The sequence below is a fragment of the Ambystoma mexicanum genome, chromosome 11 (assembly GCF_040938575.1).
Source record: "Ambystoma mexicanum isolate Mex_15411 chromosome 11, UKY_AmexF1_1, whole genome shotgun sequence".
Classification (NCBI taxonomy): Eukaryota; Metazoa; Chordata; class Amphibia; order Caudata; family Ambystomatidae; genus Ambystoma; species Ambystoma mexicanum.
The window spans coordinates 1,046,828,657-1,047,117,014 of NC_090934.1; the positions used below are offsets into that span (position 1 = coordinate 1,046,828,657).

The 288,358-nt window shown below is 44.3% G+C and overlaps 1 long non-coding RNA gene across 1 annotated transcript; it reads right to left on the reverse strand.

The window, feature by feature from the left end:
* Window positions 1-50,158: 50,158 nt before the first annotated feature.
* On the reverse strand, window positions 50,159-160,852 carry LOC138504076 (uncharacterized). The gene is made up of 2 exons (XR_011279765.1): window positions 160,297-160,852; window positions 50,159-53,511 (listed from the first exon to the last, which is right to left on the reverse strand). It is a non-coding gene; the product is annotated as an uncharacterized lncRNA (long non-coding RNA).
* Between the last annotated feature and the right edge of the window lie 127,506 nt (window positions 160,853-288,358).

Genomic DNA, 288,358 nt, shown 5'->3' on the forward strand with positions numbered 1-288,358 from the left:
CTATTTGCTTGTCCTGTCCACTGTTACTGCTGCTCTCCTAAACAACACAATGTGCCTTGGGCTCTGGAAGACAGTTACTTCCCGAGTCTCATGAAAGGTGTTGTTTTTACTCCAGGCTAGCACTAGGAACATCAGTTCAGAAGTCACAGTTCTGCTGTTGTTGTCTGAAAGTATGTTAGGTTATATGACAATTCATATAATTTTAGAAACATTACTTGTCATACGCTACTGTCTTTCGCCCGGTTTTTATCCCCATTCCTCACTCATTTACACTGCTTTGTTAATGAACATATCCATTAGAATTAGTGGTGGTGCTCATTGTCTGATGCGCTATACTTGCACAACAAAACTTAACTTGAAAACTTTCTTTTCCTTGGTGACTTGACTAATTGCCCACTGGCCCAGCAATTATAACCATTATACGATATCATATCACCTTCCATTTACTAACAACGTGTGCTTATTCAATAATGTCTGTCCCTGTCAGGCTTCCTGCAGATCTAATTAAGACATTTTTTTCTACATTGAGAGATGAATAAGTTAATTTAATGCTGACACAATATGTCACCACTCAAAAACAAATTGTAAACGTGAGCTATCAAGAGTGTACTTAGCGATAGCCCATGTTCAGCTTCATGTTCAATTTGCCAGTCAGTCTACTTGCAAAGAATTAGGCATTACACCTCATGGGAGGAATGTGTTAACGTCCTACCAGAATAACTGTCAATAACACCTGTTACAGCTTTCCTCCCCGGGCTGTAAAGATATGGCAAACATTACAAATAGAGTTTAAAAATAGCTTACAAACAAAAGAAAAAAGTTGGAGAAGGTGCTTAGAACCTTGCAATGAGCACTGTCCTGGTAGAAGGCTGGCTTAGGGATAAACTAAACAATGAGACAGAATGTTGGGGGATAAACATTGAGCTTTGTAACAGCGGTCATGGCCTTTTGCTGAGCCACTGTTTACAATGGCCTACCAACATTCTAGTGTTAGAATTAAGCAATATGCCCAGAGCGGCGGGGCATTACCGATTCAGGTAATGCCCTGGGCCCATAGTTATAGGCCCTGAGCGAAGCGAGGGCCTTAACGAAGGCCCCAGGGCATTACCAGAGTCAGTAATGCCCCCGCAGCGAGGGGCATATAGCTATTAGTACCCCGCCCGCAAAAACTGCGTGACCGGGGCACTAAAAGCTTTATTTTTTTCCCGAAACGCTGCAGTGTTTCGGAAAAAAAAAGACGTCAAAGAAAATGGCCGCCATGGAAAGGGAAAACAGAGTCCCTTTTCCCTTTCCATGGCGGTCATCGGGAGTGGACGTGCTGGAAACAGAAGTCTTTCCAGTGCGCCCACTCCCGAAAAAAAGAAGGTAAGTCTGGGTTGGGAGGCGGAAGGGATGGGAAAGAAAAAAAAAAAAACGTACCTGGGTCCCCGGCAGGGGACGATGGAAGTCTCCAGCCGTATGGAGGCTCGAAGCGTAGATGGCCCCGCTCCGAGTCTTCACACGGCTGGAGGCTTTCATCGTCCCCCACCACAAGGCATAGAAGGTAAGTGGGGTGGGGAGGGCAGGTAGGTGGGAGGAGGGAGAGAAGGAAAAAAAAAACCTTACCTCTGTCCCTGGCAGGGGGCGAAGGTAGCCTCTCAGCCTTGGGGAGGCTCGGAGCGGGGATGGCCCTGCTTTGAGCCTCCTCATTGGCTGAGGGGCTGCCACGCCCCCCGCCGGGGACAAAGGCCGTGGAATCCCGACAGAGGGATTCCCAGCCTGGTAACGAGTCGGCGAGGGCCAATCAGAATGGCTCTTTCATTCTGATTGCGTCCTCGCCGGGTAGTAATTAAGCAATACCACCAGAACTGTGGAATGTCTTGGCCAGTCACTTCGTAGGGTCCAACAAATAAGCCCTATTAGTGCCAATCTAGCCTGCAGGGCGGGTGTTATTGCTATTAGCATCTTGGAGTTAAGACCCAAGATGCTAATAATGTGTTTTAAAATTATCTCAGTACAGCCTTTCATAGAAAATAAATACAGACTCAACACAGTGACCTTCCTCCATCTGTATGGTGTGGTAGGAAGCAGTACCTAGGGAAGGAGTTGAGGCCAGCAGAGAAGGTAAGTGAGGGTGTGAGGATTGGCTTTAATATATAGTCAGACATTTCTGATTAGAATTGACATTGAAAAGTCAATCGTGAAATTGGTGGACTTTTCCATATATCCATGTGTCTCTTCTTCTTTAATGTTTCTTGTATACCAGTTTAAGAGGTGACCCATTCAAAAACTTCACACTGCCATCTTAGGTGTTAATTGCAAATATTTTGTTGCTGTTGATTGGAAAATCCTGTAGATTGCTTTACTCACTAAATTCTTTTTCAGGCAGACAGAGACTGGGGATGCTAGTGAAAACTAGAGTTCTTAGTGCCATCACCCTTCCTATAGGAATACAGGGTTTCAATATGTTTCTACATAATGCACTAGCGTTGCCCATTTCCTGATCGAGTGGTGTCTTGTGTGCCCTGGAGGATGTTGCTCTTGTCCTCATGTCAGCAAGTCTTGCTTCAGTTTGCTCTGGCATCTCATTTGCCCTGGAGAAAGTTGCTCTTGTCCTCTGGTTGGCAAGTCGTGTTGCTGTTTGTTGTATTTCAGAAGCTCTTGATATTGATTTTCGCTTTGAATCAGATGGAGCTTTTTCAAGTGATGTTCATTTTTTGTGCGGCATGTTTTAGTCACTCAGTGGCTTCAGCACATTTGAGAAAGTGTCCAGCACTGTGAACGAACAGTTTGGAAAACACATTTTGAGTTATTTGATGACTGAAAGAGGGCATGCAAAGTGTAGGGGAGTGGAAGAAAGATGATATGGAATTGTTTTTATAGGTGAAAAGGGTTTGCAGATGCTGCTGAGTCTGCAGTCAATTATAATGTCTGCTGACATAATTTCAATTGCAGGGGGTTCAGTGTGAGTTTTGTTATTTGAAGGTGTTCTGTAGGTACTTGTTATATGGTTTAATTATATGCTGGTAGTTGTTGCCAGTGGCTAGATTCTTGGGGCCACAGGCAAAAAATAGTATAGTAATATGTGTATAGTAATTATAGGTACTTTAGGGGGAGGATACAGTATGTGTAAAATTGTGGAATGATGTAAAGTGTATATGGTATTCAGGATAGTGCTCCTTGATTTCGCCTCCGCCTTTCACACGGTCAACCATTGCATTCTCATTAAACGGTTACATGATAACTTTAGCATCATTGACTGGACTGTCTGATCTGTTTTCTTCCTCAACCCCCTTCCCAGCTGCAAATGGGCTGTTTGTACTCCACCACCTCACTGTGTGCCTGAAGAGTACCCCAGGGAGTTATCCTATCATTGTGGCTATTACATATCTATTTCGTACCTCTGGCTCACCTGATGTCTTTTTTTGTTTTCTTATTCCCAGTGTTATGTTAATGACACACAGCTTTGTTTAAACTTCCCTGAACTAATTTGTTCTCCTCATTTTGTATCCCTAATTGTCTCACCACCATCAAGGCATTGTGTGCAGCTAACAATCTCTGTCTCAATTCTAGTAAGATGGAGATCTTTCTTATTATGACACCTGTTCCCTGTTTTTGTCCTATCCTATAGCCGCTGTCTTTGGGCCCTTTACTCTCACCATTCTGTGAGGCCAAAAACCTTGGGGCTATCGTTAAGTTCTCTCTCTCCTTTACTTCTTACATTTTGTAGCTTGTAAAAAAAGCCCATTGTTTGAGCTTGACCTAGTTATAGGAAGTGTACCGTTCCATACCTTCCCCCAGAAGCTGAACGTCTGTAAAGATCCTGGTCTTGTGTAGGCTTGACTAATGCAACAGCCTCTAACTTAACCCCCCCTTTGTTGTCTATACTCTTTGGCTAATCTTGAATAGGGCTGCAAGACTTATCCTTGGCCTCTACTTCAGGGATGGTATCGCTGTAGCCCTAAAATGTCTGTTTCCTTAAACACTACCCTGCTACAGCCCTCCACTGCTGTAACTCCAATACGTTCCTTCTTATATGCTTTTTGAAACAGAGAGCAGGAGACATGTCTCTGTCTTCGGCCGGTGCCTCTCTTTGGAACAGCCTTTCTGCTCCTTTTTTGCTTGAGCTAGACTTGTTTAAGTTCTGAACACTTCTGAAAGCTCTGCTTTTGTGCTCCTGTTTTACTTAATCACTTCCCTGCTAACCAATACCACTGGCACTGAGATGGTGGCCTAGTCTCTCATAAACCTCACAGGTTCCAGGCCCTATATCTAGTCGAGGCCAGTTCACCCCTCCCCCTTCAGCACTTCCCTTCCGGGTGTACTCCGAGGCGGCTGTGAAACACAACCTTGGGACTCCTTTGCCCCATCAGGTAGTTTATGACCTCCCACTTAGGCATGTCTTGTCACTTTTCTTCTGGGCTTCAATGAGCACTTGGTAATCCCTACTCCTCTTTCCATTCATGCACTTCTTTTACTGCACAATGTATATGTTAATTTATAGCAGCAGTGTGTACAATTATTTGCGATAAGCAAGGGAAATGCATATGGAAAATATTTTACAACATTTTTAGGTGGCAGCTGGTGTGCGGAAGTTTAATTTGTTAATAGCATTATCTGTAGAGTTATTGCATCTGATTGGTGGATATATGTGTAACTGTTTAAAAGTAGACAATGAGGAAGTTCTACAAACATAGCAGTATAAAGGGTAGAAGGGCTGTCTTCTGCGATCTTGTGCACGTGCAATCTGTGTGTTTTAATTAAGCATGGCCTAGAGAGGGGACTGTGGGGCCACAAAAAGTCATGAAGGGCAATGGATTATGGTCCTTATTGTTTCCGTACTTTTTTTCTTTATCTCTGGTATACCATTGTCCATTATTTCCATTAGCATAGTAGAACATGCTAATGGGAATGTTGGGGAGTCTAACTACTTAACAGAAAAATGTAAAGTAGCTGGAGTAGATGGAGTTTATAAGATTATTTTGTGTTACTTCTATTTTTTAACTGTTAAAGGTGGTTCTAAAAGAACCTTTTTTTGGTGTTTTTTTATTTTAAATGTGTTCTTTTTTTGCAGGAGAGGCCAGGAACTAAGGTGGGGAGGGAAATAGGGCAAGGGGCAAGCACAGAGGAGCAGGTGCACAGGGGAAGAAACTGCTCCCCCCTGCAGAGTGGTGTGTTGCATTATATACAGAGTACAGTTGTCATCAAAAGATATGGATCAACATCTCTTTTATGGCTTGCATGGTAGCTGGTGGGATCTTGTGCCCCAGAGGAGTAACCTGTGTAACCTTTCTGAAATATTGCACTTGTTCCGCTGTCTATCCCCTCCAGCTGGTGGTGGTATCTACTGGGGAGGAGGGATAGCATTAGCTGATACCATTTTTGAGGATAAAAAGCAGTTCTGCTAATAGTCTTCCAAGCATGTGCTGTGTCCTAGATTGCAAATGGATAATCAGTAAGAATAGTTGTAGGAACTGTGCAAGGGTAAATTGTCAGCTTAAAACTTACTAGATCAGCTGAAAATGCAGTTTTGAAACATTCAAAAAGCACAGACCCATTTGCAAAGTGTGAACATGTTCGCAAACAAGTCATCCTTATGTTGCACTTGCAACATCATGTGACACTGTCCGAAATGTTTGCGGTGATGTCATATGTTGGGGCCATCAGCGAACACAAAAACAGCGGAAAACGTTGCAAAAAGGTTTATAGAAATGTTAGAAATGTTGCTACATCAGCTGAAAATGCAGCTATATTGGGGGTAAGTATAATATTAGGAAGTTGTAGCAAATTAGGGTGCACTATAAATACCCATGAAATTCTGTGAAAAATCTTTGTTAAAGGGATGTTATGGTTAAGTTGCACCCATAAAAACCTATAAAATTCAGTGGAAAAACTGTGTTAAAGGGACGTTATGGTTGCAAGTAAAACCAAAAAACTGCAGAAATTCACAAGTTATGCTAAGCTAAGCAACCAAACCTTGTCCCACTACTGTGCACTGCTAACGCTAACATTCAGGACATTAAAGATGGCATCATAAATGGATCTACACATCAATTGTATCCAAACATACTTTGATACTCAATTTCATTGGCCCTCTTACAGCACCGTGCTTGGTTTCTTCAAACCGACTTGACCGCACCAATACTGACTCAAACCCATGGAATTTTCCAGAAGCCCAGCTGGATGCTCTTGAGCTCCAAGAAAAAGAAAACGGCGATGTGCAGTTGTCCGCACCCAGCCTCAGGGTGTCAAGGTTTCCTGAGGCAAGGCAAAGGAAGTTTGTGTATCAAACGTATGGAGTAACAAAGGAGATGAGATACATTTTCTAAAGGTAGTAAAGGAAGGCATATGCAGGAAACATTTATTAAAGTGTAAATGTCCATTGGGTTATACTATGTCAGTAGAAAATGTTTGTTCTGTTTAGATTAATCAATATTAAATGATAGTAAACAAATAAAGTGATTATTCAATCAAAAGATTTAATGTCAATTAGAAAGATCAAAATCAAAGGAAACTAATAAATGAATGAAGAAGAGATTCTTAAAATATCAATGATAGAACAGTAAAAACTAAGCATTGCTAGAAAGCATAAACAAAGGAACAAAAGAACATTGTTGCATAGATTTTAAAACTGATCAAAAATGTTTTTGGATAATGAGCGGTGATTGAAGTTGCCTCCTCAAATTGATCAGTGTGGTATATTTGATAAAATAAGAAGAAGAATTAAAGGTCGGGTAATTATAGACAGTCAAGATCAACATATCATTATGGGGGACAATCCTCTTCTACACTTATGCAGAACATTGCCAAAATATGCAGCCAAAATAAGTATCATCAAGGTGGGATCAAGGCACGACCAATAAGACACTTATGCAGTAGACTCAAGAGGGTTTGTTGTCAAAAACAGTATTGTGACATATGATGACATATTTGCATGATACATATAAGGAAAATAAGTTGCAGAAAAGGTTGGCTGTTTTAGAGTTATGGAAGATATACCAGAGTGAGAAAGAATATCCAGCCGAGAAGGAGTGGATGCTTAATAAGCATAAAGGGGAGGATGCAACACCTTTGACTCCCCTTTCCCCTCCTGGAAATAAGAGTGTAGATACAGAAGAGAAGGGATTGTATCCCTTAAAGGAATTGGAAGCAGTGACAAGGTTTGTTAAACTGACATATGAGCACCCCGCTTATTACAGTGAGGACAATGCAGAAAAGAGGAAAAGCAGAGAACGTACATTTATTTTGATATGCAAGGGAAATATACAGTGTGATGGGAGGAAGGATAGGCAATAAAGACAGATTGAGTTAGAGAAAGAAGCAAGGACACAAAATAAATAAAGAGTACAGCTTAGGAAGTAGCAATAGTAGAGAATGAATGATTGGGAGGGCACATATGACTTTACCGGGACTATAAGGGCATTGATGGGGTTCAAGAAAGGGAAGAGCAGGAAAGGAAAGAAAAGGAAGAAGAGAGCATACAAAGAAGAGAAGGAAAGAGAAAGCAAGTGCAGGGAAGAACAAAGAAGGTACACGTTTCAGAAAGAAAAGGAGTGATTACAAGAGAAGAAACAAGAGGAGGTAGAAACACAAAGAATTAAAGTACATAGGTTGCAAAGAAGGTGAGAGGAAGATGAATTAAGGAGATGAGGAGAAGGGAAGAATAAATTGACAGAAGTAGGGGATTAAAAGATGATGAGATAGAGTATAGTCATAGAAGCATAGTGCCGATCAAAGCACAACAAAAACTTGAGGAAGAGAGAGGGTCACAACAGCCCTGCAGGGAGCTGCAAGGGATACCAAGAATACACACATGGGCTGACAAGAGATGGTAGGTCAGATGACATCAAAACAGACGAGCACAGAACGCTGTCTTTAAGCCGATTAGATGTTAATGATGTGGAGAAAGATAATAGTCATACAAGCTGGGGCACGATGATGTCAGACAAAGAAAGGGAAGAAAACAAAAGGACTTGAAGGGATATCACATGCAGATTTTCAAGAGAATCATGTGAAGAGAACGGGCTGAATTGGTCAGAGCAAGCTAACCCCAAGGCAATAACACCAGAATGGACACTGTAAACTAAGCGACCACAAACATGATTGTGCTGTGCAGGGGATGTATCCCCACCTTATGTAAGCAGGTTAAGGGCCCTACCAGGGTGAAGACAAATGAGCGAGACTAGCCATGTCTGGAAATCAAGATGTGTAGGCAGGTGTGATTATGGACCAGGATCTTCACAAGTCCCATTATTAGAGAAAGGGGAAGGACGACCACGATGTATCCACGGCCACAAATGGATAAAGACAATTTAAAATTTAACTTACTGAGTTTAACTTCCGGTGCAGGAAAATTGATTTATGAGTTAGAAAGGATGACATCAGGAGTTACGTTAGCCATAGGTGACATAAAAGGCCTGTTAGCAGCCATTCTAGGGGAGAGGGCTGTCAACATTTGGAAGGGAGCAGGATACACAGGTGTGACTGCACAAAACACAACACATGATGAAGTGCCATTTAATAATTGCAGAGCAGATATATGACGGGCTATCAGAGTACAATATCCTGATACATCAGATATGGGTTTGATTATGACTAGGAAAATGGGAGAGGATGAAGTCCCTGTTGCCTTTATTCAAGACATTCAAGAGGGACGGTTCCTTGAGACAAAATAACTGTGAGATAAAACAGTGGCATTATTTTACCACATTTTGTGTCAGGGATTGCACGATCCAGTGCAATGGCAGATGAAGAATCAGGTGGGAATGGAATGCCATAAATACAGTTGACGATTGTGCATCACTGCCGATTGTTACAGGAGAAGAATAAGAAGAAAGCTGAGAGCAGAAAGCAGGAAGAGGCAAAGTTAGTTCAGAAGAAGTCATCAAAATTAGCCATAGAGAAAGCGGTACTGTTGAGAAATGATGGTGTGGTGACACATGAGATGCGACCAGCTCAGCAAAACAATATAGTGTACCCCACGGATCAGGGTGGGTACAATTCATGGCCACCGGGAAGAGGGAATGGACCCAGGGGAGGAGGACGAGGTGGATTTCAAAACCCTCAGAGAGGAGGAGGCTTTTATAGCGGACAACCACAACAATGCTGCAATTGCGGGAAAATAGAACACATAGCCAGAATATGTAGAGTTAGAGGAGGACTGCAGCAACATTGGCAAACTCCAACAGGGGGGATGGGCTATGTTCCGCAATATAATACAGAACCACAGGACTATTATACCAAGATCACACGCAGATTCACACACATGCCCCGCAATTACAGCAGACACAGCAAGCGCCATTGCAAATGCAATTGCCACCAGGGCAACCTCAGCAAGTACCCATGCAAACACAATAGGTACAAACTCAGAATGCACAGACACAATAGGTCATGATACCACAATGGAATATGAATACAGGTTTCCAGCAATCATCCACACACATATTAGGGACTGTGACTGTGGTAGGAGGAAACTCATTTACAGGTACATGGAGTAATTTAAATCCACAATAGGATAGCACACAGAGCAACCTGATGTTTTCAGTACTGTCTGTGGCACCAGACCCCCCAAGAGGAAAAAAGGGTCAAGGTGATGATAGGAGGTAAGGCATTTTAATTTCTTGTAGACACTGGGGCAACTTGTTCCTGTGTCCGGCATTGACATGAATGTGCAGGGATTCTCTGGGTCGATTAGCTTAGTTCATTTGACAGACAAATTACCAATCTCTCTAGGGGAAGATGATATGTTAATGCCAATACTGTATTCTTGGCAGATGCCAGTTAACATATTAGGGCGTGACTTAATGACGAAGCGTAACATGACAGTATCTTTTACTGATGAAGGAATAGTGTGTCCTACCCCAGCAATTCATTATATGAACGTGAGAGAGCGCATATTAGTCTTCACAGGCCAGAAGGCATTATGAGGAGTTCCCTTAGATTAAGAAGTATTTTTGTATGGGGTGACTGTTTTATCATGATGGTTACCTAGGTTGATAGGTAAACTATTAAGAATACCTGATCAGTGTTTGTTTAGAGCAGAAATCCCATGTATGATGAAAAAAGGAAGATTATCCCTTTGGAGTTAGAAGCTGCAGAGGTCAGAGAGGAAAGGGTGGTTCTTCATGGGACAGATGATGAGGGAAGAGGATGGAGAAAAGTGATACCCCTCAGTGAAGGATACAGGTTGACAGATTTGACAGATGAGGAGCTGTGTAGGGATGAGTACTCAGACGATGAATTATTATTTTTCATAAGTCTCACTTATTGGATTAAAGTGGAGAATACAGAAATATTGCAGAGAATGGCGCTGGTAAAAAAAGAAACCTTTTTTCCAGGAACATTTAGAGAAAGTGTCAAATATTTTATGGACCACAAGTCCATGTGATGTAGGTCTACTAAAAGGAGTAGGAGCAGTTCAAATAAAGTTTATGTCAGGAGCTCTTTTGCCTTGACTAAAGCAATACCACATGTCTAGAGAAGCAGATGAAGGTATATTTGAAACCACTTACGCTTTAATGAAGCGAGGAATAATGGTGCCATCCAATTCTCCATTTTACACGGCTGTGTATCCGGGAAATAAATCAATGTGGGGTCATGGAGATTCATACAGGATCTTCACCCCTTAAACAATATAGTCGAAGCCAAGTTTCCTTTAGTTCCAAATTTCTCAAAGAAAATGGTGCAATATCCCATCTAAAGGCAGATACTTTAAAGTTATACATTTAAAGAATGCATTCATGTCAGTTACCCTCCGGGAAGACTCAATAGATTTGACTTGCTTTTCATCTAGAAAGTTTCCTCTAAAACATACTTGTTTGCCCTGCTTTATTGAATTGAGAATAAAGTAGTATTTTGCCATATTTTCTGTGTCTGTCCGGTTATTTGTTGTGAGATCTTTTTGGTAATTCCATCTAGCATGAGAGACACGTCAAGGTGCTAAAGCACACAATCTTTCAGTGTGTTAGGGATATTTTGGTGGTATTTCTGATTGGTGCTATATTTGGTTGGTGGTATTTTTGGTTGGTGGTATTTTTGTTATCTCATGGTATGGTGATGAGCCTAACTTTAGAGTACCACCTGATAATTGTTCTTATACCGGGATCACTAACAATAAGCAAATACTAGGCTTAGTACACTCTAAGCAATGAACGCATCCCCTTTGCTGTATTTCATTTACAATACCACATAATGCCAGGCTTGCAGCTCAGAATACATTTACCATGTAAATGAAACATGAACATTTTTCAGAAGAACACAATTTACAGTAACTAACGACAGGTCTGGCTACGTGGACAGCTGTTGGTATATTTCCCTGGCTAGCACTGTGATTAAGTTCAGGTCCAGGGAATGTGGTACACTGTTGATTTTCCTGAGACTTGAAATTAAATATTTGCTGTTCCAGGTGTTTGCACTGTCCACAAAGCTGCTCTGATTCATGACAGAGTGCAGAATTTCCATACCTCACCTTATTAATTATTGCCTGCAATTTTCTGATCTGTGTCGGACAATAATCAATTACTTTAGCTTTTCCTTCATTTTCATCCAATAATTAAAATATCTCTTGTTCCATGACACCAAATTCCTTATCTTTATCACTATTATCTTTTATAAGGGTTTAAATCATGGACACTGCAACATCTTTATCTTGCCTTACATCATCTAACACTGTTTTTAAATTAATTAACTCCGACTCACTCTCATCAAATTGTTTCTTTCTCTGCCCCAATTGAGCAGCAAGGTCGCTAAATTTGGCTTGCAGTTCCGTGTCTGGCTCTCTGTGTTTTAATTATGCTTTCAATTGTTCCACCTGATCACATTCATTGGCCAAACTGCAATGTAATTTGCTAATGACCTCAGCATATTTTTCTCACACTTCTACAAACTCATGTAGCAAAAAACATTATTTTGCGGATAATCAAATAATGCAATCCCTCTCTTCTTTATATTCTGATTCCCAAGAAGACATGTTTGGATAATACTCCCTTTACCAAAGATATCTTACAGGCTCACTCTTTACACTTCAATATCAATCCTGTCTTTCCATGTTATCAGATTTTCAGATGAGCAGTTTGCAGAGGCTAATATCAGAGTTATCGAATCATACAATCCGAATCCATTTATTCAAATCACAATATTGAAGCCTAAAGTGAAAGATCACATACCAAAAACGAATTCTAACAAACCAATAAATGATGGACGAATAGCTCTAATAAACCTATATTGGAGCTCAAATGGAATACAAGAAATGTCCTTCATTGACACAGTCTTAACACAGATTGATGAACTTCGATGACACCTAACCATTTTGAAATCATAATATGTGGGGACTTGAATATCCATCTATTCGACAAAGATGGACAAGAAATCCCAGAAGGTAACTTAACACCAAAAGCAAGAATATGGAAAACAGAAATTGAAAAGCGAAATATGATACTTGCTAATAGTTGTGGCATACATGAAACTAAAATCAAACCAACATGGAATGGTAACGGATCAGCAGCATTACTTGATTAAATCTACATAACAGAGATATTAACTCTCAAGATTGAGAAGATAGAAGTGATACCAACAGAACAAAGTGATCATCACAAAGTGTCAATGTATTGGAAGCTAATGCATGAGAAAACCCAAACGATTCAAATACCAAAGTTGGAACCTATTAACGGTTCCTATAGACTGAAAATCTCTGACACACAGTTAACAACACTGAAGGGCTCATTTGACGATACAGATATTATGGACAGAATAAAACTAGATTATCTGTTGTTACTTATTCCATTCAGGTGCAAAAAAGGTCCAACAATTAAGGAAAAACATTCCCATGCTTACAATACACAGATTGTAAAAAAAAAGAAAAGAGAGCTGAGAAAGAAACTCAAAGCAGTGAAAACCACGAAAGTAGAACTTCGGACGAATGCCATACAACAAATGAAGCAACAATACAGGAACTGGGTTAAAACTAACCAAGCACAAATAATTCAAAATGATGCTGAGATCTTTGGAAATGAATTAATGACAATGAAGATTTCACCGCTAAAGTGATCTCTGGCATAGCGGAACAAGAGTGGATAGAACACTTCTCAAACCTGTACTGTAATGGAAACAATACTAAGAAAAAAGAAGAGCAACCCCTACACTCGTCATGGGAGATAAGATGGGACAGACTTGACATTCTAAACCTAATTCTACATCTAAATAACTCAAGAGCCCCAGGGCCTGATGGCCTAAGTAATTGAACAATGAAGAAGAACCCGGAACAGTGGGCAGAGATCTGCTATCACCTATTCAAATCGGCAAGTAGTCATGCGGAAATACCTAAGACATGGAAAACCGAAATCTTAATCCCTATTCACAAGCACGGCAATAGAAATCTTCCTATAAATTATAGACCTATTGCCCTGCTTCATTCACTGGGCAAAATATTTGCGAGAGTCATTAAAAAAATCCAATTTCCTGTGTTGCTCAGAACAATCTATTTGACATGTGACAAACTGGATTCCCTTAGAATGTTTGTACAACTGTAAACTTGATGCTCCTAAATATGCAAAAACATGAAGCATTTAGACTGAAGGCTCGCTCATACGTGATATTTGTGGACTTACAGGAAGCGTTAGATTCTGTGAATTGACAAAAACTATGGGAAAAATTGAGATCATGGAATTGCCCAAAAGATATATCAGAGTCCATAATTGCAACAATAAAGGATAGCTTATCAAAACAAGGAGCAGTTGCAAAAGAAATTTCAACGATGAATGGCTTAAAACAAGGGTGCCGCCCCTTGCTGCAACCTTATTTATCCTTTATATATCAGATCTATGAACAACTGATGTGGCCACATTGGAGATCTACCAAAATTGAACAACGTCAAAATCCCTTACATGCTGTTTGCGGATTATAGTGTCCTTTTAGACAAGACGGAAAGTGGTCTTCAGAAAAGAGCAACAGCGCTGATCCACTATACAGAAAGAAACAACTTAAAAATCAATAATAAAAAAACGGAAGTTAACACATCTACCGAACACAGGAAAAAATCATTAACTATATTCATAAACGGAGAAAAATCCAGCTAGTCAACACAGTAACATACTTAGGTGTATGGATAAATCAATCAGAAATAGACACGAAATGCGCCGAACACTTGAAAACAAAAGCACCATCCCTAGCATGCCAAGGACTAGGAATTCATAGAAACTATGGGAAATTCTCATTGAAGCCAGCTATGATCTTATACTGGCAAAAAGTAGTAGCCATATTAACATATGGAAGTGAAACTGTACTGAACATTCCTTCACAAACTTGGACAAAACTAGAAGCTATTTTCTGGAGGAAAATTCTATCATTACCGGCGGCATACCTAATCGTAAGGATAAGATTCAAAATAGCACTACAATCACTGGTAACAATAGCCATTTGCAAGAATCTAAATCTATACCGAAAGATACTCACTACAGACAAGATTCCATCAATTGATATATTACCGGAAAAACCCCACATAACAAATGAGGCTATGACAACTAGATGTGGGGATACTTGCAGACAATTAATAAGGAATGCAGAGATTACACCTGAACTACAAATCAACCGCCCAGGCCAAGCGAAGCTGAAAATCCAACTGAACGACTGGATACAAACATCGGCAGAAAAATCTAAATATCAAATGAACATACTCCCTGATTTAAAAACAAGAAAATTAAATGAGCTTCCTTCGCATCTACTCCTCTTCCCAGATTGCCACATTAGAGACACCTTTCTAAGACTGCGACTAAATATTCTTCCAACTCGAGAATACTTGAAGAGCACCAAACAAATAAATATAGAACAAGCATTCTATACATTCTGCAAGCAACAAGATCAGAAAGAATCCCTCATCCATATATTCATGGAATGCCAGGTAGTAAAAGAAAAATGGGAAAAATGTGCAACTATGCTTCCACAATATGCAATACCACTAGATTTACATGAACAATGGACACAGATAATTTTAGGAAATTACAAGATAATGATCTGCAGAATAATCCAATTTTGGGAAGCAATCATGAAATGAGATAATAATGCAGAATAATACAAGATTCCTAATAAATCTACAGTGAACCCTGAATGCCCCATCCATACAGAGAAGGAAAAATAAATCATGAACTGACAATTAAATCCATTTTAATTTGTATGGAAAATGTGACATGTCAACTCTTTAGTTTTAATTGTTTGTAACTTATAATGTAACGTTTGTGAGCAAACTAAATCATTTAATTAAAAAAGCATACAATTTTGCCTCAACATAGTCAGAAAATTCAGCCTGAATTTGAGACATGGTGGTACTATTGCCAATAATGCTATAACAAAAGTGAAATGTGCACACAGTACTGCACTATATCACAGCTATAACTCAGAGAATGAGTGCACAATATTGTTATGCTCTATGATGCAAGGCCACACCCAGTGATTACTCTAGGAGTTCCCGGCCATTGCACCAAGATGTTAGAGGTATTTTTGGCAGTATTTTTGGTTGTTGTTATTTTTTGTTGGTGGTATTTTTGGTTGATGGTATTTTTGGTATTTCATGCTATAGTGGTGAGCCAAACTTTAGAGTATCGCCTGGTAATTGTTCTTATACTGGGATCACTAATGATAAGCAAATACTGGACTTAGTACACTCTAAACAAAGAACCTATCCCTTTGCTGTATTTTATTTACAAGTGCACATTATACCCTTTTGGCTTGCATCTCAAAATACAATGTAAATGAAACATGAACATTCATTCACAGCCTCCCAGAGGAACACAATTTATAGTGACTAACTTTGCTTAGCATTTTACCACACATTCTGCATCTATCTGTATTCCAACTGAAGAAAACTGAGCACAGAATAAGTGCACTGAGGCTAATTTATCTGTTTCTTTGGATTCTTTATCAAAAGTTAATAAATATGCATAATACAGAGGGACATTGGCAAAACCTGATATCTACTTTACATTTCAAACTGCAACACAACTTATTTGCAGATATTTTCCCTGTGATGAATGATAGGCTTCAAAACTCTCTGCTGCATAAAACCAAGCTTTTCCTGCAATGGTTTTCAAAACATTCTATTTGCAATAAAGTGGCAGAGTTCAGCCAACATTGGCCTTGAACTTTGCAACAAAACCTGGCAGAGCACGGGCTTCTGTCACATCTGAGTTTTATCGTATTAATGGAGAAACATGAACACAGTTATGCATGTTTACAATGTCACTGTGCAGCATCTAAAAATTAACCATCCACATTTGACAAGTGTATAATGATATTCGCCACTCTACACTTTCTAATATTAAGAATTCACTCATTAGCATACCCAATTTTGGCATCTACTAGATTCAGCCTGAGTCTTAGACATGAGTCTCACACCCTTGCTCACCCGAACTGGGACCAATAATTTACCCTTGTTGAAATGCAGAGTCCTAGTTGGAATTCAGACTACATTTCCCTACTAGTGACAAGCAGTCCTGTGGAGTTGTCTGTTAGTGGCTGGGGCATGTTCTCCTGTGCAGCCATCTGCACAGAATAAAGCAAAATCTACTCTGGGATATGCAGTCCAAGGTCTTCTTAACTAAGTGTGACTTTGCATGCTTAGACATTTAGTTTTGTGTGGGTGTTTGTATCTAAAAAGTCAGACAACATGATTATGTGACTTGCAGTCCTATATGGATATCTCTCGAGGTAGTAGCCACGATTCAATAAGCAAAGTTGACTTCTATGACTACTCTTACATGTGCATTATACCTCAATGTGTAATAGGAACACCAGATGAAACTGGTATCATGACAATATCAAAAAGGCAAACAAAACATGGGCAAGAAAACATTCCAGAGGATCTAAAATCACATAGATGGCTTAACACAGGAATTTCTTTTGTAAGAATACAAAATAATATATTGCATTCATTTTCAGTAGCAATTTTCTTTGAACAAGGTGAATACAGGAATAATACCCCTAAAGCAACAATTCCCATGAAGCACTGCTAAACATTGAGTGGTATATTAGAAATGTAGTAGGTTAGAACCTGCCTGATTGTGTCTCTGCTTCGCAGTGGTGGACTTGGGTGGTGCACTTTGCCTATTGTCAGAGCCAGCATGGACATGACTTCTTAAATAGCATTATTGGCATAACTAAAAATAGCGTGTTCTTAAATGGCAATACTTTGATCAATTGACATAGACAGCATGGGCCTGTATTCATAGGCATTTAGGGCAAAGCCAACAAGAGTGTTTTCCTATGTGGCAATATTAGCATATGTTGGTGAAGCCAACCTTGACCTTTTTATTCTGGCATATATTGTGGGCATAACCAGCATGAACATGTCTTCCTAATGGAGGCACAGTCATCATAAAAATGTATTGGAAAAAGCTCTTGTGTATTGTTGGTGACTTGGCATCTATTGGATTTTCTTTGTCATGTTTTACCCTCCAAAATACATTGTAAATTGTATTTATGTATTTATTTTACTTATTTATTATAAAGCACGCAAAACCCAGAGGTATCTAGGTGCTTAAGCTGAAGAGATTGGTTACAGTGCTTTTGGTTACAGAAAGGAAGCACATGATGTGATTACAACATAGAGAAACATACAGAGGTAATTACATCACAAGCAAAGTGCAAAAAGAGATCAAGGTGAGCACATTGATATTATATGATATGATAATGCATTTATAACATGCCTATACACAAGTGTTTCAAGGTGCGAGGAGCCTACTCCTATGTTGCATTCATGGAGCCTAACACCATGTTGCAGGGTGGCTGTGACACAGAGATGCAAAAGTCAGTCAAGTGGGCACATACATGGAGCCTAACCCCATGTTTCAGGTTGGCTGTGACAGAGAGATGAAAAAGTCAATCAAGTGGGCACATACATGGAGCCTGACCCCATGTTGCAGGGCGGCTGCGACACAGAGATGCAAAAGTCAATCAAGTCGGCACATACATGGAGCCTTACCCCATGCTGCAGGGCGGCTGAGACAGAGAGATGCAAAAGTCAATCAAGTGGGCACATTCAGGGAGCCTAACCCCATGTTGCAGGATAGCTGCGACACAGAGATGCAAAAGTCAATCAAGTGGGCACATACATGGAGCCTAACCTCATGTTGTTGCAAGGCGGCTGCGACACAAGTCAATTTGGAGTGGCACAATCAGGTATGCAGCGACTCACCTTGGAGCGTCCAAGTAGCGGACAGGGAGCAGACAGGGACCAAGCCCGCCGGCTCTCCCACAGGCCAATATCATCGTAGCCCCAGCCAGTCATGGACTATGACTAGAAACAGGGGCCCAAGCAGTCTGGTGCATGCGGACGGCCATCACGGAATGGCCAGGAAACACCAAAGCGCTGATGTAGCAGAAATAAGCCCAGCATGTGACAAGGCAAAGGCTTTCTTTCCAAAGGGCAGCGAAGATCTGCTGCTCGAGCACAATATTAAAAGACAATTTAGGTAACATTTCAGAAAATCGTGCTCGAATGCAAAATTGCGTTAATGTACCCCCCAGTGCTTACCTTCCTTCCAGGTGGTTAGCGGATGGGCGTCCTGTCTCCCAATGGATGGGGGAGTGAGGCAGGGGCACTACCACCCAGCAGCTTCAAGCAATGGACACAGTGGATGCTTTTCACCACATTTTGTACTAAAAGTGACCTGTAAAATGTACTATTTTAACCCACCATTTCCCCCAAAAATCTTGGGGAAAAACCTGTGAGCTCTCCTCAGGTGATTGATGTCCTCTTGACCTGCTCACTCGCATGTGCCCTTTCTCAAGAAGTATTTACGCCCCTCCAATTAAAACATTCACCATCCGTCAGTCCAACTAGGCTCACTTGGGCCATGTTAATCAATAACGAAAATGATCAGCAAAAACTCCTTAAGGCAATTGTTTTGTCTTTCTTTAGGTCATCTCTTTAACTTTTTAGCGGTCAGTGATTTCATCACATTGGTAAACAGCCCGCTAAACTCTTCTTTCAACCATTTCAGCACAGCGCTACAAGCCGTTCCTCAAGAAAGCGGGGGCAGTGTAGCCTCTTCATCAAGTAGTGAACTAGCATTACCCACATCTGCTCCACACTACAAAAAAATGCTTGAGGCATTTCCAGCTCTGTAGATTCCAATGTATTCAACGTTTGCGTTTAATCAACTATCAGCAATTGATCATAATTCTTTACCATTACTAAGTGATAACACTGAGTGTTATCATAATATGTTCAGTCTGTGTTGATTTCAACTTACGCAACGGTACATTCCTATGTCAAACCATCATCAGAGAATGCACAATAAAACCACCTCAACTGCAAATATTTAATAAGCAACACAACCTACCCAACTATACAGTAAAACAGTGCACTTATTGACCTGCATGAAAGCTACCCTGATATAGCTTCATACCCAGCCTCGCCCATGCACTTACCGTATCGTCTCACAATCCAGCTGAATCAGGGCCATCCATTTGTACAACTCAATGATCATCTGCGTTAGAATTAAGGGGCACTTGCCTTCCAAATATATACTGCCGTCCTGAGCAGAAATAGGAGTGGAGTGTTGTGCATATTCAATCCAGGATTGTGTGGGAGTAATACTGGATGAGTGCCAGCAAGTTCATTATTTGTGGTGTGAAATGGCCTAGGGCTTTTCCGTAGTCCTCCTTGGTGGCGGTGGTGGTTTTTGTGATGGATCTGTCCTCAGGTTTGTAGACCATATATACCCTTGGGCCTATTATTTCGAGCACTTGCGAGGGATATTTAAAGAGTAAATAGATGGCTTGACTGCCGCCTTACACAAGGATGTTTCTGGTGGATTTCATGGCATCACTCCACTCTTTCCACATTTAAGTGGTCTTATACTGAGAAGATGGGGAAGGAAAAATCACCATCCCTGGCACACACTTGTCACTTCATGGAGCAGACCAACGCTGCCTTCATTTTATTCTTCTGACTGTGCCCATCTGTGCTTGTCCTGTGCTCTTTGAGTTCTTCTTTGACCTTGGACCTTTAACACTTTCTCTACTCCTGATCTTGTGCATGGTTATGATTCCGATTCCTTTGAGTCATATGTCTCAACTCCATCTGGCCCTTTTTATTTGCCTCCTGCTGTAAACCAAAGACAGCAACTGTTTTCCTATGCATTTCAACGTACAGCATCCAGTGACTCCTTGGGGTAGGGGTATTGGTGACTTTGGTCTATTCAATCACTTCAAAGATAATGCATTCCCTGCTTTTGCCCCCTACCACCGTTTGCCAGAGTATTAGCATAAACATTCTTAACCCATCATTTGTAGCATTACATATCCTGTCCTTAGGCATCACCCCAAATTCCACCATTGACTTGAGCAACTGGCACTTCCACTGTTAATGGTGGTAAGAGAGCAGTCCATTCTTATCCTAATAATAATGATGATGTTGCAGTGGTTAATCTGTTGGGGTTTTTGCCAGGGCCCATCCCTGGCAACTTATTTTTCTTTCAACTCCAGCACTTATTGTCTGAGACTCAATTTAATTATGAAGTGGTGATAGTCAGTGCATCCATCATGCACAATGAGCAGGTGTGAGCGGTAGTGTTGGGGAGAAGCTGGACCCCCACCAGGGCAGTGGGGGGCCAGCAGCCATACCCTCACCATCTATGGGAGACCCCAACACCTCCCATATGGCCCCCAGAAATGCAACAGAGACCCCAGCAGGCAGCCACATGTTCCAAACTGCGTTTATTCCTGGGCAGCAAAAAAGAAAAAAAAAACACGCAGAGCATCGTGCACATCGAGAGTTCTGGCGCCGTCTCCCCCGGGGCTGGCTTGCAAGCCAGCTTTGTAATCACACTGCAGGCTGACCTCACAGAATTGGATAGCTCCCAGAAACCTATCTCCTCCTGCTATTGGCTGCTAAGTGATAGGTTACCTATGTAGCCCTTATAGAGAGCCTGACAATTGGATGTTAGCCTTTTGCGTCAGTGGGTTGGTTTAGCTGTGCCAGCCCCCCATTACCTAATTCTAACTTGTTGCATTATGACTTTGTTCCCATAACTTTTTAGCTGAAGCAAGCAGTTTGCACCTGAGCTCTGAGCGCTCATTGGCTGGGCTGAGCCATTCTTGTTACAATTATGTTTCAAATGTTGTGCGAGTGTTTGCGAAAATGTCTTTCTTTCCCAGAAAGAAAAGAAAAAAACACACTGGGTTGCTGTGGCTTACTCGCATTTGTGGAGAATTAAAAATGTTTGTCTGCAGAAAGCAATCTTATCTTGAATGCGCGACCTTGGCTGCTCGTGGGTTTTGCGAGGAGGATTGCTGGAGGCTTCTGCAGCCAGTGTTCAGTGAGAGAAATGAACTTGGCTGTAATTTTCCTGAAACATGGCTTTACACTGTGCAATTAGACCATGTTAATTCATATAGGCATTTGCAAGCCTTTAAACAGGGATTTTTGTGTTTGTAGATTCTGATATTGCAGCATTGATTCTAATGTAGCATGGAAGTTGCACTGTTGGTGAAGTGGGTGTGTTTCAGCATATTTGTCACCCATGGGTGCGCTGGGGCCTGGGTCAAATGATAAGTGCGCTCCTTGTTCTTCCTGCTGTTCTTCTGTATATGCGCCTGGGGTGAGGGGGCATGGGCTTGATCTCGATTTTCCCTCTTCAGTCCCCCCTCTGGTCGACTTTGTCAACCACACCACCAAGCAACATTCACCTCCTTCCGGTCTGCATATCTTTGTCAATTCCTTGAAGTGTCCATAATTTTTTGCATTGTTGTTGATGAACAGTACATATAGGAGTGTTCTCCTTCTTTGTTCCACCACACTCACTTCCCTTCGTACTTCCTCTGATCACAGGGAGTGGCCACCTTTATTACTGCTGGAACCATGTCGCACACCGCTATCTTCTCCCTTAGTCCGGCTCTTCCTTTCACCATGTCTCTTATTTGCATTCCGATGTCTTCTTCTGTTGTTCTCTTACATCTTGCAATGTATCTCTATCTTGCACAATGATGCTGTGCTCGGTACTAGTCTTTCCATTATCACCTTCAATCAACCAGGCAGTCATGATGTCATCCATTACCATGCAAGCACTAGCTAGTTCTTTGCTTTCTCTTTTCAGATGCATTTTTTGCTGATCATTCTTTAGTAAACTGGTACTTCACCCAATCATTCTTCTGTCTCGCTCGAGAAGTAATTCCCCCCTCTTTTTACTCCTCTGTCTGTTTCTCTTCTTCCGTTGTTTTCCATCTTGGTGAATGTGTCATTCTTCACATCTTCCTTGGTCATCACCAACAAGGGCATTCTGATGTGCACCAATGAACAGTCTCCTCCCCAATTCAGTGGTAGTTTCTCTTGATCTTTAGATGCATGTGCTCAATAGTAGTCCATAAGCAGTGATGTTCCTGCTCTCATCTCGCAACTTCTCTCAACCTTCTTGCATCCAGCATGATTTTCCACTTCTTGTCACTGTTGTGCTGGTAACATAAGGCTGGTACCTTAACAGTATATGTCCTTCTTCATTCTCCACCCAAGTGACTATCTTCGCTCTTTTGTCTCACTCCGTTAGGCACTCATCATATTTTTGTCTCTTATTTTATTTTTTCTTCTCTTTTTGTTTTACTTTCTTCTTTTATTATTTATTAATTTATTTTTTCTTTTGTTTTTTTTTTCTCTTGCAGCTTGCTCACTTGTGCATTTGCTCGTTGTTTCTTCTCTCTCTGGTCACTTTCCACATACAGTTGTTCTCCAATTAGCTGCTTTATGTAATCATCTTCCATAGGGGATTACCCCCTTTTTTTTATCAATCTCAATGTTGCTGTCTTCCCTTGCAATCTCCTTCACACCTTGGGATACACGGGCGTCGTGCTCTGCTGTAGTAATTTCTGTTGTAATCAATTCTCTCACGGCATATGTTAAAGAACAGTCAGGACAGCTCTCTCCAGTGGTGTCCCTACCAATTTTGTACATGTGTGCATGTTGTTGGTCACTTCTGCTATGTGTGTTATGTGTATGTTTTACTCCCTTTGTGTCTGCCCTTACCTCTCCTTACTTTAGCAGCAGCTTTTCCTCACCCACTGACGCCGTAACTCTTCCTGCTTAGGTTAGGGAATGTTAGCAGGGGATACAGCGGTAATGCTCACTATTACATATAATTTTCAAATTACCACCCCCATTATTTCGTTCATCATTAATAGTCCCATCGTGAAGGTAAAAGTCCTTATTTGCGTGCCCATAACCACTTACGCTGCTGGGTCCTTGCAGCTGATGAGATGATAAAGTTGCCCGCCTGAAAATCGCAAAAAAGGCGTTAATACGTTAGTACTTGTTAGTAACCTCAAGCTCCGCGAACTAAACAATCACTTAGGGCAAAAATCAAACCTCCCCCTGGACATTTCGTGTTTTCAAAATTTCTCAATATGGGTAGGGAAAATCTTGGGCTGTTTATTCAATGGAAGCAAGGAAATATACTTCAGGGAAACATGCTCTAAGGGGTCTGAGGTTCTTGATAGGGTGGGCAATTGAGTGGGGAATGGTTCACAATGTTTTAATCAGTAGGCCTCACAGTTTCTAATGGAAGATAATATTAAGGAAATTTCCTACACATTTCTAACAGCATACATACGCAACAACCTGCATGTGCGGGGAAAAGAGAAGGAACAAAACAGTGTTACAGCTGTAGGTGCACAAAATGTAATATGAAACTCAATTAAACTTTGGACATACGTGTGTCAGTCCCTATTCTAGTTGCTAGTGTGCGTTGAACCATAGGATGGCCATGTTTCCCTAACTCGGGAGTGTTCGTGCTATTTTGCAGTTCATGAAAATCTCTTCCGTTGGCCCTGTTGATCGTTGCTCCCTCGTTGCCAGGGTGGCCACCGCTTTGTAGGGCTTGACTCCTCACACATCTAACAAAGTCTGTCAGGAGGGGAAAATGTCCCACTGTAGTCCGTAGCCATTGGGTGTTAGTTGTCCGTTGACTTCAGGCCTGCCCTGGGTCCTTTATGTCTGGCGAGAAATGAAATGGAAGCGCTTGAGACCTGAGAATTTACATATTCTTCAATTTCTTGACCTAACCTCTCTGCACTACTCTCACACTATTCAGTTTCCTAGTGGGAGGAGCCAATGGTACACCTATGCACCATCCTGTCACCACCTGGTGGCGTTCAATGGAGGTCTGACTGTAAATTGTTACACAATTCGAAATGTACCCGGAAAATGGGTAGGCACTTAATTTATGTGAAGATACTCATTACACACTTGGATCATATATACGCAATTTAGGTGCTAGTGTACAAATGGGCCTTTGGATCTTTATATTTACTGTGCTTTTGTTGTAAGCTATTTATAGTGCGTGCCTTTGTCCCGTGGTGCATCAGGCACTGACAAGCTAAATAGGGAAACATCAGGGTGGTAAATTTGTCATATAGGGTGGCTGTGTTTCTAAATTAAGTGGACCATGTTACTTAGTTAAGATAATCGCAGGGTTTTTAAATCTTTTTTTCTATGGCTCCTCTCTCAACTTCTCAGGGCGTGTCTCACAGTGAACTGCAAGCACTTTCAGCTGGTGCTAATGAAATTCACTACCAATTATTCGCTACCTGTCCCTCCCCCCTCTTTGTATTTTATTTATTTATTTATTTATTTACTTCCTCTTTTCTTTCAAACCCAACCATCACAATTTACTCCCATTCTCTCTATCCCACCCCATGTCCACTTTTTAAACCCTACCTGTTAATTACTCATTTAGTCTAGTATTTTATTACTCCACTACTGTAATTACTGTTACATTTAAACAATATATTTATCCCCCCATTATCTGCTCTCAAATTTTAATACAACCATCATTCTCCAGTTCGTGCAGCAATGACCTCTTTCCCTATGTGTGTTGGCTAATGCATTTGTGCCAGTGCTGTTTTCAAAAGCGCTAGTGGCATTACCACTTGCAATGTTATTTTGTCGCCAAATTCATTCTGTTGGGAACATGGATCATCCACCCTTTACCCCTATTTCTCTCCTCCCGTGGTGAACCGTCAATGAAATGTAGGCCCCCCCCTCAAGTGCACCTTCTTCCACCTTGTGTGTCTCATTTAATTGTTCTGTGTTATTCATGTATTCATGAGCCCAGTCTCCTCGCTGAAAGATGTGTGCTCAAAATGTAGCTAAATGTACTCTCTTGTGATGCGCTATCATTAAGCAACCCCCTCTGTACCGTGCACCCCCATTATGCTTAAACAATCTTCCTTACTTTCAACATGTGTATGCCTGGTGTTTAACAAGTTATTGATTTCTCTGTTAATAAGGTGGTCATATCCACATCGCTCATGATGTCACAAATGTCTCTTCCCTAATGCATGGCCTGGTCGCCCCACTGTCACCCAGAAAAGAAAATGTTTTGATACCTATCACCACCCCTATGCAATTGTCCTCTGCATTATTGAGTGTGCGTGAGTGTGTGTGTCGGCGTGCGTCTCGCACGCTCTGTCGGGGAGGTGGAGCATGAGTGTGTGTGGCAGAGTGAGTCAAATCAAGTTTGTCTTGGGCTGTCCTATTAGCGGTATAATGTCAATCTATGTCCTTTGAAAGGTTTGTTCCCCATCAGGAAGACCCCTCCCAGTCATGTAACCGGTACCATTGCTATTGTGTCAGTGTTCTGTATGGGTGCTGGCTGCTGTGCAGTGCCCCGGTGTTGTAATTCTTGTCAGCCTGGGGTAGTGGTGCTGTCATTTGTTGTGTCTGTACATGTAGTGGTTACAGTGCCTGCGTTGGTGCTTGTGGTGTCTGCTGAAATGATCCCGTCCTGCCCCATGTATCCTCCCCACATGGGCGGTGCATATTGTGGTGGTTGTTGACACTGCTATTGTGATGCTTGTGCGTGTGTGTTGAGGCTGTTTTTAACTGCCCCTCCCATTTCATACTTTAACAATTTATTTTGTGCCTGCTTGTCCTCATCTGCCTTTCTCTGCCTCCGCTGTTCTCTTGCCACAATCTACAATGCACACAGTCAATGTCTAGAGCGCTATCCTTCCTTCATCACTTCCATAACCCCATGCATGCTGCACCACCCCTTACTGATCCTCTATCATGTTTGGCTGTGCTGTCTCGTTCAGTCCTTCTCTCCTCCTCCAATCCCTTTCTTCCCTTTCCAGTTCCCCCTTTCTGTTGCTATTGTTACTCCTTGCACCTCCCCCATTATCTTCCCTTTAAATTTAATTCCTCTGTACCTGTGCCTTCAAATCTGCTTCCATGCACTGCAGCCCTCCCTTGCTCGCTCCTGTGCTGCTAGTGGGTTGTTCTGCACCTTCCTGTTTGTTCTCTTTAGTGTATTGTGATTGTGTGTGTGTGTGTGGTGTTTAAATGTCCTTCTGCTGTTTTCAGTTCTCTCATGCAATGCATTCCTTGCTTACCATCTGTGTCATCAAATATTACACTCCCGGAGGTTCAGAAGGGTGAGTCCCCTCTTCCCTCTGCTCGTGCTGGTTCAGCGTCTGCTGACGCCTTGCCACTTCCCTTCCCTTCGTGCACACCGTTCAGCTGTAGCCAGGTGATTTTTCCCCAACTTCTTTCCTGTGTAAGTGCTATGCATATGTGTCATTAGCGATTGATGCACGCTTCTGGAGAAGCTGCCTATGGGCAGCCATAGTCTCATTTATTTACCTTCAGTACTTTTGAATCTTTGCACACTATGTTGTACTGACTTATTTCGGCATGGAAGCTGTGTGCTACACAACAGGTGAAGGGGAGTCATTTCTGTATTGTGTGATACATTTTACCTCTATTCAATTTGAAAATTTCAATAGTCCGCTGTTCAGGGAGCAAAAGTTATAAGATAATTGAACATTTTTCAACTTCTGTGAGCCTTCTTGGCTCCGCACCTAAGCCAGTGCACTCCACGTGCAGCCCATCTTCACCAAACCATTGCCTTCTCCGGCACACCCCCACAATCTTGCGCATGTGTCTTCCACACACCGCCTCTGGGTCACCTATTCTCCAAATCCAAAACCACACCACTATCTTCTCACCATCAAAACTCTGTGTCCTATGCATCAATCTGAAGGTGACGTCACCAAACTAAAAACACGGTGCAAATGAACAGACAAATGTGCATACACAGAACAATAACACATTTCTCCCAACCCCACAAAAATCCCAAATTAAAACCCCACAATCCCCACAGTTGTCTTCCTGTCTCAACTGGAACAAGGTGAACCGCAATAAAAACTCTTATAATTGGACTGCACATGCTGCGTCGCCTCACGTGTGATACGCTCCTCACCAGGGGACCTTAACCAGCGAACTATCTTCTGCACTCGGGAACAATCTAGCTACCTCCTGCGGGGAAACATCATCCACTCACTGAACTAAAATGCTCAATTAGCAGGGAACCTCATCTACTCATTGATCTATAACGTCAATTCATAGGAAATCCAGACCCCCGTACATGAATTCGCCATCCAGACCAACCAGCGCGACACTCCTGTCCTATATGTGGGGAGTCACTACCCCACCCAATAGGCTCAAAAACACAAGAAGGGACCACTGCCACCCCCTCAGTCCCAACTACAATTCACATGCCGATCACCACCAATTCGCTGAATTTTGCGACAATGTACAATCTCCCACCACCCAATTTACAGTGCCTCCCCCCAGTTTCTACCCAAACAAAAGAACTTAAAATATCTGCAACATACTGATCAATAATACATCATGATACTTGAAACATTTGCCACAATCACACCCTCCCCTCAAAGCCCATGTTGCTGGTTAACTTACATTTCCTATGCTGCACTGGCACTTGCTCTGCTGCTGGACACCCCCCCAAGGCGCTTCACCGGACCCCTTCTCCTGCAGGGCTCTCACCTGCCCTCAAGCGGGGTATTTACAAGTGGCCCCCGATGCCTTTAGCCGGTTACGCGTTTTCCGGTGGTCTTCAGGTGCAGGCGAGGGTCCCACAGCTTCCTTGAGTCGGCGGCAGGGAGTGCAGTTCAACGCAGGGCTTGCGGAGGCAGTGCTCATTCACCCATGTTACAATGAGCAATGAGCCTCACAGAGGGCACCAACTTGTTGGGGAGAAGCTGGACCCCCACCAGGGCAGTGGGGGGCCAGCAGCCATACCCTCACCATCTATGGGAGACCCCAACACCTCCCATATGGCCTCCAGAAATGCAACAGAGACCCCAGCAGGCAGTCACATGTTCCAAACTGCGTTTATGCCTGGGCAGCAAAAAAGAAAAAAACACGCAGAGCATCGTGCACATCGAGAGTTCTGGCGCCGTCTCCCCCGGGGCTGGCTTGCAAGCCAGCTTTGTAATCACACTGCAGGCTGACCTCACAGAATTGGATAGCTCCCAGAAACCTATCTCCTCCTGCTATTGGCTGCTAAGTGATAGGTTACCTATGTAGCGCTTATAGAGAGCCTGACAATTGGATGTTAGCCTTTTGCGTCAGTGGGTTGGTTTAGCTGTGCCAGCCCCCCATTACCTAATTCTAACTTGTTGCATTATGACTTTGTTCCCATAACTTTTTAGCTGAAGCAAGCAGTTTGCACCTGAGCTCTGAGCGCTCATTGGCTGGGCTGAGCCATTCTTGTTACAATTATGTTTCAAATGTTGTGCGAGTGTTTGCGAAAATGTCTTTCTTTCCCAGAAAGAAAAGAAAAAAACACACTGGGTTGCTGTGGCTTACTCGCATTTGTGGAGAATTAAAAATGTTTGTCTGCAGAAAGCAATCTTATCTTGAATGCTCGTGGGTTTTGCGAGGAGCATTGCTGAAGGCTTCTGCAGCCAGTGTTCAGTGAGAGAAATGAACTTGGCTGTAATTTTCCTGAAACATGGCTTTACACTGTGCAATTAGACCATGTTAATTCATATAGGCATTTGCAAGCCTTTAAACAGGGATTTTTGTGTTTGTAGATTCTGATATTGCAGCATTGATTCTAATGTAGCATGGAAGTTGCACTGTTGGTGAAGTGGGTGTGTTTCAGCATATTTGTCACCCATGGGTGCGCTGGGGCCTGGTTCAAATGATAAGCGCGCTCCTTGTTCTTCCTGCTGTTCTTCTGTATATGCGCCTGGGGTGGGGGGGCATGGGTTTGATCTCGATTTTCCCTCTTCAGTAGTCTAACCCCAACTATGTCAACTCTGTGGGTAGCTGCTATGGGTGGTGGCACCAGTGGTGGGGAACTGCCACCCGCAGCGTCACAGCAGTGCTATAAAATATTTGGGCCCTGGCACATATTTTCATACAAAGTAAGCACTGCGATGTTGACTACGAAGATGGTGCAAGTGATGCTGGTTTTATTGGCTTTGAGGCTGGTCCTGGGGTTGAGATAAGCATTGGTGGAGCTGCCATATGTAGCGTTGGTCCTGAAGCTGTCTATGAGTGTTCCTCTTGAACAGATGTTGCACATAGTGCAATCCTTGCTGCTGCTTAATGTTTACGTCAATGGGTCTTGTACCACACACTGTTGCCACTTCCGTGGTCTTCTATGATCTTCTGCTTCACTCTCATATGTGGCTAACTCCTCTTACTGGTCCTCTTTTGAATTCTCAATAAGGTCCTTTTACTTCCCCCTATCCCTGAGGACATACAATACACTCTACATTAGGGACACCGTTTGTGCTACTACCCAGCTCTGGCACCCCTTCATACCAGAACCTGTAAGCATGGGCATAGGACATGGGGGGCACAGGGGGGACAAATTACCTCCACAATTTTAAGTGGGGGGGATATAATGGCATTGATCCCCCCCAGAATATGTCTGTGTTGTGCACAGTGCACTGTGTCTCTGCCACTGTCTGCAGTTGCATGCAGCATGTAAATATACAATATAACACAAACCCTGATTCATGGAACTGTGTTAAGTGCAGTTTTGGCAGTGCAAAGTCAGTGTAAAGTCATTTTTGCTGTACAAGATGACTTTGCACTGCAAAAATACACTTTTCATAGTTCTATGAATCAGGCTTTGGGTCGGCAGTGCCAGTGCAAAGTCACTTTTCAGCAGTGCAAACTTGCAAAGTCACTTTTGACCGTGCAAAAAATTCCATGAATCAGCCCAAAAATGTATCTTTAAATGACATTGGCGATGACCCCTGAGGTCTCCCTTGCTACCCCTGTGGCCTCCCTTGCTACCCCTAAGAAAATCTCCCAAAAAAGTGTTTAAACATTTTTTTTTATTTCTTTTAAATTGATGCTCATGGGCTGTGGCCAGGAGCATGTGGCTCTTTGTTTCTGGAGTGGCTGGTTTTCTGATAGCTATAGACAGTAAGATAGCTCAGTGGGTTGCGCGCTTGCTGCTGGAATATGTGTGTGACCTGCAGGTTGCAGGTTCGACTCCTAGCAAGGTCAACTCAGCCTTTCAGCCTGCTAAGGTTGAAAATTGAGTACCAGCACAGGTTGGGTAATACTGTATGTGTACTTGTTCCATATGAAGCGCTTAAACACAAGTGCTATATAATAACGCATCATTATTGTTTGGCCTTGCATTCCCAGTTATTTAGTACTATGGGCCTATACGCACCAATATTAATGATACGTATGGTGATCCATTCTTCTATGAAATGTATATCACTTTACAGTGATATCGTAACCATATTTTTCATAGTGTTCTTAGAAACAATGCTACATGATGCCACTTCCTGTTTTGTCGAGGGGTGAAAGGTCGTGTTCCAGCACTTCCTGTGATGTCACTTCTGGGTGGGGTCAAATTGCATCACATCCAGTGATATTATCAGAGGTCAAGTGTCGTTTGATGTCACTAGGCTACCCCCTGGCATTTTGGTGAAATTACTTCCATGAAGTAATCAGAGGACACCTTTGCCGCAACATTTCAACTTTGTATTTATTGAAAGCTCCTTCGCAACACAACACTTGCATTGGTCTGTTTTCAACAACAGGGCATTTTCAGCTCCTGCATTTGTGCATCACTAATCCAATGCTTTGCTGGGTGCATGGTGTCATGGGAACATAGCTATTTATTTATGTATTGGGTATTTAAAAAACGCCTAGACAGAAAATGGTGTTTCCAGGTGCCACAAGACAAAAAAGGGGGCAGAGGGCTGGAAGCTGCTGTCTGTCAGACATCATTGAGATAATAAGTCAGTAGCGCCTGACCCTTATTCACATATCCTGATTCCGTCTTTTAAAATATCTCGGTGAAGCTACTGCACATGCACATGTTTGGGCAACCAGTAAGGCTCGAAATAGAGAAATATCCAAAGCGACCTTCATTATAAATTCCACTCAGCCTCATGGAACCTCACCAATCCGGAACCCAGGGCCTTAGGTTAGTTAATCACTGCATACTCAGTTGAGGTTCTGTCCTATTCAGCTGCAGTACGGCCCAGAATGCTGCAAAACATGCTCGCCTACACCAGCCTACACCAGCTCCCACAGATTGTAGGCACATAGCTGAGAAATAGATGTCACGGATGCCAATGCTCTATTGGTGTAATCAAAATGTTGCAACCAGGTTCATGCTCAGCCACTCGATGTATAAGCACTATGTGTGTCCTTCACTGAAGTCCTGGTCAAAACAAACAGTGGGAAAGCCAGCAGTTTTGGCTTGTGTATTAGTATTAGACATTTGCCAAGCACTGCTGTTAGATGCCCAGGTACTCACACCACAAGTGACTTTGCTGACACAAAAGCCCAAACTGTTGGCATTGCTAATGCTTTTTTCTTTTTCAAATCAATTAGGATAACATCAATAGAAGAAGATATTGTGTGAGTACATGTAGTCTATTGGTGAAAGTAAGATGCAAGCACTTAGATGTGGGACTTCAAAAATAAGTTCTTGACGGTAGCATAAACATCTGCAAAAAAAATTAGAAGAAAAGAAGCTTTATATATTGTGGGATAGGGGATGCAGGTATAGGGAAACCTGAGGCTGAACAGGGCAGTTCCTGTTTATAGTTGGTCACCCTAAGTTACCTGGGGGCAACCAGACGTGGACTCCCTGCTCACTGTGCTCAGAGAGGCACAGCTTCACCTCACTGATGAGGCCCAACATGGCTGAAACATGTATATGGGGTTGCTGTTGGTACTCTTGTTCAGAGAGGAATTGCCATAGCATTTTGGTGCTGGACTGCCCATGTGGGCGGGGCAAAGACTGAGATATGCAAATGGATATTTCCCATCTGTGAAAGGTACAGTGAGCAAAAAGCGTGTGCTGCAAACTCTCATCTCAGAACAGGTTATCATGCAATGTTCTTTCTGGAGAGGAGCGCCTGCTACCTTTTATTGAAATATTTCAAGGAACTTGGGGTTGGTCATCCTAAGTTACCTGGGGGCAACCAGACGTGGACTCCCTGCTCACTGTGCTCAGCTTCACCTCACTGATGAGGCCCAACAAGGCTGAAACACATGTATGGGGTTCCTGTTTGTACTCTTGTTCAGAGAGGAATTGCCATAGCATTTCGGTGCTGGACTGCCCATGTGGGCGGGACAAAGACTGATATGCAAATGGCATTTTCCCATTTGTGAAAGGTACAGAGAGCAAAAACCGTGTGCTGCAAACTCTCATCTCAGAACAGGTTATCATGCCATGTTCTTTCTGGAGAGGAGCGTCTGCTACCTTTTATTGAAACAGTTCCTGTATATGGGGAACCCTCGCAGCCCTAATTTACGTGACGCTAATGCAGGTTTTGGCTAATGGGTGGGCCGATGTATTCTACTCACAGGTGAGGGCAACAAGAGGCCTGCAGTGTAGGAAATTGCATTATCCTGGACCATGTGTTTTGGTTGGATTGAGCCCGCTAGCAGAGGAGCCGAGATTGAAACCAGCTGCAGTAGTTCAACCAGAGCGGTTTGGTGGTGCTCAGGCACCTCAAAGAGGAAGGTAACTTTTATTTCTATATGGGAGCACAGCTTTTTGTTATTTTGTGGACATAGAATACCCTATAGGGTCGGGCCTCTGTATGTGACGCCCTTCTGGGAAGGACTTGGAATGAGGGAGCCATATGATCTCAAGCAATGACAAAAACACACACCTCCTCTTCATACACATATTTGAACAATGTCTCACATGCACTTTGACCATCATTGAAGGTTCCACACTGTATACATCAAAAAAGCCCCTGCATGGCAAGCCTCAGCCTCTTCTCCCAGCAACCATCAATCCCAGTCTGCCATGACCTTGTGTGGAGATTGGTGAATCAACTCACTCTTTCATGGATCACCTCCTTCTTGTCCACATCACTTGGACTCGCCATTTGCACCACATCCATCAGGCAGCGATTAACACTTTCCACCACCCCATTACTTTGGGGAGGTACAGCTCTGTCCTCCTGTGTTTTATACAACATTAGTACCCGGTGAGGGACAATCAGAATGAAAGGACCATTCTGATTGGCCCTCACCGGGGCATTACCTGACCGGGAATCCCTGGATTCAGGCCTTTGTCCCCAGCGGGGGGTCTGGCAGCCCCTCAGGCAATGAGGAGGTCTGAAGCGGGGCCATCCCCGCTCCGAGCCTCCACACGGCTGGAGGCCGTCTTCGTATCCTGCAGGGGATTCAGGTATGTTTCTTTTGTCCTCCCATCCCCCCGCCCTCCCACTTACCTTCAGCCTGCTTTGTCCCCAGTGGGGTACGATGGCAGCCTCCAGCCATGCGGAGACTGGAAGCATGGACACTTCTGTTCCCAGCGCGTCTGATCCCGATGGCCGCCATGGAAAGGGAAAATGGACTCCATTTTCCCTTTCCCAGCAACCAGTTTGTTTTTTATTTTATTTTCTGTCCCGAAACGCAGCAGTGTTTTGGAACCAGAAAAATGCTTTTAGTGCCCCGGTCATGCAGATCTTGCGGGCCGGGGTAGTAATAGCTATATGCCCCTCGCAGCGGGGGCATTACCGACTCTGGTTATCCTTAACGAAGGCCCCAGGGCATTACCTGAGTCGGTAATGCCCCCGCCATTCGGGGTATATTGCTTAATTGTACAAGATACATTTCTACCTCGTTAGTCACAAACTGTGGACCGTTGTCACACAGTGCACTGGTTGGCTGGGTTGGGCTGTCACCGAAAAACACACAGAGCTCTCACTCCAACAGCCTGCTGCACGCACTGTTCCGCTATACAGGAAAGAGGGCTTTTTAATGCCTCTGCATGGCCTGGTGCCATACCCAATAGACACTGTGCCAGGTGAGGGGATGGCTTCAGTTCAATCCCAATAGTTGGATTCTAATTGCAGTACATGCTGTTAATGGTCTCTGGTTTTCACTAAGTCATGCTTAGAGCACAGAGGGCCTGATTTTAAAACATGTTGTAACATTGGGTGTCTGTCTTAAACTACCTCTCCAATATTCACATCACACATTAGATTAAAGTGCTCCTTTAGGGCATATGGATTTGTAAACAAATGCTCATGATCATCCCTCACTACAAAATCATTGGCAGATCATTTTACTCTGTGATTTGTGTCTGCAGCAAAGTCCCCGTTAAGAGGGTTGTAAAGCTTGTGAGATTTGTGGACAAGGAATAGCGGGTGGACAGGACACACAATCTTTTTGGGACCAGCTATGCTCAGGCCATGAAGCCTTTTGACCTGGGAAGTGGTAACATTTTTACGTAAACTGCGCCTTCTGAAGTGAGATGATAAATTGAAGGATTTTATACTCTGAGCTGCATTTCTTTTTCTTAATTATCTTTTCTTCTTTACTCTTGTTTTATACAGTGATGATATGTGTAATTTAATAGGTACTGCTATTTTAATTTTAATTGTGTGAAAAGTCGAGTTCTTTGACTAAACCACAATAAAAACAAAAAAAGTAAAGTCCCCAAGGTGTCCCTGTCCCCCGCAGATTTGATGTGTGTCCTACGCCCCTGCCTGTAAGTATACAAAAAGTATTGAAGAATACTTACAGGCAGGGGTGATGCCCAACAAAAAAATAAATGTTCACAAACAGTGAAAGCCAGAAACCATGCAGTCATTTGTGGAATGCTAAGATTCAGGGTATTCATGGCGTGAGGCAGAACTCTGGATGTGGATGTTGGTATCTATTGTTTTATGATTAGCAATATCTTCTCCCAACCTTTTTTTTTTCTTTATCTCATTCTTTCTTTAGCTTCCACTAACTGTATTCTTCTCCGCTAGCATCTCCAACGTTCTCTTCCTTTCTTTTTGCCACATACCCTCCTCGGCAGGTCCACTGCTTCTCCCCTCCTCTTTCCCGTTGCCGATGTCTCTCTCCCTCTGACCCCAACCCCTTCCACTCGTTCTTTCTCCAAAGAAATGTAGGGCCCAGAAAGCAGAACCACGAAGACAAATGCTGCCTCACTCTCCCATAACAGGCCGACGGCAGTGGAATTTCGTCTGGAAAAAAAAAACACGTATTCGCGTTATTTGAGTACTTCCCTGCAAGATTTCTCCGCAGAATGGAGTGTAATAATACAGCTGCCAATGACAGCTCTCATACAGACAGGGTTATCGTAACCCTGGCATCACGAGTGGCATTACGCCTTAGGAACAAAGCGAAGGCCCTCAGAATGCCCAAGCACCACTGTGGTGACATACGCATGCGCATTGCAGCACCAGCAGCTAGATTTGATACGCATGACGTTTTACGCCCGAGATCTGCAGCCTATCTATTATTGCTACGTGCAGTCTTATGCTGAGCAACCGGCCCCACTCTCCGCTAATTGCAAACATCTATTTTCAGTGCGAATGGCGCAGGAATTACCTGACCCATCAGACCAAATAGCAGCTGGGCTACGTTTTCGTCGAAATGGATTGTTTTAATAATTTCAAGGCAGAAATGAAACTGCGAGTGAAGCATAGCCCTGGGACGCCAAACTGAAAACGAGGCCTACGTAGTAATTTATGGCTGGAAGTTCTCGGCCAACCCACGGCAGGTCGTGACTGCAGTCAAATCCCCACTCTCTCTTTGCAGCAGCCCTGCTAATGTTTCTTGTCTGCCCATCCACAGAACCTTTAGGATTATCAACTGAAAAGCTATATGCTCTTCCCCGGGAGGGGGAGGAGGAAGGGCGAAAATTGATCATGAACATTTGAGAGCTTGAAAGAGGAGAGGGGAAATAATGAAAAGTGGATAACAAATGCATACCAGTCGATTAGAGGCAGTTGTCTGTAGGAGAAAGGGTGCGGAGGTAGAGCGGGCGACTGTGAAACGTATAAAGGCTGTCATCCTCAAAGACTCCCCTGACGTTTTTCCCTTCCAAGTAATATATCAAGAGAGATGCATTGCCAACATCCCTTTCAAACCCTCTCAGGGGCCCTCTGCCTTGAGCTGTAAACATTATGGTGTACATTTTTTCTCTTCTAACCGTTACTTTAACTGCTTCCTTAACAATGCCTTTACAATTAGGCTTTTCACTTCGATTTCTACTGGGCTGTCAACGCCTGCGTACACTTATTTACTTGTAGTTAATGAAGAAATGTGGGTATGCTATACACAGTGACAGACCAAGGACCAACACTGAGACCAATGTGTGTGCTCCGAAAAAGCACAATTAGTTTTACCGCCCATCACTTCACCATCTCCTCCTTCATCTCACTTAATACATACTTGAGGTATTAGCTTCCCGCATGGACCTCATTTTTAAACACAAAGAACCAATCCTAATTCAAAAAGGCGCAACAAGACCCCACTGTCCAACACCAGCCCGGAGCGTCCTGTACATACCCCAACAATGCATTCACATTTTTTTGTCTGACCCTACAATATTTGCAGAAGAACCTGTCTGGGCTAGGTGTTCTTCAATTGTTAGTCATTGTTTTTTTGTTTTTCAATTTTTAGTCACGTTCCCAAGAGCTCAACAACATGGGAGCGATTTTCGTCAGCAATCTGCAACCTCAGCAAGCCAATGAGGCTGGCAGGTTTCAGTGCCCCAACATCTGAGGAATCTGCCCCTTTTTCACCTTTAACTCTGCTGAAACTCCCAATTCCACAGTTGTCCTCTGCAAGCTTAACTACTGCTCCAGTGTCGGTATGGGACTCACTCTATACTCTTTTACCCCATGGGGCAAGGGATTTTCTTTTGCTCCCATTCCCTCTGCAACCTTCCTTCCTCCTCATATATCTCGGAATACTGCCTCAAGGTGATTTGGCAACACTTGTGCAATTTCCTCCACCTAATATTCCTTTGTCTTTCATTCTATTCGATCCGTGGGCTAGATTCTATTCCTGGCTCAAACCATCTCCCCTGACCTCTGCTATCTTAAACCATCTTCTACCTGTCTGCCCTCTGACTCCCTTTGCCATCTCTCTTTCCTTCCCCTTGTGTGCTTTGGACCACTGGAATTCCCTGCCTCCTGACATCAGGACCATCCCGCTCTATCTGACTCCAAGATGGCCCAGAAGGGGCACCTTCTTTCCCAGAATCGCCTCCTGGTGCCCACCCCCACGCTCCACTTCAATTCTTTCACCGATACATAACCCGGAGTACTGCAAATTATGATATTGGAACATATGTATGCATATGTCTGTTGGTGTGTGTCAGTGCTGTTTGCTACTGTATGTGAATGCTGTGTCCTCTCACTGTCCGAATGGCTTCCCACTACACCTGTTTATTGACTCTTGTCCTACATCACATCAACCAGTGTAAGGTACCCAACCATGGGATGGATTGGCCAGTCAGCTGGACATGCTTGCATAAGCTCTCCTTGCTTTAAAAATAAATGAACTTCCGAACATGTATGTTGACCTCTTAAGAAAACCTTGCTATCATTTTGAGTACTAGGCTCTGTAGATCTCTAAATAGATTGTATTAACTGTTATATCCTCAAATATGAAAGGACTGGGAGAAGGAAAGAGATGAAGATTACTTATTGAGTATTCTTCATTACTCCAATTTATCTTTTCATCACATCCCATTCCTTACTACACCATCTTTAGGGATTGAAGTATGGTAATGCTGCTTGATCATTTCCTCAGTAATATAAGGATTAGGACAAGGAATTAGATGAGGAAGTAATGACCTGAGTACTTTATAATTACTCAGATTTTTCCTTCACCTTAATAGACTTTCAATACTGACAATTAACTATTGTCTGCATTCCTTATTTTTATCTGAACTATTGTTTGCATTTCTTAGATGTCACAATGTAATCACCTGCTGCACTGGGCTACAAGCAACAGTCCTAATATGTGAAATGGACTAATGCTTCAGTAGATATGTATGCCTCTGGGCTGCAAGTGCGCTATACAAATGAAAATAAATAAAATCAAATAAATAAGCAATGCAAAATTGCACAAGGCTGTATCCTGTATTCTGCCACCTTTTGTGCTGTACATGTCTATGTCTGACTGTAACTGCCAGCCACCTGGTCACCCTGTATCCAATCTCCAAGTTTAAGTGCCTAGATGCCTGTGGGCTTTGTGCGCTATATAAATGACTAAATAAATAAATAAATAAATAAATAAATAAATAAAGTACCGGACACATTCTGCATTACCTGTACTGCTGCATCCCTAGGATAGAATCAATCCCTTTGTCTATTAGCAAACTGTCCTGCGATCTAAAGCTGAACTAGAGCTACCAACAAAAGGCAGAAAGGAAAAGCCAAGATTTAAGTTTGAGGAAAACGATAGACAGGGTGGGAATTGTGCAGATACATTAAGAAGGTTCCAAAACAGAAAAGGCTAGACACACTCGCTCCTTGAAACACTTGTGTGTAGGCGTGTTATAAATGCCATATTATATAATGAAATCTAGACTCAGATAAGAATTCATGATCAGGGAGGTCCCTTAGGAAAGTGGTGGCTAGGCTTACAAGAAAAAACGCTAACACCACTAATAAAAAGGCAGCAAAAAACGATGCAGATACTTGAATTGATTGGTGATAGGAAGGTGGTCAAGTTTGGCCAGAGTGGGTGTCCCATTAGCTGACCTTCGCAGAGCAAAGTTCAAAATGAGATGCCCAGTTTTGGAGAGTTTTGAGATGCTACAATATAGAAGGCAAGACACCGGAATACTGAGCTAGAGCAACTGTGACACAATTACATTATGCTGCGACAGCAGACATACAAACAGGAAGGATGGGGAAGGAGAATTTCTGCAGTAAAAAAACCCAGATAAACATAATTAGGAAGAGGCCGTCTTTATCTGATGGATCAGGGGAACTGTGACCACCAGACTTGAATGAAGGCTAGGTGTCATCAGTATAAGCATCGAAAACAAAATCAAAAGAGGGAATTCAAAATAGTTACAAGGTTAGACATGAACATTGAAATATTTAACATAATAGGGGAAAGAGTTGACCACTGTTGGATACCACCCACAGATGAGCGAGAAGGGAGAAGTAGTAAAAGGGGAAATGCAGGCAGTTTGAAAATGGCCAATAAGCAACGAAGATATTATGGCCCTTAGTCACAGAGGGTTTTTCAATGGGGTTTTACCATTATTGAACACTTCTGTGAATTAGGCCCTATGTTGGGACAGAGCCTTTATGCCAGAGCAGAAGAGGTGATTGAGGAGAGTGGTATGGTCCATAAATTTAAATGTTCTGGATGGATTAAGCATACATGCAGCGTCATTGGCCATATTAATTTAATTCATGAATGTCAGCAGGACAGATTCCATTGCATGGTCCAGTCGAAAGTCATCTTGAAATGGTTAAAATATGTCAGAATGCTGCATAAAGTCTGTAGGTTGCAAATAACAACAGACTCGAGGATCTTAGGAAGCAGGAAGAAGAGTGATAGGACAGAAATTACAATAAATCATATAATCCAAAACTTCCTTTTAGAAGAAATGTCACTAAAGCTGATTTCGGAAAACAAGGTGAAATGGCTCATACGAGGGAAGCATTCCCAACCAGCGAAGAGTCTCACAGATCAGAGCCGAGCAGAATGTCAGAATCTAGTCCAAGCAAAGATGAAAGGGAGAACCGGAACTGAGAAAAGCGAGAAGATTTATGGCGTTTTAATGGGAGACAGAGAAGAAACAGATTGGCAATAGAGGAAGAAGAAACCTTAATAGGAGAGGGCAGATCTAAGAAATAACTTAAAGTTATGTGGGGTGTATGCAGGGCACTATGAGCTGGGTGGGTTTAGTCTTCAGGGAACATTTATTTTTGGGTGTTTTTTTGGCATTCACAATGGGTGTCTGTGGGGAGGCCAGCAGGGTCGGACTGGGCCATACAATTGTCTCGGGCACCAATGAAAAAGTGGTCCACAGTTGCAAATGGTTATTCGTTCCTTTTGTGGCACTATTTGAACGGTAACCAAGGGGGAGTTTTTGATGATGCAAATTGTGCATTTTAAAGAATATTAATTCAGCAACACTGTCCAAAACGAATTACATTTGCCCAAATTGTCCAAAAAAGTAGCTCTACTTTGATCAGAAAAAGTGGCCCACACTAGCATTTTATGTTTTTGGTTCGGCTATGGGCCTATTGCGCTATAGGACAGTCCAAGCCTGGAGACCAGTGCTTCAATTATTTAAGGACTGGGATAAAGAAGGGTAAACCAGTGTATTGGAAAATACTGGAAAGCAATCAGGCCAATGGTTTGTCTATGTATAATGGTTGTAAGACATGTTTTCAAATCGGTGTCTATAATATACCCACTCGCCTAAAACCAACGTTAATATACCCCCATCTTTTTTTAACATAATCTGTTCTGTTTTATTGTGAGAGACTGGCTGAACCCCTAACTCTGACACCCCTCGGCTGGCTTTACTTTTATACATTTTCTTTCCATGATTGTGGGGCTAAACATTCACAATGGCAACACTGCTCATGCCAGAGCAGAGAGGATGAACATGTTATCCCATGAGTCTGGTTTGTAAAATTGTTATTTGAATTTACTCGCAAGGTATGAGGTACACAGAACTCCACGAACAGTGGTTCACAAGCCAGTGTCCCCATGTAATGCATTTGGTATGGCATTTCTATGCCATCTATGTGCACATTATAGTTTATAATTTGATCCACTATACATGGTATGAGGTGCAAAAGGCTACAGATGTGTTGCAGTCCCAAGAGATCTCCTGTATATTGACACTGCTTCTACTATTGTGGTATCAGAGGCAGCTCCAGCCTCCAGGGTCTGTAGTAGTCCATTGTCTAGCGCAGAGGTCTGCAACCTCTATCATTCCAGTTTTTGCACTATACTAGAACTCCTATTATTTGATCATAGTCAATGGTCATGGGGATTGTAGTAAAATATCTGGAGAGCCTAAGGTTGCAGACCCCTCTCTATTAGGCATTGTGCCCTTGCTGAAATGTTACGGTGTGAAGCCTTAATTTTTGCACAAACAGGTGTATTTCATCCTGTCCCACCCTCAAAGAGTGGGCCACACCCAGGTATCCAGCCATGACATTATAGGTGTTGCTTCTTTGCACAAACTTGTTTGGGTTAATGTGAGTTGCTGTCTTCTCTGAGCTTTGTTCATCTATACAAATATCACTCTCTCTGGGACTTCCATCCTTACTACTGCCTCCCTTTGGATGGCCTACCCTTTGGGTGTTGACAGTTTTCTCATCAAAGCCAAACAGGATATAATTGCCTTCCACACTATTGCCTGCGCCAACATTTCTAGGTGTTCTGTCAGACTGTCCCTGGTCCTGTCCATCAGTACCTTGTGTAGAAGTGCTCCTTTTTTGGGGGGTGGGGCGGCGTGGGGGGAAGGTGGCTAGCTCTGGCAATGTGCCCCACCGTCCTACATACAAAACAATGCGAGGTACACTTTTGCATCCCTTCAATTGGAAGTCAGTGGATTTTATTGTCAGCATTACCTCAAGGTCTGAAGTAAGGGTGACATTCCTTTTCTATAGTGGCCTCATTGGAACTTGAGCTTATCAGTAAACAGGAAGGTGACTATCTCACCAGGGAAACAGCGAGAGTTCCAATATTTTACATTTTGCCTAAACTCCACAAAAATAAGGAAAAACCCCCGGGCAGGCCCATAGTTTCGGGCGTCAACTCCATTCTAGAACCTTTGTCCAAATACATAGATTTTTATCTACGTCCTTTTGTAACCAAAATGCAAAGTTATGTGCAAGATACTAGGGATGCCATTGTCAAAATTGAAGGGTTGATGTTTGATCCTATTACAGATATTTTGATCTGTTTGGACATACAATCACTATATACTAACATCCCTCAAAGAGCCACCCTTGAAGTGGTTGAAGAAACCCTGCTAAAACGAGAAGACAATCATCCAGTCAGTAATGCCTTTATTGTATGGTGTGCCGAAATGGCCCTTACCAATAATTTTTTTCAATTCTTGGGACAGTTTTACATTCAGGTAGAAGGGACTGCTATGGGTGCAGCAATGGCCCCTAATCTATCCAATTTATATGTAGACATGGTGGAACAAACTGTTATTTATTCTGAAGTCAATCCCTTTAGACATCAGATATCACAATGGCTGAGATATATTGATGATGTTTTTATGGTATGGCATGGAACCACAGAGGAAGCCAATAATTTTTTTGTATGGTTAAATAATCAGAACAGATATTTAAAATTTACAGCATCTATGAGTTCTAAAGAGGTCAATTATTTAGATCTAACTATCTATCATAGAGACAATCAACTGTGGGTCAAACCATTTGTAAAAAATACTGATAAGAACGCACTATTACACTACGGTAGTCACCATGCAAAACATGTGCGGGATAATTTACCCTTTGGACAATTTTTGCGCCTTAAACGCAATAGCAGCACTAGGTCGGATTATGAAGAAGGTGCTAACACACTGATTAATAAACTCACGGAGAGAGGGTATCCAGCTAAGATTGTTAAACAATCAGCCAAGAGAGCTTTTAATAACCATCGAGAAGCCCTTTTCGAAAAGAAAAGAAGAGACACTTCAGAGAGCCCATTGGTATTTGTCAACACCTACAGCAATATATCCTATAAAGTCAAAAACATCATTTATAGGAATTGGAAAAAGATCATGAATATTCCGCCTCCGGTAGTGGCATTTAAGAAAAGTACCAACATCCATAACTTCGTGATGAGGAATGACATACAGAAAGTACACAACACAGATGTCAGACAGAGTACTTTGTGGGGAGCACCAAGGGTTGTAGGACACCATCCTTGTGGTAATTGCGTTATGTGCCCTCTAACACGAAAAATAATTTCAGTAGATTTGGGCTTGAAAACAGATTGGCTAATGAAAGAACATACTAATTGCCAAACAAATAATGTAATTTACATGATTAGATGTCCATGTGACCTATTGTACATAGGGAAGACCAACAGAAAATGCAAGACTCGCATGATAGAACATAGGAGTTGCCTAAAAAATCATATTGAGAAAGCCCCACTGGTCAAACATTTTGAGGAAAAAGGCCATTCATTTATGGATTTTGAATGGTGTATCCTGAAGAAAGTAAAGGGGACAACTCAGGAAGATATCAATAGAAAATTGATTAACTTGGAACAAAAATTAATTTTCCTAACTAACAGCCATTTAACAGGGCTAAAGGAAAACATTGAATGGCACAATATTAAATGAAATGTCATCGTATATTCGATGGTTTGGTTTTGTGAGCCTTGCATCCTCTGTTGACAGTCCCTAAGGATGGGGATTGAATACTAAAAATGTGTATATCTGCCAAACCTATGTAATATGCAATGATGTAATGGAATCTTGACACTTCATATTGATGTAGGGTAATCACTTAAATGAATTTACACCGATGATCGGTGGTGATACATTATGTTCTAGTCCTCTGAGTTATATATAGATCTATCAATGTAGGGTGGTCCTATGGAGTAGTTACATTTTTGTTATAGGTCCTAAATATAGGCTTTTACAATCTGCCTTAGTACGATGTTTAAGAGAACTGGGTGGCCGTGCAAGTAATCCTCTTACCTTATGCCCTACTTAGAACTAGAACTAAGGTTAGTAAATACACAGCGGATCACCTAGGAAATGGCGTGATTTCCCTGTGACGTCATCGCGTTACGTTGTACAAAGGTTAGTAAATACTTGGAACTAGAACAGGGGTTAGTAAATGCACAGCGGATCACCTAGGAAATGGCGCGATTTCCCCGTGACGTCATCGCGTTACGTTGTACGTGATGACGTCATCGGCCTGCGCATGATTGCAACGCACAACGGGCTTGATAAGGACCGCATTACAGGCGAGTCAGTAATACAGAACAACAGACTGCAGATTTGCTAGAGAAAGCTCTTGTTTAGAGGTAAGCCAGGGATTTTGAAAGGGCAGATAAGTTCAGCCTCCATAGACAATCCATTATTGTAAATATTGAGGGGTATTTTTTGTGTTTATCGTTTTAGGTGACACGCCATCCCTCCCATTAAGTGATCAACAAACCAGGGATTGGAAGCGTATTTTAAATACCATAAGATCCTAGATAATAATATCTTAAAAACCAATGATACGAAGGTAAATAGTTTTGACTTTTGTTATGGTTGTGGATCTACCCGCTTTCCATTTCTTTGAAAGTCTTTTATGTAAGTCTTTTTTCGTCTCATCACTTTACAAACTTATAGAGTTTTTTTTCCGCTCTTACTAGATCTTATGCTTAACCCACATGGTAAATGCATTGTCCTGTGACGGGCCTAAAAGAATTTACAAAACCTTTGCCAAGAGAGATAAAAACTTGTACTGGGACAGAGGTGAGATCTTACTCTGGATGATTTTTTCACCCCCGGTTTTTTCATATATTACGAGTGAGATTGATGATTATACTATGTTTGAGAAGGTATGAATTAGTCTATAATGATATCAGAGAATCTGGTGAGCAATTTGGCTGTTCCTCGAAAACCATTGTGAAAGTGAAGGACAAATGTATAATTGTCATATAAACTTGAACAACATTTACTGTTACAAGTAAGAAGCATTAGTATATGATATATTGTATTCTTGATGCATCCTAATGGTGATTAGGTTGGCTAGGTTTAATGAATTAACCAATTATGCCCATGTAGTAATATGTTTTATGTTTGTATGTATCTTCAGCTATAGGAACCAGGAACATAGAGAATAAGTCTACAGGAAGCACAAAACAAAAATTCTTCTGCCCCTGAAGAATGTCCAGTTAATAGCAACATCAAGGACAGAAACTTATATAAGTTGGGCTAATTGTTTATATACAGTAGAAAGCAAGAGGAATTAAGTTGCTACTGCATATGTTTATGAGTGTTTGTTCAACTTGACTTTATATGGTGGAATGACTACTTTTAAATATGTGTATATTTTTTATATGGTATAAATGTACTAATGTTTTTGATATTTGTGCTTTTTTATAAATGAATTAAAAGATGAAATTTTAAGGATACATTTCCTTGTTTTTTGATATATGCCATTGTTTAGGTTTCATACAGCCCACATTTGTTGAGTGGTTGTATGTGTTAGTGTTTCCAGAGTTTTGAAGATAACAGTCCATGTCTATAAGTATGTATACGTCCCTTCTTTTGATGAAATAGATATTATATTCCCACTTGGTAGGAGGGATTATCACCTTAGTGTGGGGCAACCCGCGAATGAAATAATGTCTCATTGGAACTTGTTCAAGAAAAGATCGTGCTCTAGTGAAGGTGTCTTTTTTCACTCTTAATTTCTGTGGGCAGCCCCTTTTAAATTGGAGGTTTCAGATGGGTGTGGCATGGTTGATAGGCCCTCTGGAATTCCATTGGCCTCTGAATGGATTGGTCTAAGGTTGTCTGGTTCTGCAAACTCTCTGGAGCAATAGAGGCGAGTTCCAAAACTGCTGCAGTAACAGAGACTCTTTCAATTGATATAATTTAATTCCTTCTATTTACTTTCCAAGAAAACCTGGTATCCTGTAAGAGGGATGATATTGCATCTCCAAGGGTTTGTAGCTAAAGATATTGAAGCTTCTGGTGGCATTCAGGATCATGGACAACCCTTTCCATAGGTAATATGCCCAATAGGTTGAGGATTTGTTATTTATTTATTTATTGTGTGTTGTAAGGCATGTATACATCAAGTAAATTGGGTTTCAAATTCTGTAATTCACCTTACGAAAGAGAGGCAATGAATCTTCTTCATTGGTCCTTCTCTCATTTCACAGTTGCCACCACTTGCCCTCTACTGTGAGGAAACACAATATGTGTGCATGTAGGCTGGGGGAGGGTGAGGCCCTCCAGCGATCTAGATCATCTTCAGTTACCAATTACGTTCAGTTGTCCCAGAACTGCCATATCGGGGTTTGTGCAGGTCCGGCTGCTGTATCATTCTTCTGTGATTGCCTTAGCTGGGTTTGTGTGAACAGATGCATGAGGCCTTCCAAATGGCTTCTGTGTGCTAGGTTCTCATATTTCTTTGGAATTTTCTTAGCGGTATAGGGAGTTAGTTGATTCCACAGCTCGTGAGAAGGCATGGTTACACTGCCCATCTGTGCCAGTCTTCCATCCAGGTTTATACCTCCAGGGTTACAGGGCCTGCAGGTTACTACGTTTTCTTGAGGTTGGTCTTTCTGACCTTACGTTTTTGGTCATTAGACAAAGTGAACATGTCTACATCACAGTCAAAGTAACGGGTCAGGTTGATGGTAGTCTGATGGCAAAACAGGGACATTCAGTTGTGCCTAAAGTGCCCTAATCTGTGAGCTCTTAAATTCTTGAAAGATTATTTCTTCTCTCCATAAATTAGATATACAAAGGAGTCAAAATCAATTTGCAAGTTAACTCTATTGGCATTTTGGGTGCTGGTTTAGGTTCTACTTTCTCAATGTGTGTGTTCGCACTCTTGACACCACATATGAGGGCCAATGGATCAGAAGATGTCTCAAAACAAAAGTTATCCTATCGTCTGTATATTATTACAATGAGGCTTAATATCAAATGGGGATTTTCTGGTGGAAGAATCAAATGAAGCATTGTTATCACAAACAGTAATAAGGTTCCATGAACAAAGAGTGATGCGCTTTCTCCTGAGCTTTTACACTACTTTAGGACAATTCTGTGTGTTTGTTCCCATCTTTCTGATCTTTGCATCTTTACCCTGCATTAAGAAAACTGCCTCTGCCATTTTATGGTGTTCCTGAGCATGCTTATCTTTAGCAAAGGTTGAACCCAAAGGTACTACTCCATTCCACTACAGGCAAGGACTTAGTTGACTGCTGTAATATTTTTGTTAAATATAATTGTTTTTTTATAACGTGCCTAATACCATACCTGAGTTTGGTTTGTAAGCGCAGATCCGGGATACAAACCTTTGTTGCTCTGCCTGACCAGCGGATTGCCTCTGTGCTATCCTCCGTTCACCATGGCCTTCTCTTCTCCTATTTGTCACACATCTCTGGCCCTTTAGATGACGTTTGCTCAGCCAGCTCCCAGCCTAGCTCAGCAGCTTGCCACCTACTTTCTTTCTGGTGGTGGCTTCTCTCCTTCTTGCATTCTCATTCCTCCCTCTGTTGTACACTTGCCTCCTTTCTGCCCCCCCTTCTCTCCTGTCCTCTGCAACCTTCTTTCAATATCCAGGTGTCCCACCTTCCACTCCACTGTCTACTGTCTCTCCATAGATATTCCTCCAACTCCATAGATGCCCTGTCTGTCACAAGATCCTCTTTCTCCTCCTTTTTGCGCTCTCTCACTTAACATTCCTCCTCGTTGCTCCATCCCAGTGTTTTTTTCCTCCCTCTTATTTCTCTCTCACTCTGTGACCCCCTCACCACTCTCTATAAATTGATGTTTCTTCTCCTTCTCCTCCTCTCTCTTATCCTGAGGTTTCTACTCGTGCTCTATTCCTCTCTTTCACTCTCTTTCTCTCTGTCACAGAGTTTAAGCCTCTCTCTCTCTCTCTCTCTCTCTCGCTGTCTCTCTCTCTCTCTCTCACTCTCTCTCTCTCTCTCTCTCTCTCTCTTTCTCTCTCTCTCTCTCTCTCTCTCTCTCTCTCTCTCTCTCCCTCCCTCTCCTTGTCCATCTCCCTTCAAATATGACATCGAATTATTTACTTCTATGTTCCCTCAGTTACCTTTTATTCACTTCTCCTTTTGAAGTATGTTGGTTTAAGGGGTTGAGAGATGGCAAATGGGCTTGAAAATTGCCTAGGGCATGTGATTGGTCTCGAGTTATTGGCAGGAAAGTCATTTCACCAAAATGTCAGGGATAGCGAAAGTGACATCACACAACCCTTGACCTCTGATGACATCACAGGAAGTGATGTCATGTGACCCCACCCCAAAGTGTCATCACAGGAAGTGATGGAACGCGACCTTTGACCCCTTGATAAAACAGCAAGTGGCATCACATAGCATTGTTTCTAAGTACACTACAAAAAACATGGTTACGATATAACTGTAAAGTGATATACATTGTGTACAAGAATGGATCACCATATGTATCATTAATATCAGTGCTTATAGGCCCATTTACCAAATTACTGTGAATGCAAGCAGACATCCACGGCCAACCGATAATGATGTGTTGTTATACAGCACTTACGATAAGCATTTTATATAGAACAAATATGCATACAATATCTCCCAACCCGTATTGGTGTTCATTTAGCAACCTCAGCAGGATGAAAGGCTGAGTTGACCTTGCCAGGAGCTGAATCTGCAACCTGCAGATCACACGCACATTGCAGCAGCGAGTGTTCAACCCTCTGAGCTATCTTGACGGCTATAGCTATCACAAAACCAGCCACTCCAGAAACAAAGGGCCACATGCTGCTGGCCCAAAGAGCCACATACTGCTGGCCACAGCCCAGGACCCTCAAGTTAAAAAAAAAGTTTATTTTTTAGGGGTAGCAAGGGAGACATCGGTTGCGACCCCTGGCAACCCCTGAATAAAGTCCCTTGTTATTGGCCCTGTTTCCTCCCCTTGTGTGCTGAAAGAAATGCCATTTCCTTCTGCATTTGCCAATAGAGCTACATGCCGAGGGCTCAAAGGGCTGGGTGCCCATCTTGTAAATAGGAGGCCCATGATGACAGCACCAGTCAGCCTCTCCATGCTGCTCATACATAGGTGGATACCACTCGTCTTTTGGTACGTACCACAAGCCGCTACCTGCTATCACAGATGAACTGTCAGTCAATCTGTCTTATGGATTGGCTTGCAAAGTATGGGGTGCATATAGTACCATTAACAAGGTCTTGCAACAGAATTCTCTTGTCAGAGATTTCTCCGTCATTTTAATGCATACTACAGTTTTTGGTTATGAACTGTGGGGCAGGTTCTGAATTACAACGTGGGCGAAAGCACACTAGACACAGTATTGTGTGGGAGCCCTGAGAGTTCACTATCATATATGAAAGCATCATTCCCTGGCTCTCAGACCCCCAGGAACTCATTGTCTGGCTTATTTAAAGGACATACAATAGTCAGGATTTGAATTTTCATGTAGTAATAGATGATAGACAAGGGATCTCCATTTCAAAATGCTGTCATGCAGGGTCGAACAGGGGCATTAAATTGTCTCAGGCTCCAATGAAAAAGTGGCCCACCATTGCAAATGGAAATTCATTCCCTTTGTGATAGACTGTTTGAGCAGTACTCAAGGGAGAGTTGTATTTATCAAATGTGATGCTAATTGTGTAACTTGAAGAATATTTATTCAGCAGAAATGAGCATATTGAAGTACCTCATCCAACTGACACACATGGGCCAAACAAGTGGCTCATATTGACCTAAAGAATTGGCCCATACTAGCATTTTGTGTTTTTGGTTCGGGCATTGCCCTATTACCCTATAAACCAATCCGAGCCTGCCATAAGGCCCCAAGCAGAAAGGCGTCAAACCGACTCTAAGTGAATATTCACATGTTATGGACTAGGTGATGTCATCCAGCTTTATTTTGTAACATCTTTTTGCTGTGAGACCATAACCAGTTTTGAATTCCTCAGTCCTCTACCCTGAGTGCTGTTATGTTAAGATGATTTGTACCATGCACTGCTGCCATTTCTATGGTCTTAGATGCTCAGTGTAAATTAATATTTGTGGGAGACCCCGTAGAAAATTCAGTGACTCAAAATAGTTTCTGTTGCTCACAGACCCATCCACTCTGTTATGGAAAACAACATATTTTGGTGGCTGGGCACCCAAGTTATTAAACTTTCCAGTTTAATAATATACAAGTCCCTCTGCCCTACCGGGCCTGCCAGCCCGTGTAACATAAAGGGACATTTTATAGGCACACTGTCGTGGTCACACTCAACTCAGGGAGTTTCTTTGCCCCCCAAGCAAGGTGGCGCTCAATAAAGCACTTTTTATTTCAAGCTCAATTTGGTGAGATCTCCAACGAGTCTCGCATCCAACCCCAAAAAATACCCTTTGTCACCAATGGACTAGGAACTAGGCCGGTGCGTAGTAAGAATATATATTTATTTATGTATTTATTTAATATTTTATACAATGCTAACATCAGCAACCATGCTGTGGCAACACCCAAAATCAGAACAATAACTCTATTCAAACAACACAGATGACATTTTGAAACATGCAATAAGAACTTATAACAGATTTAATTTTGATTTAACCAATGGAAAACATTCACAATACAGGATCCACATGAATGACTTAATTTGAAACAACGTTTTTCTCGCAGCAACCCCCACCCTCCAGGTCTCAATTAAATATGACTGCTTTGATTGAAAGGCAAGGTGCAGGGAGTGAGAGCACAATGGAAAATATGTTATGGCTGCTGATTTCAAAAGGTTTGGGAATGGAATTCACTGGGAAAAATCGTTGTTCCGCTTTTATCTAAAAGGCAAAGTTGGGAAAAAGGAACTCAAATGAAAATTGTTTTTCACCACACATGAAAATAAAAGGCAGGACTTGATAACTTGGGATCATAGAAAAATTGGAACCACAGGGAACATCTCGTTTTGTACACACATACAGATGAGATGCAATAATTTGTAATTCTGATTTAAAATGAATGGGAAATTTAGTTTTGCAACGCACATATAGATGAGGTGCAATACCTGGTCATTCTGATTTAAAATGGATGGGGATGAATGGGAAATTTTGTTTTTGCACCCTCCACACTGACCTGAATGGTGGTGTTTTTTGGTTTACTTCTTGTTTGGGATTGCGGCATCCCCCCATTTCTATGTGGAAGTGAAGGATTTCAGAAACCATCAACCAAGTCTTTATGGTCTATACCAGCTACAACACACTAGGCATGAATTTTGTTAGTTTTGAATTCTAACAACACTCAACTGGTAATTTTCTATATGGGCATTAATTGATTTACTTTAATCCAATGTGCTAAGAATCTACACAGCTTCCCCCCTGCCCACACTTCAATGGAAAGGATTATGGCAGGCAGTTCCCAACACAGTACAATTTTAACAGAGGGGTGGTTGTCTATGGGGAAAAGGTTTAATTGAGATTTAATACATTGTGCAAAGGGCCTATCCAGTTTCTCCACCTCCTTGATCCACCAATGGAAAGGGATAAATGCAGGTGACCGCTCACACAATTAATGGCTTTGGGATACCTACTTACATGGGATGCTCTATAGGACACACACTGCTCATTTTATGAAGGAAAACCTGTATTCAGTGTTTAATCAATGGCAGGGCATAACCTGTCTTAGTAAGTTTAATTTCTTCTTAAGACGTTTGACCAGCCATCTGGTTTATCCGTGTTTATCATAATATTTCTTCTGCTTGGCTTCAAGGCCTTTCTCTGTGCTTAATGTACAGTTTATGTGAAGCTTGATCTCAGGGTCACTTCTGCAGGACATGTTATCAGCAACTAATTGACAATTCTTCTTGGTGGGCCCGGCCCCAAAAGGTCTGGAGTTCAGGTTTCAAATGGTCTTTGTTCAGAACTAAATGTACTTTTTATGGGGAACCTGACCTTAAAGGTCGTGTCTGTTGGTTGTGTAATCAGCAATTCACCACAAATCGTTCTCTAGCTTTATATTTCTTTATATTTTTACTGAATTTAAAGGCTGGTTGCCTTGGCGAACCCAGCCCCAAAGGTGGGGGTCACAATTCCAGATACCCAGCAGCTCAGTGGAGAAAAACATCATCAGCCAGTTACCGGCATGGTCCTAAAGGTATAACATTTCCCATTGGCACTGTATGTTTAACATGTTGCATTTCAGATTACATTTAGGTCTGCTATTTCTAAATACCATTTTTCTTCGCATACTGTATTAAAAGAAATACATTCACTCTCTCAACATAGATAGTCCGTAGTTACATAAGGAAGCAGTATTCAAATCTACACCAAATGAAATAGGGCCTTCTTTGGTAATGCTGTAATTTTATATGATGGGTTTAATGTCTTTCTTCCTGATGAATGTGCTCTGTCCTTCATTTTGTTTCTTAAATATCAGGGTTCATTCCTCCTTTTTAGCTTTCAAATGTACAACTATTTATTTTCATCCCACATGTTCTGCCACAGTTTTTAATCTATCCATGTGTAATGTCTTTCTTTATTATAAGAGTTGAAATAACATGAGAATCCCAATGTTCCAACTAGGCCTTTTGAAAGTGTCAGTTCATTTGTGAAAAGTAAGTGTCTTTCTCCATTTACGCACTTGTCAATTTGATTAGATTGTAACTAGGCCCATTTCTTTCCATGTCACTTGGCCTTAAGTTTGAAAAATATGTGTTTTGGACTGGCCTACATTTTCCAATGGATGGCACCAGCCAGCATCACTCTTACATATTGGCCTGGCCTGGCCTCTTTGTTTCTGACATTCACTGGCTATATTTACCCCACAACACATGGGTTGTTATCATGAGTGAAGCACTATGTTTGTGTGGTAGATTCTCAAAAGCTGTTTAAACTGTGTGGAACCCTTGAGTCACCCATAATTTGGATGCTTCCAGTTTCCCTGTGTAGAGAGCTCTGCATTAAGTAAGGTATCATGTGAATGCATGGTAGAGGAAGGAGAACGGACACCAGTGATCTGATCCAAACATTGGCAGAGACCAGAAACCAGCCACATGTTGTTTCCAGCATGAACTGGATCACAGAATAAGATGGACGGCACAATGTTTAGGGATAGAAATAGCTCCTGTGGAGATATGATATGTCTATTCATATAGCGCCTATACACAATGTGTTTCAAAGCACTTCAGGGCAAGGGAGGGAACATGGGAAAATACAATGACATTCTTACAGGCCATGAACAGCAATGATGTGAAATTAACTATCATACTCGGGCTGACGGCATTTCAGATAGTGCTGGAGAGGGAAGGGCAGGGGGCAGGTAAGGGGTGGGGGAGGAGACAGACGATGTTGCTATCATACTAGATACAGGGACAATTCTGACAGAGTAAGTGCATAGAAGAAAGTAAGGGGAGTAGATTGGAAAAGAGAGAAAGGGGAGGAGGAGAGAACAGAGAGAAAGCAGTCAAAATAATTGGAGAAGCAAGAGGGGAAAGCGAATACAATTGCAGAAGTCAGTAGTAACACATAATGTTGCAAGCCAGGATACAAGCTGAAGATGGGAACAGCATGATTCAGGGCCACCATGAGAACAAGATGCAAAGGAAGTCCATCATGAGAGTTGAGAAAGGGTGACGCACCGTGAATCAATGAAGTCCATAAAAGTCCAATCCAGCATACGCCACAAGACGGTGATGGTGAAACCAGAATGTATCAGGACAGACTCCTGCAGAAGTAGGCTGAAGGGGGGGAGGGGCGAGCATTTCTAGAAGAATCTGAGTCCACACATCTGACATTTTTGAGTCTAGTAGAAGAGAGAAAAAAATAGTTATTGCAAAGGAGCAGAGCTGACTGAGTGATTGGTTAGTTGCATTCAGCAATAGCAATAAGCTTGCGGTCGAGCCTAAAAATTATCAGAGCGAAGCGATAATGAATAATATTTTCCCTCTTGCCCTTGATAAAGGCAACATTTCTTACTGCGGCTCTCCTCTTAGAGGTAGGCCTGACATAGGCAGGGCCACCGATCTTAATATAGAAAAAGCCAGCAAACAGCGGCCCTGCATTAAAGTGCTTATTAAAATTTGATGCGTCAGTTTAACACCTCTTAGCTGGTGAGCCGTCTTTCATCCACAGAGAGGGCTTTGTAAGCCCACAGCTCCTCTCAATATGGCCCTAAGTGGTTGTGTTTTATTTTATGGCACCAATTAGAAGCATGTTAAAACATTGCAGTATCAGCTTGCAGCGATTTCAGCCTCCATTCCTTCTGACCACTTGATAAAACAGTAAACAGCAGCAGGGTAATGGCTTTGCAGCGTGGGAGGGAAAGCACGAGGCTCCCCCAGGGGTTATCCGGAAGGAGGCCAGCTAGACACCAGCAAGGCGGGCCGTGGTTAGGTGAGCCCTTCTGTACTACAACGTGTTTATTGATCGTGCACAAGAGTGCTGCTAAATGTAGTGTGATGTGAGGTGCGCTCGAAAGTTGGAAGCATCGGATAATGGCTATGCACAATATGCTTTCTCCTAACCATCGAATGTTGGGCCTTTCGGTAAGGAATCTGGAAAAACACGTTTGCCAAAACATTCGGTTATTCGGGCGCCATTTTCCCTCAACGTCTTTGAAACATTGTAATGGAAGATGTCGTTCTACATGTGGATACATGTTTAGGCACAGCATAGTTTCCTGCGTTCAGACGTCGCATGCAGCAAGGGCAGGCAATATTTTGTGGCATTGGTCTTATTTTAATGGCCGTGCTCCCGCAATCACTTGCATTTGGTCCGGGCACTTAGAATCCCCTTTGCCCTATCTGGAATGCCTTTAGGTCCGGGATCAGGGGGGCATGCAGATGCGACCACGCTGCAGATTGTGGTCATGTAAGCTAAGGTCTTTGTGCCTTTCCAGCACAGCACAGACTTGCCATTGTATCATGTGCCATTGAACAGATCGCTACATCCAACAATAAATGCATGTCTTGCGTTTGCACAACTGTGGCGTGGGGCGCCTCGATTAGTGTCTGGCTGACAATGAAAGATACCAGCTGTTGCAAGCTGCCTATTCGAGGCGCTGGCCTGATGTGTGACTTGTCTACTATGCACCCTAAATTCGGCAGCACATGAGCTGCTGCCAGAGGAGACATCTCCCCTGTGTGTTGCTGCTGCCTATGGTTTCCCAAAAGAGTGTCATGTGATATCCAGTTGTGCAATCCTCTTGGATGTATGTTGCCTTTATGCCTGACAGGTGAATCACCCCATGTGCCAATCATTTCGTCTGTGGCCTGCGACGGACCAGGGGAGTTGCTAGGTCTGGAAAAGACCCGGGGCTAAACTGATGTCAGAACTGTTGGGACTGGGGGCTAGCTAGTCTTTTGGCTGTAGCTCCTGAGATTCTATCCGGGGCTACAACCAAAAGATCAGGGGCTATAGCCCCCTGAGCCCCCCCCTAGCAACGCCCCTGCGACGGACGATGATGATCACTGTGCACTTTGGGGAGAAATAGGCCTGGTGAGATGTGTATTGTAACATGCGTGATGGCTGGAGGAATGCCTTATTTCAGACATGCACAATGGCTGCATTCCTCCACATGTTTCCAGTCAACCTCCAAGTGTCAGAGTGACACCCTTCTCCCACGCAGGCTGCAGCAAATAGCATTGCTGTCTATGGCTCACACTTGAAATGTCATACCTATCACTTTCATGACTCTAATTTGCACAAGTGAGGAAGGACTAAAACACGTGTCTTCTGTGACAGTGATTTATTTGGTTTAAGTGCATTACAATGTGGAGAGGATGGTGGGTGGGAAATGCGCAGGGGCGTGATGAGTGTGCATGTTTACAGGTGGGGATGCATGTTGCAGTGTCCAGTGCGCGTTGGCAGGAGTTGGGGCAGAAGGTGGAAGGGGCGGAGGAGATAAAAGATGATGAGAAGAAAGAGATTTGTACTACGTCATTGTTGGCTGTTTCCTGGGACAGCTATGTCGATCCTGGGTGCAAGCTAACCCTGGAATTTGGGTTTCTTCCTCTCTTGAGGCTGCTGGCCCTTGGGACCGAGCAGCACTATGTGACCAGTTAGACTAAAGGGAGGCTGTGGCACAAGGTGGCATGCCAATGCCATCACAGACATTCCAAATGCCATCCTGTCCATTTGCCTGTTCTGTTGCGTCACCTGCTCCTCAAATGTATTCCCCACTCTCAGGAGTGTCTTGTCAAGTTGCCCCCACTCAGAGATGTTTTTATGGGAGGGCAAAAGGGACACTTGCCCAGGGCCCCCACCCTGGAGGGGGCCCCAGAGGGCTGCCGGATCTGAGGAAGTAAGATTCCATTGTTCACCAGTCTTAAATAGCACACGTCAGGCTATTTTATGGGGTGCTGCTGAGGCTCTAAACCCATTGCCTTTCTGTTTTGGCAAGTGCATACTGTCTTGATCAATTCATCATGTATTGCTTTCTCTGTTCACTGTGCTATACTAATGTGTTTGTTCCTTACTGCACACCTCTGTAGCATGCTTTCCTTCCTGTGGGAATTATGTTGATCATGTGCAATAGGCAACAGTGAAATGCATATTGATAAACTGAATGCCACAATAGTTCAGAAGTTAGCTCAGTGTGTGAAGCGCCCAATGCAGAGATATGTGTTCAAATGCAAAATTAGAATATCACTTTCCAGCAAGGCTGGCTGAGCCTTTCCTATGTCTGAAGTTTATAAACCTGCCTGCATATGTACTTGGTTTTGCAGAACAACATCTGCTATTGTCAGCAATGTACCTGCTCCAGATAGGTATTGCTATAAAATCTAACATATCCATATGGTGAAGGTCTAGAAATTGTTTTGTTCACATGAGGTGTTGTAAAACTCAGGCAATCGCCTCCAACAATGGCATAAACTGTTTGTTCAAGAGGTGAAAACGAACCCAAATTCAAGACTATGGAACAAAAGCGTTCATGCTGTATCCAGGATTTGCCAGCAGATGATACAGTGATCCTGGTCAAACCATCTAATATATCTTATATTACTGTGCTGTCTTCTGTGAGGTTTCCTTCTTGCATGCTGCTGGTATCGTTTAGCCCATTATTTGATCTTTCTTCTTTTGTCGGCCATTTGAGTGCAAGGGTTGGTGGACAGAAGAGAGCGGACCAGATGTTGCAGGCTTCAGGCAAGCATATATTAAGGTCTGCTTGTTTGACACAAAACACGGTTTGCTTTTTTGGTAAAAAACCAAAGGTTTTTATGCACGTTTATAAATGAAAATTTCACAAGCCATTGTTTTGGAAGTATTTCAAGCTTTAAAATACAAAAGACAAACTCAGATTAAATGTGTTAAATCACAACTATTGGTATGCTGGTACTTATATATTTCCCTTGATGATGGAGAGAATGAAGCTAGAATCATTCCCCTTTTGCATAACCCCCTTCTATAAAATTTTGTTTGAAAATGGTCATGTTTGGTAATGTGATTTGTGTACTTTCCAAGTCTGTTTTTATAAAATGAGATTGTTTTAGTTCATGTTAAGAACTGGAAGAAAAGTGTTCAAATGCAGAAATTTCAGAGTTGGCACAAATGCCAGCTTCAGCCCTTCACCCCTTAACCAATGTGTCTCCTGGGCATCTCATTTAATCATCTATTGCCTACCCTCTCAATATTGCCAGTCCCTAAACCTTTCAAAATTGCCAGCCCTTCAGAGTGATTTCCTCTTTCTCATGTTATGATCTTCTTAAAAGCCGTGAGCATATTTATATAGCGCACACCACAGGCATGTGTTCCTTTGATATATAATGGTAACACTATTTGAAAACCATATCCCACTTCTAATCTCAGTATGTCTGGATAACTAAACCTTCCTGATAGCTTCCAATCTGCATCCACTATCTATGCTACAGTATGTGTTGCATTCTCCTTCCTTCCAATTGGTGGTCTCTATCCATGCATGAACACTTTTGCATTCTGTTAGGCAGCTAATGTGAGTTCTCTGTCTATTATGGGTTACATGTACCTTTAACATACGTTCCTGCATTAATACTACAGGCTGCATACCTTCCTGGATGCTAATGATAAAAAGTATCCTGTATGTACGAGAACAGTAACCTCTTCAGTACTGCTAATGTTGGTCTTCAAATGCTACTTGTTTATAATTCTGATTAGAGCAAGAATGAAGAGGGTAAGGGGACTTAAAGGGAGTAAACTTTCTTATTATGCTGCAAGACAGCATATGAAGCTATAGGTTGTGAGCGCAACACGTGGGGTGTGGGGAGCACAACCAGTATTCTTGATCCCTTCCTTCCTTTGGTTTGGTGGAGGGGGGCCCAAAGATGTCCATGGCTAGGGCCCCAAAAGTGCTTAAGATGGCCCTGCCCCCATTGGTGACCAGGCCAGCTAACTCACGCTAGATAGACTCCCCGACATTGACTTTGGATTCTGCATTGCTCCCCTGATCCTTTAGTGATGGAGTAACCTATTGTTGCTGCTGTTGCAGGAAGAAGTTCAACAAGTCTGGTGAAGCCCTCCTGAATGGTCCTGTCGACTGGGTGGTAGTTGGCTTGCTTGGGGTGGTGTGGTTGCAGCAGCAGACATCCGTTGGCCTGGGTGGTGTCTGTGGAGAAGCATAGTGTGGAGCGTGGAGACTGCAGACGTGATGTGTGTTTGGCCTCTTCACTAGATGACACCTAAACTGCCAATAGTTGGGTAAGGGGGAAACAGATCTCAACAAGTACCTCTCGAGTCTCCTTCACTCCTGGAGGAACAAGTTGGATACCCTCACACCTCAAAGCTAAGGATACTACAGCAAAGATCATCAGTTGTTGAAGGGATGACATCCTCCTCCTCCTTCTCGTAAACCTTTCCAAAAGGCATTTGTCCCTGGATAGAGTGATGCTGTTGGCTCTCAACCCCAGACTCATCTGTGATGTCATCTGGGTCTCCATAATTTTCCATGACGTGCTTCTTCAGTTGACACAAATGAAAAACTGAGGCAATGAACGTTGTGTCAGTCCCTCACATAGTGCCTGATTCTGAGCTTGTGATAAAAGAAGCGACATTCTCCAATCCAGTTTCCAGCAACACCATTCTGAAGTGAGTGGAAGAAATGGAGGGGAGATGTTGTGCTTTCCAGCAGCAAAAGTTGCTTTAATCTTGAAAGAAACATGTGCTACAGTGGTACTGCAAGCATTGCTTAAAAGACTGCAATTTTTACAATTGAAGAACGTTTTCTTAACCTTTCATTAACTTAGAAATGTGGTGCTGCAGTATAACAAATGCAATTTTTGTAAAGGGAAAAAGTGTGCAGTAGAGTTTAACGGCAGCGCACAGGTGCCATATTTTAATTCTGTTTTGTGACATGCGATACGAGGGCTATTGGAAGGAGAATCCGCTCCCAGTGCCTGCCCTGCATTCCTGATGGTTACCAGGGCTGTTGTCAAGTCATAAATCAAGCACATGTAAAAGTCAAGGCTTTCATGCCAGGCCACCACATTTTCACTTTGACAGAATATGGTGCTTTTAAGGAAAGTGTTCTTTCTTCATGGGAGGACACTTTCCTACTTTTGCATGTACCTTAGAATCGGGCCCCTAGTGTGCTAGAAGTGACATGGTGTAGATACATGTTGGTACTGTGCCAGTGAGTGTGTTACAAGCTGTATGCAAAACCACTGACTAAACTGTTTCTCCAATAGTCGATACACATTAGTGGGCCCAATACATGCTTCTGTTGGTCCACAAGAACTGGGAACTGTGTTCTCCTTGCTTGTCATGAACCGTAGCAGAGCACCAGGAATTCACTCATAAAGCCTTCAAGTATATTCAGCCAGCACTAGTAGGAAATGGACAGCGAGAGTTGTTGGTTGGTGTGAGCTCCTGTATACTGAATGCAATTGCCCCTGCCAACATGGCCGCCAAGTTAGGACTTGGCTTGATATCTAAGATGGCCCCCAAGTTGCCCATATTTTAAGTATTCCTGGTGGTCTAGTGGAAAGATGCAGCCCAGCGCCATTATAAACTCACCCTTGGCCACACCCAATGCTTAGTGTTTTTTCTTCCCTTAGCAGTAGCAAGTGGTGTAATGCTTGCTGTCATTCCTGCTTCACGTGCCTTGTGCATTTTCCCTGCAGCCGGTTACAACTCACCTGTTCCTGGCCTCCGGTACGTCACTTGTTCTCCGGAGCTGCTTGCAGGCTTAATACTTACCTGGAATGAGCTCTGACAGCAACTTCAGCTTCTGCTTCTTCTCACATGTACCGATCTTGAACGCTATTCAGTCCATCGCAGCGTTTCGTCTGCACCAGGAAGCAAGGACAAAACAAAGCAGTAAGCTTGGATCTTATAACATTAACGCTACATAGAATATTGCATACCGGATAGTACGCTTCAACGTTTGCGCACAGCTGACGATCCGTTCCTACTCCGGAGTCTCCAAAAACTCAATTTGCTCTGCACTGTGGCAAGCGCTCATCTGCATTCGCCGTAGCTGCAAGATATATCACAAAAGGGGCATCAGTTAAAAGCAGAAAACAACATGCGCTCTGCACAACTCAAGAAGTAAAGCCTGAAAACTATACAATGATAAAGACATAACAAACTCTTAAGAACGTTAACAGACATTGAGGAAGCTCTGCATTATCACACAACAACGCAAAGACTTACCGTTACGAATACTTACCTTGCCTTGAGGAGCATCTTGTGCTCTGCAGCCGGACTGTGCCACTGCCATCCAGCGAAGCAACTGGACCAGATGTTACCTTTTAAAGACAATCATCAGCAATAGTAAATGTGAGCCCAGGTCCCACAGTCACATAAATCCAAGGAGCAGTGAAGGGAGGTGGGGGGAAAGGTGAGGCAACAGGAACTAACGTATTGCTCTTGCTCAGGGAACACAGACCAAATAAACAGTTTCAACCTCATGTCCTACAAATGCCTTTACGTTAAAATTAACCAATACCTTGGAACATTGCCAGATTATAAGCATTAGCATTCATTGGTAAGTTTTAGATTTTATACAACTGAAGCATTTTTGGTGTTCAAACGCAAATCACACACACAGCGCTTTGTATATTTAGTTTCCCTGTACAGTGGACATTTCTGGCAGTTTTGAAATCACAGCAGACTTTTGATACTACTTTGGATTGATAAAACCATTGTTTCTTCTTCTCCCAAAGCACTACAAAATTGTTCTTTTCTCAGAGTCACGTCCTCACTCTCAGGAGAAAGTGTGCATTTTTCAATTAGAAATACAATTGGTTTAATTTAACCCAGCACTTCTCTACTTGGCACCAAAAAACCCAACTTCAGTTACATTCAGCACCCTTCTGCTGAAAGACCAGATCTTTGGAGTGGTGACTGTTAGGTATTTCATTTTTAGGCAAGGACTGAGGCTGACAAGAAAACTAGGTGTACCCAATTACTTTAATGACTATGGGCCTAATCACGAGTTGGGCAGTATCCTGGCTCGGATACTGCCCAACTTCATTTATGTTAGCACCCACCCATCCAACGGTATTACAGCAGGATCATGGGTTGAGTTCTAAAAGTTATTCGCCATTCCCCATAGGATCCACTATACCTGATGGGGAATTTTTGAAGCGCATTACTGAGCTGGGGCTAAACAGGCCACACTCATGATTGGGCAGACTCTTAAATGCAGTGCTAATGCCAATACAGGTGCATTTATGGGCTAACACCCAGCTTCTGATGAGGCCCTAAAACTTGAATTTGCACTAGGGAAGAGGGCAGATGTTTAAAACTCCTCCAAGCTCCCCCTGCATCAATCGGTATGGGAGCTCATAACATTATTATTCATTAAAATATGCTAGGAGTCTACTCATTTGCCCCCCACCCACTATTAAGGGAAAGATATTAGGTCGAGCAGATCCCCCACACACTTGCTTCGGAAATCTCTGATTTTGGTGCTCAGGAAAGTCAGCAGGGCTCCAAATAGAGAGACAGGACAGGGACTTCATAATCCACAATGAGTCAGGGATATTCTCCAGACTAATTTGCTTTATTCAGCCTCTGTCCCCTTTCCTGGTGTGGGTCGCAGCCAGCTTCAGTATTTCCCATTTGCTCTCTTCCCAGGCAAAGTTAATCCTGCAGCAATTGTTAGTCCTTCCACACAGATAATATTCAGGCAGTTATCTCAGGATCACCAAGATGGTTTTTCTCCTTGAAGACTTTTAGGCAGTCCTCACCTTCCCCATGGTTTGAGGCCTTTTTACCCTCTAAGCTACACCTCCAAAATATAAAAAAATAGAAGGTGCCAGTTTTTTGGGTCTGACATTTAATGGAGATGTATCCCCTTCACCTCCCCAAGTGCCAACCCATCTCTGCTGATAGGGTCTTGTAGTTCTGAAGTTAAATTGATAGGACAGATCTTCACACCTACTAGCATTTTCAATTCAACAATTTTTTTACACATGTAGTTTCACACTGAAAAAGCTTTACATGATAAAACATGTTTGCTTTACAAATAAACATCTCAACATATATATTTCTGCGTTCCTCTACTCATCATTGTCTCATTAAATGTATACCCATGTCAGCAGGATGTTGAATGTGTGAACTGTGTTATTCTGCCATTTACAGAGAATTAATAAAGGTTAGTGTTACCAAACTTTACAGACATTTACATGACTCCCAAATCTACAACCCCCTTGCCCCAATGTTGGTCTTGCAACATTTCCTGAGAAGCTACCATCACATTTTGGTTTATAACAGGTTTTGATGAATGTTGCGACAACACAACCCTCTTGTAATAAGCTTTACAATGACACCTGAATAGCCTCTGTGAGACTTATCGTTGCTGAGAAAACCCCCAAAGTATGATTCTATGTACACTCATATTGGCCTGGCTTAATTATATGCATATGTTTCAGTTTCTTTGTCCTCTTGTTTTCATTTCTCTTAGAACATGTATTCCAGGCCTCTCTGCTCTCTGTTGACAAAATATTGGTATATAAAAAAAATCATTCTTCTGAAGTCAAATGCCAGGCAAAGGGATACTGAAGATATTTTATCTCCCTGGCCAAATGGGTCTCCGGTCTCATGTGACAATCTTGATTGCAGGCCACCCCCATGTCAGTCCAGGGATGGTCCACACAATGTTTTGAATTTTGTGGATTTTACAAAGTTAAACCCACTTAACAGCAATCTCTCTGTTTATCCAGCACACCAATAAATGTCTCTGTCATGCATGAACACAGCTTCTCTCTGGCCCTGAAACTTCAAATCAATTGTCTTTCAGGTGGAGAGGCTGAACAGATCTGATAGGGGAAGGTGAAAACATCCCAGGGCTGACCATTCCTTTTCCAAGCGGAAGAAACTTGCACTTTGACTGTTACATTTATTTTTACAAATATGGCCTTCTATTTATTTTTAATTCATTGTATCACGACATCACTGTTCAAGGCTCTTTTCATTATATATTAATTTTGCGAAGGGAACATTTTTCTCCATATATTTATTTCTAGCTGCAAAATGCACTCACCTTTTGACATCACAGTTTCTATTTTGGCAAATACCAATTTCCAGGTACAATAATCCTTTAATTTTTCTTGGCCTTGAATTTCGCATGCAAGGCCAATTTTGTAAGTGCATTTTTTAGTCCACTAGGCACCTTAACAGTGTTGAAGTTTTGAGGCTGGCTTTTTCATCTCCCAGTGTGCCTTTCCATGAGAAGAATGTATTTCAGCACATTAGGGCCTCTACAGTACACATAATGGTCCATGGCCACAAGCCCATGCTGACTATTACTTTTTGAGATTTGTTACATGTCAATGCAATGTTCATCGGATCAGGGCTTGTCTTCAAGGATGGCCGTACTTTCAGCAGGTGAAAATGTCGAATTTTAGGACACATTTTACAGCAGGAATTCAATAGAATTAAAGGATTTATAGGTTGATCGCAACATATAATATCTCAGAAACAGTCAACTAATCTGCTGTGCTACCTTGCAGCACTGCTTTGGGAACTGGTACTCAATTTAAAAAAAAATAAGCATTGCACGTGGATCCCTGATAATGCTCAAAGTCACTGCACTACCAACAGCACAGTTTATGTACCTGGCTTAAAGGCCTTCTCCCATGTTTTATGTCGAGCAATATTGATACTGCCTGTGGGCTCATTTGGGAAGTGAACAATGTATAGTCTATGCTTTTTACATTTTCTACACCATGGAACATACCAATATGCAAAATATCTGGTTTGTAGCATGCTGGTAAGCATGCTTAACATTTTGAATAGACACACACACACATTTCAACACATTGCCCTTTCTTTATAGAGAGATTCATTGTGGTCTTCCCTCTTTGTATTACAACACCTCTCATGAGAAAATCTTATGTGGTGAAAACTGAACTGATATTGAAATTCTGCAAATTACATGGCCACGGTAGTGGCCATGTAGTTATGGTTAAGTTGCTGTTTCCATAGGAAGAGCACTTTTTGGGCAGCTTATAACTTCGCTCCCCCTGGACGAATCCTCACCAAACTTTGCAAAAAAAAGTATATGGCCCACTCTGAATTCTTTTGCAAAGCTTGGTGAGGATACGTCCATGGGGGGCAAAGTTATAAGGGGGGACCCAAAACTTTTTTTCCCCCATAGACTGAATGGGGAAAAAACTTTGCTCGCGCCTACAGCCCAAACCGCTGGATGGATTTTCACCAAATGAAGCAGCAGCTCGGTCGCAAAAGCGTGCTTTTGCAAATTTGGTGAAAATCCATCGAGTAGTTTTTTTTAAAATGACCAAAAAGTAGGTACAAAAAAAAATAGTGATATCTGTGTTCGGTCCGCGGACACATTTCCCTGTTCGCTCAGCGGACAGTGTCCTGATTGGCCGAGTGGCTTACATCATGTCTGCGGACCTACGGCATGTTCACTGATTGGACGGTGTTAAGCGTGAAGCGCGTCAGATTTTCGGTAGCGCCCGCCATCTTGGATTCACTGACGTCCGCGGACAGCGCGGTGAAAGTTTGTTCAAAATGTGTATTTAGTAGAGTGTGTTGTTGTGTAGGAGTGTTTGGGGAGGATGGGAGGGTTTGAGGTTAAATGTTGTGCTTTTTTATGTGGTAGACGTTATTTTTGTGTTCGATTTGTCTGCAGACATCAATGGTGTTCTGAAATGTTCTAAATAAACTGAATGGGTGGTGTTCTGAGGACTCAATATGTGTCAGTTTTGTTCGCAAGTAAGCTGAAACTGTTCCAAGAACACACGCGGTGTCCTGAAATGTCCGGAAAAAAAAATAAAATGTTCTGAGGACGCTGTTCGTTCGTTGTCAATCGCGGTGTCCTGAAATGTTCGTAGGGGGTTTCCTGAAGACGCTGTCTGTATTGTTCTCTGGCAAGTTGATTGTGTTCTAAGAACACTTGTGGTGTCCTGAAATGTTCGCAAATTAACAAAATGGGGGTGTTATGAGGACGCTGTCCGTATTGTTTGTTGTCAAGTTGAAAGTGTTTTAAGAACTCTTGCGTGTCCTGAATTGTTGGTAGGGGGTGTCCTGAAGACCCTGTCCATATTGTTCTCTGGCAAGTTGAAAGTGTTCTAAGAACTCTTGCGGTGTCCTGAAATGTTTGCAAATAAACAAAATGGGGGTGTGTTCTAAGAACTCACGCGGTGTCCTGAATTGTTGGTAGGGGGTGTCCTGAAGACCCTGTCCGTATTGTTCTCTGGCAAGTTGAAAGTGTTCTAAGAACACTGGCGGTGTCCTGAAATGTTCGCAAAACCAAAAATGGGGGTGTTCTGAGGATGCTGTCCATATTGTTCGTTGTCAAGTTAAAAGTGTTCTAAGAACTCTCGCAGTGTTCTGATAAGTTAGTAGGGGGTGTTCTGAAGACGCTGTCCGTATTGTTCAATGGCAAGTTGAATGTGTTCTAAGAACTCTCGTGGTGTCCTGAAATGTTCGTAAATAAACAAAATGGGGGTGTGCTGAGGACGCTGTCCGTATTGTTCGTTGTCAAGTTGAAAGTGTTCTAAGAACTCTGGTGGTGTCCTGAAATGTTCGCAAATAAAGAAAATGGGGGTGTTCTGAGAACGCTGTCCGTATTGTTCGTTGTCAAGTTGTAAGTGTTCTAAGAACTCTCGCGGTGTCCTGAAATGTTCATAGGGGGTGTCCTGAAGACGCTGTCCGTATTGTTCTCGCCCAAGTTGAAAGTGTTCTAAGAACTCTCGCGTTGTCCTGAAATTTTCGCAAATAAACAAAATGGGGGTGTGTTCTAAGAACTCACCCGGTGTCCTGAAATGTTCGTAGGGGGTGTCCTGAAGACGCTGTCCGTATTGTTCTGTGGCAAGCTGAATGTGTTCTAAGAACACTCGCAGTGTCCTGAAATGTTCGCAAAAACAAAATGGGGGTGTTCTGAGGACGCTGTCCATATTGTTCATTGTAAAGTTGAAAGTGTTCTAAGAACTCTCGTGGTGTCCTGAACTGTTCGGAAATAAAGAAAATGGGGGTGTTCTGAGAACGCTGTCCGTATTGTTTGTTGTCAAGTTGAAAGTGTTCTAAGAACTCTCGCGGTGTCCTGAAATGTTTGTAGGGGGTGTCCTGAAGACGCTGTCCGTATTGTTCTCTGGCAAGTTGAAAGTGTTCTAAGAACTCTCGCAGTGTCCTGAAATGTTCGCAAATAAACAAAATGAGGGTGTGTTCTAAGAACTCACACGGTGTCCTGAAATGTTTGTATGGGGTGTCCTGAAGATGCTGTCCGTATTGTTCTCTGGCAAGTTAAAAGTGTTCTAAGAACTCTCGCGGTGTCCTGAAATGTTCGCAAATAAACAAAATGGGGGTGTGTTCTAAGAACTCATGCGGTGTCCTGAAATGTTCGTAGGGGGTCTCCTGAAGACGCTGTCCGTATTGTTCTGTGAACAGCTGAATGTGTTCTAAGAACACTCGCGGTGTCCTGAAATGTTCGCAAAAACAAAATGGGGGTGTTCTGAGGACGCTGTCCGTATTGTTCGTTGTCAAGTTGAAAGTGTTCTAAGAACTCTTGCGGTGTTCTGAAATGTTCGTAGGGGGTGTTCTGAAGACGCTGTCCGTATTGTTCGATGGCAAGTTGAATGTGTTCTAAGAACTCTCGCAGTGTCCTGAAATGTTTGCAATTAAACAAAATGGGGGTGTTCTGCGGACGCTGTCCGTATTGTTCATTGTAAAGTTGAAAGTGTTCTAAGAACTCTCGTGGTGTCCTGAACTGTTCGGAAATAAAGAAAATGGGGGTGTTCTGAGAACGCTGTCCGTATTGTTCGTTGTCAAGTTGAAAGTGTTCGAAGAACTCTCGCGGTGTCCTGAAATGTTTGTAGGGGGTGTCCTGAAGACGCTGTCCGTATTGTTCTGTGGCAAGCTGAAAGTGTTCAAAGAACTCTCGCGGTGTCCTGAAATGTTCGTAGGGGGTGTCCTGAAGACGCTGTCCGTATTGTTCTCTGGCAAGTTGAAAGTGTTCTAAGAACTCTCGCGGTGTCCTGAAATGTTCGCAAATAAACAAAATGGGGGTGTGTTTTAAGAACTCATGCGGTGTCCTGAAATGTTCGTAGTGGGTGTCCTGAAGACGCTGTCCGTATTGTTCTGTGGCAAGCTGAAAGTGTTCTAAGAACTCTCGCTGTGTCCTGAAATGTTCGTAGGGGGTGTCCTGAAGACGCTGTCCGTATTGTTCTCTGGCAAGTTGAAAGTGTTCTAAGAACTCTCGTGGTGTCCTCAAATGTTCGCAAATAAACAAAATGGGGGTGTGTTTTAAGAACTCACGCGGTGTCCTGAAATGTTCGTAGGGGTGTCCTGAAGACGATGTCCGTATTGTTTTCTGGCAAGTTGAAAGTGTTCTAAGAACTCTGGCGGTGTCCTGAAATGTTCGCAAATAAACAAAATGGGGGTGTGTTCTAAGAACTCACGCAGTGTCCTGAAATGTTCGTAGGGGGTGTCCTGAAGACGCTGTCCGTATTTTTCTGTGGCAAGCTGAAAGTGTTCTAAGAACTCTCACGGTGTCCTGAAATATTCGTAGGGGGTGTCCTGAAGACGCTGTCTGTATTGTTCTCTGGCAAGTTGAAAGTGTTCTAAGAACTCTCGCGGTGTCCTGAAATGTTCGCAAATAAACAAAATGGGGGTGTGTTCTAAGAACTCACACGGTGTCTTGAAATGTTCGTAGGGGGTGTCCTGAAGACGCAGTCCGTATTGTTCTGTGGCAAGCTGAAAGTGTTCTAAGAACTCTCGCGGTGTCCTGAAATGTTCGTAAATAAACAAAATGGGGGTGTTCTGAGGATGCTGTACGTATTGTTCGTTGTCAAGCTGAAAGTGTTCTAAGAACTCTCGTGTGGTCCTGAAATGTTCGCAAATAAAGAAAATGGGGGTGTTCTGAGAACGCTGTCCGTATTGTTCGTTGTCAAGTTGTAAGTGTTCTAAGAACTCTCGCGGTGTCCTGAAATGTTCATAGGGGGTGTCCTGAAGACGCTGTTCGTATTGTTCTCGGCCAAGTTGAAAGTGTTCTAAGAACTCTCGCGGTGTCCTGAACTTTTCGAAAATAAACAAAATGGGGGTGTGTTCTAAGAACTCACCCGGTGTCCTGAAATGTTCGTAGGGGGTGTCCTGAAGACGCTGTCCGTATTGTTCTGTGGCAAGCTGAAAGTGTTCTAAGAACTGTTGCGGTGTCCTGAAATGTTCATAGGGGGTGTCCTGAAGACGCTGTCCGTATTGTTCTCTGGCAAGTTGAAAGTGTTCTAAGAACTCTCTGGTTGTCCTGATATTTTCGCAAATAAACAAAATGGGGGTGTGTTCTAAGAACTCACACAGTGTCTTGAAATGTTCGTAGGGGGTGTCCTGAAGACGCAGTCCGTATTGTTCTGTGGCAAGCTGAAAGTGTTCTAAGAACTGTTGCGGTGTCCTGAAATGTTCGTAGGGGGTGTCCTGAAGATGCTGTCTGTATTGTTCTCTGGCAAGTTGAAAGTGTTCTAAGAACTCTCGCGGTGTCCTGAAATGTTCGCAAATAAACAAAATTGGGGTGTGTTCTAAGAACTCACGCAGTGTCCTGAAATGTTCGTAGGGGGTGTCCTGAAGACGCTGTCCGTATTGTTCTGTGGCAAGCTGAATGTGTTCTAAGAACACCCGCGGTGTCCTGAAATGTTCGCAAAAACAAAATGGGGGTGTTCTGAGGACACTGTCCGTATTGTTCGTTGTCAAGTTGAAAGTGTTCTAAGAACTCTTGCGGTGTTCTGAAATGTTCGTAGGGGGTGTTCTGAAGACGCTGTCCGTATTGTTCGATGGCAAGTTGAATGTGTTCTAAGAACTCTCGCAGTGTCCTGAAATGTTTGCAATTAAACAAAATGGGGGTGTTCTGAGGACGCTGTCCGTATTGTTCATTGTAAAGTTGAAAGTGTTCTAAGAACTCTCGTGGTGTCCTGAACTGTTCGGAAATAAAGAAAATGGGGGTGTTCTGAGAACGCTGTCCGTATTGTTTGTTGTCAAGTTGAAAGTGTTCTAAGAACTCTCGCGGTGTCCTGAAATGTTTGTAGGGGGTGTCCTGAAGACGCTGTCCGTATTGTTCTCTGGCAAGTTTGTATTTGTATTTTGTATTTATTTTATTTATAACGCGCAACCCGCAGGCCCAAGGGCATCAGGACGCAATTTGTAAGGTTACAGAAATGCATAGATAAGGGAGTCACGATGCATGAATTTACAAAGGAATGACATTATATGATATGAACAGGACATTAAGTACACGTAAACACAAGGGGGTTCTGGGAGTTTCTCTACTACCGGCCTATATCCCGGGTTAGAGTCTCAACCAGAGTTTTAGCTCACCATCCTTTCACAGAAGAGAGAGTAAGCAGGTCAGAGAGAGTAAGACAGAGGCGCTGTGTGGGACTTAAGGCAGGTCAAAAAGCCAGGATCTGGTATTGGCTTTGAAAGTGTGAAAAGACTCTTCCGCTCTGATAGTAACAGTGAGAGAATTCCAGAGCTTGGAAGCTAGGACCGGGAAGCTTGAACCCCCTGCTTTTTGCAGTTTAAATCTAGGGATTGCTAAGCAATGGGACTGGGCAGTTCTTACTGGACGGGAGGTCGAGTGTCGCAACAGTCGACTGCCGAGGTAGATGGGGGCCTTGTTGGCCACACATTTGTGCGTAATGGCGAGTGCTTTGAGTGAGATTCTTTGCTTGACAGGTAGCCACTTTAACTTTGATCTGGTTTCTGAGATATGGTGGTTACGAGGGATGTTTAAGGCGGCACGAATGGCATTGTGTTGGGTAGTTTGGAGTTTATTTAAGTTCTCTTGACTAGTGCCCAGGTAGAGAGCACTGCATTAGTCAATTTTAGCCATGATGAGGGTTCTTGCTAGTGTGACACTGTTGGAGGTGGTAAGGAAAGGTCTGCAGGCTGCAATGAGTTTGCATGTGTATGCTGACGCAGATCTGACAGCATTCGTTTGTCGGGTTAATGATAGCGTAGCGTCAAGGTAGAACCCTAATGTTTTAGTGTCTTTTGAAACTCGAATGCTATTGCCATCTATAGTGAAAGATTGGTATGCCGGTTCAAGTCTGCTCAGGCGTTGTGCAGTGCCCAAAATGAGAAGCTCTGTCTTATCAAAGTTGAGGCATAGCTGGTGTTGGGCCATCCAGGTTTGTATAACGAGGTAGACATCATTAAGGGCCTTGGTGTCAGCCAGATAATCACCAGTAATGGGGATGAGTATCTGGGTGTCATCCGCATAATTAGTGTAGGAGACACCCAGATAGTCAAGCACATCAAAGAGTGGTTTTGTGAAGATGTTATAGAGTGTGGGTGACATACAAGAGCCCTGAGGTACGCCGCAGTGAATTGGGGAAGGGTCGGCAGCTGCGGATGGGGCAAAGACTCTCATGGATCTGTTGCTCAAAAAGGATTTGATCCATGCTGCAACGGAGGATGAGAAGTTGGCCGCGGTGTGGAGGTGCTTGCAAAGGATCTGGTGATTAACCAAATCAAAAGCGGCCGAGAGGTCGAGAAGTAGTAGCATTGCTAGCTTACCCTGATCCTTTAGGACTTCGATTTGGGTTTTGAGGTCTATTAACGCAGTCTCCGTCCCGTGTCTGGAGCGGAATCCAGATTGTCGTAGACCTAGCATGTTATTGGATTCCAGGTAGTTTTGAATCTGAAGGTACGCAGCACGGTCTAGAATCTTAAGCAGAAATGGTACTGTTGTGATGGGTCGGAAATTAGTAGGAATGCTTGGGTCGAGGGAAGGTTTTTTGAGCAAAGGGATCACCCAAGCATCCTTCAGGTTATCTGGGACAATACCAGTTTTGAATGACGAGTTAATGAAGGCAGTGATAAATGGGGCCAGCTCATGCGCCGAGTCCTTGATAATAGGGGCTGGGCATGGATCACCTTGGCAGTTGGAGGGTTTAATTCTGAGAATTATGTTTTCTACCTCGACGACGGTGAGCGGTGAGAATGTAAATGGTGTGGTGTTAGTAGTGACTAGAGTGGGTGCCTTGGCAGGGGAGAGAGCACGGTTATCGCGCTTCAGGTTGTCCTGTTTATCTTTAATTTTCGCTTGTAGTGAGGACATTTTGTTTAGTAAGGCTGCTTGGATGTTGGCACACCATTTGCTATCTTTCAAGCAGGTGTAAGGGGGGGCGACTGGAGTTTCAAGCTCTTTTAAGATTTTGAAAAGTTCCTTAGTGTTCGAGTCAGCTTGCATAATGCGGTTGTTGAGGGATTCCTTTTTTGCAGTGATGATAGCATCTTTATAGAAGAGTGAGGCAAGAAGGAAACCATCTTTGTGCTCGTCAGATGGATGGCTTTTCCATCGATTTTCAGCACAGCGTTTCGCTTTGCGGAGAGTTCTTAACTGTGGGGTGAACCATGAGTTAAGGTAAGCTTGTAATTTGGCCTTCCTAAGTTTGATAGGTGCTATGGAGTCAATAGCTGTTAGCATAGTTTGGTTGTACGTGTCTGCTAAGGATGTAGGGTCAGGGCAGGTGTTGATGGCTGCATCAAGAGCTGGGAGTAGCAGCGGGAGGAGTTTCTCCTTAGTTATATCTTTTTTGCTTCTAGTCGGGAGTGCTGGGGCTATTGGAGTCGAGATGCGTGGGGATGCTTCAATGTTAAAGGTTATGACGTGGTGGTCAGACCATAAGCAAGGGGTGTTGCTAAGAACCTTAATGTTTCAATTGGAGCCAGCTAACCAATCAAGTACTCTACCTTTGATATGGGTAGGTTCTTGGATGTACAAAGTGAGGCCAAGATCAGTTAGTATGTTCTCCACGTCAGTTGCCACAGGATCCTTTAGGTCTCCAAGACCTAAGTTAAGGTCGCCTAGGACGATAGTTTGTGATTTGTTTTTAGTATTGTCCAGAAGGAGGGTGGAGACTTCACTGGCAAAGGACAGTGCCGGACCCGGAGGTCTGTAAATGAGGTGCACAGTGGCCGTTTGATTGGGGGTGAGTGCTAATTTGACTGACAGCAGCTCAGCAGATGCCAGTTTGGCATCAGGTATCACTCTTAGGTCGAGCGCATTTTTGTGGATGAGGGCTACACCCCCACCTCTACAGTGGGTAGTGGGGCGGTCACATCGTGTGATGCCGTAGTCAGGCGGTAGAGCCAGCGCTAGTAAGGGGCCAGAAGCAGCATGAAGCCAGGTTTCGGATTTAGCTAGGAAGTTTGGTCAGATGTGGTGATAAGGTCAGCTATGTCTAGTGCATGTGCAGTGAGGGATCTGGCGTTAATAAGGGCACCCTTAAACATGGGCAGTTTAACCTCTGTAGTTGTGGATTTGCAAGTGGTAATGATAGGCGGTGAACCAAGTGGAGGTAGTAAGGTTTGCTTCGAGACATTGTTACGGGAGTGACGTAGGCGAAATCTGGTGCCTAGTCTCTTATTTCTAAGAAGGAAGGGGCAAGGTTGGTTGGGTGTAGGTTTCTTAACGAAGTGTTCTAGCCAGAGTGCAGGGTCATTAAGGTATTGGTTGATCTGTCCTCCAGCAAAGGCTGCCGGGCTCATTCTAAGCGACACCATAAGTCGTAGGGAAGCTAGACTGAGAGAGGGATGATCAGGTTTAAAAGTGGAAGGAGAGCACTAATGTACATGATGATCGTCCTAGTTACCTGCGTAGGAGGGAGAAAGCCCGGGGGGCACTGCAATCTAATGCATAAATAGGGGTCACCAGGATTTGATTTAGCAATGAAGGCAGAACGGCACACCAACATAAGTAGGGACACCTACATTCGATTTATCAGTGAAAGACAGAACGGCACATCAATCTAATGCATAAATAGGGGTCACCTAGATTAAAATTTAGCAATGGAGGCAGAAAGGCCTAGGCATAAGGTGCAACACACTTCAACTGCGGTCAGGAAGTGACCATAAGGTACAACACATTTCAAATGCGGTCAGGAGGCGACCAAAGGGTATAATGCAACACACAGGCACTTTTGGTCTCACATTAACTAGAATGCATCAATGCAGCTGAGAATGGGGCTACATATTAAGAGAGCACACATATTGAGTGGCGTGCATCTGGGCACAGTTCAAAGTCATGTCTGGAGACAAGAGGTGGCACAGTAAATGCAGAATATGGCAATGGGAACATAGGAGACACAGTGGGATCAAGCTTTGAATATCATGAAAGCTTACAGTGAGACGTATATTGAGGCACAGAGTCAGAGGACAGACGGGATAGCGTTCCAGTATGCTTGAAGGGTGCAGATAAGATGTAGGTAAAGTTTGTTGGACATGCGCTTCGTAATAGCAGCACTTACCTTGTTGCTGACAGGGAAGTGGGGCCAGGAAGCAGGGTGCTCGCCTGGTGTTCAAGAGGGGTAGGGCAGGTCCTGGAGCTCCTAATACTGCAATATTCGAGTGCTGAGCGATACGAGTCTAGCGACGGCTGGCGTACGGCTGGTGACAGGCTGTGGACAGGTTTCAGCCTTCTCTCGGTGGCCTTCCTGAGGGGGGCCGGCTTTCGCCTGCCGGCGGCTGATTGGGCACTTTCTAGCCCGGTTAGCCAATGGCAGGGGGTGAGCCTCCGGATGGGTGTAGAGAGGGGAAGATGGGTACCTACTGCATCCCGGCGGCCATCTTGAAGCGGGCGTCCTCGTGCTTCAGTGGCTCAGGGCTTGCAAAAATAAACAGCGAGCGGTGCGTGGTGTTTTCTTTTCAAGATTGGATCAATTTCGAGTGGTGTGCTTTTAAATGCGCACATTTAGCCGCATTTTGAAGATTAAATGCAGGAGGTCGGCGATACTTAGGATAAGCCTGCGGGCTTACCTAGTGGACAGAGGAAGCTCCTGCTTCTCCTCTGCATCTGGGGCACTGCTCCTGCAGCGTCGATGGGAGCTCCTGCTCCAGGGTGGGTTCTAAGTTGAAAGTGTTCTAAGAACTCTCGCAGTGTCCTGAAATGTTCGCAAATAAACAAAATGAGGGTGTGTTCTAAGAACTCACGCGGTGTCCTGAAATGTTTGTACGGGGTGTCCTGAAGACGCTGTCCGTATTGTTCTCTGGCAAGTTAAAAGTGTTCTAAGAACTCTCGCTGTGTCCTGAAATGTTCGCAAATAAACAAAATGGGGGTGTGTTCTAAGAACTCATGCAGTGTCCTGAAATGTTCGTAGGGGATCTCCTGAAGACGCTGTCCGTATTGTTCTGTGGCAAGCTGAATGTGTTCTAAGAACACTCGCGGTGTCCTGAAATGTTCGCAAAAACAAATTGGGGATGTTCTGAGGACGCTGTCCGTATTTTTCGTTGTCAAGTTGAAAGTGTTCTAAGAACTCTTGCGGTGTTCTGAAATGTTCGTAGGGGGTGTTCTGAAGACGCTGTCCGTATTGTTCGATGGCAAGTTGAATGTGTTCTAAGAACTCTCGCAGTGTCCTGAAATGTTTGCAATTAAACAAAATGGGGGTGTTCTGAGGACGCTGTCCGTATTGTTCATTGTAAAGTTGAAAGTGTTCTAAGAACTCTCGTGGTGTCCTGAACTGTTCAGAAATAAAGAAAATGGGGGTGTCCTGAGAACGCTCTCCGTATTGTTCGTTGTCAAGTTGAAAGTGTTCTAAGAACTCTCGCGGTGTCCTGAAATGTTTGTAGGGGGTGTCCTGAAGACGCTGTCCGTATTGTTCTGTGGCAAGCTGAAAGTGTTCGAAGAACTCTCGCGGTGTCCTGAAATGTTCGTAGGGGGTGTCCTGAAGACGCTGTCCGTATTGTTCTCTGGCAAGTTGAAAGTGTTCTAAGAACTCTCGCGGTGTCCTGAAATGTTCGCAAATAAACAAAATGGGGGTGTGTTTTAAGAACTCACGCGGTGTCCTCAAATGTTCGTAGGGGGTGTCCTGAAGACGTTGTCCGTATTGTTCTCTGGCAAGTTGAAAGTGTTCTAAGAACTCTTCCGGTGTCCTGAAATGTTCGCAAATAAACAAAATGGGGGTGTGTTCTACGAACTCACGCAGCGTCCTGAACTGTTCGTAGGGGTTGTCCTGAAGACGCTGTCCATATTGTTCTGTGGCAAGCTGAAAGTGTTCTAAGAACTCTTGCGGTGTCCTGAAATGTTCGTAGGGGGTGTCCTGAAGACGCTGTCCGTATTGTTCTCTGGCAAGTTGAAAGTGTTCTAAGAACTCTCGCGGTGTCCTGAAATGTTTGCAAATAAACAAAATGGGGGTGTTCTGAGGACGCTGTCCGTATTGTTCGCTGTAAAGTTGAAAGTGCTTTAAGAACTCTTGTGGTGTCCTGAAATGTTTGCAAATAAGGAAAATGGGGGTGTTCTGAGAACGCTGTCCGTATTGTTCGTTGTCAAGTTGAAAGTGTTCTAAGAACTCTTGCGGTGTCCTGAAATGTTCGCAAATAAACAAAATGGGGGTGTGTTCTAAGAACTCACGCGGTGTCCTGAAATGTTCGTAGGGGGTGTCCTGAAGACGCTGTCCGTATTGTTCTCTGGCAAGTTGAAAATGTTCTAAGAACTCTCGCGGTGTCCTGAAATGTTCGCAAATAAACAAAATGGGGGTGTGTTCTAAAAACTCACACGGTTTCCTGAAATGTTCGTAGGGAGTGTCCTGAAGACGCTGTCTGTATTGTTTTGTGGCAAGCTGAATGTGTTCTAAGAACACTTGCGCTGTCCTGAAATGTTCGCGAAAACAAAATGGGGGTGTTCAGAGGCCGCTGTCCGAATTGTTCGTTGGCAAGTTGAAAGTGTTCTAAGAACTCTCGCGGTGTCCAGAAATGTTTGTAGGGGGTGTCCTGAAGACGCTGTCCGTATTGTTCTCTGGCAAGCTGAAAGTGTTCTAAGAACTCTCGCGGTGTCCTGAAATGTTCGCAAATAAACAAAATGGGGGTGTGTTTTAAGAACTCACGGGGTGTCCTGAAATGTTCGTAGGGGGTGTCCTGAAGACGCTGTCCGTATTGTTCCTTGGCAAGCTGAAAGTGTTCTAAGAAATCTTGCGGTGTCCTGAAATGTTCGTAGGGGGTGTCCTGAAGACACTGTCCGTATTGTTCTCTGGCAAGTTGAAAGTGTTCTAAGAACTCTCGCGGTGTCCTGAAATGTTCGCAAATAAACAAAATGGGGGTGTGTTCTAAGAACTCACGCAGTGTCCTGAAATGTTCGTAGGGGTTGTCCTGAAGACGCTGTCCATATTGTTCTGTGGCAAGCTGAAAGTGTTCTAAGAACTCTCGCAGTGTCCTGAAATGTTCGTAGGGGGTGTCCTGAAGACGCTGTCTGTATTGTTCTCTGGCAAGTTGAAAGTGTTCTAAGAACTCTCGCGGTGTCCTGAAATGTTCGCAAATAAACAAGATGGGGGTGTGTTCTAAGAACTCACGCCTTGTCCAGAAATGTTCGTAGGGGGTGTCCTGAAGACGCTGTCCGTATTGTTCTGTGGCAAGCTGAAAGTGTTCTAAGAACTCTCGCGGTGTCCTGAAATGTTCGTAGGGGGTGTCCTGAAGATGCTGTCCGTATTGTTCTCTGGCAAGTTGAAAGTGTTCTAAGAACTCTCGCGGTGTCCTGAAATGTTCGCAAATAAACAAAATGGGGGTGTGTTCTAAGAACTCACGCAGTGTCCTGAAATGTTTGTAGGGGGTGTCCTGAAGACGCTGTCCGTATTGTTCTCTGGCAAGTTGAAAGTGTTCTAAGAACTCTCGCGGTGTCCTGAAATGTTCGCAAATAAACAAAATGGGGGTGTGTTCTAAGAACTCACGCAGTGTCCTGAAATGTTCGTAGGGGTTGTCCTGAAGACGCTGTCCATATTGTTCTGTGGCAAGCTGAAATTGTTCTAAGAACTCTTGCGGTGTCCTGAAATGTTTGTAGGGGGTGTCCTGAAGACGCTGTCCGTATTGTTCTCTGGCAAGTTGAAAGTGTTCTAAGAACTCTCGCAGTGTCCTGAAATGTTAGCAAATAAACAAAATGAGGGTGTGTTCTAAGAACTCACGCGGTGTCCTGAAATGTTTGTAGGGGGTGTCCTGAAGACGCTGTCCGTATTGTTCTCTGGCAAGTTAAAAGTGTTCTAAGAACTCTCGCGGTGTCCTGAAATGTTCGCAAATAAACAAAATGGGGGTGTGTTCTAAGAACTCATGCGGTGTCATGAAATGTTCGTAGGGGGTCTCCTGAAGACGCTGTCCGTATTGTTCTGTGGCAAGCTGAATGTGTTCTAAGAACACTCGCGGTGTCCTGAAATGTTCGCAATAACAAAATGGGGGTGTTCTGAGGACGCTGTCCGTATTGTTCGTTGTCAAGTTGAAAGTGGTCTAAGAACTCTTGCGGTGTTCTGAAATGTTCGTAGGGGGTGTTCTGAAGACGCTGTCTGTATTGTTCGATGGCAAGTTGAATGTGTTCTAAGAACTCTCGCAGTGTCCTGAAATGTTTGCAATTAAACAAAATGGGGGTGTTCTGAGGACGCTGTCCGTATTGTTCATTGTAAAGTTGAAAGTGTTCTAAGAACTCTCGTGGTGTCCTGAACTGTTCGGAAATAAAGAAAATGGGGGTGTTCTGAGAACGCTGTCCGTATTGTTCGTTGTCAAGTTGAAAGTGTTCTAAGAACTCTTGCGGTGTCCTGAAATGTTTGTAGGGGGTGTCCTGAAGACGCTGTCCGTATTGTTCTGTGGCAAGCTGAAAGTGTTCGAAGAACTCTCGCGATGTCCTGAAATGTTCATAGTGGGTGTCCTGAAGACGCTGTCCGTATTGTTCTGTGGCAAGCTGAAAGTGTTCTAAGAACTCTCGCTGTGTCCTGAAATGTTCGTAGGGGGTGTCCTGAAGACGCTGTCCGTATTGTTCTCTGGCAAGTTGAAAGTGTTCTAAGAACTCTTGCGGTGTCCTGAAATGTTCGCAAATAAACAAAATGGGGGTGTGTTTTAAAAACTCACGCGGTGTCCTGAAATGTTCGTAGGGGGTGTCCTGAAGACGCTGTCCGTATTGTTCTCTGGCAAGTTGAAAGTGTTCTAAGAACTCTCGAGGTGTCCTGAAATGTTCGCAAATAAACAAAATGGGGGTGTGTTCTAAGAACTCACGCAGTGTCCTGAAATGTTCGTAGGGGGTGTCCTTAAGACGCTGTCCGTATTGTTCTGTGGCAAGCTGAAAGTGTTCTAAGAACTCTCATGGTGTCCTGAAATGTTCGTAGGGGGTGTCCTGAAGACGCTGTCCGTATTGTTCTCTAGCAAGTTAAAAGTGTTCTAAAAACTCTTGCGGTGTCCTGAAATGTTCGCAAATAAACAAAATGGGGGTGTGTTCTAAGAATTCACGCAGTGTCCTGAAATGTTCGTAGGGGTTGTCGTGAAGACGCTGTCCATATTGTTCTGTGGCAAGCTGAAAGTGTTCTAAGAACTCTCGCTGTGTCCTGAAATGTTCGTAGGGGGTGTCCTGAAGACGCTGTCCGTATTGTTCTCTGGCAAGTTGAAAGTGTTCTAAGAACTCTCGCGGTGTCCTGAAATGTTCGCAAATAAACAAAATGGGGTGTGTTCTAAGAACTCATGCGGTGTCCTGAAATGTTCGTAGGGGGTGTCCTGAAGACGCTGTCCGTATTGTTCTTTGGCAAGTTGAAAGTGTTCTAAGAACTCTTGCGGTGTCCTGAAATGTTTGCAAATAAACAAAATGGGGGTGTGTTCTAAGAACTCACGCAATGTCCTGAAATGTTCGTAGGGGGTGTCCTGAAGACGCTGTCCGTATTGTTCTGTGGCAAGCTGAAAGTGTTCTAAGAACTCTCGCGGTGTCCTGAAATGTTCGTAGGGGGTGTCCTGAAGACGCTGTCCATATTGTTCTCTGGCAAGTTGAAAGTGTTCTAAGAACTCTCGCGGTGTCCTGAAATGTTCGCAAATAAACAAAATGGGGGTGTTCCGAGGACGCTGTCCATATTGTTCGTTGTAAAGTTTAAAGTGCTTTAAGAACTCTCGTGGTGTCCTGAAATGTTCGCAAATAAGGAAAATGGGGGTGTTCTGAGAACGCTGTCAATATTGTTCGTTGTCAAGTTGAAAGTGTTCTAAGAACTCTTGCGGTGTCCTGAAATGTTCGCAAATAAACAAAATGGGGGTGTGTTCTAAGAACTCATGCGGTGTCCTGAAATGTTCGTAGGGGGTGTCCTGAAGACGCTGTCCGTATTGTTCTCTGGCAAGTTGAAGATGTTCTAAGAACTCTCGCGGTGTCCTGAAATGTTCGCAAATAAACAAAATGGGGGTGTGTTCTAAGAACTCACACGGTGTCCTGAAATGTTCGTAGGGAGTGTCCTGAAGACGCTGTCCGTATTGTTTTGTGGCAAGCTGAATGTGTTCTAAGAACACTCGCACTGTCCTGAAATGTTCGCAAAAACAAAATGGGGGTGTTCTGAGGCCGCTGTCCGTATTGGTCGTTGGCAAGTTGAAAGTGTTCTAAGAACTCTCGCGGTGTTCTGAAATGTTCGTAGGGGGTGTTCTGAAGACGCTGTCCGTATTGTTCGTTGTCAAGTTGAAAGTGTTCTAAGAACTCTCGCGGTGTCCTGAAATGTTTGTAGGGGGTGTCCTGAAGACGCTGTCCGTATTGTTCTGTGGCAAGCTGAAAGTGTTCTAAGAACTCTCGCTGTGTCCTGAAATGTTCGTAAGGGGTGTCCTGAAGACGCTGTCCGTATTGTTCTCTGGCAAGTTGAAAATGTTCTAAGAACTCTCGCGGTGTCCTGAAATGTTCGCAAATAAACAAAATGGGGGTGTGTTTTAAGAACTCACGAGGTGTCCTGAAATGTTCGTAAGGGGTGTCCTGAAGACGCTGTCCGTATTGTTCCTTGGCAAGCTGAAAGTGTTCTAAGAAATCTTGCGGTGTCCTGAAATGTTCGTAGGGGGTGTCCTGAAGACGCTGTCCGTATTGTTCTCTGGCAAGTTGAAAGTGTTCTAAGAACTCTCGCGGTGTCCTGAAATGTTCGCAAATAAAGAAAATGGGGGTGTGTTCTAAGAACTCACGCAGTGTCCTGAAATGTTCGTAGGGGTTGTCCTGAAGACGCTGTCCATATTGTTCTGTGGCAAGCTGAAAGTGTTCTAAGAACTCTCGCGGTGTCCTGAAATGTTCGTAGGGGGTGTCCTGAAGACGCTGTATGTATTGTTCTCTGGCAATTTGAAAGTGTTCTAAGAACTCTCGCGGTGTCCTGAAATGTTCGCAAATAAACAAAATGGGGGTGTGTTATGATATGATATGATATGATATGGTATTTGTAACGCGCCTATACACAAGTGTTTCAAGGCGCGACGAGGCGGGGGGGGGGAAACAAGGGAAAGACAGACAAACGATCCTACTAGGCCAGGTGTCATTCAGATCGCGCAAGTGCCGAGGTAAGGGGAAAAAGGAGAAAGTGCAAGGGGAGGAGGTGGGGGGGAAAGTGCAGTACAAGGTAAGTAGCGTAAAATAAATAATGAATAAAAAGGGCCAGCTGGTGGCAAGTGCGAGGTAAGTGCAGAGCAAGTGCTGGGAAGGGGGCTGTAGGGATACAGTGACAGTCCCACGGTGCAGGGGGGGCCAAGGGAGGCAGTGCAAGTGGAGAGTGGCTGGGCCCTGGACCGAGGTCGCTGAGAGTGGCCCAGATGCAGGTTAAGTGCAGAATTCAGTGGGGAGTTAAGCAGGTTTAGCAGGGGAGAGGGAGAGAGAAGGCAGAAGCGAAGAGGAAGGTTTTGAGGTGCTTCCGGAACCGGAGATGGTTCTCCTCAAGTTTCAGGGAGGCAGGAAGGCTGTTCCAGAGGGAGGCCCCTGCTGCGGAGAGAGATCTACCCCCAGCTCGTTGCTTCGAGAAGCGGCTGACCATGAGGGAGTTGGAGACGGATGAGCGAAGGGCTCGTGAAGGAAGATATTTAGGAAGAGAGAGTTGAAGGTATTTAGGCCCCAGGCCCCAGAAGGCCTTGTGGACAATGCAGAGGGTTTTGAACTTAATCCTCGCAGCCACTGGGAGCCAGTGAAGAGATTTCAGTCCAGGAGAGATACGGTCCCTGGGCTTGAGGCCAAGGACAAGTCTCGCAGTTCTGTTCTGGATAAGTTGCAGAGGGCGGAGAGTGGAGGCAGGCAGATTTAGATAGAGGCTGTTACAGTAGTCCAGCCTTGAGAGAACCAGGGCTCGGGAGACAGTGAGCTTCTGGGGGAAGGAGAGGAAGGGAAGAATACCTCTGAGGAGGTGCAGTTGTTAGTGAGACTTCTTAGAGACGTCAGATATATGAGGAGAGAAGGAGAGTGTGGAGTCGAAGATGACCCCGAGGTTTTTAGCCTTGCAGGTAGGGGCAAGAGGGGGGCCAAGGGAGGCCGGCCAGAGAGCTGAAGGGAAGGAGGGAGTGGGTGTGCCGATGAGTAGAATCTCAGTCTTACTGGCGTTAAGGCAGAGGTCATTGGCGGCACACCATTCCTTGATAGTAGACAGACAGTCGGAGATGAGGGAAGGAGAGGAGGAGGCCGAGGGTAGCCTGAAAATGAGCTGGGTATCGTCCGCATAGCACTGGAAGTAGGGGCAGAGAGCGGCGATGCGGTGGGCAAGGAGTGCCAGATACTGGTTGAAAAGCCAGGGAGAGAGGTTGGATCCCTGGGGGACACCACAGGTGGAGAAAAAGATGTCAGAGAGGAAGGAGCCCATTTGGACCTGGGAGGGTTGACCGGAAAGGAAGGAGGTCAGCCATGCCAGAGCCTGTCCAGTGATACCCAGGTTATCACGGAGGCGGTTTAGCAGGATGGCATGGTTGACAGTGTCAAAGGCAGAGGAGAGATCGAGCAGAATGAGAACACAGGGAGTGTTGGAATCGAGGTTCAGGAGCAGGTCCTCACGGATGTTCAGGAGAGCAGTTTCCGTGCTTCTGGCCGCTCTGAAGCCGGAAATGGGGGTGTGTTCTAAGAATTCACGCCGTGTCCAGAAATGTTCGTAGGGGGTGTCCTGAAGACGCTGTCCGTATTGTTCTGTGGCAAGCTGAAAGTGTTCTAAGAACTCTCGCGGTGTCCTGAAATGTTCGCAAATAAACAAAATGGGGGTGTGTTCTAAGAACTCACGCAGTGTCCTGAAATGTTCGTAGGGGTTGTCCTGAAGACGCTGTCCGTATTGTTCCTTGGCAAGCTGAAAGTGTTCTAAGAAATCTTGCGGTGTCCTGAAATGTTCGTAGGGGGTGTCCTGAAGACGCTGTCCGTATTGTTCTTTGGCAAGTTGAAAGTGTTCTAAGAACTCTTGCGGTGTCCTGAAATGTTTGCAAATAAACAAAATGGGGGTGTGTTCTAAGAACTCACGCAATGTCCTGAAATGTTCGTAGGGGGTGTCCTGAAGACGCTGTCCGTATTGTTCTGTGGCAAGCTGAAAGTGTTCTAAGAACTCTCGCGGTGTCCTGAAATGTTCGTAGGGGGTGTCCTGAAGACGCTGTCCGTATTGTTCTCTGGCAAGTTGAAAGTGTTCTAAGAACTCTCGCGGTGTCCTGAAATGTTCGCAAATAAACAAAATGGGGGTGTTCTGAGGACGCTGTCCGTATTGTTCGTTGTAAAGTTTAAAGTGCTTTAAGAACTCTCGTGGTGTCCTGAAATGTTCGCAAATAAGGAAAATGGGGGTGTTCTGAGAACGCTGTCAATATTGTTCGTTGTCAAGTTGAAAGTGTTCTAAGAACTCTTGCGGTGTCCTGAAATGTTCGCAAATAAACAAAATGGGGGTGTGTTCTAAGAACTCATGCGGTGTCCTGAAATGTTCGTAGGGGGTGTCCTGAAGACGCTGTCCGTATTGTTCTCTGGCAAGTTGAAGATGTTCTAAGAACTCTCGCGGTGTCCTGAAATGTTCGCAAATAAACAAAATGGGGGTGTGTTCTAAGAACTCACACGGTGTCCTGAAATGTTCGTAGGGAGTGTCCTGAAGACGCTGTCCGTATTGTTTTGTGGCAAGCTGAATGTGTTCTAAGAACACTCGCACTGTCCTGAAATGTTCGCAAAAACAAAATGGGGGTGTTCTGAGGCCGCTGTCCGTATTGGTCGTTGGCAAGTTGAAAGTGTTCTAAGAACTCTCGCGGTGTTCTGAAATGTTCGTAGGGGGTGTTCTGAAGACGCTGTCCGTATTGTTCGTTGTCAAGTTGAAAGTGTTCTAAGAACTCTCGCGGTGTCCTGAAATGTTTGTAGGGGGTGTCCTGAAGACGCTGTCCGTATTGTTCTGTGGCAAGCTGAAAGTGTTCTAAGAACTCTCGCTGTGTCCTGAAATGTTCGTAAGGGGTGTCCTGAAGACGCTGTCCGTATTGTTCTCTGGCAAGTTGAAAATGTTCTAAGAACTCTCGCGGTGTCCTGAAATGTTCGCAAATAAACAAAATGGGGGTGTGTTTTAAGAACTCACGAGGTGTCCTGAAATGTTCGTAAGGGGTGTCCTGAAGACGCTGTCCGTATTGTTCCTTGGTAAGCTGAAAGTGTTCTAAGAAATCTTGCGGTGTCCTGAAATGTTCGTAGGGGGTGTCCTGAAGACGCTGTCCGTATTGTTCTCTGGCAAGTTGAAAGTGTTCTAAGAACTCTCGCGGTGTCCTGAAATGTTCGCAAATAAAGAAAATGGGGGTGTGTTCTAAGAACTCACGCAGTGTCCTGAAATGTTCGTAGGGGTTGTCCTGAAGACGCTGTCCATATTGTTCTGTGGCAAGCTGAAAGTGTTCTAAGAACTCTCGCGGTGTCCTGAAATGTTCGTAGGGGGTGTCCTGAAGACGCTGTATGTATTGTTCTCTGGCAATTTGAAAGTGTTCTAAGAACTCTCGCGGTGTCCTGAAATGTTCGCAAATAAACAAAATGGGGGTGTGTTATGATATGATATGATATGATATGGTATTTTTAACGCGCCTATACACAAGTGTTTCAAGGCGCGACGAGGCGGGGGGGGGGGGAAACAAGGGAAAGACAGACAAACGATCCTACTAGGCCAGGTGTCATTCAGATCGCGCAAGTGCCGAGGTAAGGGGAAAAAGGAGAAAGTGCAAGGGGAGGAGGTGGGGGGGAAAGTGCAGTACAAGGTAAGTAGCGTAAAATAAATAATGAATAAAAAGGGCCAGCTGGTGGCAAGTGCGAGGTAAGTGCAGAGCAAGTGCTGGGAAGGGGGCTGTAGGGATACAGTGACAGTCCCACGGTGCAGGGGGGGCCAAGGGAGGCAGTGCAAGTGGAGAGTGGCTGGGCCCTGGACCGAGGTCGCTGAGAGTGGCCCAGATGCAGGTTAAGTGCAGAATTCAGTGGGGAGTTAAGCAGGTTTAGCAGGGGAGAGGGAGAGAGAAGGCAGAAGCAAAGAGGAAGGTTTTGAGGTGCTTCCGGAACCGGAGATGGTTCTCCTCAAGTTTCAGGGAGGCAGGAAGGCTGTTCCAGAGGGAGGCCCCTGCTGCGGAGAGAGATCTACCCCCAGCTCGTTGCTTCGAGAAGCGGCTGACCATGAGGGAGTTGGAGACGGATGAGCGAAGGGCTCGTGAAGGAAGATATTTAGGAAGAGAGAGTTGAAGGTATTTAGGCCCCAGGCCCCAGAAGGCCTTGTGGACAATGCAGAGGGTTTTGAACTTAATCCTCGCAGCCACTGGGAGCCAGTGAAGAGATTTCAGTCCAGGAGAGATACGGTCCCTGGGCTTGAGGCCAAGGACAAGTCTCGCAGTTCTGTTCTGGATAAGTTGCAGAGGGCGGAGAGTGGAGGCAGGCAGATTTAGATAGAGGCTGTTACAGTAGTCCAGCCTTGAGAGAACCAGGGCTCGGGAGACAGTGAGCTTCTGGGGGAAGGAGAGGAAGGGAAGAATACCTCTGAGGAGGTGCAGTTGTTAGTGAGACTTCTTAGAGACGTCAGATATATGAGGAGAGAAGGAGAGTGTGGAGTCGAAGATGACCCCGAGGTTTTTAGCCTTGCAGGTAGGGGCAGGAGGGGGGCCAAGGGAGGCCGGCCAGAGAGCTGAAGGGAAGGAGGGAGTGGGTGTGCCGATGAGTAGAATCTCAGTCTTACTGGCGTTAAGGCAGAGGTCATTGGCGGCACACCATTCCTTGATAGTAGACAGACAGTCGGAGATGAGGGAAGGAGAGGAGGAGGCCGAGGGTAGCCTGAAAATGAGCTGGGTATCGTCCGCATAGCACTGGAAGTAGGGGCAGAGAGCGGCGATGCGGTGGGCAAGGAGTGCCAGATACTGGTTGAAAAGCCAGGGAGAGAGGTTGGATCCCTGGGGGACACCACAGGTGGAGAAAAAGATGTCAGAGAGGAAGGAGCCCATTTGGACCTGGGAGGGTTGACCGGAAAGGAAGGAGGTCAGCCATGCCAGAGCCTGTCCAGTGATACCCAGGTTATCACGGAGGCGGTTTAGCAGGATGGCATGGTTGACAGTGTCAAAGGCAGAGGAGAGATCGAGCAGAAAGAGAACACAGGGAGTGTTGGAATCGAGGTTCAGGAGCAGGTCCTCACGGATGTTCAGGAGAGCAGTTTCCGTGCTTCTGGCCGCTCTGAAGCCGGAAATGGGGGTGTGTTCTAAGAATTCACGCCGTGTCCAGAAATGTTCGTAGGGGGTGTCCTGAAGACGCTGTCCGTATTGTTCTGTGGCAAGCTGAAAGTGTTCTAAGAACTCTCGCGGTGTCCTGAAATGTTCGCAAATAAACAAAATGGGGGTGTGTTCTAAGAACTCACGCAGTGTCCTGAAATGTTCGTAGGGGTTGTCCTGAAGACGCTGTCCATATTGTTCTGTGGCAAGCTGAAAGTGTTCTAAGAACTCTTGCGGTGTCCTGAAATGTTCGTAGGGGGTGTCCTGAGGACGCTGTCCGTATTGTTCTCTGGCAAGTTGAAAGTGTTCTAAGAACTGTTGCGGTGTCCTGAAATGTTCGCAAATAAACAAAATGGGGGGGTGTTCTAAGAACTCACGCGGTGTCCTGAAATGTTCTCAAATAAAGAAAATGGGGGTCTTCTGAGAACGCTGTCCGTATTGTTCGTTGTCAAGTTGAAAGTGTTCTAAGAACTCTCGCGGTGTCCTGAAATGTTTGTAGGGGGTGTCCTGAAGACGCTGTCCGTATTGTTCTGTGGCAAGCTGAAAGTGTTCTAAGAACTCTCGCAGTATCCTGAAATGTTCGCAAATAAACAAAATGTGGGTGTGTTCTAAGAACTCACGCAGTGTCCTGAAATGTTCGTAGGGGTTGTCCTGAAGCCGCTGTCCGTATTGTTCTGTGGCAAGCTGAAAGTGTTCTAAGAACTCTCGCGGTGTCCTGAAATGTTCGTAGGGGGTGTCCTGAAGACGCTGTCCGTATTGTTCTCTGGCAAGTTGAAAGTGTTCTAAGAACTCACGCGGGGTCCTGAAATGTTTGCAAATAAACAAAATGAGGGTGTGTTCTAAGAACTCTCGCTTTGTCCTAAAATTTTCGTAGGGGGTGTCCTGAAGACGCTGTCCGTATTGTTCGTTGTCAAGTTGAAAGTGTTCTAAGAACACTTGTGGTGTCCTGAAATGTTTGTAGGGGGTGTCCTGAAGACGCATTCCGTATTGTTCTCTGGTAAGTTGAAAGTGTTCTAAGAACTCTCGTGGTGTCCTGAAATGTTCGTAGGGGGTGTCCTGAAGACGCTGTCCATATTGTTCTGTGGCAAGCTGAAAGTGTTCTAAGAACTCTCGCGGTGTCCTGAAGTGTTCGCAAATAAACAAAATGGAGGTTGTGTTCTAAGAACTCACACGGTGTCCTGAAATGTTCGTAGGGGGTGTCCTGAAGACGCTGTCCATATTGTTCTGTGGCAATCTGAAAGTGTTCTAAGAACTCTCGCGGTGTCCTGAAGTGTTCGCAAATAAACAAAATGGGGGTGTGTTCTAAGAACTCACGCAGTGTCCTGAAATGTTCGTAGGTGGTGTCCTGAAGACGCTGTCCTTATTGTTCTGTGGCACGCTGAATGTGTTCTAAGAACTCTCGCAGTGTCCTGAAATGTTCGCAAATAAAGAAAATGGGTTTTTTCTGACAACGCTGTCCGTATTGTTCGTTGTCATGTTGAATGTGTTCTAAGAACTCTTGCGGTGTACTGAAATGTTCGCAAATAATCAAAATGGGGGTGTTCTGAGGACGCTGTCCGTATTGTTCGTTGTCAAGTTGAAAGTGTTCTAAGAACTCTCGACGTGTCCTGAAATGTTCGCAAATAAAGAAAATGGGGTTTTCTGAGAACGCTGTCTGTATTGTTGTTGTCAAGTTGAAAGTGTTCTAAGAACTCACGCGGTGTCCTCAAATGTTCATAGCGGGTGTCCTGAAGACGCTGTCCGTATTGTTCTGTGGCAAGCTGAATGTGTTCTAAGAACACTCGCGGTGTTCTGAAATGTTCGCAAAAACAAAATGGGGGTGTTCTGAGGATGCTGTCCGTAATTGTTCGTTGTCAAGTTGAAAGTGTTCTAAGAACTCTCGCGGTGTCCTGAAATGTTCGCAAATAAACAAAATGGGGGTGTTCTGAGGACGCAGTCCGTATTGTTCGTTGTCAAGTTGAAAGTGTTCTACGAACTCTCGCGGTGTCCTGAAATGTTCGTAGCGGGTGTCCTGAAGACGCTGTCCGTATTGTTCGCTGGTAAATTGAAAGTGTTCTAAGAACACTGGTAATGTCCGCGGACAGTCTTGTTGTGGCTTGGTCACACATAGGTAGTGTCATACCATGTACATCTAGTTTGTATGTGGCGCTAATTTCCATTATTAGTTGCATTTCTTTACTTAACATTATTGCATTGAATTTGAAACAGCTTGCAAGAGTTGGCATTAAGGCCATACAATTGACATTTTTGTGGGCTAATTGTTCCCTAACATCTGTAGCACATGCATTATCGCCATAAAGTGCATTAATTTGTTGGGTTTTCAATATTGCTTCTGCTTCTTTAGAAAGTATACCAACTCTGATACTTTTTAAGATGTTGGCATAAGTGAGATCTGCAGATTGCCACATGCTTTCTGTTAATTCTCTGTACTGGAAATGTTACCAAAGGTTGACATTTCCAATGCTGCCAACAGTTTTACGGCAGAGTTTGTGTCCTAATGTTTTAAAACTAGGCTCACCTTTTACTGGTGTCAATTGTAGAAGATCTCCGAAAACAATATTGTGTTTTCCTGCAAAGAGCTCTTCATAGTTTGTTTTAAGTACTTCTTGTAATCTGAGGTGAATCAAAGCCAACATTAGGTTGGAGACCATGCTCACTTCATCTATTAGTAGCATTTTCATTTGTTTCAATACTCTGCGTACTTCCATTGCAGCTTCTGCAGAAACTTTGTAATAGTCTAATTTGTTCTGGTGTTCTACTGGCAATAGTAGTAATGAGTGTAAAGTGACACCACCTATGTTGTAGGCAGCTAAACCAGTGGGGGCAGTGACAACAGCTGACAGTTTGTTGTTTGTCAATTGTTGAAGGAATTTACTGATGATTCTGATTAGGAATGTTTTGCCAGAACCAGCTTCACCACTGGTGTACAGTAGTATAGGTTTATAATTATGGCAGGAACATTCTTTATTTTCATGTTGTACACCCTCTGCAATTTGTTTTGTTACTTCTTCAAAAATGCTACATTGTTCGTTGTTTAGTTTTGATTGTAGTATAGTTAAGTCTTCTTTATCTTCATACTGACACATGGTGTTTTCTATTTCTATCATAGCTTATTTTGCCTCATTTATTATTAGTGGTTCTCCCAGTGGTTCTTGGCTTCCTGTTACAGAAGGTTGACTACTGTCAGGAGTGTCTTTATCTGGTTGGGCCTGGAGTTCTTCATCATGTTGCTGTTCATTGTGCAACATTGTTTTGTATTGTGTAAAGTTTACATCAGTTATAGTGCTTTCATTTGCTTTGAAAGCATCTTCATATGAGTCATAGTTATCTAGTAGTTCTTCTTCCTTTCTCCATGGTTTAAAGAGTTGTAGCAGGGACATGTAATATACTTCTTTATGTTGAGGAGTCTTCAATGACAATTTGATATGATTAATTAAATTTGGTTTAGTGAGTTTAACTAAGCTGCCTTCACAGTTTGCCACTCTGTATTTACCTTTTTTTCATCAGGTATTATATTATTTGTGTGTGTGTAGTTTTGGGCTATGTGGTATAGACACATGATTTCCAAAGTATTACTTCTGTTTGGGTAGTATGTATCCAATAAATTATTTTTTAAAATGGCTTGGCTGTTGGGATCATGTTTGGCTATTGTTTCTATATATTTGTATGATTTTAGAACTCTTTTTCTAGATTTAGCTGGACCAAGACTTAGCCATACTATATTTTCAGATTTACCATACAATGCAGTACCAATTAAACGATCAGCTGCTTCATATGATCCACATTCTCTATGCGAGAGCATTTTTATGCCCAAGCTTTATAATTTCGGAGACACTGTATTATCTGATGACAGGTCATTCCAGAGGTCTTGGAGCTCTGTCTTTTCTGCTTTGGTTAAGTATGCTGTGACATATCGTGCAACTGCAGTAGAATTGTCTGCAATGTACTGCACATCTATGTTTGCATTCCATAAGTGGGCAATGATTGCATTATAATCATTGATATATTTGTCTTCTTCTTTTCTTTTGATGTAATATGTATTTTTAGGTGACTTACCTTTAACACTATGTCTAACTGAAGACATGAGGTTGTTCACTTGACCTGTATTTGTAACTGGTCTAGGGAAACCAAATCGGCATTTGGTGTAGTATTTCCCTTTGTTTTTGTATTTACGAGACAATATTTGCCACATTTGTGTCATTAAAATTGTAAAATTTGTGCATGAAGATCACTATTTGTGGATTCTGATGGAATTTCACAAGTGACATTTTTTTCAATAAACTGTAAAACAGTGGCATCACTGTCTTGACCAAATTTAGGAGCATCTTTAATCCATAAAAGCATGTAGATATGTGGTGCTCCTCTGGCTTGGTATTCTTTTCTCCAAAAGAAGTGTTGCACTTCTCCACGGGGAGGAACAGTTTTATTACAGGATCCAAAGAACAAAGTTCTCCTGGTGTTAGTATATCTATGTTTGTTTTGTTTTTATTTGATATGCGTAGGAAATCATGTAAATCTTCCCATGCATATTCTGCACAACTTAATGTAACAAACCAAGTGGGTGGGCCAAGGTTTCTGATCATACAACGTACATCTCCATGATGTCGAAACCAGTACTCTTTAGTACTACGCCTATTTGCTAATAGATTTGTAATATTTGATTGTAAAACCTCATCCTTTTGTTGAACTTTTTGTAATAATTGTGTAGCTGTCATATTTTGAAAGTGTGATCTTGATTTTAATATGTGTGCAACTCCATAACATAAAGTTGCTAGTTCACTTTCAAAGAGTAGGTGGAATATGTATTCCACATTTTGTCTAAATCTGGGATCTTCAGAATACATCCGTAATGAGCGGTATTCTGATGCTGATATTTGAATAGGTCTATCATTGTACCTTCCTCCTTTGCCAGTAGGAAAGAGTAGAGGAAAAGCACGTGCTTCTATACTTTTTTCCCATATGCTGATTGGTGATCCTTTTGTTTAACGCATTTGGTACGTTTTCAGTGCATCTTCTATGGTGTCATTAGAGTGAAAAGGATGAATTGTATAATGGTCTAAAGTATTTGATATTGTAGCAGGATCTAGGAGCTCAAATTGACCAGTTTCTTGTGTTTCTTGAATTATTTCAGTTGTATCCTTCAAGTTTTCTTCAATATTAATTTCTTTGTAATATTCATTATTCTCTTTAAGATATTGCAAGGCTTGTCTAACTTTATGTAAATCTACCAGCTGTTGCCATATTTTTTTGTCTTTTGTAGGTACTCCATTTACTAAGATAATTAAAGATTGCTCCATTGGATGTTGCACTCCTATAGTATGCACATTTTCTTTTAGATCTAATGGTAAATAAACTACTTTTCCACAAATGCCTTTTACCAATTCAGAGGGAGGTAATTTTGCTGTTTTTGGTTGAAGGCGTATTATTGCTTGAAATGGGTGCACTGTATGAATTATGATGCTCTCATATAAATTAAGTTGTTGTAGGGGTTTTGGTAGTGGGTATAATTCCAAATTATTTGTGAGAGCACGTGAAGGAATTTGGTTGTTGTCAAGTTTTGTAGTGCAGTAACTGCAAAGTATTAAGGGCTCAGTTATTTCGTATTGGTTTTCTGCAAAAAAAAGGTAGAGAGCTAATTCAAACCATTTAGAATCTTCATTGTCTTCTATTTTATATGATAGGTCTACAGTTTTTGTGTTACTTTTATAAAAAGTTCTGCGGCAACATGCACATACATGGTTTGGTACTTTCGCTGATGTACTTTTACATTTTAGTATTTCTTTTTTGTATGTGTTTAGCAAAAGGTTGCCATGTGTAGAATTGTTGCTAATTTGGTTTAAAGCTATTTCATTCTGTACATGGCTTTCACTTCCAACATATTTTTTCCAGATATAGTCAATTTCTTGAAGTAGGACTTTCGCTGTACCATGTAGAAGAATGTTATTTAAATTTGCTAGTGCTAAAGCAGGACTTTTAGCATAGTACAGTTTATAGACTAGATTTCTTATAGTTGAATGATGTGTTGATATTCTTTTGATATCATGGAAGGTTGTTTTACAAGTAGGTCCTGTAATGCAGGCCAATGAATGTCCTTGTAGTCCTGTGTATTTGGGCACTGGACAAGTATCCATATTTTGCAGTAGTTTAATTTTAATTTTGTCTTTGCTTTTTACATATTGATTGAGGAATTGGCGTAAAGACTTGAAAAATTGTTTGGGAATGTTACTTATTGACGTGCATGGCCATTTGTACACTAGACGTTCTGATTCAATTGAATGGGGCATATTTTTGTAAGGAGTACTTCTTGTTCCATTATGGTATTATTAACTTTTTCATAACCTCAACCACTGCTATGTATGGCTATTGTATTTGTTTGGTTTTGTTTGTACGCTTCTTCATTAAAGTATGTTTCTGTGCTCGTAGTGTGATTCCATTCACCTCCGCAGATACTTAAGAAGTTCTTTCTGTTGACATTTTGTTTATTGAAAAGTCTTTTTTGTAATTTCGTTATTAGTTTTGTTAGTGGTTTCATTTTGTTTAACACTAAAATAAATAACTTTCTTTTGAGAATAATTGCACTGTCTATCAACGCTTCTAAGATTAATTTGCTATGATAGGTTTTAAGCATTGAACCTGATTTCTCTCCTGTTTTTATAAGATTTTGAAGGACTTTGTGACGGAACATTTTGGCTAAAATACTTTTCTTGGTATGCTTACTTTGCACTATATTAAAATTTAAAGAAGCAGTTTTATCTGTAGTGATAGCTGATTTTCTGTTAATTGTTTTTTGGTTTGTTTTACATTTTGATAAAGGAGGCAAAGTTTTTGTACTTGAAACTTCTTGTGTTTCAGTAAATGACTGTATTAGCTGTTTGTTTCAACTTTTTTTTACAAATTCTGCTAGCGATGGATGCTTATGTTGCACACTTTTATTTTAATTTGCTCTACTTCTGCGTTGCTTTCTACGGACTTGACTTTTGGTAGGCATTCTTTAGGGTCTGTTGAAAAAAATAAAGATGGTATGGGTTGGGGTGTTCTACAATGTATGTGTGATGTGTGCATGAGTGTTTGAGTAAAATGATGTATGTAATGGTGTGTGATTGTGCATTGGGAACTACAACTAGTAGGGATGGGTAATCTTCAATTAATATGTTCCTAAACTCAGGTTCAGATAACAGAGAAAAATAAGCTAGTGGTGTACAGAAGTATAAATAGTAAATCTAATGAATACAATTAAAACAGTTGTTTGTTCTATAATATGAAAATTCTAGCGGTTGAGTTGGGTAATTTTTGTGTCCAAAAATAGGAATTTGTGCGCCATTCTGGCTGTAAATTGCTGTTTAAGACATGGGGATTTTTGGACAGAATGGCGCACAATCTCTATTTTTAGGCTCAGAAATAGCATGAATTAACTTTACAGTATGTTTGAGTAATAATACAAATATTATGGTGATATTCTACTTACTTTTTTCTAAAATGAACAGGTTAATTCTTAGTTCTTTTTTCTTCAAATTCGGTTGCTTCTTTTCAGGAGAATGGTCTTCACTGCAATTGTAAAAGAAACAAATTAGTAATTTTGTTTGTATATAGCACTGTTTTTAATTTAGATTTTTAATTGAAATCCTCAGCGCCTTCCTAAAAACCATTAAAACTATCTTATTTACATAAGATACGTCGCACCAGTTCAATACATATGATATGTTCTTAATGAACAAATTGTATTGCAATGACTAACTGTAACAAACAGAATATCTTTACTATGTCTTGTGAAATTCATAATGTACCACTGAATACCACTATTTCTGTAACTAAGCTGTTATAGGTAATAGTGCCTCAATGTCATGCTTAAATAAAAGTAATTAAAAAATAAATAAAGAAAGAAATAAATAAAAATATGTAATTGTATAAGTATTATTTTTTGAGATTTGAACATAGAGTGTGCATGCATGCAATTGTGTTTGAATATATGTAGTCTATATATTTAATTTCAAAAATGTTAGTTTACCATGATTTGAGTATGTGTGTATAAAGCAAGTAAATAGTATAAAGGTTTATAAGTGACAGTTGATTTTAGGAAATTGGAAAAAAATACAGTAGATTCATTTTTCAAATTACACAAGCTAAAAGTCATTTTGAAAATGTGTTCATGTACTGTACAGAAAATATGCATACCTGTAGTTTGTGTTCATGCATATGGATATTCGTGGAGTTGCAAGAAGAAATCTTGGAGACTTGTACAGTATTTCTTGTAGATGGTTCTTGCCAATGATATGACACTTGTACTCAGAGAAATTCACAGTACATTTGCAGTGCTGAACTATGATGATGCAGTTAGATGTAGAGGTCTTGAATGTGATTGGTGCATGGTCATGTGATTTCTTAGCTACATCCTATGAGGGAATGGCACAGAGAGTGAAGTAGAAATGGTAGAAGGGCTGTTCATGTTACGATATGTCCGCGGACATGGCGGTAGTTCTCGGACATCAGGAGTTACATCCGGGGATTTTTGGGTTCAGAAGTCATGCAAATGAGAATGAGCACTGAAAGGGATTGGTCAGGAAAGTTTAGTGGGTGTGTTGTGCCAGGAGAGTTTCTCAGATATTCTTTTTGCTGAGAGAACAACAGATAGCTATGGCTGTGTGTTTCAGAAAACAGATTGTCTGGATTTTGGGAGATTCGTGGATACATTGGTTGAAGGTGCATGCAGAAAGCTGTGGAGTAGCTGTAGATCTTGGATTTCCACATGTGGAAATACACTGGCATGGAGTATGTGGAATGAAGTGGTTGAACTTGCTACCTCTCTGTGCTACTTTGGAGACAGAGCAGCATCCAGACATAATTGTAGTTCATTGTGGAGGGAACCGTCTAGGACATGTGACTGGAATTATTTTGCAATTTGCTATGAAAGATGGACTTGGGAAGGTCATGGACATGTTTCCTAATTCTCAAGTGATATTTTCACGGATTGCGCAGAGACAAATGTGGCTTTGTTCTTCTTCATTAGGTCCACAAATGGAAAAAGCAAGGTGCAATGTTAATAAGGCTGTTTGTGCCTTTCTAAGAGATTTTGGCATGTCCTCTTTTCACAATGAAAATATTATGTTTCGTAGTACATACATTTTTCGCAGAGATGGAGTCCATCTTACTTATGCTGGCAATCAGATTTTTCTGAGAAATTTACAAAATGCATTGCAACCTTTTTCTTAGAAATGCAGCATCCATTTTGAAGTAGGTGTTAAGTATTTTTAATTTTTGACATACAAACACCCCCCAAAGGCTCTTTTCAGAGCCACCACTTCCTCCCAGAGAAAAATGCAATGGTTATAATAGGGTAGCACCCCAATTTTTTGAATGTTCGCTAACTGTCTGCGGACTTCTAAGAAATACAAAGGGCCCTGCTTCATTTATCTTCACTTCTATTTTTTAACTGTGAAAGGCGGCTCTGAAAAGAGCCTTATTTTTTTTATTTTTGTTATTTTGTATTTTTTTGGTTTTTTATACACGACACACTAGGAGAGGAGGGGAAAAGAGGGCAAAGGGGGGGACACCAACCACAGGGATAATAAAGGGCGAGCTGAGATAGGCAGATGTAGAGTGGGTTTTATATGGTTAGTGAGCAGGTCTTCTCGTGCTCTGAGACGATAGTCTCAAAAGCACTCCGAAGTCACTTCCCCTTGCAGAGTACTGTGTCACAGTACATACATACAACTGTGACCCTCGAAAGGTAAGGGTCATCAGAATTCTGTATGGCCTGTGAGGCAGCTTGAGGAAGACACTGTCCCACAGAGGTGGTCTTTGTGGTGACAGGATCAGAAACAAAGGATGAAGTAGAGGAAATCAACCTACTACGTTCTTCGCATGGTACAAACTTGCGAATAGCCCCAGAGTGAAATGACCTCAGGTGTCGCTTCATGGTCATGGTCCCAAGGCTGTACGAACCGTGCTTTCTGCAACTGAGTATCATTTTGCACTCATTGCAAGTAACATGGTTCGCATGAGCCTTAGGACCATTCCCATGAATGGTAAACAACCACCACACCCAAGACTCACGCCTAGTGCGGGTAGTAGGGATTTCCTCTACCTCATTCTCGTCATTATTTTCTTCCTCCTCTGCATCCTCACTCCTGTTCCCCTCTTCAGGCCCTTGGGAAGGTGGTGGAGGGGGTGGGGGTGGTGCTGAGGCAGACACAGCACCAGGTGGCAGCAGTGGAGCCACAGAAGCCATCAGGTTGAAGATGGAAATCTGCAGATTGCAACAAAAATCTCTGTGCTCATGTAGAATAGCCAGAAACACAATGAGAATAAGCTCTAGGGCGTGGTCTTTTATAGGGGTGCTTGGGCGCGGTCCACGGACATGCACGCTGTCCGTGGACAGATCAAACACAAAAAAAGGTTCAAAAGGTTTCAAAAAGTATGTATAAACTTAGAATTAGTATGTGGGACTTGTGCTATGGTGAGTTTTTATTGGAAAATATTGTGGATTACTTGAAAATGTACTTTTAAATTGTTCTGGGACACAAACAGTGTCCGCATTCAGAACACGCGATCAGCGTGGGCACGGTCACATGGTCGCTTTGCGAACATGTTCGCGAAGGAAGCGGCTGTCCGCAGGACACCAAATGCACGGGCATTTGTTTGCGCATGCGCGTTGATGTTCTATGGACACTGTTCGGGTCCTGAAGTAATTAAAATTGCGTCAGACATCAAACAAACAGTTACGGACAGGCGTTTGTTTTTAGAAGAGTGTCAACTTGCTTGTGAACAATACGGACAGAAATAGCGTCCTCAGAACACCTCCATTTTCGTTTCTTTACGAACATTTCAGGACACCGCGTATGTTCTTAGAACAGTTTCAACTTGCTAATGAACAGTACGGACAGGTATAGTGTTCTTCAGCACACCTCCATTTTCGTTTATTTACGAACATTTCAGAACACCAATTGTGTTCTTAGAACAGTTTCAACTTGCTAACGAACAGTACGGACATGTATAGTGTTCTTCAGGACACCTCCATTTTCGTTTATTTACGAACATTTCCGGACACCGCGTGTGTTCTTAGAACAGTTTCAACTTGCTAGCGAACAGTATGGACAGGTATAGTGTTCTTCAGGACAGCTCCATTTTTGTTTATTTACGAACATTTCAGAACACCCGCACTGTCTGCGGACACCTACATTGTTTTTAAAAAAAGAAATGTAACTTTATATAACATATATTAATAATTTATGACAGAGAAGGTGAGGCAGAAAAGGAAACAAAAACAGGAGAATTAGGGGTTTCAATATGATTGGTATTAGGTGAAGAAGGGATGGAAGTCTCATCAAAACGTTTTGGGTTATGGAGAGCGTTTGCAGATAATTGACTGGGATATGGTGAGGGGGGACAAGTACATGTGGGGCAATGGTATGACGTTTTTGTTTTAAAATGATCTTCAACAAAAGTTTTCAAATTATGCTGTCAAGCGTGTTTTCCATAACAGCTATTTTGGTATGCTCTGTACAAAAAAAATATGTATATGTTAAATGTATATAAAATAATAATAATTAAATGGTTTATATTGTAAAGTGTTTACCATTAGTTTCACTATCTTGTGACATGTCCTCAAGTGGGAAATGCTGCTCTAGCCACTCCAGAGTACTAGACATTTCTGTGAGGAAAAAAAAAAGATATTATATTTTTTTTATCTAATACAGAAAGTTTATAAATATATGAGTAAAATGAAGTACACTTACTATTTCAGGTAAAATATGTTCTAAGTACTGTGTAGGTCTGGTGGTGTTCTTAGTTCTGTAGTGTCTGTGAGGTAATTATTTTGGAAGCCAATTTATCTTCTTCTGATATATTCCATTTTAGAACATATTGTATTTAAATGAATGGTTAGTGTGTTATATATATATGGGTTACATTTCTTATGTATTACTACATATAATGTGCATGTGTGTTTGTTAAATGTTCCTATGTTATGATATAACAATCAAACATCCCCCCCCAGAGTTTTTAGGTAGTGGTACTGTTCTCCGAACATGTCCGCGGACATTAAAAGAGTTTGCGGACATCAAGTTCAGTAGAAGAGGTTCAGTATGTTCCATATTACATGTACATAAATCAAAGTTATTATTGTTAAGTTGCGCTACTAAAAACCTATGAAATTCAGTGAAAAAACTTTGTTAAAGGGACGTTATGGTTAAGTTGCGCTACTAAAAACCTTTGATATTCAGTGAAAAATCTTTGTTTTGACATGTCATCTTTGATGTCGTGGGTGTTAGTCTTAGCAGTGCACGGTGGTGGCGCGAGTTATGGTTGCTTAGCTTACCATAACTGGCAAATTTCAAGGGTTTTTCGGTTTTACTTGGAACCATAACGTCCCTTTAACAAAGATTTTTCACTGAATATCAAAGGTTTTTAGTAGCGCAACTTAACCATAACGTCCCTTTAACAAAGTTTTTTCACTGAATATACAGATATATGATAATAGAGATCAATCCCACTCATACGAAACAGATGGAGTAGTGAAATCATTAGCTATGCAACATGTGAAATGACTTGACAAGGAGTGTTGTGATGTGAAAAGGGTAAGTTTATGGTGTGTGTAGGGTAAACACGCATTTCGCCAACCTATTTTTGGTCGTGGTACTTTTCATCGCCGGATTTTACATCACCAGAAATCCCATTTTTTTATTTTTTTATTTTGGGGGGTGTTTTGTTGGGGTTAGAGTATTAATATAATAGTAAGGGAGGGTCTGGGGATGGAACACCCCCCAGAATAAAAAATAAAAACAAAAACAGGGTTTCTGGCGATGTAAAATCCGGCGATGAAAAGTACCACGACCAAAAATAGGTCAGCGAAATCACGTAGAACCGTGTGTAGAACGTAGAGGGGGTTAGTAGGAACCCAATTAATGTGCTAAGAAAGCAAATATACAAGAGAAATGGATTGCTCCTATAGAGGAAGTGTGAAACAAAAACGGCAGAACTGTTTGGAAGCTGGTCATGGCGGAGAATGTAGAAAGTGGACACCTCATTCATGGTAATATCAGCGAGGGTGCATCGCACATTCATTTTTAATCTTTGTATACAGAAATTAATGTTCCTAATGCTGACGATTGAGTAGATCATTTATCTCCCGCCCCCCACACACAAGTATTAAAATGTACACTTTGCATGAGGTCTGCCCTGAGCCAGAGAAGTGCTAAGGCCTCAGGACCGAACACAATTCCATAAATGGTGCACCCACGCACCCTACAATACTTACTCGCTCTTCTGACCTGGACTGCGGTCCCCCCGGGCGTTGAACCTACCGGCGCTTTGAAGTCATACCAATGATATATAGAGCGCTATAAAATGCCAAATAACATAACATAACATAGAGTTGGATATTTGGGCTCCTAGTTCTTCTGCCTTTTGAATGCAATATTAGCCCTAACAGTTGCACCAGATTCTTGGACTAAAGCAGAGATTGTGCCCATATTAAAAGAAAATTGGGGCATGAAGGTTTGACAGATTAGTGACCAATGTTGCTCTGGACGCAGCAGTCAAAATCTATGCTCAGCCATTTGATAACTTGGAAGAAGGGCAATAATGTTATTATCCATCTGCAGGCAGTTTTCCACAGGTTCTACTACTCAGAGACTCTGACGTTTCTGGCTGCAGCAGAGATATGTGACATTGGGCAAAAGATGCTTAAATGTAGTTTTCATCCATTCAAAAATGGCATTTGATGGAGTCTTGTATGTGGAATTGTGGAAAGTGCTGAAAAATCTAGCCATACCCGAATGGCTTTTAAGCAGTCTTAATTCTATGCACTAATAATGAAGTGGCTGTCTATTGGAAATTAGCAGGATACTAATCGCCCTTCCGAGTACAGAAGGGTGTTTCGGCAGGGGTGTGTCTTGGCCTCCCCCCTTTTCTGCATTTTAGTCAATGCCTTAATTGATAATATTCTCCTACTTCCAGGGGTGTTGCTGGGCCAGGAAACAACCCACGGCTACTCACTGTCGTGACTGTCGGGACTCAGGGCTAGCTAGCCTTTTTTTTGGAGCTTCTATCTGGGGCTACAACCAAAAAACCCGGGCTATAGCCCCCTCCCCGTCTGCCCCCCAGCAACGCCTCTGCCAACTACATATAGATGGACCGTGGGTAGGTAGTTATAGGATTCCACTATTTCTCTTTCCTAAAAATGTTGCACTCATACCCTTGATCCCATTAGGATTAGAAATACAATGTGCAGATTTGAATGAAAGGTGTTACAAATGTGCACTGGACATACATATATTCAGGACAAAATACATGCTTTTTCAGCCACCCTCTCCCTTCAACCCCCCCTCCCAAAAAAAAAGCTGCCTATGTACTTGCTCTCCATTGATGGAAAAGCAATAGAGCAAGTGGAAATGTATGAAGGCTTATGCATAAGGATTATGAATAACTGCAAAAACGTTAATGAACGTGTGAAAGCAAATCTTACGTTACAAAGAGCTAGCAATGCAATTGCAGAATGTACTCAACCTCATGGCAATGGAGCATGTTCTCAGACCCTTGACAGTTATAAAATGCAGAAGAGATCAGCGGGGATGTTTGGGGCAAAACAGTGTAGACTTTCTAAAATAATACACTTGACCGAAATTGAAAATACATTATTGAGTGCTGAGATTAGCCAAGATCATTCCAATCAACGTCTCCACATTGAAACCAATGTACACGACATAGTAGATAAAATATAACTAAAATCAGTGATTCGTCTGTGGGCTGCCACAGACCATATAAAGTACAGAGAAGAGTTATTGGACGTGTTGGCACAGGAAGGTGGGGCATTTATCTCTTCCCTCGTGCAAATATGTAAAGCCAGCTTTGATCTCCCTAGGGTTCGCTCAGTTATTGTTCAACTCATTAGATATTAATAACAGGACTAAACTTGTGATAGAAAGGTCTGCTGTGTTAATTGCCAACAATCCTCTCTAGCTTGTGGGCACTGGGCAAAAACAAGCGAGAGTTTGGGTACGGGGAATATCCTGATGTAATCAATCCAGTTTATGGTCATTCGCTTTATATATATGGGTCAGACTAGGCGCACTCCCACTAGCTCGCTTGATGAGCCCTGGGCCTCATTACAGGTTTGGCCATGCAGTAAAAAAGTGTTGGCAATTCTGTTACTGCCACTTGTTGTGGCTGTAAGGGAAATACCACCATTTTTACCACGCCACCAAACTAAGAGTTCACCTTGAAGTAGAAGATTTAGCTCCAGCATGACGGTGGAGATAAATCTGCCACTTTTGTGTCAAGAAATAGGGAAATGTATCACTGTGGAGTTACTGCTTGCGGTAAATCTGCCAAAAATCACCATGGTGTCCTATGGACTCCAACAATTGGAACTTACACTGCCAATCCCCCACTCAGAATCAGGTGGTAAGTACACTGGGCCGGGTGGTAGTAACAGTAAGTTTGGCAATAATTCAGCAGGGGCAGCATGTGTGTTATACCCAGACTGATGTCCTGGATGTATTGAGAGGAGGGAACCTCTTGAGCAAGTCCTCTTATATTGTCCTTGGTACTCGACCTATATAGGTCCACATACTTAAAGGCCATATTAAGAGACGCCAAATAAGAACAACACTTGATACAATGATTTTATGAAAATCAACGCTAAATAAATGTGTGACCTTTGGTGTTGCAAAATAAAATTGGGAATTAGCATAATTGACTTAAAACATTTCACCTAAAACATCTGATCACTTTTTTGACTTTTTTTGATCAAATGTAATTAAATATATATATATATATCTGGGGTGAATAAGGGTATAGATTAGGTTGAGAGGTTGAGGGGAATTGGAGGGGGTTGTGGGGGGTCTCCACCCACATTTTAGACCAAAAGAAAGACAAATAAATTAAATCAAATGTGATTAGGTCAAATGTTTTAGGTCAAATATACCCAACCCGAAAAGGAGGGCATTACAATCATAAACAAAAGACAGGACCACTAAGATCTAGCAGTTACTATGTGAATTAAGTTTTATAAATATTTGAATTTGTGTGCAATACTAATCTCAACGGATTGATTTTATCAGGTGATTATTGATAAGTGGTTGATCATTTTAAGTATTAAAATAATTATGCTTAGCAATTAGCGTACGTATTGTATATTCTGTAACTGACTGTATGAGAAAGGAAAAAAGAAAACGATTCAGACTGATTGACTGACATGGAAATAATGGAACATTCGTGTTTTATTTGAAACAAAAAGATTGATTGATATGATTGATACATCACTAAAGTTCAATTGCAACTTTGGTTGCTCCTGTGTTCGCCGACCCATCTGTCATCAGAAATAATTGTATTTATGTTTTAGAAGATGCCACAAAGGGATTTAGAATCGAATTGTAAACATCAGTAGCAGTTTCTTCAAATTAACTACATCACAATTAAATGTTTCTCAGCCACTTTTAAAAGCTTTAATTTGTGGTATTTGTCAACCCACTGTAACCACTCAAACATCTCGAGAGATCCAGAACTATCCTCATGTCACAGCTGCAATTTTATTTTAAATCCATTAGGTTTTTCCAATTCATTCCTTGAGACGCCTGCTATATAAGGTCCCGGGAGGATAGCTCAGCGGCCATGTGCTCGCTTTGGAAGCAAGGCGACATAAAGCAACACAGGTTTGATCCCCGCACTTAGAAACCTCTAGGTATTTAAGCGCATTATAAATACGCAACTAAGACAAAAACAATGACGCAACTAAAAAAAATGTAAAAAAATTAAAAAATTCCTGTAACAGTGCCTCGATGCCCACGGGCTGTGAGAATGCTTTAAAAATGCAAAATAAATAATTAACCTAGCACAGGCAACCAGAGATGATCATGAAGCAGCTTGATATAGGCTGAGGCATTTTCATTTATAAAAGAAAATCTTTTGCGAATTTGAGTAGTCCCGATTACATTTTCTGCAGTAGCATAGAATGAAGTAAATTCACTTTTAAACACACATTTTCCCAAACATGCAAGAATATAGACATTTTGATTTTATTAAGGTGTAACTTTTCACAAATTGCACCCACCGGTACTGGTATGGGTTCATCTGGCACACGTTTGGCCATGAGCTCTTAACAGTGAATAAAACAATGAATAACTTGTACCACTGAATTTTTGGGCATTTGAGATTAAAACAATGTAATTTCAGTCACTGAGGCTGCCCAATAACTTCTTACATTTCAGTTGTTTTCATATTAAATTCCTTGACTTTTCATGATTCACAACTGCTTGCTCAGACCATTACCTACAGGGTGGGCCCGCCACCTCGGGCATATCGCCTCACGATATTACACAGCCACAGTAGTGGCTGTGTAGTTATGATTAAGTTGCTGTTTCCATAGGAAGATCACTTTTTGGGTGGCTTATAACGTCGCACTAACTGGACAAATCCTCACCAAACTTTGCAAACATAGTATATGGCCTTCTCTGATTTTTATTGCAAAGTTTGGTGAGGTTTGGTCCAGTGGAGGGAAAGTTATAGGGGGGGTCCCAAAATGTCTTTTATTCCCACAGACTGAATGGGGGAAAAACTTTGCGCACGCCTCCAGCCCAAACCGCTGAACGGATTTTATCCCAAATTTGCGACAGGAGCAGCGGCTTGGTCCCAAAAGCGTGCTTTTGTAAATTTGGTGAAATTCCATTCAGTAGTTTTTCTTAAAACTATCAAAAAGTAGGTCTAAAAAAATTAGTGATATCTATGTCCGCTCCGCGGAGACACTTCCCTGTTCACTCCGCGGGCAGGACACCGATTGGCTAATCGGCTTGCATCATGTCCGCGGACATGCAACGTGTCTGCCGATTGGCTGGAGTGAGGCGTGCTGTGCGTTAGATTGTTCTGATATGCCCGCCATCTTTGATCCGCCAACAGTGCGGTGGCGAACAGAGGCAAGATGCAGTTTTGAGGAGTGTTTTGGTGTGCAAGAGTGGTTGGGGAGGTTTGGGGAGTACGAAATGGGTGAAATACTGTATTTGTTTAGGTGGCAGGTGCTACTGATGTATTTGCCATGCCCGTGCTGTCCGGGATGTTCGTAATTAGTGAAAATGAGGGGTGTCCTAAGGATAGTATTCCCGTCCGTGCTGTGCGCAGGCAAGTTGAAACTGTTGTAAGGACACGCACGGTGTCAGCGGACATTAAAATTGACTTTATGCCGCAGTTAAAATGTTTGATTCTATGGTTGTGATACTGAGTTACAAGCCACCATGGGTGTGATATGCTGTGGTGGTTATGGCCAGGGCCTAGAGTCTTGGGTGCATGGCCTAATGCCATGCACCCAAGACCGAAGTTATAAGTACTGAAGTTATAAGCCACCATGGCTGTGATATGCTGCAGTGGTTGTGGCCAGGACCTATCGAAGTTATAAGCATTGAAGTTATAAGCCACCATGGGTGTGATATGCTGTGGTGGTTGTGGCCAGGCCCTAGAGTCTTGGGTGCATGGCCTTTGGCCATGCACGCAAGACCAAAGTTATAAGCATTGAAGTTATAAGCCACCATGGGAGTGATATGCTGTGGTGTTTGTGGCCAGGACCTAGAGTCTTGTGTGCACGCAAGACCGAAGTTATAAGCATTGAAGTTATAAGCCACCATGGGTGTGATATGCTGTGGTGGTTGTGGCCAGGGCCTACCCAAGACCGAAGCTATAAGCAATGAGATTATAAATCAGCATGGGTGTGATATGCTGCAGTGGTTGTGGGTGTGATATGCTGCGGTGGTTGTGGCCAGGTCCTAGAGGCATGCGCGCATGGCCACAGGCTGTAGGCCATAGGCCATACACCTAAGACTCTATGCCCTGGCCACAACCACCGCAGCAAATCACACCCATAGATCACACCCATATAATCGAATATCTATCAAATGTTTGAAATCTACAGTTTCTGTACTGTTTGATTTGTATAGTTTGTATGTGAAGTATTGGCTACATCATGTTATTAAGATTGTAGAGTTTGGTAACAAGCACTGTAGTATAACTTATCCATGGAAGTGAACATTTTTTATTGTGTTGTATGGTTAGATGTTTGCTTCAATGGTTCTGCTATGCAGCTGTATTTATGTGTTCTATTAGAATATTGCACCCAAGACCAAAGTTATAAGCACTGAAGTTATAAGTCAACATGGGTGTGATATGCTGCGGTGGTTGTGGGTGTGATATGCTGCCGTGGTTGTGGCCGGGGCCTAGAGTCTTGGGTGCATGACCGCAGGCCGTAGCCCGTATGCCATACACCCAAGACTCTAGAGCCTGGCCACAACCACCTCAGCATATCCCACCAATAGATCACACCCATAGAATCGAATATCAATCAAATGTTTGAAATCTACAGTTTCTGTACTGTTTGATTTGTAAAGTTTGTATATGAAGTTTTGGCTACGTCATGTTATTAAGATTGTAGAGTTTGGTAACGAGCACTGTATTGTGGTGTATGGTTAGATGTTTGCTTCAATGGTTCTGATATGCAGCAGTATGTATGTGTTCTATTAGAATATACTTACTGTTTGATTGGTTGAGATTGGATATATTTTTTTCATGAGTTTGGTAACTGGAGTGCATATTCTTTTTCAATTTCTGTGATAAAGAAAAGAGCATTTTAGTGTATGTATTTTATAAATACTTATTACATTGCATAATAGACAGTTCAGCTTTTTTTTGCCCTCATATTTAGTTTACAAACCAGTGTACTGTGCAATTTGCTCAGTTTCTGTGTTTGTTTTTCAAATCATTGGGTCTGTGGGAAAAAATCCATGTTGGATTAAAAAAAACTGTGTTTGTTCTGTTTACAGTCTATTTGTTTGTTTGTTTTCAGTGTTCACTTGTTGTTTCTGGCTAATGTTCTTTCTGTTGGCTTTCTGCAGATTATTGGAGCAGTTAGATACCTGTTGGCGTATTCTAACAGTTTATAGTTTTTTTAATTGAATTTTTGTTAATGTTTAAGTACAGATTACTTATTAAATTTTGGTTTTAAGAAGATTAAATGAGCGTTTGTAAGATTTGCTTGTAATCTCTGCTTTAGACTAATGGTACTATCATTACATTCGAACCATCCACATTTCTTTTTTATATATGCTGTGTAGTGACCTGCATTGGTTGAGGCTCCTGCGTGGTAGATTATACCTATTGTTGTGAAGGTTTTCTTACCAAGTGATACTTGACTGTGTGTGAATCCAGTCAGCTTGCAGTTGTTTTTGGTACATCTGCATTGTAACTTAGAAGCATTAGTATTACGTAGTTGCTATGTGTTTGTATTAGTAAGGTGGAGCGATTATCTGAATTACAGGTAGTACATAATCTAACATGGTTTGCATTTTGTACAAGTTGCTGAAATGGAATGGATTCACAATTAGGTATGGATACATACACAAAGCACTCATTAGGGATGTGTTCCTGTGTAACATTGTTGCAGAGAGTGAATGTATGTTTCCACGTGTATGAAATCTGGAAGATTTCATTCATAGGTATGTTTTTGTTTTCCAGTACTTGTAGTAAGTACATTAGACATTCTTGTGGATCTTCTTGTGAGTTTATAGTGAATTTCACCATTCCAGCACATTAGTCCAATTCTTGTCTTATTCCATGAACACTATACGTGTTGTTAGGATTGTTTGTTGCGTTTCTATGAAGGACTTACATTTGCAAACACAATTGATCGGTACTGTGTAAGTAAATGTTGTCAACAATTGGTGGCAATTGAAATAGAATATTCATTGCTACATTTGCGTAGCAACTTACACAAGTTATATTTGAAAATTTGAATGGACCAGATAGTTCTGTGTCCAAGTCATTTTTTCAGAGTGTGTGTTGCTTATTTGAAGAAGTACCTGAGTTATTTTGAGTAATAGGTTCTTCTTTGGTTGTAATTGATGAAGTATTAGCTTCTTTTACTCTCTTTGGAGGATTTGCAGTCAGATCCTGTTGCATTTCTGTTTGAATTAGTTTTCTTTTACAACATTTTCCTTTTTGTGGAACAGGATATGTTTTTAGATTGGGGTGTATATTGAACGTAGTCTATTGTATTCTAAAATGCAAGGAATATCAGCGTTTACTTTACATGCATCAAAGTTGATTAGAAATAGACCGTCAAGTGTACGTAAGCGTGATAGTGCTACATAGCTCATCTCTTCTTTAAAGTCTGTGTTACCAATATCTATCAATGCTTTGTCTAGGGTAAGACCTTGTGATTTATAATTTGGTGACTGCATATGCTAGAGTTAGAGAAAATTGTTCTCTGCGTACATACATGTCTTTGAAGAGAAGGAATCCAGGTGTTGAGTGCCCTATCCTTTTTACTTCTGAAAGTTTGTCAAAGAGTATATTGACAAACTGAATGTTGTTGTCACGTGGGTATGTTTGAAAGCCAACAACTGTACCCAGTGCTCCATTAACTAGTCCTTGCTCCAAGTCAAGGTTACATTTAAGCATTACTCTACAGTTTAAGGATAATTTTAATATTTTCTCCAAACCAGCTGTGTTGGAGATAGAATTTGCTAAGGTATTTAGTCTTGTTGTGGCTTCCTGACACATGGGTAGTGTCATACCATGTATATCCAGTTTGTCTGTGAGCACATTTCAATTATTGGTTGCATTTCTTTTTTCAACAATGTTTCATTGAATTTGGAACAGCTTGCAAGAGTTGGCATTAAGGACATGCAATTGACATTTTTGTGTGCTAATTGTTCCATAACATCAGTAGCACATGAGTTATCGCCATAAAGTGCATGGATGTGCCAGGTTTTTAATATTGCTTGTACTTCTTGAGATAGTACACCAACTCTAATACTTTTTAAAATGTTGGCATAAGTGAGGTCTGCAGATTGGCACATGTTTTCTGTTAATTCTCTGTATTGGAAATGTTGCCAAAGGTTGACATTTCCTGTGCTTCCAGCAGTTTTACGGCAGAGTTTGTGTCCTAAGGTTTTAAAAATAGGTTCACCTTTCACTGGTGTAAATTGAAGAAGATCTACGAAAACAATAATGTGTTTTCCTCCAAAGAGCTCTTCGTAATTTGTTTTAAGTACTTCTTGGAATCTGAGGTAAATCAAAGCAAACATTAGGTTGGAGACCATGCTCATTTCATCTATTAGTAGCATTTTCATTTGTTTTAACACTCTGTGTAGTTCCATTGCAGCTTCTGTAGAAAATTTGTAATAACATTTGTTTTGATGTTCTACTGGAAGGGGTAGTAATCATTCTAAAGTGACACCGCCTATGTTGTAGGCAGCGAAACCTGTGGGGGCAGTTACAACAGCTGACAGTTTGTTGTTTGCCAATTGTTGAAGGAACTTTCTGATGATTTTGATTAAGAATGTTCTGTCTGAACAGCTTCACCACTGACGTGTAGTAGTACAAGTTTGTAATTTTTGCAGGTACATTCTTTATTTTCGTGTTGTACACCATGTGCAATTTCTTTTGTTACTTCTTCAAAAATGGTGTGCTGCTCTTTGTTTAGTTTTGATTGTAGTACAGTTAAGTCTTCTGTATCTTCTTCATAGTGACACATGGTGTTTTCTACTTCTGTCACAGCTAATTCTGCCTCATTTGCTATTAGTGGCTGTCCCAGTGGTTCTTGGCTTCCTGTTGAAGAAGGTTGACTACTGTCAGGAGTGTCCTTATCTATTTTGGCCTGGAGTTCTTCTTCGTGTTGCTGTTCATTGTGCGACATTTTTTTGTACTGCGTAAAGTTTACATCGGTGATAGTGATTTTGTTTGCTTTGAAAGCCTCTTCATAGGAGTCATAGTTATCATGTATCTCTTCTTCTTTTCTCCATGGTTTAAAAAGTTGTAGCAGAGACATGAAATATAGTTCTTTATGTTGAGGAGTCTTCAATGACAATTTGATTTGATTAATTAAATTTGCATTGATTGCATTGTAATCATTGATATATATTGATTCTTCTGTTCTTTTTATGTAATACATGTTCTTAGGTGATTTACCTTTAACACTATGTCTAACTGAAGACATGAAGTTGTTCACTTCACCTGTTTATGTAACTGGTCTAGGAAAACCAAAGCAGCATTTGGTGTAGTAGTCTCCTTTGTTTTTGTATTTGCGACAACAATATTTGCCACATTTGTGTCTTTGAAATTGTACATTTGTGTATGAAGATCACTATTTGTTGCTTTTGATGGAATTTCAAAAGTGACACATTTTTCCGTAAATCTTAAAACAGGGGAATCACTGTCTTGACCAAATTTAGGAGCATCTTTAATCCATAAAAGCATGTGGATATGTGGTGCTCCTCTGGCTTGGTATTCTTTTCTCCAAATAAAGTGTAGCATAGCAATGAAACGATGGTGGAAATATCTTGAAACATTAACAGGATCTAGAGAGCAAAGTTCTCCAGGTGTTAGTATATTTATGTTTGTTTTGTTTTTGTTTGATATGCGTAAGAAATCATGTAAATCTTCCCATGCATATTCTGCACAACTTAATGTAACAAACCAAGTGGGTGGGCCAAGGTTTCTTATCATACAACGTACATCTCTGGGACGTCGGAACCAGTGCTCGTTCATAGCACGCATGTTTGCAAACAGATTTGTAATGCTTGATTTTAAAAACTCATCTTTTTCTTTCACTTTTTGTATTAATTGCGTAGCTGACCTATTTTGAAAGTGGGTTCCTGATTTCAATATGTGTGCAACTCTGTAACATAGAGATGCTAGTTCACTTTCAAAGAGTAGGTGGAATATGTATTCCACATTTTGTCTAAATCTTGGATCTTCAGAATACATTCATAATGAGCGGTATTCTGATGCTGTTATCTGAGTGGGTCTATCATCGTGCCTTCCTCCTTTGCCAGTAGGAAAGAGTAGAGGAAAAGGATGTGCTTCTATACTTTTTTACAAAATGCACATTGGTGATCCTTTGGTTTGTCGCATTTGGTACGTTTCTAGTGCATCATCTATGGTGTCATTAGAGTGTAATGGATGAATTGTATAATGGTCTAAAATATTGGATACTGTAAAAGGATAAAGAAGTTCAAATTGACAAGTTGCTGGTGACTTTTGAATTATTTCAGTTGTTTTCCTTAAGTTTTCTTCAATATTTTTTCTTTGTAGTATTCATATTGTCTTTTAGATATTGCAAGGCTTGTCTAACTTTATGTAAGTCCTCGAGTTGTTGCCAAATTTTTTTGTCTTTTGTAGGTACACCATTTACTAAGACAATTAAAGATTGCTCTATTGGACGTTGCACTCCTAGAGTGTTCATATTTTCTTTGAGACCTAATGGTAAATAAACTACTTTGCCACAAATGCCTTTTACCAATTCAAAGGGAGGTAATTTTGCTGTTTTTGGTTGAAGTTGCATTATTGCTTGAAATGGGTGCCCTGTTTGAATTATCATGCTCTCATATAAATTGAGTTGTTGCAGGGGTTTTGGTAGTGGGAATAATTCCAAGTTATTTGTGATAGCACATGAAGGAGTTTGGTTGTTGTCAAGTTTTGTAGTGCAGTAACTGCAAAGTATTAAGGGGTCAGTTATTTTGTATTTGTTTTCTGCTAGAATGTAGAGAATCTTCATTGTCTTCTATTTTGTATGTTATGTCTATAGTTTTTGTGTTACTTTTATAAAAAGTTCTGCGGCTACACACACACACATGGTTTGGTACTTCAGCTGATGTACTTTTAAATTTTAGTATTTTTTTGTTTTTGTATGTGTGTAGTAGAAGGTTGCCATGTGCAGAATTGTTGCTAGTCTGTTGTAAAGCTATTGCATTTTGTAAGTTGCTTTCACTTCCAAAATATTTTCTCTGGATCCGGTTGATTTCTTCTTGTAGGTCTTTGGGTGTACCATGTAGAAGAGTGTTATTTAAATTGGCTAGTTCTAAAGCAGGACTTTTAGCATATTACAGTTTATAGACTAGAGTTCCTATAGTTGAATGATGTGTTGATATCATGGAAGTTGCTTTTGTAAATACGTCCTGAAATGCAGGCTAATGAATGTCCTTGTAGTCCTGTGTATTTGCGCACTGGACAGGTATCCATATTTTGCAGCACTTTCATTTTGATTTTGTCTTTACCTTTCACATACTGATTGAGGAAATGGCATAAAGATTTGAAAGATTTTTTGGGAATGTTACACATTGACGTGCATGGCCATTTGTATATTGGACGTTCTGGTTCAGTCGAATGGATAGGTAGTTTTCTGGGCATATTTTTGTAAGCATTATTTCTTGTTTCATTATGGTATTATTCATTTTTTCATAACCTCGTCCACTGCTATGGATGGTAATTGTCTTTGTTTGGTTTTGTTTGTATGCTTCTTCATTAAAATATGGTTCTTTGGTCGTGGTATGGCTCCATTCATCTCCACAGATATTTAAGAAGTTATTTTTGTTGACATTCTGTTTATTGAGAAGTTTTTTTGTAGTTTAGTAGTTAGTTTTGTTCGTGGTTTCATCCTGTTTAAAACTAAAATAAATAACTTCCTTTTGAGAAGGATTGCACTGTCTAGGAGAGCTTCTACAATTAATTTTGTACGGTAGGTTTTAAGGGTTGTGCATGATTTGTCTCCTGTTTTTATAAGATTCTGAAGGTCTCTGTGGCAGAACATTTTTGTTAAAACACTTTTTTTGGTATGATTACTTGCTAGTATATCAAGATTTATAGGAGCAGTTTTAGCAGTAGTGGTAGCCAAATTCTTGTTAAGCATTTTTTGTTTCGTGTTACATTTTGATAGAGTAGGCAATGTTTCTGTACTAGAAGCTTGTTTTGGTTTGCTGAATGACTGTATTAACTGTTTTCTTTGAACGTTTTGTACAAACTCTGGTAGAATTGGATGCTTATTTTGGACATTTTTATTTTCATTTGCTCTATTTCTGCGTTGCTTTCTATGGACTTGCTTTTTGGTAGGCATTATTTGGGGTCCGTTGAAAAATAAAAGAAGTTATGGGTTGGGCCGTTTTACAATGTATGTGTGCTGTGTGCATGAGTGCCTGAGTATGATGGGAAAGATGTATGTGGTGGTGTGTGATTGTGCATTGGGCAGTTACAATGAGTTGGGAAGGCTATTCTTCTATTTGTGTGTTACTAAACCGGTTCAGATGAGAGCTGGTGGTAAGGAGAAGCATTAATAGTAAACATAATGGTATACAAATAAAACAGTTCTTTGTTTTGTAGTACTAACAGTTCTTTGTTTTTCTTTGTTTTGTAGTACTAACATTCAAAGGGTTGAGTATGTTATTTGTGTTCCAAAAAAAACAGGGATTTGTGTGCCATTCTGTCTGCTAATATCTGTAAATGGGGATTTATGGGCAGAATGGTGCGCAAATTACATGATTGAAGCACGCAATGTCTTTGAGGAACAGTAAGAATATTAAGGTAGTATTGTACTTACTCTTCTTTTGTGGAATGAGCAGGTTTCTTCGGATATGTTGTTTGTAGTTTTGATGCTGCTGATTTTCAGGAGGGTGATCTTCACTGCAATTGTAAAAGAAAGAAGTTAGTAATTTTGTGTGTTTATAGCACTGATGTTAATGTAGACCTTCATTTTTATGTTTTTTGTGGTAGTATTCTTGTTTGATATCTGAACATAGTGTATGCATGCATTTGACTATGTGCAGCATTTACATTTATTTGCAATATGTTAGTTCAACATGCTTTGCAAATGAGTAGAATTTTAAATGCATGAAATTTGCTTGCATTTTTAAAGCTGTGTTGTAGATAGCAGACAGGTTTGGAAGTGATAGTTGATTATAGTAGCTGGGAAAAATGTCAATAAGTTAATTTTATGGGTAGACATGCCAACAATTGGGAGCCCCAGAGAGGGAGATTTCAGCGCAGCAATCGGGAACATTTATTTTTCTCATAGGATTGCATTGGGATTAGCATTAATTTAGGTGAGAGACAGTAAAAATTGTGAAATTTTTCATAGAAAAATCGGAAGTCTCACACCTAAATCGGGAGGGTTGACATGTATGTATAGGTTATGTGGGAGACAGTAAAAAATAGTGCGATTTTTCTATGAAAAATCAGGAGTCTTGCGCTTAAATCGGGAGCGTTGGCATGTATGTATAGGCTATGCAGGTTTAGTGGCATTAGTCTGTTTATATGGATTCATAAGAGTTGTACATGTACTCTGAATAAAATATTCATACCTGTAGTTTGTAATCATGCATGGAGCTGTAAGTAGAAATCTTCAAGACTTGTACAGTAGTTTTTGTAGTAGGTGCTTTCCAATGATATGAGACTTGTACTCAGAGTGATCAACAGTACATTTGAATTGCGGAACTCTGATGATGGAGTTAGATGTAGAGGTTTTGGATGTGATTTGTGGATGGTTGTGTGACTGCTTAGCTGTATCCAATGAGGGAATGGCACCGAGAGTGATGTAGAAAGGGTAGAAGGGCTGGCTAAGAGTTACGGGCTGTCCGCGGGTAGGGCGTGCCACATCCGAGGTTTTCCAGCAAATCCAGTATGGATTAAATCAAGAAGCACAAGGAAGCACTAACAGAAGATTCACTCGAGCGAGTGCGAAAGGACACAACAGGAACAAATAAGACAAGACCTTGTTATCAACTTATCGAAAAGAATCCTGACTAAAACAGAAGTCAATCTATTGAACAAGGGACTATCATTTGCACCCACTACTTGGTTCAACAACATTGATATACACATTGACTTATTTAAATTTGTACGTAGACTGAAACTAAAAATGTTTTTTGCTACAAAGATGCCAACCAACTATGAGAAGCTGACACAGATAAGCCAAAGTGAACATACGATACAGGAAATTGAAGAAATACACCTCTTAAGATCCATTTGAGAATCAGAGGAGTAAAGCATACCGGAAGTGCTTCATGAGCTCAACATACAGCCAGACATGATATCAGATATAGAATTGAAACCCAAATCAAAATTTGTGCCCCAATTTGCACCAGATAACATTGTTGACACTTTTTACAAAGCTGTCACAGAGGATTTTTACAAACTCCAAAACAAAAAAACTTGCAAGACCCCAACATACAACTGTCCCCGCAAGAAAAGAAGGCACTACATGATCTAGCATCAGAAACACTGATAGTAATAAAGGAAGTGGACAAAGGAGGCAACTTTGTTATCATGGAAAGACTAGACAAACTAGAAATGGAGAGACGACATTTAGAAACACCCGGCTGTTATAAAACACTCTTGATGGATCCAAAAAGACAAATACTGGCAAAAATAGAGAAGGCAATACTTGAGTGGCACAGGAAATGTCTCCTGAGTGATGATGAAAGAACTGTATTATACATTAAAGAACCAGTCATCCCAACCATGTATTTTTTACCGAAAGTACATAAGGAATATGATACAATACCTGAGGGCCAGCCCATCCTAAGTGGCATAGGGTGGGCAACGGAAAACATTTCCCAATATCTTGACAATATCCTGAGACAGAGAGCGAGCAAATTGAGGGCATATCTTAAAGATACTACTGACGTGATACTCAAATTGAAAGCTATTGAATGGAAACATGACTATCTTCTGGCAAGCCTTGATGTTAAGGCCCTCTATACGTCCATTCAACACCACTGGGTGATCAAGACCATAGACCATACTTTCAAAGGGGACTCATCATCATTATATCTCCAAGTGGAAATGATTAAGGCAATGCTTAAACTAACATTTGATTATTACATATTCATTTTCACAACACATTCTACCAACAAACCAAAGGTGTAGCTATGGGCACCAAATATGCCCCGGCCCTGGCAAACCTTTTTATGGGCTTCTTGGAGGACACCATCATCTATCAGGATATAGCCTATCAGAAACAACTGCTAAGATGGATGAGATATATGGACGACGTGCTAATAGTATGGAAGGGCACCGAACTGGAATTTAATGAATTTGTGAATCGCATCAACAATAATATGTTTGGAATACAGTTTTCGGAAAGCTGTGATGCTTACTCAATCAATTTCCTTGACTTAACAATCTATGTTGAACAAAACAAAACTTAAGACACATACATATAGGAAACCTACAGAGGTGAACTCTATTTTGCACGCTGAAAGCTGCCATCGAAAATCCACCATTCTTAACATACCCACAGGAGAGTTTATCCGAGCAAGAAGAAACTGCCAAACCTCTGCAGCCTTTGACAAAGAATGTACTCTACTTGAAACCAGGTGTATTGCTGAGGTTACCCACAAGACTGCATCAACAAAGCTAAATATAGGAGTAAAGGACTTACACAACAGGCCCTAATACCAAGAGAACAGACCAACACAGAACAACCGACAGTGGGGTTCATTACTAATTTTAGCAGTAATCACAAACGTTTGAAGAGAACCCTTCATAAACATTGGCATCTCCTTAAACTAGATGAGAACATCAAGAATTATATTGATGCTGAACCACGTATGATTTTCAGAAAAGCAGAGACTCTGAGGAATAAGTTGAATCCTTCACTCTTACCGGACCTTAAAAAAAAAAAGATGATGGAGAATTGGCTACAACCACCTATCGGGGGCTTCAGAAAGTGTGGGAACAAACTGCACAATGTGCAAATATGCCTGTGATAAAGCTAATGTGTTCAAGGACTCATCTAACAAAGAGCACAACATTTTACAAACAAATAATTACAGAAGCAAATACGTTGTTTATGGAATATCTGTGTGTGTAAATTGATCTATATTGGAAGTACTATTAGAGAACTCAGGGTACGTATTCGTGAACACTTGGCAAAAATCGGTAGCCAAGACCAGAGACTCACTCTGGCCAGCCATTGGAAAGAGAAACATCAAATGTCAAACAAAGCGGATGTTAGATGGATAGGCCTCCAGAAAATTACAATGGGCAGAAGAGGAGGCAACAAGGAGAAGAAGCTACAACAAGCTGAAGCTAAAATGATATGCAAATTCAACTCGACAGTACAAGGCCTCAACACGGCCAATGAAATGGTGTCATTTTTATAGATATTGTATGTGTGGAACCATTGTGACACATACACCTTACCCCAACTACGCACACTAATGCTGAGGCCCATATATATAACTCAGTGGGTACTCACAACATTGCAAAAAACTATTGAGATACCAGTCAGAATAAAAACATGACTAAATATCCCTAAATACTTCGCACAATGGGAGTACACCCTTACAATCTAATCCAAGACGCTCTACATTTCGAGGAAATAGTAATACACATTGATAACAAGGGACTTACCTAATAGTATAACACTTGCAATAATAATACCATAACAGCTCTTCATTATTGTATGCAAGATTTATACAATATTAGAATTAATGATATGCATTTTGTGCATCCAACAATTTATAAAAACTAATTAAATATGCACAGTAGATACATAGCACTATCACTCACATGTAAATAACACTTAATTGGGCATTTAGCAGTTACTAAACATAGATATCACGGTATAACAGTTCCCAAAATATGGCGCCCATCGTGGTGCCTGCAGTCGAAATAGTAAAAGGACCACTTTGTCGCTGTCACCATGACGATGATGGCAACAAGCAATGGTTTAACTTAAATGCCGCATGGCGGCTTCGCAGAACGAAGCAAAGCGTGAGAGCGCTTCGAGATAATTGCACAGGTAAGAGACCGTCTTGAAAGTACTACACGTAGGGATTTGCGAAAGCCTCGTAATACATTGCGTAGTGAACTCATGTTCTCTCCTGTACCGCAGATACAGATGCATTCTACGTGAATGATGGGACGCATAATGACACAAAATGTCTCAACTTAGATCTGACGAACATGAGCATGATAAAGTATGAATCTGCAAATTTTCAAAGTGTCACCAACCAGATATACATGCCGCAATTTGTGTGTAATTATAAACTTACTGGACGGCACTAGATAGAGATTATACTGCACAATAATGGGCCTTAAAACCTTGAGTGTATCTCAAATATTATGACCCAATACTGCAATGAAAAAGATCAAACAAGCGTTACTGTTAATAATTAATTAAATGTGTTAGTGCATGATTTGTACTACTGCATATATACTGATTCATTAAAATAATAGAATCAGGCTTTTCTCAATAGAAAGCAACCATTGAACATTGCACCTGTATCTCTTCCTGTTTTATTATTAGGAATAGAACCCACTAATTCATGAACGTGAACTAATACTAAAGCCAGAGAATATACAGTTATAGAGATAAGAACAATTGAATGATCTCATGGAATGGCTAACCTAAAATTGTGAAAGTATAGTTCATAAAAGTATTGGGACTAATTAACCATTTTTTCATTATCTCTTTCTCTTTCTGGTTAATGTAATGTTTGCAAATTTGTTCTCTTTCTCCCCTGTTTACCCCATGAATCCTCCCCTTTACCAACCCTTGACACTCTGTGACTATGTTTTCTATGATTTTGACAAAATATTTTGTTGTTTTGTGTTAAATATAAATGTCTTTTTTGATTTCACCTGTTAACTAATTGACATTTTAATTTACTTATCCCATATCTCATTTTAACTTTACCACCTTTTGTTTGTCTAATATTCAATAATTTACAATTTTGTTTTTGTTACCCTAATACTAAAGCCCGTATTTGAGAAACACTAACAGTTTTAGCCGAAACACATGTCATACAAAGGGCAATATGAATTAAAAACCTTTTCCAACAATGGATTTGGCGCTGTCTCTAGTCCGAGTAATTTTTCATACACAGTATGGAAAGGGGACTGTAGGAATCAGCCAATCAGATGTTGACGTTGTGGATTTGTGTAGAAAGAGAGTGTGCGTAGTGAAGATGGAAGAGGTGGAGAAAGTCAGGGTGTTGGTGCTCAGAGATATGTTTGTGGATGGTTTACAGCAGTATTCTCAATGCAGGCATGTGGCAAACAATTTCAATGTTAAAGGAGTGGAGGTGGTGTGGAGCGCTGTGCCTGATTGCAATGTAGAGGCAATTCTCCAAGTTTGTGAAGATATGCGTAGGATGAACAGTCCTCATCTGGTAATTTTGCACTATGGTGCTTTCCATTTGGGCTACGTGAGAGCCCCTTCTTCGTTGGCAGATTTGTAACACTTGGTTCAAGCAGTAATGAACATCCTTCCAAATGTGAAAGTAATTTTTTCTGGATTATTACCTAGGGCAATATTCGACTATACTCCGTCCCAGAACTGCGCGTGTTGCAATCTGATGACTTCCAGTTTGTGGAGCCACTGAAGGGGCGGAATCCATGTGTATCTGCCCTGCATTGCAAGTTTTTATCTACCGCACAGCTGATCAGGAAATACCGAGACGATTTATGGGCAGTTGATGTGGAGATAGATGCAGACTTGGATGAACTTGATCCCTGTGTCGATAACAGTGAAACAAGTGGGCCGGCTGATCTCGATGTATGTCCGATTGTACCTAAGGGAAAGAAAGTGGAAGTGGCTGACATACAACACGTGTTAAAATGGTTGTCCCAATCGCTTCCCGAAGCTCTATCCAATCATTGAACCTGGTCATTATTATCGTGGAATTGCAGAGGTTTTGCGCATCTGCTGTCCTCTGAGGGATCAGTAAACTTTGTCGCCAAACATGAGCTAATATGTTTACAAGAGACCTGGGCGATGGACCCATTATTACTGGATGGATATGTGACTTATCAATCTTTCGCGAAAAGGGGAGAGAAGGGAAGACCATTCGGTGGGCTGCTCACTGGGGTGGCCAGCTTTCTGCCCTCGAAACAGATACCCTGTAGCCAAGATAATAATCTGTTGGCAGTGGAAGTTGAATATGGGCCCAAGGGCAAAGGAGAAAATGTATTGTTGATAAATCTATATAATCCTCCTCATGCCCGGATAAGTGAGCCACTCCAAGCAGCCCTTCACGAGCTGTTGGCATCCTGGTCAGCCACTCTGGGAAACGGAGCGGTAATGGTAGTAGGTGACTTCAATTGCCGAATACCAGGGGGGGGAGGGCTACAGCCACAAAATCCGAGGTTAAGAAACAAGCGGTCACTTACGCATATTAAAAAGGATACTGGAGGCCCGCAGTGGCGTCACTTGTTCGATGACTGGGATTTGGAGATGTTGAATGGCTACACTGCTAGTGACCATCCAGGGAAACAAACGGGGGCTAATGGGTCTTCTTCCAGTATAATTGACTACATATTTGTGTGCCCTAATATGTTGCTGTGTGTTGTTGACCTGACGGTTTCTTCAAATGAATGGAGTGACCACGCTGCACTCCAGTGTGTATTAAATATTTCCCATACTACTCCAGACAAGAGCAATATGGGAACAATTCGGGTACACAAAGCGGGCACTAGTATTAGGTGGACTGCTAAGAATATACACTTGGCATCAGAAGCACTAAATATTGAAAACTGGCCCCAAATACCCAATTTCAATGATATGTCTATTGAAGCCATAGAAACTTGGATTAGTGTTTTCTCTAATACTCATGCCTCAGCCCCCAATTGGAGTATGATTAGACCAGAGGGTGGGATACTCCCGTTTAATAAAAAGATCAGAGACACTAAGAGGGAATTGAGAAGGGAGCTACGCACGATCAAGCAAAGGTGCAAACCTATAGAAAATCTCAGGGTGGCTGTTAGGAAAAGCAAAAATAAATATAGAGCCAATATCAAAAAGCTACGGCTCGCTGAAAGATCTCTGGCATATCAGAAATTGATACACACCATTTGTTCGAAAAACACACATAGCATTTGGGCACTTCTGGGTGAAGCTAGGGAAACAGTCAAGGGGCAATTGGTAAATCCCATCGGTGCAAAGGAATGGGAGGACTTCCTGCAGAATCGTAATGCCATCTTGCAGACAGAGGAGAGGTCTCCACCGCTACCTCCAAGATCCAGTGTATCATTTGATATGTCATACACTGCGATATTCTGTAAGATAAAAACTCTAAAATCCTCTAGAGCCCCCGGCCCTAATGGCCTAGCCAATATAGTTATCAAAGCCCAGCCCGAGTTTTGGGCAGGATTGTTGGCAATTATGTTTGAGAAAATTTTAAACCAGGGGGCGATACCTAAGTCGTGGCAAACAGCCTTGTTGATTCCGGTATTTAAAAAGGGGAATCGGCTAGATCCGAATAATTATAGACTCCTTTCTATGCTGGATACGACAGGCAAATTGTTTGCCGCCCTGTTGCTCAAGGATCTTCAGACATGGGTAGAGGAGGCCCATATACTATCTAAATTCCAATGTGGCTTTAGAAAAGGCTACTCCACCGGGTATAATCTGATGGTAATTAACCTATTGAGAGCTAGAGCCCATAAAAGAAATGAGCCACCACTGTATGCACTTTACATCGATTTTAAAGTAGCTTTTGACCTGGTACCTAGAGAATGCCTATGGTCTAAACTTGCTGCCCTAGGCTGCCCTGCTGGCATACTGTATTTTCTTAGATTGTTACATCATAATACCTCGGTCAGGTTAAAATTAGACCAGGAGGGACATATGACTAGTAAAGTACATCAAAACAGGGGGATCAAACAGGGCTGTGTGACTGCCCCCCTAGTTTATAATCTTTATGTGCATGATGTTCCGCTTGCTCTAACTTCTGCCCGCAATTGCCCCCCTAAAATCGGGGACTCTGTTTGCACCGTTATGGCATATGCAGATGATTTGGTCATCTTTGATCATACTATTGGTGGCTTACGTAGATCAGCCACAGCATTATGGGAGTACGCCGAATCCAATGGTCTCATCATTAACCTAGATAAAACTAAGGTATTGAGATTTTCCAGCAAAAGAGTGTCCCGTGTGAACCTCACGGTGAATAATAACTTGATCCCATACGCCCCACTCTATCGCTATCTAGGTATTGATTTTGAGCCCAATGGGGAATATGTGGCACTTAAGCTCTCACGTACAATGCGAGCGGCGCAAGTAACATCTCTTATAGCCAACTTTACCAATAAGCAAGGAGGATTTACGCTTTGGGGTACGCGCCTATTGTATACACAGGTATTTATCCCTATGATGACTTATGGCCTAGAATCACTTCTAGACTTAGATCTTAGTTGGCTTCAAGTCATCGAGGGGAAATTCTGGCGTCGTATACTTGGCCTGGGTCCGGGAGTTCCGATGGCAATTATTCGATTGGAATTGGGACTACCCTCTATGAAGGCTATCGTCATGAAAAGGAGATTGGGGCACTTCTTGAAAATGCGTAGTGTAACATCTAACCCTCTCTTGACCACTATCTACCAAGAACTGTGCAAGAAACAAAATCTTCAGTCTCCATCTGCGATGATGATAAAACATCTTGCTATTATTGGTTGGACCTGGCGAGAAGGGCCATATTCTAAGCAAGTTCAAAATGCACTTGACAAGCGGGTAGAAATGTGGGATTGGGTAGAGAATTTCGCTCACCGTAGCTCGTTGAAAAGCTACGCATTTGTACAATACAGGTTGTACTCATTCATGCAACCACAAGGGTATCTCAATCTCTGCCCTTCTAAAAAACTGCGATGATTTATTCTTCTATTAAGGCTGGACCAACTCCCTATCCTGTTGGTCACGGGCAGAAGACTGCAGTTGCCAGTGGAACAATGCACTTGTCGGTTGTGTAAAGGAAGTAATGTATTAGAGTCAGCAAGACATGTTTTGACAGAATGTGGTACTATGATCAATGTAATCCAACGTCACATTGGGAAGTTCTCCCAAATCTAGCATCAATCGGAACGTCATTATTCTGGCATCACTGCATGAATTCTGAGAGTATGCGAGTGATGTTAGCTCTCTTTAACATCTGGACTAGGATAGAAGAAATATTGGATATTCATATCTGAAATTAGTACTCATATCCTAAAATAGTCACTGCTCCTGCCTTGGGACGAGGTAATCGGCTGTGCTGTGAGTTCCCTTGGCACTGTAGTTGTGAGAAATGGACTAAGTCCAGTTTACCTCCTTGAATTGCTGTACGTATATCATAGTGGGCATTGTGGGTGTTATTGTGAAAATTTGTATTGTCTCTTTTTCTTTCTTTTTACATGCTACTTGAGCTTTTAGATTGATTTTATATTTGTAAATGGCTCATTCTTTATCATATTGCTATATTGCTTCTATTTTGTTTGTTTGAAGCTTATTTTATATATGTGTTTAGCTATCAATATGTGTAAAGTTTATTAAATAGACTGTATCACATTAATTAAATAAATAAATAATATGGGACTATAGTTCTGTTTTTTGTCCTCAGCAAAACATTGCTGGGTGTGTAATCAATCGAAGTTTTTTTTATTTGTAGAGTTTAGTGTACAACCTGTTCCTTGAGCTCTGTCTCTTATGTATATTTACATGTCTCCCTCCCGGGTATAGACAGAGTAGTTAGTTGAGTTTCACGCTTTGAGTGGACCACTGACTACCGGAATTTCTCTTGAATTAAGAGGCGTAATCAATCGAGGCATGCATGCTTTCATGCTGAGAGCTGGTATGTTTTTCTGTAACAATGAGAATATTGATTCAAGTAATGCTGTTTATTTTGAAGAAGATGGAGTTTCTTTATGGTTTTTGGGAAATGCCATGCTGTTCTGGAATGTAAGGGTTGCTTTGGAGAAGGTTTTGTGAAGATTTTACTTGTAAAGTAAGAAGAGAGAGATTTTGTGAGAACGTCTTTTTCCTAAGAGAAGAACAGATAGCTATGGCTGTGTGTTTTCGAAAACAGATTATCTGGATTTTGGGAGACTCATGGATACATTGGTTGGTGGTGCATGCAGAACGTTGTGGAGTAGCTGCAGATGGCATGGAGCGTGTGGAATGAAGTGGCTGGACTTGGTACCTCTCTGTGCTACTTTAGAGTCAGAGCATCATCCAGACATAATTATAATTCATTGTGGAGGGAACAGTTTAGGACATGTGTCTGTATTTTTTTTTTGCAATTTGAAATGAAAGAAGGACTTGAGAAGGTCATGGACATGTTTCCAAATTCCCAAGTAATTTTTTCTCGTATTGCGCAAAGACAAATGTGGCTGCGTTCTTCTTCATTTGGTCCACAAATGGAGAAAGCAAGGCACAATGTCAATAAGGCTGTTTGTGCCTTTCTAAGAGATGTTGGCATGTCCTCTTTTCACAATGAAAATATTATGTTTCGTAGCACATACATTTTTCGCAGAGATGGAGTCCATCTTACATATGCTGGCAATTCGATTTTTCTGAGAATGTACAAAATGCATTGCGACCTTTTTTGGAATTATAGTCATCTATTTTGCAGTAGATGTTGACGATTCCAAGTTTTTCAAACACAACAAACACCACCAAAAGGCTCATTTCAGAGCCACCACTTCCTCCCAGAGAAAAGTGGATTGGTTTTGCTAGGGCAGCATCCGAAAATTCTATCTGTCCTAGGACTGTCCGCAGACTTTCAAAAAATGTGCGGTGCCCTGCACTGTTTATTCGACACTTCTATTTTTAAACTGTGAAAGGTGGCTCTGAAAAGAGCCTTTTTTGGATTTTTGTTGTTTTTTTGCTTTTTTACAGATGACACACTAGGAGAGGAGGGTAAAGGAGGGTAAGGAAGAGACACCAACCACGGGGACAAGAAAGGGCCAGTGGAGAGAGGAAGATGTAGGGTGGGGCTTATTTAGGTAGGTAGGAGGTCTTCTGGTGTCTGTGACTGTAGTCTCGAAAGCACTTTGAAGACTCTCCCCCCTGCAGAGTACTGCATCGCAGTACATGCACAATATTGTGACCCTCGAAAGGTAAGGGTCAACAGCATCGCAAATGGCCTGTGAAACAGCTGTAGGTATGCGCTCTCCCCCAGGAGTGTCTCTTGTGGTGAGAGGAGCGGAAACGAGCATGCTGTAGAGGAACTCAACCTACTACGTTATCACAAGGTACAACCTTTTGAATGTCCGCTCTGTGGAACGAAGTTAGGTGTCGCTTCATGGATGTCATACCAAAGCTGTACGAACCACGTCTCCACGACTCAGCACTGGTTACAGGTGACCTTGTTCACACGTGCTTTTGGTATGTTGCCATTAATGGTAAACAACCGCCACACCCAAGACTCCCGGGGAGTGCTGGTAGTAGGGACTTCCTCTACCTCATCCTCTTCATCCTCGTCCTCTACATCCTCACGCCTGTTCCCCTCTGCAGGCCTTTGGGGAGGTGGTGGTGGTGGAGGGTTTGGGGGTGGTGCTAAGGCAGACGTAGCAACAGCAGCCATGGATGCCATGAGGGTTGATGAGATAATCTCAGCAAGAGCAGCAAAGGCAGCAAAAGTCAATCTGCAATAGCCAGAAGTACAATGAAGATCAGCTCTGGGGTGTGGCCTTTCATAGGGGTCTAGGGGTGCGTCTTGCGACCATATCGAACACTCAAAAGCATTCAAAAAGTTTTTAAAAAGTATGTGGAAAGCCAGGGCCATTGTCTGGGACATGTGAAATGGTGAATTTTTACTGTAAAATAATTTAGATTGTCTGACTAAATTCTTTTAAAATGTTGGGGAACCGGATAGAGTGCGCAAATTAGGACACACGTTCAGCATGGGTGTGGTCACATGATGACGTCGGGAACATGTCCGCGAAGGGAAGGGGTGTCTGCAGGACACCAAATGCACAGAAACGGTAGTGCGCATGTGCGCAGGTGTTCTACGGACAGTGTTCGGGTCCTGAAACTAATTAAAAGTGCGACACAAGTGAGACGGACAGTTATGGACAGGCACGATGTTCGCAGGACTTACGGGTGTGGTGCGCATGTGCGTAGAAGTTCTGCAGACTCTATGGCCAGGTATAGTGTCCTTAGGACACCCCCATTTTGTTCATTTACCGACATCCCGGACACCGGGTGTGTTCTAAAAACAGTTCCATCTTGGTTGCGAATGTTACGGACAGTTGTAGTGTCCTTAGGACATCCACATTTTGTTAATTATGGACAGGCCGGACAGGCGTGCTGTCCGCGGACATTTTAAATGCTTTTTTAAAAAAAATAAGACACAGAGAATTTCATTAAAAGAAACATAACTTTTTTATTATATACATATACACAATTTATGAAAGAGAGGAGGAAGCAGAAACTGATACAAATACAGGGGAATTAGGGGTTTGGAGAGGAAGGATGGGAGGGGATGAAGGTATGGAAGTCTCATTGAAACGTTTATCTTGGTGTTCAGGGTTTGGGGATAGTTAACTGGGACATGGAGAGGGGGCACAGGTACAGGTGGGACAATGGTAGTTAATGTTTTCTTTTATGTGGTCCTCCACTAGCTGTTTCAAACCATTGAAATTTTCCTTGAGCATGTCTATTTTCTGTTGCATGCGTTCCAGAGTTTTTTCCAATGTGTCTTTTGGTGTAATATTTTCAATGTTTGTATGGTCTGTTAAAAATAAATATATATATGTTAAGTATACATAAAGTAATGATTATTAATTTGCTTACATAAAGAAGTGTCTATTATTGTTATCACTTTCTTCAGACATTTCCTCACATGGAAAAGTGGCCTCAAGTCACTCCAAAGTACTGCACATTTCTGTGTGAAAAACAAAAAAATATTAATTGTACTGTACCTCATACAAAAAGTTTAGAAATATATAAGAAAATTAAGTTTACTTACTAGTTTCTGGTAAGTTGTATTCGTAGTGTTGTGTAGGTCTACTGTTGCTTCTAGCTCTGCAGTTTCTGTGAGGTAATTATGTTGGAGGCATATCTTTTTTGTTATGGTATAATCCATTTTATTACATATGGTATTTAAAGGGATGGTTGATGTGTTAAATATGTAGGTTCCACTGCTTATTTATTATTATAAATAATGTGTTTATGTGCTGCTTTTTGAACTTGTGCAGTGTTTATATGGTATGATAGAACAATTTCAAATACCCCCTGAGTGTTTGGGTAGTGTTGATGTCGTCCGTGACCGTCCGCGGACATCAAAATCATTAGCGGGGTGTTCAGTATGTTCTATGTTACATGTATAGAAAGTAAGGGAATCGTAGTAAACATCTATCAAATTCAAACTATGAAAATGTATATTCAGCAAAAAAAAATGATAAAGGGAAGTTATGGTTAAGTTGTGCTACTAAAAAGCTATGAAATCCAGTAAAAAACTTTGTTAAAAGAACATTATGGTTAAGTTGCGCTACTAAAAACCTCATCAATTTGTGATGTCATCTTTGATGTCCTGGGTGTTAGTCTTAGCAGTGCACGGTGGTGGCGTGAGTTATGGTTGCTTAGCTTTCCATAACTGGCGAATTTCAGGGTTTTTTGGTTTTACTTGGAACCATAACGTCCCTTTAACAATGTTTTTTTTACTGAATTCCATAGATTTTTAGTAGCGCAACTTAACCATAATGTCCCTTTAACAAGGTTTTTTATTGATATATATATATGTATATATATATATATATATACATATGCTGTTTATTCTGTAAATCACTCTGAATGACATGATGCATCCTATTCTGTAGTTTATTTAGAGCTCATCCAGTAAATCGATGTTGTATATTTAAACCACCAGAATAGAATGGTAACCGTTAGAAGTTCTGTATGTCAGTGGTGCTATGAGAAATTCACGATACCTGGTAGAAGTGACAATCCTTGTGTGCTTATGTCACAGTGAAATTGATCATGCCATGACATTTACAACTTGCGTATATGTAATAGAAAGTATAATGCTTATGTTATTCCACACCGGTGCATAAAAAGAAAGCGGGGAAAGCTGTGACCAACCTGGTGTAATCTTAAGCAACCTGACAATACAATTGTCTTTAGATCATATCTTGCATCGAGCCCTGGTGGCGTTTTTGTGTACTGTCTGTATGGTCTTCACTTTCAGCGAATTGTCTCTCACATTTACATCTAGAAAATATCAACTCTTTAACATATGTGTCATGCCTCCAAAGTCGCAAAACTGTCTGGAACCTCTCCGGTCTGCTTACCTACAATCCCTGGTGCTAATGCCCTAGCTTCTGCTATCCATTCTCAGTGTTCCAAATTCAGTTTCACAATTGAATTTAAAGTATTTAAAACATGATTGTAATTACAACTCTGCTGCAACTATGAAAAAGTCCAGATTGTGAATCATACTGAAACCCACAAATATCACCTCAGTCACTGGCAATAATGCCCTTAGTCCTGCTATCACTGTTTCGCATGACTATGGCGTTCGCCATTTTAAATCTAATAACAATTTCCTGTCGCACATATGACGTCTGACCTGTAGTGTCTGTTTTTTTTCTTCAAATCAGAATTGTGCTGGTGAGTTAAAACACATTCAAAATGGATTGCGAAAGTGCAAACAGATTTGCACTGCTATGGTAGCAGCAGATTGTTGGTGGCTCAGTGTCAAACAATGTAACTACTATTAGAGGTATTGTTGTGGTATTTTTGGTAAGCTTGTTGTGGTATTTTGGTACCCTCTAAATCCTAATTGTATACACCTGTAGTATTTTATCTACAATACCAATTTGGCAGTAATCTAGAACACACTTTACCAGTTCGTCAGAATACTGTCATCTATGTAGCCAGACCCTGAGATGGACCCAATTCACAATAGTCAACTTTGTTATGCATTTTACCACAAGCAGTAATATGAGTTTATCACTTGCTTTACAGCAGTCTGAATACTAACACAAGGAACTAGGACACATAATAATTAGACTGAGTCTAACTTTCTTCTTTCTTTTTACAACATATGCAATGCACCAAGTTATTTTGCATGACATCCCTTGTGATATAACATGACAATAAAACAAAACCACACGTTTCATTAGCAAAATTCCCCTATAGTAACTGGGCCCTTTTTCATAATAGTCTTCACACTCCCTTCTTTTAGTGTTGCAGTATAAAACATTGTTATCAAAAGACCTTGAATCAAAGTTTTTGCTTTTCGCAGATTAAAGAAAGCTCCAGCTATATTGTACACTTTTACCTGGAATGTGTAGAGAAGAAAAATATCTGTCTACCTTTAAAACTGTGACCCTATCTTTCCTGACTGCAACTGTCTACGGAATGCACTTGTAATGGAAATCAAAATGCATCTCAATTTTACTAGAACTCACCAACAATAATGCTTGATTCTGTGCCCTCGGACTGCAAAACAGTACTTCCACCCAGCTGCCCATTCAGGAGTAATTCTTTATCTGCTTTTCTTCCCACTCGCCAAATAAGTATCTCTGCCAAGTCTTCCTACCTGCCACCAAGTGCATCACACTTCTCCCCAGGGACAGAGAGTGCTCGAGACCAAAGAGAGAGTGAGAGGGCCCAGCCTTCCAATGGACAGCTCTTTTTAAACCCTCTGACAGTGACCTCCTATGAATGTATGTTTTCCTCAATAAAATGTAAAAAAGCCTGTCTTTCTCTGTGGTGTAATGTGCCAATCAAAACCACCCCTCTTTTTCAAAGGTCCAGAAGATTCCAAATGTCATGTTTTTATCCTGTCTCCTCTGCACAGAGAATCAAGCAGCAAACAGATATCTAAAAGTTGCATATCTCGGCTGAGTGAAATCGAACAATGGGACTACTTTGAGCAATGTGGCTCTTCACATTCCACCTCACCAACTTGTCACGTATCCCTTTTCTCAGATCCAGAATGGTATTGCCAATGTAGGCTAACTTACAAACACAGAAGATTAGGTACATGACATTTTTTATCTGCAATTAATACATTTTCTTATATTGAAATCCCCAAATTAGTTCATCATGCGGTGCTTGTAATTGAGTGTACATGAAAACATTGAGCAGTTGCCACATTTGAAAAATCCCACAGTCCCACTCTCCTTCAGGCACAGGTAGAATAGCTCAGTGGCAACATGCTCGTCTTGGGAGCAAGACGACGCAGAGCAGCACAGGTTTGAATCTCAGGTCCATGCTTAGAAACCTCTGGGTATTAGCGCATTATAAAAACAATTATAATAATTATGGTCTAAGGAAAACCGTAGTAGCTCTTTCACCATTTAGTCAATGCTCTCCAAGCTGTGTTCAATTGAGATGTAGAGGACTTTAACGTCTGGTGGTACTAGTGCAAAGTCTGAGTCCCAGACTATATCCAGAAGGCAGTGCAATATGTGCGTCATATCATATATGCAAAATACTTATGTTCAAATGGCATTTTTAATGTATTTAGACATGGGTTCTGTTATCCATTCTAGACTATTCATGATAGGTCTTGCTTCTGGAATTATGTCAAATATCTTATGGATCTTGGGTAGGAAGTATGTTGTGGCAAGCATAGGGTGTTCCACAATAATAAAGGTCCTTTTGTCATCTGTCAGTAATCCTGTCCTGTGCCATTTCATAATGAGATTTCTTGCCAGAAGAAAGGTTTCTCCAGTTGGATTTTGTTTTAATATTTGGAAGCAAACCAGAGTTCTCAGATGATTGTGCACCATTTCGATATAGTCTGTTTTCCATTTTGAGTTGCTGAAGAGTCTGTCTTTCAGATTTCGATATATTAGTTCTGGATCTGACAGGAGGTTGATTATCTTTGTCTGCCAGTTCATGTATGTCTCGAATCACACCTTTGTTAAAAGTCTCAATGGCTTCGTCCCTGAGGAATTTTGGGTAAACTTGGATTTTCTTTTGAGTTCTGGTACACTAATGTATCCTCATCAATTTCAAGATCTTGCATCACTTGTTTACCCGACACATCCTCGTTGATAACACTAAGTGGGTGTTCCTTATATCCTCAATGGTTGTGTTGCTTACATCTGTGGCTGAGTGCCTATTGTCCTTGTTGAGCTTCCTATGTGCAGAGATTTCCTTTTGTTTGAGCTTTCTAGTGAATTTGAATATGTCTATCTCAATGTCAATATAGTTGGTGTTGATAGATTGTTGATAGATATTTCAAAATATGTCAATTAGAAGGGACAATATCAACAGCAAAGCTTTACTAATACCTGATAGATTCCACTGCATGCAGTTTGCAGTTTCATGCGTCATGCTGTGGTGTGACTGTGAGGGTTGCCAGCTTGATCACTGTCTCAAAGGTGATAACATGCTGTGACATCACCCTTCATCCTCCAGTGCAGAATGAACTGGTGCTATTAAATTGGCCTGAAGTGAAACTATCGCCTCTGAAGTTCTCTCATTTATCGCTGAAACTGGCACATCCCCTGAACATGAAGATACACATCACTAGCACCACAGACACCATCATAAAGGCATCAAGCAGAGCACTGCAAGTGGCCAGAAACTTTCAGAAGAGTACACCAGATTGCCAGAAAGAGATTCCGTTTTTTTTCCTTCAATCCATTGAAAAGCATATTGGACTTCTTTGGAAACATAGGCTGTGGGATTACACCTGTGTTGTACATCCTCACACCTGGGTTCATTCTAATCCTGATCATCATTTTATTTTGTTGGGACAAACACCAGAAAACATGTTCAATGCACCAATGCTGAAAACTGAATGAAAAATTTGAACTGTTTGGAACATTTCATGCGAAGGACATCTACTCATCTCTGTTTTTTTACCAACATATATCATTGGCTAGAAGTTGTCGAATGACTAGCTTCTGCTGCAGCTGGCTATTCACAAGAAGATGTATGTTTATGTTTTAGTATGTAGTAACCCGTGAAGATCTTGGGTGAACACATTTCGGTGAATAAGTATTTTATTATGTCTTATGTGCTCTTTTGTCTCCTCACTCTCATTTCCATGACTCCTAAGATGCCTTCATGGCTTGTTCTATGGCTCAAGGGGCGGTGACATGTATTTTCTGTTTTAGCCATGTTTAGCCATGCCTTGGGCATAATGTCTGAGTGATATTCCAAGCCCTTTAGTCATAAGTCTTAAACACGAGGACTGTTTGAAATGTATTTGAAATGTATGCAGGTGATGTAAAAGATGTATTTGAAATGTATGCAGGTGATGTAAAAGAATTCACAAAGAACAGAGAATGATGGTGGAAGTCTGGGCTCTACACCACTTTATCCTTGTTATGAAACACTGCAAGAACATTGCCTAAGAAATGTCTCTGGGGTGCACTCCAGACAATATGTGAAGCACTCCAAGTGCCTTGCTTATTATGATACACAAAGATACATGGTGTTAGCTAATAATAGCAAATACTAACACACTACAACGTTTCTGTGGAGTGAGAGTGTGTGAACAAACTCAGAAATATGTAGTTGGCCTTGTATGGGAAGTAACCTTCTGTTACACACAGATAATGGAAACATGATCTAAACAGTGACATGCTCTTACCAAATGCTGACAGTGGCTTCATGATCTAATCTGCATTCTGCTCCTGATGGTGATATGTAGAATGTGAGTTTAGCTGTATCTTTCTGTTGCTGATAGTGGGCTGTGACTATATAGAAAGGCCTAGCTTCAAGGAGAGGGAGTAGGTGGATCCAATGAGCTTGAAGAAGATGGGATGAAGACTGCAACCTAGAAGGACACATAAGCAGACTGGGAGCTCCCTTCATGCAAACTAAGGGAGAACGGTGAACCGTCCTCCTTTTTTCTGGCTGGTTTTTGAAGCCACTGAATTAGATTCTTTTGGCAAATGAGTCTGTATTCGGCACACATCTCTCACCCCCTTTTCACAATTGACTGTTTCTGACACCATGGTCAAATCCAATTGAGACTGAAACCATTGAATGCTTTGTTATATGTGTGCTGCTATTTGCTATCCATGGTGATTCTGGTAGGTGGTTTCTGAAAACAAGATTTTACATTTTTTTTATTGTGATGACTACAGGCTTCCAAGCATCCGGTCTTCTCTCATTGTCCTTCTGAGGACAGTAGTGAGTATGAGCATCTGTTTCACCATCTTGAATATCACATTTGGAAATCCGAGAGGTATTGAGAGGGCACATCATTCTATTAGGTCACCTAGCAAGATCTGATGAGGTAGACAGTTACTTTTGAAGTGACTTTTATGCTTCTGATTTCATTGATTGATCTTGAAGCAGTGACAATGATAGCTGCTTACTAATTAATAACATTTTGCACAGGTATGTTATGTGCAGTGATAATAATAGTAGCAATGTTTCTATATCATTTATTTCTCGTAATTAAAAGGTTTACACAATATAGTAGCGGGAAGAGCATTCATTGAGTGTTCCTTGTTAATTATTCTATAAGATCACTTGAATATAAGCATAATGTGTCGGGTATCTATTTAAGTGTATAGTGTATTGATAGGTTATATATGGTGAATGTCTTTAATAAACACACAAATGCTTACTGGAAGATATGACCAGTGAACATCAATAAAATGTAATGTGACATTAACAAACCACTCCCGTGCCGATGAAAGAGATAAGCCGCTCACTGTAGGGGGCTGTTGCCTACTCTCTTTACTGATGTACAGTGATTAGTATATGCTTTTTCCTACCTCTACTCCTACCACAACCACTGCTAGGGGTGGATCTTGGACACTCCCCTTGGGTAAGAGGGAAGGCTCTGGAGGTTTAGTTGATGGAAATCATGTCACTTCCAATCATTTGGAAATTACATGCCAGAAGTATGTGTTTCACGAATAGTGTGAGGATTTATTGTTGTATTAGCAATTAATTTCGCCATATGGTAACTAGCTTCAAATGCAGTTAGAAACGTTTATTGATTCCATAAAGGCATATTTTGTATCAATTTTAAATTTTTTAACTGCTTGTAATGTTATTTTTTTTCATGTAGTCATGTTCTATCAAAGAGAGGTAGAATTTTAACTTGCTGAGTGCCATGCCTTTGTTTGGAAGTTTCTCTCTGCAAACGAGATACGCTTGTTTAGAATGTGTATGTTTTCAGACTCCATGAAAAACCAAACACAGCACAATCTTCACAACACTGTCTATTCACAGTGTTTGCTGCTTTGGTTTTACCTTCACATGTATCAGAATGACTTGCCAATATAATAGATTACCCAGCAACATCAAAAACCAACTGAAAAGATAAAACAACAATCACCCAATGAATTGGGAATGTAATCAACATAGAAACTGGTGTAAGAGCAGGAGATGGCCACACATGCTTAATTGTGTGATAATCACAAATTAGTCAAAATATTATTTTGGGGAGGACATAATAACCGTTTCTAGGCTTTGCCGAATTGGGACAAAGTGTTGGGCTCTCTCATAACGACCGATGCTATGGAGAGAAGTTCTGAGATAGATATCAATACGATAATGATAAAGGGTTGCAGAACAAAGTGGGTAACACACCGAGCATTGCCAATGAACATTAAAACATTCCAAAATAAGAAGCTCAGTGGAAACTGTTTCACACATTGGAATAAAGGGATGACTCCAGGACTCTGCGCCAGTAGGAAAATCAACTGTTTTTTTAATATACAAAAATGTTTTCTTTTAAACAAATAGCCCTCTTCTTAATGACACGTTTTTCGGCTCGCCTGACAGGTTGCAGCCGACGCAATGTAATTAAGCAGCTAGAATTTTGATTTGTGGGGATCTATCCCAGTGACTTTACAATTAGACAACAGTCTTATGGACATTATACTTTCAACATTGGCCCGGATTTGATAAAGGCTCAGGCGAGCCGAAACACGTGTCATTAAGAGAAGGGCTATTTGTTTAAAATTAAACATTTTTGTATATTAAAAAAACAGTTGATTTTCCTACTGGTGCAGAGTGCTGGAGTCATCCCTTTTTTCCTGAGTTTTACTGTGGACGGTTGGGGTTTGTTCTCCGTCCAAATCCAGTGACCTACGACTTTATGAGGAATTGAGTGAAGTACTCAATACTGTGTCTGATTAATCAACAGGGATTGTAAGGAGTAGCCTGCTAGAGCAACTTGCTAATAAGCCCCCACGATTTCTTGTTTAAACCAGTGTTTCACACATTGGTTGTACAGCAAAAGCAAGTACTGTTTCTCTACTTGTCGAAGTTGGACACATACATCTGAGTGCATTCTGAGTTGAAGCCTGGTCCTTAGATGAGAGGACTGTGCCACGCCACTCCAGCCCGAGAAACAGGGGAATCTGTCCCTCTTGCCATGGGCTCTGGACAACAGTGCTTTCTCCACTTCACCTGGTCCAAAGGCCAAAGAGGCTAGTGACGGTGGTTCACATTTGTGGCATTGCCCATCTTTCTGGTGATGTACTAATAAATCTAATGCTGAAATCAGGTGTGCACCATTCTGAACAATGAGTGGACAAGAGAAAATAGGAAAATAGGCCATCAGCTGTGTGGTTCAAAAAGTGATCACTAGAGGTATCCATTGGAATCTGCATGCTAATTTTAGAACTTAACAAAAAGATGCTTTGTTAATGGCAACTGATCAGATACAGACTCTCATAGAAGCATGATATGACTTATTTGTTAAATAGGCACAAATAATCCTGAAATAACTCAGAAGAATGAACACCCACAGCTAACATCAGTTTCTAACATGGAAGTCACAGGTTTTAATACCAGTTGGATAAATGTGTTGTCTTGGTGCTAATTCCATCAATAGGTTTTAATTTTTTCTTGTACATTGGTGCTAATCATGTTTACTTCATAAGTATTACACACAAAATTCTCTTTGTCCGGGTTTTCAACATTGCTTTGAACTTTAAACATAGATTTTGACATTTTAAGCACAGACATTATCAGTGGTAGCACTAATCTCCAGAGCCTGCTCATTAGAGGACAACACATGAGGAAGAGATTAGGAATGTTGACCATTTGTAAAGGATGCATTGCAAACTAATGTCCTCATGGAGTTTTAAAATGTGTGCCAAACCTTCCTCTTTTTGAGTTAAGAACAAAAGTCACCTTATAAATCAAAGTCCAAATCTCCAAATTGACCCTTACATGTTATAATCTTGACACTTGGTTGATTAGCAAATCCATATATTTGACCCATATTTCTTTAGTCAAACATATATGAAATGATGAGTCAGTTAAAACAAATGGACTCAGTACTGTTTAGCAATATTCATGTATCCAAACCTATTGCATTTGAAGCAAGGGTTGATTAGGACCAATAGCAGCTCATCCATCCAGGGACATTGCACCTTCACAGTAAAGTTTACCTCCCCCCCTTTTTGCTCACCTTTTTTCAGCTTCTTCTTGTGATCTCCCTCTGGTGCCTCTGTGTTGCATCTGACCCAGGCCTTCTTTTGTTTTGGGCCTGAAGGGACACTCCACCTGCATGGTTGTCTTTCCCCCCTTTTTTACCCATATGTATTTATCTATTTATTTATGTATTTGTTCTCCTTATTTTTTGTGTTTTCCCTCTGCTGCTGGGGCTCCCTCTCTAGCCCCTTCCCTTACTCTCTTTCCTACCTCCTCCCATCCCGGCCACTTTGTGACCTGATTCGGCCTGCACTCCTGCATGTGACCAGAACTCTCACTCTTCAGTGGCTCAACCAGCTAAGCCTTACCTGGGCAGCCATCGTCTAAGTGCAGGAGGCAAAGGGCAGCTCCCTACTAAGTAGCTCCACTATGTGTTTGCCCATGTTTACCTCCGGATGCCTGACGCAGAAAACGTACAGCAACAGAAAAGTAAAGTGTGGTGTGGGCAGGGAGTACAGCCATTGCTGTACTGAAGTAATACCCTACCACTCTTATTACCTACTATCATATATTAATCTGCATTTAGCCTAATTGTGCAAACTGGGCGTCTTCTGCATCTGGCCTATTTGCAAGAGTTGGCCTCAATTTGACACTTTGCCTATGTGTGTAGCTTAGCCATGTTTTGAATGTGACCTAATTTGTAGGTTAGGCAGATGCTTCATACTGCACCCTGAGATGGAATTTTTCGTAACATCTACATTGTGTTTTGGGTCTTGCTCCTTAAGATTGATTGTTGGGAGTAGGAAATGTGCTGCATTTAACTGGTTATTGGGGGCAGGAAATTTAGTGCACTTAGATGGATTGTTGGGATCAGGAAATGTATCACACTTGGATGGTTTTCCTGGGGTAGGAAATGCATCACACGTTGATGCTTTCCTGTGGGTGGGAGGTGTGTTGCACTTGGATGGAATGTTGGAGGTGGGAAATGTCTGCATTTAACTGGCTGTTGGGCGTAGGGAATGTGTCACATTTGGATGGATTGTTGGGGCGGGAAATGTGTTGCACTTGGATGTATTGTTGGGGGTAAGAAATGTGCTGCGCTTAACTGGTTGTTGTGGGTAGGACAGGTATCACACTTAGATGTATTTTGGGGGCAGGAGATGTGTTGCACCTAGATGGAGTGTTGGGGGCAGGAAATCTGCTGCACTTAGATGGTTTTCTGGGGGGGGGGGGGGGTGTTGCTCCTAACAAACCATTCTTTATACTCAGCCTCAAACTCTGAACTGAACAAAAACATACCCCTACTGCACCACAAACCACACACACTTCACAACACCAAACATGAAATCAAATCACACACAATCATACCTCAACACCACTTGCCAGCTACCAACCAAAAATGCACCTACGCTCAGTGTCCAGTTTCTCTGAACTGAAGCTGCCAACAACACATCAAAGCACTCTTGCTCTTCTCCCACCCAATCGCACTAACAACCCCCCTAATCCCCTTTCCCTTGCAGATCTTCCAGAGTCCCAAGCGACCATGCAAGTTGCAACAGTGCACAGTACAAGACTCATTAAAATTAACATTAACATAATTAAGTGAAGGAGCACCGTTCCAGCACCGTTATGGAGGAACAAGTCAGTCCATTGAAAACCTGGAAGGTTCCCTCGGGTTAAGTGTTGTGAAGGAACAGCTTCCCCTGGCAGGAAGTACCCAGGCTGAACATGCCCATTGAAGACTCAGGGTGTTTTACTTCCAAAGATTTTCATGGTCCATTAGACACGTAAGCTGGGGGATCTACAGACCCGGAACTTCCCAACGTGTCTGCCAATACATCTCCATAAAACAGGAGAGGAGTACTGAGTTGATGTCACTCTGTTTCCACCATACATGTTAAAAACAAGGAAGGGAGAGGAGTCTGATTGACATCTTCCCCTGCTTCCCAATGCCAGCATGCGGGGTGCATATCAGATTGGAGGGCCATCCAGGCAGCATATGTGGCAGTGGTGGGAGTCCAGAGCTGTGGAGCACCATATGATTTGTAGAGGTAAGAAAAGAGAATGTAGTATTGGTGCATGTATGAATGCATGCATGCATGCAGGTGAGAGGTGTGTGAGTGCATATGTGAATGTGTGCATGTGTGAATGAGAGTGTAGTGTGTATGGTATAGCAAATGGATGTATGTGTGAAGGTGAGTGCAGTGTGTATGTTGTACCATTGGGTGTCACTCTTAATTCAAAAGGAATCCCGGTAGTTAGTGGTCCACGCCAAATGTGAAACTCAACAAACTACTCTGTCTATACCCGGGAGGGAGACACGTAAATATATATAAGAGACAGAGCTCAAGGGGCAGTTTGTACACTGAACTCTACAAGTAAAAAAACTTATAAATCTTTAATATAGTACAGATAAAAAAATTCTAAATCACTCAACAAATACACACTGTATCATACAGTTATGGTTAAGAACAACAACTAAAAAACAAGGATTTCGTAAATTCCCATCAAATGGTCAGGTGACACATACATCTATAGTTATTCTAATCCTGTACATATCCAGGACATTGTCTCGACATGTTTCTGTTCTTGGGAGGATTACTCAGAGAACATTCTTCAGGAGAGTTTATTAAGATTACGAAAATCCAATTTAAAATCATCAACTGTTATCTGGGTACAACAGTATGGTATACACGTACAACCTTTCGTGGTGCTCGTGGGGGCTCGCAACATAAGTCAATAAAGTTGAAATCAGCTAAGCGATTGCTGAAAAACTGTTTGGTGGTCCTATGCGTGAAGTCGTGGCAGAGGGAGCAGAGGGTGGCACATCAACTCGTTCCACTTATGAGGGACAGGCTATGGCCACTCTTCGTAAATCAGTGCAGAGACGTGCTTCCGGTCAAGAGACCATTGGGTGTGCATGCACATGTAATGTCAGTGTGAATGTTCTAGCGTACGAGAGAGCTTATGAATGTATATGAATGTGTTTGTGTGTGTGTGCAAGCTAGAGAGGAGAGCAACTGCTGATTGGCACATTGGGGGACCCTCTAAGTCTGAAAATGAAAGCATTTTAATTGGACTGGCATCATATGCAAATTGCAAAATGAAGAATGTTTTTACATGGGGAAACTGGCCTGCAATGACTTTGCCACCTACTCACCAAAATCTAAGCCACCCTCATAACCCTCATATCCGTTCCTTCAACCTGCTGCTTCACCACCGGCACCAATCCCTACCACCTTCCTTTTCCGCTCCTTCCCCCACTACTAACTGCCCTGGTGATCCTTGTCCATCTAATCTTGTTAAGACGTGTGCTCCAATACTTGCCCCTATGATTACTGAAATTGTTAATGCTTTTTTTTATTACTGCTTCAGTTCCTGCATGTTTTAAAATGGTAAGGTTTACTCCTCTGTTAAAAAAAATCTTCAATTGATCAAAATATTTCTGCAAATGACCAACCCTTTACGAGTGTGCCCTTTCTTTTAAATATTTTAGATCGGTTGCCGTACTACAAATACAAGCTCATAAATATGAGCATTACCTTTTGAGATCCAGATAATCTGAATTGAGGGCCTGTTATGACACTGAATCTGCTATCCTGGATATCAAGGCGAGGATGTGCCAAATCGTGGATAATGGACAGGTATCTCTTCTTCTACTACTGGATCTGTCAGCGGCCTTTCATCTTGTTGATTTTAATATTCTTTTCCGCAGAGTCCAGTCTACTGCCCTCTAAAATGGCAGACACTTGGATTGTATATTTCTTAGCTGGCAAATGATCAAGAGCTTTTGCAAGTCCTCCATATCCCCCACTGCAGACCTTCTTTGCAGGGTTCTGCAGGGCTCCTGCTTGTCACCTATGCTTTTTTAATATTTTTACGAAACCATTATTTGATTTATTGGATGACAAGGATATTTTGTATACTAATTACACCGATGATACTCTAATCTTACTTCATTTGACAGATTATGTTGTAGATTCTGCAAGAGTTTTATCTGCTTCAAATTTGGATGGCACATAATGGATATGCACCTAATTATGCCAAGACAGAACTCCTATTGGTTGGGACACAAAAAATGCTCTCTAAGCACCAGTTCTGCACAAGAAATGTAATATTGCTGGTTGTACTATTTCAGTTGTCTCTAAGGTAAAAGCTTTGGGTGTATACTTAGATTCCACTCTTCCTATGAAAGTCCAGGACAATGCAGTGATTTCATCATCAGTTTACTATTTAAAGTTGATAGCTGTCTTCAGGAAGAAACTTAAGACATACTTGTTTATTTAAATCATCCATTGGTAACCTGCATATGTTTCCTGGTGATGAAGGACTCCTGTGCCTTACGGCTTATCATCTTGTCTACATGTATTGTCTCATTTTTTTTTTGTTGGCGCCCTTAAGCCCCCAGGTCAGTGATGCACGATACAAATTAATAAAGTAAAGTAAAGTAAAGTTACTCATCCTCCCTCAGTGACTCATCTCCTTCTTTGGGTTCTCCTATGACCTGTTTGCAGACAACTTGCACATGTTCTTCTCCTCTACTTTCACTCCAGAAATCTCTGCATATCTGACTGCACATGTGCCATCAATCACTGGATAGCATGCCATTGTCTCATGCTGAGCTCTGTGAGACAGAGTTTGCCCTGCTGTCTGTACGTTCATTTTGTCATGTATTTGTAGTTGAAACACATTATACCCTTAGAAAATACAACTACAAATACAAATACATAGGTGGAGCCGGTATGGACATGTTTCCTTACAGCAATATAGCATTTTTACTGTCATAATGTGCAAAGCTAGTAGGATGAGTGTTGTTTTATGGATTGGAGCAGCCAGTATGAACATGTTTTCTTGCAGTGGCATGACATTTCTACTGGTGTTATGGTCGAAGCCAACAGGATGAGGGTTCTTAGGTGAGAATACTGGCCTACATTGCTACAGCCAGTATGGATATGTTTGGGCAGCCAGCTTGAACATAGTTGCTTCACTTGCAAAATTAGCATATTTTGGGGTCAAACGCATCATATGTAATGTTAGAAAGTCATCTTGTGCACTGTGACTTTTTAATTTGTTACAAATGCAATGGTATACTGCATTCCTTTTTACACAATTGTTCATTGAAATTGTGCTGTAAAACAAGCAATTTTAACATGTTATTTTAAAGAGTTGCTTGGGATGAACACTCCCCAAATTGAGGTTAGTTGGTTAGGGCTAAATAGGTAGTGATTAGAAAGAAACTCAAGTGCGCCAACCTAGTTTGTGAAAGATTGGTTGGTGAGCCAATTAAGGAAATGAAACATCCAAACTTTTTGAGATTCAAAAAATGGAATGATCCAATTTAATTTGTTGAATTCTTGGGTGTTACATCACATCCCATTCAAACAAACACAGAATTTGGGTTTAACCACAGTTTAGCTTTGTCTAGCAAGTATAGCAAGTGTTGTTTAATTTAGCTTCAATAACTAATGATAATCTCTCGATAATCTCTCAGCACATGTTTCCCCGTTGAGAGCAAAGGAAATTCCAATATTCCTTTTATTCCTTCTTTCAAAATAAATTTCTTATTTTATCCAAGGGTTTAGTATAGTGATGAAAATCCAATTGGTAATATGCAAACTTTATTGTTTTGTCAAAGATCAGTCCATATTTTAACTTTGAGTGCATGCCATGATAAGCATCGGGATGGTGGTGTCCAAGTAGATGCACCTGATTTCTTTTGAAAGAAGGAATAAAAGGAATATTGGAATATCCTTGTCTGCCCACCTGGTAAGGTATATTTGGGGCCAGGTGTGAAGTGATTTTTAAGGGCAGGGTTGACAAATGGTTTATGGGTTTCAATCAGGTTACCAGAAATTACCAGGATGTGGCCAGAGGCGATGCATGCTGAATTGGTAGCCATATAGATTAGAGTGAAATGAGGATTCCAGCCTGGATGGCATCTTAATCAGCTTTTCTCCTGTCAGATGGGACCCTCTATATTTTTGGCTCTCCCAAAACTCTCAATGGTTTTGATGTGTTGGAGCTTAAATACCTAGCAAACTCCAACAAGATAGCATCATTTGATTCAGCATTTTCCAATGGACAGTCCAGAACATCCGCCTGACCTGCACCCTGCATCCTGCTCCAGGATTGGTGCAAACCGGCAATACATCCTGCCCTCAATCACCGGCAAGCGAGAGCCGGCCAACGAGGTAAGGCCTAGAGAGAAGGCCACCCCCCTGACTGAGCTGAGCCCCAGCTGGAACCTCTCCATGGCCAGTAGTCACACCGTCGCTGAATCTGCTGCAGGAGCAGCCCGTGCTGCCCACGAGATGCGGAGAGGAATAGCTAAGCTCCAGGCATAATTTCTGCTGCCTTAGAGCCCTCGTTATCCTCACGCCCCCTCCCCGCCTCCATCCGCTCTAAATTCGATTTTACCCCAGAGAACCTGATTGCTTCACTCAACAAGGCCTGCTTACCCACAAAAACAGCAGCCTCGAAGCACACACTGTCCGTGTGTCCCTGAATCCGTTCGAAAATCGTCTGCTCCGGTAATTCCAAGATGGCCACCGCGCTTTGGGGCTCCCGCGCCTGACCGTGTCCAGAACGTCCGCCTGACCTGCACCCTGCATCCTGCTCCAGGATTGGTGCAAACCGGCAATACATCCTGCCCCCAATCACCGGCAGGCGAGAGCCGGCCAACAAGGTAAGGCCTAGAGAGAAGGCCACCCTCCTGACTGAGCTGACCGAGCGCAACCAGGCGCATCGGCGCGGAACGCTGAAAGTCAGCCCCTCATCACCGTCTCACCATTACAGTCAAGGTAACTTTACTCCCAGCCCTCGTGAAGGCTCGCAACACAGGCACCCGCCCCCTCGCACTCCAAAATAGACTTAATGCCTATAACACTGTGGTCCATGCGCTTGTAGTATAACCTGTTAATTTGATCCTCTGTTGCACCTCCTGATCGCATAAGTGTCACCAGCTAATAGAAACCGCTCTATGACTGATGTGTATGCTCTACTCCTTTTATATGACCTCCTTTGAACTAGCAGACCAGCAAACCAAACTGTGGCCAATGATAGTGCACGAACCATCTGTACTGCTAACTACACCTATCCCATGCATATTACTTTCCACTTATGTCACATGACACCGTGACAGACCAGTCCTACATGCAAGTAAACAATATGTGGTTTTAAGAAGTGTCATTCTAGCATGTTTCAGCCTACTATCTTGCATTAGTGACTTTTCACCTAGCATCTTCTTTGTCCCTTCTGACCTTTGCTGATAGGAAACACCCCTGCTAGCCCGTTTTTGCTCCCACCACTCCTGTCATTGTACGTACTGCCTCGATGTGTTCCATGTACCTGCCTACACCCGCCTAGCATATACCCCCAGCTGCTACCACACAGCATTTATTTGTATTCAAATCTAGGCACTACCTCATTGTAACCTAGCCCAAGTGTGTACCAGATTTGCATTGCGCAGCTGCGCATCCAGACCATGATCTCCCGGCTCACTCTCACCATGTTCCCTTTCTGCATCATACCGGACAATGTACACTGTACCAGCAATATCTTCATAACCGTCAACAACGGCTTAGCCAATCTAGGTTGCCCTAGGCACTACCCGATCCCCTGCCTCACGCCCTTCCTACCCTCCCAGCCACCTTTTCCACCTAATCACCACTCTCACCTCACCTCCTCGTAGACAACCTCTCCCCTGCCAATACTACCCCTAACAAAACTCCCAATCACAGTACACTTAGTGTTCCATGTCTCTCGGTGCCCCCCGCACGAAAATCTCCAGAACCCCTACGTTCTACCAACCCTGACCTCTCTGCCCGCAACAACAGACTAGGCACTAGCCTGCCCCTTACAAATAGCATCCACCCTGCCAAACTCAAAACCAAAGCCAAAAAGAAATTAAAGACCCCTAATGAGCCCGTCCCACTCCCCCTAAAAGGAGACTTACTCAATGCCAGATCCCTGCCCGCTCACCCCACAGAAATTGCTGACACCATTCTAACATATGATCTTGACTTCCTTGCCCTAACGGAAACATGGCTACACGAGGCCTCAGGACCACACTTGTCGTTAGCCATTCCTGCCAACTACTCCATCCTCATAGCCGACAGACCCAATGGTAAAGGAGGAGGCGTAGCGTTCATCTCAAAATCGCCGCTAGGCTGTAGATTAGTATCCACCATTTCACTTAAATCCTGCGAGTTACTCACAATCAAATTACAAACTTCCCCCACAAGTACGATCACACTACACCTTATATACAGACCCCCAGGCCCTCCAGGAACTTTTGAAGAAGACATTACAGCGCTCATCACTGAAAATTCCAAGCCACTAGCACAAACTATCATCCTTGGCGACTTCGATCTGGGGTATGATGACCCCAACGATGCACCAGCCGCATCCTTAGCAAATGCCCTCACTGAGCACGGTTTCGCCCAACTTAGTATCTCACCGACCCATCAGAAAGGCAGAATTCTCGACTGGGTAGCAACTCTCAACTGCAACACCACCTGCAAGGCCCCCCCAACCACTTACATGGACAGATCACTACCTTATCCCACTCGAAATTCACACCAACCGGGCCACGCCTAAGAAACGCCCTCTGGCTCCAGCCCGCCCAACCAGAAACAAGCGTAACATTACCCCCGAAGACTTACTACCTCTGGTCCTACCCACCCTTAACGCTCTACCGGACAAGGCTGACCTTAACCTACTAGTTGACACCTTCAACAATTCCATGGCTACCGCCTTTGATACCATTGCCCCTTTGAAACTACGCAAAAGCAAACCAATAAACCACCTGAACTCGTGGTACACTCCCGAACTCAAACTACTCAGGAAAAAGAAAGCTAAACTAGAACTACTATGGAAAACCAACCCATCACCTGAAAACAAATCCAATCTCAAAAACATCTCCACGCTATACAAAAGCGAGATAATTTGTACCAAAAAAGATGCCTATAACGTAAGGATTGAGCAGGCAGGCTCCTCCACCAAAGAACTATTTAAAATTCTAAATGAGCTAGAAAACCCCAATCCTCCTCCAGACAACTGCTCAAAAGATAAACCCTGGTGCACCAGCATCCAGAATGCCCTCAACAATAAAATCACAGGGCTCCAGACCAAAATTGAGAACAAACGTCAACAACTCCTCAGCAACAAAACCACCAACCCCAGTTTAAGCCCACCTACACCCAACAAAGCCAACATAGACTTCACCTTTAAGAAAGTGACTATCCTTGAAGTCCAAAAAATCATTACTTCCCTAAAACCTTCTAATTGCAAAGGGGACAGCTGCCCTGCCCAAATAATAAAAGACGCGGCCAGAGACCTCTCCCCTTTTATCACCAAGCTAATCAACCTCTCATTCGATAACAATTCTGTCCCCAACAGCCTAAAACAACCCTGGGTACTCCCTCTCCTAAAAAAACAATCCCTAGACCCAGCCATACCAACTAATTATAGACCAATCACCACTGTCCCTTTTCTGCTAGAAATCTTAGACAGAGTCGCCTACATCCAGATTCAGGAGTACCTGGAATCTAACCAACTGCTAGGTATGCATCAATCTGGCTTCAGACCTCAACATGGAACTGAAACCGCTCTGGTTGACCTCAAAAGTCAGATTGATGACATCAAAGACAAAGGCAATGCAGCAATCCTACTTCTTTTAGATCTCTCAGTGGCCTTCGATTTAGTCGACCACGAAATACTATGCAACCATCTATCTATCGCAGTCCACTTCTCCTCCTTTCCCTCTGCATGGATACAATCCTTCCTAGCAAATAGAACCATGCGAGTTTTCTCCACCACAGCTGCTGCTGACCCGATCCCCATCACCTGCCGAGTCCCACAAGGCTCCTGTGTCTCCCCCACCCTGTATAATATATTTATGAAGCCTCTATTTGACATATTGGACCGTCTGGGTGTCACCTACACCAACTATGCAGATGACACCCAGATTCTCCTCACCATCTCAGGCAACTACAATGCGGACGTCATCTGGATCAACGAAATCTTCTCCATCATTCAGTCATGGATGGCCACCCACGGCCTCTGCCTGAATGATGAGAAGACGGAGCTTCTATTGGTCGGCTCGCCCAATAACCTGTCCAAACTCAGTCCCAGCTACAAGAACATTATCATAGACGGTAACACCATCCCTATTGCTAACAGTGTGAAAACCTTAGGCTTCCACCTTGATGCCAACACCAACCTTGTCAAACAAATCAACTCAACTGCCTCGGCCACTGCCTATACGGGTAAGCTAATCAGGGCTAGCAGACCCTTCCTATCCCCCGACAGCTGCCTCAGTCTGACCAGAGCACTCATCCAATCCAAATTGGACTATTGCAACAGTTTGTACCTAGGAGCCAACCAATCCGTAACTAAAAAACTCCAGGTTCTCCAAAACAATGCTCTACGCACAGCACTCAACATCCCAAGGCGTGAGCACATCTCCACAACCAGGAAAGTGTGCAAATGGCTCTCCATACAGCAAAAATTTGACCTCAAAACTATCTGCCTCACTTACAAGGCCTTAAACAATCTAGCCCCACCGTACCTCTCCAACAAATTCACCTTAAAACCTACATCTAGAACCACTAGATCGTCCAACTCCTTATGCCTGCTAGTGCCCAGATTTGCCTTAAAAAGAGCAGGAGGCACTAGCTTCACTGTGCTAGCCTCCCAACTCTGGAACACCATACCAATAATAATTAAAACCACTAAATCCTTCCCGATCTTTAGGAAACTTGTTATTGGCTGGTTACTGAACAATGAGTAGCATTTACCCCCACCTCTAATAAGCTAACAGCCGCAACTATACTTGTGTTATATGTAAATTGTTGTATGTAAACCCTTGCTTTGTAAATTATTGTACTTTGTAAATGTAATGTATATATTATGTCTGTAACCGCCTTCTTAAGCGCCCTTCTTCCCACGGGTCCGGAGCGCTCTACAAATAAATAAAACAAACAAACAGAGCCTGTGATAGGTTCCATTTACTAACTGACACGAAGAGGTCCCTTCTTCTCACTTTTTATTTGCCCATTAAACTCACTTTGTCATAATAGTGGTATTTGTTAACTATGAGTTAGACCTTCCCTTAGGAATGAGGATTCCAAATTGGACTGGAATGTACATTTTTCTAATAATTACTTGTTTGGACTTGTGAAATGTGTACACATGATGCATCCCACTGAATATTATTTTCTCCTGAATTCAGATCCATCTACACTTTTCAAATTGGATAATCAGTTCTGAAGTTATAGCCGAAAAATTAGTGTTTAATGTCCTTTCTGTCTTGAATCTTTAAAACAAAAGTGTTTGTTTTTATTTGTTCCAGTTGACTTGCATTTGATGTGTGTGTGGGCTCAATTCAATATCATTAGGGCATGTGCTTTCTTGAAACAAAGAACCATTGTAATAGACTGCTTTATTAGAACAGATACATTCTTCATGAATCCTCATTGTTCTGCCAAGCTCTGAGATTAGGATCTGTTTATGGAATCTGCTTCTAAGACCCACAAGACACTGAACTTATTGACCTTCTTATCAGTTTAAAACCACAAGTCCGTGGAATTGGGCTGAACTTTTTTGTTTTTGGAAACAAGGTCCTTGTCTTCAAGTAAACTCAGATGTGCCATTTACCCTTTTAATGCCTTGTTTAAATGTGAATGCAAATGAGTATTGAAATTACTGGTTTCAACAGAGATTAATACTCCACAAATACAGTTTCACAAGAACCAATCTTCAGAGCTTAGTTTCACAGAATATAAAAGCTAAATGAGATATATTTTGTCACATGTATATAAATGTACAATATGTGTTGTTTTACTCATAACAACCATATGACAAACTGTGGATTATCTTCATAAATATACCAGATATTGTGTATGATTTTTTTTTACTAACTGTCTGTGTCTCATTTCCCTACAGATTGGCACAGTTCAAAGTGTGTACTCCTGCATGTCCTCTTTCACATGTCAGTATAAAAACAGAAGCTCCTTTGTATTACCTAATTTAGTTTTCAGTGAAGCCTACCATGTATTATGTTTTTGCTGCTATTTTGTTTTGCTATGCTTAATTGCAGTATATTTCAGAGTGAACCCATTGTGAGTTTCATAAATGGAATAGAGAGCATTACATTGTAATACATAACAGTTACTGCTCTATATTATGAGCCTTTAGTGAAGTCCTATACTGGGCAAGCCACAAACCAAAATGTAGGGGCCTCTCTATGGGCACCCAGCTCTTCTAATTGAGTGGTATCAAAGTATACCAACCCAAGCAGTTGTTCATTACTAGATTGCCTTTCTGAAATGTTCTCAAAGTCCTATGCATAGCAGATGAACAATTATTCAGCAAAATTAGGTAAACTTGCAAATTCACTGCTGCTAAGTGGGGCGTACATATCAATTACTTCACTGATGAGGTGACACAGGTGAGAAGGGAGGGGCACTTTTGGGGTGAGGACATCAGTGACCGCTGCACTTTGTAACCCTATGCACAGCATGCGCAGGTGCAGCCAGAGATGTCTGTGGGGAAGGGTGGCATTGCGGTCACTAAGAGGGGCATGCAGGGGATAGGGCTATAGGGCCATGGTAGTGTAGCAAAATGTGAACAACATAACAGCTATTCTTGGAGTATAGGCCATAGGTAATTACAAAATATCTCTTTTCACTGACATTGGCCTTGTGTCCTGGGTAGACATGAATTTCTCAAGTGCTCAGCTGCAGCAGTGTGCTGGAGACATTTTCCAAATTGGCAGTTCCGAAGACAACATTGCCACAGGGCAATGGGACCAATCAACACTTTTGAGGCCAGCGAGCCAGGCATCTTGGTGCTTGCTAGGATAGATATTTACAAATGAAATACAGGCAAGTGAAGCGGTATCAAATCATCCCTTGGCAGATGGTCATGGGAAGATTGTTGTGGGGCAAGGGAGCAAGCAACTTGGAACCAATCCCAGGAGAGAGTTTGGTGTCCCTAGGGTGCAACAGTGCTCTGTCCTTACTGATATCCGCGGGACACCTCATTGGTCAGATACTGTGTGATTGTCTTCCCCTTGCCAAACTCAGGTTGTCTTGTGTGTTCGATGGGAAGTGACCAATGGCAGGTGAATGAAGTTCCAGTGGTCAGCACAATCACGTAATGCTTTAAAACATCATTGTGGGGGGTGTGGGAAGGTTTGTGACATCACAACAGGTGGTGATAGATGATATCGGTCAGGGTGGCATGAAGCAATTATATTAATTCAATGTATGTTTAGATATAGGAGACTGACATGTTCCTACCAATTAGCTTCGTCGAATTTTTTAACTACTGCTGCAGCTGTGTGTATGCAAATTATGTTATTTGTGTATAAAAGAGTTGACAGCTCTCACTCAGTTGGGTTCCAGTGTGCTATTTGAACCGTGCTCTCCCAGCTGTGTGTTTTCCTGAATAAACGTTGTTACTTATTGCTTGGTCTATGCTCCTTTTTGGATTACTTTGGTGTTCTAGTCATTCCTTCCCTTAAAGGACCCCTGATACAAAACCTATAACAAAAATCTGGGTTCAACCATTGATGGAGCTAGAACACATCTAGTTCAGGATGTTTTGATTTCAGCAGCAGAATGTTTATTTTGGTATCCAGGGAAGTTATGGTAAAAAATGTCAGCTTCTTATATACTGAGGGTGGTTGAGACATTGAGTTTGTCCCAGTGTCTTCAATAAGTCAAGAATGAACAGCACACTTGAAGGAATTCCCGTGACACAGATAGCCATAATATTCTAAAGATATGAAACAAATCTTTTAACCATCAGGTTAAGAATCATATTGTAAGGCCCACCCATTGGTATTGATTTGGGCCTCATGCTCCCAAGTCACAGACCACATATTGATTGCTCCAAATCATAAGCCAAAAATCACAGAGATCCAATTATCTTTTAAGAAGGACTACTCCATAAACACTCATCTGCATTTCAAAGTACTAAATGTGGCCCTGCCTTTCCTAGTTCATTTAACCACCTGGGTCATCAATAATCTCCTAACAACAGGCATTGTCTCAATCATTACATGATTACTAAGAAAGCCAAAAACCATCTTGTCAGTCAAGTTGATAGGATGCTCCTCTCCTTGTACAAATGAAAGGGTGACTAGTAGCCTCCTCTAAACTAATCCTCTACACTAATCATAACCACTGTCTCTTAAGGTCTCCCTCTGCCTACACATGGTTTAAGGACTTTACCCATAATTCCTGCTAGATCCATATATGACAATTTACAGCCTACAGTGTGAGACGGTCAGCCCCAGATCGCCAGTTGAAATGCTGTTTTGACCTGCATGAATGATCACTAAACTGTTATTTTGACCTGTCTGCCCATGGCTGTTGATTACAAGCAGTTACACTACTGATGAATGAGTCAAAGGCTCAGGATTGATTGACAGCTGCATTTCACTCTGGGTCAATCCAAATAAGCCTCAATGGCTCTGGGATGTAGTTTGAATGGCCTGCTATGGCTGAAAGCAGCAATGTCATATAGGAGAGTCAGGGGTAGCAGCTGCTACCTCTGTGTCCCCCTCTGCTACCCCTAGGCTTGTCCTTGCTACCCCTTGGCCACTGAAAAAAGAGGCAGTGCCAAGAGCAGATATCTGTTTTGCACCTGAAAAGGGCAGTTTTAAATACAGCTAAATGTGCCACAGCTTTTTTCACCTGAAATCTAGACCTCGATAGCTGGAGCAATAACAGGGTTACATATAAAACCATGAAGCCACCATCACTAATAGTTTGTCAGTCCATTAGTGAATAATGGCTGAATGGTTGGGTCCATAGGTGGGGATGTCTGTGCAGCTCATACTCAGTACTGTAGCAACAGGAAAGGTATGGGGGTAGGTCTAGTTAGCTGGGAATGGGTAAGAGCAGACTGTACAATGGCAGCACATCATTAACACTAATCTCATCAGTGTTTCTCATTGTTTGCTTTGCACATATCCCAGGAGCAACTAGGCCTGTGATGAGAGGGGTGTGCCGCAGTGGCTTCTGCCACCAATCCTGCCTGGTAACTGTGTGACTTGACCCAGTTCTGCCAGACATGCATTACATGCACACTGTAGAGAGACTCAGGGTGAAATAATTAATTTACACAAAGTTGCTGTCCGCCTTTGAAGTAAACCATCTGTTTCTTCTTCAAGCAAAATAAATATATATTTGGAAGGATAGTTCTGGGGCAATGAACTTGCTTTGGGAACAAGAGGATGCAGTGCAACATAGGATTGGTTAATTTTCCAGCGCTTATAAGCTGGAGGAGGCTGGCATTAAGCAACATATAAAGGACCAAAGAGAAAATGACATGGGCCTCTCCTAGGTGTGATGTCACGGAGCTGCTGCTTCTGTTTACAATTTAATATTAAAAACTGCAATTACTGTGAACTGCAACACATCCTTCCCACCTATCTCCCATCTAACAAAAAAAACTGTGAAACTGTGGGCTAGTTAGCAAATAAGCAAAACAGAAAGGTGATGGCTGGAGGTTTCAAATCATTCATAACCACTGGCACTGGGTTTGAGGTGTGTGCTTGAGGCTCAATGTTGTGGAGGCTGGTACTGGAGACTTAAGATGTTGTACTAGTGACTCGGAGCCCTGCTGTCCTTGGTCCTGCAGCCGTCGCCCTGCTGGATCAAATCTAGCGGTGTTTTTGCAAATCTGTTGTGCCCTTTGCTTGCACTGTATGCTTTTCTTGTAACCTGCTGGCCCTGTGACTGTACCGTACTACTTGTTATACTCCGGCCTGCTGTCTCTTTCTACCTCACCCATGGCGCTTTATGTTTTTCCTATCTTCTCTTTTTCTCCCTTGGCTATCCTTCCCTTCTCACTAAGTCTGGTAGGAAGAAGTTCAAAAAGGATATCTGGCCTCTAACCCTGGTCTCCCTATCGCAGACACTTACACCAGCATTTCCTCCAGACAGGCCCTCATCTACATCCTCTTTGTCATTCCTTCACCAGATCTATGGACTTTTCAAATGATCTCTGTGCTCTGTTCTTTCTGCTCCTCTCCCATCAATGGTGGCACCCGCTGGGAAGCCCTCATGGCCCCCTTCGACTCTTCTAAGGTCATCATTAATGTTTACCTAAATTGCACTGTCTTGCTCCAAGGTCCTCAGGCCAATCTCCTACTCTTTGATATACAGTTACCTCGCCTCATCAAATTCGTTTCATCTCCTGCTGTCCCTCTCTCCCCTCTTCAGCTTCCCTGTCCCCCTCGCCATGTCCTCCTTCCTATTTTGCCCCCCCACCCTCTTCGGGCACCTTCTTCACCGCCGCAGGTTGTACCTCTTATTTCTACCCCTCCAGGGAATTCATTTAAGGCTGGCAACCGTCTCCATCTTGCCACGCTCAACTCATTCTATGCCATCAAACACTCCTCTGATATCTGCTGCCTCTGGGAAGAACTCGACCTTGATGTCCTCGGTCTCACTGAGACATGGGTCATGGCCAGCTCTGTCATGAACTTTGACACTCTCCTCCCTGATGGTTAGATCCTCTCTGCATTCAGATCCACCTGGTCTGGAGGGGGTGGAACCCTGATCTTCCCCGAGTGGATTCCTGCCTCTATCATTCCCACGCAGACCTACACCTCTTTCGAATGCCTTGTCTGCAGGCTTTCTTTCTCTCCTGGCCACTTCCTTACCGTGGCTACTATCTATCAGCCTGCTGGTCAGATCACCTCATTCCTCTCTGAGTGTGCGGACCTCTCCTCCTCCCTCCTGTCCTCCACCACTCAACTCCTCTTTCTTGGTGACATCAATATCCATCTAGATGCTCCCTGTTCCTCCTCTGTACTCTTTCGTGACCTCTGTGATTCTCTCTCCCTTTCTATTCTCCCCTCTGGGCTGACTCACTCTGCAGGTCAAATGCTTGAGGTTTTGATCTCCTCTGACCTCCCCCTCTCATCCTTCTGACCACTCCCCTATCCTGGAGTGATCACTCCCTCCTTTCCTCCCATCTCGTCCTCTCTACGCTCCAAGCCAACCCCAACACTTCCACCTACCTTCTCGGACATCCGGCCCATGAAGCGTGTGTCAGCTGAGGCTTTTTCTGCCACCTTCTCTACCCCCCTTCGCATCTAGCTGATTCACATTCTGACACAGCCCTTTCCATGCTCTACGCTTCTATCTCCGATACTCTTCATCCACTTGCCCCTGTCATGAGAATCCGCTTGGAGCCCAAAGCCAAGTACAATTCTTGGTATGGCTCTGACCTAGCTACCCTTCAACGTAGGTGCAGGGTGGCTGAGAGGAAATTGAGGGCCTCTTGTTCATCCTCTGACAACGGACCTGCCGCCTGCTCCAAAGGCAATACCAGATCCTTGTCCTTACTAAGAAGAGAGCCCATATCCAAGCCACCCGCTCTTTGCTCCAATTTCCAGTGCTATGCTGGTGACACTCAACTAATTTTCAGGCTTCCTGCGGCCACCTCCTCTCCTTCTCTCATCTCGGATTGTCTATCTGCTATTCAGGAGTAGTGCTGCCTGTGCCCTCAGCCTTAATGCCAGCAGGATGGAGATTCTCCTCATCGGCACACCTTCACCCTCCTTTCCTGTCACTCTCTGACCAGCCTCCCTTGGCCCTCTTCCTACTTCCACCTGCGAGGCTAAGAACCTCTGGGTCATCTTCGACTCCCCGCTTTCCTTTTCTGCCCACTTCTCAGATGTCTCTAAAAAGTCAAACTTCCAACTGCACCTCCTCAGAGGTATTCCGTCTTTCCTTTCCTTCCCCCAGAAGCTCACTGTATCTCGAACCCTAGATCTCTCCAGGTTGGATTACTGCAACAGACTCTTTCTAAATCTACCTGCTTCTACTCTCCACCCTTTGCAACTCATCCAGAACAGGACTACAAGACTTGCCCTTGGCCTCAAGCCCTGGGATCGTATCTCTGCAACTCTGAAATCTCTTCATTGGCTCCCAGTGGCTTCAAGGATTAAATTCAAGACCCTTTGCATTGTCCACAAGGCTTTATGGGGCCTGGGTCCAAAATACCTTCAACTCTCCCTCCATAAATACCTTCCCACTCGAGCTCTTCACTCCTCCACCTGCAACTCCCTCAGGGTCAGTCGTTTCTCAAAGAAATGAGTTGAGGTTAGATATCTGTCTTCAGCTGGGGCCTCCCTCTGGAACAGTCACTCTGCCACTCTGAAACTTGAGGAGAACAATCTCTGGTTCCGAAAGCACCTCAAGACCTTCCTCTTTGCTTCTGCCTTCTATCTTCCTCTCCCCTGCTGATCTGTTCTGCTTCGGCATTGTGCATCTGGTTACCCTCTGATTTCGGGTCCAGGTACATGCCCACCCTGCCCCGCACACGCACTGCTGCTGGCAACCCTTGCACTTCGGTCTGTATCTCTAACCTTACAGTTACAGACACCCCCTGTGTGTGCTTTAAACCTAGCACTTGCCACTTGCTGGCTGCACTAACACTTGTTTTTTATCCTTTGCTCAGCATTTCCACTTGTCCCTCCGCCCCTGCATTTTTCCCCCTTCCCTTTCCCCTGCACTTGCACTTGGGTCTGTATCTGTAACGGCACAGTCCCCTTTTCTGCACTATTCAGGCACCCCCTATCTGTGCCTTAAACCGAGCATGTGCCACTTGCTGGCTGCACTACCACTTGTTTTTTATCCTTTGCTCAGCATTTCCACTTCTCCCTTGCCCCCTGCATTTTCCCCCTTCCCTCTCCTGTGCACTTGCGCATTCTCAATGTCACTGGGCCTAGTAAAATCGCAGTTTTTTTCTCCTTTGTTCCCCTCCCTTGCCTCATCACGCTCTGAAACACTTATGTATGAGCGTGATACAAATAAAATATCATATCATATCATACGTATGTTGTAAGAGAGTGTTTGAGATGTAATGTGTTGTAAGAGAGCTGAAATGCATTGAATGCATATATAAGTTGTTTGAGGAGGGTAATTGAGACTCACACTATTGGGGAGTTGAGGTAGGGTACTGGAGGCTTAGGTTGCTAGTTTGCTTGAGGTTGATGGTGTTGGAGAATGCTGGAGACTTAAGTTGATGGAGGGTGGCACTGTGTAAACATGTAGGTGTTGAAGCAAGGCACTGGAGGTGTAACGTGTTGGAAGGCGGGAGTGGGTGCCAGACATTTAAAGCAGTTGACGGAGGGCCCTTATTGACTCGCAGTAGATGGTGGGGTGCACATGGTGAAAATTGTTGGGGGATATTCAGGCTCCAGGTGACTGACAGGAGTTGGTTGCTGTGCAATGGTTTTAAGTGCACTATTGACAAGAAATTCCCTGCGTGCATTGTCCAAGTGTAAAAGCATGAACTGGTACAGACTCTGATTGTCTTTTGGTTGGACTTTTGTTGGTCAGTTGCTGTTTCCTGTCTGTACCCAGAAACTAGGCAGGTACTGGATGTCTGCGCTTTGTGGTTTAGGCCTCTTTGAAATGCTCTGTCTGTTCACAGTTTATTCCGAGTGATGCATGATAGTCCAGGTTGTTATGTTGGACATCTGCTTACATTCACAGTAATTTGGCACTATGGACCTATGCACACTGATATTAATGCTACATATGGTGATCCATTTATTGTATTAATTGTATATCATATTACAGTGATAAAGTAACCTTATTTTTCTTAGTGTACTGAGGAACAATGCTATGTGAGGCCACTTCCTGTTTTGTCAAGGGGTGAAAGGTCATGTGCCATCGCTTCCTGTGATGCAACTTGTGGGTGGGGCCAAATTCAAGGGGCGTGTGATGTTACTTCCGCTACCCCTGACATTTTGATATATTGACGTCCCTGGCTGAAAGACATGATTTCATTTTCTACTGGTCACCATCTAAGGACCCCATCCCAGATCACGGTCAACAAAGGAGATTCCCTATGGCTTGTGAGGTTACAATACTCTGGCATGGATAATCTCAAACGAGTGGCATTTCTGGATACAAAACACTCTATACAAGATGTCTCATAAACGCTTCCTCATCACCTGCAAAACATTGGATCTCTCAGGGGAACAAAACACAACAATGTGGGCACTCAGCTGTCAACAGCAGCCCATAGGACCAGGGATCCCCAAAGACCCACTCAGACCCCAGAAGCCCCAATTCAATGAGCCACCTTACAAAAATCATTTATTTTCTTTTTCCTCTACCCCCAGTAATTCTAAAAGAAAACTAACTTCACTGCACCAATCTTTTTATGCTAAATATACTGCACGTTTTCTTAATGTTAGCCATGCTCAACATGCTGCACTATCCATTGCCATGGAATGTAGGTGTTCATTGATTTTTTCCAGATGGATTCTGGTGCCAAGTGACACATTAATATATTTTTCTATTGATAGGCAGACACAATAAACAGAGTAATTTTGCAGAATGGTATGTAAAAAATTACATTTCACGACTTTGCCAATTATAGTACACATATGAACTTTGGAGACTTTACTTCTGTCTTCTTGTGTGGTTAATAAAATAAGGATATAGTAATTATTCAAAAAGCATGCAGTGTGGTTTGGCATATGTAATAAAAATAAGACTATCAGAACATTAGAGTGGATGATCAAACCCACAGCTCTTGGGGGGTTGTTTGTTTTACAAGTGAGTATTCTGAGCTCTGGTCAAACAGTGTTCTAGCCAGGATACATGCCTGAGTGCATCCAACTTACCTATGTCTCATATTGTATTTGTTGCTGCCCCACTTGAAAAGTGAAGAGATCTCCACGGCTGGTGAGAGATCACTTTTATTGATACCACTGAGGCTGTTGGTTAACTCTTAACCCACTTGTAAATCAAATGCAGGTAAAATAGTGTGGCGATAGGAACATATCAGAGGCAGGTAGCCAGACCGAAGCAGTTGCTAAATGTTCGATTTTGCTTAAGGTGTGTCAATAGATTTCTTTTTTTACAGGATGTTAGCAGCCTTGTGTGAGAAAGAATAGTATTTAAGGAAAGTGGTCGGTAGAGTTGAACTGGAACAAATACTATTTACTGAAAGCATTTATGCTTGGGAAAATTGAGTTCAGTGAACAATAAAATAAATTAATCTTAGATTGAGAATAAAAATATATATTATGTGTATACAGACTCAATTTATCTTTATAAAATACATTTTGGGCTGATCACTTCCAGAACAGGTACACATGATCAGTGATTGCCCTAAAGGTGATGGAAGTTTGTAAATACATAACATTTAAAACTCATAATGGCCACCTACAGAGTGAGTCCCATTCCAGAACAGGTCATCTAGGAGAGATCAAACATGTCACCTCTTTGAATTCAGCCTAATAAAGACATTCTTCAAGTTGCCTTAGGCCATCGGTGCCCTCTCAGAATATGCATAGCATGTTCTCAATATCTACTGTATAGCATGTACTCCTTGATGATGACTTTATGTGGACTCAACCAACTACTTGACCAGACTAAAAAATAATCAAAGTTGATAATTGATGATGTATATTTTTATCTTATTTTCTATACCCCAAAACTAAGATGTATTACTAAAAACAAATTAGTGAACAAAAGTAGCCCTGCTTGAGTGCCATTGTTAAAGAACTCACAAATAAAATATAAAGTGGAGAGCAATGTGGAAGAGGCTCAAACCCATAACTATGGGCTACTCAATTCCCACTGTGCGAGTGTTCTAACATTTAATCCTACGCTATGATCTTATGATCTGCATTAAGCGCTTATGTGCCTGAGAGATGTGTGTCTGAGTGTGTTGCAAACAGCCAAGAGTCGACATGATAGTGTTCTCAAAGGGTTGAGTCATAGATGCATCAGGTATATTTTTTCTCATTGCTGCCGGTTGTCAGACTCTCGTTTTGAGAGCCCATAGTGCCAGGATACTTTTTGGTTGCAGTCACGCTTTCTATATTCCATAACATATTTTGGGGTCATAAGAAATGGACATGTACTGATGAAATAGCACTTTTGGGTGATAAATAAGGCGTGACTTGTCCAATTGTTACTATTAGGAAAAAGTATACAATTAAAAAAAAGGGTGAACATATACTGGATTTACTGCAATATTTTAGAGTCCCTTGTGCAAACATGTTATATGTCCCTTATATGCTCTATTATTTACTTTTAGCTCCTGGATCTGTATTTTTAATGCTTCTGACTCATCCTGAACTGCATTTATTCCGTTATGTTCTCGTTTTAACATTGCGATTAATATCCTCATTTTTGAGACTTGCATCTTATAATCGGTAATTATTTTTATACTTTTGTCACCTTCTGAAATGAAGTCAGTAACCTCTTCTTTCAAACATTGAATACCACATGACAATTGTTGGTTCTTTTGCAGCAATGTATGCAGTTCCATCCTGATCTCTTACCTATCAGCCTGAATATGTTCCAACACCAAAGTTACAGTACTGAAATGAAAGTGCAGGGCACCAGAATGGAAGTGGCTAAGCTCAGGCTCATCCTCTGACAAACTGGCCTGCCGCCTGCTCCAAAGGCATTAAAGACTCACCATCCGTGCATAGTAAAGAGCTCATATTCAGGCACAGGTCTCCGGTGCATCTAATAACTCGGTCAAACTTTTCAAAATCTGCAGGGATCTAGCCAACCCTTCCGCAGCCTCCACCTCTCGTTCTCCTTCCCATGCCCTCTGCAATGCACTGGTCTCACACTTTGCCACCAAAGCTCAGGAAATTCTGACCTCCCTTTATGCACTCCCTTACAACCCATCCACACCCCCTCCACACCTTCCGCCTCCTTCTTCCTTTTCCTCCTTCACTCCTGTCACACCTGAGGAAGTTACCAGAGTTGTCTGCTCCATGAAGGTCTCTTCTAAGCAGGTCTCCCCTTGCTCATCGAGGACCATCAAGGATAACATTGGCTCTCTCGCCCTTGCGCTCACTGATTTCTGCAATCACTCTTTTATCACTGGATATTTGCCCTCCCTGCTTAATCACTCCCTTGTGCGCCCACTCCTGAAAAACCCTTGCTCTGGCCCTTCCTACCCTGCAAGCTATTGTCCTATCTCCATCACCCCATTCCTGGGGAAGCTTCTTGAGAAGCTGGCCTTGCCCCAACTTAACGCTCACACTGAACTTGTTGGTGGACTCCACGGCCATCAATCTGGATTCCAAGCATCCAGAGATACAAAGACTGCTCTTCTGAACACTCATGAAGAATTGCTTGCATCTCTGGACTCCAACTCCCCAGCTGTCCTTATCCTTCTTGATCTGTCTTCTGCATTTGACACAGTTAATTAATCCATCCTCATACAAGGTATCTCAGAACGAGCATTGATTTGACTGTCCTCTTTCTTCAATAACTGCTCTTCCCAAGTCATCCTAGGCCATTTCTTCTCTCCCACTTCCATCTCCACCTTTGGTGTCCGCCAGGGCTATATTCTCCCCTCCTGGCTCTTTTAAAATCTACATTGCCCTCCTTGCACGCCTCATCTCCACCTTCTCATCCAACTTCCAGTGTTACACAGATGACACTCAGCTCTTCTTCAGACTCCCTGCTGACCCTCCATCATACCTGACCACCTATCTGCCATCCAGCCCTGGTGCGCCTCCAACAATCGCTCCCTCAATGCCTGTAAAACTGAGATCCTCCCCATTGAGACACCTGCTCCCTTGTTCTTCCCCTAACTCTGGCCTTCATCCTTTGACTCCTCCCTCTCCTTCCTTCTTTCACACTCAGGACGTTGCCAACTTGCAGCTGTTCCTTCTCAAAGGAATTCTACATTTTCTCACTTTCCCTCAGAGGCTCAATGTGACTCAAGACCTAGTTCTCTCTAGACTTGACTACTGTAATAGCCTCCTCCTGAATCTTCCTTCCTCCACTCTTCGACCCCTTCAGCTTAACCAGAATAGGGCAGCGAGACTTATCCTTGGCCTTAAGCCCAGGGACCGCATCTCTCCCGCACTACAAAGTCTTCACTGGCTCCTGGTTGCTGCACAGATTACATTAAAATTCACCTGCATCATCCACAAGGCTGTTTGGGCCCAGGGACCACACTATCTTCAACTTTACCTCACTAAATACTCTCCCTCTAGAACACTTAGCTCCTCTGGCACCAACTCTTTGTGTGTAAAGCACTTTGCTAAAAAGAGGACAGGGGATCACTCACTTTCCTCTGCAGGCTCTCTCCTTTGAAATAGCCTCCCCCTCCAACTTCAGCAGGATCTTCTCAAATTCCAGAAGCTCCTTAAGACCTTCCTCTCTTCCTCCTCCTTCACTCCTCCTCTCCTCTGCTAATCCCTCAGTTGCTGAATTGGGTTTCCTTTGCCCTTATGCATCTTTGGGCCTTGACCTCCCTCACCAATTCTTCCCAGCTCCTGTTCTATCCACAGCACTTGCATTCGCACACCCTCCGCTCTGGAAACTGGCACTTGCACCTACCGTGGACCAGGCCGTGTAGCACTCATCATTGCTTGCACTTCGACAACAGCTCACCTACAAGCTCGGACTCCCCAGCACTTACCCACTCTTCCCTCTTCCTTTTTGCACTTGCACCTTCTGAATACTCAAAAGGCATAGTAGGTTCGTCCCTCCTCCTCTTCCCCCTCTGCTCTTAATATTGTGTTTGTAATGTATTCCTCACACTCCCTCCCCGCCCTGTGGGCGCTTTAAAAGAGTATATTCTTATTGTATAAGACCTAACATGCAAACAATAAATAAAATAAATACATAAATAACCTCTTAACTGCTCAATTCGTTCCGGTTATTCTAGCATTTGTTTATTTTTCACCTCTAATACACTTTGCACTGCATTCCATTGCTGGGGCTTCTTCTGTAAGTGTAGCATCTTCCATCAACTCTTTACACCTGGTTTCCATCTCCATCAGCACCACATTCTAACTGACTCCCTTTTTAACATAATTCCACTACTTCCTTTTGATACATTATATGTGTCTGCAAATAATTTCTCCCAACATCCAATACTCTGTGTAATATGAACCCCAACTTGGCACCCAGCCGAATTAGACCGTGTCTCTGTGATTTATATCAGCAAAGTCAAATAGTTTAACCAAGCATTTTAGCAAAACAGTATTTTCTTTGAATAAATGATCTGGATTTTCCTTTGCAACCTGCGAAATTAAGCATTCACAGCATGTACGCGATGCATCAGATGACAAGGGCGCAAGTCCAAAGAATGTGGTTTCTGCATGAGCTTGTGAATCTGACATTCTAACCTCAGCCATATGTCGCACTGGGCTTTATTAGTTACAAACTATTTTACTTCCTCACAACAAAATTGACTATTCTGCAACACTTTATTATTGCAGCTTACAATCTAAAGTCCACTGCATATTACCATACAGTTCACTTCTGAAACACTGTGTACTAGCTTAGCGGTGGCTGCATTTATTACCAAAATAATATGTAGGAAGATTTTCTTCTCTCTTTCACTTTGTCAAATTGATATCTTACATAGGACCTTCAACTGAGAATTATCAGACTTAGCTCTGTGGTACGGAAATATTATTTTAGTCATTGCATGCATGTTAAAAGTGCGGATGGGAACAGAACATACGAGAGACTGATTAGTTTTAAAACAGAGTTTATTCTCCTCACATAACAACAGGAGATGGGATATTCAAGTTCACTACATGTACCTCAAGAGAAGGCCTCTTTAGGACAAGACTTCTGACCTTCCCCTGCTGGCTTGTGGTGTTGTGGCAAGGTTAACAATATAGTCTTAATAGTCTTTAGCAAGCCTAATTGGCCACTCTGACTCCTTCTCCACAGGGCCTCACTATTGTTGGTTTTCGCTGTATGAGTGACAGATCAGAACCTTCATCCGTCCTCCTCTATGTGCTCTTTACTAGGGTTGCTGACTCTTGCCTCCATACACCCCTTCTCAGTGTTAGTTTGTGTTGAAAACACATTTGGTATGACAACTTTGTCCCCCCCAACAGTTTATCAGATTCCCCAGCTGCTGTCTTTCAGGATGAGAACTCTGGGTTAATTACACTTGGTTTAAACCTACCGGTAGCTCCCTTGATGAGCTAACTCTCTCTCACGTCGCTGTGTCCGGAGCTCCTCCACCCTCTTTCAGGCTCTCAGTTTATTTTCATGCGGTCCTCCACAAGTGTACGGCGTTGGCGGCATACACGGTCCACATTGGCCACTCCGGTCGTGCCTCTCTCCCCGAAGCACCCGTCAGCTGGAAGGCCGGCATCATGACTCCTCCTCCGCAAGGGAGGGGCCAGAGCAGAGTCGCATATTACCTCTCAGCTGCCTTCACATAGCAGCTGAGGGCCCGTCTGTATCGGCTCCTCATCCGCGATGGTGGGGGCTGCGAGGGAGCAGCCTCGGGTCACAGCTGATCATCTTCAGCAACCAAGCTGTCGGAGATCTGTTGGGCTCGCCTGAGACTCACGTCAATTTCATTGCTTTAACAGTTCTTTTATAAACACGAACAGGCTTCAAACAAATAGGCACAACGGGTGCAACTCTTCTCCTTCCTTCAGGGCCTACATTTCTTTCAATACGCCCACTCATACACAGCCTCTTCCTCCGGCGGACCTCTCTCTGGATCTTCCTTTTTTTTAAGCCCCAGGAAAAAAAACAAAAAAACAAAAACCAGTATTAGAGAAAAGAACCTCCCATCAAAGAAAGTCATTACCACCCATTGGAGTAGCCAGATGTCTATCAAACCAGTCTGACCCTCCCTCTATGACATCATACATTAACCTTTCCTGACTTGATTTCCACCTAGAAGGGCTTTAATTGGCTCTGATTTCCCTTTTCCTCATCCGCCTCATCACAATGACAAAAATAAAGGCTCCTAAACTGTCACAATCAATTATGCATCTTTACGGTATAGTTATAAAATTTCATCAACTTGAAACAGTTATCTTTGATATACCATATGTTATACAGATGCTACAACATACAAGAAATGGGTGTTGAAATATGTTGAATTACATGTCTGATCCACCAATAAATCTGGCATGGAAATCATAATATGAATAATACATTTTTCTGCATTGATTAGTTAATGACTCACATAGACAATCTGTGAAAAACATTCTGCTTTCAACACTCTCTGTCTTATTCCTCACTCATAACCCCATCTATGATCGATTGGTTTGTTCTATTTTGAAACCTATGCATTAAAAGGAACATTTATTTAAGTATTTATTTATTTATCTGTTTGTAAATTTATATAGTGCACGAAGCCCAGGGGCATCTGGGCACATCACGTACGAAAATGGTTACAGGTTGGTTTGTTGTCGTAATAGGTGACAGTTGTATCAAAGGCTTGCAGAACTGATTGGTTTTCCAATTGCAGGATGTCATAGTAGTACGATATTCACTTATTCATGGAACAGTTACATTGTTAGAAATGCATTTTTCCTAGTGAAAAAACGGTTGCCTTGCTTGCATAAGGTGAGGAGTATGCCCTACTTTTGATATTTTATTCATTTATTTATTTATATAACGCACACAGCACAGAGGTATCTAAGCGCTTAAACTTAAGAGATTGATTTCAGTGCTTCAGGTTACCCAATAGGAAGTGTAAGAAGTGCATTACAGCATTGTGGAACGTGCAAAGGTAATGAATATATCATACACAAAGTGCAAAAGAGAAGTACATGTTGATTACTACATCCATTGATCCTGACCCCATGTTGCAGGGCAGCAGGAATACACAGATGCAAAGTCAAATCAGAGGCCAAATACATGGTGCTACCCCATGTTTCAGGGCGGCGGCAACACACAGATGCGAAAATCAAACAGTAGGCAAGTACATGGTGCCTGCCCCATGTTGCAGGGCAGCATCAGCACACCAATGCGAAAGTCAAATCAGAGGGCAAATACATGGTGTTAACCCATGTTGCAGGGCGGCAGCAATACACAGATGCGAAGGTCAAAACAGAGGGCAAATGCATGGTACCTACCCCATGTTGCAGGGTGGTAGCAGCACACAGATGCGAAAGTCAAATCAGTGGGCAAATACATAGTGCCTACCCCATGTTGAAGGGCGGCAGCGGTACACAGATGCTGAAGTCAAACAATGGGAAAGTACATGGTGCCTACCCCATGTTGCAGGGCAGCATCAGCACACCGATGCGAAAGTCAAATCAGAGGGCAAATACATGGTGTTAACCCATGTTGCAGGGCGGCAGCAATACACAGATGCGAAGGTCAAATCAGAGGGCAAATGCATGGTACCTACCCCATGTTGCAGGGCGGTAGCAGCACACAGATGCGAAAGTTAAATCAGAGGGCAAATACATGGTGCCTACCCCATGTTGCAGGGCGACAGTAGCACACAGATGTAAAAATCAAACAATTGGCAAGTACAAGGGGCCTACTCCATGTTGCAGAGCAGCATCAGCATGCAAGTACAAATTAATTAGGGTACACTATTGGCTTGGAAGAATGTGATGAGGGGTGGGGGAGGAGGAGAGGACATCAAGGGCAAGAAAGTGGTGTGGGGAGCACACACAGCATCACAGGCGACCACGGGGTGATGGGGGCACACACAGCATCACAGGTGAACAGGGGGGATGTAGGGGCACACACAGCATCACAGGTGACCAGGGTGAGGGAGGGGGGCACACACAGGATCTCAGGCGACCAGGGGGGAGGTAAACCTAGCAACACAGGTGACCAGGGGGTGGGTGGGAAGCGTACCTGAAGCTGACAGGGGCCTTGGAAGTGGGCCTTGGTGAGGGGGGGTGGCTAATGCCTGCCGGTCCCCGGATTGGCTTCAAAAGAAAGGCATCAGCCAATTGCAGCACATGATTGAGAGCAGCCTTTCAGACTCCCTCAGTCAAACAAAGGAAGCAAAGCAGCCATGTTGTAAGCGCTGCATGATAATACAATGTGCAGGTGAAAAATCCAACGAAACACCAATTGTCCATGAAAGCAAGCAGCAGGATGGTGTATGACGCTGCAAACTAGCACAGTAAACTTGCACTGAATTAACAATGCATCCCAGACGAAAAAGCGCTTTTTGTGTAATTTGTCAAATTTCAATTTTAAAAGCATCTTTAAATTATCTGGAGCTGCTGGGTCATTGGTAAATGCACATACCTGTTGCAGGATGTGTCCACAGTCCAGGCAGATCAGGACTCCTCAAGAGCAGAATGGAAAGGGTGAGAGGCTGACAGAACCAAGTTAGGCATGGTGAGGTTAGGGGTGCATTAATCTTTTTTGGTGAATAGCCAGGTTTTAAGGTTTTTTCTGAAGGACCAGAGAGGAGCATCTGCTCTTAGGGCTAATGGCATAAAGTTCCAGAGTTTTGCCACAATCACTGCAAAGCTGCAGGCTCCTGCTTTTTTTCAAATTGAATCTAGGTATTGTGAGGAGGTGTGAGTAAGTAGATCTGGTGGGTCTGTTAGTCAGGTTTTTTGTGATTTGGTTGGCGAGGTAAGCTGGAGAACTTTTGGACAGGCATTTATGCGTTAGTGAGAGGACTTTGAATTTGTTACGACCGTGTACTGGGAGCCAGTGGAGTTTGCGCTTGACAGCGCAGATGTGGTCTTTTTTGGGAATGTTGAGGGCACCACTGATTGTGTTATTTTGGATTATTTGTAGCTTGCTGATGCTTGTGGTGTTTGAGCCTGCAAAGAGGGAGTTGCAATAATCGATTCTGGATAGGATGAGTGCCCTGGCTAGGATGATGCAGTTGTCTGTTGTTAGGAATGGTCTTCGAGCTGTAATCTGTTTGGCAATGTGTGCTTCTGCTGAGGCAATGGCATTGACTTGTCTAGAGAGAGACAATGATGAATCCAGATAAAATCCTAGGGTTTTTTGCTCCTTGGCCCCTGTAATGATGTTGCCATCAATATTGAATGATTTGTAGGATTGTGGTAGGGAATTTAGTCTAGGGAGGTTGCCGATGATGAGTAGTTCTGTTTTTTCATCATTCAAACAGAACCCATGTTGTGCCATCTAGGCTTGGATGGTGAGGTAGATTTTGTTCAGAAGTTTGATGTTGGTGTCAAATTTACCAGAGATTGGTAGGAGTATTTGGGTATCGTCAGTATAGTTGGTGTATGTGTTGCCCAATTTGTCCATAAGGTCAAAGAGAGGCTTGGTGAATACATTGTAGAGAGTGGGGGGGGCACAGGATCCTTCTAGGACTCCACATGTAACTGGGACAGGGGGTACTGCTGTGATGGAGGAGAAGACTCCCGTAGTGCGGTCTGCCAGAAAGGATTTGATCCATTTTATGGCATTCGTTGAGAAGTGGGCTGCATATGCTAGATGATGGCATAGGATATTGTGATTGACTAGAACAAATAGAGCGGAAAGATCTAGGAGGAGGAAAATTGCCAGTTCACCTTTATCCTTGATTGGATCCACTTGGATTTTAAGGTCCAGTAGGGCAATGTCTGTCCCATGACCCAGGTAGAAGCCTGATTTGTGGCGGCCTAGGAGGTTATGGTTTTCAGATATTTTTGGATTTGTAGGTATGCAACTGTCTAGAATGTTCCGAAAAAATCGCACCGTAGTGATTGGGCGGTAGTTGGTTGGGATGTTTGGGTCTAAGATAGTTTTTTTCTAACAGGTTTTCGGGTATGTTATTGGTGGTGAAGGAGTTGTTAATCAGAATGGTGATAAAAGGGACCAACTTATAAATGCAATCTTTGATGAGGGTTGGAGGGCAGATGTCCTCTTGACATCTGGATAGTTTTAATCCTTTAATACATTTTGCAGTATTAGAAGTGGAGCTCGGGGTGAATTCAAATCTGGGATTGGGTTGGTTGTTGTGGCGGGTTCAGTGTTGGGCTTGCTGGGGCAAGCTTGGATGATTTGTCTTTGCTTTATTGTGCAATGATGCTAATTTGTCAGATAGGGCATTTTCGATGTTTGTGCACCAGGAGAGATCCTTGATGCAGTAGTCTGGAGTGGTGGGGGGGGGGGGGCGATTCACGCTCCTGTATTATAGTAAAGAGTTATTTGATGTCTGAATTAGCATTCTCGATTCTGGTGTTATAGGTGTTGCCCATCGAGTGGATAGTGGATGTCTTGTATTCAGTAGCAAAGGAGTTAAACAGACATCTGTTTTCAGTGGAGGTTTTTATGCTCCAGGTGCTCTCTGCTATTCTTTTCGCTGTTCGAAGGTTTTTTAGGCTGGCAGTGAACAAGAAGTTGGTATGGGCGATAGGTTTAGCTCTGCAATTACCTAAGGGGGCCACTTTGTTGATTGCTTCTTGTACGGTTTGGTTGTAGAGTGTTACCAGGGTGGTAGGATTAGCAGTCACGTGTGGGTAGATAGTAATTGGAAGTAGTAGAAGTAGTAAAGGGAGTATGTTGTCATTTTCCAGCTAAAGTTAGAACAGCCTATTTGCTGCCCTTTGGTACCATAATGTCAACAAAACACGATTTTATATCAATTTACATGGTTTGCCAATCAGCTGCCTGAGGCACCATATTTATTTATTTTGTAGAACTCACCATTCAAATTTGTTTCTTGGCCTCCGACGGGGCGTGATTTTTTGGGCTTTCGTCTGCCTGACACTGGCTGTCAGATTCGGCTCCTTTCAAAACTGCTTCCCCCATTATAAGCTTTTATCAAACCAATGACCATGAACTGGTCTCTGCATCTCCCCCACCACAGCAGTCAGCAGTCCCAAAATGTCCACATCGAGTACCTCTCTCCTTTCTCTGGTTTTGCTTCTTTTTTTTCTCATTCCTTGTATTTTAACTCTCTCTCTCCCTATCCGCCCATCTGTACATTATTCCTTACCTCTGGACAACCCTTTTCATGTGATGCCACACTCACTAGCTCACATGCAAATTTGTATAGTTCTGCCCTTCTCTATAGTGACTTTTGAACAGCATTCCAATTGGTAACCTCCCAATGCCTGCAGAACTCTTAGAATAATGTTCCCTTGCTTACTCTCTGTTCATTTCATACAAACAATTTTGTTTTCTCTTGGCATGCAACTGGCTTGTTTCTGTCAAGGTTTATCTAGCTCATATCACATTCTCCCAACTGGCTATGCATCTTTCTTCAAGAAGCGCTGCTGTTCATGTTTAATTTTCACATGGATTTCCGCAAGCCCTGCTGTGTATCTGCATATACGGCAATGCTGGCACTTATGTGGCCTATGTCAATCTAACCCTACTATACTCTTCTTCTAATTAAATTAGTCTAATGTTATTGCACCTATGGTGCAGAGTCTGTATTGCCCCATGAATTCCCTAACAATACGTACATGTTTGAAGAAGAGATTAAGGACCTGGAGAATAGCTTCAAAATTAAACACCTGTAGTCATAACCTTTCTCATGGATTTTTTTTTTCTCACAGCTATGTGTTTGAAGGTCAATGCCACTGTGCCTAACGTTAAACCAAGTGTAATAAGATCCAAGATATCATAGAAAGTATTTTTTTTTTAAGAAAATGTATTTATTGTATTTTGGTTTATATAAACCTTTACAAAACAATTCACATAAAAGATCATGAAGCAAACATTAAGACAAGTATTACACTTTAAAAAACAAATTAAACAACTAGAACAAATTCATTACAGAATTCACTGCTAGATTTTCATTATCCCGATACACCTAAAAACATATTCTCAATTACATCAAGATTAAAACCATGTTTCCATATTAAAAGAACAAATTAACTTGGATATACGTTTTTGCCATCTCAGCACAATCTAAAACTCATCTTAAGCCTTCACATACTTGCGATTCTAGTGATACCTATACTTCATACTTCAATGACCATCTAGATCATGGCATATTTCATCCAGGTAGTTTGTTCGTTAGCTCATAAATGTCACTTATTTAAAACACCTTACATATGGTCATTAGGAAATCTGTAACTTTGCTCTTTAGCACAATGTTTGTCCCATGCATCATTTCAAATCACATTTGCTCCCTTGACACATTTGTTGTATCATATGCAAATTCTGAAAAAAAACGTGAATCTTTCGTTGAGCAGCATAGGAAAAACTAACAACAAATGCAGCAGTGTTTCATCAACGTCCTAATTCGCACAAAATCTACATAGTTTCTTATTCTCAGGGATTAATTTTCTAGTGTAACAAATTTCATTGGTATTTAAAACATTGAACCTGAATCGCATCACATTATTACGTAGTTTACGCAAAGGATATTTCAACAGATATGACTCAGGTTCAGGGAACCATTTGCACACAGATAGTACTTGATTGTATAACTTTGAATTTATAATAACTGTATTATTAGCAGCCCAGTCAAATGCTTTAATCAAAGTTTAAATCTTTTCTGGTTTCTCTATGAGACAATTCATTGAAACACCAAGATTGAACAATGTATTTTCCACCTCTGTTTGCAAGTCCAGCATATATTTCTCTGTTGCGTCCTCCTTTAATATTTTATACAATGAATTGGACCCTGCTAAAATACATTTTCTGTACAACATTGCTTTTTTGCTTTCCATTATACTTTTTAGTGAGCAAAGACCAAACTCAGACCTTAGAATTTCTATTGGTATGCATTTGGGTAAAAAAAAACTATACTTTTTCCAGATAGAAGCTTCAATAGTTTTTAAGTAAGGGGTAAGTTTCGCCGGATAGAATTCCAGACCATAAATTAGCCTCAGAATGACCTTTGACATATAAAAGTCTCTACATCCCATCATTGTACATTTACCGAATTTCCTTTCAATTACCTTCATTTGATTTCCAGCTTCTTTCGCCTTGGAATCTAAACATTTTTTTGCAAAACTTTGCGTCATCGTAGCTTAGTTCCTTCAACACACCACACTGGATTTGCACATTGCCTGTTGCTTTGTCCCAAATTTATAACTACGGTTTTTGTGGGGTTGACTTTCAATTTTAGTTCTCTTACAAACTCTGAAAACACATCAATCAGCCTTTGCAGACCTATTTTTGTTCAGTTCAGAAGCAAAAAATTGTCAGCATAGGCTACCCAATTCAAAATGATCCCACCAATCCTGGGAGGTAACAACCCAGAAGATTCAAATTTCTCATTAGTTCCAGAAACATAGAGATTAAATAAGATCGCCGCCAGGGCACAACCTTGCTTCAAACCATTCCTAGCTCTTATTTCTCTAGACATCAAGCCATCATTATTGAGTCTAACCTCAATGTGACAGATATCAAATTAATCTGCCAAGGTGAAAGCTAAGACAAGGAGAATTGTTTTCAGTTTTGAATAGAGAAACCATTTACTTATACAATACACCCAGTCACTACCCATAAAAAATAATTCAATTTGAACCAATCTTACAATAACAGTTGTTGGGGAGTACATCCAATGCCCCCACATTGCACACACATACAAGCTATTAAAGTTTCTGTGAAAAGGCACACAGAATAGAGAAAGCAGCCCTGAACATATAGAATTCCCTGCGTAGGTCCAAAAAGGCACTAGTAGCCATGTTTCAGTAAGCCATATCCCTGAGAGGGAAGTAAGTCATAAAGCAAAGACGTTACACTTGAATATAACCACATATCCTTAACAAGTATAGAAGCACTTAGCACTAGTCAGGGAAACATTAGGGCATTCATAGCAATAGCAAATTACAGTGAACTTTAAATCTAATCAAAATGAACAACACACGCAGACCTTAAACCCCAGTTAGCCATTACTGAAGCAAGAAAAACCTCACCCCCTCAACAGAGAATGTCAGCCAGGCTCTCACGAAGAGGCGCACACATACCAAGCTGCAACTTTCCACAGCAAGAATGAATGCTGTGCAGTGATTGGTTAAGGCAAGGAGGGGAAACACATTGCCAGTCCTGAACTGTGGTAGTCTTTTCATGAAAAAGCAACAAAGAAGTATCAGACCCCAGAGCTAAAGGACAAACACTGCACATAGATTGGTTAATGGTTAAAACACATCATCTTAGACTATTTCCCAACAAAGACTCAACACAATCGGGGAAGAGCTCCATGAACTGAGACTTCTAGCACTACAGAACAGAATAGTGTAAGATCTTATGACAGCAATGGAAGTAGGCGTTTGTAAAAAAGAAATTGGAAGCACCTGCTGCACCTAGGTGTCTCCTAACAATGCTGAGAACGCCACAATAACAATTGCAATAAAACAGATGACGAAGTTGCAAAAAGATATGGAAGAAGCAGGGGGCATTAATAAAGATGAAAATGTGTTATCAGTCTTCACTTCGTGGATGCCCCAGTGGCTCACATATATATATGTAGATTTCTGTTTCCTATCCTTATCATCTTGACAATAATCTGGTGTATTTACTAAATAATAATAACCTGTTGTCTGTCTCATGTAAATACACCTAACATCCTTGCAGTTATGACAGGTAGAATTTTTCCTCCTTGGAAAGACGAAAGCTGTCAAACTGATACAGAAACACAAGTAGGAGGGATAAAAATGGTCCCAATAGATCACCACATAGGCCCAGATGGTACCCTTTGGTCACTACTCCCTGATCCAGAAAAATTAACTGGAGTGGTACGTAGACCTCACTGAAGATGGGGAAAGCAATTTCTTAGGATGCAACCCATGGGATTATGCCAGGTGGGGAGGGGATTTAAGCAATATTTGCAAGATAGGGGTATCCGAGACTACATGTGACTGGCAACAACAACCAGATAAAAAAGATAAAGATTACATGGAGAAATGTGTCTCTCGTGGGATGAAAGGGGGGAATGCTGGGGAGTGTATTCAATGCTCCCAACTTGACTAAAAAATGCAAGATTTGAAAGTCTCTGTGAAAAGGCACACAGCATAGAGAAAGCAGTCCAACACATATATAATTCCCTGCATAGGCCCAACAAGGCACCAGTATATACTTCAGTAAGCCATATATGTGAGAGGCAAGAAAGCCATAAAGTACAGGTCTTACACTTGAACATAACAACATATACTTAACAAGTATAGTAGCACTTAACATTAGTCAGAGAAACATTAGGGGCACTCATAATGATAGCAAATGACAGTGACCTTTTACACTAATCATATGAACAACACATGTAGGCCTCAAGACCCTGTTAGCCATCTCTGAAGCATGAAAACTCGGACCCCTTCAACAGATAATATCAGCCAGGCCCTTGCAAAGAGGCACACGCATAGCAAGCTGCAACTTCCCACAGCAAGATTAAATGCAGAGCAGTGATTGGATAAGGCAAGGGAGCAACCCTCATTCACAGGCCTGAATTGCGGTGGTGAGGTCATGAAAAAGCAACATAAAAGTATCAGACCCCGGAGCTAAGGGACAAGGGCCATCATTACAAGTCAGGCGGTGGACCATGGTGCTATTAGCACCATGGTCCATGCCGGATTCCGCCATGGTGAATGGCAGAATTACCACCCCATTCCAAGGTGAGTGGGGCGATGATTCCCCATTCACCATTTGCCCTTCCCCATTCCCATTTTTGCCCCATAGGGCATAATGGGGATGGGGAAGGCGCTAATTATGGCACCGTAAATTACGGTGCCATAATTAGCACCAAGGTCGCTTAGCACCTTGGACTTTAACGCCTGCAAAAAGCAGGCGTTAAAGTGTCAATCAGGTGTTAAGGGTTAACGGCGCCGACGGCGCCATTAAACCCTTAACGCCTGACTTGTATTGAGGGCCCAACACTTTAAAAAGATTGGTCAAGCCACATCACCTAATCCGAGTTCCCAAGCGTGTGTTCAAAGGACATATAACAACTTATGTTCCTAGTCAGTACATCAAAATGTATTATAATGAAGGTCACGACGAAATGATCAAGGAGCATCACTGCCCTCTGTAGGAAGAACCTCACTGAAAAATATCAAACTGCTAAGATAGGAAGCATACAAAACACCATTGCACATAGAATAGAATAAATCAGGTACCAATGACTTTCATGGAAACTTATGAACAACCCCCACAACACATATAGACTATTAGTAAAGAGTGTGTATATAATATTGCAAGCTACATACATATATTCACATCATTGCAAGAGAATGAGGTTTCCAAGCCTCTAAGCCCCCAGCTCATAAGGTCAAAGGCTTGGCAAATGGATTCATGAGGAAGGAAGGGGAAACAGCTAATGTTTCCAATGAGGAGTTGCAAAGTTGAAAGGGTGATGAACAGTTCACAATGATGGGAATGGTAAAACGGTGCCAACTGATGAGGTCTTTTAGGAAGAAAATGTAAACGTTGTCATTATGTTGTCACATCTCACCCAGGGATTTGTTGAAATCTATTAAGTCACTCACTCCACACATACTCCTCCTGGAACAGCCAATCAAGTACCAAGTCTTGACAATACAAAATAAAAAGAGTAGCATCCAATCAGCAACATCGGAAGGAGATAATCTCAATGCTAATAATTAATACACTGGTCTCTTGCTACGGTCAAGAGTATAGAATAAGCCAATAGGGCTAGGTATTGTATAGATTCACCTATAGTGCAAATGAAGATGCCCAATCAGAGGCCGGTAAAGTATGAATAACTGGATCATTTGTTGTCATTTCACCTCTGATATTTGGTATAAATTCAGCCGTTTTCTGTCACCATGTTGAATGTCTTTTTGATAATTCCCCAGCCTAGGCTGTTGTAATAAACTCTTTGTTGTTCTTACATCTTGTGCATTAATTTTTGACTCTTGGGATTGATTTTTATTATTGTACTTGGGACTTGCATTACACAATGCTTACCTGATCAAAACAAGCTTGTTGTGTTAATACTATAAAATAAAAACATATGCAATTTACTAAAACATTTTGCTTGCTTACTTTCCTCACTATTAAATTAACATGTTTTATTTCCCCAACATAACTCAAAAATCTATATTGCAATTAGCACAGTGTGCTAATAGCTTAATAGACCACAGGATGGGTCATTTTTGCTTGGGATAATGATCCTTCGCCAACTTATGCAGCTTGGGCCAGAACTTGGGGATGGGTCATTATCTCACAATAATCACCCCTCTCTTGGTCCATAGATTAGCATAACCAGTTTGAATCATTACCTTCTAATTTATGATATGCTGGATCACTAATGCTTCATTTGTGTATGGGGAATATTGTACGCTGAACTTTAAATTACCTCTAACATCTTTGAAAGGGAATATGTCGAGGCAGCAATGTGATCTTTGAAATCTGTTAAAACAAATGGATAGTAAAGCATTTTGGCTTGACATTCTAATTCTGGATGTCTAATAATAATCTACACAACGAGAAATATCGACCTGGGCATCAATGAATAGAGTGTCCAATTAGGTGACTTCTAAATGGAAGGACAAACACGTAACAAGGGATTAGCGCAGCTGAGAAGATAGAGAAAATGGTATTAAAACAATTCAGGACGTCTCACCTATAACACTGCATGCAAATCTTGAATTACACACAGCGTGAATGGCAGCGACAACATGTTAACTCCAATTCTGATTCTGTAATTAGCGGAATTGAATGCAGTGCAGGCAACTTCACCCGGTTCCACAGGCACATTAGCGTAATACCTTTAGATGAGATAATTGATTATGCTGCTGCATAAGAAACTGAAATAACCATTGTAATTAAAACTGGCATTCTGATTCTGGCAGACTGACAGCGAGCGGCACTTTAGGAGAAGGGCTCATTTGATTTGTTAACACATTGTTAACAGACCAATACCATTTCAGAGCTGCGCACCTTGTTTTGCAAGTGACTTGAGTCTAAATGCAGGAAGTGCAGCATGCAATAAAGTTTCCTTTTCGTCTAAAAAAAAATGAAGCTTTTCTCTATAAGGAAACAATTGTCAAGGTGTGCAAGAAGGCGTGTGGACTGTAAGGCTGACTCCCCATTGCTCCCTTGCAAAACACTCTTATATATATATGTGGGAAAGGGTTGGTGCCTTCGCCTTCTAGCCATCTCATATGCTCTGCAAATATGTTCATTGAAGTGCTTGGGTTTTCTCCAAACAGAGTCTTCTGTGCCCCTACAACCAGGAGCCCCTAATTCCACTGTCAGTCAGGACACTAATGTGACCATTACTCTCCCATACAGTCACCTTGTGTGCCCATTTTCGTCTTCCATGAGTTGTCAACTTCAAAACTCAAAATGCTTCCTATGGTTAATATAGTTGCTGATTGGAGATTTTTGGCTGACCTTATATAAATTATTAGGAGTTTGCTAACGTGATGAGGTCATTATAAAACAGCATATAGTAAGTATGCATGGAACTAGAATACATCATTACCAGATGAAATACTTTTAAAAACAATGTAGTGTCCTTCTTTGAAATCAGAATCCACATGTTCCGCTCGCCATCAAAGCAAAATGAGTGGCCAGAAAGAGACAATGGGTTATGGAAGAGACAACAGAAGGCAGAGAAAGTTTAGATTCAGACAGAATGAGCTGGGCTGGTCAATGATGAGGTCATCCAGGAGAAATGCCTACTTTTTGGCAGCCTGGTGAAGAAGATCAGGAATGAGAAGTGGGCCTGTGCCACAGGTTTCCCCCTTTCTCACCTGTTTTCGTTGCCTGATGACTTCTTTAGGAGGAGTCTTCTTTCGTATGGTTCGGGTCTTATACAAGCCCGCTCGGCCGTCCTCGGCTTCCAGTGTTCATTCAGCTTCGATGTCTGGGATCAAGGGGAAATTCCAGGAGACTCAAGAAAGGGATAAGAAGCACGCAGAGGTGGTGCAAGGATTCCGGGAAGGCTGGATAAGAAGTAGGAAAGGTAGATTGGAAGAAGGGTTTCCTGGAACCAGCAAACAACAGAATAGTATAAGGAAGAGTACGGAGCACACATCCGGTCACAGCTAGCAGCAGCGTTGAGACGCGCGGGGCCGTGGGGGTGTGGCCTCTTTATAGAGCACGCTGTGTAGAACGCGAAGACTGGTGAGCGGCGTTCTGGGCTTGCCGCCATCTTGGTAGTATTATGGAGTGTAGACCCCGACGTGTCAGGGACCAGGAGGCCCAGAAAGGGCGAGTTCGATGGTTCATGACAGCATGCCTCCTCCGAAAACCCGTCCCGCCGGGTTTGCCCGGGTGTATGAGATGGAACCTTCTGAGTAACCTGGGGGTATTTAAGTTTGAGATAGGTTCCCAAGTGCGTTCACTGGGGGGATATCCTTTCCATTCCACCAGGTACTGGAGTTGGCCACGTCTATATCTGGAATCACAAATTCTGGAGACCTAATACTCCAGTTGGTCATTGACGAGTACTGGGTTAGGCCGGAGGTTAGTTCGAGAGGTCTGGATGTAGGGCTTCATTAAGGATGTATGAAACACTGGGTGGATTTTCTTCCAGGAGTCCGGTAATTTGAGTCGAAAGACCACTGGGTTGATGATTTCATTTATAGGGAATGGGCCATAATACCGGGGAGCCAATTTATTTGGTTGCAGATGCCATGGCAGCAGCTTCAAGGATAGCCATACTTTATCCCCTATTGAGTAGGAAGGGCTCAGCCTTCTTTTGGAGTCCGCATACAGCTTGGTCTGGGTCCTGGCCTTCTCTAATTGTTCTTTGGCTTCTCTTTGTACATTAATGAGTGTTTCTATCCAGGAGTCGACTGTGGGAACTGATGTAGGATGTGGACGGACAGTAGGTAGAACCGAAGGGTGGAATCCTTGGCTACAGAAAAAAGGGCTGGTCTTAACGGCCGAGTGATCCGAGTTGTTATAAGCAAATTCAACCACTGGTATTAAAAGGGACCAATCGTCCTGGACCTTGGTAGAGAAGCAACAAAGATATTGTTCCAGGATTTGGTTTACTCGCTCAGTAGCTCCATTGGTTTGGGGATGGTAGCCTGAGGAGAGGGCACATTGAATTCCTAGTATCCGGCACAGGTGTTTCCAGAAATGAGAAATGTATTGAGGCCCTCTGTCCGATATGATCTTGGAAGGGAGTCCATGTAGTCGGAATATGTGTTCTAGGAAAATTCCAGCAAGTTCTGACGAGGATGGCAATATATACAGGGGTGTAAAATGAACCACATGAGTAAACAAGTCAATGGTGACCATGATGGTTGTGTATCCCCTGCAAGGCGTAATTCCACAATGAAGTCTGTTGCTATGAATTCCCAAGGCCTTGTTGGTAGTGGAGGTTGCTGTAGTAGACCCGCTGGTCTTTTGTTGTCGTGTTTGTTTTGATTACAGACAGAGCATGCCTGAACGTACTGTTGTACGTCAGCTTTCATTCTGGGCCACCAAAATTGCCTTTGTATTAGTTGGAGAGTATTGGTAATACCACGATGTCCGGAGTAAAGGGTGTCGTGACAGAGGTTTATTATCCTTTGTTGTAGTTTTTGTGTTGGAATAACCAAGGCATTATCTTTGAACAGGTATCCATGCTTAGTCTGCAAATTCCACTGGTTCTTGCCCATGATGTCCTTCCAGAATTCACAGGATTGAATTTGCATGCGGACTTCATCTAGGAGACTGGTTGCCTGAGCTACAAATATTGTATGGGGAAACATCTTAGGAAATGTTTGGTCTTCACGAGGTTTATAGTCAGGACGCAGAGACAGGGCGTCAGCGATTATATTTTGTGTTCCAGGAACATGGTGAATCTGGAACTGGTATTGGGCAAAGAAGAAGGCCCAACGGGCCTGACGGCTGTTCCTGCATTCCAGGGCCTGTAATACTTGGAGATTTCGATGGTCCGTGCGAACCTGGACAGGATGTTTAGCTCCTAGAAGTAAATGACGCCACTCGGTGAAGGCTTGATGGATGGCTAGCAGTTCCTTTTCTAAAACCGAGTAATGAGTTTCACTGGGGGTCAATGTCCGTGAGAGATAGGCAATAGGGTGTTCCAGTTCATCATCGAGTTCCTGTTTCAGAACTGCTCCGATGGCATAGTTAGAGGCGTCTGTTTCCACTAGGAAGGGTCGATTTATATCAGGTTGAGCCAGGATGGGGGCTTGTGTAAACTCTGTTTTCAAGTGTTGGAAGGCCTTCTCCTGGGCTGATGTCCAATGAAAGGGAGTATCCTTCTTCAACAAGGCAATTATCAGGTGAACAATCTCGGAGAAGGATGGTATGAACTTTCAATAGAAATTAGTTAGGCCCAGGAAAGACTGGATCTGTTTTACAGTGGTCGGAGTTGGCCAGGATAGTATGGCTTTAACCTTAGATTGATCCATTCCTATGCCGTCTGGGCTAAGGACAAATCCTAGATAGTGAACGGTGGAAACATGAAAAAGGCACTTCTCGGGTTTTGCTGAAGCTTGTGCTCACGTAGTCGTTGTAATACTGCCTTAACATGTCCTTCATGCTTGAGAGGGTCCTTGGAGAATACCTGAATATCATCCAGGTAGACGATGACGAAGAGAAACAGCATATCCGAAAACACCCGATCCATAAAGCGTTGGAAGATCGCCGGAGCATTAGCGAGTCCAAAGGGCGTGACCAAGTATTCATAATGACCAAAGGGTGTTCTGAAGGCTGTCTTCCATTCGTCTCCTTCCCTAATACGGATCAGATGGTGGCACCCCTGAGATCCAATTTGGTGAATATTACAGCTCCTCTTACGACTTCCAGGATGTCTGAGATCAAGGGTAACGGATAACGATCCTTAAGGGTGCACTGATTTACACCTCGATAATCAAGACAAGGTCTGAGCTCTTTGGTATCTTTCTTAGGAACAAAAAATAGTGAAGCTCCGGCTGGAGATTTGGATGGGCATATGGTTCTGTTTTCTAGGTTAGTATCTAAGTATTCATGAAGGGCCCCTTTCTCTGGTTCAGACAGAATAAACAGCCTTCCAAAGGGAATCACAGCTGAAGGTTCGGTTTCAATAGCACAGTCTTCTGGCCTATGGGGTGGTAAGGCTTGAACAATAGCAGAAGAGAACACATCGCTGTACTCCTGGTAGGCTTTAGGAACCTGAACGATGTTGGAGACCGTGAGAGGACCTTGCAGGGTTGTTTAATGTTCTTCCAATGGTGTTGGAGAAGGATCCAGGAGTAGACAATGGAACATGCAAAATTCAGACCCTAGGAACAAGGAACCTGCTGTCCAATTGAGGAATGGATGGTGTTTTTGTAGCCAGGGCATTCTCAAAACCATTGGGTAATGGGCAGATTTTATGATGTCAAACTTTATCTTCTCTCGATGATGGTTTATTGCAAGCTCGATTTCCTTTGTCTGAAGGGTTATAGGTCCAGAAGAGAGAGGCCTGCCATCAATTGCTTCTACGGGTTGCAAGATTGTCTGGGATTCGTAGGGAATATGGTGTTTAAGGACCCATTCTTGATCTATGAATATTCTCATAGCCCCACAGTCCACTAATGCCAGAATGGGATAGGTTTCCTTCTTGGATGGTGAAAGAAAGGCCTGTAAAATTACCAGAGAGTTTTGTCCAGGAGAGTTCAAGGATGGTATAGATGTGGAGCCTACATCTCTCTCCTGAAACTGAGCTCCATCTAAGATCGGGAGCTGGCGTTTCCCGAACGCCGCGGATGGGCTATTGGACATTCCCTGACTAAATGCTTGTCCGAGGCACAGTACATGCATAAGTCAGTATGGATCCTTCGCAACCTTTCTTGGGGGGATATGGGTCCACGGAAGGCCCCTAGTTGCATTGGTTCGGGTTTGTTTGTGGGAACAGAAGGATCTTCGGATTTCGAGGAGGTCTCTAATGGGTGCTTCTGGAGGGGTGACTTGGCCTTCCTTTTCTCTGCCTTCCTTTCTTGGATGCGAAAATCAATCTGTAGAACAAGATCCATAAGTGCCTGATAAGAACTAGGACGTGCCACTCTGGCTAATTCATCCTTGATATCTTCATTTAGCCCTCTTCGAAAGAGAGTGAAGCAAGCTTCAGAAGGCCAACCCGCTTCTTTAGCCAGTTGCTTGAATCAAGTCACATAAGTGAGCATGTCCTGAGAGCCTTGCTGGAAATCGAGTAAATGTTCTTGAGCACTAAAGACCTGTTCTGGGCGGTCAAACATGGTTTTAAGTGCTTGGATGAATCCGTCATAATCATCCAAAAGGGCATCTCCGGAATTAACTAATGGTGTGGCCCAGGCTAATGCATTCCCGGAAAGGTGTGAAATGATAAAGCCCACTTTAGCCCTGGGGGTAGAAAAATAATAAGGTTTAAAGGTAAAGTGGACCAAACAAGAATCCAGAAATCCACAGAGGGTTTTTGCAGAGCCATCATATTTGTCGACAATGCCGCCCAATAGCACACTGTCCTTTGTGGCAGAGTCCCGGGATAGTACCAATTCTTTTAACGCGGCGTTCTCAGCTTTCAGGTTTTGTACTTCGGTGGTTAGTTCTTGCATGCCCCGCATAAGATCCTGGATGGCCGCCTCCATGTCTGTATCAACTTTGGTCAGGTGGCGTCTCAATCTGTCACAAGTTTCCCCCTTTCTTACCTGTTTTCGTTGCCTGATGACTTCTTTAGGGGGAGTCTTCTTTCGTATGGTTTGGGTCTTATACAAGCCCGCTCGGCCGTCCTCGGCTTTCAGTGTTCGTTCAGCTTTTATGTCCGGGATCAAGGGGAAATTCCAGGAGACTCAAGAAAGGGATAAGAAGCACGCGGAGGCATTGCAAGGATTCTGGGAAGGCTGGATAAGAAGGAGGAAAGGTAGATTGGAAGAAGGGTTTCCTGGAACCAGGAAACAACAGAATAGTACAAGGAAGAGTACGGAGCACACATCCGGTCACAGCTAGCAGCAGCGTTGAAACGCGCGGGGCCGCGCGGTTGTGGCATCTTTATAGAGCACGCTGTGTAGAACGCGAAGACTGGGTAGCAGCGTTCTGGGCTTGCCGCCATGTTGGTAGTATTATGGAGTGTAGACCCCGACGTGTCAGGGACCAGGAGTCCCAGAAAGGGCAAGTTCGATGGTTCATGACACTGTTGTCCTGCCCATGGGAGGACAACAGTGAACAGACTGTGGCTGCCTCCCCCAACCCCACCCTAGCACCATGAAGGACTGCAAAAAGTGGTGAACTCATCTTAAGTGGGTGGTGCAGGCTCTTGCAGCTGAATATCAGAAAGAGACCACCACCATAGAAGGTACTTTTCCAACTCATGTTCTCAGACCGTGGGAATAGAGGGCCTTCACACTCACAGACAAACCGGGATCAGCAGTGTTGGGTATCAGGAGGTCAGACCTGGAACATACACCACTGGCGGAGAGTAAATAAAAAAAAACCATTGCGCTCAACAGGTTCCAGTACACAAAACCACACTCAATGCAAGTGGGGCTATGCAGCATGCTTATCATGCTGTAAGGCTGGTGATATTGTGCATCCTTTTCCTGCTAGTGTCCCCTCAAATGTGACTCTTGTCTGCAATCTGTCACATAGATTTCCCAGAAATGTCTATGGCCTGGATATATGGATGTTTGATTTGAAAGGGAGCATGATGCATGCGTGGACATTAGGGAACCTTTCGTGGAGATGGCAGGGGCATCATTTGGGGGTCGCAGCGGAGCAGTGTACAGGATTACAAGGCCTCCCAAGGTATAGACAAGTGCATATTTGGAATGATGGTATTGTGTTTGTGATTACTCTGACTTTAGCACTCAAGGGGGTCTTGACTACACCTTCCCCGAACTTCAGGGTCTGTGCCTGCATTTAACACAGGCATTGCTGCTCTTGTTTAGCAGTTGGACGCCTGTGATGAATGAGGGTTCATGCAAATAAATGTTGCAACTACCTAACCAGTAAACCCTGAGTTAAGGGGTTACACATGCAGTAGTGAGGCATGAGATACGTGGCAGTCTTTATGTGCTTATGTTTGTTAATTTTATGCAACCTTAGAGTCTACCATGTTAATGTCTTTTCCATCTGTGTTTATGCAAGTCTTTAGTTTTCATGTGTATGCAATCATGTGCTATATGCGGCATCCATAGTGTGTTGTTGCAAGTACATATAGGGTGAGCCAGGTACCTTCTCTCTACAGGCACAGGCGTAAGAGCTGTGCATTTTCAAGGTGCATGAATCACAACTATCAAGACTGTATATAGCTGAAGAGGCACTTAATTAAGATGCTTTGGAACTGTTTTTCCCCATTCCTATCCACTCAAGTTACCTTACCCACTTTCTGGTATACCTAAACTGCTCCCCCCCCCTTATCCACAACCTCTCACTAACCCTCTTCCCCCCACTGTCTACCTTGTGGGGACCTGTTTCATATACCTCAGGAACCTGTGCCAACCCTGGGTGAGGGGCCATGTTTCATTAGGTTTCCTTGGTTAGGGAGGGGTTGTGGTGACACCCTCTGGTCTTGACAGTGCCACTGCAGTGGGCACCACTGTGTCTGATGCTTTCAAGAGTGCTGTCACTTTTCATTGGTTGTTCAGCAACCACGAAATGTTACAGAGCTCTGGAAAACACGGGGGACATTGGCTAGAGTCACGACGAGGGACACACCACCACTGACTGCCACACATAGTTTAGAACATGTCCATGGGCTGTACCACCTAGGCAGAGAGGGGTGCATATAATGACTCATCGCATCATGGCAGGCACAGATCCCAGCCCCACATGGGCGGCTCCCACTCCTGGACAAGGGGTGGTATGGACCCAGAACTGGGTAACAAACTCTGGCTCACTGTGAGCCATGCAGCCGAGGGGTTCAAGGTGTGCCAAGCCTCCAAATGTTGGGAGCCAGCAGCGCGGGTATCTGGGATGGGTGACGGCCTCACAGCACCGCAAACAGCTCTGATGCCATAAGGCCATGCAGGCTGTGCACGATGGGATGGACCTGGGGGCCGCCTGGAGGCATAGAATCACAAAAGGAGCATTTGGATACCTTGACAGCTCGTTGGCTACTGAAAAGTGCTGACAGCAGAGAAACCATTGTTCTGTTAAAATGTGTTTTTCTAATTTCTGAAAGCAGGCCTTTTCAATGATAAGTGCTTTTTACGTGTCTAGCCAGAGGTGTAGACAGGGTAGGTCCTGAGCATGCAAGGCCAACCCAAAATCTGTAAATGCCCAGTCAGCAGCGCTAAGTGGGCATTTATAGATGTTAATGTCACTGTGGTGGGCCCAACTACATTCACTTCAGTCCCCACTTGTTAGACAATCCTGGCTACACCTCTAGTCTGGACTGGCTTACATTGGATCCAGTGTGGGCATGTTTTCTTATCATGGCATTGCATTTTTAATGGCAAAGCCAAAAGGGGTATGTTTTGTGGGGCTACTGGCATACTGGCAGATCCAACTTGGACATAGTATCATTACTGGCTTTAAAGACAGCATGAGTATGTTCTTATATGGGTACACAGCACATATTCATGCAGCCACCATGGAACACGCACAAATGCTAGTAATGAATGTGGGCTTGTTGTGGGGCTGGGCTCATTATGTTGCCCCAGTCTCTATGTGGCTGATAGCCAAAGGGAAGAAAACCAATGAGGGTCTCTCTCTCTCTCTCTCTCTCTCTCTCTCTATCTCTCTCTGCGTTCCTTGCCACACTCCATATGTGAGAACTGTCTAACAAATGAAAATGCTTCAGAAAACTTCCAACACCTGTAAATATATATAACCTTCTACAATCTATGTGTTTTGTTTTTTTATCCTGACAGGTGTTGACTGGAGATTTGCTGGGTTCTGGCAAGGTTTCTAAGGGTGAATTTGTTGACATACCTTATTTTCTTTAATGCAACAGCCACATATATTGTCTTTCCATTGATGTCTGCAGGCATCATTTGGTCTTGGACGTCTGCTTACATTCACAGTAATTTGGTAATATGGGCCTATACACACTATTAACACTACATATGGTGATCCATTTTGCATGAAATGTATATCATATTACAGTGATATTGTAACCATATTTTTCTTAGTGTACTGAGGAACAATTCTATGTGTTGCCACTTACTGTTATGTCAAGGGGTGAAATGTTGCATGCCATCACTTCCTGTTATGTCACTTGGGGGGCGGGGTCAAATGACATCTCTTCCTGTGATGTCATCAGAGGTCAAGAGTCGTGTGATGTCACTTCCAGTACCCCTGGCATTTTGGTGAAATGATGTCCCTGGGAGATGACCTCACTGTTCCTGCATATTCCACCTGTAGGCTTCATCATTCTTACGTATCCCATTATTTTTTGTACTTTTGGAGTGGAGGTCCATTTTTGAGGTATTTTAGGAAATATTTAGGCAGTTTTTCAACACTGAATTAGGTGGTATACGTCTTTGAGGATACCCAATGTGGAAATGCAGGAAATAGTTGGAGGTTTTTTACACCAGCATATCGGATTTGTTTAACTGCACCTGGATTCCAACATGCTGTATCCAAATTGATAATGGGTGGATTGGTAAGACATCAATATTTCAGAATAACACACTTTACCATTACTGCCAAACTCATAAGGAGTTCCATATAATCAAAAACAAAGAGGTGATGGCTGGAAGGTTTAGACTGAATCTTAACCACTGGCATTGCTCGGGGCAACCTGATACGGTCTTTCCCCTTCTGTAATGGCTTGGCAGGCGAAGAACGATGGTCTGGAGGGTTGCCCCGAGCAATGCCAGTGGTTAAGATTCAGTCTAAACCTTCTAGCCATCACCTCTTTGTTTTTGCTTTGTCACCCCGAGTGGGACGGGTATGCCCAGACGTGGGTCCCGTGCCTGCTGGGCCTAGAGACCCAAGCTACTCCTCACTGATGAGCCCCAACAAGGGTGAAACATGTTTGGGAATGCTTGTGGTCTCGTGCAGAAGGGATGTGACCTAGCAGTTCGGGCTGGACTGCCTCTTTTGGGGTGGGGCCAAGCCTGATTTGCATACGGTCTTTCCCCTTCTGTAATGGCTTGGCAGGCGAAGAACGATGGTCTGGAGGGTTGCCCTGAGCAATGCCAGTGGTTAAGATTCAGTCTAAACCTTCCAGCCATCACCTCTTTGTTTTTGCTTTGTTCCATATAATCATACACACTCGTTCTGATCTCTGCATTGTAGATGCACAGTGGATGTTATGCCAGAATACATTGCACTTCTCATATTTGTGTTTGTATTCAACTTACATTTCGCAGTAACTTTTATTGTACAGTATTTAAGAGTTGGTAAAAACAGAGAAAATGAAGACTAGATAAATAAGTTACTAAGATATTGGAGAAGCAAATGGAACATTGTTCAATACCTTTGTATTTGCATACCACAACATGTGTCAGCCTTTAGAAGACCAGAAAATCAAAGGAATGTGAAGAAAAGTAACTCAATGAAGATATTAAGCACTGAAGGTGTATTGATTATTGTTTTTTAAGAGTTAAAGAAGTTGATATGTGGATCTCACGTGGCTTCAGTATTTGTTTTCATGGCATTTAATCTAAACCTTCTTTGATAATAACCCCCATTCCGATACAAGGGTTTCAATGATGCATTCTCTTACTTTCCTATTTGTTGTAATTGATTGAAAGCGGAATTTTCAGTTGCATGGCATAATGTCTGTTAAATAACAACAATAGATGGATCTGGCACATTATTACAGTCATAAAATAAAGGGTAATAAGATTTGTGAAGTACTATGTGAGGCTATTTACTTCCCAGTGACGTCAGAACTTATCATCTGATTGGTTCCCCGAGGCACGCAAGTCCAGTCCACCTCCTCATACCCATGCCCGCTAGCTAATGGGCAATGTGAAACAATTGTCGTGCATGAATAGTGCGAACTTCCCCAGCTCGCGTTAGCAACCCTGAGACTGGTTTGCCAGCCTTATTCACGTCCTCTTATGCTGTCTCATTGATTCTGGTCTGCTGTAGATGAGCAACTTGGACCAAGCTTCTTCCCTCCCTTGGCTATTAAGGTCACTATCTCGTGGGTGCTGTGTAAATGCCTTCCTTTCCGCTAGTTTGGGGTGCTTCGCTTTGGTTCCACTGTGGTGCTGACAAACAGCAGGCTAATAAAGAACCGGAGGTCAGCACAAATAATTTTACTAATTGCAACCTATTTGCGAGAGGAGTGGGAAAACAATGTGGCGCCACATGGGGAGGACGTAACTTAGAGAGGGCATATCTGTTTAGTCCAAACACATTTCACTAACGTATGTTTAGCCATAAGCGAATGACGTATCATAACCAGTAGTGTTTGTGGGAAATACAAAAACACAAAGCTTGAAGTGCAGCAGCTTCTAACATTGTTAAAATTGTATTACAGGTATAAAAATGATATTCACTGTATGCCAGTTTGTCAGCCCTCATCAATCAGTTCCGATCCACTTCTGTTTAATTTGCTCGCTCAGCTTTAATAAACAGCGTTACTTCTTGCCCATGTGTGTGCTCTTTTTTGGACTACCTTCTTAATTATTAATTACAACATAGGGAGGACCCCTGGTACAGTTTTTCATTTGCTAAGCCATTACAGAAAGGGGAAAGACCATATGCATTTAATGGGCCTCATTACGCGGTAGGAGGTAGCCATGGTGCTGTTAGCACCATGGCTATCCCCTTACCGCATTCCGGGTCTGGGTTCCCGAAATAGGGACTTACCGGGTCATTCCAACCTTGGAGGACCTGGTAAGTCCCCATTCCGGGAACCATTCCCCATTCCCATTCGAGCCCCCATAGGGCTCAATGGGAATGGGGATGGAGCTAATAACGGTACCGCAATTTGCAGTACCGTTATTATCTCTGAAGTCCCTTAACGGGTCCCATCCATAACGTCTGGTAAAACCAGGCGTTGAGGAAGGGACCCGCTAAGGGACCTCGGAATAGGGTGGTAAGGGATCACCGGCACCGGTGACCTTATCGGTGCCGGTAATCTCTTACCACCTACCGCGTAATGAGGCCCAATGTCTTCTCAAACGCATGGTTGTGTGTTTTCATATTGTTGGAATTGCCCTAGATTCCTGCCTAGAGTGAATTATATTCTGCACATATGTGTTGTTTGAGGAATTCAGTGAATTTCCATTTACTGGGTAAGCGCATAGGCTTTATGTTTAGGGTTCTCCAAGTTTGAGAGAGAGAGCTAATAATTTACTATTATGCATTAATAATAATAATTTTGCATTTATATAGCGCTACGAACCCTCAGGTTTCTGAGCGCTGCTTATTATTACCCACGATGTGTGGTGCTCATTTATCGACCTCAGAAGGATGAAAGGCTGAGTTTGGCCGATCCCGGGATTCGAACCTGCATTAGCAAGCTCTGCACACAAGCACTCTACTCGCTGTGCAACTTGACTGGCTGAGGCGCAAAGTGACTAATAGGGTGTGGTTATGCCTCTTTCAGAGCGTTATACTTTTGAAGAGTCCTGCCCACTTCTCTAGGATTCAAGTTAGTTTGGGGTTCTTCATTGTGCCATGTCTACGTACCTCTTTACGCACAATTGTGGATTAGACCAGGTCAGTAGCTCTCTGCCCTTGGACACTCATGTTTTGGAGATAGTTTTTACATTAGATTTCTTGACCATTCTGTTTAATTTCGTGTCTGGATTGTTCATAGGACTCGGTTCTTGGCCATATTCTTTTTTATTTACATCCATCGAATAGGATTTATTGTCGTCCAGGTAGGCCTTTTTACATTTTTGTTTGGTTTACTATTCTTAACTTTTCACTACATGCATGGTTTCAGCATGCTACACAAGGGTGACCATTTTTCAAGTGCTATGGCGATTGCTTTATTAACATTTTTCTCTGATTGACCACCTTGTCACATTTGGTTGGCTCTTAGTTATCTATGGGGTTTTTGTCACTGAACCTTATGTGGAATAGCACCTAAATGGTCACAGCCCCTTAGGCCAAACATGATTATATTTATCATTGTGTGATACAAAGATCTTTTAAGGTTGTTTCTATTGTGTTTTTTCCAGTCTGAATTGCTCTTGAAGAAGGGGTCTTTACCCCGAAACACGTCAGCTCCCTTCGGACTGCTTATTCTTTAGAAGACATTGATGTTATTGAATAATTATATTTTGCTATATTATTTTGTTGTGTTTCTATTAGTGTGAACTTTCTTTACACCATTGTGAATCTCCATTTCTAAGAATTGGCCGATTTGTCAGCATTGTAAAGTGTGCAGGGGATGGGAGGGTCCTACCTTTGCACCTCATTTGTTCTAAAGGGACAGACCATATGCAAATCAAGATTCGTCACATCCCCAAATGGGCAGCCCACCCCCAAACTGCTAGATCACATCTCTTCTGCACCATTCAGCTTGGTGTGACAAAGCAAAATAAAAAGGTGATGGGTGCAAGGTTTGGAATTAATCATAAATCTCTGTCAATTGCTCTGGGCAACCCTCCAAACAATCATCCTTTGCATGTAAAGCCATTACAGAAAGGGGAAAGACCATATGCAAATAAGGCTTTGTCCCGTCCTCAAAGGGACAGTCCAGCCCGAACTGCTATGTACTTTTTATTCATAGGATGTGGTGGCTGAGGTAGGGTGGAATGGGAGGGTGGTAAGATATGCAGTATACTCCTTAATTCCTTGTGTCCCCATCACCTTACCTTGCATGCGCGCGCGTGTGCGTGCGTGCGTGCGTGCGTGCGTGCTAGCGTGTGTGTGTGTGTGTTTTTTACTGAGATTTAGGGCTTGATTTACAAAAATGTTTTCAATTGGACTTTCCCAAGTTAAAACATGGGATCATGTAAATCAGCCCTAAATCTCATCTTGCTCTCGGCACTAACTCTGCAGATATAGTAATATTGATTTGTTTTCATTACAAAGTGTATATCTGAAGTTAGTGTCATTAAATTATCCAAATGTTTGTTCATGCACTACTTAAGCCTACAGCCTAGACGAGTGCTTTAGAATCCTGAAAATCAAAGAGTACAGCTGTAAGATATGAAGGATTAAAGAGTGTATGTTCTGCCTCCTGGAAAATGTCCATGAAAAAAAGGTTTTAATCAGCAAAACCTGTATGCATGAACACACTGATGAAGGCTCTCCAGATGTGGCATGATTGTTGGATTTAGCTGTATCAGCAGCATGCTAAATGTGGTGACCTTTCAAGAAAAGGACCAGTGTTGCATAGCAAATGTTTCTTTCATTTTGATATGTACAGTTGATGAACATTGTTTACAGATTTGCAAAATATGACAGTGGACAGTGGAGTATGGCAGTGGACAAAAGTGAAGTTATATTATGGTAAAGTTTCATCTTCAAGGATGTTACCAGTGCAGTGCAAAAAAAAAAATGGCAGTAATGGATTCTAAAACAACCACAACTGTGCCACTAACTTTGTAAAACAACTATTTTGTCCACCATCATTCATTGGTTTTGATGTCTTTACGTGAGGCGGTTGCTATGGGAAATACAGTCTGGGTGATACTCGTTTTTGTGTTGGCCCTCGCGTGAAATGTAAACACATACTCAGTAAATGTATTGTTAAAGTACAGTTTTTTTTATTTTTTTATATGACTCACTTGTGTTGGCATGTGTGGTGTCATGAGCAGAGATGTCAGTGGGCAAGCTATGCTTGTTTATAATAGCGGTGAAACACTTATGGATGCTGTAGAAGCCGTAACTGGAAATTCATTTAGGTTTCAATCCTTTTTTGAGGGAAGCCTAACTGTAATGTCCCTTTAACCAAATAGGTCAATGTTTATTTGTTTATTCCTTGTGCATTTGTAAGGCACTTATAAATCACGTAAACTGTGTTTCAAAGCGCTCACAGGGCAACAGGGAGGGAACATGGGAATGAAAAACAGACTATAACAATGAAAGATAGAGGCGGACCTACTATGCCTTGTGAGCATTCAGAATGTGCAAGTGCAGAGAGAAAGAAGGGATGAGGGTGTGTGGGGGGGTAAGTGCTAGGTGTCCCAAGATGGCAGTGCTAGGGACAGAGCAGCTATAAGTGTCTAGGTTAGAGTGATCAGAGGTCAATAAATAAGTACGTGCAGGACTGTGTTAGCAAGGTCTTTAATGGAATACAGTACAATATCTAGAGTATCTACTGGACATGCCCTTGTGGGTACATTGCCTGGGGCGAGTCATGGCACTGCACTTCGGTTGGGTCAGAGAGTTCCACCCTACACCAGGAACCACACAATGACCTAATAGCCTGCAGTCATGCCTAGTGCCTACATTCAGAAGGGTGGAGCCAAAAATCAATACTAAACCGTGGACCAATTGGGCATGGTGACATCATATACTTTGACTTGGGCAGGGCTTTAGCCATGCTCCTCGGATCTTACTTTGATGAGGGCGGGGCAGAAGGCCAGCCTCAGGAACAACCAAACCCTGTGATGTAACCAAGGCCCACTTGCACTGAGGCAGGGTCTTTGGATCTACACCTGGCACCCTACTTTGATCAAGCTTAGGCATTCAGCTATGTCTCCTGATCCTCCATCCTCCTAATGGACCCAACAGGCATGTCCTACGGTAATGTCACATGGCCAATATGGCTGGGGCAGTACCTGCGGCGCAACCCTTAGAGCACTCAAAAACCCAACTGGACCACTGGATATTGCACACAGCCATGCCCAGTGCCTGTCTGGGAGCCCGTGAGCCACCCAGTAGGCCAATTAAGTTATACCAACTGATATCTTACACCCAATCAGGCTTTAGGTGGCAGTTGGCGTATTTTTTTTTAGGTTAATGTGGTCTTAAGAGAATTGCTTCTCAGATCGATTGGTGATAAAACCTAGTGTCATGTTTTAGTTTTTACATTCTTTTTAATCACGTAAAATCGTATTTGTCTCGGAAGGATAGCTCAGGGACAACGTGCTCGCCTTGAAAGGCAGAATAACACAAGTTCGATCCCCGGGTCCATGTTTAGAACCGTCTGGGCATTAAGCACGATATAAATAACCTATCATAAGAGTATTCATTTCTACTGTCTTGCGATTTTCACTGTATGTCTTTTAAGCATATACCAATTGACACAGAAACATCTTTTGATGAAAGTATGTAATAGTTACAATTAAAAAGCTAATAAAAAGCACAGATTTTTGCCATTAGGGTGTACCAATGCAATGTCACCTCACCCATGCGCATCTCATGACATCACCGCACACCACAGATTGACAATCACAGTTGGTTTTGCAACGTATTACTAACAAAAAAAAGTCATTTCCTATTCACTGTCACCGTAATGAACACTTGCACCTACACATGCACACTGACAAAGGGTCAATTGAAAATTGAATATTGAAAATACAATTCAATAAACAAAAACAGTGCCTGCTATAAATGCATCAGCAGACCTCCAGATGGGATTTCATTGCAACAGACCAGTGGCAGTGACATACACCTGGAATCTCTTTGGTCCTGGTTTCACTAATCATCTTGACAGTTATACTTTCTAACAAGGAATTCACCACTTTTAGCCACGCAGATCCCTGGTTTTAGGCGATAGCAGGTCATTTCTCGAAGCTAAGCTGTGTCCAGACTCTGAGCTCTAAGCAGGAGGCTTTGCAATACGTGGAAACCTCCGCTTTGCAAAGTCCGTCCAAGCAGAGGCTTACAATAATCCCTGCCATGCTAAATTGGATCAAGTGGGTATCAGTTTCAATCGGATTAGAATGAAACATGAAATAGTTGACATATTTATCAAGAGCCGTGGATTCTTAATTGCATTGAAGAGCATCATGTGAGTCAGAAAGAAAATATCATTAACAGCAATGATAATACATCAAGTGATTGGCTACACGCAAAGGTCATCAAAACAATTGGCTTTATATAAAATATGATACTTCAAAGCAGGCTATTTATAAAGCTGATAGACCAACATCTGACAAGTGCCAATTACGTGATTGAAAATCAAATATCCCCATATAAAACCAACAAAACCAAATGGTCTGACATCTTTTTCAAGAGTTGCTTATGTACTGGACTATATGCGAACCACACACAAGTTACCTGTAGAGTGGAAACCTGTATGGGTTCATAATGATCATTCAGTACTCCAGCATACATTCGCACACACCAAAGCCACAAACAAACACACTCACACACGTGCATCATAAGAAAAATAAACAGCACTATACTTACTGTTAAAATTCGTGCAGTATTTGAATAGGCAGATCATGTCTGCAACGATAGTCCAAATAACCTTTGTTTTTTATGTATTCATATTTTTTTCACATTGCTAACGTTCAAACTAGGAACCACCTGAGAAAATAACACATTTGTAATAGCAATAGGTACCAACAGAAGCATCTGATTGATGGAATTTTCTGCGTGGTAAATAAGGACTTTGCGAGCCAAACCGCGGGCAAAATCCCATTTGTCGATTCATGGAATCGACTGCGCAGAACTTTTTTGTACTTTGTGGGGACTTCACGCAGGGTCAGCACATCTCTGCGTGCAGTCGATCGCCCAGTGTAAGACACCTCGTAGAGCGTGGGTGTGGCATGCGCAGAGGCCAAAGTAGGAGGCAGAACACGTAAAATGGGGAAGTACATGGGAAAACGTGGGTGTTATGCGGGACAGGCTGCAGGCAGTCCAACGCACACCCACAAATTCACGGAACTAAGCGTTTTCATGGATCTGACCGCACAAGCTCTCATCAGGGAAAGGCCCACACAAAGCCCTCAATCTATCTGACACCCGTAGTCAGGCGTACAAACACTTGCGCATAGGAATAACCTGCGCAGTGAGATCGCATGTTGGATTTAGGGGTGCGTGCACACAGAAGGGTTTTGGATCTTACATTGGGGTGCACATACGCTGTGTAGCGGGGTGCATGAACCGTTTACGGGGGTTCGCATGCAGATTTTCCACAGTTTTACCTAAGTCACAGAAATGTGTATGCATGTACTCGGGGTGGCGGTAATAGTTGGCAGACCAGCTGCAGGGGAACCCCACGCACTGTTTCAAGGGTGCATGTGTTCGCCCCTGAGGCGCAGGCAAAGCTAGCTGTATCAAGCTCTTTTTGCTTTGTGTGGGGGCGTTTCGGGGATGTTCCGGCCGCCACTTGCGTATACAGTCTCTTTGCGTGAACAATTCCAACAAGGCCCATTTAGCACAGTGCAAAGAGTACTTTTGCAGTTCAAAGTCACTTGGTCCGCTCTGTGAATTAGGCCTGGTGCAAAATGTATTTTTGTAATTTAAGGTCACGTTGCTCCGCTCTGTGAATTAGGCCCGGTGCAAAGTGTATTTTTGTAGTGCAAGACCACTGATCCGCTCTGTGAATTAGGCCCGGTGCAAAGTAGATTTTTGCAATGCAAAGTCACGTCGCTCCACTCTGTGAATTAGGCCCAGTGCAACGTGTATTTTTGCAGTGCAAGGCCACTTTGCTCTGTGTTAAATGTTCTGTGATTTAAGCCCATAATGTCTACCATATTCCAAAGCTCCATGCTTGTGCTGCAGCCATGTTTTCGTTTTAGTTCCACTGAAAAGCACCTATCATCAGTGCTGCAAAGATTAGCCAATTTAATTTGCATATTCGCGGCTTGTTATCTGGACTGTCTCGATGAATAAGAACGGTTAGATGCGAGAGTGTTGAGTGGATAGGCAGTGGTATGACAATGAACACTCTCATCCTAACTTTGACATTTTTCAGAAAAAGTCCTTTATCCAACCATTTGTTCTACTCTGGGAATCCCTGCACAGTACAACAAACGTATGGAGGTGCAGCTGTAAATCTGGTGAAATACCAGGCTACAAAAATGGCTCAAATGAATGGACACTTACTAATTGTGAGAGGAATATTGGCAGTATGTCTGTGGTATGCATAATCTGCATTTACGAGCAAAATATGTTGCCACCGCTACCAATGGCACCACTTCTTGCGGTCACTATGAGCCCCTTTTATTGCAGAGCAAGGGAATTGATTTCCCCCTCAAGGTAGTGAGCTTTTTCCGGGGTTTCCTGGCTGTGCCACTCCATCTGGATATGGGTCTCAACTACATCCCACGCCCGATAGTTCACTTTTGTGCTGGAACCGACTTGGGGCAACACAAATTTAAAATGAACCCAACAGTTGCCATGATCTGTCTGTCATATTCTGATAACGGCCAACGTTGTCCTTGGCTGGTGTATATTAAAAGTGAGCTATCAAAGTTTGACTTACCCATTACTTAATGTGTTTACTGAGGTTAAAACCAAGTGTAAGTGAGATACGGGAACGGTATATCCTGATTAGGGACAAGGAAAAAGAAAAAGGGGCAACTTGAAAAATTGTTCCATGTCATTTTGTCGGTCCCCTTTTTTCCGACCAGTGTTTTGCAGCATGAGTTTTGCCAAAAAAGTTAATTGAAATTTGTTTTGAATTATTTTTCAGGTGGGTTCCCCTCGATCCCGAATTCATTTAATTTTAATTTTTTTATTTCCCTTTTCCCAACCCTTTATTTACCCTTTCCCACCCCCCAAAAACTGTAGATGGAAATTTTCAGCAAAACTCCCCGGGCAAAAACGGGGGTCAGCAAAAGGACACAATACCCAAAAATCTAACTATCCCTTTCAGCGATTTTTCTCTCCATGGGTAAAGCTGGTGCACCACCTGTCTAGGTAAAGGGGATAGAGAAGAGGCTAGCACAAGTCTAAGGGCCTCATTACGACCCTGGCGCTAATGGGTTAACGGCGCCGTAAAAGGCTGCGCCACTGTTAACCCATTAGCGCCTTACTACGAGGTCCCTTTGCAGGACCCGACCTGACCGGCTGGTCTAGACCAGCTGTTAAAGTAGGGACCCGCAAAGGGACCTTGGTGCTAAGTACGGTACCGCAATTTGCGGTACCGTACTTAGTGCCTTCCCCAGTCCCATTGAGCCCTATGGGGCAAAAATGGGAATGGGGAAGGGCCAATGTTGAATGGGGAATTACTGCCCTGCCAACCTTGGAATGGGGTGGTAATTCCCCATTGAACATTGGCGGACTCGTTACGATACCGGTACCAACCATGGTGCTAATAGCGCCATGGTTTAGTGCCAGTATCGTAATGAGGGCCTAACTCTACAATTTAAATTATGGTATTGTGTTCTAATAGTGAACTAGACCATATCTGTTGATAACCTGAGTATCGCAGATGTCAACTAGGACAGCCTTAGCCACAATTTACGTAGGCCAACACAACAAAAAATGGGGGAGTTCCCTCACTTTATTGTTCCCTCTTATATTTGTCACTAAATCACACAAGGTTCTCTGTGAATGATTAAAATGTATTTCTTTTTTCTTTGCATTCACTTATTTTTTAATGTCACGAGGGTTCAAGGTTATCCTTGAGAATAACAAGCCAAGAGTATCACTAGCAGATTAATATTGCTAGATGTCAAACATCTCCACAGTAAATCTTTTTTGAGACTTCTAGGTAAAACATATGGATCCAGAGCAGAGGCACATTTGTATGTGATACGCACATCTTTGAATACCACCCCTGCCTTACTGGGTGAAAACAAAATACAAATATAGTAAAAAAGAACTTGACGTGTTTCAGGAGACAAGTTCCCTTCATCAGGAGCAACATTCATCACATTCAAAAACTTGGATCAGTTTTCTAGCTTCAACCTTCCTCTTGTATCTAGAAGGTAAATTAAACAGTATTATAGGTTTTCTTCTACTTCTCAAATGTATCCATTTGTGTAGATAAATCAATATGTGAATATGAAAAATCACCTTAATAGATATCAGAATGTGTGATTCTGTTCATAAAGAACTGACTAGTCTTCTCAGTTTGCTTTCTTTATTAATTGCCAATATTCTGTCCTTAAATCTGCCGCAATCTGCTAAACAAATTCCAGAAAATGTCTACTACCACCGCTAATTACAGGTCTGTGCTGTATAGTATATTAATTCAATGTAGGAAATGGCACTATTATAACACAACAGTATAACTCAATGTATGTATTAATTCATTGGACTTTAACGTACAAACTGATGTATGTACCATAATGCTCCGAGCAGTTTTCTAGCTTTGAGAATGGTTATATTGCTTTTGCGACAATCCTACTGTGCAAGTGCATGACAAGGTGATAAGTGCACAAGGGAGGGGGTAGAGAGAGATGTGCAGGAATGGGGAGCACCCCTCGGTGGGGGGCTCAACTGCTGGTCGGGCTAATGCAGCAGGTGTCAGGGGATTAGGCAGCCATTTTGGATGCAGAGTGTCCTTACTGGATCTCCACGCATATCACTCTGTATATTTATTGTAGGTGAGTTTGAAATGAGAATAATTGCTTGGATTAAAAGTTATGTACAGTACCCTAAACATTACTTAGAACTACAATCTGTAATTCTGTTCTCATAGATCTCGAAAAGCGGAAGGGGTCCGCACTCGCCATTTATTGCACGCACCATTCAAAATCACTTTATACACTGTTTTAGTGCTATTCAAACTATGAGGTAAGCGCATTTCGATATTTCCACTATGCCAGTCGATATATTTATCTGCACAAATGGATAATTTTGAGAAGTAGAACAAAACTTGTAATAGTGTTTAATGTATCTTCTAGATACAATTGGATGGCTGGAGCTACAAGACTGATCCAAGAATCTGAAATTAATGAATTTAGTTCCTGATGAAGGGAACTTGTCTCCCAACATGAATCAAGCTCGTTTTATACTATATTTGTAATGTTTTGTTGGATTCCTCTCTGATGAGAATCAAGAATAAATTGGGTATCCCTTATTCTACTACAATTGCATATATTAACATTCATTATATGTGAGCTAATAGTTTATGTAATCCAATTCACAATACTTAGTTCCTTGAACTTTATGAACTGTTGACTGACCTTGTGGTCAGTATATGAGGTATGCAGGGGACAGGAGTGTCCACTAATTGAGGATAGTTTATTCGTTGTGATCATGTTTTAGCAACTTTTTTTGCCAGAGTCGAATTTTTCACCCTGCACCTGTGAATCTTCATTAAGATTTTCAAAACGTCTTCAGTCCACATCCATGACTAAGGTGTGCTTTCCCTGCAATCCCTTGTAGCCAGTGAAGGCGAGCCAGAAGGGGAGATATATGTGAAGTTTTTTTTTTAATTCAGAAAATCAGCCATGCTGCCACATTCTACTGAACCTACAGAAGTCCCAGATGTACCTCTTGAAGGCACAAAAAGTATAGACAGGTATGACATAGAGCTATAGTCAAGGAATCCCAAGCTGAAACAGACAGAAATTAGAACATTTGTCGTAATATTTTCAAATGAAGTAACACAATGAATAGGTCAAATAAACATGAGCTCATTATCAAATTTAACGCTGGGATTTTTTGCCCACTGTGGCCAGAATCAGTTGCAGATGCAAATCCCAAGGTCAAAATGATGAAGGTTAGAATGATGAATGACAATAATATTTGACCCCCCACCTAAGAAATCATCATAGTCTTATCGGCATTAAGGCATCTGTACTTTGAATTCCTCCAGCCATGACTTGCTCTTATACAGGACCAGGACTGAAAAAGATCTGAGGAATGTGACTAATCAGTTCTATGTTAGAGCTATGCATTTCTTTGCACAGAAGTAGAAACATCAAATATGTTTTACTGCATTTCTTTCTGGAAAATGCAAGAGGAGAACCCACACACTCCCCCTTCACATATCGCCCACCTTTCTTCACTATATACTTACTCGAAATACACCATCAACATATTTGTGGGGTGCAAATGCAGTAAAACATTTTGATGTTTGTACTGGCAGGCATTCAGATGTGTACCGACTAATCACTTTCTTGATTAATAAGAATCTGTGTCTCGTCTGCACATTTCAGAAAAGGGCATCCAAATGATTCAATCAAAGAAGCAAGAGGTTTCACATGCATGATAAAAAGAAAAAGGAAAAAGTAATGATCATTGTGGAACTCCTCAGCCAATAGAGTTAAATTGAGAAGTAAACAGAGAAATGGCTACTGCTTGGGAACTACCCTTTAAGATACAAAGTAGACCACCTCAAGGCCACTCGCAATATCTCTGCCCACAAAATATGGTGGATTAAGATGTTATGATCGAGTGCATACAAAGCAGCAAAGAGCCTGCCACCCTACCTGTGTCAATCTCCGTTCAGGAGCCATATAACACAGCCACATCCACAGACTCCATTCCAAAACATGGTCACCATTAGGTATCTCTGAACATTCAATACATTCCTAGAGCTGTGCTGTCACCATATCTCCAGGGTTTTTATAGTTGATGGAAGAAGAGATAGTTGATGACACCTCACCGGAGCATTAGGATCTAGAGATGGCTATTTTAGCAGAGGCTTGACAGGAGCAGCTTTAATGTGGCCAAAATACCTGTGGTAAATTAGATATAGGAGACGGACAAGTGGACATGATTCAACACAAGTCTTTATTTAAAATTAAAGAACACCTTCCCTAAACCTTGCCATTTTGATGAGTTTGCTACTCTCAAAAACCAACAAATGGGTGCTAGTCAGGTTGGCAAACAAATGAGCCTGGTCCTCTGTCAAGACCTACACTACCCTAATACCCAGGGGTGCTCCCCATTCCTATGCAAGAAAGAAAGAAAAAAAGAAGGAAGGAAGGAAAGAAAGAGAGAAATATGAAGAGAAAGAAGGAATGAAAGAACAGCAATCTAAGTTATGACTTAGAATGGGGTGGTTGTCCCTATGAAATCACTAGGAGGTGACTGGTTTTCTGACACCCACCGATGAGTTCGCAAAAAGTATCTTCTGGTTCCTGATTTGGTTGCTCCAAAAAAGTCTGTCCAGCAAAGAGTCTCCTCCATCTCTCACCTGGTGGCTCTATTGACCAGATATCACAAAAGAAAATGTCTCTTGCTGTTCTGTTTGACCTGTGTTCCTGTTTGGATAATCATACTTTTCGGCCTTGGGTAAGCCAGGGGCTTTCTCAGCCCAACTTATGTTCTGTCTGTGGTCATAGCTCTTTAAAGTGTCAATTTCCTGGGTTCTTCCGATTATCAGCCCTGCAAAGGCTACAGGCCTGCTTGACCGCTCTTTGGCCATGATTGCTCTTGCGGTTTCATTTACCCGCTTCTGGGGTGTTCTAAATGTGAAGCCGGTCTGGGCTATGGGCCTGCATGGCCTTTCTTTGTTTGCAGTTTATTTGGTGGTTTTGCTTACTCTCTTATGTGTCTTAGAAATATCAGCTTCATGTCGGCCTGCTTCACTGCCTTCCACCTGCTTTTTATGCTGCACTGCACACCTTCACTCCAGTGGCAGGATTCGGTTTTGAAGGCAGGCTTCCAGGCATGCGCAGTATTGATTTCTCAGCCTGGCTCTGGACTGCATGGTCGCCTGCTTCAACTCGGATCTTTCTTCCTGCTTGGGAGGAGAAGGTCAACAGTACAGTCCCAAGCTCGGCAGGATATCTGACTTTGGTGAGGGGGCAGCACTTTGCGGGCTGCTTCGGGTCCCTGCCCAGCAAGCTAACTGTGTGGTTCTACCATTCTATTCTTGCTGAGGGGGCAAGACTCCCTTCTTTGTGTGGCAGTGCACACTGGCATCTCTATCACACCTTGGCTGGTCTCCTGGTGATTTCTAGAAACTCCATGGATCGGAGGGAGACATCCTATTCATTTTGGGTTTCGCCATGGGGATGCAATTGAAGTAAGTCAGAGACCAAGCCATCCACCGTAAAGGGGCTCTGCACATGGCTACCCCGCTTTATTCTCATATACCCAATGATTGTTTTGGACTTTTCAGTGAGGGAAGGTGAAAGGGAATACCTGTTTCGGCAGTCCATGTGCCCTTATGGGGGGTCTCCCCAATGGGATCCCATTTTCGCAGTCTCCTAGGGAGGATATTTCATACCTGCTCACCTCACTAGTCACAAACGGGGTACCCCCTCCCTGGGGAGAAGGGGTGAATTCCCAGGATTCGTCACATACGCCAAAACCTAAGGAGGTGTTCATAATGGAGAGTCGATTTGTTCAGGCTGTGCACACATATTGCTGTGATACTTTGATCTACCAAGGATCAAGTGCAGAACCTGGTTTGAGTTTACCAATTTTGTCTTCTAAATCATTCAGGGAAAATTGAGTAAATTCCTGAAAATGTTGGTATCTGAGCTAGCTTATAAAGAGGACATTTGCAAGCATGCTTCTCCTGCCATATCCCGACCATCTGGAAGTTAATCCGGGCAGTTCTTAAAAATACTACAAATGTCTCCCTTTCAACAATACCTGCCAATCAAACACAAATCTGGTCTGACCTCCACCAACAGTAATGCGCTTTGAAACAATTGTGTGTAGGCACATTATAAATGCCATATCATATCATATCATATAGCATGACAAGTCAAATGCTGGCACCCTCCCATTGTACAGTGCCCCAATGCTCTCAAGCTTATTTTGTGCTATACGCAATCAAATCAAAAAAGTTAATTAAGGAGCCTTCGAGAAAGACTGATTTTCTACCACAGGGTCCTGAAAAATGGACTCTCAGATATTCTCAATTTTACTAATACACACATTGGTTTGTTTTTTACAGAGCATTAATGATGGAGAGAAAATGTGGGGCAAACCCTAGTGATTAGGAACATTAATGAAAGTGAGGAGCTCTGTGTATCATCAACCAATTAAATCTGGATAGAGACGTGGTTTTGTTTGACTATCAAAATACCCAATTTATAAATCCTGAGTTGCTGATGATACTTATCCCGGGTGGCGGAAGTGTAGTCACTTCTCCATAGACATTCTGCTGCCTTAGGGGGAGTTTGAAGTGTCTCCAATTTGGAACATTGGCTCCCTGGACATCTAAACAGGATTTTACAAGAGGTTAGGTAAGGTTGTTCATTTTTTCAATGGAGGAAGAGGGCTGGAGCATAGTATAATCATTCAATGTGTTCGTCAAAATGATTTGCAACTTATTTTCATCAGGTTTTTTCCAAGTTCTTGATTACATAGATATAAAACAGCATAACTTTGCCTTGTGCTGAGTTATCAATATCACAAACGAGACTACACATTAAACAATCATGGTACTTGAAAGAGGGGTAAATCGTAATCAATTCAGATGTACCAAAAATGAGATCTAAGGTGTGGCTTCCTCTATGATTTGCAGTCTGTACAAATTGAAGCAAATTCACAGTTTCCAAATGTTCACTCAAAGACTGATCGCCTGGCGAGAAAGAGTGTTATGCCCAGCAATTTAAGTAAACCAAGAAAAAAACCTCCAGAAGAACATAGCAAAAATTTGATAAAGAATATGGACATGAGTTGTGGCTATGGATTCATCAGGTGGTACACAGTAAATAAGAACCATAGGTGCAGATATAGAAGTTGAAATGAGTAGGAAAACACAAAATATATACATAGAGATGCTGAAAGCCCTGGTCAGGTCATTAAACTGAGCTGCAGTGTAGAGCAGTAGATACCTTCTACGCCTGTACCTCTGGATAGGTTTCCATCTACATGTAGGATCAAATAGAATTTAGGATTTGCCAGAGAAATAGCAAGAACAGAATTGTCTGACTGCCATATTTCAGTGATGAATAACAGGCCCTGGTAATAGTTAAAAGGAAGTTCCAAAATCCAAATAACAGGTTGGATCAACCCGATCTCCAGCCGAAGGCCACTAGAGGATCCTCTGGGAACACCAATCATGATGAAATTGCCTCATTTCAGCAACACCAGGGACAATATCAGAGAGACCAACCACTGATGAACTAGGCAATCAGGTGACAAGAGTGTGTGTCATCTTTGAGAAGTCAGGAATTAAACTGGGACACATGTGAGTCATATATTTGGTCAATGAATTGTATTGAAAATAAAAGCGGCTGGGAAAATGCATCTCTGACCCTGCTTTAAGAGGAGTTCCCCTACCTAAACTAAAAACTAAGGATATATCTGCATCAGAATGTCCAAAACAAAATGGTCCCATGTCCAAAGTTCTATTATTACCCTCACACTCTAATAAACTAAATGCAAAGGTGAAAATGGCCTTTGGCCTTGTGTGGTTTAGAAATGTGTTCAAAAAGCAAGAATAATTAAGTCCAATACAATACAATTTCTTCAAGGATACATATCCTTGCTCCAGAGGGTGGCCCCCTGCCCCTGAATTCATATTTACTTTCTGATATTTTCACAAGTAGCAGTTCCTTGTGCCTTTCTTGTCATGCAACAACACTGATACACAAAACTGCCTGGTGTTCTATGTTTGTCGCTTTTAGGATACCTGGTATACTCTCCTGCAAGCGCTTCTTGTAATCACACACATGTAACTGTCTGCTATACTCTCCTGCCAGGGCTTCTTGTAATCATACACTTATAACTTTGTGGTATATTCTACTGCCAGTGCGTCTTGTAATCACACACTGGTGTAATCTCCTGCCAAGTCTTCTTGTACATTTACTTTTTTGTTAGATAATGTATCTCTTTGATATATTATCCAGTCAGGGTTTCAGATATACTTGCACTGTATATACTGACAAATTGGAAAGGTTTTCACTCACAGTTAATTTCCCCTTTTTTACAATAAGCTCTCTTGCTCTTTCTCAGCTTCTTTATTCACAATTACTTGCATTCGGTTTGGCCACCGATACACCCCAGTGTCCCCCTGTTGCCCCTGGATGGACTCACCAATTCTTGTTGGTGTTCCTACTTTCTCTGGCAGCCAGCCCTGTGACAATCTTTCTGTACTTTCTTTCTTGCAACTACCTTCCTTCTCTTGGCTTTCCTGTCTCTCACGGCTTCTGCTCGGCTCGTCTGCTTCATTACAGGCTACCATTGAGTTAGATGCTGCCTTTCAACAACTACGAATGCCCAGGAGTCTATCATCAACGCCTGGAGTTCAAGCAGTGTGTCCACTTCCAATGGCAGCTTTTTTCTTCTTGGATATCGAGCTGGTTTGCTCCACACCACTGTTCCCAGCTCTGGCGCTGCTCTCTCCCACCAGCTGTACTTTCCACTCTCTGCTTCTGCTCTTTAAATTTCCTTGCCACAGGTGTGTGCGCCCAGCAACTAGAGCACTCCTTGTGCTTGTGGCTTCCTTTACTCTGCATTACTAGGTTCCTTTTCATCATCCCAGTATGTTGGTAATTATGAGAAAGGAAGTCCATACTTGACAATTAGCAGGATAAACCTGGGTAAGTATTCTAAATGGTTTTCAAGGGCAAGTAAGTCCTGGATGATTTGTATGTGGAACCGGAGAGGGTGTTTTCATAAGTTTACCAAGGCAGATCACAGTGTGAAGGTTGGCCTATGGGTCTTGGGAAAAGGTTTTCAATATCATTCACAGGAGGATGAGGGGACGTATGACAATATGCCATGAGGGTATCAGGTATGGGATGGTTACCCTTAAGCTAAAATGGGCATACCGTGTCTCATCCAATGATGCCCATGACTCCTCCCTGTAAGTTGTCTCCCCCCATGTGATCCTCCCTCATATAGGTACCCCCAGGGTCAGGATCAGGTAGTGGATGCTGTCCTCTAGACACATGAAAGGAGGTCACCACCAGGAAATGTGTGATGACACCATCTTATTGATCACATACCCTTCCCCTAATGCTGCTGTTTCTCTCAACACCTATTGGAAAACAGGAAAGGAAGTCTACATTGCCATGTTCTCTTCCTTTTCAGTGTTCTACCTTGAAACAATAGGACTGCACGTCTAAGAACCAGCACATGACCCATGCATTGGTGTCCTTGCAGATTCTCATCCATGTTAAGAAAGTGTGATCAGTGACTAATCTAAATTGTCTGTGAGTGAGGTAATATTTAAGGTATTTTACCACTAATTGTATTGCCAAGGACTCCAATTGAATAGTGGCATAGTTATTTTCTCAATGAAACAGTTTTCTACTAATGTGAAGAATAGGGTGGTCAATACCTTTGTGATCTTGAGAAAGAATGGCCCTAACCCAACGTGTAAAGCGTCTGTCTGTAAAATGAAATTCTTGTTGAAATCTGCCACCTTCAATATGGGTTCACTACACAGAATATGCTTGAGTTTATCAAAACAGAGTTGGTCTTCCTCTTTCCACTTTATCTTTTGGGGTTCTGCATTCTTAAGTTTATCAGTGAGGCAACACATGATGGATGAATAACTGGGCACTAAACCCCAAAATGCCCTTAGATCTTTCTTGGTTTTGTGCACTGGAGTTTGCTGAATGGCTTTTACATTCTCATTCTGGAGTTTAACCAACCCATTGCCAACAGAAAATCCAAGATAATTGATTGCCATTTGTGCCAAGCGATAATTCTTTAGATTTGCTGTGATCCTTGCTTTCCTCAATGCTCTGGTAGCTAGGTATAGGTGGTTTAAATGTTTTTCGCATGTCCTACTGTGGATGATTATATCAGCGCGATAAGCCCCATAGAAAGATGCATAGGGACCTGCCAGTATACCTTTGTCAGATCAATCATAAAGAGGAAAATGGTGACTCCCAAAAGATCAATCAGATCATCTATCCTTGGGATACGGTAACTGTTGAATTGGTAAACCGCGTTCACTGTTCTGAAGTCAATGCAGAACCTCCACGATCAATCTGGCTTGGCAACACATACTTTCAGAAAGGACCAAGGGCTCTGAGATGGTTCAATGACATCAGTCCTGAGCATGTTTTCCACATCCTCTATGATGACTTCTTTTCTAGACTTGGGTATCCAGTCTGGGGTTTTAAATGGTCCACTTTCCCTGGGGTTATATGGATATAGGGAAGGTAAGATAATGCAGATAATTATTAGTTATACAGATAATACTGGATTAAGGGGATCCTTAATCCTGTATGGATTAAGGATGCCCTTAATCATCCTGGCTCAGCTCTGAAGAAATTGGGAAATTGTTCTAGTAGGTGCAACAGGTCTTCCCTCTGGTTTTGAGGCAGGATGGAAGGAATCAGACTGTTCTTATCTGATTCTTGGCAATACATACTAGTTAATACTATTGTGGTATTCTCAACAGGTTCCTCCCTCCACTCCTTGAGGAGATTTATGTGATAGATATGGGTCTTAATTCCTTGGTCAGGTTGTGATACTCGATAAGCATATGGCCCTGTTTGTTCTATTACTTCATAGGGACCATGCCATTTGGACAACATCATATTCTCAGATGAGGGAAGGAGATCAAGAACCTTTTGTCCAATTGAAAAGGATGTGAGCAAAGCTTTCCTATCATGGTAGTTTTTTTTTTAATTTTCTTGGGCTTTGACCATGTGAGTTTGAATGGCTGTTCTGATCGTAGCCATGCGTTCCATTAATCCTTGGTCTGTTTGGGAAAGTGGCAAGATGGCTTTTTCCCCACTCTTCCAAGTCTTCCGTAACATGTCAAGCACATCCTGTGGTTCTCTAACATATACTAGTTCAAATAGAGAGAGTCCTGTTGGGGTTTCTGGGGTCTTTCAGATGGCAAATAGAGCCCAAGGCGTCATAATATGCCTGTTTTTGCCATCAGCCTCAACTGACTTCTTCAGGATAACTTGTAAGGTCTTATTGAACTGTTCCACTAATCCATCAGTCTGTGGTTAATAAATTGAAGTTCTGCACATTTTGAAATGCAGAATTTCCTTCACTTGTCATATTATTCTACTCATGAAGGCAGTCCCCTAGTCTGTTGTCCCCTGGCCACAAGGGAGGAGGTCACCGCCGGCAAATGAGTGATGACACCGTCGGATTCATCATCACATATCCCTTTCTGGCTGCACTTGCTGTCTGAAACTTCACTGCCAGTAGACATCTTCGATTGGTGACATTACTTCCAGTGGCCATCTTGGATTGGTGATATCACTTCCTGTGGCCATCTTGGATCAGTGGCATCACTTCATGTGGCCATCTTGGGTCCTGGGAAATCTGAACTTCAGTCTTTTCCTAGTGACCACGCTCTCCCCAATATCCTAACCTACCTTGGATCTCTTTTTCATCTCAACCTCCCACTCAGCCACTAATACTAGCGTCACACCATACATATCTGATCACTAAATTATTTCCACCACCATAGCCTTTCCACCCTCTGACCTTTCCTCACCACTTGCTTCACATATTACTAAAAGGAAATGTAAACCTTCAACCACTTTCCTTCCTACAGTACTCACCCTCCCCCTTCACAACCAATGCCTCTTCCACCAACACTGCCTTCCCCAGCTTCCTATCCATCCTTATATGGTTCATTCTCATCTCACTTCCCACTGCATACTTTCACCCCTAAGACTCAGCATCCATAGCTATGGGTCACCCCATTCATATGCTCTCTCTGCACAGACATTTGTTGGCTGCTGCGCAAAGGAGGTATAGTCACTCGCACGCGACCTGCAGTTCTACCTCTCTGCCCTGAACTTTTTCAAGTTCACTCTTGATAGAGTGAATAGGGAATTCTACCTAACCCTCATTGACTACAACCACCCTCGACAGGTATAGGGCACCCTAATATCACTCCTCACTCCTTCTAAGTCAATGGCGTTCAACCCCACTGTCGCAGCTAATGACCTATCGGACTACTTTGCTGCAAACATTTCCAAAAGAAGAGACTCTCTCCTGGCCTTTCTCAAGCACTTTCCTCCTACATTTTACACTCTGCCTACTCTACCATTGTTATCTGCTTCCATGTCCCACTTTGGTCACACTAATACTGACAAAGTGTGATCTCTACAGATTAAGGCTAACCCCTCTTGTGCCCCATCAGACCCTCTTGCTCCTCAGCTAGTCAAGCCTATTGCTCCTTAATTTGCCTCCCATACCGCTGAACTCTTCAACCTGTCCTTCAACTCCACTTGCTTTCCCTCTGTTTTCAAAACAGCCATGGGGCCTCATTACACGGATGGTGGAGAACCATGGCGCTATTAGCACCATGGTTCATGCCGGTAAAATACCGGCACCACCTCGGCGGAAAGGGGAATTACCGCCCCATTCCAAGGTTGGCGGGGCGGTAATTCCCCCTTCCACCATTGCCCTTCCCCATTCCCATTTTTGCCCCATAGGGCTCAATGGGAATGGGGAAGGCGCTAATTACGGTACTGCAAATTGCAGTACCATAATTAGCTCCCTGGGTCCCTTTGCGAGTTGGTTTTTAACGCCTGCAAAAAGCAGGCGTTAAATCCCCCAACCCGCAAAGGGACCTCGTAATAAGGCGATAAGGATTTACCGGTACCGGTATTTTACCGGTACCGGTAAATCCTTACCGACATCCGTGTAATGAGGCTAATGGTCATCCCTCTCCTAAAAAAGCAAGGGGCAGACCCAAAGCTACCAGCTAACTTTTGCCCTGTGTCTCTCCTTCCGCACCACTCTAAAGTGCTCCAAAGGGTTGTCTTCCACTCTCTTACCAATTTCTGAGACATCCACAACGTTCGAGACCCACGTCAAGCAGGTTTCCGCTCCAGTCACTCAACAGAAACTGTTCTTATGAATATCTCCAACTTCATCATCTCTGCTTAGCACTCCAACCTATCCTCTAGCCTCATTCTCCTTGACCTGTCTTCTGCCTTTGACACTGTTGATCACTCTGATGTCCTTAATAATCTCTTTGTGGGATTTGCAATCAAGACCATGTCTGGATTGAATCCTACCTTGCACCTCGCTGATTCTCTGTCTCTTGGAGAAACAACACCTCAACTCACTGCTTTAACTGTTTATGCACCACAATGCTCTGTCTTGGGTCTGCTCCTCTTCACACTCTACACCTGTGGTCTTGGGGCACTAATCTCCTCCTTTTGGTTCTTGTATCAACTCTTTGCGGATGACACCCAAATATTCTTCTCTTTTTCTGAACTCCCCTCTGATCTCTCTATCAAAATTTTCAGCTTTCTATCTGCCATTAAATATTGGATGGCTTTGCACTCTCGGATGTTAATCTCTACCAAAACAGAGGTGCTCTTCTTCCATTCAAAAACTCTCTTTCATCTCTTCCTCTACCTATCCCGTTCCCACCTGACACTCTCCCCTACTCTTCTTCAGCTAGAAACCTCAGAATCATCTATGACCCATTTCAGACGTCTCTACTTTCATCTACAAAAATTGAGTAGCTCACCTATACCGCCTATCGGAAAATCAGGCACCTCCTTCCTTTCAATACCACCAAGCATTTCTTAATCACTGTTGTCTTCCCTAATCTGGACTAGTGTGCCAGCATACACTTGGGCCTCTCCAACTATGCATTCTGTCCTCTCGATAAGATCATTAACTTTGCTTCCAGGACTCTCTTTGAATCCCTTCACTTCACACCTACTTCTTCGTACCATCAGCAGGCTGGATGGCTGACTATGCAAAACAGGGTCAGATTTAAATGTCTTCTCCTGGTTCACAAATCATCTATTCATGGTAAGGCATCACTGTATCTGTAACTATTAGCTTGTGATGGGGTTAAACATAGACGTTTCACAATGAGTTCCTGGGACGTAGCTTGTATCAGTTTGTTTGCTCAGTGGTTAGTATGTACACATGACAAAGAGAAGCTTAAATGCAGGCTTCAACAAACACTTACAACTTACATTTTCACCATGATAATAGGTGAGAAAACTGGAAAGAGAGGGAAGACCATTTGAGCACATAAGAGAGGGGTGTTTGGGGTGATTGGTGATGGCTATCCAGGCCAATTGGTAGGTCTGCTAATGAGAATACAAGTCTCTTATCAAATAATACAGCCTGGTAAGGATTCTAATGTTATTTGCACTTTTACAGGAGATAGAAACTTACCTTTCACCAGGTACCTCTTGTGTGTACCTTGCACATGTTCCCTTGATCAATAGTTTATGTGTACAAATCACAAAGAGAAGCTTGAAATCCAGATTTAAAAGACAGTTGGAATGTGTATTCTAACCATACTCATAGCCTAGATAGATGGCAATAGTGAAAGGACTGAATGAGAAGCATGGAACAAAAGATTCTACTGAAGTAATACAGGCCACACCATAGGGATTTTTATGAGGTTCTCTGCCTGGCTCTGTGGACTACCAAGGGCATGGCATAGGATGCTGGGTACCTCCCAAAACCAGTGGATGATGTGACCATGGTTGGTATGAGGAGAGTCCCATAGTCACAATCCTTTAGTACCTACAGGTGACAGGAGACACTCACAGTCCCTAATTTCAAGCTAGTCTTGGAGGCCTTGATTAGCCCCACAATACCAACTATGTAGGGCAGGTTATATTTGTATTGATCTGCCGCTCTGCAGACCAGGTAGGGCAATGATTTTGAATCCAGTCCCAATCACATCCCAAAGCACAAAAGCTGTAAAACACACCTCTCCCTTTCACCTAACTTAATCTCATCGACCTGTTGTTTCACACAAACATACACACACAGAGTTCCTTTACAAAACAGGAGTTCAAACATCTTTCCAATTGTTACCCTTCCTTTAACCTACATACTGAGGGAAAGGGGTCCTAGACTCCAAATAAGCAGCACCAGAGATGGAATTCCAAAATGGCAGAAAACCCAGTTTTTTTCTCGCTTTGTCCAACCCCCTAAACCCAAAGTAACCACAGGTGTATTTGGGTGCAGAAATAATCACAACACTGTCCCAATTACAGATGACAGGTGCAGAACCTTCCAAGAGTCCCAATCAGGTGGAGCAGGGGAGAGAGTGTAAACCTAGAGACCCTAGTCAGCCAGGGTGGACTATTGGATAATAAGATTACAGTTTAGAGGTTGTTGGTGAACAGAGGAGATTGGAAAGAGCAGCGTATGGAGAGAACTAGGCTGCTGGAGAGTCCAAGGAGTAGAGGGGGAGAGGAGGCTGTTGTGTTAGGGTTTAGGTGGATGTAAGTGGTGTAGGTGGTACTGGAAAAGAGGAGGTGGTAAGAAAGAAATGTGAAGGCGGCATTGAAGTGGACTTGCAAGCAATAGGAGGTAAAGATGGTACAGTTGAGGTGGAGATGATAACATCGGGAGGTTGATAAGATATTGAGGTGATGAGAGGGCCCCAAGAGGCGGGATTGAGATAAAAAGGTAAATGTGATAATATAACATGGTGGAGATAGTATTGAGATGGAGAAGGTAACCCCAAGAGGTGGAAGTTCTATTAAGTTGGAAGATGTAATCCCAAGAGGTGGGAATGAGACAGAGGTAGAGGTTATAACATCGGTTGGTGGGGAGATTATTAAATTGGAGGAGTAGACCCTAAGAGGCAGGAGTGTGACAGAACTGGAGTAGGTAATATAATTTGGCAAACACAGTACTGAGCATGAAGGGGTAACATCAAGCAGGGAGTAGAAGATGGTAATCACTGGAAGCAAAGGCAGACAGAAAGGTGGTAACAAGGAGCAGATGGTAGCACCAGAGTCAAGGAGGACGTAGTAATAGGACCTAGTAATGAAGGAAAGGTTAGCGAGAAAAGAACGTCATAATAAAGCATGAGAACAATGGAGCGAAGTACTACAAGGCAGATACATCTGAATGGTAGTTACCATAGAGATGGAGGGAGCTTGGGAAACAGGGAAGAGCTGATGGAGGAAAGGAAGGGCTGCAGAGGAAACCATACGAGACCTTAGCCAGTGGTGAAAATCCAGATAGCCAGCTTTGGTAGGTCCAGCAGTCCTGGTCAGTCATAGTCAGGACCTGAAGAGAGGGTCCCTGTAATGCCCCTCCTAACCCCCCATGCAAATGACAGCCAGAAGAGTCACGAACACACAAAACAACTCACTGTTTTGACAGCGCACAGGAGGGCCAGTGACATCCACATATGCAAACAGATATTCTCTTAGACAACCATTGAAACCATATCCAGTCAATGGGCCTCATTACGAGGTTGGCGGTAGCCGTGCCTGTAATACAGGCACGGCTGCCGCCGGTATCCATTTTTATCTGGCACCTGCGAATGGGCAATTACCAGGTCATGCCGAGTTTGGCGGACCCGGTAATTGCCCTTTCGTGGGTGCCGGTAATAAGGGACTCCCCATCCTCTTTTGGCACCATAGGGTAAATGGGAATGGAGAGGCTGGTAGCACTGGTACCGTTAACAACGATACTGGTGCTACCATCATGCTCTGCTCATTGGTGCCGGTACAGCCACCTGGTCAAACCTGGTGGCTGCAAGGGCCCCCATGAGCAGAACTTCTAGTATGGCGGTACAGTAGCAACAGTGCTGGTAGCGATACCGGCGGCGTTGTTGCCTTACCCCCATACTTGTAATGAGGCCCAATGTCTTTATGGCTACAGGTGCTGCTACCCTGATCATAGATCTAAATGCCTCGATGGATCAGATTGACTAACAAGGGAAAACCATTGTGCTGACATCATTAGTGACACCACGACATAGCAACATTAGTCATGAAGCAAGCCACACACAAAGTTACACGTACACACCCTGCACACACGATAAACATGCTCGCACAGTTCTGTAGATAGAGGACAGATACATATACATACTGTCAAAAGCTTTTATTATTTTTCTCATTAGCCAAGTGCAAAAACACTGAATGCAAGGCAAAAGAAGACATGCAGAGCAAGCTTTCAGATGCTTATCGCAACTAATCCTATTGAACTACAGGATCATATAAGAAGCCTGGAAGAACCGAATACTGCTAACCTATAAGAAACATAACATGGTATAGATATATAGAAATCATAGTATAACTACAATGAAGTTACATGACGCCACAAACCACAGGATGAGAGGCGACAAAAAGAAGAATTAGACTGCACAAAACATCAGGCCAGGGCTCGCAGCCGAGGTCAGAGACAAACAGAACATTCCAAAGCTAAGAGACAAGGAGCGATTTGTAGAAAAAGAGAATAAACCCTCAAATGTTCGACCAGAGAGCTTGATTGCACGGTTCTCAACCACGTGGTGCAGCTGAGCCAGACAAAGGTCATTCACCCAAGGTGGTAAAACAAACAGTTTAAAAGTCTTTAAAAGCATTTCAACAAAGAGGGCACCCTCACAGGCCAAATTGGTAGCAGTTACGTTACATTGAGAACACATTGGCCCTCATTACAACTCTGGTGGTAGCCTGCCGGAGTTGCATTTTTTCCAGCACCCGTGAAAGGGCAAGAATCGGGTCATGCTGAGTTAGGCAGACCCGGTAATTGCCCATTTTTGGGTGCCGGAATCAAGGGCCTCCCCATCCCCATTCTGCCCCATAGGGCTGAATGGGGATGGGGACGTCGGATGCACCGCACATTCAGAGTTGTGCCAGTGCATCTGATGTGCTCTGCTCACAGGTGCCGTTACACCCGCCAGGAAAAACCTGGCGGGTGAAACGGTTCCCTCAAGCAGAGCCCGCAGTATGGCGGTCCGGGATGTACGGTACCGGCATGCTTACCGGTACTGTACTTCCCAGGCTGCCATTGTAACACTCACCTGGTATCCACGGGGACGTCACTCAGCCTGTTCTGACCTCTTATGACCTCAAACCCTTCCCTGGAGGCTATTCGACTGGAGACTGAAACACAGGATTGGTAGAGTTGAACTCCCTATTGTCTTTGTGTGCTTGAACTCCTTCTTCCCCGGGGTCCAACCCTTCCCTTTGATCCACAGCTAAGCTTGTTTTCTTGGATAGTGTACTCTCCGTCCTGCTTTCAGCGCAGGGGCACGTTGATTGATGCGGGCTCGTTGCTGCCTAGTTACTTCACTGGCAAGAGTCCGACAGGTAAGTATATTGAACAGTTTTCTAACTTTGTTCCTTTCCTTCCTTAGATGATGGCCGGCGTCCGGGGATGATGGCGTGCTGCTGAGATGAGTAGCGCTGAAGGTGACTGAGAGCGCAATGCGCGATGCACCCCTTTCATATTTGCATTGAACTGAGTTCTTTTTCTGTGTCTTTTAGGTGCCGTGACGTTTTCAGCGTGGATGCCCATTATGAAGAACAAATGCGGTGGGTAAGCGCGGTATGCAGCCTCTAGATGTTTCCACGCTAACCTGGAGTGTCTTTTCCCTCTTGCAGATGGATGAGAGGTTCCGGAGACAGAGTTCCCCCAGAGCGGCTGGGATTCAGGTAAGTGTTTGAAGCTCATACAGTATTTAAAAATAAGCAAAGATTTGCAGAATGCTTACTAATGCCTTTTTTCTGTTCTTTTCCCATTTCCTTAGTAAGCGGCATGCCGGGATGGGAATGACACCACCAAAGATGCTCGCAGAACAGAAGGAGCGATGAATGATGGGCAGAAGCGCTGCAAGGTAAGGCTGTTCCTAACGGTGTTCTTGTTCTTGCAGGAGCTGAGCGCAGAAGAAAGATGCAGGCCTACTGGAGGTCGTTCGGAACACGGTGAGTGTCACGCTGCAGGTGCAGAAAACCTAAAACATGTTTCTCAGCCTGCGTGTGGTTTAAATAGTCTCTGGGTATCCCTGGTGTCTCTGGGCTGAACCACACCCAAAAGACTAGACCGCACATGCAGTTCTGGGAACCGAAATATGTGGGGGCATCCATCTTGTCCCCATCAGTGCACTACAAGTCCAATCCCCAATGTTATCCTATGGGAGTGAGTGAGTCTGGTGCCACAGTGACTGCACAGTGACTCCAAGTGGGTCTTCGGAGGGATGGAGAGGCCCTTGAGGGCCATGTAGGTGATTGTGGCCTGGCTCCAGCCTGACATCTTGTAGGGCTTGGGACATGAGGGGCAGGAATCATGACAGCACTCCCCCTCAAGGTCCCCCCCAAGGTGGCTCTTCTGTCCGGTCCTGGTTTGGTTGAATGGTTTTGATGAAATCCTCTAAGCAAGCGAGGTGCATGGATGTACTCACAAGGCTCCCATGTCCTGTCTTGTGGACCATACCCCTTCCAGTCTACTAAGTAGTATAATTTGGATCTGACATACTTTGAATCTAGGATTTCTTTGACTTCGAATTCTGGCTCCCAGGTGACTACCACTGGCTGCGGTGGCGTTGCTACCCGGGTCTCAGGTTGAACAGGTTTAAGGAGAGACACGTGGAACACAGGATGAATCTGCATGTTTGACAGCAAAGCTAGTCTGACCGCCACAGAATTTATCACAGAGGTGATGGTGAATGGACCCAGGTATCTTGGACGGAAAGTTCGGGCTCCTTTAATAGACACGTGTTTAGACGCCAGCCAGACTTTGTCTCCCACTTCGTAGTTGGGGGCCTTTGCTCGGTCTTGATCAGCAAACATCTTTTGGCGATTCTTAGCTTGAAGTAGGTGTTCAGCTGCCCTTTTAAAGGTTTGAGAAATGGTTGTGTGCAAGGTTTTGACTGCTGGTATTTCCAGGGTTTTAGGAACGTCCAACTCAGAAGTACGTGGGTGCCTGCCATACATGGTATAAAATGGTGTCTGCCCAGTGCCGGTGTGTAGGGAATTATTATAAGCATATTCAGCTATCCATAATATGTCGAACCAGCTTCCTTCAGCTTGGTGTAACATGCAACGCAGATACTGCTCGAGCGTCTGATTTGTCCTCTCAGTTTGACCATCCGTTTGGGGATGGTGACTGGTGGGTAGCCGATGTCGATCTGGGCCATCGAGCAGCATTTTCTCCAGAAGTTATATACGAATTGAGTACCTCGGTCTGAGACCAAAACTGAAGGAAACCCATGGAGCCGTACAATGCCTTCAAGAAATTCCTTTGCCAGAGTGGAAGCATTTGGGAGCCCCTTAAGAGGATTGAAATGTGCCATTTTTTAAAATAGGTCCACGACCACAAGAATAGTGTTAAACCCTTGACTGAGTGTTAAGTCAGTAATCAAATCGAGGGACAACATTTGCCAGGGTGCTGGTGGGATTTCCAATGGTTGAAATAGCCCAGCCGGTTTCTACTTGGATGACTTGTTTTGAGCACACACCCCACAAGATACGATGAATTGGATAATGTCTTTACGCCAGGTGGGCCACCAATAATTTCGTTTTACCTTGGCTAGGGTTTTAGCGATTCCAGGGTGGCCCTCGATCAAGGAATCATGATAACCAGACATGACTTGTTCTCGTAGTTCTTGGTTTGGTAAACTATTCCTGAAGTAGGGCAACTGATCTTTTATCATGTAATGTTCTCCTTGTGCACTCCACGCTTGTAATTTCTCCGGACTCATCAGGTTTTGGATTTCTTCATGTAATTCTTTCTGAGTTATGGTTGCTGTGATTCCTAGGAGCTTGTCACTCGGGATGATTGCTATTGGGTCAGGGGTCTGATACCCTTACTCTTCCACCTCCATACGGGAAAGGGCATCGGCCTTCCTGTTTTTCACCCCTGGTCGAAGTGTAATCACGTAGCCATATTCAGAAAAAAAAGAGCCCAACGTAGTTGTCGTGAGGATTGGGCCTTTGCCGTTTTTAGGTACTGGAGGTTCCGGTGGTCAGTTATTACGGTGATTGTGTGTCTGGTGCCCAAGAGGTAGTGCCTCCATGCCTTAAAGGCTGACTTAATGGCCAGGAGTTCTTTGTCTGTGATAGCGTAATTGAGTTCAGGGGGTGTGAATTTATGCGACCAGAAGGCAACAGGGTGTAACTGGCCCGTTCGGGGTCCTTTTGTGAGAGGACGGCTCCCATAGCCATCCTTGAGGCGTCCGTTTCCACCAGGTATGGGAGATAAGGGCGAGGGTGGGGCAGATGTGAATCTTGCTTTGAGTTCCTGGAAAGCCTCCTCGGCCAGTTCAGGATAGCATCTAACTTGTGTACATCCTTTCGGATTCCATTCGGGCTGAGAATAAAGCCCAGGAATTACACCTCGGAGACATGGAATGAGCACTTTTCAAGATTGGCGTAGAGCTGGTGTTGACAGAGTTTCTCCAACATGGATCGGACGTGTTTAACGTGGTCCTGCTTTGATGCAGAATATACTAGGATATCGTCGATATACACTAGAGCACAGACATCAATCAATTCCCATAGGACATTGTTCATGAAGTCTTGAAATACAGCGGGTGCATTGGAAAGGCCAAAGGGCATTACTTGATATTCGTACAAGCCGTATTTGGTGCGAAAAGCGGTTTTCCATTCGTCCACCTGTTTTACACGAACAAGGTGATATGCTCCCCTCAGGTCTAGTTTAGTGTAGATTTGGGCATCTTTGACTTGATCAAGCAATTCAGGGATCAGTGGCAGGGGGTAGCGATTTTTTACAGTAATCTGGTTCAGTGCGCAATAGTCGATGCACGTTCTCAAGTCCCCCTCCTTTTTCAGTACGAAGAATAGAGGACGGCTGCTGGAGACTTCAAGGGACGGATGAACCCGTTGGCCAGGTATTGGTCAATATAGGCCTTCAGGTGCTGGTTTTCTGATTCCGTGAGTGCATAAATTTGCCTACAAGGGATTTGTGCGCCGGGTATCAGGTCGATTTGGCAATCGTGTGGTCTATGCGGTGGTAGGGTATTAGTCTGTTCTTTCTGAAAGACATCTTAAAAGTCCTGGTATTCACTTGGTAGGGTGCCGATTGCCACAGTTGCAAGCGTGGAGGTTCTGGTGTCTATTGGTTGTTTCTCTTGGCGATAACATATGTGGGCGCAAGTCTCGGGAAAGGCCAATTCTTTTGCTCGCCAATCGATTCGAGAATTGTGAGCTACCAACCATGGCATTCCCAAAATCAACCGCAACTGTGGTGCCTTAATGAGGTCAAAAACGATAGATTCTTGGTGTCCATCCTGGCACAGAAGGGTTAAAGCTGCAGTGCATTGGGATACTGGACTAGAAGCTATTTCCGTGCTGTCGACAGTGGTAACAGTGTCGGTGGTTGATTTAGGGCATAACGGAAGCCCCATCTTTGCCGCAAGATCCTGGTCGATGTAATTCCCAATGGCTCCACTGTCTATGTACGCTCTTACTGAGTGCATCCGAGATGGTTGTTGGTGATTGATCAAGACCACAGATAGTGCAAAAAAGGAGGTCTGTAGTTCACTTTATTCGCTCGACAAGTGGACCCATACACTTGCTGGGCTGTGGAGTTTTCCGATTCCTTGATGGTATCTTCCTTGTCTGTGGCCCCTACGTCTTCATCGGTGGCTTCACAGGCCACTCTTTAAGGAAATAACCTAACCTTCCACAGTACAGACATAACTGCTGCTGTCTCCTTTTATCCCTTTCCGCTTTAGTCAAGGGGGATCTGACCCCCCCGATTTGCATTGGTTCTCCTGAACCTTCCGTTGTTAGGGCAGTACTGTCCTTTGAACGCACATACATAGGGCGAGGGTCCAGTCTGGTTCGATCTGCTCTTCGGTCCTGCAACCTATGATCCAGTTGAACAACAAGGTCAATGAATTCTGAGCAGTCTTTCGGGGGGGTTCACTACTTGTGCGAGAACATCCTTGAGCTCCCCCCGCAACCCCTGATGAAATAACATGGTTCTTTTCTCCACTGGCCATTCTGCTTCAACTACGAGTCTATTGAACGTGGTTATGTATGTTAATAGGTCTTGATTCCCTTGGCGTAGGGACAGAGGTTCATTGTCTAATGCCTGCCCATGAGTACGAAGGGTGAACATCTTTTCCATCCCCTGCTGAAAGCCCCTGAAGTCATGCAGCAAAGGATCATCTTGGGCCACGAAGGGTACAGACCAGTCCACGGCGCTACCGCTCAGGTAGGATAGCACAAAAGTGACCCGTGATTGGTCATTCGGAAAGGCCCCTGGCCTATAAAGGAAGTGCAGGCGGCACTGGTTCATGAACGTTGCAAACCTCTTGGGATCCCCCATAAATCGTTCGGGCGGGGCCAAGGGAACCACCCCAGGAAGGGTTATCTGAACGGGATTGGCTGATGGCGCTGGCATCGAGGGCACGCTTCCCAGCAATGGTGCATGACCTGCTTGTGACTGAAGAAGTTGCCGGCTTAAATCATCAGTGCATTCTTTGGCTACTATCAGCTCTCTCCTCAGGGTGTTGGTCTCCTGCCTGGCTGCTTGTTCTTCGGAACGCAGATACCCCAACATGTGATCTAACTGGTCGGTTTCTGACGTTTCCATGACGCCCAGGAGGATTTTGATGTGAGGCTTTGCCTTCTGTAACGCTCACCTGGTATCCACGGGGATGTCACCCAGCCTGTTCTGACCTCTTACGACCTCAAACCCTTCCCTGGAGGCTATTCGACTGGAGACTGGGCCTGAAACACAGGATTGGTAGAGTTTAACTCCCTATTGTCTCTGAGTGCTTGAACCCCTTCTTCCCTGGGGTCTTCCCTTCCCTTTGATCTACAGCTCACCTTGTTTTCTTGGTTAGTGTAGTCTCCATCCTGCTTTCAGCGCAGGGGCGCGTTGATTGATGCAGGCTCGTTGCTGCCTAGTTACTTCACTGGCAAGAGTCGAAAAGGTAAATATAATGAGTCTTTTGAACAGTTCTCTAACTTTGTTCCTTTCCCTCCTTAGATGATGGCCGGCGTCCGGGGATGGCGACGTGCTGCTGAGATGAGTAGCGCTGAAGGTGAGTGAGAGGGCAATACGCGATGCACCCCTTTCGTATTTGCATTGAACTGAGTTATTTTTCTGTGTCTTTTAGGTGCCGCTACATTTTCAGCATGGATGCCGGTTATGAAGAACAAATGCGGTGGGTAAGCGCGGTATGCAGTGCCTCTAGATGTTTCCACGCTAACCTGGAGTGTCTTTTCCCTCTTGTAGATGGATGAGAAGTTCCGGAGACAGAGTTCCACCTGAGCGGCTGGGATTCAGGTCAGCGTTTGAAGCTCATACAGTATTTAAAAATAAGCGAAGATTTGCAGAATGCTTACTAATGCCTTTTCTCTGTTCTTTTCCCTTTTCCTTAGGAAGCGGCATGCCGGGATGGGAATGACACCGCTGAAGATGCCCACAGAACAGAAGGACCGATGAATGATGGGCAGAAGTGCCGCAAGGTAAGGCTGTTCCTAACGGTGTTCTTGTTCTTGCAGGAGATGAGCACAGAAGAAAGATGCAGGCCTACTGGAGACTGATCCGAACATGGTGAGTGTCACGCTGCAGGTGCAGAAAACGCAAAGCATGATTCTCGGACTGGGTGTGGCTTAAATAGTCTCTGGGTATCCCCGGTGTCTCTGGGCTGAACCACACCCAAAAGACTAGACCGCACATGCAGTTCCGGGAACCGTAATATGTGGGGGCATCCATCTTGTCCCCATCAATGCACTACAAGTCCAATCCCCAATGTTATCCTATGGGAGTGAGTGAGTCTGGTGCACCAAGTCTTACTCCAAGTGGGTCTTTGGAGGATGGAGAGGCCCTTGTGGGCCATGTAGGTGATCGTGGCCTGGCTCCAGCCGGACATCATGGACGGCTGAAGGACATGCAGGGCAGGAATCAAGACAGCCATGCTCGTAATGAGGGCCATAGTCTTTCTCATCACCTTGAGAAGGTGCACTGAGCGCTGAGAACCGAACTGGGTCTCAGGCTTGGGGAGATCAGCTCCAGCCCATCAGGAAACCGATGTCCAAGGATGGATGGCAGAGGGCACGGGCCAATGGTAATCCTGCGACCCTGTAACAATGTAACAGATCATTTTTTGGGGAAGGGGCAGGCTAGCCACCTGACAGGTGAGGGCCAATAGAGTAGTATCTATAGGTGCCGTGCATAGGCACTACCACCCCAACTACCTAATCCTGTCTTCTTGTAGGTTTTTGGGGAAGAGTCATATGTTGTGACATAGAAATTGAACGAAATGGCCCGACACAGGCTTAGAAGTTGTGAGTCTGGAAGATTTTCAATGTCCTGTATGATCCCAGTCTGTTAGTGTAATAAACAACAGTTCCAACTTTCCCTTGGCTGAGTCCTCCACCTGTTCAATGGGGGAAGGGTTTGTTGGGCACTGGGAGCTGGAATGGTGAGCTCGTAGTGTGACCCCAAGTCCCTCTGGTATACCTAAGCCAACAAGTTGGTAGCATAGGTATGGCTGACTACGCCCCTTCGGCATAAACCACCTCTTCTGCTGCATCACCTGGAGGCTGCGAGGCACCTCATGGAAAGTGAGACCAACGGAAAGTGGACCCCTCTGCAGAGGCCGTCAAGGGCCAGTTTGGAGAATATCCTGCTTGTGGTCCTTGAGGAGCCCAGCACACCAGAAAGGTGAACAGTGTCAGTGGATCACGGAGTGTAAGTATTGAGTCAGCCACATTGCACCTGAGGGGGCTGGTAAACTAATGTCAGGTGTGGGGTGGTGATGAGTATTGTTGGATACCTTTGAAGTATTGTTGAGTATTGTCTAGTAGTGCTGAGTTAGCCAACAGACCTTAAGGTGATGGGAGGAGTGACGACAGGTCAGGAACTTTATTGTAGGAGTAGAGAGATGGAAGGAGGAGTAGTCGAAGGGTTACAGAGCATGACACACCAAAGGGGGCTCCTCTTCATTTCTCCTGGCCTCCCTCATCAATTTCTTGCATGATTGAAGCACTTGTGGATAGGATAGACTACCAGAGTTAGGTTAATGTTTGGGCTTTGGACCACAGAAGTCTGCACCAAACTGGCCACCAGACGAAGGGTTCCAGAATTCAATTGCAACACCTCATGATAAGTCGAGAGTTCACATAGACGTTCATGAAAAATGTAAAGACAGGCGAGAACTCTTTGTTGAACCTGAGGAACAGCATGAGCCATGCAGAACTGGAACATTTGACCAGCCTGACACTTTTGTTGGAAAATCCTCAATTCTGGATGTAAAACAAAATACTGAATTGTCATAAAATTTCCTGAAAAATGGGTCAAAGAATGCTGAAACAAGGTAGAAGCCCAAGTGAAAAGAAACTGTGCAGCAGATTATGGATTACTGACTTTTAGCAATCGACAATATTCAATGGCACGTATCCTGGACTAAGGGCTTTAAGCCTAGGGTTAAAAGGATGTGGAAGGGGAATAATCTCTGCATTGTGGTACAATGGAGGTAATTTTATCTCTTGTTTTTGTTTATAAATAAACGATTAAATGTAGGTTTTCCCTGATTTAAAGATTGATTAGAACATTGACATATTTTGTCTTGGGGTATTTCTTTGTCCCAAGTTTGTTTTGACAGGGTCAATTAAGCGTTATGTGACCACTGTTATTGGTCCTTAGCTGGTCCCTAGCAGAAGAATAATTGTCAATTTGTATCATTGGATAGGCAGAGGGAAAATGAGAAAGCTTCTTGGGCAGATTCCGATAAGATAGCTTACCTCTGTTTTACCTTTGTCTCCTTGTTTATTGGAGTTTTGTTTAAACAATTAGAATGATAAGTACCTTAAGTGCTTATCATGCTTTACAATGTGTTTTCGTAGAACTTGTATGTGCATTGGGATCTTGTTGAATATTATATCATGATATGGTTGGAAAACACAACCATACAAGCAAGAACAGTGTTTCATTATTCAAATCATTATTTAGGTTTTCACAATACACAGGATTTTATATGGTAAAGTCTTCCTAACATTAGATAGTAACAGGGAGGACCAACTAATAACTGAAGACATTCATCTCCTGTTCCACCCTCTGCCGGGGGATACATTTCTTGTTAGGTTGGCCTTTATTTCCCTCCCCAGTGGATTACAATTGTTTGGGTTATGGCCCTATTGGCCTGCCAAGACCCTAATTGAACCTCTGCTCCAATAATAAGGCTCCCGGGTCAAACTTTCTGTTTGCTTGGTGTGAAGGGTTGGGGATGTTGGTCATAAATGTCTCAAAAATGTAATCTGGCTTTTCCTCTTGCCCCCTGAACCAAAATTAACAAAATCATGTTCTCCTCCACAAAACCAAGTATATGGATAGAGTTGTCTCTGTGTCACACTTACAGTCTTTGAGGCAACAAAGGTTCTTCTCCAAAATAGGCTCTCTGGGTCTTTCCCTGGTGTCACTCACAGTCTCCAGGACCAATGTGGCTAGCCTGACTGGTGAATGCTGCCCCTTGGGTCACAGCATGGGGATGGGGATCATTCCTGATGAAGAACAAACAATCCTGTAACTGTCATAGGTCTTTTGCAGTAGAATCCACTACAGACTCGAGGTAGGCCAAAATGGTATTTCAAGGTCAAGGTATGAGTTGTGATGCTGCTCTAGCCCCAGGACCTGATTCTGTGACCCAGTCCCTTCTTCCCCTTCACCTTAAAATATTTACCTTTTTCTCAACCTCCTCCATCTGCAGCTTTCTCTTCACCGTTCTTCCTGCACCGTCAGCTCTCTCTTCATCAACTCATCTTTCTTTACCTTTAGCACCTACTAGTCTGCCTAGACTTTCAACATTATCTTCTGCACCTTCCGCTCTCACCTCCCCCTCCTTGGAATTACTACAGTTTCTTTGCCAATTTTTCTCTTCTTTGGATCCACTTGACTGCAGTCCTTGGTGCCTGTGTTTACCTCACATCAGGACTGGTTTAAAGAGCAGGTATTTCCATGTCTTGGGAGGATAGCTCAACAGCAAGGTGCTTGCCTTGGAAGCAAGATGACACAGAGCAACACAACTTCGATCCCCGGGTCCGTGCTTAGAAACCTCTGGGTATTAAGCGCGTTATAAATAACCTATGATATCATATCATTATTCAACTTTTTTTTTATCCATTTATTCAGAGGCCATGCATGGTGTGAACTTTCATCACACATATGAGCCAGCAGCTCCTCTTTCCTTGTTGCTAACCCCCTACTCCAGGTATGAATGGCTATGGTCTGCGGCCTTGTATATAGGATACTTTGGAGGTCCTGAAATTTGCTGGTCCCTTACACAAGGCCCCTGGTGTTGTGGTGGGGAGCAGGGACTGCTCTATATACTATACCATGAGCCTCACATCAATGAGCTGGCCCAGCCCCCTAAGTCACCCTCACACATCCTCAGGGTCAAACAGAGCACATCCACACAATTGTATTCAAGAACCTGGGCAGCATATAATTTTCATAAGTGTATCGGCCTTCTGAAATGTGCTGATCACGATTGAGAATATGGCCATCTGTACATTTACTTCAAGTGTAACAAATAAAAAAATATTTGTGTCAGGATTTCAGAAAGTGTCTCCAGTTGTTTTTCAATATTCTACTTTATTGAAACAGGAAAAAAAGAGTTAGTGGAATAACTTTTAATACGGTATGCGATGAAGAAGAACATGTAACATCAATTTATAGAAATGTACTTAGTGGTTTTTTAAAGAAGGAAGTAGCTGTTCTGGAAATGAAATCCATGCTTATTTCAGTTTTCTGAAGGAATATTAAAGGAATAGTGTGCTCAAAAATATTACTGTCCGAGTATTCGGGCATGTGTTTTTAAGCATACATTGATCGATCGTACAAACATTTCCTATGTACCGTACCGTAGTTTTCCTCACTTTTACACATGCAAAGTCAGGCAGCAGGGCGTGGCCATCTTGTGCTAATCTTATCCGTTGCTGCATCGCCCTATGGTGATGAACTGCCCTGGCGGCACTAAATCATATCCCCCGCCCCTGAGACTGACATCACCATTCCTAGCGATATTCTCTGCCTATCTCATTGACGTTTTTAGGCAGCGTAGCCAAACGCACCCAGACATCACCTACGTGTTGACATCAGTTGACACAGAACCCGGAATATCAACACACATCCTCTCACAACACAGCACGTCTCAATTTTGAATAGAAAGCATTATTTTTAAAGGAAACCACAATACTCTGCAATTCATAATGTGCTTTTATTTCACAATAAACACTCCGAGAACATCCAGCGATTGCCATATTCAACCACATTGGTAATTTCTTTCTTTGTTCTCGATCCACAAATGTTTATCGTGAGTCACACAGAGTTTCTTATGGATATAAGAAGCGCATTCGACACACCGTGAATTGAAAGGCCACCTTAAACAATGTCAGGTTCCTCCGTATTGCTGGTACAGCAAAAGGGCATATCGGCCCGGGGCGATCGGCCCAAAAAAGCGTCATTGTGATCCAGCCATTTAAGTGTATCTGCAGCTGCCAGCTAAAGAAGCCATCAATTGGAATGTGAAATCGATGACATTCGCAAAAAGGCAGGATGTAGTTGTGTAGAAAAACATAACGGAAATGTGTCTCAGTGGCCGTTCTTTATTCTAATTTATCAATGTACCCATTCATTCTGCACCATGTGAAAACTAATGATGAGCACAAATGTGAAACAATGGAAACACAGAGAAAACATTGTGGAAAGTTGGAGTCTACGATGTGCTTGAGAGGTTAGTGCTATGGAGTATGTTTAGCTTGCAATCGGAAGAATTCGAAGAACACATAGACGGCACTTTAACTGAATATTAGCGTAGAATTTGCCGTTGGTGGAACCTGGGGGAACCCAGATGTGGACTACGTGCATTTCCATGCTGGACTGCCCATTTGCCCTGGACAAAGACAAGTACACACAGGTTGTTTTTGCGTGTTGTTGCAATATGCCACAAACAACAACCCATTACAATGTAAGCCAGCAATAACGGTTATATAATGAAATCTTGACTGGTTTGACTATAAAATCGTCTACCGTAAAACGTACATAATATTCGGCATTTCCATTCTCTAAGCGTTACGCAGAGACTCCGTTCAGATCAACACATTTTTATAAAATGAAATGACATGTTCGTTTGTCCAGATTTGGAATGGTGAACCTTATCATATTTGACGGTATTATACACCTCCCTTCATTCATTTATTCCATTCGGAATCCTCCCTTTCTTCCAAGGACGAAAAACTATCGAACCTCATACTGTGTAGCATGTGCGGGTGTGTACAGCTCACAAGCAAAATTCAAACGCGGTGACCTTCACTTCCAATGTGAGCTAATAGCCTTACAGACCACAGTGGCATCAGAAATATTTTTGAAAAACAAACACATTGTTTGCTGGCATCCACCAATGCTTCGTGAAATTAGTGATTAACTTTTTTTAATGAAAACAGTTTACAGTTAGTTTACTTCCAAATGCTTTATTTTTAGTGTCCCTCTGGTGAACTGCTTACTCTCTCAGTGCCTCGCACAGCAAGCACCCACCACCTGTCATATCAGCCCATATCCTGTTCTAAAAGCAAATCACTAATCATTTTTGCAAGTAGCGAGTCTCGAGCCCTGACAAAATGTGCTTGTACGAGCATGTCCGAACAAGCCCTGCTCCAAACTTAGTGTACAATCCGTCTCTGCTCACTGACTCATGCAATCTCCAAACCCCTCCTGCCAGGCTGCGGTCCCCTGAACCCAGGACCCCTGTTACCTTTGAACGCATCTGGTCCCCAGACCCTACCCCCGCACCACCTCAACTTCACCTCCCATATACCTAATCAGGAGTGGTCATATATTGTGGTAACACTGACACATATGCCCACTGCGTTTGAAATTGAAAGACTTTGAGGGCCACAAATCATAGATCGGCCCCTCTGATAAGGCATCTGATAGCATCGACCCCTTACACATGCCTCCATAATAATATAGGTCAGAATGCACCTATTTCTCACCAACAACCCCCTTTGATGCGTTGTTTTGCTTACAGTCAGTAGTTCTTGCGTGCCAAGGTTTTTATGTAGCCTAGGTCTCATTCCTTTGTGGGGCGCGCATTTATTCAGCTATTTGGACACATTTTCATGACCCTCCCCTGATCAGTGAAGGACCCACAAAAGCTTGACGAAAGCAGGAAGTGTAAAAGCACAGTGTTACACTGTATGGCATGCTCCAAAATGCACTACTTGCAACAACAAAAAATTGACAAAGAGGATACATTTCAAAAGACAATTTGGACACTTTATTTGGACACTTTATATAAACATTGTTGAACAAATAAATAGTTGCTAATCATTTGTACCGGGAAGTGAACTGTTCCACGAGGTCTGTTTTCAGTGGATGGGGCACGTTTGCAATGTTTTGTGGCAATGTATGTGTCCTATGAACAAAATCATGAGCGATTCCATGAGTATGTATGTCCAACACAGTCAAAGTGTGATCTTTCACAAAATGAAATTTCTTTTCCTGTTATATTGGCCTGACCATCCATTTTTTGCTTCTTTTCTTAGAGGCCATTGTGTAACGAAGCATTCCAAAGTTTCCTGCAGTCCTCGATTGTTCTCTCCCGACATTCTCCTTATGCGCTAAGACCGCTAGTTATGTCCGATATTGCATCCCATCTCTTGGGCCTGTACTTTATGCACATATTGTGGAACATCTACAAATCTCCCGTGTGACAGAATTCTGGGAGTCCCTTCAGATCTCTTGATAGCATTTTATCAAACACGATCTTCTCAAGAGCTTTGTGTGGGGGTGAAGATGGAACCAACTACTTCTTCTTGTGTTCCTGCTCCTCCTCAATGAGCGCCATTTTTCAAGTAGAATTTCCACAGACCCACCAGACGTTTTGGAGCTCCACTAAAGATCAAAGACTGGAACCACTGTCAAATATTTTCAGAACTTTTTTTTACCAGAAGCTGTGATTTTCTTATTGATTGATTGATTTGGCAATGTGCCATACAACAAATGTATGGTGAATGTTTGGAAACTGCTCTTGCATGGCCTTGGCTATTGAAACATGTCTGTCAGTGGCTATGAGTTCTATTTGCATTCCCTTCGATTGGAGATCTTCCAGGGATTTTATAAAACCATGTTTCTCCATGGCCACTGAGGATTTACATTCGGATTCTTGCACGACCACCAAACTCACAATTCTTTTAGTTTCCATGTCCTGAAAGTGGTATGTGCAGTACTTTTCTGAAAATCCGGGGCTGTCACACTGTCCATCGCCAGCTAGCCTGAACCGTTTGGCAGGGAACGTCCTTTCAATTGACATTTGTTCAATTTGCCAAGCTTCACTAATAGCAGGGAATAAATATTCTCGTTGATATTTGTAGTACCGCATTTTAGAAAGGAACTGTAGTCCCACAATTTGACAGAAACTGGACAACTTACTAAGAGTAGAGCCACTGGAAAGTAAAGGATCTTCACACAGTAGATTTCTAGCTGACACTTTGTACAGCATCGGTTGAGCGGACCATGAAAATGTAGCATGGAGCAGGCCACAAGTTGCTTGGATTTTCAGGTTTGTGCCTTGTGATACACGAGCCACATTCCCCAATGGCTGCCCGCACATTTCCCCCCTCACTGGATGGACACATTTCAGCATCAGTATAATCTGTACCAGGCAGCTGTCGAAAACAATGTATTTGTGCTCCTTTATTAGACTATCGTCCTGCATGAATGTGGTTTGTGACTCAACGGTGGTGGACATATTAGCCAAACAGGACACACTGAAGTCAAGATCTTTGGCTAGTTCCTTAGTCAATTGTGTTGAGGCTTCAGCGTCTGTTATTTCAGCTTGCGTTATTTCCACACGAATTGGAGAAACCATCAATGTCGATTGTTTATTGTGTGGCCCTTTTTTTGCAGGTGTAGATTGTGTGAAATGGTCACTGAGTAATTCAAAATCATATTTCTTATTTTCAGTTTCTTGTTCATCTTGTCGAGTTCTCACATTGTAGCAATGGTCAAAAAATCCTTTGCTTGCTTCGCCGGTCACATTCTATTCATTTTCTGGCCATTGGGCATAAACATCATGGGAACTGTCAGTACGCATACCTCATACTCTGGACCAGCTCCAAAGGATGATGTAATTGTAGTCGAAGTCCCAGCATCTCCCTGTAACACAGTAATAGTTTTAGTATGGATGAAAATAGTGAAATTGAACAGACACAATCGGATGTAGTCAATGATACATATCAATAAAAACCCATAAATGAAACATTATGTAAACAAATGACAGGATAAGTAAACTATTTCATATGATCTAAAATTCCATGCATATTACATTTCCAAAATCGAATAGCGTAATAAAACTACCTGATAGGCGCTCAAAGTTGTTGTTGACTCCGAGAAAGAAATGGATGCAGAATCTTGCCCCTTCATTTTCAGTGCATTGTCACGAAGTGGTAAAGGGAATATTAGATCTGCATTAGAAATGTGGGAAGATCCAACTCTCAAGAATATGAACTTCAACAAGTCTGTATGGCTCACCATTGTTATACTGGATGTGTGGGTGATGTCATCACTAGCGATAGTCTGTGCTTCAGTGAATATGCTCACCTAAATAAATTGACATGTGAAGCAACCGATTATGAAAAGATTGTGCTTATTTCGAAGGGCACTATAACATAGTTTTCTATGCTCCTAAAACCAGGGATAGATGTCTAGCAAAATGGGGTATAGTTATAAAGCAATACAATCTGGTAAATATGCAAAGTTTAGTAAGAACCATTTACACCAAAAGCACCAATCCGTCCATGTAGTTACCTGTTCAGTACCCTGAGGCCTACAGCTAAATCATGAACCGTGACTCACCTGAGGCAGCATTGCATGAATAGAGTAGGAATTACATTTGGAAGCAATTTACGAGACGTTCTGAGTCGATGCTTCTTTGTGTACTGCGATTGGTCATACATATTCGTTTTAAAGTGCAGGCTGCAGATGTGGATTCGATCACCCCTCAAGTCCCCTAAGACATCCGGGGCTCTACTTTCAAGCTCTTCCGGTGCAAACCTGCAATATCTGACCCATTCTCTTATTAGATCTATATTCCTCAAGAACATATGCATTATTGTGCCTTTAGGTTTGGTATGGGTCTTAGAACAGCAACCATAAACCATACAAGCAGGCATTGTTGAAACATATGTAAAAAAAAGGTCCACATTGTTAAAAAATGATTTTGCATGAATGCGTGAGAAGGATGGAATTATATAATATATTTTTCTATGCAATGTTTGTTTTGGTCACAGAAGCAAAACCTGTTTAGCGTTGCCGACTGTATTCTAAGATAACTTTCATATACAATTTATTGATGTGACGCAAATCATAACGTTTTACTCATCCCTTGAATGTACTATAATGCATCAAAAGGAAACATGCTTATAGACACGGTCCGCGAAGGATGCAATTCTATCCCAATTGACATTGATGACAATTGCTATATATTGAGAACAGAACAAATCAAACAGGAATCAATGGTAATGGCAATGAGATGAATGAACATTACACCACTGGGTACATTCGTTCGAAATAGATAGACATTTAGAGATCAAGAAGAGATGATTAGGTTACCTGCCCTTACTTTGACCAACAAACAGTTAGATTCAGCAAGCAGGGTAGTTAGTAGTAGGAAAACAGGTAGCACGATCACAAGTTGACTTCCAGAGCTCAGAGATGTTCACAGGTAGCACGATGACGAGGTGGCTGTCAGTGGTCACAGATGTTCTCAGGTAGCACGATCACGAGTTGACTTGCAGTGCTCACAGATGTTCTCACGATAAATATCAAAGAGTTTATAAAGAATTAGAAAAGTGGGTTTGTATGTGAATGAGTGATGTGTGTATGGCATGGTCTTATTTGGATAGCTAGGGCACAGCCTGCTTCAGGGGGGCTTGCCTGGAGACACTGGGTCTGGGGAGGCCATGTGAACAATGACCCCTGAGTGTATGATACCTTTGAAGTGTACATGGTGTTTGGCCCCTTGGCCGTTCCCACCCTGAGAGCCCCCTTGGGAGGGCATGGACACAGGTGTGAACTGCCATTGATGGGGTAGGGGTGGAATGGACGGCCAAGAGTCATGCAGGAAAAGGCCGGAACACTGCTGAATGGAGAGACACACTTATGTGGACAGCAGGGGCATGGCCTGCTTCAGGGGAGCCTGCATGGAGATACTGGGTCTGGCTAGGCCATGAGAAGTGGTCTGTTTATAGAAAGTTGACATGAGACGTGCATTGGCATTGTGAAACGGGCCGTACGCATCAAGTGATGTCAGCTTGAGGTGCAGGGGATATGATTTAGTGCCACCAGGGCAGTTCACCTTCGGGCGATGCGGCAACGGATAAGATTAGCACAAGATGGCGCATCCAGCTGCTTGATTTCGCATGTGCAAAAGTGAGGAAAACTACAATAAGGTACATAGGAAATGTTTGTACGATCGATCAATGTATGCTTAAAAACACATGCCCGAACGCTCGGGACAATAATATTTTTGAGTGCACTATTCCTTTAAAGTAGGTGTCTTCTGACTTTAAATCTATATATAGAAATTTTTCTCTTTTGTACTGTAGACTGAGGTTGGTCATTACGAAAAGAACTGGTTTTCAACACTGGCATAAAAAAATTATTAAGCAAAGGGATTGTTCACATAACATTTACAAAACAGGTATTTGGATTTCTCGATTTACAAATCTTTGTTCTGCGTGCATTATCGAAGGAAGCTGGACATATTGTTTAAATTTCTCTAGTTTCTTGGATACAAACCCTGTATTGGTTGAGCAAAATTCACTAATCACCTTTCTCAACAATAAAATGCTTGCATTGTGGTGTTACCCTCTGTTATGGAGCTCAGTTCCTCATGTTTAGCCCCGCCATTTAGAATAATTACCTTCTGTTGACAAGTGTTTGCTGCCATTACATCTTACAGATATCTGTGATACTTAGCGGATGTGATAGCATCTTGATGTGCTCCAATGCAAGTTCAGACCTTGTACTAATAAATACCACCAAAGCTAATTTAATTATCCCAGAAATGCCAAAATGGGGAAGAGAGAGATAACCTGAGACTATGGAAAACCATGAGACCTACATCTGATCTTAGGTCCCTAACTTCACCACATTGCATGCCCCTCCAAAAAGGACTTCCTCTCAATGTGCCCTTAGAAGGAACAGAGCCAGAACAGCTCAGGACGACACTCTAGGACAGTGGTCTTCAAACTTTTTTGGCCTGGGCCCCCCCTGAGCAAAGTTTGGGCAGGCCGCCCCCCCCCCAAAAGTGCCAGATGGGCAGTATGTGGAAATCACTATGAAATTTTGTCTGCCGTCACCGCACCCTACTCCCAGTACAGACCCTGGGCTCTCCCCATCCTACTCCCACCACTATCCTAGTGCTGCCTCCCACCCTGCTCCCACCACCTTCCAATGACACAAGCATACACACATCCATACACATTTAAATAAAAAATAAATCGCCATAAACGTACCTTCTGCAGGGGCCTGCACGTGGTTGCTAAAATGCCCCGCTCCAGGTTGCTCTGCCCATATGTGCGAGGAGGCGCAGGAGCATCCCCTCGCACATACATACATGCAGTGCCCCAGCCAGCATTTCCAGTGAGCTATGCAAGGCTGGCGAAGCAAAACACCCCCAGCATTGCATTGCTCAGTGATCATGTGTGGCTGGGGAAATGAACTGTCAAAGGCAGTGCTTCCCTTTGACAGTTCAGCCAGCCCAAGAGCACTCCCTCAGCTGGAAAAAGCAGCTGAGGGAGTGCTCAGTGTTTCACTGGGCTGGCTCCTCGGCTCCTCCACAATGGGTGAGGTGGCCAGTGGGTGGACGCCCCTTCACCCATTATGGATGAGCTGGCAGGCTTGGACTGGCCTACAGGGCAACAGGACGATGACCGTACCAAAAATGCAAAATGCGAGTGTAGGCCAGTCAAAATAGGCCACTTTTTTGACCAATGTGGGCCAGTTTGAGGAGTTACTTCACTATGCAGCTAGTGGTTTTGACCATTGGTGCTGAATAAATATTCTTTAAATATCACAATTTGTTTACATTTGAACAAAAAACAACCCCTTGGGTACTATTCAAACAGTCTGTGACTAAAGGACTGAATATCCATTTGCAACTGCTGGCCATTTATTCATTGGTGCCTAAGACCATTTTATGGCCCAGTCTGACCATGTGAGATGCCCCTTCCCATTTCCTCCAATCTAAAAAAAAAAAAAAAAAATATATATATATATATATATATATATATGTATTTTTTTTTTCTTTTCTTATATATTACATTTCCTGCTAGGCTCTGACGCCCCCCCTGGGATGTGGCTGCGCCCTCCTGGGGGGGGGTGAGCCCCACAGTTTGAAGACCTCCGCTCTAGGAACATGTGGCTTGCTGCAGCACTGTTTATGTGAGAGATGATTCATGCTTGACCAGCAGTGACACTTGAAGCACAACTTAGGTGCCTGAGTGAAAGGAGAGGCAGGCAGCCTCATAACGGTCCCGTAAAGTGTTAGTATCCACAGATACCAGCACTTTTTTATCGGACCGCCCATCTCAAAAAGAGGCTCATGGTTCTTCATCCAATGCTAAGGTCCTTTCCTACAACAGCTGGTGATTTCTGTCATTACACAAAATAGATTTCCGTAACTGTATGTACTTCAATTGCTTTCTTTACCGAATACGTAATTTTTAAAAATGACCTGATCAGTGTTTTTGATTTTACATTTCGGCTTCAATTTTGCATTCTGGGACTTGCAGTCAAAAAGTTTTTAATTTTGAAATCCGGGAGTACAAGTGCCAAAATGCAACATTATTTTTTTTTCTTTATTTGATTTAGTTGAAATTCAACTTTACAAATATATTAATTACCATTTATACAATTAAAAACACTTGCAGTTAAAATATAGATCTTTATTTCGTAACACTGAGCTCCCTATAAAATATTTGTCATCATACTATTAAATTACCCAAAATGCAAAACAGTTATATCATTTCATTGCCATAAGGTCAAAGGACATACAGATGTAGCATGTCTAAGCCCCATATTAACTCTGATACATCTTTGAAGCTTCTAGAATACCTATTTTTTCATAATATCCAACAATAGCTAGATTCAAGTATATCCGACGTGCCTCGCACATAATTTTCCATATGGTGTATAAATTGGTTACTATGTAATCCTTAAAAAAACAAGCGAAAAATTTAAACCTGAAAACATTAAGATTTTTACATTCCAACATGACATGCCTCAATGTTTCTAGTTCGTTATTATCACAAAACCTGCATGTGTTGCTAATTTTCATGTTCCATTTTGCCTGCACTGCTCTAGTGGGAACCAAGTTGAACCTGAATCTCATCATATCTGTCCAAAATTGGATATTCAGATGTTTTTCTACTTATTTGGGCAGTTGGTTTAGATACTTTAGAGGAAAGTATCCATTAATGAAGCACTTATATCTCTCACAGTTGTTTCTTGTTTTAATGCAATCTGACATCCAAAACTTTCTTTTGGCTCTCACAGGGTTCTTTGCCAACAGGGTATCACTAATGGCAGCATCAGCCAAATGTTCTCAACATCTGTTTTCCCATGTGCTACTCATATTAGAACCTTCGTTCCCTAACGACTTAGTTATAATAGCAATCACCGTGTTTTTATACTGTTCATCGTTTTACATTTTTTATATAACATTGACGAGTTCTAGTTGACAAAAGCCTCAAGAGAGGTGAGACCTAATTCATAACGTATAATAGCCATTGGGAAGCTTTTAGGTAAATTCAAAATAGGCTTCCAGTATAAACCCCCCAGGTTCAACCAGTTCGATTCATAATTAGTAACCTTACAAGAGGCTCTGTATGTTATTTGTGGGATACATTTTTGTCTGTAATAGGTTATAATAGCTTTACTTGAAAACTTCCCATATTTATGTTGAATTAATTTAGTTTGAGATCGAAGCATTATCATCTGAGTTTTTAGTTCTTCTTTATACAGAGTCTCAACCTGACTGTCGTTCATGTTCACTCCTAAATGTGTATATTGTTTAAAATGCAACATTAAAAGCAGGACTGGAATAGCACCTCCCAAAGGGAATAGGGCACGTCAAGCATATATGTGTCCAAAGGAAATGCTTAGATTACTTTCCAGTAATCCTCATTACTCCTAGTCCCACTCTTCTTCGTCCCAGTACTAAGCATTGAGGTGACCCACCTCCCACAAGAACCACTTTTCTATCTTTATTATTCTTCGGCTGTCCCATCCCTGCCTCCAGTTATAACTGGCCACCTCCCCCGAGCAACCACAGTAACTAGAAACTGCCCAAAAGTCCCATTTCAAAATGGGGAGGGAGATGTATCTGTACTGGGATGAGGAAGAGTAGGACTAGGAATAATGAAGATTACTAGTAAGTAATCCAAGCATTACTTCCATGTCCCTCTTCCTCATCCCAGTACTAAACATTGAGGCATGCCAACTCCAAAGAGAATGGGGTGAGAACAAACCACTCCAGACCAGACAGGGATATGCACCCGACCCACACCATTTTATAGAAGCACACAATCCAAGACCGGAGCAGCACAAGCATATCACAGAAATGCCACACTCAAGACCGCAGTCCCAAAAGCCCCAGCCTCCCTACAGTGGAGGTTCAGGCAGTAGTGACAAACAAACGTGCTAGGGTCAGCCCAAGTGGCAGCCCAGCAAATGTCCTGCAGAGAAACACCACACGCCTATGCCCAAAAAGAAGCCATGCCCCAGATGGACCTACACTGCACCACAGCCAGGAGGGGAGAACCCACAGAGGTTCTTCCTGTTCCCTGCTGATTCCCGACTGCTCCATGCACTGACCACCTGGGTACCCTCTGAACTTTGGCCCAGGCTACTGCATGTCCAGTTGCACCTCAAACTGCCTCCTGGCTGCCCTAGCACTTGTGGTCTGTATCTGCAACCCTACAGTCCCTTCTCTCTGCACTTATGAGTCACCCGTTGGCTGTACTTCTTGATTTACCTGCACTGAGCCACACGCTGGCTGCACTTTTGAGTTACCTACACTTCTCCCTCCACCTACCCCCACCTCAGCACTTCTCCCTTTCCTCTTCCCTGCTGTTGCGCAATCTGAATTACACAGGGCCTAGTAAGATTGTTGTTTTATCCTCCCTATGTTTCCCCGTCCTTGTCTTGTCGCACCTAGAAACACTTGTGCAGAGGCGCGTTGTAAACGCCCTATCATATCATATATCACATCATAATAAGCCATAGAGATGGGGTCCTGCAGTCGCCTACTGATCATGGTGCACAAAAGCCTACCTACCATGCTAGGGGTCCCCAAACAGAGACAAACAGGCTGAGGAGGAACAAAGGACTATACAGTGGTCCAAATCACCCAGGACAGCCCTCCTGACATCGAAAGAAAGCCCAGCGCACCTGCTCCGTGTTTGAGGTAGAGGTGAAGAAGGAAGGAATGACAATCTCCTTAGAGACGTGAAACTTTTTATGCCACTTTAGGGAGGAAGAAACTCTTCAGAAGCCTCCCCACCAGCCCCAGAAAGGAGTGCACACCAACTTCAGGACCCCCAAAAGAACAGATGGCAGTTCACTGAGCGTGACATTTGGAAACAGAGAACCCCATGTTGAATCCCTCATGGAGAAGCTGAAGAACTTGCACACCCAAACCCAGAGGAGAGGAACAGCCCTGCACCAGGCACCAGGACATGAAGTGCTGCCAGTGACGCGCAAAGGCCTTCAGGGTGGAGGCACGCCTGTCCCGCTGAATAGAGGATGCCATCTCACATGAAAGACCCACGCACCTCGGGGGAACCGTTTCAGTTTCTTTGGGCCCTCCACCCCCTGGGGATAGAGCACCGGATTCAGCCCCACCAAGAGGGGAAACATGGGCGAAACTACCAGTTCCAGCAGGGGAGGGAACCAACATCTCCAGGGCCAAAGAGGAGCAAACTGAACAACCTCTGATGAAGAATCGCGAATCTGGAGGAGGACCGTCTAGAGGAGGGGAAGGGGGGATGCGTACAGAAGCCCCACCGAAACCTGGAAAAGAAATGAGGAACAGAAAGGGCAGATGCAAACAGATCCAGAACCGTAAATCCAGGCACTGTGCAGCTTCTTTGGAAGGCCACCCCCTGTACTACTCAATCCTCCGAAGGAAACACCCTGCTTAGGTGATCTTCCACTGAGTTGCCCCGACCCTTGATGTGAAATGCCAACAAGGCCAAGAGGTGAGAGCAGAACCAAGGACCCCAGCGACCTGGAATGGGGGTTTGCCTGGTAGTTGATACAGGCTAGTATTGTCTGATTGTAACAGACCCACCCTCCCCCTGACCTGCAGAACTATGAAGGTCACTGCCAGCTTGCTGCAATTGGAAGACATAGCCTCCTCCCAGTAGGACAACAGCTCTCTGTGTGTCTGACTCTGCACCACAACTCCCCACCCTAACAAGGTGGCGTGTGTGATAACAATGATCGAAAAGTTCAGACAGAGAAGAAAGCCCCATAAAATGTTAGGTAGGTGGAGCCACAACTGAGGCTGCACCAGGAGGGAGGGATCCATCAGGATCGTGGCATTGATGTCCTGCAGGAATAACATCCAGAACCAGTGGATTTGAAGCAGCAGTGGACGCAGATGAAGCCTGGCCAAGGGCACAAGGAACACACATGCTGCCATGAACTCTTGTGCCTGAAGGGAGGTCCAGAGGTCCAGACAATACTGCAACCAGTGAGCCCTGGTGAGAGGGAGCAGAATCTGGCCTGCAGCCAACCAGAACTGATAAACTGAAGGGCCTGAGAAAGCCGCAGATGAGACTGTAACCAGTTGATGAGGAAACCCATGGAAGAGTGGACGGCCACCACCAGCCCCAACACCTTGGTGAAGACGCATGGGGCAGAATTGAGGCTGAAAGGCAGGGCCCTGAACTGGAAGTGGTGCCTGCCCATCGCAAACCATAGTGACCTCTGATGGGAAGACAGATGGGGACATGAAAATAAGCATCCTGTAGATCCATGGAGGCCAGGAAATCCCAAATCCTGCACCAGCGGAATGACCCGCTGAAGACATTCCATCTTGAAATGCTGAGTCCAAATGTGAAGATTCAAGGTCTTAAGGTTGACGATGAGACCAACCTCTTGACAGGACATCTGGGGAGTGATGGCCGAACAGTGTCTGAACAAAGAGGTGGGGGCACAAATTCCATCCAGTAACTACAATGAAAGATGAGTCCACAGGTGCCAAAAGTACTTCAGGTGACCCCAAACCGGCCTGGCGTCAGGAAGTCTGCTGGCGGGTTGGGGAGGGATGACCAGAGCATCACTTCCTCCCTGTCACAGGACAATCCCGAGCAGTGGGGCGAGGCTAAGTCCGAAGGGGCTGTCGAGAAGGGACATGGATCCTTGGAAAAAGGTGCAGAATTCCTCTGCAGCTGTCCGGCATCGTTGTCTGTGGCGAGCTTCTCCTCAAGGGAATCCCCAAATAGCATGCAGCCCTCAAACAGGGACTTCAAGTCCATCGACTTCTGCCGAGAGTCCGTCCTCCAATTTCTGATGTAGAGGTGCCAACGCCCGAAGACAATGGAACCCATGATCATGGCGAGCGCTATCACTCCATCATAGGCAAGATCGACAAAAACTCCACCTCGGCATTGACAGCCTTCAGCAGCGAAAACGGATCAGACCCCGCTTCAGCCGCCTCAATGGCAGACTTCAAGCCTCCAAGTCCACCTTCCTCTTTGTTGCCTGCTTGATAGTATCTTCAACAGCCATAGAGGAACTTTCGACCAGGCTCTGGAGGATGTCGTGTTATGTTATGTTATTTATTGGGTTTTTTATAGGGCCTTTTACCATTTGTATGATTCCGAAGTGCTGGATGTCATCAACCTGGACCAACTGCGGCATGGAAGTCGCCTCCCCCTGCAAGGAATTTTAACTTTGTCAAGAACCAGGGGAATCGAAGATTTGTCAGGGTCAGTCCATTCCCTCAGGATTTCAGCCTTTATTTAAGCGTGGAGGGGAAGGTCCATATTAAGAGTGTGCTTGAACTGAGAGGCTTGGTAACACCCAGCAGCGCCGGCCAGGGTGCAGAATCTGAAAACACTGTGTAGTGGGCCACCTGAAGAAGGACATCAGCAATAGCCTCTTTGTCAAGGTATTTCCGTTTAAACTCTGCCGACCGAGTGGAAGGGGAACCTTCAAAGCTGGAGGAATAGGGTCGGACAAAAAAGATGGAGGGGACGCCCCCTGCTGTGGTGGCCCTGGATACCCTCCTCCTGTAGAGCCCTCCAGAAGATCCACAGGAGCTTGTCATCAGCTGCCCAACTCCCCTTCCTCTGTTTGTGTGGGGGAGAGGAAGAGGAGGAAGAGGGCGAGGCAGACAGAGGCTCAACATGCCTCAGTTTAGCAGCACATTTCCCCATGACAGGAACACCCAAATACATTGAGCAGCAAAAGACAGGATTTGCAGCACCGGAAGCAACCCAGACTCCAGGCCCGCATCCTTGAAACATTGCACGGGCAACCAGAGCAAAGCCGGGAACTACTAGGCATCACCCACACAAAAGGCTCCATGCTTCACCAAAAGCACCACCCCTTCAAAGAGCACCGAAGACTACATCAACACAAAGGCAGTCGCCAGCTCTCACCTTTGCCTGGGGTGCGATCACCCCAGGCCATTAACAGCTGTTCCACCAAGGTGTGACTATGCAGACTGGAATAGTGGAGACCATCCGCGCCCGGGATGGGCCTCCTCCACCAACGCCGCCGGCTATGCCGGAGAGATCAGGAGAGGCAGGGCGCAAGCCCCTCATTCAACAGGAAACTCTTTCTCAGTAGACGTTTTTGTAAAGTGCCTTAATCACTTTCCTGTCTTCGATCATCTGCACAAGAGGCTCATTCTGCACCATTAAAAGCAAAAGGCCTTTTGAAAAGAAGAACGTCCCGGATCATCTTTTTTAAAAAAAATCTTAATAATTCCACTAATTACGAGCTGCTTAAGAACACCTTCTGTGACTAACATGGATTATGTACACGATATTAACGCATACACCCAATGAAAGTTGCAGGGTGCATACTTAAGAAGAAAAGGTCACACAAATAAATATTTCAATGGAATATATTCAATGTCTGATGTACTCTGGCAGTCAGTCTTGTTTGCAGCTTTTCAGAAAGATAGGTCACCTTGTTCTATGCTCTTATTCTTAAAAAGGCATCTATTTTATGGTCTAGAAGAAACAAAAATGGACTTCTTGGCAACGCCGGCTAAGACAAAAAGGTTTTTGGGGTTTTGTGAAAGCTCTTTCTGTCTGCCGAGCTGCACATTAGCTGCCCGCCTTTGGGTTTGTTTGCTGCTCTTTAAACCATTACACAGTGCTAAGATGGCCGCGGTTTGCAGTGTGGCCTGCCCTAATTCACAGGAGACCGAGATGGAAGTCAAACAGAGTCTGTATCACTAATCTGCCTCTAAAAGGTTTGTTAACACAACCCACAAAGAAGAGTGTGGAGGGAGAGGGGGCAAAGGAGAGCTAGAACCATCTACACGGAGTACAATGTACAAAGCCACGTTTCAGCAATGCGAAATTAAATCTTTGCTCGTGTTGACAGCATGCTAAATCTCCGATTTTTGCTTAAACGCGCCATGTTATGTAGTGACTTAACTTTTGACATTTAAAATAAAATCACGGGTAAATCAGCAGACGTTCTGTATGGGGCGTCAGTTCCTTCAGAGGAATTTTAAGATGTCAGAATGTGATTTTTACAGGGAAATGGGGCAGCTGAAGATCAGGGAAGATGTATGGACTTATGCAGCGCCCACGCACTCAGTGGTCCTAGACGAGTGCTGATAGGTAATATGTGAGGGGATAGGAGGCCAGCGGGCGTGCTGCGTGTGTGCAACGGGAGATTTGTGAAGGCAGCGTTCAGTCGTATCTGTACAGGCCAAGAAAAAAGAGGTGGGAATATTGGTGGACTGTGTCTATTTCGAGGTGCACGGCCCTCTACTACCCTTTTCTTACAGAAAATGCACCTCTCCGTGCCAGGGGGCGAGCCGGGCAACCGCCGTGGCACCACACCCCCCAAGGTGCCATTAGCCCCCAACACACCGGCTTGGGGGAGTCTTTCAAGGGGTCCCCCGAGCTGGCGTAGTGGCAGTAGGCGTGGCAGGCGCCTCATTGTCATTGAATGCTCCCGCAGCTGCAGTCTCATTCAATTACAATGGGATGTTAACACGCCCTATTTAACCTCCTCGCCGAGGCGAGGAGGTTAAAAAAAAGAAAAAGTTGCCCATTATGGCCCCGCCCCCTTCTGCCCCACCTGTTAACCACAGACGCGCATCGGGCGAGGGGGGGCACTATTTCACCCAAGGCGCTGCTGCCCTTAAAGCCGGCCCTGCTCCACGCAATTCTTTTAAAAAAGAACATATTATGGAAATGGTCCAGGCATGTGCCGGACTCACCCCACAGCAGAAAGGTTAAGGGCTGTGTACCTCGTTTTGTGTGGGATAGGACCAGCCAAGAACTTTTTTCCTGATGTTTTATTTTTGGCAAAAACATCTGCCCAGAGGGACCTTTGTTGCTTTCCTCTCTATAGCCCAGTGGTATTCACACGTTTTCATAACGAACCCCACTTGAGTACACATATTGTTACTGCCCCCCCACGCCCCTGCCGCCTCCGGGGCCAAAAGGATGTCCCCAGGGTCCCCGACTCTTAAAAATATAAGCAGATTTTCTACTGCTTAATTTTCTAGTAGATACAGTACCCTTAATCCTTTTTTATATTAAAAATAGTCATCTTAATTCCCTTTTAAAGCGTCTAGAGCCCCCTGGTCATCCTTCAGACCCCCTAGTGGGACCAGCCCCCAAGTTAGAAGACCATTGCTTCAGTCTGTCATGGAAAACCTCGATTTGGCAGTGTAACAGTTACGAGTCGGACATTCAGGCCAAGTGCTTTTGTTGCAGTATTTTGATTGTCAGTATATTTTAGCAAACAGTAGCTGCTCAGTACAAGTGTTCGAGCCACAGCAACCCAATTCTGCTTCGAGCATACACTTACAGGACAGCGCCATGTAGCGAGTGTCTAGTATTTTACTAAATATATTGCCAACCAAAGCACGGGAAACCTGCAGTGCTTTGGTTGACAGTGTATTTAAGCAAACAGTAGCTGCTCGGTACATGGAGATGCACTGCGAGTGCATGATCCATGACCAAACAGGTTGCTTTGTCCCTCATGTTATGTCTGCGAGACACAGCAACCTATTTGTGCATGGACCGTACACTTACAGGACATCCCCATGTAGTGAGAGTCTAGTATTTGCTGAAATATACTGTCGACCAAAGCATTGGCTTTACCTTTGCTTCGGTTAACAATATACTTAAGCAAACATCTCTGCACATTGCTGGCTGCGGCCAACGGGATGTGCCGAAAAGGGACCCGTGCCCAAGGCGCGGCACCAAAATGGCTGGTGCCAAAAGCACTGTGCCAGAACGCGGCGTACCAACACTATGGTGCTGATGTACTTTATTGCAATTCTGTGATGCACCAGCACCCCCTGTAGGTGGGGATGGATCATCCCTTAGCCATGATGGAAAATGGCTAGAGGGAACCTGAAGTACTTCGGTTCCTCACTTTTATGCCATATGAAAATAAATGCTGAGTGCAAAGGTGCTGCAATATTCAGGCACACCACTTGACTGTGCTGGGAGGCTTTCACAATCGGACTCTCACGGAGGAGTAATTTTCCAGGTTGAGTGGTTGTGGTCTCCTTTGTTAATGATTCCGCTACATTCGAGTCCCTCAGTAAGGATTGCATGACCACAGGAAGACGGCCGGATGACTCTAAAGTAGTACTCGGCTTATCGAGCCAATCAAAGGTACCTTGCAGTGACATTTGCAGGATATTCACAGGGAATATACATGAGAAACGTTATCATACAATTATTCTCAGTGATCATATTTTGCATTCTTTTGGGTCATTGTGCAAGCCCAACGGGGTTGTTTCCGTGAGTGGGTAGACAATCTTGGCCGTACACTAAAGTGCCTTACTGGTTAATCTTGGCATGATTTATCCTCAATCAAATAATAAGACCCTGGATATGGTTCTATGAAGCAGCGATTGTGATACTTCCGGAAGCACCTCAAGACCTTCCTCTTTGCTTCTGCCTTTGTGGATCTTCTCCCCTGCTGATCTGTTCTCTCTCTCAGCACCAAGCTCCTGGCCACCCTTTGTCCTTCAGGCCCAGGTACCTGCTCACCCTCCTGCACTGCCTCCGTGCCACCCCCTGCACTGGGATCTGTATCTGTACCCATACAGCCCCCCAGTCTTCTGTTGCACTTATCAGATATACCCTATCTGACAAATCACGCACTTGCCTCTGCCTGAATTTATTATTCATTGCATTTATTGATTTTATTGCACTTATTATTTATTCTGTTCTCTCCTTTGTGCCGCACTTTCCACTTCTCCCCCCTCCTCGCACTTTCCCCCTTTTCCCTTTTCCATGCACTTGCACGTTCTTAATGTCACCGGGTCTAGTAAGATCGTTTGTTTTTATTGTCCCTTGTTCCCCTTCTTTTGCTTGGTCGCATTCTGAAACACTTTTGTATGAGAGCAATATGAATAAAATATGATATCATATATCATATTATCACCTGCAGAAACAAACAGCAACAATCAAGGTGTTTTTATTAGTACGAATTCTCTAAATGAGCGCAGACTTTCAGGCAAGTGGAGGGGAAGACCTGCAGGTCAGTTGGAGAAGACTGCAGAGTAGAGTGTGAGAGCACCAGCAACAGAGAACAGAAACCACATAAAAACAGAAAAGACTGTCCTCATGCCAGACATAAGAAGATCTTTATCAGCAGCAAGCACATATAAGTCAGTGGTCACTGGGAGAGTACAGGGTAGTGGGCCACGACCCTAGGTCCCATACCAATGGAGTGCAAGAGGAGCAGACTGTGCAAGCTTGGTCATGTGCCTGAAAGGCCTGGTGTCTTACAGAGAGTAAAACCTCTTGTAACAACATATTTGGATGACCCAAACTACAGCACTAAGTATGAGATTATTTTCGAGTGTCGGTGGATGTCTAATGTTTGTATTTTGTGTAAATTCCATTGATTTATTTGCATTGTAAATATATATTTTCATCCTTGCATGCATTGTCTCCCTAATATGGAACTTACCAAGTAGCAGACAACTGGCCCTGTCTTTGTTTATTTGGATAGGCAGGTCGTGGTTATTAACTTTTGTGCACAAACCTTGAATTGCCAAAATTTCAGGTGATTGGATCAGGTTGAAGTTTGGACAAAGTTTCTAAAAAGTCTCAGGCATAATTAAGAAAGGCAAGAGGTTGCTGATTGGGACAGCCATGAGGTACTTAGGGAAGGTGTAATAAGGTGGACTGCATTTGGAGTAGCTGACTTGGAAGAAGAGTTTGGAGAGGTATTGAGTGACTGTAACCTAACCAGGCAGTGAGATTTAGGCTTGTTTTTCATGACACATTCAGTGATTTGAAGTGGGTGTACAATACGTGAAATCACCAGAAAGTCAGGAGGTGGGTAACATACCAATCAGTGGCTATCTCTCGAAATGAGTGGATGAGGCAAGTGCCATTGTGTGATACCTGGGAGGAGCAAGGGAGAGAGAATCCCTGATGGAAGCTTGTGGGAGAGACATGGGGCCTCATTACAAGTCTGCCGATCCGGTAACAACAGTGCAGGTAAGCTTACTGGCCCCAGTGTTACCGGACTGGCACGCTACAAGTCTGCGGACGGGTGCCATCCGGAACGGCACCCTCCTGCAGAGTTTCACGGAAGCACTGGCACCGTTGTTAACAGTGCCAGTGCTTCCATGGTCCCCATACCTATTGAGTCCTATGGGACTCAAATGGGAATGGGGAATTACATTTTCCAGTGCCTGAATTCACAGACCACCAGGGCTGTAATGCCCCAGTGTTTGTGGCAAGTCAGGTGCCGGAAAAATGTGCAGGTCCAGCGGAAATCTGTCAGTGTTACTGGCACGGTTACCGCCAGACTTGTAATGAGGACAATGCTCACCTTATTTTGTTTTGAGGAGGCAGCAGTGATTTGAGGAGTTAGGTGATACACAAGTCAGTGACTATCTCTTGAATTGAGTGGACAAAAAACATGCCATTGAGTGCCACCAGGGAGGAGGAACGACAGGAGCAGGGAATCCCTGCAGGCATCTTGTGGGAGAGACATGCATCCTTAATTTTACTGGGGTGGCAGTAGGGATTTATGGTGGCTGGTGATGAATCAGTGAGTGGAAACATGACACTCTTGGAAAATCATGTCAGTGCGCAAAGAAGCGAAAGGCGGCGGACATGCTGTTTGGGATCTTTTCACTCCTGCAGCTACACTTGTTGCATTCACCGGTGAGGTGTGCTTTGCACATGGTCAATTGAATGTATCTTCCAATTCATGTCCCTCAACCCTGTCACATATAGTTTTGGGGTACATGCAAAAGTACATGTAAATGCATGGCTATTGAACCAGAATAATGAACATCCACTGAGACTTTAGAAGAAAAGGTCATACAAATAAATATTTCACTGGAATATATTCAATGTCTGATGTGCTCTGGCAGTCAGGCTTGTTTGCAGCCTTTCAGAAAGATAGGTCACCTTGTTCTATGCTCTTACTCTTAAAAAGGCATCTATTTTATGGTCAAGAAGAAAAAGAAATGGGCTTCTTGGCAATGCCGGCTAAGACAAAAAGGTTTTTGGGGTTTTTTGAAAGCTCTTTCTGTCTGCCGAGCTGTACATTAGCTGCCCGCCTTTGGGTTTGTTTGCTGCTCTTTAAACCATTACACAGTGCTAAAATGGCTGCGGTTTGCAGTGTGGAGTACATTCAGCTCTGTCAACTATCTGAGGGGCAGAATAGGGATGTGTGCCTAACCTATCTAGGAAAGATCATGGAAGAATAACAACCAGGTTTGTAAGGGGAGTGGGGTCAACAGTGAATTTGTTTCTTCTCAACATTTTTAAAACGAAGGCGAAGGCTAAGAATGGCCACAAAATCTATGTAGCGTTAATATGCTTGGCACAGCCTTCGACACCATGGATCGCCAATGTCTGTAGGCAACATTGGAGGCCTTCGGATGTCCTTGGGCTATTACAGATGCCTTAAAATTGTTACACAATCAAACATCCCTCTGAGTGAGATTGGACAGAAAGGATTACATGAGTGACCCAATCTCAACATTTAATGGCCTAAAGCAAGGATGCCCCTGGCACCCACGATTTTCAATCTGTTCATCTCAGATGTTGAATCAGCCTTCTACGCAGTGAGATGTTTTCCAACCAGACTGGCGGGTGTGCCAATTGGGAGATTACTCTATGCGGATGATCTAATCATCCTCCACCAAACCCAGGTAGACCTTCAAAGACTGTGAGATGCCTTAGGCAAATATGTGGAGTCAAATGGGCTGAAGATTAATGTCAAGAAATGGAGAATTTTAACCTTTGGCTGAACGAGAAAGAAGGACATTTCCACATCTAGGGAATGGTACATCAAAGGGGAAAGAATTATGGAAGTGCCAACGCTCACTTACCTGGGATTCTGTCTAAATTACAGTGTGTCAGACTCCCAAAGAGAAGCAAACCTGAGGAGTAAAACCAGGAACTGAGTGGCCCATGCCTGTATAATCCAGAAGCGGTATTGTAAATGTTCCTTGCTGCCAGTAATTGAGTTTTTCCGCTTAAAACTGGCACCGATTCTGACATATGGGGCAGAAGCTTCCTTCTCCCTATCACCCACGGTATGTGGAAAACTCAAAGGCCTGTTTGAGGAGGGTTTTGAGTCTGCCGAACTGTGTCCCAGTTCAGGTAATCACGGTTAAATTGGGCCTTACCTCCCTATACTCAACTACAGTGTGGAAATCCCTTTCATTCTACAGAAAATGTTGTGCGATTGAGGTGGAAGGAGGTCTTGCCTCATTTGGGTCAGCAATGTCAGAGCCTACGGAGGAGCAAAGACACTTTGGCAGATCTGGGAGAAACCAAGGAGTTGCTTCTGGCAAATCCTGTGAGGGTGAAGACAAAACTGTATTACCTGGACTGGATTCAAGCACTGGAACACAGGGCAAATGCAAAGCTCTACGGAAACATCTTTAAAGACGTCAGAACAAGGGGCCCAATGCCACCGTATTTAGTTAAATTTCAATGCCGACATAAGCGTGCTTATTTTTTGAGGGTGAGGGTGACTTTATGTCCTACTAAGGAAGTTACAAAGGTGCACAAGCCAGTGGCCCTTCAGAACTTTAAATGCAGACTTTGTGGCCACAATATGGAAACATTATTTGAGCTCACTTTAATTTGTCCAGGGGTCATTGCTCTGAGAACTAAATGGTTGGGAACATTTTTTAGTAAATGTACAACACTGTCACCGGAGAATTGGTGGGGACAGCTCATGTCTTCTTCCCAAATCTCCCTTACTCTCGCGCTGCTAGCTTTTGTAAAATAAGTATTTTAACTGCTAGCTGAAAAACAGGAGTTGGTTTGAAGAATTTGAACATTATGCAGAGAGCCTGGAGCCGAGTTCACACTCCTTTCCTGTGCTTCTCTTTTTCCTTTGATTAAGGATTCAATTAATCAATTTAATGTTAACATTTTCTTTCTTCATTTCATTAATTCTTTTTTGTTGTTTTTTTTTCTTTTTTGTTGTGTTATTCAAAGTGAACGAAGAGGATTGTTCTGGTTTTTAAAATGCTGTAAAAAGCTTAAGGTTTGCCTTTTTTAAACCAAATGCTAATAACATAAAATAAAAAGTAGGTAAACAGTGGGAGGAGTTTTAAAATCTATGGCCCCTATTGCTGCAGTCTCATCCACTGATAGCTCACACACCAATGATGACTATTAATAGATGGATGATGATTAAGACTATTATGTTCCATTAGAGTCCAGTCAGGAACATGTGTTGCAGCAGGAAAGCAATGATAAAGAAGAGGAAGAAGAGAATAACACCACAGATGCAGAGACTTCAATAGTAATAGAAGCACACCCACGTTAGTGTAACGTCTCTTCATGAATCAGTTGCAGAAAAGAAAGCAATTACTTCATTTCATTATGTGGCCTCCAGATGACCTCCAGAACGACCGCCATTAACACAAACATGCTTGCCTGTGCCTAGACTCTATCCTAACCAACAACAAAAGTCAAAGGTATGGCTGTACTTCACACACAATAAACAGTAAATGAATTAGCACACTTTCACACTCTGCTGCAAAACGGTATGACGAGGCAAGGCAGGTACCAACTTGAGCACTGTAGCTACATTGCCCCATATGCGGTAGCACCCTACACAGACATGGCAAGAAGTTGAAAGGTCTGATGTGCATCCATCACACTACAATCAGTCAAGTAGCATAACTCCATCAGTCCCCACAATCAGCCCTGACATAACTGCAACACTGTTAGGCTTTGGGAGTTTGACAGCAATCTTTACCCACTGTACTATAGCAGGGCATATTAGTGATCCCAGATTTGTGTTGTGGAAGCATTTGTGTGTATCCCTTAACAGGCAGTAACTGCTCCATGCTACATGTTGGCAATATTCCCCCTTGGCCTCCTCATCTGTGGCAAGCATACGATTCTGGCAGTTTTTTTAAAAAGCTGATCACCACTGGCAAATAAAATTATATTTTATTTATATTGCGCTCCAACACAAGTGTTTCAAATGCTTGGCTTTCATTTTGTCTCTCACACTACTGTGCCAGAATTTGACAATACGGTAATGGCTACATGGGGACTGGCACTACACAGGTGAGAGTGAAAGAAAGTCCAGTTAACCATGGACATGTTGACCAGTGATCACAGCATTAACTGCATGGCTGTCACAACACACTGGGTGGTGATCCTTCCTCTGTGGGGTTTAATCACAGCCCCCTACAGATATAACTCAAAGGCCAGGTTAGGCCTTACTGTGAAATACATTGTTTTTGTGCCTACATTCACTGGTGAATGAACAGCCTGCCTTAAAACTTCAATGTTGCTAAATGTGCCTAGCACATAACAATAGAGGTATTTCTGCAGTTGACACAAGGGACATTGTATCATGGAAAAGGCACATCACTGTGATGGCTGATTGACAAACAGCAGTATTTTTCATTGACACTGATGTGTACGCCATCAATTAAGGGAGATTTACCCTCAAATGTGAAAGTTAAGCCAAGTAATATCTTTCATTTAAAGTGACAAATGACCAACTTCCAACACAGAAGCTGACATTGTGTTAAATGGAAATGCACATTGTAAGTGACCAAAGTGTACTGTAGCAGCCCTTTGCTTTCAAAATGCCCTATTGAAATATTTATTTGTTTGTTTGTTTGTTTTCTTCATTTATAATGCGCACCAGACCCAAAGGTAGCCGGGCGCAGCAGTACAGAAAATGCAAAGCTTAGGTTACAGGGTACACAGTAAAAAATACAGATAAAAAAATACAATAAGTCACCTGTGTGTAGCGATAGCAAAATGCACACAAGTACACACATGAATATAAAATACAAGAAGGATGGCATATATAAGTATATATAAGGCACTCGGACGTTGGCTCAGTGGCCAGATGGGCAATGTGAGAAGGTCCATAAGATTGAAGATTACAGGGGGAGGATCGAGATGTGTGTAAATGAGGGTTGAGTGAAGATAAGTGGAAGCCAGAGGGGTTAATCATTGGCAGACCTCAACAGATTAATGTAGTTACTTCTGAATTTCGGAAAGGGCTGCTCCTCCCGTAGAGGGTTTGGCAGTGGGTTCCATAATTGGGCAGCTTGCACCTGGAAGCTGCTGCCCCCGCCTTGGTGAGTCTGAATCTTGGAATGATGAGGCTATTGGCATTTGAAGATCTGGCAGGGCGTGTGTGGCTTCTTTTAGTGAGGTTGTTACAGAGAAGCTTGGTGCGGCATTATTCAAGGCTTTGTGAACCAGGGATGCTACTTTTAAGTGGATTTTAATTTGGGTGGACAACCAGTTGTTTTGACGCCTGATCTTTGAGATATGTGATCTTTTAGAGACACCAAGGGCGGCTCGTAGGGCGTTATTTTGTAATATTTAAATTTGGTGGGTGATGGATTTGTTGGCTCCAATGTATAGGGCATTACAATAGTCGAGCCTCAAGAGGATTAGTGCTCTCACTAGGATAAGGCAGTTGTTGTCAGAGAGAAAGTGCTTGCCTGCTCTAATGAGTTTGCATGTGTTGGCGGTGGTCGAGGCCAATGCCTTTACCTGTTTATCGAAAGAGAGGGTGGCATCCAGATAGAAGCCAAGTGTCTTCACATCTTTAGATACCTTGATGATGTTCCCATCAATTTCAAATGAGGTATAATCCAGGCTAAGTTTTTTAAGGTTAGAATGTGTCCCTAGGATGATCAACTCTGTTTTATCATCGTTCAGGCATAGACCGTGGGTTGCCATCCATGCCTGGAAGATGGTATACACCCTATTCACCAAGGCCAAATCCTCATTGTAATCCACGGAAAGTGGGAGGAAAATCCGGGTATCATCTGCATAGTTAGTGTAGGTGATACTGAGATGGTCCAGATCGTCAAAGAGGGGCTTGGCAAATATGTTGTAAAGAGTCGGGGATACACATGAGCCCTGAAGGACTCCACATCGGATGGGGATTGGGTCCGTCGCTGCCGATGGGGAGAACACCCTCATGGTCCTGTCGCTAAGAAAAGATTCAATCCAAGTTATGGCATCTTTAGAGAAGTGTGTGGCAGAGTCTAAATGGCTACAGAGTACCCCATGGTCCACGAGGTCAAATGCTGCCGATATGTCCAACAGCAAAAGGAGAGCATTTTTTCCTTTATCTCTTAGTTCATCTATTTGTGCCTTTAGGTCAATCAGGGCAGTCTCTGTACCGTGTTGCGGGCGGAATCCTGATTGGCGCTCTCCTAAAAGTTTGTGTTGTTCCAGAAAACTCTGGATTTTATTATAAGCAATCTTGTCCAGGATTTTAAGCAGGAAGGGGACTGTCGTAATGGGACAGTAGTTTGTTGGTATAAGAGGGTCTAGGGTTTGCTTTTTAAGCAGTGGTAGTATCCAAGATTGTTTTAGATTAGATTAGATTTTAGATTTCAAGGGCTAAAGGCTGCATAGGAAAAAACAAATGAGACCATTGATGAGGCTATTTTCTTTCATGTCCCACATGTAAATTTCTCCTAAATTCAGGAAAATACAACACTGTAAGTTTCGGTTCTGGATGTGAGCCAGTTGCCTGGCAAAATGTTTGGACCATGATCAAAGGGCTTTACACAGGCATGGTCTCTGGCAGGACCAGTAAAATGACCATGAGCCATTGAAAGAGGGGATCTAATCTATTAATTGCAGACTCTGTCAACATTGCAGCCCACAGACTCAGAGCCACATGGTTTCAAGGAAATGAAACCAAGAAATGGGAACTGTTTTGTGAAACTAAATATTATATTTGTTAATTATGTGTTATGTGGTCATTGACTTTCATTGCAAATGGTATTTGATGCAATAATTTGGAAACCGAGAGACTTCCAGACTTGGGACAGATGTAATTTTGAAGCTGATAAGCCAGTAGGCGGTGGGTTACCAGCAACCGTGTAACACGGTTTCCGTCACCTGACTTCCCGGTGCCACTGGGACATTCCGACAGGCGGCTGAAATGGTAAGTCACTATTTATGTATTTATTTTTTTACATTTATATAGGGCACAAGAAGCCCAGGGGCATCGTGGCTCTGTTACAGGAAGGCTTGCTTAGTTGCATGAAAAACACAGTGGGAGGGAAAAACAACCCTAACTGTGGTTTGTGCTATTTCCTGTGGAGTCCCATAGAACTCCACGGGAATAGGGACACTGAAGCACCAGCATTGTTGCTAACAGTGCCAGTGCTTCAGTGACACCCATGCCAGTTTGTGCCTGAAAATCTGGCAGGTCAGGCCTACCAGGTGATCCATGGCCCCTACTGGAAGTGTTGTAGTATGGCGGTCTGGAAAGGGAGCGATAGGTTGCTACTGCACCCTTATTTATGGACCGCCATACTTATAATGAGGGCCAATGTCCTGAATCTAGAAATTGGCAAGCTGATGGCTTGTTAAATTAGGATCTGGATATTAAATTATAATTTGTGTGTAAAGAGCAAATAACGTCCGCCAGTGCAACATGGTGTGAACACGGGAGTCATTACCTCCGATCCGCCATGATTTGCTGAGTTTAAAAATATATTTATTGTTGCAGGTAAATGGAAAATAAAAATAGTTGCCATGGTTTGACTTTTGGGTGAAAAGCTGACATTTAAAAAAATGCAATTGATGGGAGTTGTGTACCTCTTGACGTCTCTTCAATCACCGAACTCCCCTAGCCTATCTGCAGGGAAGGGTTGGCTCTTTGGAGGAGGAAGAGAGAAGCACACTCCAATGGGAAAATTAACACCAATAAACAGGCACTTCCTAATTAGAATAATTGGAGGTGTGGCTTATACATTAAAAAGCACTTCCTATATGCAAGAAGCGATCAGGCAAGGTGAAAAGCTACTTAAAAAACCCATCCTTGAGGGCGAGCTGCCAAACATTTTCCAGGACTTGCCCTTTATCCATCTGGAGGTATCCTGAGACAGCTGCCTGACATCTTGGGTGGAGAGGCCTACACATTCAGAGGACTTAAAGTTTTCCTGGGAGAGGGAAACTTGGAGAAGCAAACAGCTGACTAGGCCCTGATCCTTAAGGAGAGCCTGACCAGGAAGAAAAGCTGAAGTGACCAGACCCCGAGCTGTCCAAAGAGGAGCCTGGCTGTCTACCCCAAGCGCCCCGAAACAGAGGACCTGTGTAAATACAACTGATCCATTTGAAACAAAGTGTGTGGGGAGTCTGCCTGCCTTAATATCTTCCCTTCATAGTGAGGGGGGGCAAATTGTGTAGACCCTTAGCCTTTTTGACTGTATATTAATTTAATTAATTCCCAAATAGATTGACGCAGGGGTAGCTTGGAAGAGTTCAAATCGTTCAACGTCTCTCCTAGCGGCAATTATATTATAGTCACATAAAGTAATTGGGGTGTCCTGGCCACAAAAACAAAATTTCTAATTGTCACCATTCCCAAACCCTGCCTTTAAAACAAAAAGGTGTTTGTTCCATTCCCAAACCATGCCTTTGGAGAGTAACCCCTCAATGCTGACAGCAGAAGAAATGCAACCCACTAGGGAAAAAGGCCCACCACACCTCTTTCAAGGAGAACAAGGTTTAATCTTGGAAAAAATACAAGTATGTGCCAGCAAAGAAATCATCTGCCACGGAGAGCTCTGATGAAAACAGCATAAACATTAAGTTATAAATCTACACAGCATGATAAGTGATGTAAATCACATAGGTTATCAATCCAGGTAGCTGGTTGGCGCAATATAGCCCACTCCATACAGAATTCCAGGCGATTGTTCCAAGCAACTTATGTCCATCTCCTTTCACATGGGGATTTTCCTATTTCCAGAATGGGTGCAAGGGCACTAATTTGTGTTGGGAAGGGGACAGCCCCACCCCCGTAGGCACTTTAAAGTAAGGCGAGATGCATTTGAGGCACTTTAATGAACCTGGGAGAGGGGGGTCAGTGAAAGTGGCGCTTTCCCGTCCAGTAGGACTCAATGCTAACATCATCTATTTTAGTATATTCATAAGGTGCGGCACAAGGCACGGGCGGCATCACTACTTTGCATAGTTATTAATATTCCTAGGCAAAGGCTTGTGCGGTACGCATGGTAAAGGTGGCATTGCACTTACTAGGCGCAAATCCATGCTCCCATGAGGACAGGTCGCGCTCCCACCCGCCACACTGCTTGTCCATTGTTCTCGAATGTGTTGCGAAGATGTATCTTTCACCAAAAAGGAATGCGACCTACAAGGCCACAGTTAGAGGCCGGCGCCTGGTGGGCATGTTATCTCACTTTGGCCAAAGCACAACCCGGCCCATTCCTGAGTCACCACGGGTTTTAGCCCATATAACTGACTAAACCCTAAGATCCCTGAATTCTATGACACCAGGTGCCCTTTGACTATCAACCCCAAAGTAACAAGTCCTGAAATGTTCAAAGAGGATGGACAGGATGTATTGTTGCAGCAACAATTGTGTGATTTGTATTGCAAGGTGCTGGGAGGGATACATTATCAAAATGAGGGCGGAGACCTTGGAGCCGGATGGCACAGAGGGAGTGAGTGAAATGTGCGGGTGAAGGTTAGAGTGCCCTAGAACCTCCTGTGTGTCTGTTTTTGAGCATAAATAATCTGTTGTTTGACCTTCGAGGTGAGAAGAAGGTGAGCCCCGAAGCACCCACGTGATGGAAGATGGACGGACTGGGCTGGGACCAATAAATTGCCATCCCATACGGATAGAAGCATCACCTGTATAGGGTCCATCCAATCAGCCACACGGTTTTCCACTGTGTGTATTGACTCATTATGACAGTGGTTTTTGTCTTAAATGTTTCTGCTTGTACCTCTTTTTGGCATAACGTTCTTGGCAACAGAGTTCTTTGCTGTTGCTCTCATCTGCGCATGAGATTAAAAATTGTTATCCTTACAAGGCGTTTCTTCCCTAGTAGGTTGTATTTTCTCTGGTGTGAGCGTCCAGGGGCTTTTTTTCGTTGGTAACCTAGATATACAGTTCATTATTGTCATAGTTCTACAGTTCACCTGGAACCAAGGACATGAGCGAGATGGATCCTTTTGAGGTTGTGATAACTCCTTCAGAACTACGTCAACCCTGGCTCCAATCTCAGGCACACCAGCGCCTCCACAACTTTCCCACCCACTGTCCTAAATGTGTGACTTTCTCCCGGGGCACCTCGCAGCACAAATCACCTAAACCAATAGTGGGGGCAGCCCGTCACTGCTCTCTGATTTTCCTGATCAATTGGCCATTTTATAGTTTATGACATGGGGTCTTCGGCTGGTCAGTACACTCAAGATGTCTCGGGGGTCCCTGGCAGCTATAACTTAGAAATCTGGACTGGTGAAGGCCTGAAAACCTCAAACTCCTTCTCGTGGGATAGCTCTTCAAAGACTGACTGCGGCCCTCTTTTGGTCTGGCAGGGCACATTCCTTCTGTGTTAACTGCACTAATGATAAGAGCCCATGGAGAACTGTGTGTTTTCGAATGAATTAATTTGAATGAATTAACTTCTGCAGGGCTCTCAGGGCTGCGAACAAGAGATGCACTTACACCCTGTTAACTCTTGGGACAGAATTAAGCATACTGGCATAGCCGTGGCACTAGGCCTCAATTTGAAAACGGCATCTAACTTTTAAAATGGTGTCTTACTGCATATGTGATGTAAATACGAAAATTCCACAATAATCTGGCTTCTACAGGGGACCCCCCTCCCTCCATTCTTCCAGTTCCCCGAAAACATCTCATTCTACAATCGCCTCATCCTAAATCGCAGAGGGGGCCTGGGACTTCGCCCCTGCTCCCCAACACCTTTAAAACAAAAAGGTCCTTGCCCCTAAATCAACATTTTCAACTGATCACCCTTCCCAAAACTTACTTTTAAATAAAATATATATACTTATTTCAAAACTAAAATCCCAATTGTACCACTCACTAAACACGAAATTCCTAAACTGTTCCCACTCCCTAGACCTGGCCTTTAAAAAGAGGGGCGCTGTATATCACATACACCTGGGTTTTTGGTGCTGGCGGGAGAGGCGCTTTGCAAGAGTGAAACTAGTGTAATTTCCATTGAACAACATACACTCTCTCCTGAGAGGTAGTAAGTGACCCTGCTAGCAGGACAATGTTACACTGTTTTGGGGTGAAAAGGAAACAGGGTGCTATTTGCCACATATATTTGTCCAAATCAGTGTTTCCAAAATTCCAAGCATTTTACAGCGGGCAGGACAATTAACATAACACGGCTACTGAAAGATTGCTTTGAAAATAGAAATGTGGATGTGATTAAAAATAAACCCTTCTCAAGACGTGCTGATGTTTATGCTCTAGCCATGTTACAAAGTATTATTTAATTTGACAAAAGGGGTCCATGGGACAAGATGGTTGAACCGATTATTTAGCCTGTGTTCCATGTTTATATGACAAAAGTAAAAAACAGAAAAAAGTGTGTTTAAAAGCAACATCCTTAAAAAGGGTCTTTTCTAATTGAAGCATTGTTTTCTACCACAGAGAAGGTGGCATGTACAATCAGAAAAGTCATTATTCATTGAGCTGATAATTTAAATAAATATAGATTCTTTCTATTACCCCAGCCTGGTTCTTGGCTCACTGTGGCCAAGAGGGGAATGGGGAGATTTAGGTGTCTCTATATGAGTTGTCAATAGGGCTAGTGCTAAAAAATGAAACAAATTATTCTGGGGTTCTTTGATTGTGGGTGGGGGGGGCTCCCCAGTTTAAGAGTGGTCTCTTGATAGATAGTTACACCTGTGACAGCCAGGAAGGGTTGCAGAGTAATTCAAGGTGGCAGCAGATGAATTCCATATCTCAAAGAGATCACAGGAGGATTTACTTTGGGCAGTGAAGGGCGAGTAACGGGTGGGAGTGGCCATAGTATCTGGCATGGCCCTGGGTAGTCAATGAGTGGGAGGTAAGAATGCAATCAGTGTCAAGTGTCCATTCACCCCTCCTCATATCTCATCTCCTATCAATACCCTATGCTTAGCACCTAATAGCCAAACTCAAAAAAGCTGTTCCATGGGAACATCCTTCTGCTACCACTAGCAGAATCATAGTCTGGCAAGGGATGTGCCTCATCTACTTCAGTTTGCACTAACACACCACTTGATCTGAATACAGATTCAGAATTACACAGCTGGAGGTCCAGAGCCGGTGATGCAATTGGTTGCCTAAAATGTGGTATATTTTGTTGCGAGAGACAATTGTGGATCTTGCTAAGACCTGTGCGTGAGTGTGGGAACAATTTACAGGATCCGTTCTCCCTCCAGGAAGTTCCACCATACCGCCCACCCCCTTCTCCCAGGTTGGGCATTTTTCACCTTATGATCTGGGCACAGCATGCAACAACCACAGTAAATAGACCAATGACCCCCCGCCCCTTCCTCCCAACCATGTGGGAGTGGCATTGCTTTGCATAATCATTGTCTGCCTATGCTTTGATGACTGTACTTACTGCCAATGCAAACTGAAAGTATTCTGTAATATGGGCATCTGTATCTATTTTCACCATGTCTTAAATTGTATTTTTCCTTCACGAAAAAACCCATTTCATCTTTTTTCTAGTTGATTCGTAAATCAATAAGGCATATTTCACAAAGTTTACATGTTGTCATTTTGTGTCATTATCTCCAAAGGGAAGAACAGATTTTTGAATTTGTATTTATTTTGTATTTTTTTTTGGTTTATAGAGTGCTTTTCGACAAAGCATTAAACAATAAAAAAAATGAATGGTACAATTCAAATAGTAAAATGCCAGAAAAACCCAAATGTACAAATAAAGAAAATGGGCCTTAAGGCCACAAAGAAAAAGAGAGTAAGAAGAAAGTGAGTGGAGAGAGAGAAAGGAAGAACATTCCAGTGAAGAGAACAAGAGCGGAAAAGTAATGTGCGCAAGAAGGACAAGAGACATACAGAAGGAATTGGGATTGTGAGCAAAGAGCTTGAGTGCGTGAATAGAATGAGAGCAAAAAGGAGGGATAAGGGGGACAGGATTGTGCAGAGACGTAAAGACAGAACACAGAAAATTGAGCTTAGTATGAGGGTCATGGGGTAACCATTGAAGTGTCGACAGGGCTGGAGAGATAGAATCGCGTAGGAGAAGTGAAAAAGGAGCCAGGAACAGAAATTATAAATGGCATTTAAAGGGTTAGATGAGAAATAGGAAGTCCAAAGAGAAGGGAAGAACAATTGAAATGACGGGAAACAACTAGAGAGGAGACAAGTAGCTAAGTATCATGGAAAGTCAGAAAAGGTCGAGCTTTGCAGATATTGAACAAATGAGTCCTGCACAAAAGAGAGAGAAATGAGATGTGAGTAGTAAAGGATAGGGACAAATCAATGTAGATCCCCAGATTCCAGGCAGAGAGAGACATAGGAAGTGAGGAGGGATGGAAGGAAATTGAGGGAGGAGACGGGTGGGAGAAATAGTTGAGGATGCGGGAAAAAGGAACCTCAGTTTTATAGGGATTAAGAATGAGATAGAATGCCAATAGACACAAGGTTAAAGTAGCATGAATAGAAGAGGAAAAGTTAGAAAAGGACAGATACTGCTGGTTTTCATTTGCATAGAGATGATGGGACAGGCTAAAAGATGAAATTAAAGATGCAAAGGGGGGGGTATATAGAGAAAAAAGAAACAGGCCCAAGACAGAGCCTTTAGGAACACTGTGATGAAGAGGGTAGATAGAATAGGTTTTGCCAGCCGAAGAGACAGAATAAATGTATCCAGAAAGGTAAGATTTGAGCCAGTACGAGACCTAGCCAGCAAAGCCAATGGAGGAGAGAGAAGAAAGGAGAATAAAATGATCAACAGTGTCAAAAGCAGCTGAAAAGTCGAGAAGGATCAAAAGAGAAGAATGCTTTTCATAGCGTGCAGAAAGGAGCAAGTTACAGAGAGGGTTGAAAGCCAGATTGGAAGCGAGGAAGAATAGAAGTAGTAATAAAGGAAAACATTTGGGAATGTATAATGTGTTCAAGAAGTTTGGAAAGATAAGGGCTAAGAGGTATAGGGTGAAAATTAGAACGAAAAGAGGGATCCAAAGAAGGTTTTTAAGAAATTGTCAGAATTGTAGCATGCTCAAAAGAGATAGGAAAAGATAAAGATAGAAGTGTGATGTTATAGAGTGCGGTGAGGTATTAGAGACGGGTAGATTTTGGGGATAAGAGAGGAAGGAATAGGGGCAGAAGTTGGATGATCTCTGGAGATAGAGCAATTTCCGCATTGGAAAGAATGATGAAATGAAGTCATAGAGGTAGAGTGAGAGGAAGAAGGAGGGGCAGATGCAGAGAATGAGCGATTCATTGTAGAGCGTAGAAGAGCATCCTTTGAAGACAAATAAGAGGCCAGGTCAGTGGCTTAAAAAGATGAATCGAGCGTAGGGTCAGGTGAAGGTGGGAAAGAATACAAGTTAGTGTTTGGAATAGGTGACACGGCTGAGAAGAATAAGATGAAAGAAGGTCAGAATAATACGATTGTTTAGCAAAAAGGAGAGCAGTGTCGAAGGAAGAGCAAAGAGCAGATAGTATTGAAGAATCAGAGTTAGGATGTGACTTATGCCAGCAATGCTTGGTGCAGCGGAGAGTGTGCAGCAGAGAGTGAAGCTGGGGCGTGAGCTAAGGTTGAGATGGCTTGCGGGTGGGGAAAAAAAAGTTGAAGAGGGATGTAGAGAGTCAATGGTAGAGGATAGTATCTCATGAAAGAGAAGATTCAGCTTCGTCAGCTGAAAGAGAGGAAAATCCAGGTTGAGGAGGAAGAGAAGAGGAGCCAGAGAAAGTAAAAGAAGAAAGATTAAAAGATCAGAGGTCATGACAGAAATAGGTCTGAGGAAGAGCAGGATGAGGGGGGACTGGAGAAAAAAAGGGGCGTTTAGAGAAAACAAAAGAAATAGTTGTCAGAAGAGTTGACAGGAGAGGCCAAAAAAGAGGATGTTGATAAAACAGATAAGATCAAGGAGAGAACCAGAGATATGAGAGGGGGTAGAGATGGAAAGAAGGTGATAGGAATCCAGACTAGGAAGTAGGGGTAGAGAAGAGTGAATAGGGGAAAGATGGTGATTAAAGTCCCCCAAAATGAAACCCTTAAGTGCCAAGGGCAAGGTATCAAGACCTTGGGATTACCTCCCTGTTGCCAAGGACGAGATACCTTGTCCTTGCCACTTAAGGGGTTAATGAAACAGAAAACGCTAGAAGGCATTAAATGACGTAATACCAAAATCACAAAAAAAAGGCCTTGGCACTGTGGGGGAAAACACATGGCAGTTAAAACGGCTCAGGGACAGAAGAAGCAAGGAAAGGAGAGCATCACGATCATCACAGAAGATGCTAGAAGAAACCCTGAGCGGGGTACATGTATTTCTAGGGGTGCACGGGGAGTTTCACATGCGATTTCGCTGGGCGAGCAGGATACGTGTATTTATGGGGGTGCGCAGGGAGTTTCACACGCAATTTCACTGGGCGAGCAGGGTACGTGTATTCCTGGGGGTGCGCTCGAGGTTCCTACAAGATTTCGCTGGGCGAGCGGGGTACGTGTATTTTGAGGGGTGCGCGTGGCATTTCACACGTGATTTCACTGTGCGAGCAGGGTACGTGTATTCTGAGGGGTGCGTGGGGAGTTTCACACACGATTTCGCTGGGCGAGCGGGGTACGTGTATTTCTGTGGGTGCACGTGGAGTGTCAGTCGCGATATCCCTGGGTGAGCAGGGTACATGTATTTCTGGGGGTGCACGTGGAGTTTCACATGTGAATTGGCAGTGTGGGTCCTACCAGGTGTGCCCTCCCCCCCTCCTCTGGCCCTGCAGGCAGCCCACACCACAGGGGACTACCCTGCACCCCTGGCCATGCCCCGGAGGCAGCCCATCCACCCTGGCCATGCCCTGCAAGGTAGCCCATCCACCCTGGGCATGTCCCCCAGCCAGCCCACATGTCACCATGCACCAGTGAGCACCGACTCATGTCCCCTGCACCCCCACCCACTCAGCAGTGATGGGCACCTGCCAGCAGGCCCCGACTCATGTCCCCATGCACCCCCACCCACCCAGCAGTGACGGGCACCTGCCAGCAGGCCCCGACTCATGTCCCCCTGCACCTCCACCCAGCAGTGACGGGCACCTGCCAGCAGGCCCTGACTCATGTCCCCCTGCACCCTCACCCACCCAGCAGTGATGGGCACCTGCCAGCAGGCCCCGACTCATGTCCCCCTGCACCCCCACCCACCCAGCAGTGACAGGCACCTGCCAGCAGGCCCTGACTCATGTCCCCCTGCACCCCCACCCACCCAGCAGTGACAGGCACCTGCCAGCAGGCCCCAACTCATGTCCCCCTGCACCCCCACCCACCCAGCAGTGACGGGCACCTGCCAGCAAGCCCGACTCATGTCCCCCTGCACCCCCACCCACCCAGCAGTGACGGACACCTGCCAGCAGGCCCCGACCTATGTCCCCCACAACACATCATCATGATCCACAATCATGGTCCTTATGGCCACCCAAATCCTACCGCATGCCACTCCTGCCCAAATAACCAACCAAGTATTACATCCACCCCACATTGAAATTGACATTACATGATACAACCCAAATGGCAAGTATTTTGGGTTGTATGTAGTATGTCCGTCACACACACACACAATGGGTGCCAGTGAATGTGAAAACCCACATTGTGACATGCATGAAACCAATGAGAGAATACCACACATTGAAGCATGAAACACAAATGTATTGCACACAAAATGAAGGGAATTAAATGAAAACACACAATAAAGCAAATAATAAATAAAATGTAGCATGTCCCAAAATTAAAAAAATATATGAAATCAGAATCCAAATAAATCCAAATGAAAATGTGTCCAAAGTCTCCGTGCAACAAAGCAAATCCAAAGGGAAAGAAATAAGCAAAATCCATTGCTCCATGGTGAAATAAATAAAAAAATTATGATAAATCCACTGTTCAACTGTATACAAATAACAAATCCAGGATCCATGAGCCCAACTATTGAAATGAAGCCTACCAAAAAGACTACCTAATAAAGAAGGTGGGGTATAGTCCAAGTGCCCCAAATGAAATAAAAACATAAATGAAACCTAACACTAACTAACTATATACAATGGCGGCGGGCAAGTCCTACGGCTCACTAGTTGATTTCCCGGGCCAGGACATCATCAAACTCCTGTTGAACGTCCTGGAGGTGGGCCTGTACCCTGGCTCCGAGGTCTCACAGGGATAACGCCATGTCTACCTCCAACTCCCTGCGAATTCCCTCGAGGCACTCAGCCCGCCTCAGCGCTCTGTGCATGGAGTTCTCTGCCCTGACCATAGTGAACCATGCCTCCTCTACCCACCGCCGCTCTGCATCTATCCCCTGGCCCAACCGCTGCCACACAGAAGACACTCCCATTCCAGGGTCCTCCTGCCCTCCGGCCGATGCCTGCCCCTCTGATGTTGATGGCCCTGAGCCATGATGCTTCCCACGTTGAGCCTGCCGCTGCCTCTGACGTAACTGCCTCTGCCAGCATGACGGCATTCAGGCTGATGGAATCCAACGGCGCCGTCGTGCTCGTGCCCTGCCCGATGCTGACCGCACATCCTCCAACTGCTGGGGTCCAGTTGATGGGGTGTCCACCCCTGCTGGACCTCCGACTCCTGACTGTGGCAGGGATGGGACCTCCACCGAGCTGGCTGCATTGGTCAGGGCAGGTCCACAAGGGGCCCTCTTGGCATCTGGGCCAGAAGACGGCATGGAGAACAACTGGCGCATAGTCTCCACAGAGGAGGAGAGGGCTGCCAGAGTGCTTGACACATGTATGAAACCCCCGACCAAGGACCCTCCCAACTGGGCAACGTTGGCACGCAGCTCTTCGTGATGACGTGTGTGCTCCCCCCAGGAAGCATGCACATCATCACGAATGTCACGCGTGCGCAATGCGACACCAATCAGGATGGTCTCCATACGGTCACGGGTCCCCTCGTCTACAGGTAGAGGAGTGTCAGATGACGTGGACCTCCCCCCTACCTGCGGACGGGCCTGGGACGGGGTATCCCTGCTGGTGCATGGTGGTACAGTCACAGTGTCAGGAAGAGTGACATGCACATGCCCCTCCACGGTGACCTGTGCTGCCTCCTGCCCCTGCCCCTGGACTGCACCACTTGCACCAGTGGTACCACCCCAACCAGGCCCCATGTGCGGCTCAGTAGAGGCCTCCTCCTCCTCTGTGGAAACCACCAACCTGGGTGGCTCCACACCGTCTTCTGCTGTTGCAAGCCCCTGTGGGGGCTCACCCACCCCTTCCGCTGCAGCCATAGTGGCAGATGCGGCACCAGTCCCCTCGCTCCCGGATGATGGTAATTCCTGGGAGGGTGACTGGGCCTTGCGTCGCCGACCAGTGGAGACATCCCCGCCGCTTTGCTCCACAGAGCCGTCCCACCCTTTTCTGCACTCGCCGCTGTGTAGAGGGATACATAGAACACAAGCATCAGGGTAATGTACAATAGTCCCCTAGACAGGAAGCAATAGCACATGAGTGACACTGTCAAACGTCACTTCCATCATATAGCTCCACAACACATGGGTCAGTGCAGGCAACACACATGCAGTAACAGGCATGGCACATGCAGTAACAGGCATGGCACATGCAAAGAACATTTGCATTAATGTCCAAAGAACTGTTGAAACATACAATGGTGGTTTGAAACTCACATGCATCATGGCTCATACTGATCACATGCACACACATCACCATACTTTCATCCATCTGGCCTCGTACACCCCAGACACAGTGGGGATAAGGATGACTGGGCTGCCTCAGTGAATCGCAACATAGTCACGGACATGTGTCATGCATCCATGGCGTTTACAAGTCACACACGCACTACTCAGACACATAGACATGTACACCATACATGTCCTTGTCAGCAGCACCCATCTCTCACACCCCATCCATGTCCAACAACCGAGACAGGCATGCATTAATGTGTGCATTCTGCATGTTGCCCCGCATGTAGCAATGTAACACATGCACCATCCATGTGGTTCACGCATGACTGGTCTCACATGCAGCACCATGATGTCCCTGCACACACCCATCCATACATGGCCAATGTCTCACATACAGACAAGTAGCTGACTACCAGCACACTGCAACATGCCCTGTTTCACACAGCAATGTATGGCCCCTTACTGCTTGACTCCAGACGGGCCTGCATCCTGAGGATCTGGTGGCGAAGCACTGGGCGAATGCGCTCCAGGATCCTCATCTGCTGGTTGGTGAGCTGGCCCCGGCACCCCACTGCATCCTCTGCCTCTAAGAGGCGCCAGGCCTTCTTGAGGGACCTGGACTTGTAGTCCTCCCAGTGCTTCTGGACATGTTTCAAGTCTCGGGGTGCCACCCCCTCCACATTGATGGCACCCACTATGTCCGCCCAGAACCTCCTCTGTCCTTCCTTGTCGGCATACGATGGTGTGAAGAGGGCATCATACTGCCCCAGGACTCGCTCCACCAGGATGCCAACTTCTTCGGAAGTGAAGCTGGCAGCCCTCTGCCTCTCTGGCTGGGGGTTGCCACTGGTGTCAGAAGGTGTTGTGTCGGACATGGCAACCCCAGAGTCAGGTGTGGGAGGGCAACTGGGTCCTGGGGCTGGGCTGTGGAGTGATGGAACACCAGTCGGGAGTCTTCTGTTGCAGCAGGTGTGGTCACTGCAACTGGACCCCTGCAGATGGCAGATGTGCAGGCACCAAATGGCAGGGCACGATGGCAGCAGGCAGGCAGCAGCAGATGGCTCGTGGGAGGCTGCTCAGGGCTCTGCGGGGGCAGGAAAATGGCCTTCTGGGCAGGAGCGTGGTCTTCCGTGTGTTGTCGCATGGCCAGCTTGATACAGACTGATTTGGCACGTGAAAAAAATGCACGTCAGCGTGTAATTCGAGGAAAGGCCCTTAGCGCATAAGCACGTCTGTGATGTTATGCACGCGGGCGTTCCCCTCGTGACGGGTGCGTAGTGAAACAGCACGTGAAACAAGAATACGTGTGATCCGAGGAAAGGGCCTAAGCGCGTAAGAGAAGTGACACGCGCACGTGTCCCTCAGCACGGGTTAAAGGTGAGCGTGTCCCGACAGTTCGCTGTACGTGCCTTTCGTGGAGACCGACATGTGTGTTGCTACTTTGTGTTGTTATGCGCGCCATCACAACTTCACAGCGGATCAAGGATGTATCTATTTTTTTGGCGGGGGTATTGGCACGAGTGTTTTTCATTATCATGCTAGTCTGATAGTGAGTCGCGCATGGTATTTTTCCCTCTGCGGGTGCCCCTGTGTATCGCGTACCCGTTTTCAAGGTCATAGTCCCACGCATATGTGTTTTTCGTGTCCCTGGGTGCCACTGCGTACTGCGGGAGGTTAATTCCACACACGTGGGCTACCAAGGGTTGCGTGCACAGTTTTACTGCAGTTTTGGGGTGCCTGAGCGTTGCGTGACCTGTCACTTTATCACTGGGGTTACATACAGCCTTGCAGGTCCACAGGGGTACTGCTAACATCTTGTATCCCACCCCCTTCACCCCAATAGCCCAGGACAATTGTTGTGTACACCTCCCATTGGCACTACTCCATCTGTGCCGGCACTACTCCATCTGTGCCATGGTTGGGAGGCCACATAAGGTGAGGGGTGCCTCAGCTGGGCGTACTCCACGTCGTGGGTGTGGTCAGGGACGTGGCTGGGATGACCAGGGAGTAGGGGACTCCAGGGTGTCTAGAGTGGCTGCAGAGGGTAAAGAGGCAGGGGTGCGCCAGCTCGGCAAGATGTTGTGACACATGTTGGTGCAGTCATGCCACCACCCCCTGCGGCTCCAGGAGATGCAGTTCTTGCATCTTTCACTGGCGCCTATGTGACCCAGCAGTCCGTTTCATCAACTGCCACGGTCCCAAGGGTAGTGTTAGCTGCAGGTGCAGCTGTGGAGACCACCACCCAGGCTCAGGGTCTGCCAGCGCATGCTGCGTTGGCACTTGAAGAGTCCATGGAAGAATCCCTGGTGGTCAAGAGGCACAATGTAGGTGCACGCAGGGCTGCCCTGACTGAGGCACGTGTTCTTGGGGCAGCAATGTCATCTGCTGCCCCGACCAGCCAGGTGTTGGCAAGTGCAGGGGCAGATGCAGCCGACACAACCCCGGTTGTGAGTCTACCAACCAGGACAGTCCCGGTCAATGACCCTGGCACAGTCTATGTTGCTGCGCAGGGTCCATTCCAAGGCACCCAGCAGCCACTGACGCAAGTCAGGGGTTCACTCCATGTTCCACCTGCCACTCCCTCGGCTCATTCCACCAGCGCCACTGCCCATACTGATCAGGGTGGCATTTGCCAGCCAGGGTCTGGACCAGCGTCCAAGAGGAGGAAGGTTGCACCAGCAGTAGAGGCTGGGAAGCCAGACACAGCTACGGCCTCCAGCACGTCGAGGAAGAAGCCTTTCTGCAAGCAGGAACTGGTCTTCCTCGTGGACTACATGCGGGAACACAACTGTGGCATGCTAGTGGGGCCGAATTGTCAAACTACGGCTGCCCAACGTAATATCCCCTGGAAGCAAGTTGCGGATGATGTGAGTGCATTCGGCCATGAGGTGCGCATAGCGCAAGAGTGCAAAAAGCGTTGGAATGACCTCAAATGCAGCAGTAAGGCAAAGTGTGCCTCAAATTACAATATGACTCTGGTGACTGGCGGTGGGCCAGCACCTGAGGAGGAAGACCTCACTCCGCACGAGGCACTCGTTGCGGAGTTCATACCAACAGAATTGGTCGAAGGAGTGGGAGAGATGCCGGACTTTGATGCCCCGTCCAGTGAGAGTTGTTGCCTGTTGGTCGACGACATGTGTGTTTTGCTTGTGTGATGCGTTGTGCTTGACTGACACAGCATGTCAGGTGTACATGGTTCTCATGTGCAAGGAATGCAATGCTTCTATGATACGTGCCTGCTGTGCAGGATAGTGGACATGTAGAGCAGACGGGGACTGTCCTCACAACCACACTTGCACCCTAATCACATGCTAGTCACCCAGCTGCCCATACAGTCCATGTTCCAGCTCAATGGCCCTTCTGCATGTAGCCTGGGGTGTGTTTCCTCTCAGCACTGGGACTATGTCATTGCATGACTGACGTGCATGTGTCCTCTGCATGCATGCAGGTACTCCACATAGGCATGCTCCCTTCATCCTCCACCAACCCTGCGGCCCAATTGCTACATTGCACAGGTGTGCATCATGTTGGCGTACTGCAATGGCCTGTTCAAGACTCCTGTGTACATGCAAACTTCAACCAGCCAACCTGCCAGACACATGCAGTGGTGTACATCCTCTGCACTTCATGCAGGTTGTCTCACTTGGACTGTGCAGATGGCAGATGCTCGCAGGGACATAAGTTCCCATTCATGCTCCATGTGTATTCCATGCATGCCCCTATGTGTCCTTGACTGGATGATCATTGTAGTACGTGTCCAGGATGACCTACATTTCTTTGCTTTTGATCATCGATTCCATGCCCACTCTGGCTCAGTCCTGCACCACACACATGTTTAGGGTGTCACAGTCTGTGCAGGGCACAGGCCTCCCACCTTTTCAGGCCCACTGACTCTCTTCAATGGTGTAGGGGCTTCTGCACACATGTCTGTACTACTGAGGGGTCATCATATGTCCTGCTTTCTGTCCCATCATCATCTGCTGTGTTGTAAGTTGACTCAGATGATGCAATTGATGCTAGACAGCACTGTCTGCCAATGCACAGGTCCCTGGTTGCCCTTTCGCTGCCATGCAATGCATTCCTAAATGTTCACGTAGGGGGGGTTTGCTTGTAGCCATGCAACACATTGCATGCACATTGCACGTGATGCCTGGACTTGCCCTTGCACTGCCTTCAAGTCAATTGATACACATCATGATGTACTTGTTCATGTAGATAGTGGATAACGCACACATGTCCTGCACTGCATCAACCCACCTCTGAGCTGTGTTACACCGTTCTACATGCCTAGTCCCTGATGCTATGGCAAAGTGACCTTGCATGCATGCGAGGTTCACATTGGTGTGTGACATGTGTGCTTCATTTGTTGTCAGTCTGTGTGATGTCTGTGTGTGTGTTATGTGCTTCTGACATTTGTACTAGTGTTAATTTTCTCCACTTTCCAGATGATGACGCAATGGAGCGAGAGGATGGTGTTGTCATATCAGACTGAGGTTTGTTATCACACCAGCAACCTGGCACAAGTGGGGGTCGTGGGGGGTAGACCACGAAAACCCACATGGGTTACAGACCATCTTGTCTGTGACAGACAATGAGTCAAGCCCGGACGATCACTCTGACAACAGTGTCGAGTTGGATGTGCATTGGGACCATTCGTCTGGGGTGAGTGATTCTGATGTGGACGCTCCTCTGTCTGCGACACCTGCACTGAGGGGCCAGATGGTGGTGGGACCTCCACCTGTGGTGGATCGGGATGCAGGGTCACCCTCCACACCAGTCGCTGATGTGCCTGGGACATCACGTCGACGGGGGCATCTAGTCCTGCAGCCGCGGCGGTGCCAACTCGACAAGGACGGCCGGTCCTTGGGACCCACAGGTGTCAAGCCCAGCAACGTGGTGGTCGCGCGTCACTGAGGTATACTGAGTGGGAGCAAGACATGACTGCCAATTCAGAATGTCAGGGGGCAGCTATGGAAAACATTGCTGTGAGCATGGAGCGTGTGGCCCAATCCCTGCTCCCCCTGCTAGGCAGATGCTTCTCCAGCAGTTGACGGCACAGTCCACGGCCCGCTCGCTCAGGCAGCCTCAGAAAGGGCATGCCAGGCTGAAATGTTGTCTTTGCATCAAGCAATTGCTTCTCACGCAGAGGCACACATGGAGGCCCTGAGGGCTGAGTATGCATCCCTCAGATCCACTCTGGGTGTCCTCTTGATGTCCCAGAGCGAGCAGCAGAAGAGAGGTTTGCGCAGCTTGAGCATACCCTCTCAGCTGAGATAGGTGCTTGCTGGGAGGTGCATCAGTTGTCCAGCCAGGCCACGCAGGAAGAACTCTGTGTTACACGGGCTACTGTGCAAGAGGAAGCAGACGTATCACGAGAGGTTCTGCATGCTGACCTACGTGTCATCGCCGCATAGAACCAGGCTCACCCATCCGGCAGACTTGCTGCCGACGAGAGGCAAACTGCGCCTAGGCGTGTTCAGGCTCCTGTACCACATCTACCTTTTCAGGAAGAGGCTGACTTGGACGACGAGATATCACCCACACAGGCCGAGCTGTGCAGGCGTTGAGCCCGTGGAGTTTTCTTTTTTTACTCAACATCATCGCATGTGGGTGTTGAGCTGCAACCTGTACATGCCCCCTCCTGGGTGCCCCCCCCCAGGGTCGTATGTGGCCATTTTTGATTTTTCATTTTAGTTTAGTTAGTTAACATTGTTTTTGATAGTCAGTTTAATTAGGTAATGTAGGTTTTTTATAGTTAGTTTCATTAGTTAATATAGTTTAAAATTGCTTGTCTATTGTGCATCATGTGATGGTGTGGTGATTTTTGGCTTTTGAAAGCATCCACTGTCTGTTCCAGCTGGACTCTTCAAGATTGTCTTGTGTATGTGTTTGCAGCTTGGGGTCATGACTCACATAGGCCACTCCTGCTTCCCTTATCCATGGGCTCGCAAGGATGGTTCGGTGTTACAGTCATTTACACAAGGGCTTTGGACTGTTATATCTGTTGCCTGTCTGCTGCTGTACTACTTGTGTTAACACCCCTAGTGGGGATTGTGGGGGTTTTATCCAGGGCATGTCTGCATTAGACTTGGGTGGGTTCATGATTGATGTGTCCATTGATTGATATACATTGTGCTGTTTGTTTATTTTATTTCCTGTACATGTGCTTCATGCACTTCATGCTGTAGACAGTGGCCGGCACCCTCTGCCTGTCAAAGTCACACTGATGGTGGGAGGAATTCTGATGTAGGTGTCTGACATGGCCCCGTCACAACCAGCATGAAGAGACACACACAGGGATCTTTCCTGCAGTGAGTATATATTTTGTGCCCTTTCTGCAGGAGAATGAGCCTCCAGACCACCTTTGACAGCAGACATGGGCCATTGTACGACATACAGCTGGCCACGTTCGGTGGGGCAGACATGCACATGTGTGCGCAAGCAGTGCCACAGGGCTTGTGCTCAGACGGCCAACAGTACAGCTAAGATGCGTTGGGGGACAAATGGCAAGTTGCTTACCAAGTTGTCGGGGGCACACGAAGCGGCTGTCGCACATATCCTCCAGTCCACCCTGATCCATAGAAGCAGAGTCATTGGCACAGAAGCATTCCTAGTCAGTAAATGAAGCAGCGCACAGTGACACACAGTGAGGCACAGACTTGTGTGCAGTTCATGTCATTTACATGTGCTAACTGACACGTGCACTACCTATTTTAATCTGCGGATGCTAGTATAAAACTTGCACTGGAGTCTCACCTCGCTATACGTATATAGCTGCTCACCCAGGCACCATTGTATGATGTGTGATTCTTGACGCATTGGTCTTCCATTTGCCACGCGCCCATGTGCGCCTGCTTTACTGCATTGACAGTGTATGGACCTTCACGGGGGCAAGCTAACGTATGGTTACAAAGCAGACAAGAGTGTTGGCTTGTGGAGGAGTCACTTACTTTGGGGCATTTATGGTGTTGCATGTGTGTGATGTAGACATACACAGATTAGTGACTCACACTCTCTTTGCAGCATTGACCTGCCCCTGTTACCGGACCTGAGAGTGTGCAGGCAGGAGGCCAGCACTCACCCCAGAGATAAGTCTCTCTTTGGCTTGCATTTGACTCATTTGGTACAATGTGCATGATGAACATGTTTTGTCTGATTGAGTACGTGTTATTGTGAATAGTTGTATTTTGTATTTTCCCTACTTTCCCTTGACAATCCTACTCACTCTCTCCTGCCCCTCTTTCCGGTTATCCTGAATACCAATGCATGTCCAAACAACATATCCCTGATCCTCCTTCCCCACCGGGGTCTCGGAGGCTTGTGTAAGTTTGACCTTGCAGGCGCCCAGTCCACGGAGGGGGTGTTGGTTCGTGCCACTCCTGCGCCTGGACACCGGAGCTGTGACAGTACCCAACAGTTGGTGCATCATCATTGTATGTTTTGTACCAAACATGGTACCCATCCTGTTGTGGCATTGTTGAACTGTGTTACCTTGGTTGTTTTTATCATTGTGCTTGGACATATGCTTGGACTTTTTCTGCTACTTCAAGTCATCTACTGGAGACTCTTCCAGGGTTTATGGTTGCCTACAGGTTTTTTCCATGGTCCGTGGGTTTAGCTCCTTGGAGTTCTCTGCGATTTGTTTGTCAAGGTGGCCTCTGAGGGGGCTGGACCCTATTTACACACAAGGTGGAACATGGAGACCAAGGGGTAGGGTGATGCTGTGGCCAGGTATACTTGAAGGGAGAAGGCTACATACCCCAGACACAGTTGTTCAGTAGGTCATGGTGATGTCTGAAGGTGGGAGGGCCTTTTGTTGTTGGACATTTGGCTTCGGCTACAGTGTTTTGGGCACTCTGACATTGTAATTGTGGGGTACTATGTACATGATGTGTTCTACTGGTCAATGCCTGTTCCTTGTCTTTACTTTTCAGGTATCAGGGGATTGGTGTGGTTTGACATGCAGGGGTGTGCACAAGGGCAATGTTCACATTTGATGTGTACAGGACACTGAGGATCACTTGATTTCACATGCATGCATTGAGTGCATGTCCCTACTGACACACACACAGTTGCACGATGATCCACCACTTGTACATCCACCCTTCCATTGCCAGTGGTGTCCACAGATTGCCTTCTGGGGCCCGCTGTGTCCCTGCAACACATGATCTATGGCCATTTGGGGATCCTGTACATGCGTCAATGGGTTATTTTTTTAATTTGTCCTTTTAATGTGATGCTCAAGGTGTATCTCAGTCACACTGGCTGCTCACTGTGCTGTGTACTGAGCAGTGTGTTGCAGGAGGCACACACAGCACACGGGTTCAGGAGTAGGGATTTTTCCTTGCCCAATGTGCATGTGAACAGGCATTCAGTGTTATGTTCATCCTACGACTGGTGAAATGCATTTGTGTATGACTTGGTATGTGTGGGAGGTTGTTGGTCAGTCCTTTCATGTGATTCCATGTCAGGCGTCATTGCCTGGAGCCACTTTCCATTTATCACATTTCACTTCGGATCTTACTGGTCATGTGTTGGCCTTTTGGTATTGCTTGCCATGTCATGGTGTGGCCGGCAAGGGTGATGGGGGTTCGGAGGGTTTGGGTGACATACCAGGGATTGTCATGGGCTGTTTTGCGGGGGGGGGGTGATACACACCTTGCATGTGTTCCTTTTGGTCACACAGGATTGTTTAGGTTTAAGTAGCTAGGGATGCACACAATGTAGCACTTCCATGACAACATTCTCAGGGTGGTAAGGTTGTGACAGTTGACTGTCTCTTTGTCATCATCGATTGTCACCTGGTATGCGCCAGGCCTGTGTGCACTCCGCAGGGGTGGGAGTTTAGGTGAAGAATGTGGCCACACGCTGGGTCTGGGCTGCCTCGCCACATGCCCTATCCCCTCCCATGGCCAGCGCCTCTGCCTGTGGTTGGGGATGTGGGAGCACCACCATGTCCACCACTACACCCTGTCGTGTTGCAACATTGTGCAGGACACATGCTGCCACAATGATCCTGCACACTACTGGGGGGGCATATAGTAGGTGCCCGTCAGAGCGGTCAAGGGAGCAGAAGCGTGCCTTGAGCACTCCGAATGTGCGCTCCACTATGCCCCTGGTTGCATATGGGAAGCGTTGTATCTTACCTGGGGTGGTGTGGTGGGGTTCCGGATTGGCATCATCATGTGGTTGCTCAGAGGGTAGGCACTGTCCCCTGGGGTGGTGATAATGGTTGTGATTATTAGGGTTTGTTTATTTGTCTGTGTGTGACATGCATGCATATGCACAGGCATTTGTACTCACCTAGGAGCTATGTTTCCCCATACTGCCCAGCTTCCAGGGCCCGGCTCAGGGCGGACATTCTGTATATGAAACTGTCATGGGTTGAGCCAGCGTAGTTTGCATAGACAGAGGTGATGATTCCCTTTGCATCGCATACGACCTGCACATTGATGGAATGCCAGTGCTTACGGTTTCGATAGACGTGCTCTATGGCCCTAGGTGGACTTAGGGCCACATGGGTGCAATCTATGGCACCAAGCACTTTGGGGAAGTCTGCCACCCTGTAAAAGTCCTGGACCACAGCCTGCCTTTCTGTGGGTGTTCTGGGCATGTATATGTGCCTGCGGACTGAGGGGCGCAGTCACGATTGCCAATACCTGGTGTAGGCAGCGTGACTGCGTGGCCTGTGAGACCCCCCCCCCCACTATGGAAGTAGTCCGCTGAAATGACCCAGTGGCCAAAAAATTCAGGACATTGAGCACCTTCTCCAAGGGGCTCAATGCTTGGGAGCGCAGGGTGGGGAATGTAAGGTCATCTTCCCACTCCCAGACCAGGTCTAGGATGATACGAGGTGGAAAACTATACCTGCCATAGACCTGGTCGACAGACATCCCAAAAAGGCAGGTCCGGGGGGAAAAAATGTGGGCCCTGGCTATTCTCCTCCTCCTGCGGTGTCCCACGAATGCACAAATGGTGCATTCTTCGTAGTTGTATATACGTGTTTTTTGTTTGCGCGCACTTATATACTGTGCGCTGGGATGCTTATGCCTGCCTTCCTGTGGTGGACGTGTTGACACCTGTTTTTTTAGCGTGTTTCCCGTATTCGATTCCATGAATATGTGTTGTTTGCGTGCGTGTGGGCGTTCCGTCTATTTCCCTGCAGTACTTCCCCAGTTACGCCTTCTTTTTCCCCCGTTGTTCCCCATTCCGCGTGTTACACCCCGTGTCCCGCCCCCTTTTTGGTTTGTGCGCCAACGTTGTGTGCTTTCCCTGTGCGTGTCGCGCACAGCGTTCGGGATGTTGCAATGGCATGTGCGCCCGTGTATGCCCATGTGCCCACACACAGATTTGGTGCACATCCCGGGTGAAAACACACGCAGGCCCTTCCTTGAATCGCACACATGCGCGTGCGCTTGCTTTTTCACGCTTGTGCCAGCTTGTGCTGAGATTTTCGGTGCACATTTGTTCCATGAATCTACCCCTTAGTCACTTGCATATAGATATTTGGTTTCATCAGCCATAAAAACTCACTCTGTATCAATAAGCATTTTATATTGGGAACATGTTAGAATACAAGAGAACACACTTTGCATGAATGAGCATTTTACAATGGGCAAATGTATGAGTTTTTTCTCTCACCTGGGAAATACTAACTGGTGTTCATTAGTGATGAAGGCATACCCCCTACCCTTGTCTAACTTTAGATTGGTAGTAAGAGTATGAAAGTATGACCCACTCGGGGAGGAGTACAGACCCCCACTGAATACTTTGCATTCTGGCTACTCCATTCATCCTTCTGTACCTCAAGGTGGGAGGGAACTTTGTTTTCAGTGTCCGCTTTGACACATTTCCAATTACAATACCCTGCAGAAGGGGTTCCTGATTAATTGTTGACAGATTTATCCTCACCTCTTCAAGTGATCCCTAGACATTCTTCCTCTCGGAACGCCTCTCGGAAATGTTGGCTCACCCTTGGCTCGCCAGCAAACTTTCTACAGCTAGGAACATCTCGGCATGGCTCTGTCAGAGACACAGCCTCCAAAAATTCCCATGCCGCCATCTGCATCAGCTTCCAAAAGATAGCGGGTAATTACAACCACCACCAGTCCAAGGCCCCAGCCTTTCGCACTCTCCCAGTTTCAAACCAGAATTGCAAACCCAAAAGCTTTATATATGGGAGTAGCAAAATTAACGAACCAGTCCCAAGATTTCTCACTCAATTCAATCAGAGACAGCAGGACCAACCAGCCAAACGGCCCAAAGGTTTTCAGCTCTCACTGGCAAAGTCCCAGCCAAAGTATCCCAAATCAAAGTCTAAAAATGAACTCCCCTCCTGTCTTCTCCCAGCATCTTTTAAAACCTTTTCCCTACACCTCCCCTTCACATGTCCTGGGAGGATAGCTCAGCCGCAACGTGCTCGCCTTGGAAACAAGATGACATGAAGCAACACAGGTTTGAACCCTGGGTCCGCGCTTAGAACCGTCTGTGTATGAAGTGCGTTATAAATACGCAACTAAGACATATTCCTGTAACAGCGCCTCGATGCCCCCGGGCTGGGTGAGTGCTTAAAAAATGCAAATAATGAAATATAAATGAATATGGCGCTGTATTTATTCGTTAACATTTTCCCTCCTATTCCGTGATGGCACCTGTCAACACTCCTCATAATTTGCAAGCCCCTTTCTCAATGTCACCTCTAACCAAATCACGTCCCAGAACCTTCCAGTAGCCCTCTGACTCAACTCCTAGCTTTGGCCAATCTGTGAACAGCATTTTGTTCATCACCCCATCCTGCGATCGGAGAAATATGCAACATCTTACTTCCCTCCATCTTTCCTGCATTCCCCTGTGTATGAACAATAAAACTGCTCTCTTCAAGGACCATGACACTGTTACCTCATGCTCTCTCAACCTTGCCTGCTGTTCAGCTTTCAATTTTGCCTTACCTTCTGAAATTGGTGATGATTAGTGATAGTGTTTGTGGACTAACAAGTCTAGCTCACTCAATTCACCCCTATACCAACTGTTAGAAACCAATGTCACCTCCTTGTTGTCTCCAATAATAAATGTTAGCAACCTATGTACTACACTAGTGGGGTCCTGTGTCTGAATTATGTCTGGCCAAAAGACCGAAGATGCATCAGCGCAACGCCAGGCTGCAAATCAGGGCCAATGAAGAGTCCAGCTTTTATATATACAGGACTCACCTAATTCAGACACAGGACCCCACAAGGGCAGAGACAACTACTAACAGCCTCGATAAAGACCCACGAGGTCAAAACACGTGTCGGCTGACCACAATTGGGCACATGAGCCCACACTAGAATTGAATAAAACCCGCACTGTTAACTAAACGCTAACAGCATGGAAAATCTACTTTTTCAGGAAAAAAAAATCGCGAGGTATCCTGGAAATCCCCCCCCCCCCTAGCATACCAATAAAGAGGTGTGGGCTTCACTTCTTAAACCATCCTGTGACCTTGCAATAATCATAATGGCACCCCCCAGAAAAACGGACAGAGTTTAGCAATGATGGTTCCAAACCTACGGCCCAATTTCGTTTATGTACTACACTACACACAGTGGGCCTCATTACGACCCTGGCGGTAATCGCCCGTCATTACCGCCATGGCGTAATGAGCGTTTACACCGTGGGACGATGGTGTAAAGAGCGCCACATCACGACCCATCGCGCACGAGCATTACGCCATGGCGGTAATGCAATTAACGCCATGGCGGAAAAGGCCCCTACCGGCATCGCTAAGCGAGCAAGGTGCCCTTCCGCCAGCGTAAGTAGCGGCCACCGTAATTTACGGCCACCGTAATTAGCGGCGGCCGTAAAAGGCCAAACCGGAAATAGCGTCATCGCGCCGGAACGGGAAGCAGCCCGTCGGCCATCTTTAAAAACACAATCCATCGCCATCCTACCAAACAACACCAGACCCAACCCTGACACCTGTCCCAACCAAACACCCACCCATCCAAGTTCCCGAAAATGCCAAAATCCGTGAAAAAGGCATGTGACCGCCAGCGCCAGGAGCGATTCAGCCGGGAGGAACTCTGCATGCTAGCGGAGACCCTGCAGGACAACGCAGGTGTTGTTTTCTCCCCTGATATGACCAGGACAGCAATCGGGAAGAAGAAGGCCATCTGGGCCCTGGTGGCTGAGCGCGTCAGCGCGGTGGGGACCGTACCCCGCACCCCACAGCAGTGCCGGAAGCGCTGGGATGACCTGCACATACGGGTCAGAGCCGTCATCTCAGCAAACCGCAACCTTGCCCAGGGAACCGGTGGAGGGTCCGAATCCCCCCTGAAACTCCAACCGTGGGAGGAGATCTGTGCAACCACCATCGGCATGGAATCCATCGAAGGCGTTGGAGGGATGGAAAGGGGAGCCCCGACATCAGGCGATGAAGGTAGGTGCCTCATACAAGACATGCCATAGTCACAGCAGTCCAATCATGTGTAGCACAAGGTTGCCCTAGAGTGTAAATGCAACACAAATCAATACTGCCCATAGCCACATGCGAGCACCACCCTGCATACACTGCTGGCACCCGCATACCTGCATCCACATACCACACTAAAAGGAGACAACCTGCATGGCACTGCCTGAAATCTGCCTCATCCACTGGCCAAAATAATGTCAACCATTGTCATTCCAAAGTCCGTAGACCCATCAATAATGCCCTCCCACCTTTGCTCCACCACAGGCACAGAATCACACCCAGAGGACCAGGACACCCCTGCGCCGAAGAGAGCGAAGTCCAACAACAACGTCCCTGCACCCTCAACCTCAGCTGCAGTGAGGCAGACCCCACGACAAGCAGGTCCCACTGCAGGCATACCGGAGGTCCCACCGGCAAGCACCCCTGTTGGCAGCAGGCCAGCAGCAGCTGCTCCACCTCCACCGACATTGCCTGCCACAGAAGGCAGGGGGTCAGCGGCCAGCAGCAACATCGGGGAGACAGCTGCAACAGCTGCATGTTCTGACTCGGACATGGAGCAGGAGGTCAGAAGCCCCACTGACCAACTACATTCCCCCTGTTTCTCAGACGCCAGCCCCCATGAGGGTGACACACAGGGGCACACTGAGGCAGAGGAGTGGCCTTCCACCCCATGCCCTGTCCACACTCCACAGGAGGGGAGCAGCCCCTCCATCACTCCACCTGCACTGGCCATGGGCCAGCACGGCCAGCAGTCCCTCGAGGACATCACTCAACGGCAGCATCAACTGTCCGCAATGCTGGATGAGCATGCCGCGGAATGTGTGGGGGCTAGGTTTAGCATTGAACAGGCCACGGAGACACTAAGGGCCGAAGTGGCGCAGAGCACTGCCACCCTGAGGGATGCCATGCAGGCCATGTCCAGGGACATCTGTGCCGAACTTGCGGGCTTGCGTCGTGCGGTCACTGACCTCACCCACACAGTACAGGAGCTGCATGCACAGGGGCAGCCAGGGACATCCTCCACTGCCAGTTCTGCGCAGAGCAGCCCCGTGCGACGTTCCGGACGCAACCTGCGCTCCACAGCCAGGGGTGCCCCGGGGGCCGGGAGAGGGGGCTTGTGACGGCCTGTGGACACTGTCACAGGCATCTGTTGACACCTACATGGGGTGTGTTGGGGTGTGCAGGGGGGAGGTGGGAGGTGGGAGGGGGTGTGTTGGGGTGTGCAGGGGGGAGGTGGGAGGTGGGAGGGGGTGTGTTGGGGTGTGCAGGGGGGAGGTGGGAGGTGGGAGGGGGTGTGTTGGGGTGTGCAGGGGGGAGGTGGGAGGTGGGAGGGGGTGTGTTGGGGTGTGCAGGGGGGAGGTGGGAGGGGGTGTGACACGACAGTTCATAGTTCCAATACACTTTTTTCTTTCAAAAAAAGAAATGTGTGGACATTTTCATTGCGTATGTGTGCTTTATTGGTGTACAGTCCACAGTGTGCATGTCCCAGAGACACACAGTGCCCCAAGTGCAGTCTCCATGCGATAAACACCAGCCGTGTGTGCTAGAAGCAGTGGTCGATGATACTTTGGCGCATGGCACGCCCCTCCTGTGCATCGCCTCCTCCATGTGGTGGCGCCCCATCTGCACCCTCCTCATCCTCATCGTCAGGTGGTTGCAGTTCTGCGTCAGGGGGCAGGGGCACATTCCGTCTGACGCACATATTGTGCAGCATGACACATGCCATGACGATCTTTGCCACCTTCTCATGGCCATACAGGAGTGCCCCACCAGACCTGCTGAGGCTTCGGAACCGTGCCTTCAGGAGGCCGAATGTCTGCTCTATGACCACACGAGTACGTGTATGTGCACGGTTGAAGTCCTCCTCGTGCTGGTTCTGCGGGTTCCGGACTGGTGTGAGGAGCCACCTCTTCAGGGGATAGGCTGCATCACCTGTATGTAGGCGAGAATGTATGTGTCAGTCATGTTGTCTGATCAGGAACATGATGTTCCACCATGGCTGGCATGGAACTGTTACCTTGGCTCACTTCTACATGCACTAATTGATTCACACAATGCAACCAGTATATGCTCATTGCTGCCATGGCCTGTTTTGCATGCCATCACCCTATGTATGCAGAGGGGTTGTGTGCATTGTGAGTGCCCTTCCTCTGTCTCCGTTCTCTGTGTTACTCACAGCCAGGTGGAGTATGCATCATCCCCCCACCCTTTCTGCCAGGTGGAGTATGCATCATCCCCCCCCCCTTTCTGCCAGGTGGAGTATGCACTGGTACGTCATTCCCATGCCCACTTCCATGACATTGCACTCACCGAGTAGCCAGGATCTTGGGCCTGCATGTCGCTCCATGTAGCGTGGTATTGTGGAGTTCCTCAGGACCAGTGAATCATGGGTTGATCCGGGGAATCGGGCACAACAATGTGTGATGATCTTGTTGGAGTCACAGACCATTTGCACGTTGATAGAGTGGAACTGTTTCCGGTTGCGGTACGGTACCTCCATGGCACGTGGAACCACCAATTCCACATGGGTGCAGTCGATGGCACCAATGCAACCGGGTATGCTGGCTAGTGCATGGAAACCCACTTTGGTGTTTGCAATCTCCTGGGCAGTCCGTGGTAATGAGATGTGGTCGTCTGTGTGCTTGAGGAGGGCATCGAGCACTTGGATGAGTGTTCGTGAGAATAATGGTTGTGAAATGCCATGCAGGTGCCCCACTGTGTGCTGGTAGGTGCCTGTGGCCAGGAAGTGGAGTACAGCCACTACCTTCAGTAGGGGGGGGATGGCGGTTGGACTTTCTATCATGCTGACGATGTCGTTGTGTGTCATGTCTACGATGGCGGTGATGGTGTCCCGGTCCAAACGGTACAGGGTGTGGATCTGCTCAGCAGTGAGGTTGTTTGGATTGGCTCTGATGCGTGGGATTGGGGGCTGCCTGCGTGGTGGCACTGGCTGTGCTGGTGGGGCTTGCTGGGCCTGCCTTGCCCTCCTTCTCCTCCTGCGTCTCCTCTGTGCTGCCTGTTGTTGTTGTTGCTGTTGTAGTAGCACATGCATTGCTATCAGGTCCTCCAGCCCCAACATTGCTAGTCGTATTGGCATCATTGTGGAGTGTGACTGGGTGTGGGTAGGGGTGGGGTGTGCTCTTTTTGTACTCCCCTGAGTCTGTATTGCCTTCACCTGTGCTGTTTCTGTGCACCTGTGGCAGCTGCATTCACTTGACATGGCCCTTTACGGTTGGTTCGCGATGGCGTTATTTGCACCATGGCGGTAAGGTACTTAGCGGCCTCGGTGATGGCGTTAGGTGCATGTCCGCTTGGGTCGGCATTTGTGTACCTTTCCGACATGGCGCTAAGTACGGTGTGGGCGGTCGCGTGCGTGCACCCTTAGCGCAGTTAGCGGCAGCGTTAACTACGATGCCGCTATTGGCATCGTAGTTTACGGTCAGGAGTCATGATCGGACCTGGCGGAAAACGATGGCGGTAACCATTTACCGCCATCGTTTTTCACTTAGCGCCAGGGTCGTAATGAGGCCCAGTATATGCTGCACAGATTACTTAGTTTATAACCTGACCTAGATCCCCAGACTGTGTAACCTCTTCCCTGTAAACACCAGAATTGCCCCCTGGCTTCTGCATTAATGGAAGGATCTCAAGACCCTTTGATTTATGGACTGGCTCCTTCTTAATACCTAGGTCCACACCCCTAAACACCACAACTAACCTGAGACTGGGTGATCTGCTCCCCCTGTTGCCTTCCATCATTGTTTGTAGATTCTTTGCTGGCTGCCAAATTGCCTGCTCTCACCCCCTCTGCTGTTTTGTATTGATCCCTTGCAATGTCCTTCCTTTGCTGTGTACTTCCCCCTATCACTCCCAAAGTGTTTGATTGCTTCCTGAAGTCAAGTCTGCATTCAGTCAATATAATTATATTAATAATAATAATAATAATAATAATAATAATAATAATAATAATAATAATAATAATAATAGTAATAAATACATATCAATCCATCTTCCAGAGTGTCAACAAATTGGTGCAGGTCCAAAACATTTGTTATCACCTGGCATGAGGGAGGGGAGCAGCCAATCAGGAGGCAAAGAACGTGGGCTGAATCGCTCTATGTAAGCCCACGTTCCAAGCTACCTCATGGCTGTTTCCCCAGCCAGCCATCTCCTCGTCCCTTCCCTTTTTGCTTTCCCCCTACTTCCCACTTACCTGATTGCAGTGGCGGAAGATGCTTCTGCCTCAGCTGCTGCTGATTCCGCTCCTGGGCTGTTGTGGGTGCCATGGAAACAGAAAAAGCGGCTTTGTATGGAGCCCCACCTTCCAGATCATGGCGGCCATCTTGCTGGAGTATTTTCAATCATTGGGACTCTGCGAGGCATCTTGTTAATTGAATGAAAATACAATGCTTTCAGCACCCAGGTTTAGCGGATTGGCAACCTGGGTTACTAATAGCGTCAAGACCCTCTCTGGTGTGCCGGATCAGGTGTTATCGGCCCAGGGCCTGAGTTAAAGGCACAAGCAAAGCCCGCCCAGATCGTGTCTTAACATTTAGCTAATTGTAGAGTTGACCATATTTCGAACTCGGCAAAAATGTGTGTTCAGATGCATACATCCTGATTTACAAAGCATTTTCCAATGGGATTGCGTCATTGTAAAACGCTTTAGTAAATCACGCCTATAGACTGTGGTGAAACAATACTGAGGCACTTAAACAGAAAAACCCCATTGATTAATGGGTCTATGCTTATTTCTAGTGTGCTTGCTGCAAAAGTTAATTGCTTCTTGGAGCTACATCAAGCACATATTGTGCTTGATGTAAGTAAAATTTATAAGATGGCCGCATTTTTTTGGACAGTTTGGTTTCTCTCTGGCATCTCCGCTAACTGAAAATAATTAAAAGTAAATTGTATCCAGCAAATTATTGGAATTAAGGGATACATTTCAGGAAAACCCAAATCACAATGGGCCTCATTCCGAGTACGGCGCTAATGGAAAAACGATGGCGGTAAAGTAATTCCGCCATCCTTTTCTGCCGTGGACTATTCCGACCCTTCACACCGTAATTACTGCCGCCGTAAAGTACGACGGCGTAAATAGCAGACCAGTGGCGCGCGCCCGACACACCACGTCGGAAATAACGCCAAGGCGTACACCAGTGCTGATCCCAAGTAAAGCGGACACGGTAAAAACGGCCTCCACAAGGGCGCAAAGTACCTTAACGCCATGGCGTAATTACCGGCATCGCAGAGAAGGTGTTAACAACCCTGAACAGTGCCAGAAAGAGGAACAGGTGCACCCAATCAGCACAGGTGGAGTCCATAGAGTCAGGCACAGCACAAAAGGAGCACACCCACACACCACACCCCCTCCCACACCAAGATGATACCAATTCTCGCAGCATTCATGGAGCTGGAGGCCCTGCTTGCAAGGCAGCAACTACGACAACATCAACAACAGCAACCACAGCAACCACAGCCCCCACCACAGAGGATACACAGGAGGAGAAGGAGGCAGAGACAGGCCCAGCATGCCCTACCGGTGCAGCCACCATTACCACGCCGTCAACCCCCAATTCCACGCATCAGACCCACCCCCTTCAACCTCACACCAGAGCAGATACACACCCTGTACCGCCTTGACCGGGACACGATAACCACCATAGTGGCCCTGATACATAACGACATAGTGAGCCTAATAGAAATCAGCATTGCCATCCCCCCTCTACTAAAGGTAGTGTCTGTGCTCCACTTCCTTGCCACAGGGACCTACCAGCATACAGTGGGGCACATGCATGGCATTTCACAGCCCATATTTTCCCGGATACTCAACCAAGTGCTCGATGCCCTCCTCAAGCACAGAAGGGACTACATATGCCTCCCCCGGACTCCCCAGGAGACATATGATACCAAAGCTGCTTTCCATGCACTTGCAGGCATGCCAAATTGCATAGGTGCCATCGACTGCACCCACGTAGAATTGGTGGTTCCCCATGCCATGGAGGTGCCGTATCGCAACCGCAAGCAATATCACTCCATCAACGTCCAGATGGTGTGTAATGCCAGTAAAGCCATCACACAATGCAATGCCCGATACCCCGGATCAACTCATGACTCCTTGGTCCTGCGCAACTCTACACTACCACGCTACATGGAGCGACATGCTGAACGACGTACCTGGCTGCTTGGTGAGTAACCAGAATGGGCCATGGCAGTCCATTGGGGCTGTGAGTAGGCTGTCAGCATACTCCACCCGGGTGGTAAAGGGTGGGGTAGAGAGATGCATAAGGGTGGGGCAGTCAACGCCATTGTACGATGTAATGGGGTGACTGTATCCTGGGACATGTGTGCATGGCCAGTGAACACCTGCTGCAATGTCAGATTAGCCCAATTCTCCACCATGATTGCACGAACACTTACCTTCATTCCACTCTCATGCAGGTGATGCTGGCTACCCATTGAAGGCATGGCTCATGACCCCCGTCCGCAACCCACAAAACAGGCACCAGGAGGACTACAATAGATCTCATACCCGTACACGGGTGGTGATAGAGCAGACCTTCGGCCTTTTGAAGGCACGATTTCGTTGCCTCAGCGGTCAGGTGGGGCCCTCATCTACAGCCACGAGAAGGTGTCCAAGATCACCATGGCATGTGCAATGCTGCACAACATGTGCATCCATCGGAACGTGCCACTGCCCCCTGACGTGGGTCTGCTACCACCAGAGGAGGAGGAGGAGGAGGAGGAAGGAATGGCAGGACAGCATCACGGGGCCGATGCACAGGAGGGACGTCACGTGCGACAAGCATTGATTGACCAATATTTCTGAGTCACAAGTCAGCTGAGGGGGTGAGGATGACAGGACATTGGGCACTGGGTGTGGGGATACATGTACTACATGCACTGTGAGACATTAAAAGACACATGCACAATGATCAATGTCCACTCTGTTTTCCAGGATACACCAAACTGTGTATTGTATAATCATGTGAAAACGTGTACAAATAATCCTCCACCTTCACCCCCCTCCCCCCCAACTCCCACGCACACCCTCACCCCCCTCACCCTCCCCCCACAACAGCCCCACAATGGTCCCATCAATACTACATAGGCCACATGTGTGTGGCTTCATAGTCAATGGGCACGCCCCGAGCATGAGGAATCATTTACGCATTGTGCGTTGTGACCTGCGGACCGGGCTGGTCTGCGTGGAGGAGCACTGGGAGGGTGGTTCCTCCTGCTGGGGCTGAGGTCTGGGGGTAGCTGCCTCCAGGGCATCAGCAATCCTGCCGAGCACCTCACAGAGCCGGTTTGTTGATGTTGTGATGACCTCGCCCAGAGCCTGCAGGTCATTGTGATGCACCAACCCTGATTCCCGGTTGTCCCGGAGAAACTCCTCAATCATGGCCGTGAGGTTCTGGGAGTGCACAGCTTCTGCGGCCGATGTGGGGGATGTGGTTGGCAGGCTCGGTATTGTGCCTGCAGGCCTCTCAGGTGTTTCGCCAGGGGAAGTGGGCTGATGTGAGACAGGTGTTACCCCTTCGCCTGTGAGACCTGGCCCATCACTCGACCCGGAGTCGCTGTGTGCAACCTGGCTGTATGATGGTGACTCAGGGCTGCAGACGTTGGTCTCCTCCACGTTGACCACGGAATGGGATGTGGGGCTGTCTGGCACACTAAGGAGGCACATGGCAGCATTCTCCCCTGACATGCTGGATTCCTCAGGGTGCAGCGTGGGGCATGTTTCCGGCGGAACTGCAGCCATGTCCAGGTGCACGGGTGGGGGTTGTGTACCCTCCATGGGGGTTGCTGGAGCAGGTGGTGTAGTATGGGCCTTATGTCTGCCAGCAGGTATGCGCTGTACCCTGCCCCTGTCCCGGGAGGTACTTGGCCGGGAGCCTTCCTGCTTCTCACTTTCATGACCGCTACCTGTGGGGGGCAAGAGAGAGACAGCATGATCAATGATCTGGGGGTCATCATGACTTCAAGCCTATGGTAACACATTGGGAGAGCAGCGTCTTGGTGATATTTTGGTTGGTGAGAGAACTTGGCTTGGATGGTAAAAGCATACTGTTGGCGGGGTCAATCATGTTGGCGAAGTACTGTGGTGAGTGACATTGACCAGCTTTCTGTGTGGAATGGCCAATATGGGTGTCAGCCTTGCACCTGACATCATCCTGGGTCCCACTTGTTACGACATGGTTGCGGGGGGGGGCTACGAAGCAAACATGATGTGACTCTTTGGCCGGCCCTTTGCGGTGAATTAAATTAGGGATGCATGTACTGTTTGGACTCATGACACTCACCTGCATCAGCGGATGAGGGGTCACCACAATCCATTTCGCCCACACCTTCGATGGCTTCTGTGCCCATCATCTCCGCACATGTTTCTTCCCAGGGCATCATTTTAATGGGTGAGCCTGGGCCTCCTCCTGTCTCCAGGGCCTGCTGACGGTTTGCTGACATGATGGCCCGCACCCTGAGACGGAGGTCATCCCAGCGTTTGCGGCAATGCGTTGTGCTGCGGGGGGTGTTTCCAACGGCGCTCACCCTCTGTGCGACCAACTCCCATATCTCCTTCTTTCTGAGGATGGTGGGCCTACGCATGTCGCTGCAGAATACGATATCTGCATGTTCATGCAGAGTGTCGACCAGGACCTGTTACTCATCCTGGGTGAATTTTTCTTTTCGGATGCGCGCAGCGCCCTTTTTCAGAACTTTAGGCATGATGATCTTCTCTGTTGTATATTTGGTCGATCTGAGTCCTGTATGGAGTCCTGTATGTCCTGTATGGTGAGGATTGCAATGGATTGTGATTTTAAATATGGCCGCCGTGATGCTTCCCGTTCCTGTGCGATGACGTTATTTCCGTTTCCGGTATTTAACGGTGGCCGTAATTTACGGTCAGCGTAACTTACGGTCACCGCTAATTATGGATTCCATCGAAGGCGATGGTGTTAAATGCGTCTAGGTTTATGGCGGTAAGGGGTTTGACGGGACCTTTTGTGCTATGCCGAAAGGGAGTTTACCGCCATGGCGGAATACTCGTGCACGCGAAGTCGGAATATGGTGGAAATAGCGCCTTCCGACCACATCGTACATGGTATTTCCGCCATGGCGGTAATTACTGTTACTTACCGCCGGACTCGGAATGAGGCCCAATGAGTTTCGACATAACATTAAAACGTTGTTATTCCCAAGCTACGGTCCTGATTATTGGCCTGACAGGGGTCTGTCAGCTGGTGTCAATCTTGATGTTGTTAACAGAGGTCAAGTCCTAAAAAATAAAGTGGGGGACTCATCAACAAATGAAATGGGATGTGACGTCGCAAGAAATTAGCATATGAGGGAGAGATATGCGCATTTCATTAATTTGGCTTTGCATAATGACCCAAATTGCAAAGGACGAATGGCATTTGCCATTCATAAAATCAACACACACACAAAACTAAGAGAGGATATTTTCTTCTAATAGTGTTTTTGAAAACGTTAACAGGTGTGCATGTTTTAAACTCCAAGATCCAATACGAGTGTTTTCCCTGGGACATGCAGTACCGAAATGCGAAATTTTACTCTTAGTTGTTTGTTATTTTTCATCATGTTGTATAGCACACTGGTGAAGTGTCCAGCCTGCAAACCTGACGACTGTGGTATGATCTTCGAGGTTGGCTTTAATGCACAAATTCAAAGAGGACACTCACAGGCCGATTCATGGAATAATTAGCGCGGCGCAAGTGGCCAAAAACGTGCGATTCGCAGTGGAATAGCGAAAATCGCAGTGCAAGTGCGAAAATCGCACGAAAAGCAGCGCACATCGATTCATGGAAAGCCGTGCGCTAAAAAAGTGCACGGTGCACGTTGGCGCACAGGCCATCTAACGGCGTGCGCCAGGTCACAGCGAAAATCGCACAGGCCACAGCGAAAATCGCACATAGCGCAGCGCACACAACAAAAGTAGGCGGAACACGGGGCGTGACACTCGGAATGGGGAACAACTTGCCAAAATGTGGTCGTCACGGGGGAAGTACAGGGTGCAAGTGCGCAGAACGCCCACATGCTCGCCTACAACCCGTATTCATGGAATCGAATAGGGCAAAAAAGCGCACGGTCAAACCAGTGCACAGGCACAAACACGACCGCCACAACAAAGCAGGCGGTAGCGTCTCTGCGCCTGTAATAAATGTGCGCCAAAAGGTGCGCCAACAAATAGCACCTATATACAGCCATGATGAATGTCCTATACTGTGGCCCTCCAGGACAAATGACGTGCAAAGGGGTACCCACAAACACAGACACCCGCTGACTGAAAAATAACGTGTGCGTGTATTCCGAGGTGCGCGGGAAGTCTCACACGCGATTTGGCAGGGTACGTGGATTTCATGGGTGCGCGGGAAGTTCCACACGCAATTTGGCTGGGAACGTGCGCGGGAATTTCCACACGTGATTTGTCTGGGTACGTGGATCTCAGGGGTGTGCGGGAAGTCTCACAAGCGATTTGGCAGGGTACGTGGATTTCAGAGGTGCGTGGGAAGTTCCACACGCGATTTGGCCGGGTACGTGCGCAGGAATTTCCACACGCGATTTGTCTGGGTACGTGGATCTCAGGGGTGCGCGGGAAGTCTCACACGCGATTTGGCAGGGTACGTGGATTTCAGGGGTGCGCGGGAAGTTCCACATGCGATTTGGCCGGGTACGTGCGCGGGAATTTCCACACGCGATTTGTCTGGGTACGTGGATCTCAGGGGTGCGCGGGAAGTCTCACACGCGATTTGGCAGGGTATGTGGATTTCAGGGGTGCGCGGGAAGTACAACACGCGATTTGGCCGGGTACGTGCGCGGGAATTACCTCACGCGACTTGGCTGGGTACGTGGATCTCAGGGGTGCGAGGGAAGTCCCACACGCGATTTGGCAGGGTACGTGCACGTGAATTTCCACACGTGATTTGGCTGGGTACGTGTATGACAGGGGTACGCGGGAAATTCTATACGCGATTTGGCTGTGTGCTCCCAGGTATTCCATGTACACCCTCCACGGCCCCTGCAGGCAGCCGACACCACAGGGGACTACCCTGCACACCTGCTCATGTCACCCAGCACCCCCACCCCCCAGCAGTGCAGGGGCAGCCTCCACCAGGCCCCCACTCATGTCCCCCACCACCCCCACCCCCAGCATCCAGGGGCAGCCTCCACCAGACCCCCACTCATGTCCCCCTGCACCCCCACCCCCCAGCAGTGCAGGGGCACCCTCCACCAGGCCCCCACTCATGTCTCCCACCACCCCCACCCCCCAGCCATCAGGGGCAGCCTCCACCAGGCCCCCACTCATGTCTCCCACCACCCCCACCCCCCAGCAGTGCAGGGGCAGCCTCTACCAGGCCCCCACTCATGTCCCCTTGCACCCCCACCCCCCAGCATCCAGGGGCACCCTCCACCAGGCTCACACTCATGTCCCCCTGCACACCCTCCCCCCGGCAGTGCAGGGGCACCCTCCACCAGGCCCCCACTCATGTCCCCCTGCACCCCAACCCCCCAGCATCCAGGGGCACCCTCCACCAGGCCCCCACTCATGTCCCCCTGCACCCCCACCCCCCAGCAGTGCAGGGGCACCCTCCACCAGGCCCCCACTCATGTCTCCCACCACCCCCACCCCCAGCCACCAGGGGCAGCCTCCACCAGGCCCCCACTCATGTCCCCTTGCACCCCCACCCCCCAGCAGTCATGGGGCAGCCTCCACCAGGCCCCCACTCATGTCCCCTTGCACCCCACCCCCCAGCAGTCATGGGGCACCCTCCACCAGGCCCCCACTCATGTCTACCACCACCCCCACCCCCAGCCACCATGGGCAGCCCCCACCAGGCCCCCACTCATCTCCAACTCATGTCTCCCACCACCCCACCCCCCAGCAGTGCAGGGGCACCCTCCACCAGGCCCCCACTCATGTCCCCCTGCACCCCCACCCCCCAGCATCCAGGGGCTCCTTCCACCAGGCCCCCACTCATGTCTCCCACCACCCCCACCCCCCAGCATCCAGGGGCACCCTCCACCAGGCCCCCACTCATGTCCCCCTGCACCCCCACCGCCCAGCATCCAGGGGCACCCTCCACCAGGCCCCCACTCATGTCCCCCGTCACCCCCACCCCCCAGCAGTGCAGGGGCACCCTCCACCAGGCCCCCACTCATGTCTCCCACCTCCCCCACCCCCCAGCATCCATGGGCAGCCTCCACCAGGCCCCCACTCATGTCTCCCACCACCCCCACCCCCCAGCATCCAGGGGCAGCCTCCACCAGGCCCCCACTCATGCCCTCCTGCACCCCCACCCCCCAGCAGTGCAGGGGCACCCTCCACCAGGCCCCCACTCATGTCTCCCACCACCCCCACCCCCCAGCTACCAGGGGCAGCCTCCACCAGGCCCCCACTCATGTCTCCCACCACCCCCAACCCCCGGCAGTGCAGGGGCAGCCTCCACCAGGCCCCCACTCATGTCTCCCACCACCCCCACCCCCCAGCATCCAGGGGCACCCTCCACCAGGCCCCCACTCATGTCCCCCTGCACCCCCACCCCCCAGCAGTGCAGGGGCACCCTCCACCAGGCCCCCACTCATGTCTCCCACCACCCCCACCCCCCAGCCACCAGGGGCAGCCTCCACCAGGCCCCCACTCATGTCTCCCACCACCCCCACCCCACAGCATCCAGGGGCACCCTCCACCAGGCCCCCACTCATGTCTCCCACCACCCCCACCCCCCAGCAGTGCAGGGGCACCCTCCACCAGGCCCCCACTCATGTCTCCCACCACCCCCACCCACCATGGGCACCCTCCACCAGGCTCCCTCCCATGTCTACCACTTTCCCCACCCCCCAGCCACCATGGGCAGCCCCCACCAGGCCCCCACTCATGTCCAACTCATGTCTCCCACCACCCCCACCCCCCAGCAGTGCAGGGGCACCCTCCACCAGGCCCCCACCCATGTCTCCCACCACCCCCACCCCCAGCATCCAGGGGCACCCTTCACCAGACACCCACTCATGTCCCCCTGCACCCCCACCCCCCAGCATCCATGAGCAGCCTCCACCAGGCCCCCACTCACGTCCCCCTGCACCCCCACCCCCCAGCAGTGCAGGGGCACCCTCCACCAGGCCCCCACTCATGTCTCCCACCACCCCCACCCCCCAGCTACCAGGGGCAGCCTCCACCAGGCCCCCACTCATGTCTCCCACCACCCCCACCCCCCAGCAGTGCAGGGGAAGCCTCCACCAGGCCCCCACTCATGCTTCAACCACCCCCACCCCCCAGCAGTGCAGGGGCAGCCTCCACCAGGCCCCCACTCATGTCCCCCTGCACCCATGTCCTCACAATCCCCAATCATGTGCGTTATGGTCAGCCTCCACAGCCAAACGGCCCTACCAAGTAACCCATTCACCCACATGGAAATGGAAATTACATGTTACACCCCCAATGTTCATAAAGCAAATAAACCCATGTCCGTCACACACAATGGTTGCAAATGAATGGGAAAACACCCAACATGACATGCATGAAACCAATGAGATGATACCACACAGTGAAGTATGAAAACAAAATTGTATTAAAAAAATTGAATGCAAATGAAATGAAACAAACTACAATGGCAATGAAAAAAAGATAAGCTGCATGTCCGTCCAAAAAAATCAAAACTACAAATCCAAATCCAAAAAAATGTTGTTCAAAGTCACATTAAAAATAAAATCAATCCGAGAGATAAAAATAAATGCAAAGACCATTGCTCCATGGAGAATAAATCAAAAATAAAAAAATAAAACAATCCAATGAAGAACTATGTACAAAACATCCAAGGGTCCATGAGCCCAACTGAACAAAGGAAACCTAATAAAACCCTAACTAAAATGCAACTATATACAAAAAGTGGAGCAGTGTCCGTCGACTCCAAATCATAAGAAGAAACAAATGAAACCTAAAACTAAAGAACTATATACAAAGGCAGCGGGCAAGTCCAGCGGCTCACTCCGTGGTGTTCCGGGCCAGGGCATCATCAAACTCCTCGTCTATGTCCCGGAGGCGGTCCTGTTCCATGGCCCCGAGGGTCCGCAGGGATGACGCCATCTGCTCCTCCAACCCCCTGCGGATTGCCTCGAGGCACTCGGCCCGCCTCAGGGCCCTCCGCATGGAGTTCTCCGCCCTGACCATTGTGAGCCGCGCCTCTTCCGCCTGCCGCCGCTCCGCACCTATCTGCTGGCCCAACCGCAGCCACACGGAAGACACTTCCTGTCCTGGGTCCTCCTGCCCTCCGGCCGATGCCTGCCCCTCCGATAATGATGGCCCCGAGCCATGATGCCTCCCACGTTGACTCTGCTGCTGCCTCCGACGCAACTGCCTCTGCCAGCACGACGGCATCCAGGCTGATGGAATACACCGACGCCGTCGTGCACGTGCCCTGCCTGATGATGCCGGCACATCCTCCATCTCTGGGGTACAGTTGCTGTGGTGTCCACCCCTCCTGGACCTCCGACTCCCGACTGTGGCAGGGATCGGATCCCCACCGAGCTGGCTGCATTGGTCAGGGCAGGTCCACAGGGGACCCTGGTGGCATCTGGGCCGGAAGACGGCAAGGAGAACGACCGGCGTATAGCCTCCACAGAGGAGGAGAGGGCCGCCAGATTGGCCGACACATGCAGGAAACCCCCTAACATGGAAGATCCCAATTGGGCCACGTCGGCACGGTGCTCTTCGTGATGATGTGCGTGCTCCTCCCGGGAAGCACGCACGTCATCACGAATTGCACCCGCGCGCATCGCGACCCCAATCAGGACCTTCTCCATACGGACACGGGTCCCCTCGTCCGCAGGTGGAGGGGAGTCAGGTGACATGGATATCCCCTCTAACTGCGGACGGGCCTGGGACGGGGCATCCCTGCTGGTGCATGGTGGTGCACTCACAGGGTCAGGGACAGCGACATGCACAGGCCCCTCCACGGTGACCTGTACTGCCTCCTGCCCCTGCCCCTGGACTGCACCACTTGCACCAGCAGGGATGCCCCCACCAGGCCCCATGTGTGCCTCAGTGGCGGCCTCCTCTTCCTCTGTGGAAACCACTTACTGGGGGGCAGTAATTCGGCCTTCTGGGCAGGAGCGTGGTCTTCCGTGTGTTTTCGCGTGGCCAGCCTGATACGGAGTGATTTGGCACGTGAAAATCATGCACGTCAGCGTGAAATTCGAGGAAAGGCCCTTAGCGTGTAAGCGCGTCAGCACGCATACGCGATTCTATTGGACCAAAGGCCCTCAGCGGGTGAGCGCGTCTGTGATGTGACCCTCATAGCACATGATGACGGAGCACACGTGGAAAGACTGCACGTCAGAGTGTCATCGCGTGTAATTGGACAAAAGTGCGTATACACGCGATTGGCCTATGT